Here is a 288,358-nt window from a genome sequence, read left to right as displayed (position 1 = left end):
ACTGCATTTGCTGATAGGGAGTGATAGGGATAAGAATCCAATAGTATCTTAGTCAAATCAGATATTTCTTCTATCTGCTAGGCAAACTGATAGACTGAATGCAACTTTCTTCATTTCTTAAGTTTTCACAAGCTATACTTTTTACATTGTATGAACACTTTAGCAGAATAACAGAGCTGAAGGGACTCTGGTGGTCTTCTAGTTCAAACCCCTGCATAGGCAGGAAACACTACACCACTTTAGTCAAAGGGTTATCCAAAATCTTCTTTAAAACTTCCAGTGTTGAGGCATTCACAACTTCTGAAGACAAGTTGTTCCACTGATTAATTGTTCTAACTGTGAGGAAATTTTTCCTTAGTTCTAGGTTTCTTCTCTCCTTGATTATTTTCCACCCATTGCTCCTTGTCCTGCACTTAGGTGCTTTGGAGAATAGCTTGACTCCCTCTTCTTTGTGGCAGCCCCTGAGATACCGTAACTTTGCTATCATGTCTCCCCTAATTGTTTTTTTCATTAAACTAGACATACCCAGTTCCTGCATGTATACAAATTGTGTATGTTAAACATTCACAATACCATGCTCTCAGCTTTGTTTGGTGAAGTGAATCAATAAGAATACAGAACAAATCATGTTACATAAAAATTAAATATAATTGTAATATTCCAATAATCTGAATTATTTCATAACCACCACTCTGTAGTAAATGACCAAGGCAGATAACTTGTGCAAATATCTGACAATTTGTATAAACAGGAAGACCGTAATGAATAGTACAGCTAAGCATATGTTTTTATCCTGTACATACTTTTCAGAAATTGATGAACATGGCAACTACCGTATTTTTCGCTCTATAAGACGCACCTGCTGATAAGACGCACCTAGATTTTAGAGGAGGAAAATAGAAAAAAAAAATTGAGCCAAAAAGGGGAGAGGAAGAGAGGAAGGAGTGAAAGAAGGGAGTGGGGGAGGAAAGAAGGGAGGAATGAAAAGGAAAGCAAGAAATGGAGGGAGGAAAGGAAGGAAGGAAAGAAAGAAAGGGGGAAGGGACAGGAACAGAGGAAGGAAGCAAGGAAACTTATGAAAGGGGAGAGTAAGAGAGGAAGGACTGAAGGGAGGGAGGGAGGGAAGAAGGTAGGAAGGAGAAAGAAAAGAAGAAATAGAGGAAGGGAAGGTAAAAGAGAAAGAAAAAGAGCAAGAAAGAAAGCAAGAAAGAGAGAGAGAAAGAAAGAAAATGAAAGAGAAATAAAAATAGAGAGGGGGAATGAAAGAAATGGAAGGAGCGAAGGAAGGAGAGAAAGCAAGAGAAAGCAAGAAAGCAAGAGAAAGAAAAAAGAATGAAAGAGCAAGAGAGCAAGAGAGAAAAAGAAAGAAAGAAAGAAAGAAAGAGAGAAAGAAAGAAAGAAAGGCAACTTCAAAGAAAGGCTCACTGAGCATCTCTCACTCTCTCTCTCTTTCTATCCCTCTTTCTTTCTTTCTCTTCCTTTCTCTCTCTCCTCTTCCTTTATCTCCTCTCTCTCCCTCCCTCTCTCTTCCCCCTCTCTCCCCCTTTCCCTCTCTCTTTCTCTCTCTCCCTCTCTTGCTATCTCTCCCCCCTCTCCCTCTCTCTTTCTCTTCCACCTCTCCCCCCTTTCCCTCTCTCTTTCAGGAGAGGCGGGGCCGGCGAAGGTGATATTCAATGTCGGGGGCGCTCGGGCGGTTGCGCGCTCTCCCTATCTCCCTGCTAGCCCACTCGGAATATTCAAAATAAGAAAAACCTTCACCGGCAGAGGCTTTTCTTATTTTGAATATTCCGAGTGGGCTAGCAGGGAGATAGGGAGCGCACGCAACCGCCTGTGCGCCCCCGACATTGAAGACCTCCGCTGAGAAAAACCTTTGCCGGCAAATGCGGCGGGCGGCGGGGGGAGAGCGAGGAGCCGGTTCTGGCGGGCGCGGGGCTTGGCTGGCTGGCTGGCTGGCTGGGGGGGGAGCGCCGCTGGTGGTGCAGAGGGAGACCCTCCTCCGGGAGGGAGGGGGCCAGGCAGCAGCTAGCCAGCCAGCCGGCGGGATGGCGCTTTTGAGTTCGCCTCCCTCCCCCTCCCTGCCTGCATCTTCGCTCCATAAGACGGGGCTGATTTTTCTTCCTACTTTGGGAGGAAAAAAACTGCGTCTTATGGAGCGAAAAATACGGTAGTGACTAAAACCTAGCCTGATGAAGTGCCAAAAGATAATGGTGAATCTTTTCTTAATAAGAGAAATACTTTCTTAAAGTATTAAATTTCTAGAGGCAAAGCAATGAAAAACATAGCAATACCCTAGTAATAATATAACCTTTTAAAATTTTGTTTTGGAAAAAGTTCCAAGTTGTTGCTTAGCAGACTCCAAGCCATTTTGGAATGCCATTTTGGCTATTGCGGGGAACACAACAGACTGGGCATGTCAATTTATGAGATCTATAGTAATGAGACTCTGCTGCAAAACTACTGGGAACCAACGGAGGGCCGACCAGTGCGGTTTGGAGGCACTGTAAGAGTGGATGGGACAAGAGAGAAAGAAGATCTGAAATCATCATTGACACTAAGGACTCTGAGAGACAGGGAAATTAATTTAATAACCAGCATACTCGGGATAAGGACGTTCTACCGCCCCTTCTCTGAGGAGTGGGGGAGATATAGAATGACTCTTGACTCTGAGCAATTTGTGACTTTACCACCTGAGACCTTGGTGCTGTTATTATTTGCTGTTGACTGGGTTCATTTTAATCAACTGAATCGTTACACTATTACCTATATTTTATATATTCTATATTTTCTATTTGTATTTACTTCTTTTTATTAGTATTTTAACCTTTAGTATTTAACCTTTAGTATTTTAATTATAATTGATTTATTTTTTAACTAAACTATTGGGGGGGGGTGTTTTATTGATAGATAACTGGGATGGGCATAGGGTGTATGGAGCAAATGATTGGTATGGATGGGGCGGATGGGATGGGTGGGGTCATAGTATGGGTGAAATGAATGGGAGTGATGTAAATAATACACTTGGACAACCTGGCGCTGGAGAGGCCGGAGGGGGAGGGGCGGCTATCTCTGGGGTGGCAGAGGGTCAGGATATCTCAGTGCTGCTGGGGAGAGGCAGATATGGCGGGAGCCACGGAGCTAGCCGTTCCAGGGGAAGGAGGGATCGTTGCTTAATAACGATCCCTTGTTCCGGCTCCGTGAGCTCAACCCAGAATACTGGTGATGAGTGTAAATCTGGCCCTGGGATCAGGTTGCTGCTACTCAATGCCAGGTCGGTGGTAAATAAAGCTCTCCTCATCCGGGATCTGATCCTGGATGAGGAGGCCGACCTGGCATGTGTAACTGAAACCTGGCTGGGCCCAGAGGGAGGAGTTCCTCTCTCTGAAATTTGCCCAGCCGGGTTTCAGATATGGCACCAACCTCGATCCCGGGGAAGGGGGGGAGGAGTGGCTATTATAGCCAGGGAGAGCCTTTGCCTGCGTAGACTCGTTGCTCTGGAGATTGCGGGTTGCGAGTCCCTCCTGGTGAAGTTGGACTTAGGGGTTCAGGTGGGCTTGTTTCTCACGTACCTGCCTCCCAGCTGCGTGGCACAAGCCCTGCCTGTGCTGCTCGAGGAGGTAGCCGGGCTGGCGGTGGGTTTCCCTAGACTTATTGTCTTGGGGGACCTCAACCTGCCGTCGCTCGGCGAATCCTCTGGACTGGCACAGGAGTTCATGGCCACCATGGCAGCCATGGACCTGACTCAAGTAGTTCAGGGTCCGACTCATGAGGGGGGGCACTCACCTGACATGGTATTCCTCTCTGAGCAACTGAGTAATGGTCTGAGACTAAGGGGCTTAGAAGTGTTGCCTTTGTCATGGTCAGACCATTTTCTACTGCGGCTTGACTTCCTGGCTCCAATCCTCCCCCGCAGGGAGGCGGAACCAATTAAGATGTTCCGCCCCAGATGCCTGATGGATCCTGAAGGTTTTCAGAAGGCGCTTGGGGTTCTTCCAGATACACTCGTCCGCAGTCCGGCAGAGTCTCTGGCTGAGGCCTGGAGCAAGGCTGCAGCGGAGGCCCTTCACCGAATTGCGCCGCTGCGACCTCTCCGTGGCGCTAGACCCCGTAGAGCTCCATGGTTCAACGAGGAGCTCCGGGAGTTGAAGCGCCAGAAGAGACGTCTAGAGAAGCGATGGAGGAAGAGTAAGTCCGAATCCGATCGAACACTTGTAAGAGCTTTTATTAAGACTTACAAAGTGGCGCTCAAGGCGGCAAGATGCGTGTATCATTCCGCCTTGATTGCATCAGCGGAATCCCGCCCGGCCGCTCTGTTTAGGGTGACCCGCTCCCTTCTTAATCAGGGGGGAGTTGGGGAGCCCTTACAGAGTAGTGCCGAGGACTTTAACACGTTTTTCGCTGATAAAATCGCTCGGATCCGGGCCGATCTCGACTCCAATTGTAAAACAGAGTCGACTGACAACGAGTCAGTCGAGGTGACTGGGGCTAAACGTCTTTGTCCATCTGTCTGGGAGGAGTTTGACTTGGTGACACCTGATGAAGTGGACAAGGCCATTGGAGCTGTGAGTTCTGCCACCTGTTCACTGGACCCGTGTCCCTCTTGGTTGGTTTCGGCCAGTCGAGAGGTGACACGGAGCTGGGCCCAGGAGATTACCAACGCTTCCTTGGGGAGGGGAGTTTTTCCAACACTCTATAAAGAAGCGCTCGTGCGCCCCCTCCTCAAGAAGCCCTCCCTGGACCCAGCCGTACTCAATAACTACCGTCCAGTCTCCAACCTTCCCTTCATGGGGAAGGTTGTCGAGAAGGTGGTGGCACTCCAGCTCCAGCGGTCCTTGGAAGAAGCCGATTATCTAGGTCCCCAGCAGTCGGGTTTCAGGCCCGGTTACAGCACGGAAACTGCTTTGGTCGCGTTGATGGATGATCTCTGGCGGGCCCGGGACAGGGGCTTGTCCTCCGTCCTGGTGCTTCTTGACCTCTCAGCGGCTTTCGATACCATCGACCATGGTATCCTTCTGCGCCGGCTGGAGGGGTTGGGAGTGGGAGGCACTGTTCTCTAGTGGTTCTCCTCCTACCTCTCCGGTCGGTCGCAGTCGGTGTTAGTGGGGGGTCAGAGGTCGACCTCTAGGTTTCTCCCTTGTGGGGTGCCTCAGGGGTCGGTCCTCTCCCCCCTGCTATTTAACATCTACATGAAACCGCTGGGTGAGATCATCCAAGGGCATGGGGTGAGGTATCATCAATACGCCGATGATACCCAGCTTTACATCTCCACCCCATGTCCAGTCAACGAAGCAGCGGAAGTGATGTGCCGGTGCCTGGAGGCTGTTGGGGCCTGGATGGGTGTCAACAAACTCAAACTCAATCCAGACAAGACGGAGTGGCTGTGGGTCTTGCCTCCCAAGGACAATTCCATCTGTCCGTCCATTACCCTGGGGGGAGAAACATTGACCCCCTCAGAGAGGGTTCGCAACTTGGGCGTCCTCCTCGATCCACAGCTCACATTAGAGAAACATCTTTCAGCTGTGGCAAGGGGGGCGTTTGCCCAGGTTCGCCTGGTGCATCAGTTGCGACCCTATTTGGACCGGGAGTCACTGCTCACAGTCACTCATGTCCTCATCACCTCGAGGCTCGACTACTGTAACGCTCTCTACATGGGGCTACCTTTGAAAAGTGTTCGGAAACTTCAGATCGTGCAGAATGCAGCTGCAAGAGCAATCATGGGCTTTCCCAAATATACCCATGTCACACCAACACTCCGCAGTCTGCATTGGTTGCCGATCAGTTTCCGGTCACAATTCAAAGTGTTGGTTATGACCTATAAAGCCCTTCATGGCACCGGACCAGATTATCTCAGGAACCGCCTTCTGCCGCACGAATCCCAGCGGCCAGTTAGGTCCCACAGAGTGGGTCTTCTCCGGGTCCCGTCAACGAAACAATGTCACTTGGCGGGACCCAGGAGAAGAGCCTTCTCTGTGGCGGCCCCAGCCCTCTGGAACCAACTCCCCCCAGAGATTAGAACTGCCCCTACCCTCCTTGCCTTTCGTAAGCTACTCAAAACCCACCTCTGCCGCCAGGCATGGGGGAATTAAGACTTCCTCTCCCCCTAGGCTGATACAACTGGTATGTTTGTACGTATGCTGGTTTTATATATTAAGGGGTTTTAAGTTAGTTTTTAGTATTGGATTTTTACTGTACATTGTTCATGACTGTTGTTAGCCGCCCCGAGTTTTCGGAGAGGGGCGGCATATAAATCCAATAAATGAAATGAAATGAAAATGAAGTAACTCTTGGCTAAAATTAATCTTTGCTTTAATTAACCACTTGATCTAGAACTCTATTCTAATTTTCAAAGAATTTGGGGGAACCAGGTGTCTGCCAGAAGCTATGATGATTCCTGTAGTGAATTGTTAACTTATTTCCACTGCAATTCAAGGATATAGATCAAGATGAACAGAATGAAGAATTTGAAAGCTAGAGATAAGATGATTTTGGTCATGGGCTATGCTTGTGGAATGAACTTTAAGAACAGATTATAGAATAGATTAGAATAATTCAGAATCTGGCCAACTTTCAGGTCATACTTCAAGACCTTCTCCTCTGATAAAACCTTTCCATCATAATCACACTGACATTCATAACATCCTGCTATTTTTCTTACCCTTCAAATAGCTTTTAACAAAATCAGCCAGGGAAATGAATCTAAGGGTCTCTGAAGGACATCAACAATCCTACTACAGCAATATCATTAGGGGTTTTCTTAAGTTTAACTTTCAGAAAGTTAAGGGGACTCCATACTATTTTTAAATTTAAAAAAATAATGTTTCAAGTTTTTTTTAAAAAAAACCATCATTAACAGTAACAGAGGGACTACTTTTTTCAGGTAACTGGTCAGTTGCTGGATTTTACAAAATTTCCCCATTATCCCCAACAGTCCAGGACTATAAATCATTACATAGATTTATTTCTGCCTGCTAAAAAGTTAGAAAGATTTGTCTAGGAAGAACAAGAGTAGCTCTCAGCACTACTTGAGTATTAATGAATCTGCTATTTATTATATATGGATTTATTTTTTGTATCTAAAGTATAAGGCTTGTAACTTGTGGCATCATGTGCATATTGTGACATCATGTGCATATTGGGTCCCCCCTATCTACACACACACACACACACACACACACACACACACACACACAGACAAATACACATGGATATAAACAAAGAAACTAATTAATATGCACTTTAATATTGGGGCAAAGATTGATGCTCTGCTCATGCAAAACTCTTATTCTGTATTCTGTATTTTTATTCTGTAATTCTTGAGGACATTGACAATGCATGTAGGAAAGTGATGTGTGCAATCTGCTTCCTTGATCCTTTCCCTTGAAACTTGATTTAAATGGTCAAGAGAGATGTCCTCTAATGCCTAAGGAAGATCATTCATGATTATTTACAAGAAAAATGTGTCAATGATTAAGATCATTAATCAAGATGAATTTTTTTAACCTGAAGGAACTAGAAAACATGCCTGTATATACTATTTCTGACTAATATGATTTGTAAAATGATAGTCTGGTAATTCCCAAAGTACTTTTTCAAAAGGCAACTGATGTTGTTTTTCCTTTCCTTTCCCAAAATCTGTTGCCTTTTGAAAAACTACTTTGGGGACAACCATGACCTGGATGACTGAGAATTTCCATAAACAATGTCTTACAATGTTACATCAAGATTATCCAGATACATTTCAGAAGAATTTTTAACAAGAATATGGGACAGAAACTCCTTTGTTTCTCTTCATATACAGTCTATGCCATAAACTGGATGAAGATGAAGGTAGCCCTAATTGTGCCCAAAAATCTTTCAGCAACCATCAGCTGAACTACATGAAGTTTAGATTACAGATCTGTGGCATGATGTAGAGGAATGCAGAATGAATCCTGATGAAAGTAAATATGATCAAGTAATAGAAAAATAAAATACAAGCTAGTCAAACTCAAAATACTCAAAATAACTGTTTTGAAATTATGTTTAGAGTAAAATAATAAAATGCTTTCAAGACTCTTTTATTACATCTGACTTCAAGAAAATAAAGCAGCCCTCCTGTAATGATTCCTGACCTGGCCTACTTGAAAGGCTGACACAAGATATCATATTGTCTGCTATATAATGCTTAATTAAAGTATTGGGAGAAATCATCCAGAGCTTTGGAATTAGGTACCATTATTAAGTTGATTATAGTCAGCTCTACTGCCCCTTGACATCTTTGAGGATGCAATTAATTCCTGTAAACAATATGAAGTTTAGTAATGAGCTAGATGCAGGTGAGCAAGCTGAAATTAAACAGATAAAATGAAGTTAGGGCTAGTCAGTAGGAAACTGGAATCTGAGATGGCTGCAATCTGTCCTGAGTTTATGCTCTAGGTTTGTTCTCCTTCTGAAAAGACATATTCACAATCTTAGAGGAATCTGACTATCAAGCTGGCAGCAATCACAAAATTTGCATCAAATTGTCAGCTAATTTAATTCTTACTTGACCAGGCCCTCAGGCCTGATACAAACTCATCTCTGAAGGGTTACATAAGCACTTTAGTTAGAACTCTGCTGGAAATGTAACTACCCACAAGGGACCTTCTACCACATGTGGTAGACATGTCCTAAAGCCAGGGAATATTAGGGGGAGAAAATAAATAAAATGGATGGAAGAAATTATAGAGTACTTTAGTTAGAACTGCTCTTTAGAACTGCTCTTTAGAAATGTCTGAAAATGTCAATTGATACAAATGGGGCAAACAATCTATTAAATTGAATATAACTAGGAATATGTTATGAGTACAATTTAAGAAGTTAGTTTTGAACTTTTAGGCTCTTAGTAATGTAAATTATGTTACATATTTGTGAGTCTTCTGCGATCACTTATCAATCCTATAAAACAAAGCCAGTTTTCTTTTGAACTTTTCCCTATCAACATGGGGAGATGAGAGGTAAAGAGTCAAGGATTGGGAAGATCATCCTCCTGTTCTTTTTTGGGGTATGGGGGAAGTGAGTAAGAGCCGAGGTGGCGCAGTGGGTAGAGTGCAGTACTGCAGGCCATTAAAGCTGACTGCTAGATCTGCAGGTCAGCGGTTCAAATCTCATCACCGGCTCAAGGTTGATTTAGCCTTCTATCCTTCCAAGGTGGGTAAAATGAAGTCATAGATCATGGGGGCAATATGCTGGCTCTGTTAAAAAGTGCTATTGCTAAAATGCTGTTATGCCATTTGTTAAAAAGGGCATTACAAATAAACATTTTTATTATTGTTGTTGTTGTTATTGTTATTAAGTGAATACTATCATTCCATGCTATTCTGAAAGTGAGTCTTTATTTTTCTGGGGCAGATTTGCAGAAGCAGTCTGTTTCCTTAATAGTTATATCCATATGCAATACAATTCAGAAGGAGAAATTAACCAAATTTAGAGTTGATAAAATAAGATTCATTTTATGTTTGAAATGGAAATGGTAGACTTAACTGTCCTAGCTAGTATGTGTTATCATCCTGTCTTTCATCAAGCAAAGTCAGAAAGACTTTTTTCTTCTTCTTTCCTTCGCCTTAGGTCAGCTGCTAGTTACCAAATGTATAGTCTATTTAATCTCCAAGGATTTGCATCTCACTTGTTCAGAGACCAACAGCTAGAGGGTGGAATAGACCAATTCACAGGGTTTTCTTTGCCCTACCCAGGAGATCAGAAGCACCATCTGCCTCTTGATAAGTTCCATAGTTTTGACATTTTTGAGATGTATTAGGTTATGCTTAGTCTGTAGTCTCCTATGAGCCAAGGTATGTTACATTATAGCATAGCTAATTCAGCTTCCTAAAGGATGAACTTCCAGAGTTGATAGTTTTTAAAAAAATCATATCTCTTCTTCTTACCAAGGGTAAAAATGCAGCTCCAGAATTACAGTAGAAGTATAACCATCAACTTCTCTCTTTTTTTAGAAAGGGTTTGTCATGTACAGTGGTCCCTCGATTTTCGTGGGTTCGAACTTCGCGAAACGGCTATACCACGGTTTTTCAAAAATATTAATTAAAAAATGCTTTGCTGTTTTTTCCCCTATACCACGGTTTTTCCCGCCCGATGACGTCATATGTCATCGCCAAACTTTCGTCCGCCTTTAATAAATATTTTTTTTAATAAACTTTAATAAATAAACATGGTGAGTAATAATCTAAATGGTTGCTAAGGGAATGAGAAATTGCAGTTTAGGGGTTTAAAGTGTTAAGGGAAGGCTTGTGATACTGTTCATAGCCCAAAATAGTGTATTTACTTCCGCATCTCTACTTCGCGGAAATTCGACTTTCGCGGGCGGCCTCGGAACGCATCCCCCGCGGAAATCGAGGGAACACTGTATTGCAATAATCGCTGGCATTTCCTTAGTTCAGTGCTGTTCTCTGTTAACTGTCTGGAACATCATTTATGTGACATAGGGATAAAACCAGTGGTCAAATCCAGCAGTGGAAATTTTGAGTAGTTCGGAGAACTGGTAGTAGAAATTTTGAGTAGTTCGGAGAATTGGCAGTGGAAATTTTGAGCAGTTTAAAGAACCAGCAAATAAAATCTCGAGCTGGCACTAGAGTGGGATGGGAATAGATATTTTGTAATATCCTTCTCCCAGGAGTGGGGAGGGAATGGAGATTTTGCAGTATCCTTTCCCTGCCATGCCCACCAAGCCACACCCACAGAACTGGTAATATTAAAAAAATGGATTTCCCCACTGGATAAAACATGCCAATGAGGCTTATCAGTGTAAGCCCATCACAACTTTTTAATGTAAGTACAAACCATACCCAGCTTTTGGAAATATTCAAATGTGGTTGAGCCATAGAACAGATTGCAATCTATATTGATCTTTTTTTGAAAAGATAATTATGTGCTAGCCGGGTTGCTAATATACATTGAATGCACACATATATATACCTACATACATACATGTAAGCTTAGGTATTGATTTTTGCCTGAACATTGTTATACAAAACTCTGAAAATATTCTCTTAATCTACAATTAATTCTTTTCACTTATGGTTGGTATCAACTCACCATAAGTGAAAAGGATGGTTGAGATAAATTTATTCACTTAGGCTTTTAACTGAATCTATGCTGCTGTCTCTTTTATCTCTGATTTTTAAGATGTTGTATATTTATAGCATTATGGTTTTAACATACTTTATTTAAAATATTTGTATATCACCTGTCACAGCATGCATCTCCAGGCAATACACAGCATTAAAATACATTCATGCACTATAAAGACATTAAGCATAGCCATCAACAGCTTAACACATTTTGAAATATTTTTAACATACAAGCCAGTGGCAATGAGCTGCAGAACTGTAACATCTTGAGATGTCATAAGCTGGGTGAATAAAGATGTCTTCATCTGTGAGTAATAAACTCTAATAAAGTTTATCAATAAATAAAAGCGCAAAGTGCTTTACGTCTATGGGGTTGATGTTCAGAGCCCTCTTTCAAAGTGATGCCAAGTGAACATCCACATGATGAGGCAGTCAAGAAGACGTTTGCTGATGGTTGCTAGGATTAGTCATAAACACATAGGAGAAAGTATTTAGGTCCGAGGTCAGTAACCTACTTCTGCATTGGGGCCAGAGGTCATGTCACTGCTATCATGTCTATTCATTGTTCTACCCCTGCTGACGCAGCTGGTGAAATGACTATCTGAGGAGCCAACAAATGTTTTATCCCTCTCTTTCATGGGATAGTGAAATATATTTCTTTTGGAAACTACTGATCAAATTATTTAACCAGCTGTTGGTTGAAAGTTCCTGACTTTGGGTTGAGATATCGCATAGTCTTGTAGATCAATACTCAAAATTTTAAACTTTAATAAGAACTTTGTATGGACTTTATTGCAATCATAACAAAAAGTGGATAATGAATGTTATCAACAATTTAACAAAGAATAATTTAAGACAAAATTTGTATGGGAATACATGGACTTTATTGTAATCATAACAAAAAGTGGATAATGAATGTTATCAACAATTTAACAAAGAATAATACATTTAAGACAAACTTTGATAGTTTTGATTTTGCACAGATATAAAAGAAAATGCCTTTGACCTCTTATAACACCATCCTTTTCTTAATTAGTAGGAATTCTTGATTTTTTTGATATGGCTACTTTTAAGATAGCTTCATTTTTATTGGATGAACTCATTTCACTGTACTGCTCCCCTTTAAACCAATAAAGCTGCTCTTGAGATGTAAAGTACTGTACAGGTGAATTAATGGCTATTATCTATCCTTCACCAATTTGACATTAATCAGCTTTTCAGCTTTCCTTTCCCTTAATGGTAATCTTAGCATCTTCAATTGTCTTCTAAGGCATTCCTAGTGTTTTATAATAGTTTCTTTTTAATTTATTTTATGTTCAGGAAGTTTTCTCAGGAAACCCATTGTAAGACATATTAGGATCATGTCAATTATTTTCGGCTAATTTCCTTGTAATAAAACTGTTTTGTTAAACTCTATTCTCTATGTGACAGTTTGTTCAGAAGTGTTTAAATAAAGGTTTATTTTGTGAAACATGGGATAAACAATGAGAAAAATAAAGATGCCAACTTTAACAGGTGCACATAACCCACACACAGTGAAATATTGTTGCTCAGGTTAAATGTTATTACTTGCCAATTGGCTTGAAATGACCTTACGACTATTTTGAAGCACACCATAAAGGAGGTTACAGGGTGAGGTAATGTAGGAATTTTCAGTTACTATTCAGCTTCAATTAAGAACTTACAGATTTGCCTTAAGCTATGTATTGTTTTCTCAGGCTTTAACCAAACATATCAAATCTGTACATCCATAGTGTATTGGTCCAATTGGATTATCCTGTTGTAATTTAGACTTACTGGCCAAAGCAAAATTGTGTAATAAGACTTGATCACATGGCCATACCTAAAGTGCTAACAAGTGCAATTCTAAGCCTTTCTTGGAATGAGAGGAAGAGGGAGAAAAAGGAGTCACAATGATGTAACCAGTGATATAATTTAATTTAATTTAATTTAATTTGTATGCCACCCCTCTCCGTAGACTCGGGGCGGCTAACAACAATAATAAAAACAACATGTACAATTCAATAATAAAAAACAACTAAAACCCCTATTATAAAACCAAACATACACACAAACATATCATGCATAACTTGTAATGGCCTAGGGGGAAGGGCTATCTCAACTCCCCCATACCTGGCGGTTTAACTGAGTCTTGAGTAGTTTACGAAAGACAGGGAGGGTGGGGGCAGTTCTAATCTCCGGGGGGAGTTGGTTCCAGAGGGATGGGCCGCCACAGAGAGGGTTCTTCCCCTGGGGCCCACCAAACGACATTGTTTAGTCGACGGGACCCGGAGAAGGCCAACTCTGTGGGACCTTATCGGTCGCTGGGATTCGTGCGATATAGCCTTGCAATACCACCATCTCTTTTCTTCATTTATTGAAATGCTGCATGAATGTCCCCAAAAGGCAGTCTATGTAGCTGGAGAAAAACAGCAAGAACCTATGAAAACTGATGTCCAGGATTAAAGGCAAAAATAATCAACTTGGTCCAGCTATTCTGGAAGCAACAAATATTGTAGTAGTGCAAAATATCTAAAAGTCATTAGATTGCCTATCTTTGCTCTAATACCTGTAAGTGATGCTTGGAGTCATTTCTTGGCGGAGTTTCCTAGCTTCTTCCTTACTTGTGTTTTAAATTGCCTTAAAAGGCCTAGCAGAATTTGCAGAAATAACAAATTACTTCTCATTTCCCCCCCATTCTGCAAGCTAATGGTAGAAAGAACAGCTGAAGCTAGTTTCTTAATTATTCTACCAAGGACAAAGGCAGTCCCGTATCTTGTGCTCCAAGCAGGACCTTTTCAGACATATGAAATTCCCCTTCGCTGGGTAATGAAGGTTAATTAAAACCAAACTCTCAATGTGTTAAAGCCATCAATTAAATTAAGAAGGTAGAATTTCTTTAAAAGCTGATCAGTAAAAACTCGGGGCTAAAGATGAAGGGGAGTTATCATTTGTTGCCTGGGTGACAGGCAATGAAATTCACATGATCTTTGGACTGTGCAGCTATCTGTCAAAATGGAGGTCAGGGCATGTTTATAATGAATGCCAGTGATTTCAAGTATGCTAATATAAGTCAGGTTACCTTGAATATTGTGAAAGAAGATGTCAACACAATTTTCCAGAAAATGGTCTCAGCAATCATCTCAAAACTGTTTGGTGTTAACTATTGAAAGACATGGTAATGTGAGGTATTTTAAATGAATGGGGAACACAGGCCCTGAGACAAGATTTATTTTTATAAGATTCTTGGAGGGATTTGCACAAAATATGACACAATGCAGTTAAAGGCTTGGATGGGCTTTGAAATGGATTAGATATTAAGTTTTATGACTCTATTCCCAGATAATTTTGATTCAGTTCAGTTGAATTCAATTATTCAATATAACTAGTATATTAATGGCAAGGGTAGGCAAATTTACTAAGAATAGAAGATACAAGTGTTCACAGAGGGTCTCAGGATATAAGCATAAAATGCAAGATGGTAGATTCCCCCTTCCCCAGTTATTATTATTCCATTAGTTTCATACAAGAAAAGAAGAAATGATAATATTAAAAAAACAAATAATTTAACTACCATTAAAAGTTTAGTGTTTTATGGTCGCTGTATTGTATATTAAACATATAAAGTGGATTTGCATGAAACTACAGCTCTGATGGTACCAATTTTATTAATTTTTATTTGTGGTGCTAGGGAGTAGATAACATGCCCGATAAAAATGTAAGTGATAAAAATAATGTCTAGTTGAATTAAGCTTCATCATTGTCTTTTGCAAATACTGTAAGATCAAAGCAGTTCTACACAACTTCCATTGTAAATATGGAATGTTGATCAGTTAAATGCATATTTCTCATTAATTATTGTTTCACTAAAAGAATGTATGAGAGAAATGTAGGAAAATATGTAATAGACATAATTGAACTATGCAAGTTAAACTATAGTTGTACATTTGGAGTAACATTGTGTGTGTTCATTGGTGGAAAACCAGTGGCCTATTTCAGGTGTCTAAGGCCATTCTGGGAAAGGAGGGATTAATGAGCTTCATCTTCATAATGAACCATGAAGCATATTATAACATTTTCAGGATTCGGGTCAGATTTCTTGGACTTGTATCTGTTGCTTGAAAAGTAGGTAGCAGCCAAGGGCAAGTGGGCTTTTGTGAAAATTCATCTTGTGCACCAAGTATGCCTATTCCTGGATTGAAACACCTTGCTTGTATCAAACATTATTGGATTGAGTTGGATTGCATTGGATTACTTTGGATTACCCATATCGGCCTGCCCTTGAAGACCATTCAGAAACACATTTCTGGGAGTTTCCCTATGTTACAGTCCTATTGTGCAAGCTGAATTGGCTTCCCATTGCTTTCTGGAACAATACAATTTATTGTTATCAGCATTAAGTCTTTATGTTGCACTACAGGACAATTTATTGGAAGAATGATCTCTTCTGAGATTGAATCATCTGCCCCGCTGCTTTGATAGAGTAGATGCAGGTCCCTTTCCTCAAATGTTGTCACCTTGGAAGCATGTCCTTTCTATAGCTGCCCAACCCTTTGGAACAGCCCTCTACCTGTGATTTTAGAGGTCTCTCCCCCTTTAGCCTACTGAAACACCATGCAGACCTGGCTATTCTTTCAACCCTTGGCTAGGATGGAGTAAGTCAGGAATCAATAGTATGGGTGATTCTGTCTCCTATATGTTTTGTGTTGTTGTTTTTCTGCTGTTGTGGGTCTGCCTAGTATCACCGTGTGAGATAAGCAGTCATATAAGTTGTCTAAATATATAACATTTAAATGCACAGTTGCTTTCTCAGTGTACTTGATAGGATTATTCCGAATCTTGCACATTGCTTTTAACTATTCATTTAGTAAATTTATGACTTGTTTAAGCCCAATATTTACCAAATGATTTCTATCCTCACTTATAAAAAATATTCCTGTGACTAGATAAAGCCTAAGGGCAAATATAGGTTTGATTGAGTGCAGTAACTGTTTAATTCAGCATTCCAATAACATCATTGAGAGTCATGAATGAGGCTCTTATTGCAAGAGAAATCACTACATTTCTGATGGCGCTTGGTACTTGAATGCAGCCTGAAGCTTAGCAATATAAATCTGCTTTCCAAATCCTCTAGCTTTAAGCTGGGAAACAGAGACAAAGAAATCACAGCCCCATGCTGTGTTTTGCAAGTGGATGAAAGCAGACAGACTTGACAGTCTGTCTTTTGACCAAACAAATTTATCGACAGTCCAGTTGTGATGCATTTGGCATTTTCCATTTAGAGGCAAGAAGTGGCTCTTATTCTAAAATAAGGGAAGAGGGTGTTTCTGTGTACCCTCTTCCTCCAAAGATGGAAGAATGGCAAAACAATTTTGAAATTCACACAGCATCACAGCTTCAATTGGATCGTTATATGTGAATTACAGCTCCTTGGTATAATAAGTATGCAGATCTTGACAACAAGGGGCAGTGCAATATTGCACAGGGCAAACCATCTCTGTATAATGATCAGCTATGAATTAGTATTTACAAGCAATTTAATTTCTTAGGTCAAGATTCACAAGGATGTTATGTTCCTTCTTAATTCATTTGAGGTGCACAACCTTTTTATTGGAATATAAAATATAAACTTAGCTTTGATTTAAACAAGCCAGTAAATGCAGAGCTTAAATGGTTTTTGCTATAAATGCAGTTATTTTTTTTAAAAAAGAAAAATCTATTGCTCATTGCACTTAGCATAAATTGTAACAAAAATGGTAACATAAAGGCAGACCTCCTAACTTTTCTATAAAATACTCAGTTTATGTCAGCAATTGTTGCAATTTTCAATTTTAATTCTAACCCTTTCTGAACATAATAGCAGAACAAGTGCTAATTTCTGGTGCTGCTTTCAGTTTATCTTGAAAGGCTACCAATCCCTCTAAAGTACATCATCCTACATAAACACATTCTAAGTAGCTACTTGAAAGAAGCCAACCTAATAGGTGACGGTCAAGCAACAAGCAACGTTTCTCAAAACTGATGTTGACTTTATCATAATGTTTTTTCCATAGGAAGAGAAAGCTTGAATTACATGAAATGTACAGAACTGCATTTCAATAATTAAGACTATAGAAAAAAGGTATTTTGTATATTTGTGGAATGCTACCGATTTTTAAAGGTCCTTTGCCAGCACATATAACAGCAATAGCATTTAGACATATACCACTTGACAGTACTTTACAGGCCTCTCTAAGTGGTTTACAGAGTCAGCATATTGCCCCCAACAATCTGGGTCCTCTCATTTTACCGACCTTGGAAGGATGGAAGGCAGAGTCAACCTTGAGCCTGGTGCTATTTGAACTATCAGATTGCAGTCAGACAGCAGTCAACTGAATGACTGCACTCTAACCACTGAGTTTGTATGACTGCACTCTAACCACTGAGCTCATAATGAAAACAAGACTTCCTTTGCTATGATAAAATCATCTCACTATCTTTCCGTGCTGGGCTATTTTTAGTTGCCTCCATCATTTTGTTCTATATGAAACACAGTAAAAAGGAGAGCTATGCTGTATACACAATTCTTGGGAGACTATTTTGCATGATGGGAGCCTAGGGTTAAACCTAACTACTTTTGAATTAATTAACATAGTCAATAAATACATTTTAAGAGTTTATATAAGTTTACCTACTCCATATAACTAGTTAAGGATTCCGTTCAATCAGAGTTTATACTGTATATTGCTAAGGATTTTAATACTGACATAATTAACATATGGTAACATATCTGAAACTATTATAATTTATATTAAATATAAAATATCTTAATAAGAAAATTGTGCCTGCATTTAAAAAGACAATAGAACTAGTGCTTTGATGTGATAGATGATAAGGAAATATCTAACAGAATTTCTTTCACACTTACAGGCACTCTAAGTCTGTCAGAACTTGAAAGTTATTTAAACATTTAAGGAGATGATAATGGACCAGAGAAAGTAACTAGCAATTATTATGTTTCTAGACAAAGTAATAAGGAACCTGTGTCCCCTGGAGAAGGGCAGCATAGAAATCCAAATAATAAATAATAAACCTTGATGAGTGGGTTATTGGTAGGATGACAGCAATGGGGAAAATTTGTAGGTCAGTAAGTTAAAATACTGTATAAATAACAACAAATAGATCCAGAACACTTAATGACCAAGTGACATAATATTAATTCTGGTTTTATATTAGATAGACACTGATACTGTACAAATTTAGTACATGAGATATACAAAGTACATTCTGATTCCATGTTCCATTACATTTCAGAGTATTTCAGAAAAAGTAGCTTATGCAGGCAAAGAATGCATACATACATTTGACATTTGAAAGTTTACGGAAGAGCCTTCTCTGTGGTGGCCCCAGCCCTTTGGAATCAACTGCCCCTGGATATCCATACTGTCTCCATCCTGCTGGTCTTCTGGAAAGCCATTAGGATCTGGCTTCTCTGGCAGGCCTGGAACAGGAATGACTGTATGTATGCATGGTTTTTAGGGTATTATATATTTTATTGCTTTGTTGCTATTGTTGTTGAATTTTGTTATTTCTGTATTTATGACTATTATCAGCTGCCCTGAGTCCTTTCTGGCATATAAATACAAATAATAAATAAATAAATATATGCTCTCTTTCTGGGTGTGTGTATACTGTATGCATGCATGCGTGGGTGTATGTATGTACCAGTGGTGGGATTCAAATAATTTAACAACCAGTTCACCAGAGTGAAGTTCACTGTTGTGGGAGTCATGGCCCATCTCCATCCTCCAGCTCCACCACACCTGCGGGATGAGCCTCCCATGATGACCAACATGATCCTGGGCAAACCAGTTCTTAAATTCCTGTCCCTATCAAAGTGGCCAGCACAAGGGAGAGAGGAAGGAAAGCAGCCTTCTCCTTCCTTCGCAAAGGCTGCTCGTTTGCCTGTTTTTCCATTGCAGCGCAGTGATAGTGGAGCGGGTGGGTGGCAGTGAAGGACTACCAATTTTTTTACTACCACACTGTGGGTGTGGTTATGCAGGATGCATAAGCCACACTGTGGGTGTGGCTTATGCAGGATGCCCTGCATATTTCTGTGCAAATTGGGTGCTCTGGGGTGGAGCTCCATTTTCGCTATCCCACTCATAATTTAAGAACCAGTTTGCCTGAACTAGTGCAAACCAGCTGAATCCTACCACTGATACATACCTACATAAACACACACACACACACAATGTATGTGTATGTGTGTACATTATAGATTATAAATATATAATATATTCAGTCTCAATCATCCATTGCAAGGAAGGTCTCATCACTAAAGATTAGTGGATTGTGATGTAGCACATGGATTAATTTCTGATTAGTACATAGTTGTTTTTTAACTCCCCAGTCTAGGGCTAAGAGAGGCTGACCTACCAAAAAATTATCTAGCCATCTTCCAGACCTAGGGGAACACTAGAACCTTGATGTCTCTGCTCCTAATCCAGCAACAACAAATCCCTTGATATATATTTCCAATAATTAATTCAGTTTTCAGCCCAAATGATATTTAGAAACCCCCAGACCTGCTTTCATAAAGCATAGTTAGAATACACAGAAAGTGGCATAGAGCTATGAGAGTTTGACAGTGAGAACTTTTCCCATTTTGCTTTGTAATCTGGGGTATTTCTTATTTAACTCCAAGTAATTTTAATTAGGCGATAAAGTAAGAATGTATGGTAATGGGGCTTCAGACCATAATTTGAAACACCCAAAACCCACACAAAAGATGACTACTGGAAGCTGATTTTATTTATTTATTACACAGACAAACCATTCTGGCAGGAAAGCTTTGATAGGGCTTCTAACCATTTATCATCACTTTCCGGTATTGCATTGTGTAAGTGTAACCATTTAAATAATTTTCTAACTGTTTTGATATCAGAATAAGAGAAGAATGAATTTAACTACAGCTGAGATGTACTTTTATTACAGCTGATCATTGTCATTAGTTTATAAAGATTTTAAAAAATGTTGAAATGAACTCTAAAGCTGAAACTTAAATGGAGAATTGAAAAACAGATTCCACTGAGCTGATCCTAAATTCAATTTGGACTAAGGCTTAGGCTTGGAACAAATACATGATTTGGTTAAAGGAGTGAGCAGTGGACTTTAGTCACATTGTTAACCACTTTTGTGAGTGCATGAAGCAACAGTATGATAAGTGATTGTTTGAATAGAAGTTATCCAGTTGAACTTGTAAAGTTCGGATTTATAAAACAAGACTTAATATTTTTTTTCTTTTGTTTGTTTACAATCTTCCTTTCTACCATTATGGATTTATCAAAACAAGAAGTCTTCTTTAATAAATAATAAAGACAGAAAATGATACAGCCCACTAGATAATACTGAATGGTATAACAGGAAACTCTATTTATTTTTTTGTAGTCTCAGAATGCAGTGGGTGGGTGAAATGTATGAAAGGAAATCAAATAGGAGGCTTTTTGAATGGTTCATTTGTTATGAGTTAAGAAAGATTTTAAGAGGCTAAAGAAAAGAGAGCCTAAGGGGGTTAAGAAAGTGGGGAGAAAATGGTTTCATCAGGAAAAAATTGGCCACCCTATTGACTGAGCCATTATTTATCATAAAATAGAACAAATAGAATGCAACATAATGGTTTGGTTACAGCACTGTAACAACAAAAAACTATGTATGGAAAAGATTTTTATGACTTACAAAGAAATGAGGAGATAAATGCTTAGCCAACTATTCAAGAAATTAACATAGCAAATAAAAGCATTATGTGAAAAAATCTAGGTCACAAGAGAGAATATTAAACAAAATGGAGGAAATAAAAATGGACGTAAACATTGTAATCTAATGATTGTAATGATTGCTCAAATAAATACACAACACACACAAAAGCTTTTAAAACAGACAATGTTCAAAACAAGGTTTGGAAAGTCAGGAAGGAAGAAACTATAGATACTCTGTAATTTTAACCACCATAGTAAAATCTGACTTTCGGAGGAATTCCTGAAGACTTTGAAAAAGTGGCTCTTGAAAGAAAAATTCAAAATTTAGGATAAATTTTAAAATGGAATAAAGAAAAAACAAAGAAAGTTAAGGAAGAAATGGAATTTCTACAGTATTACTGTAGAAATGGAAGACTCCCCCAGATAAAATATATCAAATAAATGAAACAATTGTGACAATGCAAATAAAGGATCTGCCACAAAACTAGAGGCTGCCACAAGTAGAGGTCAACCTATTTTCTAAAGTGCCAGTAGGCAAGACAGGAAAGAATAGATGGAAACTAATCGAGGAGAGACGTATCCTAGGACTAAAGAGAAACTTCCTAACAGTGAGAACAATTCGCCAATGGGACAGCTTGCTTTCAGAAGTTGTGGGTGCTCCATCACTACAGGCATTTGAGTGGAAATTGGACAGCTTCTTGTCTGGAACCATATAGGCAGTGAAGGGCTACCAAAACTTTTACTACCACACTGTGGGCCTTGCTTATGCAGGATGCCCTGCATTTTCTTTCAACATCTTTCAGTGCAAATTGGGTATTCTGGGGTGGAGCTCCATTTTCGCTACCGCACTGTGTTTTCCCCATCCAGGTAAAGGGCATGGGTCAGCAACCCATGCTCTGGAGCTGCATGTGGCTCTTTCATTCCTCTGCTGTGGCTTCCTATCACCAGTCACCTTCACAATTGATAGGTCTTTTGGTTAGGACAGGTAGAGGAAAAAGGACACCATGCTAGGAAGAGACTCTATGATGGGGGAACTGGACTTCCAGTCGGCAGAGGAAACAGGACACCATGCTAGGAGGAGACTCTATGATGAGGAAAGTGGACTTCCAGTTGGGTCTAGAATTGAACAGGGGGCTTTCAGTAAAGACCTTTGTGGCTTTTTGGATATTTAAGGTTGCCAACCCCTGGTATATGGTTTCCTGCCTGAGAAGGGAGTTGGACTAGAAGACCTCCCTCCCTTCCAATTCTGTTATTCTGTTACTTGCTATACATATCATACAAAGACATGCTTTCCAGATTTCAAATTTGCTCACTGGCCTAAAAATACCGAGGATGGGTGTGATCTAGAACTATATTAGATAACTTCTGAAGAACACAAGATGCCTGAATGTATTTCTCATGTTGTCAGGATTGCTTCTATCAAGCAGGTCAGTAGTGAGGTAATTTATCTTCTTCCCTGCTATAGGACCCACATACTCTGCTCTGATAGGCTTGTAGGAGTTTCATGGAGGGGAAGGGAGAACATCTGATAAGTGAATAGTGTATTGCTGTGAGAACATATATAAAGCAAATCATTTTAAAGTTGGGGAAAACACTAAACACCTTGATTTCCACAATTGTATCAAACTGGGATGCACAGAGTGGGCTGTTTGATAAATGAGCAGAATTTATCTCTTTAAAATCTGTGGCAATGGCATCATGTTGTGATTTAATGCCAGGATCAGCTAAAGCTATGTGGCCATCAACCTTCTTTATTCCTATGCCCTAAATTTTTCTACAGAAAACAATAAACAAGTTTCACTGTGGGCCAGGAAAGACTTGGTGAAATAATTGCTTATGGTCTGGCATTGATTGATGAAGGGATGCTTATTTGTCCCTTCCATTTGGATCACTTTATTCTTTTTGTTTTTCACTGTGGTGATTAGAGCTGTTTCAAAAGTATCTACATTAATTCTGGCAGAAAATGAAGGATTGCCAATAATTTCTTCATCTTTACAGTCTAGATTCAAAAATATATTGCTTTCCTTTCCTTTGTTCTTTTTTTTTTCCTATTTAAGTTATACAGAATATAACTTATAAGGATAAAATGTAATGGATATAATTCACTAAGAAAAAAGCTTTAAAATTGTATTTTAAAAAAAGTCAAAGTAGCAATGAACTAATAAACGTGGGTCTAATGTATGAATAATATTGTTTCAAATGTAGAAATTATTGCTAATATTGTATAGTTTTACTCATTGGATCCTAAATTTGATCACATCAGTGCAACGTTTGTAGTTATTTTTGGTTAGAGCTTCATGAATTTGTATGCTGAACAATTCAGTGTATAAGCTAAGGCTCAAGACAAATGTTGGTTGCTTCACTCAATCTATTTTGGAACAATCAACTTATACATTAGCAAAACTTGAAGGCTTGCCAAATTATTATTGGCACCTGTAAAGGTCTATTAGTGAAATTCTAAAATAATAAATCTTAGAAAAGGTTTGGCAAAAGACCATTTTTTTAAATCACAAAAGCACTATAAGTCCCCCTACTTTTACCCTACTTTGGGTGGTTGGGGAGAATAGAAATCTTTCAAAAGGAAAGAGGAGAAAAAAGATCTAGTATACTCTGTCTCTGTTAGATTTCAGCCTATGCACAAAAGAACACTTGCAAGTTACACCAAATGCCTATAGTGTTCATTCTGCTATACTGCTACCAGCAGAACCTAGTATCACAGGGCATTTTGATATTTCTATTTGTGCCAGAGGCCTGAAGAATGCAAGGAAGATTTTGAGAGCATTTGATGCCGCTGGTGATTTTGTCCATCTGTGATCAGTTGTGCTAAATGAGACACAGCCCTATTTGGAAGCATTTTCAGATTTCCAGAGTGATTTTTAGATAACGTGTGTATGCATGCACATGCACGCAAACAAACACAAACACACACACGTGCACACATATAAACACATATATAATATTTGATACCCAGGTCTTTCATTATGCATATTAGGGCAAAGAACCCCAATTATACCTACCAACTGATGGGGACAAGCTTTCTGAGACAACCCAAGAAAGGGATCTTGGGGTTTTGGTGGACAGCTCAATGAAGATGTCAACCCAGTGCGCAGCAGCTGTAAAAAAAGCAAATTCCATGCTTGGCATGATTAGGAAGGGAATTGAAAATAGGTCAGCAAGTGTTGTATTGCCTCTGTACAAATCGATGGTGAGACCACACTTGGAGTACTGTGTACAGTACTGGTCACCACACCTCAAGAAGGATATAATGGAACTGGAAAAGGTGCAAAAAGGACAAGAATGATCAAGGAAATGGAGCATCTCCCTTATGAAACCAGGTTGCCACGCCTTGGTGTCTTCAGCCTTGAAAGTGTTTAAGAGGTGACTTGATCAAAGTGTAGAAAATCATGCATGGGATAGAAAAGGTGGATAGAGAAAAATTCTTTTCTCTATCACACAATACTAGGATGAGGGGGCACTCCCTAAAGCTCATAGGTAAGAAAATGAGTACAAATAAAGGGAAATATTTCTTCACCCAGAGGCTCGTTGGTTTATGGAATTCACTTCCAGAAGAGGTCGTGACAGCTGTCAGCCTGGATAGCTTCAAGATAGGATTAGACATATTCATGGATGCCAAGTGTATCGGTGGTTAATGAAAAGGATGTCCAAGTGCCGCCTCTATGTTGGCTGACGCAGGCAGGATTCCCTTGGGTACCATTTGTTGGGGGATCAAGGGAAAGGGAGGGGTTTTACCTTCTCTTTCTGCTCAAGATCCTTATGTACAATTGGTAAGCCACGGTGTGACACAGAATGCTGGACTCGATGGGCTTTGGCCTGATTCAGCATGGCTCTTCTTATGTTCTTATGTTCCCAACATTGCAATGTCATGAGAGCATTCTGAATGTGTTCCTCACACTATGTATGTTGAATCAACATTGTACAGTATAGCAAAACATGTTTCAGCAAAGCCATGCATATGAGTTCAAAAGATTATCAGTGGCATTGTAAATGAAGAGAAATAGAAGGAACTCCACAGCCTTTGATTAAATATTTCACAATGGAATTTATGTTGATCTCCTTCAATGATTTAGTTTGATATCGTATCTTTGATCCCACAATTTGCATGTGGACAACAAGCAATTGTTGTAGGGACCAGTCAACCTTTGTTTAATTTTAATTTTTCCCCCCAACTATGTATCAATTAATATAAATCAATTGCAAATATATTATTTCAAGCCATGTATTTCTATTTTAGGTTACACAGAATCTTGTCCCCTTCTCTTCCTTCTTTTTCACATAAGGCAAAAACAGTCAGTTGTTTGGGGATGCGTCTGTTCATTCAAAGACTTCCCCTTAGTTTTCACATAAAGCCAGCTCTATCTAATTTCAACATATGAAAAGAATTTTCTCCTTTTGCCTTTTCCTGGACCTATCAAGAGAAGAAAGCATTTTAGTTTTGCCTCCAAGGCAAAAAGAGATATCATCCTACTTAGAGAAATGGGAAAATAAAATCTTTGTATAATAACTGCAGCTTCATCCTGTTTTATGGGCCATTCACAGCTGCTAATTTATAAGCTTTGTATTTTATTCTTCCAGAGGAAAGACACATAGAAATACATCTGCTCAGATGTCCCAAACTCTATAATACCCAAATGCGCCAATGGAGAGAAAAGCCAAGGAACATGGCAATGGTTTAAGAACAATAGAACTGCAATTTTATAATTCTGGAAGACAGACATCATTAGGTGTATTCATCCTAAGCAATTTTGCCTTACTAAGTAAAATTGCTTCCCTTTTCATTATTATGTATTTTTATTCCCATTGTTGTTATGTGAACATTTATAAAAGTGTGTTTGTGCATTTTTCTGCATTATATCTATGACAAATATTATTTTGCTCATTTTTTATAAGATGCATGGGTTATAACTTGATAATTGCAAACATGGTACAGTTTAAAGCACAAATTTGAGTAAAGTCTATCTTAATTGAAATAAAGTTTTATATATATGTATGTGTATATCTACGAAAAATCTACGAAAACAAATATATATATATATATATATATATATATATATATATATATATATATATATATATATATATATGTAGATTGTTCTGAGTTCGGGTTTTGCCCTGTGTAATATTTTGCATGTCTATGCGACGTTTCGGCGAAATCACATTCACCATCATCAGGCTGAAGTTCCAATCTTTGTGTTGTTACAACAACACAAAGATTGGAACTTCAGCCTGATGATGGTGAATGTGATTTCGCCGAAACGTCGCATAGACATGCAAAATATTACACAGGGCAAAACCCGAACTCAGAACAATCTACATACATATACCCGTGAAAATTTACGAAAACAAATATATATATATATATATATATATATATATATATATATATATATATGTCACATGTTTAAGCTGAATTTGAAAATTAAGGGAGACTAGGATAGATCTATTCTGGCCTTATTTTGGCCTCAGCAGCTAGCCATACCCACTGGGACTTGAACCTGCAACCTTTGCCTTGTAAGGCAGAGAATTATCCTCTAGGCTACAGTATCCAATCCCTTCAGCTCTGTACCAGGGAAGGGTTACATTTTGTGTCGAATCACCCTGGTATATTGAAGGAACATCACAGCTCCTTTTTTGCCTCTCAGCCCAATCCAGGGCCATTTCCAAGGCAGTTAATTTTATTGATAGCCGACAATTCTATCTGTATGTGTCACATGTTTAAGCTGAATTGAAAATTAAGGGAGACTAGGATAGATCTATTTCGGCCTTATTTTGGCCTCATCAGCTAGCCATACCCACTGGGACTTGAACCTGCAACCTTTGCCTTGTAAGGCAGAGAATTATCCTCTAGGCTACAGTATCCAATCCCTTCAGCTCTGTACCAGGGAAGGGTTACATTTTGTGTCGAATCACCCTGGTATATTGAAGGAACATCTCCTTTTTTGCCTCTCAGCCCAATCCAGGGCCATTTCCAAGGCAGTTAATTTTATATATATATATATATATATATATATGTATAATGTTAATATATATATTCACACACACTCTAGTGAAATCAGCTTATGATATTGTTGTCTCAGAATCAGCTATGATCCTTTCCTGACAATTTGTATTATTTGTTTGTTTGTTTGTTTGTTTATTTGACTTATATGCCACCCCTCTCTATGGATTCGGGGCAGCTTACAACATTTCAATAAAAAAGATACAATATATAATTTTTTTAAAGCCAATTAATAGAATAGTTAATTTAAAAATTATCTTAAAACTAATCATTAAAATTGAACAATCACATGCATATTATCACACATTTACTGGACAGAGGCTGGAGTCTAGTGATCCCAAGCCTGACGTCATAAGTGCTTTTTCAGGTTTTTACAAAAAGCAAGGAGGGTGGGGGCAGTGCGAATCTCTGGGGTGAGTTGATTCCAGAGAGCCAGCCCACCTACAGAGAAGCCTCTTCCCCTAGGACCTACCAAATGACATTGTCTAGTTGACGGGACCTGGAGAAGGCCAACTCTATGGGACCTAACCACACGCTGGGATTCGTGCGGCAGATAGTGACTGAACTATACAATGTTTTTTGTTAAACTTTATCGATTTTGTTCCAGACCAGATGTTCTAACATTAACTGTGGAGTCTGCAGAGAGGGGCGGCATACAAATCTAATAAATAATAATAATAATAACAACAACAACAACAACTAAATTATTTATTCATATAGGACACTCTGCCATAGATCCACAAAACCATTGTAGTAAATATAACTTCTATTTGAAGCTGGTGTTTTGCTACATTAGATTTCTTTGAAGTTTTATTAAAAATTAGTGTTGGGCTTTTGGCATTATCTTATTTTTCAGTCTAGCAAATGCTTGATGGGACCATTTCATTGTGTTCCCAAAGCCCCCAGTAATAATTTGCCATGACAGGATGACTGTCACCTCAACTCTCCACCTTCTAAAACTGTTTGATAACTTCCTAATGTATTTCCACATGCATACCTATCAGTAGAACTAAAATGGGACACAAAAGAGAAGATATTTAAACACATCTATATTATTCGCAAAGTCATACAGTGTGTGGTGTGTGTTTTGAAAAACTGTTTAATTAATGATGTGCTTCTGGATAGCATAAAGGAGAAGAAGCAAGTGTATGTGAAGGCATTTGAAAAATAAATAAACTTAAAAAGATTTTGTTGAATATGTAAATATTTAAATGTACAAAAGTTACCAAGAGTTCACATTTGCATGATAACCGTTGATTGGTTACCCTGTCTTAAGCGGGAAAAAGTAACAACTCTCAAATCGCACCTGTTGCTGGGGGAGAAAGTATAAATAGTTAAAGACGCCCGCACTTTCCCTCAGATTTTGCACGCCTATTTGAGTAGAGTATTCCTGATTAGAGCTAGCTGATCTTTTGCAAAAATAAACTGCTAAACGCCACAATCCAGCCTCCAGGTGCATTTATTTCAGATTTGGATAGAGTATTGGAACCATTTCTTGAGGTGTGGTATTACCTCAAGTGACCAGATTATAACTTCGGTAAAGTGGGGCACCATTGACCGGGGAGTGGGGGAATGGGGGTGGACGTCTGAAAAATCTCTAGAACGCTGGACAGGTGCAAGCTCAGTCTCTTCTCCAACCCTCCAATCTCTCTCTCTCTGTTGGGCATGCGCAAAGCAACCCGTAGCCAACAGCGCCAAAGTTTCAGGCCACTGTTTCATTTTTTTCTTTCCCCCAAAAAATAATTCAGAACAGTTGTAATAATTATAAGGATAGTAAGCAGCAGTGTCTTCAGTTTGCACTTCTATAGTAGATGTTGTCTTTTCATTTATTTTACCATTGCTGACTTTACCAAGTTTTTCAACCTGCCTCCGTAACTTGGCCATACAGGCCTGGGCTCAGAGAGACCACTTCTTTTCCCACTCGAGCTGGCTCTGGCAGCACTCAACTCCACTTCCATTGCAGCCACTTTCTCCTGCAGGGAAGCCGCTTGGGACTTGCTGGCCACCTCAGCCAACCCATCTCTTTCTCTCCCTGTGAGGGAGTATGGTGTCAGCCCCTCAGCGATGAGCCAGGCAGGCTGAGGAGCAGTGGTGTTAGCGCCTCTTCAGCACCATCCGTTGTGCCCATCATAGCCCCCCAGATTGGAAGATGAGCTGCTTGCTGGGCAATCCCTTCAAGCCAATTGATCACACAGCAAGCAGCTCCAACACAATCTCTAGCCGGCATTGAAGCCATCAGCTGATATGTCTTTCAAAAACCCGGGACTTTTTAGAAACGCTGCAGGACGCGGGACAAATTGGTAAAAAGCGGTAATGTCCCACCAAAAGTGGGACGTCTGGTCACCTTACTATTACAACTTCAAGGCTAAGGCCAAGAGCCGCTCCGAGTCCTCAGAGAGGGGTGGCATACAAATCTAATAAATTAAATTAAATTAAGACTATTTAAGAGGCCAAGAGCAGTTTGAATAAAAAAGGGTAGGAACAAATTTCCTGTTTAATATATGTTTTAAAAGATATAAACTATATTCATTTTAACAGATTTCAAATTTTTTACAGAGTCTTGATGGACAGTGAAGAAAGAATGCCGCCAGGAAAATTATTCAGAGTCGCCTTCTAAACCAACCAAACAATAAAAGTTTAGATATCTGTTTCATGAGTTAACAGTACACTCACTGAGTTTCATATTTGTTGGTGGATCAGTTTGCTTGCTGGTTTGGGGAGCTAGGAATTCACTGGTTGCTGGATACTGTGATCCCTCATCTTTTATTAATATTCTGTTTCAGAACTCAACAGAACGTGGTAGGAATAAAAATAGTATAAGGTTTTTTTCCCCTCAAGAAAGAAGAATACATTCCCAATTGCATGTTAGTTTTATATCCATTCTATCCTTGGTTCAAACATTCTGAGAATTAAGGGGGTGCTGGAATGCTTTCTCAAGATATTGAAGGTACTATTACCCAAACTGTAACTATATTTAGCAAAACATGGTTATAATTTTGTATAACAGTCAAGAATCTGAACTTAACTGTACAGATTTCAGATGGTGCTACATGTTATAATTATTTTCAGTTAATTTTAATGAGGAAGGAACAATTCTTTCCCCATTAAATTAGAGAAGTGAGGATGAAGGGGGAGTATTGTAAATGTATAACATATATGAGCTAATAGTGGAGTCATTGCCTTGTGCAGAAGGGCGACTATCCTCAGCTGCTCATAATTTCAAGTTCTGTGCAGGCAGGATTTTTTTTTTGAATTTGTTCCTTTCTTTAACCAAATTTATATGTCTGCCCTTCTCACAGAAAGTGAGTTTGGACAGCTATTATAATCCAACAGACACCCAACATGGTTATTGGTCTGTTTGTGCTCCTTATCTGTCAATAATTTCTGGTTAAAGCATTCCATATATTTTAGTATCACTTGGCTTGTATAAATAAGCTTTATATAGAGAAAGGTATATTTATATTCATTGCATTCGCAGTATAAAACCTTTGGTGGGTCATAAGGTAGATCAGAGCAAGCATCCCTATCTTCTTTTCATTGATATAGTTTTATAATACCTAATTAAATCTTAGTAATAACTAGAATTTATGCTATTTCTTCAGCGATCCAGGCTTTTAATCTATTAAATTTATTGAGGACCTTTATACTGCACGAGTCAAAAAGAGGGCGGGGAAAATATTTACTGACCCCTCACATCCTGGACACAAATTGTTTCAACTCCTACCCTCAAAACGTCGCTACAGAGCACTGCACACCAAAACAACTAGACACAAGAACAGTTTTTTTCCAAACGCCATCACTCTACTAAACAAATAATTCCCTCAACACTGTCAGACTTTCTACTAAATCTGCACTTCTATTCTACTAGTTTTTCTCATCATTCCTTTCACCCATTTCCTCCCATGTTGACTGTATGACTGTAACTTGTTGATTATACTCCTAAGATTTTATTAATATTGCTTCTTCATTGCTTATTTGACCCCTATAACAATCATTAAGTGTTGTACCACATGATTCTTGACAAATGTATATTTTATTTTATGTATGATGAGAGCATATGCACCAAGACAAATTCCTTGTGTGTCCAATCACACTTGGCCAATAAAATTCTATTCTATTCTATTCTATTTATTTTATTTATTTATTGGATTTGTATGCCGCCCCTCTCCGCAGACTCTTAGCATCCTTTCTATAGAGTTTTTGTAAAAATGTATCTGAAAATGGAGTAACAAAGAGAATTTTAATATTCTAATATGAGCAGGAAGGCACCTCAAAAGTAAGTGAAGAGAGAGATTGAAGAGCATGACACTTCACTCACTTGTAATGTTAAATAGATTTAATTCTCTACAGTCAGAAATTTGTAGAAAAGGTCCATTTTGGTGGCTATATAAGCAGAATCTGCCAAAAAAAGGTGAAAGAAGAAGAAAAGCCATTTCTTTTACTAGGATGCACTATCAAATATACTAATGTGGACACTCCAGTCCAAAGTTCATTCAGCCTTTAATAATTTAACAAGTCACCCTGATAATCTGCTACGTTGTGCACAGCTATTGTGCCATTTCTAATTAAAATTGACAAACCCTTGAAACTTGCCTCAGACAAATGTGTGCCAGCTTTAAGCAACTCAAATCAATTTAATTATGTGGTAACACATTGTTAGAATGTTATACATGTTTTAACAGCAGATGGGAATTTCCAAAGTTAGGTATGAAATTCTTTAAAAATCCAGATAAGAGTTAAATGTTTAAAAGGAAAAAAGGATGGTCCATCAAAATGCAAATGATAGCACTAAAATTACTTGGTTGCTTGCTTGGTTGCTTGCCAAGTTGCTGTTGATCATCATGATGATTTTATGAATATGAAATCATAGTATTTAAATACAGATATTCTTTTCTATAGACATGAATATACAAATATCCTGCATTGTAATATATGCTGGCTTTTATTTTTGTCTGTGTGCCTTACCAACTGCCTGGACTAATCCCTGCAGTTTTCTTCACAATACTTTCAAAAGTGGTTTGCCATTGCTTGGTCCTAAGTCAGATAGAGTGATAGGCCCAGTGAAGGGCTACCAAATTTTTTACTACCGAACTGTGGGTGTGGCTTATGCAGGACGCCCTGCTTTTTCTTTCAACATCTTTCAGTGCAAATTGGGTGCTCTGGGGAGGAGCTCCATTTTTGCTTCCCCACTGCGTTCCTCCGCGACCGGGCAGTAGCCCACCCCTGGATAGGCCCAATGGTCACTTAGGTGGCAGGACTAGAATTCACAGTCTCCTAAGTAGTGGTGCTTTAACCACTACACCAAGTAGACTCTTTTTGTAACCTAGACTATCATTCCATTTATTAAACCAGTGGATAATATGTTATCTTTAATATGATACAATAGTCTATGCACAATCTACTTTCATGCTACTGAACAGGAACATACTGTATGCTCTGCTAAACTTTATCAATGTAGATCATTGCTGATGCAATGGCTGTTTTGTTTGCTAGGAGCAAGTGAGGGACTCTGCACATTTATTTCCTCTCCTTGTCTAAAAACATATTTTTTTCATTTATTTATACAAGATACTGCTTGGTTATTTTTTTTTAAAAAAAAGATAGTCTCAGGATTTTCATCACTTCTTTCCTCCCTTAGTTCAGGTTGTCAGCTGATTTGTTCTTCATCCCCAATGGAGGAGGACATGCTGCAGGGTGGGTCTCTCTCTCTCTCTGTCTCTCTCTCTCTCTGTCTCTCTCTCTCTCTCTCTCTCTCTCTCATGGATAGACTTCAGTAACTGAAGTTTTCCTATCATCCTGCTGTATCATAAATAAAATAGATCTTTATTTCCTTTCACAGGAGCAGCGACCTCAAGAATTCTTACAAAAGTTGTATTTCCAATGTCAACATTTGTTTTCATTCATTTTTTCTGCTATATCTGCTACCCAACAAATGCAGGGTTTTAAAAGAGAAGTAATGGTTGACAGATTAGTATTTGGTTATCATAATCTGAAAAAAATGGATGCTTAAGAATCGTTAAGCCTACATTTGTAATTTACCAACATGTACAATAGCACTAGTTCCGTTTCACTTTCTTGGACTGCAAAGTTGTGCAATTAAAGATTTTTATTTTGATATCTAAGATTGCATGCAACCCTTGACCTAATTTTAAAAACTCTGTAAGTGATAAATTCAAATTTTTGGTAAGAACAATCTGTCTTCTCTTAACATTAGAAAGGAGGAGAGTGAGGATGGCATGTTTAAAAAGAGGGTGAGGGAGGCAGAAAGTGAGAAAGAGAGTGCAAGCATTTATAAATAAAATAAAATTGTGCAAAATGTTAATTGGTATTCTAATACTTGGTTCAGAGTTACCCACTGCAAGAATATAGTCCTTGACATATTATTTCAAAGATTGTGTGCAATCCTGTACAGAAAAAAGACTATTTATAGTAACAGGGTTACATTTTCGCACCTATTCCTCATTTCTCTGTAATGTTGCTACATCATAATATAACACCACTAAAAATACATTTTTAACTCTATCTAGCTTTGATGGATACATGACAGAGGGCACCCAAGATCTAGCATTCAATGTGTCAGTGTTTTGCCTTCAGTATTCTATTTCCGTCAATAAAATACCTGACCGTCACTCACTAGGACAAGAGATTTGAAGTGGAATTCAGTTTGAATCTGCTTTGCATCCTACCTCTTAGAATATTATATATACAGTTGAATGCTCTGTTGAAATCTGCCTTGTAATTTTCAGACAACATTCTACTATCTTCCCACCATCTTTCAAAATTTCACATGGTGGTGAGCTGGAATTTTACAAGGATGCCACAAAGAAATGGCGGAGAGTGATTCTGCTTCTATCTATTTTTCTGAAGATTTTCAACTTACCAATGTTTCTGAATTTGAAAAAAAAAAATCCCACCACCTAATGGGAAGAGTTTCTTCACTATTCTAGGGCTAAATTCAGTGGAAAATCAAGGAAACACTGAGAGTGCTGTGGTAGCCCAGACCTGGAGTTCTCTCCTCACAATCAGGAGGCTGTGAGTTCGATCCTAAGTGGAGGCAGATATTTCTCATTCTGGGCATAATGAGAATATATCTGCTGAATATAACTCCACATTGATGAGAGGAAGGGCATCTGGCCAGAAACAATCATCTCCATTCAGTTGCCCAGACTCCACAAGGGATTATGGGATCATTAAAAGATGATGATGAAATCAAGGAAACAGTGGACTGTTGGAAAGATGACCATACATCGACACATACACAATGGAAGAACATCTGCTCGCATTCATCAGCTGTTTTTCAGTTAAATAAGAGAAGGATTATACTACATACTAGCACCAAAAATAACTTCAAAATTTCAAAAGCACATTTATTCAGTTGTATAAGAATTGATAAAATAAAAAAATGCAAGGCCATTCTTTTGCAATATAATCCACATGCATATAATGGTTGTAATGTAGAATTCCAATTCCACATTAATTGTAGCTAATCCATGTAAAGCTAATAAATATATTCTTTTTTGCCATGATGAATATCTCAATATTCAGCATTTTTTGAGGTTCCAGTTTGACCAGAAGGGATAAATTTCTTTCACTCAATCTTCTTCCCTGATGAATGATGGGGGACGAACACCATGTTTCAACCAATTACTACAGTAATATATTTTCATCCAAAAGTTCCAAATATTGTAATCTTTTTTCTCAAAGCTATGGGACCAATCCTCCCACTATATCTCATTTTTTAGACTCATTATTCCAAAAATGGTTGCAGAATAGATTTATAGCAGTAGTATGATACTATAGTAGAAAATTCATGACTGGGAGAGCCATGTTAACTGTTCTGTGTACAGCCCTCGGAGCTAACCCACCAACTCAAAAGTCCCTTATTTCATGGTAAAAATCACACTCTTTATTGATAAAAGCACACACAGTGAAAATTAGATTTAAATGGCAAAGAAAAAGGAGTTATTTCTCTCTCTGGAGTGAAGCATCAACAAAGTCTGGGAAAGGTGCCAAACCTGGCCTAAATGGAATTCCTTAGATAAGTCCATTTATCATTCAAGAATATAAATCAGCTCTCTGAAGTTCTGAGCAAAAATCATCCAGAAGAGAATGTCTTTTACTGAGGCAGAAATCATGGTTTTGAAGCCTTTTTCAAGCATACACCCACTCTAAAACCTCTTCCATTGAACAGTATTGAAACCCCACACCCAGTTACCCAAAATATTTTGCTTTTATATTGCCTGGATGTGACATCACACCCTGAAGAGGTAAGGTTATAAGCTAATACCTTTTATTATGCAACTCTTCTTGCCTTCTCAGCAATATCCTATATTGAGGACCTATCCATGGATTATCCACTCTAATGTCTTCCTCATCATCTGACTGGGACCACTCCCCATTGTCATATCAGCCACCTCTAGTGGTTCCTCGGGTTCATTCAGATCACATTCTCTCTCACTCTCACCTTCTGCATCAGCTGGCAACCCCCCTAGTTCAGGGTATCCAAAGGGAACTGGCTCTTCCTCCTCAGAATCTGACATAATCTGAGGTCATGTCAGATTCTGGGGAGAGCACTCCTCCTGTCAGATTCAGACAAGGAGCAACATTAACAATGTTAACAAATGAATAGGCATAATAACTAAGTCAGCCAATGAGAGCTTAAACACTTCAAACCAGGTACATACTACCACATCTGGTGGACATGTGAAACCACCCAAAAATATTGGTATAAAATCAAAACTATGCTAGAACAAATTACTTCTCAGATCATCCATGCAAAACCCGAACTATTTTTATTAGGAATCATAAGACAAAACTTTAGTAAAGAAAACAGATATATTATAATTCACATTATTACAGCCGCAAGGATTTTATATGCACAATTCTGGAAACAAGAAAAAAACCCAACCGTTCTATCACTTTTGATTAAAATAATGGAATGTGCAGAAATGTCCAAGCTAACAATGGAACTGCAAAACAAGGATGAGACAGATTTCTACAAAGCATGGGACAAATGGTACCTCTGGTTTAAAAAAAGGAATTACAGTAGTACCTCTAGATACGAGCTGCTCTATATACGAGCATTTCGAGATACGAGCTAGGAGGGGAGAGATATTTCTGTTCGACTCCCGAGCTCAAATTCGAGATACGAGCCAAGGCCAAGTCTTCGCTCCGGGCTGTGCCCCCTCCGAGCGCTCACCGCCTGTCCCTGTCAGCGGCCCAGCCACCTTCACCCCCCCGGACAACCGCCTCCTTTTCTCCCTTCCCAGTGGGAGTGCCGCACCTCTTGTCTGCCCGGCCCAAGAGGCACAAAACCGCCGCTCATGCCGGGCGGCCTGCCTGGAACGCCAGCATTGCCGCCGGGCCGATTGCTGAGCGGGGGCGGGGCGCGGGAGGAGGCAGTGCCGCACCAGCCCCCTCAGGCCGCTCCGCCCAGGATGGGGCTCCTCCGAAGGGGCGCACGGGAAAGCGCTTGAGCCGCCGCCTTCTCCCTTCCCCGTGGAAGCGCCGCATCTCTTGTCTGCCCAGCTCAAGAGGCACGAAACCTCCGCTCATGCCGGGCGGCCCGCCTGGAACACCAGCATTGCCGCCGGGCCGATTGCCGAGCGGGGGTGGGGTGCGGGAGGAGGCAGCGCCGCACCAGCCCCCTCAGGCCGCTCCATCTGGGATGGGGCTCCTCCGGAGGGATGCACGGGGTCTCGGGAGGAGCCCCATCCCGGATGGAGCGGCCTGAGGGGGCTGATGCGGCACTACCTCCTCCCGCGCCCCGCCCCCACTCGGCAATCGGCCCAGCGGCATTGCTGGTGTTCCAGGCGGGCCGCCTGGCATGAGCGGCGGTTTTGTGCCTCTCAGGCTGGGCAGACAAGAGATGCAGCGCTCCCACGGGGAAGGGAGAAGGGGGCGGGTCAAGCTCTTCCCCGTGCGCCCCTCATAAGTCGAGGTATTACTGTACTTAAAAATTATTCATCAAGAAAAATATCCAACAAAAACAACTTGAAAAACTAGCAACCTACATCACAAATCATAATATAAAATTGAAACGACAAACTGTAAACATCGATTGACACGAACTTTAAATTACAAAGAAAACAAACCCTTAAACCACTGATATGTTTTGACACTAACAATTACATCCAAAACATATGGATAAAACTTTAGGGAAATTTACACCACCTATGTGCTCAAACCACAGGCCACAAACCATGAAAGCCCCAGCTCTAACGCTGGTCTTCTCTTCTTACCACTCCCCTTTTGCTCCAATTTCCTATCCCCCTTCCCCTTAAATCTCTTTCCCTTCTCCCCCAACCCCCTACCTTTCCTCTTTTCTCACTCCCCACCTACGTGTACTATATAAGTAAATTATAAATGTTAGAATGTATATTATATATATATCCCTTTTGTTTTTCTGTACCCTGTTTTTAATGTATATATTCAATAAATTTATTTATTAAAAAAAGAGAGAGAGCTTAAACACTTCTGAGTTTGTGCAGAGAATCAAAATTGAAACATAAGTTTAAGGCTGGGTGTGGCTCCAGTCCTCTCTGTTCTGACCTGACTATACTGCTCTGCTGAAATGAAGCTAGCTCCTGTTTATGTTTACCTGAAGACTAATCTGCTAATGGTATTGTAAATTCATCTGTTATTATGTTTATAAAGAAGTTATTGAATCCAGCTGAATCAGTCATCTGTATACGCTTCTGGTTTTGATTTTGCAACAAACTTTAATAAGTTATGGTCCCAGAGCACACAGAAAGACTTTATTGTAATTTAAGATGAAGATACTGCCTGTGTTTAGAAAGAGAAACAAGGCAGCGGGATTGCAGGATGTGTGCTGTTGAAATTAAGGAGTGCTCTGTGACTCGCTTAGGACAGAAGAACTATATAATATGGGCTGCAAAGATGGAACGTTTTCTAAAAGTTAAGGAGCTGTGGAATTTTGTTATTACTCAACCACAGGGAGTTTTAGCAGCTTCAGAGCAAAGAAAACATGACAAAGGAATGGCTTATATCATTTTGAGTTTAGAGGATGAACAGTTTATCAATTTATCTGGTTTAAAGACTGCAAATCAAGTCTGGCTGAAGGTAAGAGCTGTGCATGTGGCATGTCAGCTTGCATTATTGTTCAGTTATCAAGAACATTGTACCTGTTTGCAAGCAGGTGGATCTGTGGAAAGACATTTATTGCAAATGCAATCTCTGTTTATGGAATTAAAACAGTGTGGAATGAATATTCCTGAATCCCAAAAGATGTTGTTAGTATTACAATCCCTTGATCAAACCTGGGACATTTTTTCTGCAGTTTTTGCATGCAGACAAGAGCAGGAATTGCATCTGGAAGCCCTAAAGGCATGTTTGATTGCAGAAGAGAACAAACCCCAATATAGACAGAGCCACAAGGAGAAATTCCTGAGGTGGGGGCCCAAGGAGCAGAGAAAGAAGAATGGAAAGGTCCATAGGCTGGTTGCTAGCAACAGAAGAGATCAGATTACAGCCCAGAAACAGAGGTGTGGTGAAGCTTCTAATTTAAAGAAGGAATGTTTGCAAGAAAAAAAATGTTTGCAAGAAAAGAAAAATTATTTGCAAAATTGACAGATTTCTGTTGCAAAAGTTTGTTAATGCAATAGCAGAGACAAATGGTTAATAGAAAGTGGGACAAGTCTAAGTGCACAAGTATACCTTTGTGCCTACCGTTCCTGTCCCAATGTCTTTTAATAATCTTTATATGTTGCAGGGACAAAAGGTTCAATGTGTGCAGACATTAGAAATGTTGCAGAGCATGTTTCATGTGTTCACCTCTTGCACAGAAGGCTTAACCATACCAATTTCAAAGTTTTGCAACAAATGCAACAGTTTGCAGAAGGGTTGAATTAAAAGGACATCGCGTAAGGCATATTTGGACTGTGCAGTATGTAAAGCATCAAAGTCAAAGGCATTCCCAATTAGCAAGGTAGTACAAGGCAGATAACAAGAGCTCTAGAGCCAGTAAATGCAGATTTGGTTGGTCCTATGTAAGCTAGTTTGGGAGGAGCAAAGTATACTCTGGTCATTGTAGATGACTACAGCAGGTTTGGGTTCTGCTATTTACTAAAGAGTAAAACAGGTGCTACAGAAATTTAAGCAATGGATAAGCTTCATAGAAACAACAGGTATGTCAACTGCAGGCTGATAGAGGTTCAGAATTCTTGTCAACAAGTTTTAAATGATGGTTGGGACAGTTGAAAATAAAACACAAATCCCATAGAGCAGCTGAATGGTGGTGTTGAAAGGTGAAATGGAGTCTTAGAAGCAATGAAAGACTGACTGCTGGAAGATTCTGGTTTGAGCAGTTCATATTGGAGTGGAGTCATATTAACAATTAGAAGAAAGAATACAAAGCTCCGGTTTATGGGCTATGAGTGAGTCTCAAAAAGTTATCGCTTTAGCAACGGAAGCAAAAGAATAGAGATTTCCAGATCTGCTAGTTTTGCAGAGCAAAATTGGAACAGAATTGATACAAATTTGGGGAATGATTCACTTAGACATAATGATCCGCTTGGTGGTAGTAACTCACTTAGTGATGACAACTCATTTAGTGATGATGTCACTATTTAGAAGGGAGAAGCTGAACAAGATAGGAAGCAACATAGGATTGACACCAATAAAGGGCTACCAAAATTTTTACTACCACACTGTGGGCGTGGTTTGTGCAGGACGCCCTGCATTTTCTTTCAACATCTTTCAGTGCAAATTGGGTGCTCTGGGGTGGAGCTCCATTTTCACTACCCCACTGTGTTCCCCCCATCCTGGCAGCAGACCACCCCTGATTGACATCCAGGAGCAGTCAATGCCACACAGGTCAGACAATGGAACAAGGAGATTCCACCTGATAAGTATTCTGCTAATAAAGTTAAAGTGTGTAATGTATGGTATCAGCCAAGAAGGGAAGTATTGGCATTACCTACAGTTGAACAAGAAAAGTAGAAAAAGCCATGGAAAAGGAAATGAAATCCATGGGAGACCATAGAGTGTTCAAATCTGTGACTTTGCCACAGGGTAGTAAAGCTTGGGCTGTAAGTAGACATACCAGAAGAAAGTACTACCCAATAATGAGGTACAATATAAAGCAAAGTTAGTGGCACAAGGTTTTTCACAGTTGAAAAATGTGCACTATGATGAGGTATTTGTGCTAACTGTAATTGCAAAGGATGTATTTGGAGGGAAATTTAAATGTGGGTCTTCAAATACAAGTAGCTGAAGAATATTAAATTATTTGATTGTTGTGTTAGAATATTCATGAATGGGAGAGCCATGTTAACATGGGTAGCCAATGAATAGGCATAGCAACTAAGTCAGCCAATGGGAGCTAAAATTCTTCTGAGTCTGTGCAGAGAATCGAAATTGATACTTAAGCTTAAGGCTGGGTGTGGCTCCAATCTCCACTCTATTGTCTGTCCTTTCTGTACTGAAGTTAGCCCCTCCTTTTGTTTACAGCAGAAATAATCTGCTAATGGTATTATAAATTCATCTGCTAGTATGTTTATAAAGAAGTTATTGAATCCAGTTGAATCAGTCATCTCTGTGTGCTTCTGGCTTTGATTTTGCAAGAAACTTTAATATATTGCAGCTTCATTTTTAATCATTTTTAAATTATTTCTTACATGAAATTCTTTGCTATAACTACCACACCTTGCAATAACTAATTCAGTAACACAGCTAGAAGGAATAAATCCAAATCTATTTTATTTTATATTTTTGGTAAAGTACATTTGTCACTTTATTATCTGTTAGCACAAACTTGAAATATTGTTTTGAAATTATTTTCAATTCCTTTTTATTTTTTCCCCACAATTTCCCCCCACATTGACTTGAAAACTTATTATTCATCCCAAAATGTAGATCACAAAAAAAAAACCCCGAAGCTAGCAATTCCAATTGTCACCTGCTCTATTAATTGTTTCTTGAAAAAAAATAAAATTAAAATATATTTGAAATGATTTTATGTAAATTGGGTCATTGAGGGGCTTTCCTATTCAATTTCATTTTTGTCATAGGTTTTTTTTTAAAAGTATGCATCCGCTATACAAATTTATTCAAAATTAAATTGAACATTTTTCTGGAAAATTGACTGAAATGCATTATTTCCAGGCTATAATTGATCTTAACTCTTAGTAGAATATTCAACAATTTAGGAATATTCAACCCTAGCTTTTATTGAAGAGATTGCCAGTTAAATCTTACTTGTAGTTCAAAGCTACTTTGTGTATTTGTGTGACTGAATTCACTAATTTTAGCAAGCAAAGCCTGTTCTTCCCTTCCTTCAAATTAAAGGAAAATGTATTGCTTGGTAGATCAGGTTAGGCAGGCAAATTGGAAGATTGGAAAGTCGATAATTTACAAGGTGGCCACTGGGGGGAGCAAAAGTGCACGACTGAATAGAAAACTGAATAGAAAACTCTGGATTATTGGATATTACCAACAAATTGAGGAGAAAGTTAATAGGGGGTCTAGTAAATTATGTAATGGAAATACACAATGTTGTTTAAAGCATCGGTTTAATGTGCAGTTAAATACGTTGAAACATTTTATTTCCTTCCAAAATTCTTTGTTATAAAAATACATTTAAAAAAAATCACTTTGCTATCTTGGCAATGATCCTGGCTTAGAACACTTTCAAGTAAGAAAAATGACCTAAGTAAAGGAAAATGGAATGAAAAAAAAGCTGCGATTATTTTGACAAATGGAAAAGAAGCAGGAGAAGAAGGAAGGAAGGGAAAAGATAAAATAAGTCAGAACACTAGTAGAAATGTAGGGAGTTGCTGATGTGAATAGCTCTATGATTGCTCAAATACAGTACTTAAAACATTTTGGTCTGGGATATAGCAAATAGGTTTATCTCACTAACTGGTATGAAAATCACTGTCCTGGTTTTATGGAATGTACTTAAAGTGTGATTTTTTTTTTTTTTGAGGAAAAGTGTCCCCAAAATGAGAAGATATAGTACATAATCTAGAATAGAATAGAATAGAATAGAATAGAATTTTATTGGCCAAGTGTGATTGGACACACAAGGAACTTGTCTTGGAGCATATGCTCTCAGCGTATGTCAAGGCTGCCAAATAAATAAGTAAGTAAGTAAGTAAGTAAGTAAGTAAGTAAGTAAGTAAGTAAGTAAGTAAGTAAGTTTTTTTAAAAATAATTTTTATTGGTTTTATAGGTTTACATAAAAAAAACATAGAACAGTGCACAGTGCATGTGCCCGTCACCTAACAACACACACCCCCCATCACCCCAACCACCCCTACAAAAGGATTCAAATTTTTTTACTTATTTATCTATCTATTAATCCTTGGCTCTATCTTGAACAAATATTACTGAAAGAGTGATTGTAATTTATTTTTCATATTTACATCACAGATTCTACTTAACATATAGTCTTTTACCTTGTTCCATCGCACCATCAGCTTCTCCAATTTATTCTCATCAAAATTATTTAATCTTATTTCCATAATTTCAAAATGTATGTGATCCACCATATACCAGTACCAATTTTGTACTGTCCATTTTGTAGAATCTTTCCATCCTAATACCATCACCGCTTGAGCACTTTCCAATGCTGCGGTTTTAATTTCCTTAAATTCTCCTAGTTCCCTATATTTAATTAAAATTGCTATTTCTTTTGTAATAATCCAGTTAATGTTTAACATTTTATTAATTTCATTCTGGACTACATTCCAGAATTTCTGACTTTCTGCACACTCCCAGATCATATGCATAAAAATTCCTTTTTTCTGGCACCCATGCCAACATTTACCCTTCTCTTTCCCCTGGAAGTGTGCAATTTGTAAGTAAGTAAGTAAGTAAGTAAGTAAGTAAGTAAGTAAGTAAGTAAGTAAGTAAGTAAGTAAATATTCAGACAAATAAAACTCAGAGTCCTTTTATAAAGTTCAAAAGTGAATTTATCAAAATCAGAACTTGAAGCACCGAAAGGAAAGAAAAGTCTGAAGAAAAATGGCACGTTACACACATATCAAAACCTCTTTTTCACCCCCTGTTGGGCATTCACCCAGTCTCCATTGTCCAGATGCATCAGGTGGCACAAGTTGCTCCTCCCGGACTCTTCAGGAATTTTCCATCTAACAGTCTCCGCCTGGCACCTGGGAAATCAAAACTTACTCTCCTCCTGCACACTTCCCAATCCCCTCCCCCCGATCTCTACCCCTCCCCATCTCTATGACAACCAAGCGAAACAATGCAGCAACTAAAAGAAAAAGATACATTTGTCAAGAATCATGTGGTACAACACTTAATGATTGTCAAAGGGGTCAAATAAGCAATGAAGAAACAATCAATATTAATAAAAATCTTAGGGTACAATCTAGGTTTAATTATATGACATGAATTAATTTCATAAAATTATACTAATTAAATGGATCTTTTGATATTAATTAGGCTTTTGTTGCTATGTTAATTCATGTAATCACTCTATTTTTCCCTTCACTGTACAATTGTCATTGCATATATTTTACTCTGTATTTCACTATGTCAACATACATACATACATACATACATACGTACAATATAACCATTGCTCCCAGTTTAGCATCTGCTTCAATCACATAGACAAAATATATGAGGTTTTTGTTTCTGTAATCATCACATGAAGGAGCATCCAGAACTTATTAACCCTCTCCACATTTATAACTTAAAGGTATTTTATCTTTTTTTGTCAGTCTTCCTCAATGTTAAGTTTTCACACGAATTAGAAACAGCATCCCTGTTACTATTTTAATCTTTATCACTGAACTACCTTTATCCTTCCTTATTTTCTTTATATTTTCCTTATTTGTCCAATACATTACCCACATTTATCTGTTCTCTACTATCTGTGCCAAACAAAACAAAGCTGTCTTTGATCTTCATTTTTCTGCTATCAACTGTGAATTCACTAAACATTCTGCTTCACATAACTATTGCCTTTAATGTAAAACAGTATTCACTTTCCATTTACTTTCATAATAAGTTCTTCCATGGCTTCTTCACCTTCAGCTAACGCAATGGTGTCGCTGCATATCTCAAATTATTTGTATTTCAATTTTGATTGCAGCTGTCATATATTCCAATCTTGCCATTCTTATTATATATTCACTCTACAACTTAAACAGCTATGGGAATAATATCTATCTCTGTCCTACTCCCTTTTCTATCCTGAACCAAATTCACTTCATATAGCATCATCTTGTTTACTGTAAACATTTCTCAGAGGAAAAAGCATTTGTTCTGACACATCCATTATATTTAATACATTCCACATTCTGGTAGTTTAAGTTTATTACAATCTAAAGTAAAATTTAAGACAAAGTTAAATCCATTTATAAAACAATCTAACTAACGTCTAAAGGTGATGTCCAGAATGCTGCTTATATGAAATTATATGTATATACACATACATATACACATACAATACATATGTGTGTATACATACATACATATTACAGAGAGATAGATAGATAGATACAAATCTGGAGGCTGTCAGGGTCTGGATGGGTGCCAACAGGCTCAGACTCAAACCAGACAAGACGGAGTGGCTGTTAGTACTGCCTCCCAAGGACACGTTCATCTCTCCGTCCATTACCTTGGGGGGAAAACTACTGACCCCCCCTCAGAGAGGGTTTGCAGCTTGGGCATCCTCCTCGATCCACAGCTAACTCTGGAACACCATCTTTCGGCTGTGGCGAGGGGGGCATTTGCCTGGGTTCGTCTGGTGCACCAATTGCGGTCCTACTTGGACAGGGAGTCTTTGCTCACAGTCACTCATGCCCTTATCACCTCGAGGTTCGACAACTTCAATGCTCTCTACATAGGGCTACCTTTGAAGAGTGTTCAGAAACTTCAAATGCAGCCGCGCGAGCAGTCTTGGGCCTTTCAAGAAATGCCCACATCTCACCATCACTCCATGGACTGCATTGGCTACCAATCTGTTTCTGGACACAATTCAAAGTGTTGGTTATGACCTAAAAAGCCCTATATGGCACAGGATCAGACTATCTCCGAGACTGCCTTCTGCTGCACGAATCCCAGCGACCGGTGAGGTCCCACAGAGTTGGTCTCCTTATGGTCCCATCGACCAAACAATGTCAGCTGGCAGGACCCAGGGGAAGAGCCTTCTGTGTGGGGGGCCTGGCCCTCTGGAATCAGCTCCCCCCAGAGATTCGCATTGCCCCCATCCTCCTCGTCTTCCAGAAAAGTTTAAAAACTCATCTTTGCTGCCAGGCTTGGTGTTCTTTAGATCTTTCCCCCCTGACCAATGAATGTTTTAGTTTGATTGTTGAATGAATGATATTAATGCTTTTTTCTTTTTAATTAGAATTTTAAAGATTGTTTTTAATGTATTAATTGGATTGCTATTATTCTTGTTTTTCTGTATATGCTGTGAGCCGCCCCGAGTTCTTGGAGAGGGGTGGCATACAAATCCAATAAAATAAATAAATAAAATAAATTCTGTAATCCCTTTTATAGGGGTGGAGTCAGGGTGACTGAATGGAACTGAATGTTCACTAGCTGGATGCCATTCCTGACATCTACAGCAGATACTGTATGTTCTCTTTGCACCCTGATAGAGAAATATTTGTTGATGCCTAGAATTGAATTCTTACCCTTCTGAATGTGAGGCAAGCATCTTCATCTCTAGGCCATCGTCACATTGCTGATCTGAAATTATAATACAAACCCTATAATTATATTAAATATGATAACATGTAAAATAATAACATAGTGAACGTATCTAAAATTTAAATGAACTACTATACATTCAAATGGAATGCATTATTTTCCTTTGCTGCCACACAAATCTTGCTGCATATACTGTACTATAACAAAATATAATTTATCTATAAACAGTATCTGAATGTAGGCTGAATCTGGGCAAACAGGACATTTATGTAGGACAAATCTGGTTTGGATGTCTTCATAAAATGTGGAAAGGGTATTTTTTTATAGAAACATAGAAGGCTGACGGCAGAAAAAGACCTAATGATCCATCTAGTCTGCCCTTATACTATTTTTTGTATTTTATCTTAGAATGGATCTATGTTTATCCCAGGCATGTTTAAATTCAGTTACTGTGGATTTACCAACCACGTCTGCTGGAAGTTTGTTCCAAGGATCTACTACTCTTTCAGTAAAATAATATTTTCCCATGTTGCTTTTGATCTTTCCCCAACTAATATTTACCATTCAATTTTGCAGAGGGAAGATTATGGCATTGGGCAAAAGAGATAGTGTGCCAATGTTTGTATGTTTCTAGCTGTGCAAGATAGCTGGCAGCAATAACAATATATCTGTTGGGTACTGGTAACAGGAAGGCTTCCCTAGATCTATTTGTCACTCCATATTCCTTATCATTTGCTCCAGGGTTCCTTTTGCCTGATCATATTACATCTTATAAACTGAGGAGAGAGAGTAGCCTAGATTTAAAAGATTAGATTCAACAGCCTTGATCTATGTGAGTTGAAAATTGTCTTGAAGAATTAATAGTGCTGAGCCTTGAGACAGAAGTTAAGGTTTATAGAAGCTAAACACTCTCTTGACTTGCAAGATTCCGTTAATCCTTGTGATAAAGTAGAATTACAGTGTTCCCTCGATTTTCGCGTGTTCAAACTTCGTGAAAAGTCTATACCACGGTTTTTCAAAAATATTAATTAAAAAATACTTTGCGGGTTTTTTCCCTATACTATGGTTTTTCCCGCCCGATTACATCATATGTCACCGCCAAACTTTCGTCTACCTTTAATAAATATTTTTTTAATAAACTTTAATAAATACACATGGTGAGTAATAATCTAAATAGTTTCTAAGGGAATGGGAAATTGCAGTTTAGGGGCTTAAAGTGTTAAGGGAAGGCTTGTGATACTGTTCATAGCCAAAAATAGCGTATTTACTTCCGCATCTCTACTTCGCGGAAATTCGACTTTCGCGGATGGTCTCGGAACAGATCCCCCGCGGAAATCGAGGGAACACTGTAGTACATCTGGTTCTGTTCCTTGTGAAATCTACCTGGAAAAGCTAACATTATTTTTTTTTAAGTCTAAAAGTCCTGCTTTCTCCTTTACCACCTGGACATAGGGGTGGTGTGTCTCTTCTACGCTTCTGTTCATTACCATCTCTTTCCTGTCTCCATCGTCCAAGGTCTTATCTATATGAAAACTGTTTCAATTAAGAACCAAGTTGTTGGTCCTAATTGTGGTCACTAAACAAGGAATACCTGCAGATAAAAGTGTTGCTAAGGCCGTGGCCAATAAGGAAACAATAAACTTCTTTCTTAAATTTTCTTGCTTTCTCGATTTTTGATCTTTTGTCTTTTATGAAACATGCATATTCATTTGCATTTCTGTTTCCATATTTGGCTCCATTTGTAAGATCAGAAGAAAAAAATTGCTTGGGACAAATTAGTGCCACAGTTCAGATTCTTCAGATCAGACATTTCACATTATCTTGCATCTCCTCTTTAGGTATTTATAATGTTTTCCAATCAGTTTTAAATGGTTAGATTTTAAATGGTTAATGTTTCTTCTGGTTCCTTTAAATAGTTTAGTGAGTATTTCAGTAAAAACACCTGGTGCTTTTTATGTGTCAGCTAGTTTATTATTTCACTTTGCACCCTAAGTGAAATCAATTCTTAAATATATGTTTTCTCTTCAACAGTTTGTTATTTTATATTCCACTTGTAAAATATGTCAGTGTCATGCTTCTATCTTAATAATAATAATAATAATAATAATAATAATAATAATAATAATAATTTATTGGATTTGTATGCCGCCCCTCTCTGTAGACTCGGGGCGGCTAACAACAATGATAAAAACAACATGTGACAATCCAATAATATAACAACTAAAAACCCTTATTTATAAAACCAAACATAAACACAAACATACCATGCATAACTTGTAATGGCGTAGGGGGAAGGAATATCTCAACTCCCCCATTCCTGGTGGTATAAATGAGTCTTGAGTAGTTTACAAAAGACAGGGAGGGTGGGGGCAATTCTAATCTCTGGGGGGAGTTGGTTCCAGAGGGCTGGGGCCGCCACAGAGAAGGCTCTTCCCCTGGAACCCTATCTTCCTTTAGCTTCCTTCTGTTTAGCTTTCCATTAGCTTGACTAGTAATCAATCCATCCTACCTTAACTGTATCTGCATGAGATGGTGGGCACATCAATTTAATCTATATGAATAAAAATGTAAATGTTGGTTTGTTCAAAATCTTAAATCTACTAAATTTCTTAACCAATTGCTTTGAAATTTTGACAAAATATTGCATTTGAATATGTGCGTGTTTTTGTATAACTATATTATATAGATGTCACACTCACACCTGTAACAGGTAAAAACATACAGGTGCTTTAAACAGGACTTTCTTCACTGATTGCTTTCAAATTTTGACACAACGTTGCATTCGAATACACATGTGTTTTTATATACCTACTATTATATTATATAAATATCACATCTGTGATGGGTAAAAGTATGCAAGTGCTTAAAACAGGGCCTTATTCACCGATTGCTTTGAACTTTTGACAAAACGTTGCATTTGAATACCCACGTGCGGTTTAGATCTACACATGGATTGCTTCTCACATGTACAATTATATGTTGCATGTTCTAGAGTCAGCAAACCAGACAAACCAGATCGAGCCAGAGCAACGCGTGGCTCAGTATAGCTAGTAATAAATAAAATAAGTATTTTTCAGTGATTTCTTTACTTTTCTTTAACATATCATTTTGTGTTGTTTTACTCTATTTGTTGCCATTCTGTATTATTTGATAACATTGACTTTCATATATTCCCTTGTTATTTTTACTTGTTGAAAGGCTGCATTCAACCATCACCTATCTGTTTTGAGGTTCTCACTCACCTCTTTTCCCTAGCTATAACAATTCTTTGTTTTGAGAGCCAATTAAAAGGTTTGCTTGAAATTTTGGGAATACAGTACATGTTTATGCTTTAATTTGTGTCATATTTCTTGTTTCTTTCCATAGCAATTCCACTTCATCTTCCCAAAAATTAACTACACTGAATCCATTTGTAACATTGATACTTTCTTTTGACTATGGGTCCTCCAGGTAAAATCTTACTGATACACTACCCTCTTTAATTTACTAAATGTAACCAATATGGTTGATATCAGTAATTGATGATCTAATCGAGGGGTCTCCAACCTTGGCAATTTTAAGCCTGGGGGACTTCAACTCCCATAATTCATCGGACAGTTTTTCTGGGAGTTGAAGTCCTCCAGGTTTAAAATTGCCAAGGTTAGAGACCCTTGGTCTAATCCACAATCTGCACCACAAAAGGCCTTGCCTTCTGGATTGCTCTATTATGTATTCTATGTTCTATTTTATAGTCAAACACATTCTGGGTTGTGAAATACAGCTGTAGAATCTTCATTTATATTGCTTGGAACATAGGTTTGAATCATGAAAAAAACTGTATCTGCAAAACTCTATTAATGTAAGTCCTCTATTGTTAAATTTTTATCCACTCTTCTGTTCTCCTGCTCCGCCTTTGGCATTCTGGCACAATGCCTTTTCTAAATATTGTAGTCATCCTCTCTTACAGTTTGTCATATCATTTAATCAATATCTTTCAGTGCTATATCTGTGGTAGGGACATATGCTTATATAATATTGATCCTTACCAGACATCCACTAATTATAATAGATGAAGTTGTATAGCTTATTGAGATATAGATGAGCACATCATCAATATATCTTTGCTGAATCTCATTAACATTCTACTTTGTCCTGTGGTTGCATACTCTAAATATTGTATCATATAATTGTATGATTTAGTGGCCTATTTGAGTAAGTTCACTTATTCCAAAAATATCTAATGTAGTTTGCTACATTTCCACTTTGAAAATTTCACACTGTCCCCAGTTCATATTTTTTATATGCCATGTTCCAATTGCATTTGTCTTTTTTAAAAACAAGGAACTAACAAGGCACCATTACTGATAAAAATTTTCTTCCTGCATTTCTTCAGCCATAGCTTCATACAGTGTCAGCCCTCCTAGCTATACCAGACCAAAATAAACTCTGCAGAAAGGCTATTTTATTTTTATTGAGAGTAGTTTTATTTTTAAGTGGTTATAATGAAATCTTGCAAATACGATTGTATTTCCTCCCATTCTTATACTTAAGTGATTTAGGAAGATATCTTTTTGACTCATGTATGCATACTTTCCACTTGTTTTGGACAAGCAGTTTTTCACCTGGTAATTTTGATAATTGATCTGGTCTATCTCCCTCAATATTATCTTCCTTATCCTTTATATCAGGGGTCTTCAACCTTGGCAGACTTTAAGACTTGTGGACTTCAATTCCCAGAATTCCTCAGCCAGCTTTGCCGGCTGAGGAATTCTGGGAGTTGAAGTCCACAAGTCTTAAAGCTGCCAAGATTGGGGATCCCTGCTTTACATCTATGGAAGCAGTTTTCTACAGCTTGTAGTCAGAAAAATACTGTACATTTTGAGATACTTGTCACCTAAGCCAAATTTTCTAAATATGTTCATACAGTTTTCTCAGCAATGGTGTACTGACTTGTGGATCTGATTTTGCAGTTCCTTCTCTTAGATGGATTAGCTTGCCCCACACTTTCAGAATTTCATTTGGCACAAAAGTTGAAGAAGTCCAGAGACACTTGAAACCTGAGACAGAAATATCTAGCTTCTCTAATCTCCATGGTTGTCCAGTCCAAGCTGCCTTCAATTTGATTTCCTTCTGTTGATGGGGCACCTGCTCCAGTGACATTAATTAACCTCATATTCTTTTTGTTTTTTCTAGTGCAAATTTCTACTAAGTTCCTTTCAGGGTGAGTCAGGTGGGAAAATAAGATTTAATATTTTCTAGTCAAATAATCAAACTAATCTTGGGGATGTGCCAAGTGTGGGTCGAGTAGGAAAAAGTGAAGAGAGCAGTCCTGACAGATTGTCCATTTCATATACTGTTTGAAGAAACCACTTGAACCTGCCTAACAGAAGGGATAGCCTTGTGGAAGTATAAACGTGTTGAACATTCCTGCATTTAGAATATACTCATTTGCTTTGTCATTAGCACGAAGATAGAAATTAGCAATATAATATTCAGTTTGGTTTCTCAACCATATATGGAGGTCTAGATAAGAACTACAAAAATATTGACCTGGAATCTTTGTCAGTTATAACACCAGTTTAACATTTTTACAACATTCATATAAGGTGTTATTCTCTCATTATAGTCCTTCTGGCAGGAATTACAAGGTTGTCTGCTTCTTACTCCTGAGAATCCTGTGTCTTCCTTATATGTCAATAATTTTCTAAAGTCTGTTGCACATTTTATTCCTTCATGCACTGCATTGCACTGCACATTTTATTCCCCCATGACAGCTGTCAAAGTATCACAGTGCTGTACAGTTTTTGTATCCTGGGCCCATATTTTAATGGGCAGCAACATATAAGCCATGAAAGAAATGTCAGATCATATCAATGACAGCACAGATAAAAATGGAGGAAATAATAAAATAAAATAAAAAAATAAATATAAGTGATCTGGCATACTGGCTATTAAAAAGTATCAAATCTGTGGCTGCCACTTTTTTAAAACTTAAAGTCTCATTTTAATGGAAACCTTTATGCATGTGTACATTTTAAATTGTATTAGCATAGTGATAAAATCATAATTAAAATCATAAGAGAACAAGAGTGATTGCACTGCATCAGGGAAACCAAGCTTCAAAAGCCTACTTAACCAAGGAGCTCAGAGGGTGACTTAAGTCAAACACTTTTTTTCAGTGACACCTACTTCACATTGCAAATTCAATATGTATTTGTGTATGATAAAAAGAGAGATTCCCAGTGTGGAATATCTTGAATAATTTGGAGAAAATGTGAGTTTAACGAATAAACAATGACATCAGGCATTGACTGGTATGTCTATCTGTTGACCAGTCTATCTATAATCTATCTCATCTGTCACCCATCTCTCTCATCCATCTATCTCTCATTTATCATCCATCTATCTCATCTATGTAATCTACCTCATCCATCTATCTATCTATCTATCTATCTATCTATCTATCTATCTATCTATCTATCTATCTTCGGAGAAGGGCGGCATACAAATCTAATAAATTATTATTATTATTATTATTATTATTATTATTATTATTATTATTATTATTATCATCATCATCATCATCATCATCATCATCATCACCAGCACCACCACCACCACCATCTATCTATCTATCTATCTATCTATCTATCTATCTATCTATCTATCTATCTATCTATCTATCATCTAATCTCCCTCTCTCTTTAATCTTTAAAATAGATGCATATTTTAGAACAAATGGTAGCCGTAAAACTTATTTTCATATGGCAAACAAATAAAAAAAAAGAAACAAGCAAATAACTCCTACATGCTTTATTTTAGCTTCCATGGAAGCTTGTGGGAGTTACACAAGAAGTTTCCTTAAAGGTTAAAATCTTTGTATACTTACATGGAATCAAGTGTGTACAATATTTGGATTTGCTGAGAGTTTTGAAGAAAGTGATATATACAGTATAACATCTGACAACCCAGATGAAAAACATATTCTTGGATGAAGAATGTGGACACCAGCTCTTTCTATCACCTGAAATTTTGGTTTGGGAAAATGTAAAGATATTTATCTCTCTGCATTGAGCACAGCTGTTGCCCACATAAAAATGATTGGCAAACATTGAAACCACAATGAAAATATCAACTTTCTGTGCTGCAAAGAGAAGTCTGAGATAACAGCATTGAGAGTTAGAATCAAAGAACCTTAGAAAATTAACCTTCAGTTCAATAAAACAAACAAAAACAATAGACTAATTTCTACTATATTCCACAGAGCCTCTCATCTTATAATCTTTTGATGCATCTACACCACCTAACTAAAGTGTGCTTTGCTATCTGTGCTGTGCCAATTTGAAAAATCTAATTGCATTGCTTTATAAGATTGTGATGTAGTTTCAGAAAAGTAGTAAACAATTGATTACTTGATCCGAGGCTTCACATTTCATTTTTTTTCTACCTAAAATATTGAAAATATGTTGGATGAAATGCTAATCACATACCTGTCAAGTTCTTCCCTTTTGTGATGACAAATTATACAAAATATGTACAGGTAAAAAAAAGTATGCAAAAGAAATTAAAGACATAAAGCAAAAAGAAAATACCCCCTAATTTAATTTATACAAATATATCCAGTCCATTTTTCCATATTCTAGTACTCATTTTACCCAATGTACTAATTTATATATTTCAGTTTGTTCTTTAATCCTCTTGTTTTTCTTTTCCAGAATCTCAACTCCATCCAACTTTATTTTTCCCAGAACTGCTACCACTTTTTTCTGTTCCATTTCACTCATTTTTTTATATATTTACTTTGTGATTCATTCTTGATAACCAACAACCTCAATGTATAACTTCCATAATCACCATTCACTTTTCTTTCCATTACATTTATCCAACATCAGAGGGGTATTAACTTACCTCCTGTACCGGTTCCCAAATGTGAGTGTGCACACATGCTTGCTTCACTCATGCACACCTCTTCCTTACATGAACTCAGACTTCTGTGCATGTGCTTTTTTCTCTCACATGGCTTAGATGCATGCACACAACTTCAAAATATGCCTAAATAGGACAGCATACCCTGTTTTCCTGAAAATAAGACATACCCCGAAAGTCAGGCATGTCAGAGGTTTTGCAGAATTTGCTAATATAAGGCACCCCCCCCCCCGAAAATAAGACGTAGTCAGGTTTACATATGGTACGGTGGAAAAATATACGGTACCATTCAAAGCTGTTCATAGCGGTACCGTAATAATGTGGCGTCCCCTGCTGGCCCCTTCCATCGCTTTGTACCATCCAGTACAGCAGACACAGTCTGCTGCTGTCTCACCGCCACTACAGTCTCCACTACAGTGCGTAGACTGTAGTTCCTCTGGTGGCCGGAAGCTGCAATAGCGAGAGTATACTGTTGTACCATATAAGTGCCATCGTTTGTGTGTGTGGGTGCCATACTGACAGGTACCGTACCGTAATCAGTGTACCGTACAGTACACTTTCTTTGGGGGTGTCAGCTTTTCTGCCTGTGAATTTGTCTTATTTGAAAAATATAAGGCACCTCACCGAAAATAAGACATAGCACAACTTTTGGAGCAAAAATTAATATAAGACAGTGTCTTATTTTCGGGAAAACATGGTAGCACTAGGGCCTGATTGCTACTACTGGATCACCCAAACCGCCAGAATACCACCTCTATGCAGCATCCATTTTTAAAAAAAGATTTCACCTCTTATTTTACCACATGTTCTTCTTACATACATCATTTGTATTACATTCAAATTATTTTTATATTTTTTCCTGACATACCCAGCTACCACTTCCACATAACAATTTTTCCTATTTTGGAAAAAAAAAATTCAGCAAACCACATATTGACTACCTTTTTGCCAGCATTTTCAAGTTTTAAATAAATCCACTCATTTCCTATCTTTAGTAAATGTTCTATCAAGGTATAATCCTTTGCCTGAAACAATTTTTGACCTGTAAAATTCACATTCAATCTTAACATCAGAAACAATTAAAGAAGGTATTTTAAAAACACGAAAAAACCCGTTTAGTGGCATTTTGTGTAAAAGATTTTTCATATGGGCACTTTAAAAAGCAACTTCAGATCGTGCAGAATGCAGCTGCGAGAGCAATCATGTGCTTCCCTAAGTATGCCCATGTTACTCCAACACTCCGCAGTCTGCATTGGCTGCCGATCAGTTTCCGGTCACAATTCAAAGTGTTGGTTATGACCTATAAAGCCCTTCATGGCATCAGACTAGGATATGCCGCACGAATCCCAGCGACCGGTTAGGTCCCACAGAGTTGGCCTTCTCTGGGTCCCGTCAACTAAACAATGTTGTTTGGTGGGACCCAGTGGAAGAGCCTTCCCTGTGGTGGCTCCGACCCTCTGGAACCAGCTGCCCCCAGAGATCAGGATTGCCCCCACCCTCCTTGCCTTTTGTAAACTTCTTAAAACCCACCTCTGCTGTCAGGCATGGGGGAATTGAAACATCTCCCCCCTGCACATGTAGTTTATGTGTATGATTCGATTGTGTGTTGTTTTTTATATATTGGGGTTTCTTTTTTGGACTTTTTAATCTAAAACTGTAATCTAGATTTTTAAATATTAGATTTGTTACTATGTACTGTTCTTCACCATTGTTGTGAGCCACCCCGAGTCTGCGGAGAGGGGCGGCATATAAATCCAATAAATCTAATCTAATCTAACTAAAACAGCACCTGCTTCTCAGAGTCTGATTTGGAACCCTGTTTTTTAGAGAATTTTATAGCAAAAAAAGTGAGTTCAGTAGAACAATTTTTAAGGTTATATTGTCAGTACAATATCATTTCAGCGAGAAAGAGTTAATGAAACAAGAAAGCAATTTTTAAACAGACTTATCCTGTGAATAGAAGTTCTAATTCTTTAGTCATCACCCAATATTACCTACACCTTTATAATATTGGTTTACAATAATCAAATTTAAAAATCTTAGGTCTTCTGAGCCCATTTATGAGAACTTTATTTGGCAAGTGCTGATAATCATAAAATCATCATGCCATTCAAAGTCCAAAACAAATACATGCATATTAATATTGCTACTGAGTCTCTTGCCTCCCGATACCTTAATAAGCTTGCCAAAATAGTAATACAGTGGTACCTCTACTTATGTATTGTTCTGCTGGGCTCTCTGGTAGGAGCCTCCCAAAAATTCAAGGGAACAAATTTCAGACACACACATGTTTGAAAATTCAAAACAATGTTCTTTATCACAAAATTCAAAATAAACTAAGCACTCTTTTTGTATTGCAAAGAGCACTCGTCCCAAAACAACCGGGTAGTCTGTACAATTTCCCTTAAACAGTCATTAAGTATTTAGCTAGCAGCTGTGAAGAAACTTCACACCCCTTCTTCTTCCAACGAAGTGAGACACACACACACACACACACACAAGTTGCTCTGCTTTGGTTTCAAAGGCGTGAAAAATCAACAAACAAGGTCCAGAAAACAGCAACACAGGATTCCCGAAGAACTGCGATCAGATACTCTTCCACAATAGCTAAACTCACACGCTGCTATTTATAGCAGCAGCCCTAATTACTGGAGCCCCACCCAAACACAGGTGGCTTCTCTTATCTCCTGTAATATGTCCTTACTTGGTCTCTTCTACGCATAATTCTGCGCTTGCGTGGGTCCAAGACGTCCAAGACGTCTTCATCCGAATCAATGGAAGATAATGGAGATTGGCTGCCTGGACTATGTGCCAAGCCCCCCTCTTCCAAGTCACTCACACCTTCCTCTTCGTCCGAGGAAACTAAACTCTGAACTGACTCTGTCGGCAATAACACAGGCCTATGACATGTTGAAGTTTCCCCTGCATCCACCTCCACATTCCCTGGGGCAGGAGCTGGGCCAGAGCCAACCACAACACGCATGCCTCTACTTACGAACTTTTTGAGATATGAACCGGGTGTTCACAGTTTTTTTGCCTCTTCTCACGAACCATTTTCAACTTACGAACCCTTGCTTCTCTCTTGGCTGCTGCGAGCAGTAGCCAAAACAAGCACTTTTAAGTTTGAGCTCATAAAGAAGAGAAATCTGTTTGGAAGAGATTGTTTTGGGGTGAGGGAAAAGGAAGGCAAGGATGCATCAAGCTCATAAAGTAAAGAAAACTGTTTGGAAGAGATCATTTTGGGGTGGGGGAAAAGGAAGACAAGGACACATTGAGCTCATAAAGTAAAGAAATGCCTTCCTTTTCCCTCACCCCAAAATGATATCTTCCATACAGCTTCTCTTATTTATGAGTTCAACGTGTCTTTGCCTTACTTTTCCTTCACCCCAAAACGATCTCTTCTAAAATGTTTGCTTTACTTTATGAGCTCAATGTGTGCTTGCCTTCCTTTTCCCTCACCCCAAAATGATCTCTCCCAAACAGCTTTTCTTCTTTATGAGCTCAATGTGTCTTCAAAATGCTGCTACGTTCTGTGCCCGATCTCTCTTCAAAATGTCCCTTGCCTGCTGCTACATTCTCCACCTGATCTTGCTTCCAAAATAACCTCTCGCCCGCTGCTTCCTCCAGTTGCGGATTTTTTTAAAAAAAACCCAACCCTTAAAGTTTTGGCTTTTCCTAATTGGTTTGCACGCATTATTGGCTTTTACATTGATTCCTATGGGAAAAATTGCCTCTTCTTACGAACTTTTCTACTTACGAACCTGGTCATGGAATGAATTAAGTTTGTAAGTAGAAGTACCACTGTACCTCTTTCCCATCAAAACCAAGGTACCTAATTGCCATGCTCCTTCAAATCACTTTGGCACTTGTGCAAGATGATGATGATGACAATGACAATGACAATGACAATAACAATAACAATAACCACCAATAACAATAATAATGACAAGAAAAACCAGTAACAATAACAATAACAAAACAATAACAATACTAATAAAAAACGCTATAAAATCTTTCATCGTCCCTATTAGGAAAAAAAATAATCATCAATAAATAAATATGCCATAACATGGAGCACCTCAAATCATCTGCCTGACAGGTCAGCTTCTATTTGTGTAGTTGGAGGCCTTGTTACTTGTCATATTGTGAGAAGAGGGGGGCGAGGAGATACAAGTGGAATTTAGTGCCACCACTTGATCTGCATTGTTGCTAAACACTATGCCCTACTGCCATTGCAGAAGAGCAGTGAACTATTGTTGTGTTAATTCATCTGTTATGTCTGGTCTCATTTCACAGATTTGCTAGAATGATTCTTTGCACCAGAAGGAATGGTTAGATATTTGAGAAATTTGATCTGCTTACCATCAACTGCAAGGACCTGGTTGCATACCAATCCAAATGCTGAGGCATAGGTTTTTGAAGTGTGATGGGCAGGAAGGCTATGAAAGCATAGAGTGCAACTCAATTTCTTAAGTAATAAACTGGGAACACATTTGAAAAGAAGTAACAATATACTTGCTTGACTCCTGCTAGGCTTCCTTTATTTAATCATCAGCTAGAGTGTTGCTTCCAAACACTCTGCAAGCTGATAAAACAGTGTGAATGCTAGTTTGTCACTTTTATCTTCATATATATATATATATGCAACTCCTTTAGAGAACTACAAGCATTGATTATATCAATGATATAAAAGGGAAGGAAGCGGAAAGACCACTTCTCTTAAAGATACAGATTTTGTTTCTGTGGGAAGAAGACTCAGCCATTCATTATGCTTCCGTCTACTTTCCCCCTTCCTTTCCCTTCCTTTTAATTAAACATATTCACACATGAAATAATTTGGTGTAACTTAATAAATGTTTAAGCACCATTCTCTACCATGTAGCTGTCTTGTAGTTTATGTCATTATGGCCCACTGCTCAAGAAGGAGAATGTCTTAATTTTGAGTGTATCAAATCTAATCCTACGGTTTATTGTGGTCAGCCCCAGTGGGTCCTGTTCTAAGGCTTCCCTTCCTTTTCGGAGGCACAGAAGCAACCCAGCCTTGCCGCTGGTGGCCTGAATCACCTCAATTTGTTCTAGCTATCAAGAGGCAGCTGCACTGTGTGAAAGGAGCATGGACCACTAGACAGAGCATTAAAACTGACCTCTGGCTGAACACAAGAGAACCAACCTTTTCTGCTGGGCCACTGGAGCATGTGCAAACAGGTTTTGCTGAAAGACAAAATGCTCCAGTGATTTAAAGCAAGTTTTTGGATTCTCTTTTTCTCAATCTCTCTCCCCCCCCCCACCCTTTTAGAGGTGAAAACAGGACAGAAGACAGGCTGGGGACAATCTTAGTGACATCTGTTGCCTTTCACTTGAGCTCTGGCTGAGGACAATAACTTTTCAAAAAGGACTGACATGCATGAGAAAAATGGGGGGTGGGGTGTCTGAAGTTTCAAGAAAGGAAGGTTGAGACATGTTTCCCAACAGACACAGTTGGTCCTTTTCAAGGACTGTCTGTGGCGATTCTTTTGAGGGAAGAAAAACAAGGTATTCCCTGCCACCCCCATTTCTCTGCCCTCCTTTGGTTAAAATTCTCTCAAAAGCTCCTCCACTTATAAAATCCATGCTCTATAGGAGGGCAGAGCTGTTAAATTTCTCTTTCCTTGCTTTTTGTCTTTCAAATAAATAAATAAAATGCTTGACATCCCTAATCTTAAACACACTTAATAAGAAGTGTGAAGAAATTTATGCTTAACATTGGTTCACAACTGTTACTTTTTAATTTTCTCATTAATTTAAGTTGGCTAATCATAGCTCAGTGGCAACGGTAGTATTTTAACACTTGTACTGAGAGTTTTACATTGGTTTTTCCCCCTTTAGATAATTGTTTAGACAGGTTTCTCTCCAATTCCTCTGTGACCTGCCTTAAGCCTTTCCATTGCACCCTTTTACAAAAAATAACATGAAATAAGTGCTAATTTTACCCAATTATTAAGAGAGAAATGATTCTCTATTTCTCCCTCCTATCCTGCCAAGCACACTTTGTTTTTCATCATCATATTGACTCAGCCCACCCTTGACATATCTTCATAAAAAAGACAGATGAAGTAGCTGAGTAACTAGCAATAGATTATCCCCCTTTAGGCATCCACTGCTCACCTATTCAATTATTGACCCCAGGCCCCAAGAGTAAATTCTACATTACAATCAGCTATTTTTGCATCCATTCCACCACTGTAGAAAGAAATTAATGAAATATCTTTAAATGATAGCCAGTATTGGGACAGTATGCTTAAATAAACGAACATGGGCATTGCTTTAAATAAACAGAAAGGTATCATTATCTCTGCAAGAATTCACTGAAGTTTTAGTACATTTTAATGTTTTTTTAACCACTATCTTCAGAGAAACAGCATTTACATAAAATATCTTATTTTTGTCTAGCATAGATTCAAGATACAATTCTGGCAATTTCTGTATCTCACCAAACTTTTGGATTTCTTTGAACTGAAAGATGATGCTAATAGGAAATACAATGTGCATCTTGACACATGCAGATTTCAGGGGATTTTTTTGAAATTTACAAAATTGAGAAACCAAGGATAACAGATTTGATGGGTTCATTATCTTCTGGAATCAGCATTTTGAATATTAAAAAAAAAACATTTCTGTACTAAATTGTCGTAGTTTAGATGAAAGGAAAATGAAATAAATAAATTTGACAAGAGTAATTGCTAGCAATCAAGTTTAAAGTAAGATAAATGTAAAACAATGAACAAAAAAGACTAAAAAATAGACCAAGAAAACAAGCATGTGGTTTAAAATATATAAACATGTATTTTTTTAAAATATTTCATTAAACAGTTAGAGATAACTAAGTATTTTGTTATATATACCTGAAAATCAGTATTAAATTGTAATCTGAATGCAACTATCTGGGACAGTGGACAGAACAGTATGAATCATAAAATAAGGTGACCAGATTTTAACATTGGTAAAGCGGGACATCATTGACCGGGATGTGTTGTGGTTAGCTCTGGCCCAGCTCCTGCCCCAAGGACTGTAGATGTGGGGGAGACATCCACATGCTGCAGGCCTGTTTTTCCCCCGGTGGAATCTGCTGATGAAGGCTCCTCTGACCAAGAAGACATGAGTGACAGGGAGGAGGAGACAGCTCAGAAGGAGACAGCAGACAGCTCAGAAGGAGATCAATTCTCTAGCTCCTCCTTGGATTCAGAACAAGAGTTAATGATACAGCCACGCATGCAGAGAGCGACGCATAGGCAACAACAACTGAGAGATTATTATCAAAGAAAATGAGGCCACCTGTGGTTGGGTGGGGCTGTGGTAATTAGTGAGGCTGCTATAAATAGCAGCCTGTGGGTTTGGCCATTGTGGAGGATTATCTGATCGTTGTGTTTCGTGACTGCTTTACTGACTTTGACCTTTTGTGTGCTGATTTTTCCCCACTTTGAAACTAAACCAGAACAAAGTGTGTTTCACTTTGTGAAAGAAGAAGGACTGTGAATTATCTCACAGCTGCAAGCTAAGTATCACAGAACTGATAAGGGACTTGTACAAATTACCAGTTTGTTTGGAGACAAGTGCTCTTTGCTATACCAAAAAGAGTGCTTAGTTTAAGTGACTTTTCATTATAAAGAACATTGTTTTGAATTTTCAAATGTGTGTGTGTCTGAAATTTCTACCTGTGAATTTTTGGGAGAAGTCTACCAGAGAGCCCAACAGAACAGGATTGGTGTGGGTTTCTTGATCAAAAATAACAAAGAGGTTACTAACTTATCAACTGTGGTGATTCCCTTAACAAGCGAGGCAAGGAAGGTCATAAAGTGGAGCGAAACTGAACTAATGCCTCTGTTAGCCATAAAAACGTTGGGTTCTGTTATGGTCGTAAGTCGAGGACCACCTGTAGCAGCCCTCCCACTCTCTGACTCTCAAAGAGGGGGCAAAAAGGGTGACAGGGACTCACAGCGGAATGTGTAGAAACATTAGGCGACGTGTCTGTATAGAGAGAGATTCTACAAAGCGAGCAGCTCCAAAGTGTGCAGCAATGTCTGGTTTGGCTCCGCCCCCTCAGGGGTATCCCCCATTATCCTTAGCAATGGGAGAAGCCTAGTGACACCTTACTAGCAACCACTGCCAGGCTGAAGGGGACATGCCATGAAAGGTGGGCAGCTGTGGCTGGAGGAAGACCGAGATGCGATATGTCTTCCCCACTTATGTGACTAGAGCTATGGGAATCTTCAGGTGAATGGGAACGTCATGAGAGCCCTCCAGTTGAGCTCTAGGACCCTCAGAAAAAAGGATACCAGCCTAGCCTGAGGGCATTTTTTTGAGGCATGTACTTTGCCTATGCTCAGAGGACCTCTTTCCTGATTCCTTCAGGAATGGGCATCTGTGGGCTGAAAAGAACCAAAAATTTCTGGAAAGGGAAAGCAAGCTTGCTTATTCTCTTCCCCACCCCCTGCAAAAAAATGTGTGGGCTTTCTGACAACTAAACTTTTCCCTCTTAAAAATTTTGTCTCATGTCTGTGACTGCCACCTTCGTCTTCCCTGGGTTTTCTTTGCTTTGCTTTGCTGCAGTGGCTGCCGAGGAAACCCACCTGTCTGCCCTTTGCCCAACCTTTACTCCAAGCAGCAGGATCCAATATATTGCGTCAATATATATGATGTCATTCCTTTGTGGCTGGGTTAAATGCTTGGCGATGCTGTGCCTGGTATCCCGCTTGGGCAAGCTGCGGCTCGGGTTTTGGGCTTTGTTTGTTTTTTCCTGGCTGATTCCTTAAAAAATTCCAATTTTTTGGCCGACGTGCAAAGGAAATTGCCCGGTCTCTCTCTCTCTGACTCTTCTGCTTGAGCCTCGTCCACTTGACAGAAAATTAACTCTTGCTCTCTTTTTTTCCTTCCCCTCTTTCGCTTTTACCCCTCCTCCTCTCTCCTGCTAGGGAAGGGATGCTCACAGGAACACTTCTCAGCTGGGACTTTAAGGGTGGGAGGAATCTCCGAGCATCCAAAGTATGATGCCAGTTCTCAGCACTCTCATGCTTTAGTTCACTCTAGGAGCTGCTCAGCAGGAACTGGAGCAGTGGAAGCACTGGGGCCCATCATTCCGACTGACATGAGGCACAACAAATCCATGACAACATCTCGGCCCCTCTCCCCTCCCCTCTTCTTCTCTTCATCCACCACCTTTTCTTTGCCATTAAGCATCAGTCAGGACTTTTAAAAAATGCTGTGTGGGACAAGTTGTTAAAATTGGGACTGTCCTGCCAAAAGTGGGACATCTGGTCACTTTACCATAAAAGGAAATGGTTAATAATGATAAATTGTATATTTACTACTAGAAATGTGTTTAATACTTGCAAAGAAAATATATTTTAATTGAACTGAATTCTGACCAGACTAGATTTTCTGAAGAGATATATTAGAAACAATATATTTTAAAATGTTTTCAACAGGATAGAAGCAAGCTTAGGATGATTTTTCTCCTCGTCGCCAATGTAATAACTCTCAAAATAGGTTGAATCAAAAGCAGGATTTTTTTTCTCTGACCGGAACAAGGCAGCATAACTCAGTCAAAATAGCAATTGTGTATTGTGAGCGCAGTACAATGACAGTTCTCAGTATTTATACAAACTAGCCCCAGCAACAGGCAGCTTTTACATTGATATAATTTTAGCGCCAAAAGAGGCTAACCAATCAACATGCAATAAACAAATCTGAACTTTTGACTTTTACTCTGTAACTGGGTAGGTAACTGGGCAGCATATCTAACACTTCATATTTACACTTCTGAAAAAGATTAATAATGATTTGATTTTTTTCACATTAGATTAGAAGACTACCTGAACAAGCCAGGACACTAAAAAGCCAGGACACTAGAAAGGCCTAGGAACTACGGGAGAAAAAAAACCCAGACCTTCTCCACTCCCTCAGGAGGCTGAAAACAGGATGTTTCCAAACACTCAGTGGGGCCAGAAGGCCCAAAAACCAGCTGGCGCACGCCAAACCTGACTTTCATACCCACCAATATGGCTCTGCATGCCACTTGTGCCACTCGTGCCACAAGTTTGCCATCACTATCCTAGAGGTAAAAGTCATTTTCCTTGTGATGATGTCTGATTGTCAATAACACAAAGACCACAGTATTAGAAGCCTGTTTCAAGGGCATCAGCTCTAATAACATCATTTTGAAAACTTGACAGGGTCTGTCCCTCTTTGTCCCTCTTAAACCCTAATAAGTGAAGTTTTGATCAGTTTTGAGCTTCTTCCTTGAGCCATCCTGCCTTTCTGGGCTTAACTGATGTTTTGGTAATGGCTGCCTCACATTGTCTTCATCTCCATAGTTCTCCACAGTAATATGTAGCTAAGAAATTGCATTTATAGTTTCAAAAATAAATTGAAAGTACCTTATGGGAGGACTATCACTTCATAACAATCCATCTGTAATTTTTCAGTTTCAGAGTAAATTAAACTAACAGAGTAAATTAAACTGGAGTGGGGTGGAAATGAGAACTTTGCAGTATGCTTTCCCAGCCATGCCCACCAAGCCAAGGCCACAGAAAGGATTTAGAGAATGTTTTGGAGAAGACTCAAGCCTAGCAAGGCTATATTTCAAGCATGGTGTCTTTTTGTAAAACTAGGGTGTTCATGATTGATACATTTAATAATTCCAGATATCAAGGAAGTCCTTTAGGTATTGCTCCACTCTCTCCAACCACAAATGATATAAAAATAGATTTTTTAAAAAAAATAAATGTTCAACTTTGATTTACATGTTCCAGTATTTCATAATTTTTTCAATGGCTTTTTCTCAATCCTAGCATTACCTGGTCACCAGCATCAATAAAGTAGACTTTTTTTCTTTTCTTTTCTTTTCTTCTATGGAGAGGGGTGGCATACAAATCTAATATATATATATATATATATATATATATATATATATATATATATATATATATATATATATATATATATATGTTTTCGTAGATTTCACGGGTACAGGTATGACGGTCTTGGTATATTCGGGTTTCTTCCCGTGTAGGATTTTGAAATTTCTGGCGACGTTTCGACAAGGTCTCACTCGTTATCTTCAGGCTGGTGTTTCTGTCCTTGTTCTAAGGCGAACACTGCGAGACCTGAGCTGCCTGCCTTCTATAAATACTGGTGGCTGGGTGTGGTCTGATGGCTCAGCAATTGCCTGTTGTGTAGAAACTTCCTGGTGAGTCAGTGGGGTAACATCTGCGGTCATTGATGTAGCTGAGGTATGCTGATTAGTTAATGGTTGTAGATTAGGCGTGATATCCTGAGTAGTTGGAACTTGCAGGCTACTTGATTGTTTTACAATGTATGTTCTGAGTCTGGTTTCTATGGCTGGGATACGTTTGAGGGCTGGTTTCCAGATGTCTGGTAAGCGGGAGGTATCATCCCGCTTGTTCATATTTTGGGGATGTTTTTCTATCTCAATGGCTTCCATGATTATTCTTTTGCTTTAACTAATCAGCATATATCAATTATGAATAAGGTCCTTATATATTTGGATCTTAAATTTATATAATGTTGTAACCAATTAATTTTCTAAGTTCATGATCCCAATAGTTTTTAATTATATTCAAATTGAAACCTCTGGCAATTTCCAATGAACAATTTTGGCAACTCAGTCAGGAAGCCATTTTTAGTCAGTTTGTGAAATTTTGTTGCAGTCCCTGATCAAATGGTTGTTTTATCTCCCCCACCATAGGTAACGTTTACTTACATGATATTTTTTTTTGCTTTTATATAGTTAGTCTACAAAGCAGGCTCTTGAGCCAATAAAGTACAACAAAGCCTTCACTTTTCTTAATATAGTTATTCAAATCATATTTTTATTCCTTTATAGCTTGTTTCACCTGTAGGAGTCCTGAATAGAGGGACTTTCAACTCTTGACAAATACAGCCAATCAATACTGCCTTTTGGGTGTACAGGATAGTGTATTGTCATTAGGTTCCCCCCCCCCCCCCATGATCCAAGTTATTAAGTTTTATCTGGTTTCAAATCTTTCTGTTGTACATTGTATAACAGAGACTATTGATTACTTTGATGATGTTTCTGTGATTTATCTTTGAATTCATAATTTAGTTTTCCACTTGCTTTACGTAAGAGATATATCAACGACCTCTGCGATCATATCACAAGCAACTGTGTTCTTTTCGCTGACGATGTAAAACTTTTCAACGCCACGGACAACACATCTACTCTCCAAAAAGACCTCGACTTTGTCTCACATTGGTCTAACACATGGCAAATTCAAATATCAACCAGCAAATGTTCTACCCTCCACATCGGCAAAAAGAATCCGAACCTCATATATAAACTGAATAAACAAAATCTCACAGCCAACCCCCACTCAGTAAAAGACCTTGGAATACTAATATCAAATGATCTAAGTGCCAAAGTCCACTGCAACAATATCGCCAAAAAGGCTTCTAGAGTTGTTAACTGATCCTACGCAGCTTCTGCTCTGGCAATCTCACACTACTCACCAGAGCCTACAAAACTTTTGCCAGACCCATCCTTGAATACAGTTCATCTGTCTGGAACCCATATCACATCTCAGACATCAACACCCTTGAAAATGTCCAAAGATACTTCACCAGAAGAGCCCTTCACTCCTCCACTAGAAACAGAATACCCTACGAAAGCAGACTATCAATCCTAGGTCTAGAAAGCTTAGAACTATGTCGCCTAAAACACGATCTAAGTATTGCCCACAAGATCATATGCTGCAACATTCTACCTGTCAATGACTACTTCAGCTTCAATCGCAACAACACAAGAGCACGCAACAGATTCAAACTTAATATTAACCGCTCCAAACTTGACTGTAAAAAATATGACTTCAGCAACCGAGTTGTCGAAGCGTGGAACTCATTACCTGACTCAGTAGTGTCAACCCCTAACCCCCAACATTTTTCCCTTAGACTATCCACGATTGACCTCTCCAGGTTCCTTAGAGGTCAGTAAGGGGCGTGCATAAGTGCACCAGTGTGCCTTCCGTCCCCTGTCCAATTGTCTCTCCTTATCTCATTTATCTTTTCTTCCTTTCAAATATGTTCACCTATACTTTTATATCTTTTCTTCTATTATTTTCTTTATTTATATTATTACATATCTATTCTCTTCAATGTGTATTATGTATTGGACAAAATAAATGAATGAATGAATGAATGAATGAATGAATAAATAAATAAATAAATAAATAAATAGTGAAAATAGTTGCTGCATGTTTATCCTTAATCTCTATAATCATTTAGTCTGGTATATTGAATAAAAATAGTATGTACTATTTTTGAAATGTTTAAAAAGTTAATATTTGTGTTTGCTTTGAATCTTTTTATTATATTGTTTTTACTGTTTCAGAAGTATATCTATGTATATGTGTGTATATACTCTCTTTCTCTCCCTTTCTCCCTCCCTCCCTCTCTCTCTCTCTGTGAGTGTGTGTGTAACTTTGGAACAAATAAAATAAATGCATCATGAACTTTGATTAAATAGGAAAATATTAGGCAGGCTACATGACATGATAACCAAAAATGTTTAATGTTTCTTCATTTTTGCCTGTTGTTGCTGATGATAATTTTCCAAAGCCAAGTGAGGACATTCTAAATACAGGTATTGGGAAAGCAACTAAACTTGGCAGAGAAATTTATTTCAGGGGCAATGATTGATTTCAGAAAACAAAATTATATATATTTAGAATAACAAAACTGCTGCAATGCTGTATATAAAGACACTTTTAGAGACAACTCTGAAATCTCTGATGATAGACATAGAAAATTGTCAAAGTGTTTGTGAGGGCCAAGAATTCAGAACATGTTGAACCAAGAGTGTACTAGGCATAATTGTTGCTTACTCATTTTTTGGCTCGCTTTTAAAGTGCTAATTTTGAACTAGAGGAAGGACAGCCTGAGACACTAGGACTATATGTGACCCTGGGCCCAGGGATGGGCAGCAGGCAGGATGGGGTGGAACGCAGTCCCACCAGCGGAAATGAAGCTGCATGCACAGCTCCAGCTAACTGGCAGAAGTCACTTCCTGGATTATTGTTTTCAGCTCAGCTCTCCTTTCTTTCCCTCCTGCTGCTGCTGCGTCTGCGCTCCTTGCTTTTTTCCTCTTTCCTCCTTCCTGGGCTCAGATAAGCTTACCTTTCTCATGCCCAGCTCCCCTCCAGTCTCACCTGGACACTTTCTGAGTCCAGGAAGGAGGAAAGAGGAAAAAAGCAAGGAGCGAGCAACAGCAGCAGCAGCAGGAAGGGGGAAAAGGATAGCTGAGCCGAGCTGAGCCAAGCCATGCCAAAGTGGTCTGGGCTGCGGTCTTTTTCCTCTTGTGAAGCCCTCGCTCTGCCTGCAGCTGAGATGAAAAGGCATCATGCGGCAATAATAAACTTGTGACTCTCCCTCGACTTTCCAATATATTTAAATCCTCCCTCCCCTCCTCCTCCTCCGAAAGCGGCAGGGAGACCAGCACTGGCAGGAATTGTAGGGGGCCCTTTCCCTACCTCCTCTTTTCTCAACAGCTAATCGGCACCCGTTCACCTAGCTACCCAGCCTGAGGCAGGGGTGAACCAGAAAGGAGAATGTGGGAAACACAAAGCAAATTGTCACCCCAGCGAATGAAACTGGTGACGTTGTAAATCGAGGACTTAACAGTTTACTTGAATGATGATGATTGTTCAAGCCACTCCCACCAGTCACATGACCATCAAGCCACACCCACAAAATAAGCCACACCCACAGCATGGCAGTAAAAAATTTGGCTGCCCATTACTGCCTGGGCCTATTTCCAAAAGTCCTCCTGCAGCCTTAACAAAATACACACACAACACACACTGTTCTATGGGATAGGTTTCCTCCTTTCTGGGACATTCAATAAAGAAGAAAAAAACCCACCTATATCTGAAAATATCTCATCACTTTTATATCATTAGGAAATATTGTGCAGACATTTGAACTGTGTAACACTGATGCAGTGTTAATACTAAGCAATCCTAAATTATTGATTTCAATGGGGACGAATTCTTTAGTACCCTACATATTGGCTTTACTCCAAAGTACGAATTTTGTCCTCACACTGAGGTTGAATGACCTTCTTAATGACATACAATAGTCTAAAAGTATAGTACACACTGAAATAATCCAACGTTCCATTGTCCCTTGGCATATACTGTATAACTCCTGTCATGGTTTTGGCATACAGCCTTATGTAGCTGTTCTCCTTCCTCTCCTTCTTCCTTTTGGACTCCAATCTGCTTCTCTCCATTTCTGTTGATGTTCCTCCAAATTATGAATCTCCTCCAGCCAAGTCTATTGAGCGATTACCTCACAGGTCAAACTTCCAATTCCTAGCATGCTACATTGACCAAGCTGCCAACTCTATAACTGTTTGTTCAAAACTTTATGCCTTCTTTTGTCTCTTCTTGTAATTTTCCAGCATGTTAGAGAGAACTCCTCCACTCTGTTAGTTCCAAACAACCTTTTTCCCCTCTCTCTCCCTTCTTCCTCTCATTTGTTGAACCCAAAATGTGGCCTCTATCAGACTTAGGTTGTGCACCAGTAGCGGCCAACAGATCGCACAATTTGCACACTACCTCTCCGATGCTAGTCCTTCAGGTGCCACCATCTTTTTTATTTTTGTATTCTTTGCTTCCTACGCATGGACAGAAGCAAAATCCCATGAGGGGACGCTTGCACGTGCAAGAATTCAGTGGGGTTTTTTGCTTCCGCGCATGTGTGGAAGCAAAAATCGCCAAAATCTCTCTCTCTCATGTGGGTGTGGGTGTCCCCTCATGAGATTTCAGCATGTTTTTGCTTCCTGCGCATGAGTGGAAGAAAAATCACGCTGGGGATGCATGCACATGCAAGATTCCCCATGTTGCATGCACAGTGCACTGGTATCCGCAGGTAAGAGGAATCCGCCCCTGGCCTCTCTGTGTCATTGAGCTAGCTGCTTCCTCTCTGTATCTTGCTTTTTTCCCCCTTCTCATGACATGACCTTTAGGGATTGAATAAAGTATAACCTAAATACGGAGAGTATCACAGAAAGGTCAATTCAGCTTTTAGTTCTTACTTTCTGAATCCCACAATCTAGCTGATTTCCTACATCCCACAAATTTAACCTTTCCTGCCCTGCACTAATTTTACAGCAACTCTCTGGGAAAAATGGATTATTCCTTCCTTGCCTGGCTGTCAAATCAGGGAAACTGTAGTTGTTAAAAATAGTTGACATTTATCAGCAGTGTTATAATAAAGGAGGGATTGTAGTATCAATACAAGACTAATAGGTCCGGTCCTACTTGGACAGGGAGTCATTGCTCACAGTCGCTCATGCCCTCATCACCTCGAGGTTCGACTACTGCAACGCTCTCTACACGGGGCTACCTTTGAAAAGTGTTTGGAAACTTCAGATCGTGCAAAACGCAAGAGCCATTGTGGGGCTTCCCAGATTCGCCCACGTTTCTACAACACTCCGTGGCCTGCACTGGCTACCGATCGGTTTCCAGTCACAATTAAAACTGTTGGTAATGACCTTTAAAGCCCTACATGGCATTGGACCAGAATACCTCCCAAACCGCGTTCTACCGCACGAATCCCAGCGGCCGATAAAGTCCCACAGAGTTTGCCTTGTCCGGGTCCCGTTGACCAAACAATGTCATTTGGCGGGCCCCAGGGGAAGAGCCTTCTCTGTGGTGGCCCCGGCCCTCTGGAATCAACTCCCCCCAGAGATTAGAACGGCCCCCATCCTCCTTGTCTTTCGCAAGTTACTCAAGACCCACCTATATCGCCAGGCATGGGGGAACTAAGACATCTCCCCCAGGCTTTTTTTATATTTCATGTTTGGTATGTATGTGCTGTATGGTTTTTTAATTGTTGGGGTTTTTATATAATTTTTTATTATTAGATTTGTCCCATTGTTATACTGTTTTTTATTACTGTTGTGAGCTGCCCCAAGTCTTTGGAGAGGGGCGGCATACAAATCAAATATAAAAAATAAAATAAAATAAATGGACTGATATCTAAGATTCAATCAGGTATTTGTATTGTTGCCATTTATACTCTCCTAACTGAGCTTGACACAATCCTGTCCTTTCTGTAACCAGCATCACTGAGGATATCTAACAGTATTCAAAATCATCCAGTAAAATATGCTTAATTTTCAAACTGGAGATACAGAGAAGGTGACAGAATAGGGTCTATGCATTGAAAAGGCGACTCAAGTCTCAGGAGTAAAAAGCAATGATGGTGGGAGAAAAAAAGATTTTGTTTCCACTCTTGAATCTACCCCCACTGTACATCACCAGTAAGCAGCCACTGATAATCACCTCTCTGGGGACACCAGCTGAGGTTATCTGAAGGATTGAGTGAAACCAATGATCCTTATAAATCATCTCAGAATTTCTGCTCCAGGCTCTCTAACAAGGTCCAACCAGCTGATAGGCTCTTCTTTCTTCTAAAAGTAGTATGTGTGGCTCTAAAACTATTGGTCAGTAAACAATCTGTTGGTTGCTTATGTTGTAGCTGGTTCTCTCTCTCTTTTTTTTAATGTTATTCTTTAACATGGATTTATATATTAATATCTATGGAGTTTCTCAAAAATCGAGGTCATGTTTATTCCAAAGGTGCTTTTGAAAAGGCAATTGGACTTTCTTGGCATTTTTCTTGAAAATGTTTTGCTTCTCTTCCAAGAAGCTGAAATTCAAGAACTGAAGAAGCTTCTTTGACAAGAAGTGAAAGATTTTCAAGGCAAACATCAGGAAAATCCAGTTGCCCTTTGAAAAGCACTTTTGGGGTGATTTAAGTATTAGTTTATTTTAAATCTGAAATGTTTGATTGCATCCCAATAAATAATTGAGGCGTTTGTTCTAAATATATTTTGTCTCCGACTCTTCTTATCTCTGCTTTTACATAAAAAGAAATGTATATGAAGAACAGTTTCCATGGTTAACTGTACCGTGTCTGTATGGAGCTACACAGAAGAATACTGCAGATGTTTTGTGATTGAATGGATCCTATTATAATGCTTCAATAGCCTTGGGCACATAGGTTTGAGATAGATTTCTTGTGGCTTCAAACATTTTTCCATGAATGCATAGTGTAAGAATAATCTGTTGTTGTTGGACTCTGAGTAAAAGCAAAATACAGACAAAAAAATACAGACCTAAAAAACAGGTTAAGAGGACTTGATACATTGAAGGATCACACTGTTCTTTGATTTTATGCTTAGAGAAGTATCTACTTTTGTGCATTTCAAAAGCTGCACAATTTGAAACTGACATATTTGATTTTTCTCAGTGATTAACAAAACATATACACCATCACCATTTTCAATTTTAAATAAGGGAAACTGCTTTATTCTTGAGATAGCTTCTTATCAGTGTTGCCAGAGTTCAAAATGTGCTTTGAATTAAAGAACTACATTTAATTAGAAATCCACATAACAGCTTTTTTCTTTGAAAATGTACAAGAGCTTTGAAGAGAAAGCTAGTTTGTCTAAAAGACAAATCAAAAGACAAAGTTTATTTCAATTAGATTTCCATGGTTGTGATCCATGGCTTTATGAGCAGCACAAGTTAAAAAAATGTCTTAAAATGTGATTTCTATACCAACTGTGCTAGTGCTATTGTCTGGCATTTATAGTGCAGGAAAAACAGTTCTTGTAATGCACTAAATACCTACCAATAAAAATGCAAAATATTAAAATGACTATGATAGTGTTATCTATCTAGCTTATGTTATTCATTCTACCACCTTATAGGAACAAAAGAAAAACCTGTAAAAATATATCAGAATACTTAATGAGAAAAATTCTTTCAATTAACATCAAAAGTAATTGATGCATTTTTCAGTTGTAAAATACCAAATTTTTCAGACACAAAAAGCTTAATACTTGAAATGTCTATGGAGATTCTCAGTCATCCAGGTCATCGTTGCCCCAAAGGTTCTTTTCCTTTTTCAAGAGGCAACCAGACTTTCTGGTTTATCTTTGAAGAGGTTTCGCTTCTCATCCTAGAAGATTCCATCATCCACTCAGAGCTGAAGAAGCTTCTTAGATGAGAAGTGAAATGTCTTCAAAGAAAAAACAGAAAATCCAGTTGCCTCTTGAAAAAAAAAGCATCTGTGGGATATTTGAAACTATTACTTTTGTATTTCTTTGTTCATACTGCACACTGTTCACTCCAAAGTAGCAGGATAATGGATGTCATTAAATGATTGACATAAAACAAAAGGATGAAAGATGGACTACATAAGAAACACCCCCGATTTGGTGGTGGGGAATGTGTGTGTGTCTGGGTGGTGGGCATAAAACAAAAGGATGAATTCCATTGCAATACCCCAAATTTATTACAAGTATGGTTGCATACAATAAGTATCAAAGTGCTTTAGCATAAGAGTTCCCAATAACTTTCAAAAGTACCTTGTACCTTTCTAGTATGTAGGTCAATCTTTTATACTTGCATTTTTTTTCCCTTTCACAAACAGAAAAGATGTGGATAGGGACCTAGGTAATTCTAATCCCATGTGTGCAACTTTACAAGGTCTTCCATTTTGCATTACCAGGCTATTTTTCTGAGATTCAATGGAGTCTCTTCGTATGATATAACTATTAATATAATAAATATAATAGAAATTATGGTTAAGTGAGAAGCTGTGTGAGAATAGGTTAGCCTTATTAGCAGATTTCATTTGTGTTGTTTCCAATAGTTATTTTAATATGTGCTCTGACTCATCATATTTTGATTGAAGTCATATGGACATACTTTCCAATATTCATTAAGAATTTCAGATTGAAATGGACCTCACTTTATAGCAGTAGGCCCATCTCTGCTAAATGAAGATGACCTTGATTGGAGGTCGTGTCCGCCCCAGCTTCATGGAGGTGAAAAAATGTCACAAAAGCCACATGATAGCAATGTGATGTCATGAGTTTGACACCCATGGCCTAGAGCAGGGGTAGGCAAAGTTGGCTCTTCTATGACTTGTAAACTTCAACTCCCAAAATTCCTGAGCCAATCATGCTAGCTCGGGAATTCTGGGAGTTGAAGTCTACATGCCATAGAAGTGCCAACTTTGCCTATCCCTGGCCTAGGGCAAACCTTGCATATATCCATTTGCAGTCAATCTAAAATGGGGAAAATCTTGGCAAATTGAAATGTTTGGGAAAGGAGATGGCATTGCAAAAGTTATATCAGGCTGTCAGAATTAGGAATGAAAGTTTCTTAACTTTCCTTTCTGGGAACATTGAGGAATGAAGTAGCACTGGCTGCAGTGTCTACTCAGTCGTTTTAAATTGTCCATCTGCACATGCAAAGTTGCTTCTTATCAGAGTATATTTTTTTTGCAGTGGTCTCCTCTTGCAACTTAGCCTTCCCACACACAATATTCCAAAATATTGTGCTGCCAACATGACTTCACTCCATGACACTTCATTCTAGTGTTTTTAGAACATGATTTTTTTTCTTATTAAGTTGAACACTATGTGCTTCTTTTTCTCTTTACTTCTAAAACCAGTCTCCCTCCCTTAATCCCACTTGTAACATGCTTTTCTCACACTTTCCTTTCCATTCTAGAAATAAGAAATGCTTAATAACGTAAGCAACAGATAGAACCAGTAAAAATCCTGGGTCGCAAAGGGAGCTGCTAACTGAAAGGAGAGAGAATAAACACAGGTTAAACTAGGGTGTGTGAGTTTAAAAAATCCTAGCTTTTCTTATCCTGACTTTGAAAATATAACTTATTCTCTTGTTTGTTAGGATGGTGGAAGTAATATTTACTCTCTATAGGAAAACTTACTGGGGATTCAAGATTGTAAGGAATAATGCTACATGCATTATTCTGTTAAATCTAGTGAGATGGTCATATTGCAGAACACAGAATGGAGAGATGCACTTGCATATATCCAGATACTTTTATTACATTTATATTGATTCATAAAAATATAAAGAATATTCAGCCATAGGAATGCTGCTGAAAGAAATGTCCCCCCCATGGCCAATTAAGCTCTGTTCCTAGTAAGTCTGGATAGACCTGTGTCCTTAATTGATTTTTCCCCCCTTAGAAGATGGCATTTCCCCATGAGTAACTAATGATTATGGTTTAAGTGTTAGCTATGCAGTAATCTAAGGTCAGATGGATGTATTTTGATCATTTATAAGGGGCCTTACTGGATCTCCTGCTGCCTTCAGTGAGGGGGCAGATGGTTCCTGAGGGAAAAAAGGACTGGATATTGCTCGAGGACTGTACCTTGAATCTAGGTTGTTAGGGATTTTCTTTGAAAAATAGTGTCACACTCTTTTATTTTATTGACTTATTGTGTTTTTAAGCCTCAGATCCATCACCACAGCAGCAAGTATGGGATATGGATTGTCTCCTAACCCTCCTTCCATATTTGCAACCAGCTGCTCGGAGTCCGTTTGGGAGTGAGCGGCATATAAATGCAATAAATAAAATAAGCATGGAATGATTGACAGGTGGCTGGGAAGGTTCACTTACAGTTCTCTTTGAAAGTAGAACTAGGACAGACTGGGGAAGCGGAAAAAAGCAAACTTTTAAGGAAAATAACTTCCGATTAGGGCATAATTTCTCTACCTGCCCAGGGAGCCCAATCGATCATTGCTTTATATGACAAGCTACTTGTAACTACCACACTTCTCACTCCACCGCCCACCGCTTCAGTTTTCATGCACTTTTAAACCCAAATCCCTTTCCAGGAACTAGATTAGCTGCCAACCCTGTCCCTAGCTCAAGGGAAGAAGCCTCGCCTACTTTTCCCCTTTGGTGCCCATCTAAATTCGTCCTTCTCAAACGTTATGGGCGGTTATGGTAAGAGGCTAGTTGGACGGGAGGGGGAATGGAGAATAGAGGTGAGTGAGTAAAAAAAAAATCGTGCCTGGTTGCAAAGCGGACCAGCACTAGCGATTTTTGATATGCCTAAAAGGGGGAAAAAACACGCATGGGGAGAAGGGAGAGAAGAAGAAATACCCCAGCCTCCATCCACCTAAAAGATCCAACTTCTTTTTGGGGGGCTCTCTTGAGGGAATGACCCACACACACTTTCCCACCGGCGTCCTGAGCTGCGGCTAAAAGGGACTCCCGCCTGATCTAGAGAACTCCCGCCTGCCAGGCGGCGAATGTCCTCGACCACCTGGAGCCGGGAAGCTCAGCCTCGAGAAAAGGCAGGTTGTTTTAAAGCAGGTTCCTCAAATTGCTGACGCAGGACGATTTCCCCTCGCCCGCGCGCTTGTGTGGGGAGAGGATATTGTGCTGTGATTGCAAAGCCCGGAGAAGGAGGAGGGAAAGGCGGGATGGCTGGGCGCGGAGGAGGCTGCTGCTACACTGTGCTGTGGGCTTTCCGAAACTCCGGACGGGCTCGAGCTTCCTACGGGCAAGGCTTTTCTCGGTCTAAAAACCCGCTTTTCTCTACCCCTCCCGCGGCAGGGCAGGACTAAACATTTCTCTCGGCGCTCGTTTTCATTTCATTTTATTTCATTTTTCCTTCCTTCTGACCGGCGGCGAGGCGGAGCCGCTTCGCCTAAGGAGCGGCAGTCGCCTCGCTTCTTCTTTTCAGCGAAGAGAGGGAAAAACGCGCGCGAGCTGAACGGCCGCCTCAGTCGCCGCGCTAGACCAAGAAACAGCCCATTGGGCGAGGAGGGGAGGGGATCGCACGGCGGGAGCAGCGCCCCCCCTCGCCGCTGACTGGCTCTCGCGGCCTCTCGGGCGCGCTCTGATTGGACGGAAGGGAACCCCCTCCTGTGTCGGGGAGTCTCGCTCAAGCAAAGGGGGCTTGCCGAAGCCAGCAAGTTCTATAGCGGAGCCGGCGGGCACATGGTCGAGAACCGGCACAGCGAAGGACTTTCGCCGCTTTGCATCCCTTCCATTTGGATTAACGGTTCCTCGCGGCGGCAGCAGCGGCTGAACGGCGAAGGGGAAGCCCAAGGAGAGCGACCCGGTAAGGCTGCCTCCTTGAACAAGCGGGCTTGTTCACAGCCCTCTTCGCAACTACCGCTTCCTTAGACTCAGGGCAAAGACAGGTGCCAGGCTGCAGGGAGACTCCCGAGCCGGCGGTCCCGCATTCCGAAGTTTCCTTTCCATCGCGTGGTTCTTCCGCTAAGCCAAGATCCCTATAGCATTTTCCGGAGAGAAAGTGGAGATCTAGCGTCCCGACGAAAGCCTTTCGTAGGGAAGCAGCAGATCGGTCCTACTCCCTTCCTCCCTCCCTTCAGTCCGCCCGGATCTGTCATGCAGCAAAGAGATTAGCTGGGCGCAATAGCGGCAATTAAGCAATAAGCATTTACATTTATATACCGCTTTACATTGCTTCACCAACCCTCTCTAAGCGGTTTATAGAGTCAGCCTATTGCCCGCAAACCCATGTGGGTCCTCATTTTATACCCATCTCGGAAGGATGGAAGTCAACCTTGAATGTCCTGCTTTGAGACCATCCCTAAAAATAAATTTATTTTTATTTTTTTTTAAATAGAAAGCCACCGGAAAATTAATTTCCCCGGCGGCCGCGGTAAAATCACGTAGGACCAAGTCAGCAGCCCGTGTGAAAAAGGAAGCGACCTGCCAATCAACTAGCAAAAAATAAAAATTAAAAAAAGCAGGAAAGGAGCCAATAACAGCCCCCTTTCGCCCTCTGGCAGTTTTTGTGGGCAAACTCAGGTGCTAGTCCTGATGTTTTGGCGCGGGTGCCATCGGCTGAACAAGCAAAGGGATGCGGGGAAAATTCGCCGCCGCTGACTACTACTTCTGCGTTGGTAACGATGCTTCCCGGTTTTTGCAAGCGAGACGCGGGCATGTTCTTCTTTTTTAAAAAATAATAATAATTAGCATTCACTTTGTAAGGTTGATCTTGCGGGATTGAAGGTTTCCCGCTGACCTGCTTCATTGTGCATATGCGTGTAGATTGCCCTACATAGAATGAGCTGGTTTTTTGCCTTGTTGGACTTCATGCTCAGATGTCAAGTTAAATCAATAAAGTAAAAAAACAGCAACCTGAATATTCACTCCTTGCTTTTGCGATTCAGTCGGATTCTAATTACCTTCAATTACTTTAAGAAACAAAAACGGATATGATTATGGGGGGAAAAGGTTGCTGTTAGGGGATCTTTATTGTGCAAATGGGATCGTTGATACTTCTTTTTTTGGAGGGGGGGGGTTCATTTTCCAAAAGCCTTGTTTGGTAACATCTAGAGTCAGAACAGACTTGAAGTGGCTTTGTTTGTCATTATGGGTTTCTTCTCAAAAGTTTTATTGGTGTAGCTCTTTTGCCCCCTCTCCTACAAAGTAAAGGGCTTTTTAAAAAATCCTTTGTTAGACCAAATCCAGGAGTACCTTGCCAGGAACCTTTTATTGTCAATCACTGCCATCTCCTGTATCAGGCAATGATGGGTGGGGGCTATTGTAGATGGATGAGGTTTTTTTCCTTGTTGACCAATTTTGGTGAAAGTTAATCCTAAATATGTTTTTCCCAAATGCCATTTAGCAAAAAGATGAATATATATTTGTAATTTATGGGGTAAGCTTGACTGGATTTGAAAAAGTGGAATGCTGAGTGTGATATTAAGCTCAACACAATTATAAAAAACAACCAATGAAAAACTAGCAAGAAAAGAAGCATCGTTACATTGTTAAGCAACATCAAGGTCATAGAATTTAGCAATACTGTGACTGTGTACATTACTCCTGTATTATGTTTACTTTTGAAATTGTGGTTAAAAATAGGTTCAGGTTTCTGGAAAAATGTAGCTTCTAGGGCATCCTAAAGATTGCGTTTAACTTTAATGGTTATCTTTTTTAATTTAAAATAATGACAAAGAATCAGCTAATCAACAAATAAGGCTGAGAGTGTTTGATGGGAGGGGGGAAATCAATAAAAAAAGGTTTTGCTGATTTAGATCTATTATTGAAGCATCACTGCTGGCATATTAGACCAGTAAGCAGAACATAGCAATATATAATCTACTACCAAATCAATAAGGCTCTTCAAATGTAAATGTCAAAAGTTTATAGCTTTTTTTAGAACTACATCTGGAACCATTGAGTTGATTAATCTGAAAGAGAAAACTTCCCCAATTCATAAATTGTGTGAGAATTCATAAGAAATGCTTCATGCATGTGAAGTAGCTAAAGTCTTACCAAAATATAAGGTTATCTGTGCAAAGTAGAATAATAAATTAATAAATATCTTGGTAGGATGGTATTAACATTACTTTTACAACTTTTACTTGTTAATGCTTATGATGCTTCTCTAATATGTAAAAATGTATTGTAGAACTTTTGTGGAATTGTAGCTCAGCCTTATGCCTAATTGTTTTTGTGAAAGATACAGCCTTTATCCATTGGGTGTTGTGCATCAGAGCAGCATCCTAGATGTTTAGCTATAGCTTAATATTTAGAAAAATCATATTCTCAAAACTTGTGTTTGCCACTCATATGGAAACCTATTTGATTAATTCTAAATCAAAGTCCTTTCCCCCAAAGGCAGGTGATTGTGATTGTTTTAGTTCTCAAAGCCCTCCAAATGCAGTTGGCTAATCATGAGTTGCTTCTTATCAACTTCTAAGGGAACTGAGATCAGATCTGAATAGCTAGCCAGTTATTTATATAGCATAGTCTGGAACAAACTGATACTTGAATTTGCATCTCATTGGCTATTTCACCACCAACTACTTCAGGGGCACCTTTGAGAAACTACTATCCTCACTTACTTTAGTTGATTAGGCACCATTTGTTCATGAATATATTTCCATGCCAGCTCCATTGTCCTGCTTTTTCAGGAGAGTAAGGCATCAGCTAAACTTTGCTTGGAGAGGGAGCATAGTAAAGACAGATGATGCTTACCTCAGCCTTTGCCACAGCTGTACATGCAGCTATAAGCAGCAGTGCATGAGTGCCTCCTCTGGGAATATAATGGCTCTGCAGGGAACTGTCACAAAGTCATCTTTGGAAATTATGGATAAAGGCAAAATGACTGCTAGAATCTGGATTCCAATTTGATCAGTATGTAATAGAGTGTTACTTTGCCCTTGTCTGCATATGGACATTAGGGCCATCCTTCTATCTTCAGTTCAAATGATGGAACATGTGCTATAGAAGGGCTAAGGGTTAGTTATGTGATCCTCAGGGCAAGCAAGGGAAGCTGCCATTACAAAGGACAAAGCATCCAAAGAGGTGCTGTAGAATCCTTCTCTCCATATTTGAACTGACCAATGCATATTTGAAATAAATTGGAAAAGTTTGGAAGGTGATTTGTATTTCATTAATATGAAAGGCTTGAAAGGAAATGATGTGGATTTTCCAGCTCTGTTTCTCAAATCAAAGCACTCTTTTATCAAAGCAATTCAAATTGTTACAATTCAGCACTATTCCTTAAACCTCCTGTAATGGATTGTCTGTTTTCCTATTTGTAGAAAGCTGCGCTGTTCGCAAAAGTGTGCCTTTTGCTTGTGGGTAAACTTGCAGCCTTTGAGAGAACCTGAAGTTAGAACAGTATAACAGGACAATGGGTTAAGACAGGGGGCACTCATTCAGATTTCACAAAAGACATGTGTTACTGTATGGCATTCATTTTTAACAACAAGAGCAAGTGTTTGGTATTTAGTATACATACCTAGGAAAAGTTGTATGACCTGAATTATGCAGCTTCAGTTTCAAAGACCTATCTTCCTGAACTAATCTTTCCAGACTTTTTCCAATAAACTGTATTCCGAATCAGAACTTGTAATCTAAGTTAGTTGTCTGTTAATTATATAATGCATATTGTACATTTCCTTCTCTTAAAAAGCCAGTGTTCACAGAAAAAAAATGCATTGATTGTGAATTTTTAAAAAAAGGAAAAGAAAAATTCCCCAGACCAGAGTAGTACTTTTTAAAAACCCACAGGAGGGAGCAAAAGTTGTGGCAATTTTCTTAGGGGAATTCTGAAACAAAATGATGAATTGTAAAGCTTGTAACTACATCTGGTCTTTTATCATGGGACAAACTTGCTGCTTCGGCAGTATTGAAGGAGTGATCGTTCAGATGCCGTGGGTATTAATCAACATTAGGATTATTACAACACAGTGGGAGTTGCTTCAAATAAAGAGCTCAGAGCTGAAGGACTTACTCTTGATGACCTTCATAGATATGATTTTCAAGAAAGCATTGTCTGTGGTTTCCTGTAAAGGGCATTTCAAGAGAGAGTGAGAATCAGGGACAACATTTGGTCAGTTCCATAACACTCAATTTTTGGGGCATTAAGAAAAACAAAACAAAATCCTGAGGCAATTCATGGAGGATTTTAAAAAGCTCCAAATATGTATTTGGAAACAAGAACTATAACTCCACTGTAGAATGTTTTACCATGAAAAGACAGTTGTCCTAAGATACTTTAAAAAAAATGATTGTAATGTTTTGGGGAGTAGTTATGAGTACAGAGACAGTAATATTAATCAAGCAGAGGCCAGTGCAACATGAAAGGCAGATAGAATGATGTAATACAAAAGTCTATAGATGAGTTCAAAAAGAGTATAGTGGTGTTAAAAACAGCACTTCTAAAAACAGTAAGAGTAGGAAGAGATTTTACTGTGATTAAACATGCTATTTATGTCATGGAAAGAGTTTCATTCAATGATTCAAGGCTTCAGAGTCACCTACATTACATTCTAATTAAGTAACTACTTGGAATAAAAAGGTAGACCCTTCTTTGAGTTTACCTCAGCTGTTGGGGACTAGATGGACACATTTATGTGCCAGGAATATGGATCTGGAGTGTTTTATCCTAGGATTTCATGATTTCCATTCAGCTAACCTTGAATTAACTTTAACATAGCTTTTTAGATCAGCTTTTTAGATCAGTTAAGTTTGGCTACATACAGTGTCTGTCTGGGTTATATAGACGATCATTATCATCATGCAATAATTAGCATTTTTAAAAGATGAATAAAACCTTAGCTATATGTGACAGCATACACTTTACTGATTAAATGTCATTGAGTTGGTTTCAACTCTTAGCTGCAAAATAGTTATATGATTTCAATATGACTGTTCATGAAGCAATTAACCCTATTAGTCATTCATTCTTACATTAAAAAAAATCAGTCTAAAAATAAGTTTCTTTTTCAGCAGATCATGAGATATATGGAACTAGAAGGAGACTTTTTTTTAACAAAAATTGTGCGCTGTTTGATTTTTGGCTATTATTAGATGTTTAGCATATGTATTTGAACTGCAAAATGTTTTCCTCTAGTGCTTTGCCCAAGCATTTATTGTATATTCTAAAGACATTCAAGGTTGAGACAAGTACATTTTAAAACAAAAACTTGAAGTTTCTTTTTCCTTCACTCAGTACTTTATTCCTTGAAGCAGAGATGACACAAATGACACTTAAATCGTAGGAGGAAGGTTCAATCACGTTATTGCTTTCGGTGGCATTAGTATCTGTTGCTCAAGCTGACAAAAATAAGGCTAAATGTATGCTTTGGCAGTTGTAACTTGAATGCCATGATGATATTTAATGACTTTGTACAGTAAATGATCCTGAAAGGATGGCTACTCCGACATACGCTTACACAGCCTAGTATATGTGTTTACTGTTCTAAGACATACATCTATATGAAACACAATCAGGCATATTTAATAAACAACTGGCTGTTCCTCAGAATGCAATTGGAGAGACAGTTTTCTCATATTTTAACAAACTGAATGCATTGCCATGTTAAACAAACTGGAAAGGCAACAACATAAAAGTAAAGAATTTCTGCAGATAAAATAGCAACCATTAAGGCCGAAGCAAGTAAACTATCCAGTTGGAAAAAATGTCTTGCCACTTAACTGAACAAAAATAATTAGAATGACAAAACTCTGTGCTTTTAAAGTCTTCTGCAATGAGTAAATAATGAGTTCCTACAAAGGATGCAAGGATTCTTGTAGGCCAAACTTACTCACTCATTTATATTTTATTTATTATCCTAGATAGATAAAAAGAACTCTGAATGTCTGACATTGGGTATGCCCAGATTTTTCTCTTCTTTCTTTTGCTAGAATTATTCTGGGCCATGATTCCAGTGGTGTATTGCTGCCGGTTCAGACCCATTCTTTAGAACCAGTAGCGGAAATTTACTGCCGCTCGTTGAACTGGCAATGATGACCGATGGTTCACACTCCCGAACCAGTCCTCTAGTTGCCATGGCTTGCAAAAAAACCCCTCTGCACATGCGCAGAAGGTCATTTCCGGATATTTTGCATGACATGCACCATTCCCTTGGTTTAGAATAGTAATTCTTTCCAACAACACATTCTCTCGAGGGAGCTTTTGGTTTTCTCTGTTATTAAGAAAGCTTTTTATCACATTAAGACAGGTATATTGCTAGAAATACAGGAAACCTACCTGAAACATTATTGTATCTGACCATGATCCATACCAGTGATGGTGAATCTTTTTTTTCCCCAGGTGCTAAAAAAGTGTGGGTGCATCACATATGCACAAGTGCCCACACTCATAATTCAATGCCTGGGGAGGGCGAAAACAGCTTCCCTCACTATCTGGAGGTCCTCTGGAGGCTGGAAACGGCCTGTTTCCCAACTTCTGGTGGGCCCAGTAGGCTCATGTTTCGCCCTCCCCAAACTCCAAAGGCTTCCCTGGAACCAGGGGAGGGTAAATATGCCCTTCCCCTTTGTCTCTGGAGGCTCTTGGGAAGCAACAAATGCCCTCCCAGAGCCTCTGTAAGCCAAAAATGAGCTGGCCAGCAGACATATGCACGTTGGAGCTGAGCTAGGGCGATGACTTGCATGCCAGCAGATATGGTTCCACGTGTCACCTGTGGCACCTGTGCCATAGGTTCACCATCACTGGTGTAGTGCTGCAGATATTATTCTCCCTTTGCCAGTGGATTACTTTTGCCCTTATAATTTCAAAATACTTGGAAGCCAATACAGTGTCTATAACTTTGTTTGGGCTGGTGGAATGGACAGTTAGTAATAGTAATAGAATTGGAGGGAATCTTGGAGGTTATCATGTCCAACCCCATGTTCTTGCAGGTCACCTATACTATTTCTGACAAATGGCCCTCCAGTCTCTTCTTAAAAGCTTCCAGTAAGGGATAGCCACAAGTTACAAAGGTAATTCCTCTGCCGTGAGGCATGGGGGAACTGAGATATTCTTTCCTCCTAGGCCTTTACAATTTATGCATGCTATGTTTGTTTGTAGGGATGTTTGGTTTTACAATAAGGGTTTTTTAGTTGTTTTAGTATTGGATTTATATGATGTTTTTTATTACTGTTGTTAGCCGCCCCGGGTTTATGGAGAGGGGCGGCATACAAATCCAATAAATGAATGAATGAATGAATGAATGAATGGATAAATAAATAAATAAATAAATAAATGTGTTCCACTGGTTAATTATTTTCATTGTTGGGAATTTTCTCCTTAGTTCTAAGTTGTTTCTCTCCTTGGTTAATTTCCATCTGTTGATTCTTGTTCTGCCTACAGGTGCTTTGTTAAATAACTTGGCCCTCTTTTCCTTGTAGCAGCCTTTCAAGTATTGGAAATTTGCTATCATGTTACTCCGTCCTTCTTTTCACTAGATTAGATATGGCTAGTTCCTGCAATAGTTCTTCATATGTTTGAGCTTCTACGCTCCTAAATCATTTTGGTTGCTCTTCTCTGAATTCTTTCAAAAGTCTCAGCATCTTATTTTTTGCACTGATGAATGTGCATAGTTAGCAGAAAGCTGATTTCTGGGTGATGACCAAGTCACAGTTCAACCGGAATGCTTAACTGGTATGAATTACAAGAATGTGCTCTCTAGAAAATGGAGAAAGTTGTAGATTGTCTTTACGATATAAGCAGAATTGGAATAATGTTTAGTTAAGAAGTTAAGGAAAAACATTTTACGGAGATGAAAAATGTGATATGGGGCGCACCCCCTCCCCCATATGATTGTCACAGACTACCTGGACAAGACCTCCAGTTTTCTTGGCAAGACTTTTCAAAAATGGGTTTCCATTGCTTCCTTTCTAGAGTTGAGACAAAATGACTGGCCCAAGGTCACCTAGTATGTTTTGTGCCTAGGGCAAAACTAGAACTCACAGTCCTTCCTTCCTTCCTTCCTTCCTTCCTTCCTTCCTTCCTTCCTTCCTTTCGTTTCCTTCCTTTCCTTCCTTCCTTCCTTTCCTTCCTTCCCTCCTTCCTTCCTTCCTTCCCCAAGTGTGATTGAACAAACAAGGAATTTGTCTTGGTGCATATGCTCTCAGTGTACATAAAAGAAAAGATACATTTGTCAAGAATCATGAGGTACAACACTTAATGGTTATAGGAGTCAAATAAGCACTGAGGAAACAATCAATATTAATAAAAATCTTAAGAATACAAGCAACAGGTTACAGTCTCCCAGTTTGGAGCTGGATGCTTTAATCATTACACCAACCTAGTTCTCTGCTAGTTTCTTTAGAAGCCCCCAATTATCATGATTCTTGACAAATACATCTTTTCTTTAATATGGGACATATGAGAGCATATAACCCAAAAACAAATTACTATTATTATTATTATTATTGTTATTATTGTTATTATTATTATTAAAATTTGTATGCCGCCCATCTCCGAAGCCTCGGAGCGGCATTCCTTGTGTATCCAATCACATTTGGCCAATAAAGAATTCTGTTCTGTTCTGTTCGATATATGATACTGCACAATTTTTACAGTGGCATTGCAAAAATGCCGTTGACTCTTCTCAATTTATGGTTGAAGTTGTACATTAATGCTCCATTCCAATACAGTATGGCAATTTTCATGCCCCTTCTTCAAGTTTAGAAGGAAAAGTAGCAGCAATTTTGTGTCACAATAATCAAGGTTATTATGGCAGCCCTGGAATATAAATGTTTCTTCAGAGCAAGACATTTCAGAGTGGTTGGACAAAAAAGAAAAAAAAAAGACCCTAACACATTGCAAATGTTTTACTGACATTTCTTATGAAAATTGAGTTGGTATTTTTATTCCCGTTAAATAACAATCTGCTGCCTCTCTGAAATAAAGATGACAGTTTATCAATATCAGATGGTTACAATAACCAAGTTGGAGTTGTGTGACTTTAGTGATAGCTGAGAGAACAACAAAGGTTAAAGCTTAATTGTGGTTCAGCTGAATGTACTAGGGTTTGCAATCAGAAGAAAATTATAAACCATGATTGGGGGAACATTGGAATGCATAGGTTATATTAAACCTGATTGGTAAGATTTATTAATGACAAAACAGCACTAGTTTGTAACCAGCAGTAAAGTAGAAGCAGGAAAGTAAATGCTTCCAATTATAGTTTGTTTTAAATTAAGATTTTGCATGTTACCGCAACAGTTTTGCACATTAAGTATGATAGGGAAAAGGCATACAGACTTTGGTTACTTGAATCTGCATTTTCTTGTTGCATCTCTTTGTATGTAGCATCTTTCTCTATGTTTCCATGCTTAATTTGTGTTGTACATCTGTGTTTATGTATATGTAGGAATAGAAAAGTACAGGCTTCTCTTGTGACAGGGGAAGAGGGAAATGTCTAAGCAGTTGCCAATCGCCTAAGTCCATTGTTCCATTTTCATCCTTAATCGTTTTTTAAAAAATGAACACAGTATTAGTCCCCTTATATATAGGGGTTTTTTTTCATAACATATTACTGATTTAGAGCAGGGGTACCTGCGGACCAGATCCAACCCAAAGGGTGCTTAAATCTGACCCACAGGTTGGCCTGGAAATATCAAAGGACTGGCCTCCAGTTCTCTGTTGGCCAAAATGGGTGGCCTGCTCCTCCCCCCCCCCCATTTTTGGCCTCCCTGGTTTCCTGTAGCACTCTGCTGGTCAAAAATGGGCCGCACAGAGGCTTCCATTTTTGGTCAACAGAGTACTGCTGGAGGCCAAGGAGGCAAAAATGGGCCATGTGGGGACCTTACTATTTTTAAAAAAATTTCTTCAGGGCTGGATTCCATACACTTTAAAAACCATTGATTTTAATAGGACAACATATTGCCAATCCAAGAAGGCCTTCCTCAACTCTCAGTTTTTCTCTCTTTTGTTGAATAATTGTTTTAGATGAAAAGTAGTTGCGATTTATCAATTAATGGTTATAATGTAGCTTATTTCTTGACCAGCAAGGTTATCAAATATGTAATTTAAAATATATAACAATAAAATTATATATATATATATATATATATATATATATATATATATATATATATATATATATATATTTGTTTTCGTAAATTTTCACGGGTATATGTATGTAGATTGTTCTGAGTTCGGGTTTTGCCCTGTGTAATGTTTTGCATGTCTATGCGACGTTTCGGTAAAATCACATTTACCATCATCAGGCTGGAGTTCCAATCTCTGTGTTTTTGCAAATGAATATTAGCAACTGACTTTTCTTCTTAGCATGTAGTGTGGGGGTGGAGATTTGCTTTGAATGTAGCAAATAGATTGGGTGACTATGCTTCCGTGATCTGATTGGTTGGTGTAATCATGGTTATAGAAGGAATGGTATGAAGATTATGAAGTGTTTTGTTTAAGTCTGATTTCCAAATATAAAATTCTAAAATCATAATAATTAAAGGATTGACATATTGATTATAATGAAGTTTTTATTTTGTTTAAGGCTGGTTTCCAAATCTCTGGCAGGCGCGAGGTATCATCCCGTTTATTTAAACAAAAAGATCTTTTTTCAATTTCAATAGCTTCTAGAGAGATTCTTTTATATAAATTCTCTGTTTTGTGGAGTAATTTAGTTTTTTCAAAGTCAATTTCGTGCCCTGTTCTTTTAATGTGCTGGACAAGGGAGGAGGTCTTCTCCTGTTTCTTGACTGCATTCATATGTTCTGCCATGCGCTGGCTCACTCTTCGGTTAGTTTGTCCAATGTATGTGGCTGCACATACAAGAAACAGGAGAAGACCTCCTCCCTTGTCCAGCACATTAAAAGAACAGGGCACGAAATTGACTTTGAAAAAACTAAATTACTCCACAAAACAGAGAATTTATATAAAAGAATCTCTCTAGAAGCTATTGAAATTGAAAAAAGATCTTTTTGTTTAAATAAACGGGATGATACCTCGCGCCTGCCAGAGATTTGGAAACCAGCCTTAAACAAAATAAAAACTTCATTATAATCAATATGTCAATCCTTTAATTATTATGATTTTAGAATTTTATATTTGGAAATCAGACTTAAACAAAACACTTCATAATCTTCATACCATTCCTTCTATAACCATGATTACACCAACCAATCAGATCACGGAAGCATAGTCACCCAATCTATTTGCTACATTCAAAGCAAATCTCCACCCCCACACTACATGCTAAGAAGAAAAGTCAGTTGCTAATATTCATTTGCAAAAACACAGAGATTGGAACTCCAGCCTGATGATGGTAAATGTGATTTTACCGAAACGTCGCATAGACATGCAAAACATTACACAGGGCAAAACCCGAACTCAGAACAATCTACATATATATATATATATATATATATATATATATATATATATATATATATATGTAGATTGTTCTGAGTTCGGGTTTTGCCCTGTGTAATGTTTTGCATGCCTATGCGACGTTTCGGCGAAATCACATTCACCATCATCAGGCTGGAGTTCCAATCTTTGTGTTTTTGCAAATGAATATTAGCAACTGACATTTCTTCTTAGCATGTAGTGTGGGGGTGGAGATTTGCTTTGAATGTAGCAAATAGATTGGGTGACTATGCTTCCGTGATCTGATTGGTTGGTGTAATCATGGTTATAGAAGGAATGGCATGAAGATTATGAAGTGTTTTGTTTAAGTCTGATTTCCAAATATAAAATTCTAAAATCATAATAATTAAAGGATTGACATATTGATTATAATGAAGTGTTTATTTTGTTTAAGGCTGGTTTCCAAATCTCTGGCAGGCGCGAGGTATCATCCCTTTTATTTAAACAAAAGGATCTCTTTTCAATTTCGATAGCTTCTAGAGAGATTCTTTTATATAAATTCTCTGTTTTGTGGAGTAATTTAGTTTTTTCAAAGTCAATTTCGTGCCCTGTTCTTTTAATGTGCTGGACAAGGGAGGAGGTCTTCTCCTGTTTCTTGACTGCATTCATATGTTCTGCCATGCGCTGGCTCACTCTTCGGTTAGTTTGTCCAATGTATGTGGCTGCACATGTTTTGCAAGGGATTTCATAGATTCCTTGGTATTCTAATTGGATTTTATCTTTGGGGCTCCTTAGGATATTAGATATTTTTTGGTTAGTGCAAAATGAGGTTTTGATGTTATGTTTTTGTAGAATTTTACTAATTTTATCCGTGGTGCCTTTGATGTAAGGAAGGATGGTGGTGCCATTGTCCTGTTCTTGATCTTGTTTTTTGGGGGGTGTCTCTTTATTGATTAGGTTTGTTATTGTTTTCTCTTTGAATCCATTAGAAATTAGTACATCTTTGAGTTTGTTCAATTCAGTTTTTAAGTGCTCATGGTCAGCTAAGCGTTTGGTTCTGGTGATGAGAGTTTTGGCCACTGAGGTGATTTGTGCGGGGTGGTGGTGTGAGTGTGCATTTAGATAACGGTTGGTATGGGTTTTCTTTTGGTAGATAGTATGTCCTAGGCTGCCATTGGGTTTTTTATAGACCAGTACATCTAGAAAGGGAAGTTGATCATTGATTTCTGTTTCCATAGTAAACTGTATTTTGGGGTGTAGGCTGTTGAGATGAGTGAGGAAATTGTCTAGTTTTTCTTTACCATGTGGCCAAATTACAAAGGTATCATCAACATATCTCAGCCAAAGTTTGGGTTTGTATTTGGCTTGCTCTAAAGCATTATTTTCGAAATATTCCATATAGAGGTTGGCTATGACAGGTGATAGAGGTGATCCCATGGGGGCTCCCTCTATTTGTTTATATCTTTGTTCATTATAGATGAAGTATGTATTGGTCAGGCAGTGGTTGGTAAGGTCTAGGATATATTTGGGGGGTTTGTGTTTGTCTTGGATAGCTGTCAAGGCTTCTGTAATAGGTATTTGTGTGAACAGGGACACGACATCGAAACTTACAAGTAGGTCATCGGGTTGTAGGTTTTGTTTTTTAATTATTTGTATAAAGTGGGATGAATTTTGAACATATGAGGTAATAGTTTCTGTATATGGTTGAAGGTATTTGGCTAAAAATTTGGCAAGGTTTTGTAGAGGGGAGCCTATAGAACTGACTATTGGCCTGAGAGGTATTCCTTCTTTGTGTATTTTTGGAAGGCCATAGAGTTTTGGACATATGGAAGATTTTTCTCTGGGGATGATTTTTTGCTGGATTTCTTCGCTGATGGGAGAGGCCTTGATTTTAGATTTGGTGGTTTTTTCTAGGTAGGTGGTAGGATCTGTGCTTAGGAGTTTGTAGGCCGGGTTTTTTAGTAGATTTGTCATTTTTTTTTCTTGTATTCTGCTGTGTTCATTACTATAGTGGAGTTTCCTTTATCAGCTGGGAGGATTATTATATCCTGGTTTTTCTTTAGATTGATAAGTGCCTCTCTTTCTTCCTGCTGTATGTTGCTTTTTGGAGGTTTACTAGAGCACAGAATATTAGTGACTTGGAGTCTGATTTTGTTAGCAGTATCTGGGTTGATTTTATGTAAAGTTGTTTCAATTCCATACATACATATACCCGTGAAAATTTACGAAAACAAATATATATATATATATATATATATATATATATATATATATATATATATATATATATATATATATATATATATATATATATTCTATTGATCTTCATTTGTTCAATTATATACTGAGGTAATTCTATGTAGACAAGTAGAAGACAAACCTCTAAAGCCAACTAGATTTCTATGAATGACAACATTTTTTTTTAAAAAAAGCTAACCTAGGCAACTTTCATAGCCCGTAATTTCTATTTATTTATTTAGCAGTCAAAGCCAAAACTCAATAATGATACATACTGTAAGTGATACAATAATTATCCATTGGAAACAAAAACAATGCAATAAAATAATATTTGAGTAATATTAATGGACAAACACAAACCCAATATTCCTGGATGGCAATTGCAATAGAAAGTGTATTTAGCATGATGAGAAATTCATTTGGAAGGCAGCAGTAGACTAAGACCTGATTATACAGTGATCCCCCGGGTATTGCGATCCCGATCATTGCGAAACGGCTATATGGCGATTTTTCAACCCGGAAGTACAAACACCATCTGCGCATGCGTGCCCTTTTTTTCTATGGCCACGCATGCGTAGATGGTGCCGGGCAGATCAGCTGCTGAGCGGCTTCCCTGGGTCTTCCCCCTCTTGCTGGCGGGAGGGTGGGTGATTGCAGCTTAAGCCCAAGCTTTGTGGGTGATTGCAGCTTAAGCCCAAGGAAATCCTGTATCCAGACATAATTAAAATGGAAAGCCACCATAAATCTTCTGCTTGTTTAAAGCCCCCCCCAGCACCCGCTCGCCCGCCGTTTGCCGCTCGCCCGCCCTTCGCCCGGCCACCCGCCGTTCGCTCGCTGCTCGCCTGGCCACCCGGGTTCGCTCGCGCCGCGACTCAGTTGGGAAGCCACGCGGCTGTTTTAAAATGTCGCCGCCGGCATGGGGGGCTTGCCAGCACCCCCCGGACCCCCAACCCGGGTTTGGGGGGCTGCTAGGAAGCCCCCCATGCCGGCGGCGATGTTTTAAAACAGCCGCGCAGCTTCCCAACTGAGTCGTGGCGCGAGCGAACGGCGTGGGCGGGCGAAGGGCGGGCGCGCGGGCAGGCAGGCTGCGGACAAGCGGCGGGCGCGGCAGCAGCGAGGAGTGGGCGGCCGGTAAGACCCCCAGCGCCGCTTCCCAGCTGGGAAGCGGCGCGAGCGAACGGCGTGGGCGGGCGAAGGGCGGGCGCGCGGGCAGGCAGGCGGCGGACAAGCGGCGGGCGCGGCAGCAGCGAGGAGTTGGGGGAAACCCCAATCTTCGGCTCCTCGCTGCTGGGAAGTAAAAACACCATCTGCGCATGCGCAGATGGTGTTTTTACTTCCGCAGCGCTACTTCGCACAAAACCGATCATTGCGAGGGGTCCTGGAACGGAACCCTCGCAATGATCGGGGGTCACTGTATTGCTTTATTCCCATGAAAAAAATAGATCAGTCATAACAATGGATTGAACCAAGAATTCATCCCAAATAGTTTTCAACCAATTTTTATTGTCAGATTCCCATTTAAGCTCCATTTGAGCCAAACCAAACATCCAGTGGACAAGTGTGTTTGACATATAGCGAGGGTCATAAAACAAAGTTCATAAAATGTTTGATTGCATTGTTTCTGCTGCATTCAAGCCTTTGCAGAGATGGAACTGTACTCCATATAACCAGAGAATTGATCCCTTTGCTCTAAAGAGCTTGGCAGCAGTTGCAGCAAAATTGTTTCTGTTATGACTGGCAAAACACACTATAGTATTTAAAACCTTCTGGGCAAAAACTGAAAGGCTACAAGTTTGATATTTCTACACAGTAGAAAATTGAAAGCAGATTCCTTGGTATTTAAAAATCTTGGGTCTTTTCTGTCTGCATGTCACTTCATTGGGTTTCCACCTATAATGCAGTTTGCACCAGGGTTAATAAACCATTAGACCAGTGGTTCTCAACCTTTCTAATGCCGCGAACACTTAATACAGTTCCTCATCTTGTGGTGACCCCCAACTATAGGTTTAGCGCCAATTCTTCCAACAGATCTTTAAGCTGATTGGCAAGAAGTCAGAGGGACACCCCCGTGTAAACACCTGATTGGTTGGATTGTAAAAATATGTTCTGAGATGCCAGAATAGAAGCTTTAGTTGCTAACATCATTGGAAATTGATCTTTTCTCATGGTCTTAGGCGACCCCTGTGAAATGGTCGTTCAACCCCCAAAGAGGTCCCGACCCCAAGGTTGAGAACTACTGCATTAGACACTTTTATTTTGGAATAATTGATGTTAAATTCTTCTCCACAAGGAAATGTTGTAAGAACTTGCAGATTTAGCAAAGATCAGTATGGATTAATGAACATCTTTCTCTGCCTATAGTAAAATAGAAATAAGATTGGTGTAACTGTCAGGCCGAAGCCACCATTTTGCGTTAGAAACCTTGGCCTGCCACAAGTAGAAAAGTACTGTGGGAATTGGGGAGGGATGGTTGCATGAGAGAGAAAGACACTAGCCAAAACCAATTCTTTCCAGAGATTCAAGGTCATTCTTTGTTCAGCACCAGCTGGAAGAACAGGGGAGGATCGTGTACATTGAGTGAACCGGAGTGGTCCATGTGATGAACATGTGGGTGTGGGGATGAGGGATGAACCTTAACATGGGTGAGAATTGTAGGAAAAGTTAGTATCTGGTTGACTACAGTTTGTAACCAACATGACTCTCTTAATAAATTGGAACTTGAAAGAAGGCCAAGGTTTGGACTCTGATTTATTTCTCTGATGTTATTTGGAATGCTGACATTAACATTTTGATATGAAACTCATTTTCCGAGAGATTTTTAAAAAGATTCAGTCTAAAGGTTAAGTAGAAATGGTACAAGAAAATACTGTATCTTTATTGTCACCCTCATAAATAAATATGCCTGCAGTATCAGTACCACTTACATGTTATTGTACAGCATAATAATCAATTTTGGTAAACATGTATGTATACAGGAGGCTTAGCTTTCTCTAAAGCCTCACTTTAATGATCAAGTTACCTTTCATTCAGAAAGGGTAGCACAAAGAATTGTTGTTAGACCGCTGGAATATTTGTACCAAATACCGCAATGTGATGCATTGATCAAGTGTTGAATATTTAGTTCCAAAGCCAATTTGTTTCTTAACAGCTCCTTCTCTTGTGTTAATAAATTTCCTTTCAGCTGTGGCGAGGGGGGCGTTTGCCCAGGTTTGCCTGGTGCGCCAGTTGCGGCCCTATTTGGACCGGGAGTCATTGCTCACAGTCACTCATGCCCTCATCACCTCGAGGCTCGACTACTGTAACGCTCTCTACATGGGGCTACCTTTGAAAAGTGTTCGGAAACTTCAGATCATGCAGAATGCAGCTGCGAGAGCAATTATGGGCTTCTCTAAGTATGCCCATATTACTCCAACACTCCGCAGTCTGCATTGGTTGCCGATCAGTTTCCGGTCACAATTCAAAGTGTTCGTTATGACCTATAAAGCCCTTCATGGCACCGGACCAGAATATCTTCGGGACCGCCTCCTGCTGCACGAATCCCAGCGACCGGTTAGGTCCCACAGAGTCGGCCTTCTTTGGGTCCCGTCGACCAAACAATGCCATCTGGCAGGACCCAGGGGAAGAGCCTTCTCTGTGGGGGCCCTGACCCTCTGGAACCAGCTCCCCCCTGAGATTAGGATTGCCCCCACCCTCCCCTGATTGGAACTAGTATTGATTGGTCCCACAAATACAAAGAATGGTTAATATGGATAAATAGAGAGAACAAGGGAGCAATTCATATGTGTTTTTCTAAAATGAAAACCCCACTACTTTAATCATTTTATCTCTTTTCAGTTGTGTTGTGTTTAGAAACTTCCGAGATAGTTACAAGAGGTCAATCATGCTTCAAATAAAATCATATGTTGATTGTCATCTCTGATTTCAGAAGGCTTCATTTGATCTCAAGAGTCAACAAATACTATCAAAATAAATGATGTCAACTAAAAAACAAAACCAAACCAAACCAAGTTCATGGTAAAGATTGGTAAAATGAGGACCCAGATCATTGTGGGCAATATGCTGATTCTGTAAGCCACTTAGAGAATATTGTAAAGCACTATGAAGCAGTACATGAGCCCAAGTCCTGCTGCTATTACTAATAGGTACAATATGGGTTAATAATAGGCTGTAGTTATGACAAAATCTTGATCTATGATTCCCTCTTAGCCATTGTCCTATTTTAGACATTTGGAGGATGATATTCTTTTTCCATCTTGGAGAGAAAGACCAGTGTTTTAAAGAGTGCTTTTAAATTGCTGCCACCTAGTTAACATTGGCTCTTTCTGGTTTATTCCACAAGCAAAGCCCCTAACCTTTTGGGGCGAAGAAGTACCTCAGAAGGGATTACTGTAAAAGACATTAAATGGATTCTCTAATCAGAGATGCTTTTATTTGCATTAAGAGTTTGCCCTCTGGATACCTTTCTGAAAGTATTATACAGAAGCTGCAAAGCTGAAAGAACTGTGCAGAGAGCCAGAGGTTGTTAGCATAAGTGTGCTTTTAAGGCAGATGACAGTTATTAAATACATGAGGTAAATTCATTTACCATCTAGGATGTTTCCTAGCTTAGCGGTTCACTGATACGGAAGTTGGCAGAGGTGAATTGTTACTTTATTGTGGTTTCCTAGAATATATTCCCCTTTATTCATATAGCATGTGACCTGGTATGTATTTTAATGACCTTCTTGTTTCCATATTAATCAGTTGAGATGATTTTTTTTTTTAAATGTCTTGACTGCTTGATATTTTGCTTTGGAAAAAAGGGGAGGAAAAAACCTTGACTTAATCATAAAACATCTAAAAAGGAATAAAATATGCTTGTAGTACAACATAGATATTAACACGCAAGGCCCTTTATTTTCTATGCTTGTTTCTCATGAAATGATGAAAAATAGATTTAAGGGGTACTGTATCTGTGCTGCAAAAAATGTAACCAACTACTAAATCTTCAAACAGAGATATTAGAAGTCCCTAGAGTTTTATTTCTACCACAGATAATAGATGTCACAACTTCTTTATCTATAGAGAAATGAACACCCTTTTAACTAATCTAGTACTTACCATTAAGTCATGAGGTCATTTTTAGATTTATTGTGGTCATGCAGAAGCATAATTAGTATAACTGTTGCATTGTAAATCAAAGGTTATTATTTGGGAGTTGGAAGTAAAACGTTCTGTCTCAAATGCTAGGAAAATGGGAAAATGGTGAATCTGAACTTATTAAAAATGCATGTGACAAGGAAGCTTGCAAATACATAATAACAAGCATATTTCAGCTGGGTTCTGAAACAGAATTCTTTAACTTATAGTCAAGAATTACAAACCCTGCGATTTTACAGGAGTTATGATAAGGGAACAGGAATGGAATCAAAAACCATAAAAGAAAATAAGATTTTTTTTAACAAAAGCTTTTTGTTATATCCACATAGATGTTGATCAAAAGCTTTTTGTTATGTCCACATAGATGTTGATGTTTTTGTATTTTGCATATGCAAAAGTGTATATATGTGTATGTATGCACATGGGCAGAGGCATATGTATATTGTATCAGAATTAATGTGGTGAAATTGTTTAAGGTAGCCCCAACTAGGAGCAGGTAGACCCAAAGCCTGCAGGATGATTTTGGGCTAGTTGTGCTCTTTCAATCTTAGACTGGCAACCATTTTTTTTTTGCCTATCAACTCCCACTGGATCACCAATGTCAAAAGATGGAATAAAAATCAAATCAAATCAATCAATAATAGAGGCATTTGGATACAATCCCAAAACATCTGGAGCACCATTTGAATCACCATCAGTCATTTGCAAAAGTCAACTTTACAGCTGATATCCTGTAACAATACCTTTAATGTCATCAAATAACAAAGTCTTTGGAAGGACTTGATTGGTGGAAAAAAATGCCAAATCTGGTCTAAACATCTGGCTGACTGTTTAATAAACCATAATAATAATAGTAGCCTCAGGTGCAATCCTAAAACATCTCAGCACTGTTTAAACACTATCAGCCTTGATAAAGTCACCTTCAATGAATTGCAAAAATTAGCTATACTTGACAACAACTTATGTCTGTGACAGCACCTTTAACACCCTTAAACAACAATATCTGCTTATACTAGGATCTTTGGAATAACTAGATTGGTAGATTTAAAAAAAAAGCCAAATCTAATTTGAATATGTGGCTGATTGTATGAGCAGTTGTAATATAATAACAATAATGCAGAAGACCAAGCCTTAAGAGTAGTGTTGGGCAATCCGAACCTGCAAAGTTTGGGTTCGTACTGAACTTTGCGTGGTTCAGTATACCGGACCTGAACCCGAATTTTTGCAAAAGTTCAGCAAAAGTTTGGGTTCGGGAGAGCGCCAGGAAGCGCTGCCACCCAGCTGTCACCTTCCGAAACAGCCCGGGAACTGTCGGCAAGTCGGGAGGCGAAAAAGGAGGTGAGTAATCCCACGAGGAGATTCCAGGGGCGGAGCTTTGATGTCACTGAGACATCCTTCCTGGCCAGCTGAAACGGGGACTCCAGAAAGGACGTCTCAGTGATGTCAAAGCTCTGCCCCTGGAATCCCCTCATGGGATTCCCCACCTCCTTTTGTGCCTCCCGACCGGCTGACAGATCCCCGGCTGTTCTGGGAAGCGCCGCCGCCCAGCTGTCACCTTCAGAAACCCGGAAGTTCAGCAAATGTTCGGGTTCGAGAGAGTGCCGGGAAGTGCCACGACTGTTCTGAAAGGTGACAGCTGGGTGGCAGTGGTTCCTGGCGCTTTCCCGAGCACCGAACTCAAAAGTTCAGCAAAAGTTTGAGCTCAAGTTTGGGTGCCGAACCCGAACTTTTTAAAAAATTCGGGTTCCGAACCCAAACCCAAACTTTGTTGGGTTCGCCCAACACTACTTAAGAACAAATGCATACAAAACCAGAATTGAGAAGACAGCAGTGCTTTCTCTGCAAGAAAGCTGAAGAAAGAGTGAACAATTTATTTGCTAAAAATAATAATAATCATGGACTGACTACAAACCACAGGATGACAAAGTAGTCACAGTGATGCATTGGCAAATCTGCAAAAAATACCATTTGTCTGCAAACAAGACCTGATGGGACCACAAAATAGACAAATTAATAGAAAATGAAAGTCTGGAACTTTAGAATGCAAGCAGACAAAAACCTGCCACATAACTTACAGGCTTAACAATTGTTGATAAAAAAACTAGCAGACATTGTTATATCTGGAATCAGCGTACTAAAAGAGAAAGAACTGGAAAAAAATCACAAAATACAAAGACCTTAAATAGAAATAGAACGCTTGTGGCAAAAGACAGCAAAGCTGGTATCAATACAGTGGTACCTCTACTTAAGAACTTAATTCGTTTGTGACCAGTTTCTTAAGTAGAAAAGTTTGTAAGCAGAAGCAATTTTTCCCATAGGAATCAATGTAAAAGAAAATAATGCGTGCAAACCCATTAGCAAAGAAATAAAAGCTCGGAATTTGGGTGGGAAGAGGAGGAGGAAGAATAGGAGGAGGACAGTCGCTGCCGAAGGAAGATGATGAGGTGAGGGGAATCAAAAAACCTCAAAACTTTAAGGCTTAAAAAAAAGAGGGACTCTGAGGCGGCAAGGAGCAGCATACGATGCGAGGCTGCCTCCCACACACTGTGCCAGAGAGAGAAAAACCCAGGCAGGCGAGAGGGGGGAACCTGCTGCTCCTTTGACTGAAAGGCTGCTGCTGCTGCTACTTGCTTCTTCTTTCTTCCCATGCTGAAGGGCTCCCCTCTTCTCTTGCTCGCTCACTTTGTAGCTGGCGCCTTTCTTTCACTGTAGTGACTCATCATTTTGGCTGAAGCCGAGTTGATTCGGCTGGGGTGAAGCACCCCCTTTTGCCTTTCCATGCCCAGATGCCCCGGGAGGCAACCTTGTGTGTGGGAGGTAGCGCGAGGGAGTGGTTTATTCCCTCTCCAAGCGCCCAGAGAAAGGAAAATGCTTTGTTCTCTCTGGATTGCCAAAGCCTCAGGAACCATGGAAAGGTTCCTCTGGCAGCCCAGAAAAGCCAGAGATGGCCGGGATTAAAGGGGAAATGACAGGAAACTGGCCGGCCCTTTGTGCCGCTCTCAAATTTCCTGGGAAATTTTTCCAGGCTCAGGTTCTTAAATAGAAAATGGTTCTTAAGAAAAGGCAAAAAAATCTTGAACATCCGGTTCTTATCTAAAAAAATTATTAAGTAGAGGCTTTCTTAAGTAGCGGTACCACTGTATTTATAGATGCCTTGCATGTCCATCAATGACGTAATCCCATCAGTCAGGACTTCAACGTTTGGCTGAATGTCCAGGACATTTGATTCTAAACAGTTGAACCATTCAGTAAACAATGTAAATATGCTCCCACTTTCATTTTTAATTGTTTGACTCCCCAGTTTGAATAGTTCAAATTGAATGTTGTTATATAATCCAGGAGATTTGAAGGAAAGAAACGTGGCATCTGCTTCAAGTTAAGGATGAAATCCATAAATAGAATTGTTATTTCATAAAACAAACTGATTCTCAGCAGTTATTCACATCTCAGTAACTATTTCTATCTTGGGGCTGAACAAATATTTAATTTTAAGAGCATGCAATTTTACAGCATGACTTTCAAAAGGTTTTTCTCAAAAGTGGTTGCCAAAGTGGGAGTGAGTATTGAAGACCCTTGTTTACTAGCATATTGCTCTACAAGGTACAGTGTAACACCCCTTGCCCCCATACTTTCTAGTAGCCTAGCTTTTCCATCTTCTCTAAGTCTTATTTTTCTTTGTTCATTTTTGTTTCTAAGGAAAACATTTTCTTACAATCATGCTAACAATGCTTCAGAGATAGAGGTGTTATTATAAATAATTATGCTAACAAAAGCAGATGCTTTATTAGATGCTAACATTCATTTTTATTTTCTCTGATTCCTAATTAAAAGATATACACACACACACACACGAACAAACACATACAGTGGTCCCCCGATTATTGCGAGGGTTCCGTTCCAGGATCCCTCGCAATGATCGGTTTTTCGCGAAGTAGCGGTGCGGAAGTAAAAACACCATCTGCGCATGCGCAGATGGTGTTTTTACTTCCGCCGCAGCAGCGAGGAGCCGAAGATTGGGGTTTCCCCACCGCCCACGCAAACTCTTCGCTGCCGCTCGCTCGCCCGCCCTTCGCCCGCCCACGCCGTTCGCTCGCGCCGCTTCCCAGCTTAGTCCTGAAGCCAATTCGCTTCAGGACTCAGCTGGGAAGCGGCGCGAGCGAACGGCGTGGGTGGGTGAAGGGCGGGCGAGCGGCGGGCGCACGGGCAGGCAGGCGGCGGACAAGCCGTTCGCTCGCGCCGCTCGCTCGCGCCGCTTCCCAGCTGAGTCCTGAAGCCAATTCGCTTCAGGACTCAGCTGGGAAGTGGCGCGAGCGAACGGCGTGGGCGGGCGAAGGGCGGGCGAGCGGCAGCGAGGAGCTTGCGTGGGCGGTGGGGAAACTCCTTGCTGATGCCCGCCGCTCGCCCTCCCGCCAGCAAGAGGGGAAGACCCAGGGAAGCCGCCCAGCAGCTGATCTGCCCGGCGCCATCTACGAATGCGTGGCCATAGAAAAAAAGGGCGCGCATGCGCAGATGGTGTTTTGACTTCCGGGTTGAAAAATCGCCATATAGCCGTTCGCAATGATCGGGATCGCGATACCCGGGGGATCACTGTATATACATATATACATACACATACATATCACATAGATACACACACCAATATGCATACAATATTTATACAGGCATACATATACGCACATACACACAAAGAAACAAAGAATAAATTTCTCAAGAGAAGTATCTTCAGGGTGTTGTGTCAAGACATACCATGTTGCCTAGCTGTGACATATTGTAAAGTATATCATAAATATTATACGGAAGAGGCATGCATTATTAACTTCTTGTCATTAAAACTAATGGCATTGTTCCAAGAAGCAGCATGCAGTTCATTATATTTTGCATCCTATTTTCATCCAGTGATTCTTAGCATTGTATTATTTGCTTCCGCCTTCACTCTCATTCTGTCAAAAATCCTGTGAATTACAGGATTTTTGTAGGTTCGGCTGTGAACAAGTGACTGGTTCAGTCTTGCCCTGCTTACATTGTGTCTTCCTGTGAAATCTTAGTCTTATGATTTAATATAGTTTTCTACTGTTCATTAGTAGCATTTAATATAAACCAATTTCTAGAAATTAATAGGTCATCTGACCTATTAGGTAATCTAGGTTAATACTTGGCTCTAAACAGATCAGATTGCTTTTTTTTTTAATTTATATGTAGAGGACTAGCAACCTGATTGTAAACATTAGTGATTATATCTGGTTTGTATTGTATCCTTCTGTCTAGTTAATTATAATTTATAATTTATAATTATAAATAATTATAATTAATAATTATACTTTTAATGAAATATTTGTTTTTAATTGGAATGCATTCATGTTTGATAATGTATTTATTGTGAACTATTGGTTTCTATTACAGTATTTTATAACTTTTATAAACTCATTTTATGGTAAAAGGTGGAATATAAATTAGTAAATTAAGCTAAGTTAAATAAATACGTTTTTCTCCAGTGCCTTTGATTTGATAAGTATGCTGCTGTCTGGGGATTTATAGATAATAAACTGATTCTACTTTATCACACTTAATGTCTGCATATTTTCAAACTGTTGTCCATAACTATTAAGACATGAGTAATGATTATTTTTGAAATTGAAGTAGTGTGTTAAATTGAGACCTTGAAAATAATGCTTACATTTCCATATTGTATTTCAACCTTGATTTGCTGCAGCATATCTTCATGCAGGAATCAGTACCTATTTCAGGAATCTTGAGCTAAAATTTTTAAATAGACTTCATTCTCCCACTTAATGTGGCTTTTGAAAATGATAAAACTATTTACCAGCAAACCGGTATCCGATATGCACCACTGAGACAGCTTAAGGGCACTTTATAGGTAGCTTTGAAATATATAAAAATATATTTTGATACATTTCTGGTAGAATTAAAAACCTGCTATGAACCATAAGCATAACATTATTTAGTTATTCCTGTTAAATTTTTTTTTGAAAATTCTAAAACAACGGATTAATATCTGTTTTCCATTCTCAGGTTATGAGACCATTAGGATGTACAGTATATATTCGAGTATAGTCGAGTTTTTCAGCACCAAAAATGTGCTGAAAAATCCGACCTTGACTTATACTTGAGTCACTGACGACGCTCAGGCGCTGCAATGGCCTGAGCGCCGGCAGGGACTCTTCAGATGCTCCCCTCGGGCGTCTTGCGAGCACGCAAATTATTTCTCACTGAAGGGACCTTTTTTTCCTCCCCCGCCAGAGGAAGTGCGGGAAGAGGGAGGCAAACAGGAAAGGGAGCCCCCTTCGCTGCAGGTGATAGACAGACAGACAGATAGATAGATCTAGCTAAAAATAAAACAAAATAAAATGAACCAGTCAGACCCCTTTTTCCCAAGCCAAAAAGTAAGCCGCCGCAATCCCTGCCCGTCGACTGGGCAAAGGGTGAGAGAGATAGAGAAGCCCGGCTGCTGTTGCCGATTCTACGGCTTAGCATTTTCCCCCACCGAGCTCTAGCTCTCCACACACACCTCCACCAAGTCACACACACCCCTCAAATTGTCCATCTGCACGGATGCAGGCATGTCAGACGGTCCTTCCCTTTGATCCCACTGACCTATTTGCTGCTAAGTTCCAACGCCCAACAGGGATAGTGCGTAAAGTTGAACTGAACCCCAACTTGGAGTCCTTTAGGAGTATTGTACTACAGGTCCCATCTATATCTATCTATCTATCTATCTATCTATCTATCTATCTATCTATCTATCTATCTATCTATCTATCCATCCATCCATCCATCCATCCATCCATCCATCCATCCATCCATCCATCCATCCATCCATCCATCATATCTATCATCTATCATCTATCATCTATCTATCTATCTATCTATCTATCTATCTATCTATCTATCTATCTATCTATCTATCTATCTATCTATCTAATCTAATCTACTGATGCCTCAATTAATGTAATTTTATTGGTTTCCATTTTTATAAGTTACCAGTAGCCACTGCATTTTCCACCCTAGACTTATACTCGAGTCAGTAAGTTTTCCCAGTTTTTGTGGGAAAAATAGGTACCCCGGCTTATAATCGGTTCGACTTATACTCAATATATTCGGTAATTGGACTTTTGTCAGGGTTCTAAATAGCATCCAAAAGTAAATCAGAGTCCAAGTCAAAGTATTCCTCAAAGTCCCAATTTATTCTCAGAGCCATATTGGCACATCTGGGTGAAATCCGAATCTGAAGTCCCCAGGGTTTCACCACCTAGTTGAAAGTTCAATCCCATGTCCCCACACCCACAGGTCCATCACATTTTCTAATCTCCAAGTGCCAGGCCAGCAGAACCCACCCATCTACTTCTGTGCAGGTACAGGGGCACAGAGACAAAGGGTGACCGTGGCTTTCTATAAAGGAATTTGTTATGACTACATACAAATAACCTCATACTATCCCCCTTCCCTTTTCCCACAATACAAAAGGCATGATAGAATAATATAATATATAGTGTGGCAGGCCAAAGACTCCAAATAAAATGGCTTCGGCCTGTTTGACTTCCTCAATAGGTTCTGGTTAATTTGACTGCTATGATGAAAGAAAGAAATCAAGGGAGGGAGATTGGAAATTCAAATGAGTTCTCATCAGTTCCAGTTGATTGGTTGGTTGAGACCTCAGACATGTCTTCCTTCTCATATCCATAGTACTTAGATGTAAACTCACTACTGAAAAATATGAATCTAATTGAAGGAAAACAGTCAGTAGGTTGAAATATTATCTCTAGCTCATATCTGATTGAAGAGATGAAAAGTTGAGTGAACTACATTGTTCACATATAAACGTTTTAAAAAATGTAATTTTCAGGTATATATATCTGACAACAGTTCTTGTCTCTTATCTTTCCTTTTTCTTTTATAGGTGCTTCTTATGCTGTGTCTCTTATGAAGAATGTACAGTAGTGGAGAGTGATTTTTTTTTAAACGAACACAAGTCATTGCCTCTGGAATCCCAGCGGATGTCTTGCTAAGCCAAGTGGAACTTTTGCCCATTGTTTTCTCAAGTTTTCTTTTATTTATTTGTTTTATTGTTGCTTTATTTTTTCCTTGCACAGGGAGAACAAGAAAAATGAAATTAGGCAAAGTAGAGCTCTGCCATTTTTTGCAGATACTAGCTCTTTTCCTCTGTCTTTCTGGGATGAGCCAAGCAGAACTGCCAAGATCGGGATCAAAGCCCTACTTCCAACCTGGGAGGTCACGAACCAAACGCAGTTGGGTGTGGAATCAGTTCTTTGTACTGGAGGAATACATGGGAAGTGATCCTCTTTATGTAGGAAAGGTAGGAGAACTTACCTAATTTCATAAGACACAATTTCTTGCCTAATGAAAACCATAACAATGTGATTCTGAATTGTGTTGGTAAAGTACCATCTTCAACCAGCTGTCATCTTGCTATGTATAGACTATAACTCTCAAATGCATACTCAGAACATAAGATAGATAAAGCTATAGGAGACTGATAATGCAAGGACTGCAATTTTAAGCAACTCTTTTATTTGCAGATGTGTCTAAGAATTTTTACTTCAAAAAGTAGTCGGCAATATGACCTTTATGTCCCCAAAATTGGATACATTTTTGTACCCATTACTAGGGTACTTGCCATATTTTTTGGAGTATAACACTCACCTTTTTACCCCCCAAAAGAGAGTGAAAACGTGGATGTGTCTTATACATTGAATGTAGCCCCACTCAGCCACCCCCAAAGAGTAATTTACCTCTTTGTAACACCTCTTTGCAGCAAACACCAGAGTCTGATTAGCACAAGTCACTAATTATCTGCCTCGCTACAATCAGCTGATTGAGTGAATTTGCTCAAGCCCACGTGCTAAAATGAAACTAAACTAAAAGTGCAGGGAGGCAAATTGTTGTAGGGAGAGGCAACTGCTGAAACTGGCTATTTGTTTTTTCTGCAAGGGGGTAAGTCAATAACTATCAATGCCTATAGAATGTTCAAATTATTAGACTTATTTTTTTAAAGATTGCTTTATTACTGTTCTAGACAAGTTAACAAAGTGAAGAAGCTTTTGAAAATAAAAGTTTGATCTGAAGAGGCTATTGTATCATCTTATAAATAGCAGAGAATACTTCCCAAAAGCCACATCAATTTTAAAGATCTGTAAAAGTATAATCTGTAATGTCCTGTTTTTGTAAGTATTAGTATTAACTATTAGTATTAAGATAAGGCAGCTGAGTTAAACCCTGACTTAGTCATCTTTATAGATCTATTTAAATAATTGGGAGGAGTTAGTGTGATTATATTTAAGAAAAGTTTCTGGGACTAATATACTGCCATAATGTATATTTCTCCAATTCTTTGCCGTTTCTATGGGTCAGGCATACATGCACAGAAATACACAGCAAACAGTGTGTATTATCTGTGCTGTTTACTGTTTGGCAAATTGCTAGGAGGCACAGGCATTTTCCCCTTGTTTTCCTCTCCCAAACTAAGGTTCATCTTATAATCCGGTGGTCTTATACTCAGAAAATACGGTATGTTCCTATATGATCTCAGAGTTGCACTGCCTTGGAGAACTACGACACTACTATGGAGATTCTTAGCCATCCAGGTCATGGTTGTCCGAAAGGTGCTTTTTCAAGTGGCAGCTGGACGTCCTTTGAGGACACTTTGCTTCTTATTCAAGAAGCTTCTTTGGCTTATTCTTAGATAAGAAGCAAAACGTCTTCAAAGAAAAACAAAGTCCAGTTGCCTCTTGAGAAAACCCTTTTGGTATAGCAGTACATGCTCAGGAAGTACAACCATTATCTCTGCAGACCATGGATTGTCCCTGCAGCTTCAACAATTCAAGAATCACATTGAGTCAAATAATAAGGGGATGTTTAATACCTGTGTTCATTCAGCTGGTTATATGCTAGCAATAGCTGGCAATGATTGATTGCACTGGGACCAAACTAGTTAAACATGTTTGTTATTACTGAAGAAAATAACTGGCTTAAATGGATTAAGTCAAAGCACCTGGTGATCTATATGGCATATCTGTATAATTTTCTTGCCATGATTGGAAGTAATTGCCATTTGACTTCTTTGAAAATGTTTTGGCAACCTCCCTAACCTATTCTATGGCACTAGGATTTCCCGATGGTAGCCATCCAATTACTACGCCAATCCTTCTTAATTTTGTAAATTATTCAGAGTGACTAGCCATATTAAGTGGGAGAATGAAGGCTACCCATCTCTGAGGTGAAATTGATTTTTGATGGCTTATGTACTTAAGAAAAGTGTTGTTTGGCATGGAAATAAGGGCACACTATTCTAAGATTCGATGCACATGTGTTTGAAGCTATGCAACACATTTGTGGAAATGCATGCATAGCAAACAAGGTACATGGACCATAGTATGATAATGTCTGTATTTTGTTTGGTTGCTCAAGCATGCAACCTTAATGTTCTTAATCCATTTTCTTTCATCTTTAGTACTGATAAGAATCCCAAAGCTATAACTTTTGCATTTCAATAGTTTTGCTGTTATCGTACATTTCCAAATAAATGAGCAAGCAAAATACAGCATCATAAAAGAAAATCTGGAACCTAAACAAGCTGAATGAAAAATGGGTTTCTAATCGTATGACATTATTGCTGTAACCCATTAACCAATTTACAACATCAGCAGAAATTTATAATAAGGAAACTAAAACAGTTCAATATATGCTCCCAAAGTTCGATCCAATTCCAATTCTAAATGGAAAAAGGACACTGTAGGGAGGAGGCAGAACCCAAAATCTGTGTTTGGGGAAAGACACTTTAAAGAAAGACACTAAAAACCTCAAACCATGCACAAATAACTGGCATGGTTAGTGGTTGATCATCTTCAGTGGAATGATAATTTGGGAAGGGGGGGGGGGAATGAATGAAAAACTGGATGTTTTCAGGTTCCACATATGCGCTCAGAGTAGCCTTGGACCAAATAGCAAGGCAGCTGTTTACAGTTTGAAAGCAAACTCAAAACAATTATAAAGGAAACTTTATAGCACCCTATGCTCTAGTTATATCTACTTATAATTTTAATGCTTGGTTTTCACAATATCTTATTCCTGCCAAAGGTGCAAGTCTAACAGCTGGCATTTATGTAATTTCCCCCCCTTGTCTCAGAATTTTACTATTCTGTCCTAAAGTTAATCATAATGGAAATCATGTAGTATAGGAGTGTTAAACTCGTGTTGTCATGGTGGTATCATGTGATGTAGTGGGACCCCCCCCCCTTTGCTAAACTGGCTATAGGCGTAATCAGCATTTGACACATCTGGCCCGCAGGCCACAAGTTTGGCAGCCCTGATGTAGTTAGTAACTTTTCCTCTCACTATGCCTTTAAGCATCTCTTCTTCCCAAGATACCAAATGCTTGTTAGTATTCTCATCAGGTCTACAGTTCAGATACTTTTTCAACTTCTCTATCCCTCTCCCTCCCAGCTTTCACAGTTGTAAAATGCTTTCAGGCCTGTGACAATACGATACTCTAGGCTATTTCTTTCCTCGTAAAGCTTATGGTCTGTTCTTTCCAAAGACTTTGATTGTGATTATACATAACCAGCTCTGGCTACCTGTTGTAACTCTTTTCTATAGCTCTTTAATGACAGATTGATAAGGGGCATTGGGAAAAACTGTGAATGATTTGAAGATAGTTTGGATAGTATTTTAGTTTTCTTACCTATCTTTGTATCTTGTCCTGTAAGAAAGGGTTACAAAATTTCCTCACTGCATCCATGTCTAGCAACATCTCCTAATTATTAAAAAGGATTTTAACAATACTTTGAAAGATTATGCTTTTTAAGAAAAAGTCCATGCTCAGCAGGGAGGTCACTAACCAATCATGCTATTGTATTTCTTTTCAGGTTAAGCAACTTTATGCAATATGCAGGAAAGGAGTAAGGAATGGGGAAGAAAAGCAATGAAAGATTTAAAATAAGAAACAGAAAAGGAAATATAAAATGAAATGTCATTTGATTCATAGATACCAATCTCTCTAGTCTTCTTGACCGTGATCCATAAAGGCTTTCATATATTATAGCTAAAAGGTGGGCCAGGTTACACTTCTTAGGCACTTGTATAGGCGATATTTAGGTCAATATCAGTGAGACACATTTGCAACTGAAGCCCTACTTTACTTCAAGGATATTCGTATTTTTCTGTGCAAGCCAGGATCTCTAATCTAGAGAATGCTTACTAAGTAGGAGATAGATGCAATAAACTTAACTGCATAGTTTTAGACTTATATTAAATATATAAAATGTATTTATTTAATAAGCAAATCTATTTGTCCTCCCATGTTCAAGGCAACTCTGAAATGTTTTGTGATATTGGGGTGGTGGTGTTGGCGTTTGAGCGGCGGCATACAAATCTAAATAATAATAATAATAATAATAATAATAATAATAATAATAATAATAATAATAATTATTATTATTATTATTATTATTATTATTATTATTATTATTATTATTATTATTATTATTTAAACCAAAGTGAAACAAGGAAGTAAAATAGTAAAATTATATGCTTAGGATCCTGTTGCAGGAGGACTAAAATTTGAAGAAACAATACTTTATATATGTGACATTGGTTGCAATGGTACTTAAAGGCTTGTGAACCCTTGAAAAATTTCAATATTGCTGCATCAATAGGATCTAAAGCATGATCTTTTCTTCACACAAGTCCTAAATCTAGATAAAGAGAACCCAATTAAATAAGTGAATGGAGAGCATCTTTAAATCTGGTACCCAGTGAATTTGGGACTAGAATTGCTTTAATTGTTAATGAATACAGGGGCATGTGAGTGCAACACACACAATATATATGTATGTATGTATGTATGTATGTATGTATGTATGTATGTATGTATGTATGTATGTATGTAAAGTAGATATATGGAAGTTTTTCATTCAGGGTAAATTTTTTCCCCTTAAGTTTAGGAACATAAATTCTTTTTATTTTCTACTAATAAAACATAAAAGGAAGCGTTGAGATATTGGACCTATTATTTATGAATTTTTCTCTTCTTTTCCTCAAATATAAAGCCACTACAAAGATGCCACCTGTCTTGCATTCCAATTATAATATTAAAGACTCATTGCGCATTTTCTTTTTCTACCATCTCTAGTGAAGGGGAAACAACTTGATAAATGACTGAAGTTATTGATTTGAGCTTTTTTTGTGAGGGTTTTACTGATGGAGTTGTAATAAAAAATATATAAATTCAGTTCAGTTGCCAGTAGTAGACCTATGAAGTCCTTTAAGATGGTTCTACTATATTTTGGTGGTTAAGCAGCCGGCTAACTCTGGTCAATAAATGACCACTGAATCCTTTCAAATGGTACAACTTCATCAATTGCATCACCATGTTTCATACAAATATGAATATCACAGTAATGAGTCCAGAATAGGTTTACCCCAATAAGAAAGTAAAAGAAAATGCAAGTTAAAATCTTGACCTTCATGTGCATGAAATGTCCTGAATTTCTTTTCATTATAAGCATTCATGATCAACCTTTCCACATATTCTTCTTTTCAATAATCCTAAATCAACTCTAACCACTAAAAGCTAAAACATCCAATGCTTAATTGACCAAATTATCAGCTTTATTTTGGGTAATTTAATCTTTTGAAACAACATGCTTCTATGTTTTAAGCCTGCCTCATGACAGTCCACCGACTGTTAGTTTAAATATCATTTAATTTTAATAATTTTATTTCTCCAGTAAAGAAAACTGAACAGATAATGGTCAAGGTGGGTTTTGAATTTGTGAGGTACATCATTGTCCACAGTAGGTGGAGCTAGCCTCCGAGGGTGGAAAAACACCACCTTTAGTCAAGTCTGAAAAGGTATAAATGCCCCCCCATGCCCCAACTCCCCCCTTCAAGACTTAGTCTGTAGCCAGGGACACATGCTTTTTTCTCCTTAAAGACTTCTCCATTTTCACGATTCATCTCACAGTGAATGTTCTACCTGCCCTTAAAGTGCCCCCCAGGTGACTCTTGAAGGCAGTCTCAAGCGTCAGCTTAGCTGCTTCTCGGAAGCAGACTTGGGTGATAACCAAACTGCACCACAATACCCCACCCGTGATTCTTCACTCCAATTGGCTAAAATTCAGCCAGGGAAATGATCCCTTTTATTTTGGCCTTCCTGGGAACTGGGGAAGTGCTTCTGAGGTATCTCCCCCTCATCTTTCCATCTGACTGCAAATTACACCCCAAAGCTGAAGAGTACTTTAAAGTGATTATTCAGACACTGGACACAAATTGGGGTGGCCCTAGCAATTACCAGCTAACTAAGGGCACTGGAATGGAAATGACCCTCTGAACTGAAAAATAACAAGATAGCAAAGGGTTAACTAGGGGCAGAGATTATCAGATGGATTGCTTGTCTTGGGAAACCAACAGTTGATTTGAACAATTCCATTGACTTCCGATCAAGTGGAGCTCACAATCACTGATTCTAAGGGCTTCTGTGTTGTGATAGAATCTACAGCTTTTAAACTTCCTGAGTGAGGCTTCTTAGAAATTAGGTTGCTCCATTTGCCTGCCTCCAAAGCTCTGCATTGTTTCAGGAAATAGCAGATTGCCGCAGTGGCCATCTTTACTTGAACCACGAGGCCAGCTGTGCTCCTGCTGAGAGCCTGGTATGAAGAACTGGTTTCCTTTTTGAAGGAGAGTTGGAGAATCTCTCTGACATAGTGGTCACTTGCCCAAGGCTCAGTCCAACAACTGCCTGGCACTTGAGTGGCTTACTCTAAGAGATCGCCAGGTCCCAGTGGATATTATACAAATTATGCTGGCTTCAAGAAGGCCGTCCACAGAACACATATATTATGCCAACTGGAGGGCTTTCTGTAACTGGTGTCTCCAAGTAGAGACACCAGACCCGTCCTTCATTAACATCCTCCAGTTCTCTAAAACAGGGTCTGTCCAAGGGCCTGTCCTCCAACACACTCCGCCGCCAGGTTGCAATCCTATTAATGATGCTGTCCTGCAAGTCCTTGGACTCCCTTTCTGAGCACCTTCTGATTCACAAATTCCTTGACCACGTCCAACTTATGTCTCCCCATCGTACATACGTACCCAACCTGGCAATTATCTAAAGTGCTCAACGCACTCACAGAGTGATGTTTTGAAACTTGCAATCTATTTCTATCTGTGGTATGATGTATCTCTAGTAGCTATCGTATCAGCACATAGAATTTCAGAATTGGCTGCTCTTTCAGTGAGACCCGACCTTTGTGTCTTTCATCACAATAAGGTGGTACTGAGACTGGATCCTACCTTTGCCTCAAAGGTTGTCTCATTTTCATAGGGCACCAGAGATAATCTTACCCAGCTTTTATCCTTGTCTCACTAATGCCATAGAGCAACAGTGACACCCCCTAGACGTGAGACGTACCTTGTACATTTATTTGCAACACACATCGTTCTTCCATAGAACTGAAGTGCTGTTTGTTTCCTGACTGCCTGCTTCCATGGGCCAAAAGTTCTACTCCTCCAGGGTGGGTCGTTGGATGTACATGGTTATTTCTAGAACTTATGATCAACTGTCATTACCACGACCCAGTAGAATAACTGCCCATTCAACGCATAGTGCTACTATCACAGCAGCTTGGAATATACATCAAAGACATCTGTTGAGCGGCCACCTGGTCATCCCTGACACCATTCATCTGTCACTACAAATTGGATATTTTTGTCTCAAAGGAGATGGCATTTAGGCAAAGAGTATTGCAAAAGGTGGTGCAGGATAGTGGAAGGGCCATCCAGCATTGGGTAGCCCATCCAAAGGACTGGTTACTTTGGTATGTCCATCCTTGGAAGCTAACTCCACCTACTATGGAGAAGGAGTATTGTATTGTATTGATATGCCCTTTCTCATAAGGTGGAGCTAGTCTTCAAGCCACTCCCTTCAGGGAAAAGGGCTGGCACATAATAACTAACTAATCCAAGTATGTCATAGACTAATAAAGGTTTTATCCTTGTTAAGGACTCACATGCACAGTCTGACTTTCATCCCTCTTCTTGAAGGGGAGGTTGTAGCACAGGGGATGCCATTTATACCTTTTCAGACTCAGTCTTGATTGGCTAAAGGCAATGTTTTCCCATCCTTGGAGGCTAGCTCCACCCTACAAAAAAAGTGCGTATCAGGTAAGTACAATGCCCCTTTTACCTAAAACCGGATGAGATGATTAGAACTCTCGCAACGCTTAAACATTGGCCTTGGGGATAATAATTGTGGTCCAATTACAGGACTATTGGAAGCCACTGGTTGTCTTTGGCACATAAAAGAAGCATGTCTGGGTTTTTTTATCTAAGACAGCCTGGAATGAAGAACTTAAAATATAGCGTATTGGGAGGGGGGCAGAGTAGGAAGACAATTCCCATTGTCTAACATAGAGATTTAGAAATCATTTGATGAAATATTAAATTTTCAAAAGAATGTAGGAAAAGCATGAAAGCATGTGAATGCAATTAATTTCCTTCCACTAGACCTTTTCTTCTTAATCATGGTTATCAGGATTCCCCCTACTTATTAACATGCTATCTAGCCTGAAAAAGTTGAAAATCTGCGCTAACTTTCTTATTGTATTGGAGACTGCTGTCCATGGTGCTGTATTCTTTAAAGCTAAATGCTACTGGCTGGATGGTTATTAATCATACCATTTTTTCTTCCTGTTGAGAAAAGTAGGCTAGTAGTTTTCTCTTTTGCTCACCTTCCATTTCTCACGCTCTTAAACATTTTTAAAAAATAATATACTCTGAGTACACATTGGAAGACCCATGGAAGTATAGCTGGATTTTCAAGATTCTGTTTAAAATCAGTGCAACGTGTTGTTATATAACATGGTTCAAAATGTGATTTGGGTGTAATTTCAGAAATACTGAAAGATAATACATCTATAGTCCACAAACATGAGTAACTAAATTTTTTTAGAAAAGAGTAGATACATTACAAGTCTTTTAGAGCTTTTGATATACATGTGATTCTAAAGTTGTAGAATGCTGTAGCTAAACCTTTATATTTCATGAAACGTGGTGTAGGGTAGTGGAATGGAATTTCTATTAATACTAACAAAAATATTTCCCTTAACTCCTGTGCAGTGTAAGGCAAGAAATCTAAATTAAAGTACTTAGCATGGGAAATAATTGACTCTTTTCTACCTATTAATGGTAGTTCTGATCCAAACCAGAACCTTGTCACTTTACCTATTAACAACAAATCAACAAAAACATTGGATCATCTCTGTGCAATACAACTATTGTATTGCAGTATTCCTCAGAGTTGGCAAATTCCAATTGTATGAACTTCCAACTCCCAGAATTGTAAGCAGTGGCATGATAGCTAGGAATTATGGGAACTGAAATCTGTAGAATTAGAAGTTTTCAAAATTCATGGGTAGACTTTCACTATGTTCTGAGTTTTCATTCTATTATAATTTCATTCAGGACATGCCAGTGCCCTGGGTACAGGTATATTTCAATGTAGGATTTCATCGTAGGGAGAAAAGCATAACCAGCCTTCTATCTTGCACACCAATGATTTTTAACATTTACAATTCCAGGAAGAATTGTAGCCTAATTGTTTGGGGTTGTTTGGGGTTGTTGTTGTTGTTTTTAAAAAAAAGAAATGATATGGTATTTCCTAGACCAGGTTTAGTGTTAGGATTTAAAATATAATTGTAAGGAACCTGAAGCAGATGGGTTCCTGAGGGGGTAAAAATGAGAAAAATTAAGACTTAACCCTTATCTTCTATCATAAGGAACATCCTTGCTTTTGATAACTGGGTCTCAGTATGTTGTTGTCCAAAAGCACTTTTAAAAAAGGTGAAAGTTGAATAAAAGATAATATCTTGCATTGTTCCCTCTTTCTCTCATCTCTCGTCATTCCATTAGCAGCCGCATATAACCTTGTTTGCTGAATTTTTATTACTGGTTGCAACACACAATAATTGAAAATTGAAGTCTTTATAAAACTGGCTGAATCTGGGGAGCCTGGTATTTAAAATCAGATAATTGGTCTGTGTTTGGTCTGAATACATATTTGGTCTGAATACATATTAGAAAGTTTTATTGGGTCTTCCTGAAGGAAGGGCAAGCTAAACACAATAAATTTACAAATCCAGCCTCCTCCCCATACTTATTTTAAGGATTTTATTTACATTAATAGCAGAGTTGTTTAGCACCCAACTCCCAAAAGGTAGAGTAGACAACTCTAGATTCTTACATATGGGCAAGCCTTGCTACAAAGCTCAAAGTCTACCGAGCAGTATTGCTAACTACCCTGTTGTATGCCTGTAAGACATGAACTATGCAGGAGACAGGCATTTGAACTACTATCACATGACCTCCCTCCATGAAATTCTGAGAATCCGCTGGCAGGATAAGGTGCCTGATACTGAAGTCCTCTCCAGAGTAGGCCTGCCACCAATTCCCACCCTGTTGATAAAAGCCCGGAAATGCTGGGCGGGCCATGTTACTAGGATGCCAGACCATCACATCCCTAAACAGCCATTTTATGGTGAGCTGTCTAAAGGAAAACTATTGCATGGTGGACAAAGGAAGTGATACAAAGACACATTGAAAGCCTCCTTCAAGTCCCTCGATATGGACAACACCTCCTGGGAAACCCTAGCACAAGAGAAGCGAGCACTCCGTAAAGCCAGAGCTGCAAATGCTGCAACAATGGTGCCCAGACATGTCTTCCCACCATGTGGCATAACATTCTGTGCCCATATAGGTGTTACCAGCTACCTGTGGTCATATCACATACAGCCCTCAACCCATTGGATGTCAAGGTCCTCTTTGAATACGATAGTTGAACATCATCACATATGGGCAATACATAATTGAAAATGCTATGCTGATAAATGAAAATACCATAATTTTTGTGCCAATATGTGATTGCTGCAAAAGAACACAACATGCTTTAAGCAAGCATAAAACATGTTACTTTATACATATCAACAGGAACTTGTACCAATGTAATATTATAATCACAGAAAAATATATATGCTGCCAGCAAGAGGGTTCTACAATGTTGAGTATAGCATTCTACATTCTTCAACTCATAAAAATTTTGAGTTTCCTTAGTGGACTAAAGGAGGACAATAAACTGAAAGTGAATATCAAGGAAAGCTATTGGCAACTAGTTTCTCTTACCAGTGAACTGTCTATATACTTGGTGGCAATTACCCTCTGCCTCCAGAACACTAGATCAAAATGCTGGTAGGTGCAGCATTATTCTGAAGGCTAAGACTTGAAAGATATGAAGGGTTGTACATCAAATATGAACTTCTATGACAAAATTAGCTTGGTTATGGTTATGCATATTAAACTTCTACAGTAAAGTTTTGTCACTTGTAGCCTCTTCAGGAGCCAAGATACATCAGGTGAACTGCAGTTCACTCTTATTTGAGAGTGAACCCTATTGTTTTGGGTTGATTTACTTCCAAAAAGTACTCGTATCTAGAGGACTGGATTGCCTGCTCATTTAGATTTGAGTATCTTAGTCATAATGAGTACATACTGAGCTGATACACTTGAAGTCATTGGCAACATTCCCATTGATCTTTTCTTGAGTAAAAAATGCATATAAATAGCATACTGCATTGCTCTTTAAAGATAATTGGAAAAAGGGTGTAAAATGAAACAAGCATTCTAAAAACAGTAAAAAAACCCTTAAATTACACACTTTACTATATAAGCATGATGTGTTTATAAAGCAAAGCTATATATATTGACAGAAGGCCATTCAATGCAACTATAGTACTTTACATAAAAGCTTTCTGAGATATCTTGGAGACAGAAGGCTTTAATGTGAGAATGTGAAAGGGGGCAATAGAAGTCCTGCAAACTATTTACCATATGTTTCATAGTCATAGTATTAAGACTCTGCTCAGATAGTACACATGGATAAAACAGAAAAACATTTGTGCCAGCATAAGATTGACAAATTGAATCAATTAGGATTAGAGATGGTTTAGACAATCTGGTAAAAACATTTACAAACTTTGTGAAAAGAAAGCTCAGAATGACCATTCACTACAGTTGGAACAAGCACTATCAACTTTAGAAGTATAAACAAACACATGTTTAGAGAGAAATTGATATTATAAAGTTATATTTTATATAATTTATATTATATCTTATAATATATAAAATTATATTTTAAAATATATTTTTATAATATATAATTTATATATTATATATTGTATTTTATTGTATTGTATTACCAGTATATTATATTATATTATTAAAATTATAAAATTATATATTATAAATTATCCTACAATCTACAATTACTACACTGCAAAAACATATGGACTTCAAAACCTGACCAGGGCAAAACAATAGATGCAATTTTTATAGACTTATGTAAAGCCTTCGACTCAGTGTTTCATGATAAGCTACTTCTGAAACTGAAATCCTATGGCATCTCTAGACCCCTACAAGATCATGCCATTCATATTAAACAGACAACAATTGGTCGAAATAGAGAGCAAACCATCTAATCCCGTTCCTGTTAACAGCATTGAACCCCAAAGCAGCATACTAGGACCAACACTCTTTATACTCTATGTAAGAACAAGTGACTGTGTTCTCTTTGCTGATGATGTAAAACTCTTCAACACCACCGACAACATTGCTACCCTCCATAAAAACCTTGACTCTGTGTTAGAATGGTCAAACATTTAGCAATTCCAAGTCTCAACCAATAAATACTCTGTCCTGCACATTGGCAAAAAGAATCAGAATATCAAATATAAGCTAAATAAACAAGACCTTGCAGATGACCCTCACTCTGTCAAAGATCTTGAAATACTCATATCAAATGACCTAAGTGCCAAAGCCCACTGCAACAACATTTCCAAAAAGGCTTCAAGAGTTGTTAACTAATCTTATGTAGCTTCTTCTCTGGTAATATCACACTATTAACCAGAGCATACAAAACATTTCCCAGACCAATTCTTGAATACAGCTCATTTGTCTGGAACCCACACCACATATCAGATTCTAAAGTATTTTTACATTAGAAAGTGTTCAGAAATACTTTACTAGAAGAGCCCTCCACTGTACTCACAACAGAATACCTTACACAACCAGAATTGAAATCCTGGGGTTAGAAAGTTTAGAATTAAGTCACCTTTGGCATGACCGAAATTATCTGCTACAATGTCCTACCTGTCAATGACTATTTCAGCTTCAACTACTATAATCTATGAGCACACAACAGATACATACTCAAAGTGAACCACTCCAAACTTGACTGTAGAAAATATGACTTTAGCAACAAAATGGTTAATGCCTGGAATTCACTACCTGACTCTGTGGTGTCATCACCAAACCTCCAAAGCTTTACCCTTAGACTGTCCACTGTTGACCTCACCTGATTCCTAAGAGGTCAGTAAGGGGCATGCATAAGCGCACCAGTGTGCCTATTGTACCTGTCCAATTGTTCCCTCTTATCCGTACCTATCTTACATTTAGAAACAATGTTATATCTATGTATATTACAAAAATGTACTTTACGAATAAAATAAATAAAAATAAAATGGGAGGGGGCAGGATTTGGAAGTTATAATGACATTTTAGGAGATGTCTGATGAAAGACTGCATATAAAAATCTAGTAGGCTCATTAGCAAAACTAGAATGAAGATAGATTTGAAGTAGTCAGAAGAGAGGAAAAATCTGTTTAAGTTTTTTGTTAATGGAATAACTAATGAAAATAACTAATTTCATACCAGTTATTTTGAATACATTCTTTCACTTTAAATGAAAAGTTTACTATTAGTTTTAGGCTATGCTCACTGTGTTTAATTAGAGTTCATTTCATTTTGAGGAGGAGATAGCAGGAGAAAAAAATACAGAGGTTTAGCTTAGAAAACTCTTTTAAATTCAATCAGTGATGTTTAAGAAACCTTTGTGTATGCTGAAATAATATATCCTCCATCAAATACTTTGTAGGATAAGATGTGTCTGAGTTGTGGAATCTAATCAAGGGAGTTTGCAGGAAAATCCCAGCTTCTCAGCAGCAAGATAGTGTATATGAAGCTGGAAATGTTTCCAGCAGACTCTGAGCTGTTTCAAGAATTGCTCAGACAGCACAATTTGAATGTTAATGAAGATTCAGCAAACCCACAGGACCAAAATATAAGAGCACAAGTCATTTCTATAATTTCCCACTATTGTATCGTTAATGGAACATAAATCCACTATAACACCAACAATTAACAATCATGGCTAACTTACAAGAAACGCTGGGAGAAGGGCATAGCAAAAATACAAAGTCATGCCATTTTTATTGTTTTAGGTGAAGGGAGAAGAGCTAATGCACCGCTGTCTAAAATGTAATCCATTAATGTCTTCATTTGCACGGTAAATGCTGCAAGGTGCTTTGTCAAGTGAGTAGGTCTCATTTACTTATATGGAGGAGATTATATTTATTTTGTGCTAGGAATATTAGCAGCATAATGGGATGACAAATCTTCCCTCTAGGAAGGGTTCAAAAAGCCTGACTGTGCCTGATAACACTGAAGATTGACAGGGTGCACACACATTGTTATATTTTGAGACTTTCAATTTTTAAACTTCAAGTTTTACAAGATATCTTCCTCCCACTTCCCCAGTTGACTCATCAGAACTGCCTATTCTGTTCCCAGCTGCTCTTCCAATAATTTGAAGTTGCCTATAACCACAATAATTGGCTTACTTTTGTTTGATTTCCAAAGAATATTATGGTTCCATTCCAGCATATGTTCCATTTCTCTGTTCAGTTGTTTGTTTGTTTGTTGTTGTTTTCAGTTAACAGACTGTACTCTAAAATTTGGGTACATGCAAGTTTTTGAGAATGCAAACTGCTTAATTTCATACCAAAATGAAACTCAAGCATGCATCCTTTTTGTATAGTTCCTGGCTCCCTGTGGCAGAGATAATAAATAATTCTTAAATTATATCATACTTTTTATTTGGAAGAGCTTATCTTAATGACCAGCACTAAACCAAATTGAAACATAAAACATTTGTTTAAATTGGTTTAAAGCTTGTGCTTTTGAGCTATTATGGAACAGATAAAAAGAAAAGTAAAATGCTGGAACAGCTGCCATATTATTGCATATGACACCTGGCATGGTCCATTTACTTCATTACCTTGAATCATCGAAAAGGCAAGGATCTGAAAATGCTCTAAATGAGAAGATGTTAAAATGAATCTTAAGTCTTTACATATGCTTGTCTTGTGCCAATTCAGAGCCAGTGCTATGCTCCTTTGCTCCCACAGAATCATGGGTCTTCTGGAGCTCCTCCAACCAAACAGATTACTCTCTCATTCACTTCCAACATCTGCGCTGTAAAAAGAGTTTTGCACCATTAACTTAGGAAATGTGGAGCTAATGATGTCCCATGAATGAAAACAAATAATATGTGTCCCGGGAACGTTGTAGGATCCAATCTGAGCAGGTCACCAGAATGAGAGGGGTGTTCTTCCAAACCTTTTGGACTCATGCTGAAGCCCATGCTTAAGCCCATCCTCAAGGAACTTCTTTCTCTCTCACTCCAGAATGTGTGAGAGAAGTTCCCAAGCATGGGCTCCAGCACAAGCCCAAAAGTTTGGAAGAACAAACTTCTGAGCCCATTGATTGACTCAGATTGGATCCAGCTAATGATTTCCTACTACTGTCTTCCTTATCTCATCTTTTGGTTATTTGGTATCTTCTTTCTTTCTCTTCCTCTCTTAATATTATTTCATCCAATTTCTTAAACTGAGTGGGAAAGGAGAGGAAAGGAAGACTTTCTTTTCTTGCAGTGCAAGGGATGTGGTGCCAGCTGAATTTTTGCACCTTTGAACTGTTTTGCTAAAGAGAGGATCTAATTGGCTCAGAGGGAGCATTTGGCATTGCAGAGTTGACAGCACTGAGGACATTCAAGAGAGCAATGTGTAAATTCTTCTGAGCATGTATGACTGAATAGAATGTGATTCTACTGTTTCTGTTCATTGAACTGTTCTATGATAGAGAACATTTCTAATGTTTTATTATTTCTACCTGTTGGGAATAATTACATGTTATTATTATTATTTATTAGATTTGTATGCCGCACCTCTCCGTAGACTAGGGCAGTGTTTTTCAACCAGTGTGCTGTGGCACACTAGTGTGCCGTGAGACATGGTCAGGTGTGCCGTGGGGAAATTAAACATGGGTTCCCAATCTACCATTCATGCCAGGATATCCCTTTTGTGTTCATTGAAACAGGCCCAGGTTTCACACTAAGTGAGTATAAATACATTTAGAAACTATATTATTAACTATATGTATAATATGTACTGCGTTAGAGTGTCATTTTGTATCATTTTGGTTGGTGGTGTGCCCCAGGATTTTGTAAATGTAAAAAATGTGCCGCGGCTCAAAAAAGGTTGAAAATCACTGGACTAGGGGATATTACATATACCTTAAATTCATTCCTGATGCTTGCCCTTTAGCTCTTGTGTACACATATCTTTCCCCCCCCCAATTCTGCTTTTTGTCCCCTTTTTAATTCCAATTTATCAGCAATTTTCTTAGTATCTGGTTACCATTTCAGAACTGTAATTAATGGAACAGAGATTTAACTAAGATAAAGGTTGGAAGAATTGCTATTCACTCTCAAGTGTTTAATGTATTCAGTTAACATTCTCCTGGGTTATTGTTTTTATACTCTACACTTCCTATCCTTCCTTGTTCTGGTACTGTTTTTAATGGCTTTAATAATTTTATCTACTTAGAGAACCTCAGTTATTGGAAGAAGTGTAGATTATTATCATTATTATCATCACCTTGGATATAGGAAAGGATACTGAAAAGTAATCTATTTAAGTAGAATTTTATGATTGTTTTCTTGATTACCTTCTTTCTATGAACATGCTGCCCCCAAGATACCCTTGAGAGTTTCTATTGTTCCAGAAAGTACTTTTCAAAGGACTTTCTTTTGCTAATGAGAAACAGTGATAACCATTTCTTTTTATATCACTTGACATATTTCAGTGGGTTTTAGGAAAGAGTTCCTAGTAGATGGTCATCATACTGATGATTTTGCAGCCTAAATAAATAAATAAAGTTAGTGGACACATCTATTTCTGCCTTTCTCTCAATTATTTTCTGAGCAAAAAGAAACTAGAAAGTCATTATTCAGCATTAGAAAATAATTGTGAAGTGCATCACTGCTGTTTTTCCCTTCAAGGATCAGAGAAACCAAAACATAAGATAGGAAACATTCACTCTTGTGTGTGCATTCTTGCCACATAGTTAAAGAACAGATGTTTCCACATAATTTGTCAAAAGAAGGAAAAAGAGAATAAATTTATTTCTGCTCCTTGGGTGTTTTTTTTTTTTTTTAGAGAAAAGATGTTCTGAGTGATGAAATAAAAAATCATGAATTTGTCATGGATCTTCCATGCATTATATTTAGTAGAAATACATTCTTGAAAATAAAGCTGTGATAAAATATACTGGGTTTTATTTCATTTGTGTAGACCTTTTATTGTCTTCCTTAATCGGGACATGGAAACCATCGCTTTGGAAAATGCTTCTTCTCCAATCTATATGGATGTAGGCAGTGATGGGTTGCCAAAATTTTTACTACCACACTGGGGGTGTGGATTATTTTGTGGGTGTGGCTTGATGGCCATGTGACCAGGTTGGAGAAGCTTGACAATCATGTGACTGGGTGGGGGTGGCTTACCGCCCAAGATAAGTTTTCAAATAAGTGCTTGGAATTTTTTTCAGTTGATTAAGTCACATTATTTGAATAGCCACAAAAAGGACAAATGATAGACAGCACTCTTTGTTGAGGAGCAGACTAACATTTTAAGGTGGGAATCCCCTTGCTGGGATTCAAAGCAGCACTGTCAAAAATGAAGGGAATCCCAGCGAGGGGAGCCTCAGGGGAATCCCAGCAACGCAAAAACGGGCGCTTCGGCTGTCAATGGAAGTCCGGAGGTGGGATTTCCCAGCAAGGGGAGGCTCAAGGGAATCCCAGCAACACAAGGACGGGTGCTTCAGTTGGCAACGGAAGTCTGGAGGCGGGGATTCCCAGTGAGGGGAGGTTCAGGGGAATCCTAGTGCTTTGGCTGGCAATGGAAGTCTGGAGGCGGGGCATCCCAGCGGTGGCAGCTCGGATTCAGAAGGTGAAAATAGTTTGGTAGAAGAGGCAAAAAAATCTTAAACGCCGGGTTTATATCTCGAAAAGTTCATTAGTAGAGGCGTTCTTAAGAAGAAGTACCACTGTATTTTCTTTTGTTCCTTGTTTGCTAAAACATTTTTAGCCTAATTGACTTACATAATCACAAGGGCATCAGTGCTACTATCTGAGGACCTATAATAACATTATTTCATATATTTTACTGCTGTTGATCGCTTTGTGTGCCTGCTTGCTTATTTATTTCTTTTATTTGCATATACCCAGTTTACTTTCATGCTTTTATTGCTAGGACACTCAAGCCAGTTTAGTGTAGTGACAAATTGTTGGACTTGGACAAGGGTGACCTAGGTTCAAATCCAGATTCAGCTATAGAAACTTATTAGGTGACTTTAGCCCCCATCACCAAAACAGAACGTTGCATGTGCTGTCTTGAATTCCTGGACGAAAGACAGGAAATAAATCTGATGAACAAACACCAAAACAAAACAGGCCTTCTGGGTGTGATAACCTTCCTATCCATTCTGCGCATCTTCTTGAGGGCCCATTTGCTTGCTAAATTGTTGGTAAATTGTACACTTAAGCACTTTTTTTTAAAAGGAGAAATGTTTTGCTGAAAGGGCTTCTGTTTTATCTAATGTGGTGTAACCTTGAACAACCTCCCTCCCACACTAAGCAAGTTTAGAAGTTAATGCTGAGGTCAAGGAAATAGAGAAGAGACTAGGACATAGTGTATTCATCAAGAAACTACAGCATATTTAAAATAGATTGCATATCAGCAAATACAGCATTATGTCCTCGTCATGAAAATGGACAATGTGATACAGGAACCAAATATATCAGAAATGTTCCTATGCAGCTGACTATCAGTATTTTATTTATGTATTTATTTTATCAAGTACGCATTGGTAATATACATAGATATAACATTGTTTATATCTATAAATGGGTAAGAATAAGAGGGAACTTTAAGAGAGGGATAGTAGGCATGCTGGTGCACTTATGCACACCCCTTACTGACCACTTAGGAATTGGGTGAAGTCAACAGTAAACAGTCTAAGGGTAAAGTTTTGAGGGTTTGATGATTTGGTGATGTAGTCAGAGTCAGGTAGTGAGTTCCAGGCATTAATCACACTGTTGCTCAAGTCGTATTTTCTACAGTCAAGTTTGGAGTGATTCACTTTGAGTTTGGATTTGTTGTGTGCTCATGTATTGTTATGGTTGAAGCTGAAGTAGTCATTGACAGGAAAGACATTGTAGCTGATAATTTTATGAGCTATGCAATTTGTGTTAAATTGTGAGTATTTGTGGTATGACTAGGGAATTTTAGGCATAAGCCATTGCTGTTTACAAAGACTGAGCCAAAGAATGTGTTGAAGAAGTTAGCTTTGACTGTTTCATTGTAGCATTCTTTGTTGTTGAGTCCTTTTAATGGTGGGAGAGGTCTTGAGTCCTTGAGTTTGTTATTTACAAAGTTATAGAATGTGCAGTTGGATTTTTTTTTAAATCTTTATTCAATTTTTCAGTTTATAAAAGAAATATCACAATAATTTTGCACAAATCAGAACCAATCTCTTATCTTATATCCATATTATAAATTAGTATCATTATTTACATTTACATTATTTACATATATTGTTCATATTTACATTGTTCTTATTTTTGTAAGTACTTTCACATTGTATTACCACTTTTTAGTTTATTTTTCATCCAATTATACCATCTCTCCAATTATTCAATTTTTCAATTTATAAAAGAAATATCAAAATAATTTTGCACAAATCAGAACCAATCTCTTATCTTATATCCATACTATAAATTAGTGTCATTATTAACATTTACATTATTTACATATATTGTTCATATTTACATTGTTCTTATTTTTGTAAGTACTTTCACATTGTATCACCACTTTTTAGTTTATTTTCCATCCAATTATATAATCTTTGCCATGTATCATAATATTCTGAGTGATATAATTCTTTGATCTGCATTGTTAGCCTATCCATTTCTGCATATCTATATATTTCGTGTATGATAGCATTTTCTGGTGGTACTATTTTGTTTCTCCAAAACTGCGTAACAGATCCAGGTTGTGGTTATTATATGTATTATTAAATATTGATATTTTTTTTCATATTGTTCTTGCTAATTCCTAATAGGGTTGTATGGATGGGTTTAGGGCCCAGTTAATGAGAGGTAGATTGAGGTTTCCAAGAAAAGTAAGGGAGTATGAGCAGGAGACTGCCTGCATTAGCAATGAGGTTAATTTGTTCACGTGTATGATGTTTGGGGCTCTGTAACAAAGTAGGAAGTGAAGTGTGGTATTTAAGGACAGATCGTACACAATGGTTTCAGGAAGGGTGAGATCATGTATAACTTGGACATCTTTTAGGTTTAGTGTCTTTTTGTAGACTATAGCTACTCTGCCTCTCCGCCTCTGCGGATATCCTGGTCAGATTGGAAGACAACATAGTTTCTTGCTGTGATGATAGAGTCAGGGAGGGATGTGTTTAGCCATGCTTCGCAGACAAAAATAATATCAAGTGTGTCAGTATTTAGTAGGAGGAAGAATTCGTGCATTTTGTTAACTATGCTTCATGCATTGACTAGTTTGCATTTGAGATTAATATTGGATTGGATTGAAGAAGTAAGGGGTGCACTAACCTAGTCTTGGGTGGTGGTGTATGGAATATTGGTGTTGGGGGATGGTGGGTTGGATGCTGTGGAATGGATTGTGGGTCTTTTTTTGTATTGGTGCCCTATGTCAGTATTGGCAAATATTTTTGGCACTCAGCTTTCTGTGTGCCAGAAACTGGAAGAATAGATGCTTGGTACACATGCACTCACCAGGCGGCTGCTCTTCTAGTTTCCAGCATGTGCATTGGACTCCTGATCTGCTTGTTTCTGGCATGCATGCATGTGCGAAGACTAGCTAGATGTGCACCTGTGCACACCGTAAACCAGAAGAGTAGCTGCCTGGTGTGCATGTGTGCACTAGGAAATGATCTTCACATTTATAGCACATGCATGCACACCGTCCAACTGGTCTTTGTGCATGCATGTTTGCCAGAAACTGGAAGACCAGGTGGCCAGTGCACATGAGCACACCAGAAACCAGAAGACCAGCCACCCTTCAAACACATGCACACTGTGCGGCTGCTCTTCTTGTTTCTGGCACTCCCACTTGCATGAAGACCAGCTTGCCTCTGGAAACCAGAAGAGCAATGGATGATGGCTCGCTTGCCCAGAGAGATGGCTCTGACTGCCACTTCCAGCACACCTGCCATAGGTTCGCTACCAGGACCCTATGTGCTATATAAAAATTATACAACCTTTGTTCATGTAACATATATGCTATCAGAACTAATACCGTGTTTCCCCGAAAATAAGACAACGTCTTATATTAATTTTTGCTCCCAAAGATGTGCTATGTCTTATTTTCAGGGGATGTCTTATTTTTTTTCAATGAATTGTATCCTGCATCCTGCTGCAGCAAAAATGCATCCAAACAAGCAGCCACATGTTGGATACGTGTTGGATGTGTTTTAAATCTGTTTGATTTAGCATTTTGGGATACACTTTATGGACAGCAGTGTTATATATGTTCTGTTCGGAAATGTTGCGAAATGAAACGTCTCCTACGTCTTACTTTCAGGGGATGCCTTATATTAGGCAATTCTACAAAAGCTCTCCTATGTCTTACTTTCGGGGGTGACTTATTTTCGGGGAAACAGGGTAATTTATCACAACTTGGCTCCAAATTCAGTGAAGGTCCAGACAACAGAATGAAATGAAACCTTTTTCCTATGTCTTTCATTTTTTTGTGTGGACAGTTCCAATCCGGCAATGGTACTCCAGAAGTGGCTACCATATACAATCTACCGCTTAGTGGCTTCGTAAGGATGCTTTGTCACAACCTAGCATTCATTTGAATAGGTATTAGGAGGAAATCAACTTCCAACATTAACATCATCATGTTAGTGAGCAATATTTGGAGGAAGAGCTTCCATTTACCGTATTTTTCGCTCCATAAGACGCAGTTTTTTTCCTCCCAAAGTAGGATGAAAAATCAGCCGCGTCTTATGGAGCGAAGCTGCAGGCAGGGAGGGGGGGGAGGCGCTGGAGCAGAGGGGGGGCGGCGATATACTCACCAAAAGTCTCCCGCCTCTGTCGCCGCCTCTCCTCTTCCCAACCCTGAAGAGAGCCGCGCCTTTCGGCCTCCGGGAGTGCTGGGCCGGGGGACGCCTCCACCGCGCAGGTTTAGGAGGCGGAGCGGCACCGGAGGAGCGTTGGTGGTTCCGAGCCTTTGGGAAGGCTACGGGAATCGCTTCAGGAGGCGGGGAGGTCTCGAAGCACCGTTCACCGTGTCTTCGCCTCCGCGCGCCGCCTCCGCCCGGCCGAAAACAAAACGGCTCCAAAAGTCGGCCGGGCTCCCGGGAGGCGGTGCGCGACTGTTTCCTCTTTGCTGCAGAGCCACACGGAGGCGAAGACACGGTGCCCGGCCACGCTCCGCCTCCCGGGAGCCCAGCCGATTTTTGGAGCCGTTTTGTTTTCGGCCGGGCGGAGGCTGAAAACAAAACGGCTCCAAAAATCGGCTGGGCTCCTGGGAGGCGGAGCGTGGCCGGGCACCGTGTCTTCGCCTCCGTGCGCCGCCTCCGCCCGGCCGAAAACAAAACAGCTCCAAAAGTCGGCCGGGCTCCCGGGAGGCGGTGCGCGACTGTTTCCTCTTCGCTGCAGAGCTGTCGGGAAGAGGCGAAGACAACGGCGCCCTCCACTCTCTCTCCCTCTCTCTCTCTCTTTTTCTCTCTGTTGCCGGCGTGGTGAACGAGAGAGAAAGAGAGAGAGAAAGAAAGGAGGGGAGAAAGAATGAGAAAGAAAGCGAGAAAGTAAGCAAGAGAGAAAGACAGGGAAAGAAAGCAAGAGAAAGAGAAAGAGAGGGGGGAAGAAGGGGGAGGGAAAGACATAGAGGGAGGGAAGGAGGGAGAGAGAAAGAACAAAAAAGAGGGAGGAAGGAAGAGAGAAAGGAAGAGGGATGGAGAGAGAGGGAATGAAAGATGAAGGAAGGGAGAGAGAAAGGGGGAGGGAGAGATAAAAAGGAGGGAGAAGGGGGTAGTTAGGGAGAGGGAAAAGGAAGGGCTTGGAGAAAGGCAGGGGGAAAGAAAGATAGAAAGGAAAGAGGGAGGGAGAGATAGAAAGGAAAAAGGGAGGGAGGAAAGAGGGAGGGAGAGATAGAAAGGAAAGAGGGAGGGAGAGATAGAAAGGAAAGAGGGAGGGAAAGATAGAAAGAAAAGAGGGAGGGAGAGATAGAAAGGAAAGTGGGAGGGAGGAAAGAGGGAGGAAGACATAGAAAGGATAGAATTATGGATGCAAGAACTTGCTCATGTGTGATAGCTACTTTTTGGCTCAAAATATTTTTGTTCTATTTTCCTCCTCTAAAATCTAGGTGCGTCTTATCAGCAGGTGCGTCTTATAGAGCGAAAAATACGGTACTTTCAGAATTTCCAGTGATTATTATTATTATTATTTTGTTATTGCTTTGAACTATTATGAAACAATAAAACTGCCAACAGCAGTGATAATTTAGGAAGGATTAGCAATGTTTTTTGTTCTCCTTTTTGCTTTGTCCCCCACCCCTTGAATACAGCTATAATATGTCTCCCCTCAGTACCCAGGAAAGTTTGTTACTTTCCTCTCTTTGTAAGTCATCTTTATTGAATTTAGTAAGCTGAGGTGCTTCCTTTATCGAAATGGCCATCAGCACAAAGTTGCATGCCACAAAACTTAAATGAATAATTTATTATGTATTAATAAAATAATTAATGTTTTTGATGTTAATATCTTTCATATCTTGTTCATGTTTATTAGGAAGTGAGCTCCTAGTAAACTTAATTTTAAATTGTTTGAGTTGTTGTTAGCAGTAATGATCTTTAGATTTTATCTGACATATGTTATGTGTTGTCCCACAATTTATATCACTATAGTTTTAATTTTGCTGTTTTCCTATTTTATGTCTAAACTCTCATTATCCAACTTATAACTGATTAGAATAAATATCCTGATTTACAGAATAGTGTGTGTGTGTGTGTGTTTTATTTATTTATTTATTGTTAGAGTTGAAAGGGACCTTGCACGTCATCAAGTCCGACCCCCTGCCTAAGCAGGAAATTCTACAGCACCCCAACCAAATGACAGTCCAATCTCCTCTTGAAAGTGTCCAGGGTTGGGGCGTTCACAACCTCCGCTGGCAGGCCGTTCCACTGGTTGATTGCTCTGACTGTCAGGAAGTTCTTATTTCCAGGTTGAATCTCTCTCTCTGTGTGTTTGTATGTATCTGTTTTGGAAATTATGAATAGAAAGTTGTTAATAATATCAATTAATTTTAAACAAATTTTCCATTATTTCACAATTTTAGAATCTAATTGTAAAATTTAAATGTTTGAGGGCAGAATTGTCAATTATTTTAATATTAAAAGAAATGTCTGTTTCACTTTCACTTTTTGTTCTTAGAAAAACCTAACATGATTGTAAAAACACCCTTTTTTAAAATTATAATTATAAGACATGAAATAGCTGACCTGAATATATATGTCAGAACAGAATTATACATTTTTATCAGGTAAGAAGATAGGTCGTTAATTCTCCACTATATCAAGAAACAGATAATTTATTAATGAACTCATCCTTGTTAATAAATTATGCTGCTTAGCTGTGTAACTGAACATTAAAATCCTGAAATATATTAGGATCCCATAAATATTTAATATTTCTTCCATCCTGCACATTTTTTTTCTTTCTTTTTGGACCCCATTCCAAAAAGAAACCATCACTAATGTGTAGGCCAGGGGTGTCTAATCATGCTGGCTGGGAATTCTGGGAGTCAAAGTACAGAAATGTTAAAGTTGCCAAGTTGGACACCTCTGGTGCAGAAACTCTTATCCATTTTAGCTATCTGATTTTTGTTGACAACATAAAGATAGACAAAGGGCAGAGCTACCATTTATAAATAAGGAGCTAATTGAGACATTGAGATATGTTGTAGCTAACTCCAGTATTTACAAATGTGAAAGGGAATATTAAAATAAAAGTTGAGGAGGAAAATGCTTTTAAATAAAGTTACTGTAAGCATGTAAAATGTGGGAAAAGATGGTGAGTTTATATTTTTTGCATCACTATAATTTCATTTAGGATTAGTACGCTGATACCCAGTTGTACATCTCCACCCCATGTCCAGTCAGTGAAGTGGTGGAAGTGATGTGCCGGTGCCTGGAGGCTGTTGGGTCTGGATGGGTGTCAACAGGTTCAAACTCAACCCGGAAAAGACGAAGTGGCTGTGGGTTTTGCCTCCCAAGGACAATTCCATCTGTCCGTCCATTACCCTGAGGGGGGAGTTATTGACCCCCTTGGAGGGGGTCTGCAACTTGGGCCTCCTCCTCGATCCACAGCTAACATTAGAGCACCATCTTTTGGCTGTGGCGAGGAGGGCGTTTGCCTGGTGCCCCAGTTGAAGCCCTATTTGGACAGGGAATCACTGCTCACAGTCACTCACGCCATCATCACTTCGAGGTTTGGCTACTGCAACGTTCTCTACATGGGGCTACCTTTGAAAAGTGTTCAGAAACTTCAGATCGTGCAGAGAGCTATTGTGGGGCTTCTTAGATCTGCCCACATTTCATCAACACTCTGTAGCCTGCACTGGTTGCCAATTAGTTTCCGGTAACAATTCAAAGTGTTGGTAATAACCTATAAAGCCCTTCTTGGAATCGGACCAGAATCCCTTCGGAACTGCCTTCTGCCACACGAATTCCTGCAACCAATTAGGTCCCACAGAGCTGGCCTTCTCCGGGCCCCATCAACAAAACAATGCCGTCTGGTGGGCCCCAGGGGAAGAGCCTTCTCTGTGGCTGCCCCAGCCCTCCTGACCCAACTCACCCCAGAGATTAGAACTGCCCCCACCCTCCTTGCCTTTCGTAAGCTATTAAAGACCCACCTATATCATCAGGCATGGGGAAGCTGAGCTCCTGGGTTATATTATTTATGTATGGTATGAGTGTGTTGTATGGTTTTTAAATAATGGGTTTTAGACTTCTTTTAATGTATTAGATTTGCTGCATTGTTGTTATTGTTGTGAGCCGCCCCGAGTCTTCGGAGAGGGGCGGCATACAAATCTAATAAATAAAAATAAATAATAAATTATCTCATTAATGTCAGAGATCATGCTAGTGAAGATAATATTGATACGACTCACTATTGAATAGGTTTGAATAGGGTTACCCTATATTCCACGTTTAAATGTCACTTTTCTTGTGTCTTTAAATTAATGTTACAGGTCCAGCTGCTTATAGTTTGGAAATTTTCTTCCACTTACATTTTTCCTAAATTGGCATAATTCAAATGAAAACCTATTGTATCTTACTCAATTATTTTGGTTTCCTTTAATCTCCCTCTTATTTTATCATCTGTTTGCATATATGGGCATATGTGTTTCCAAATTATTAATCACTCTGTTAAGCTTAGTACAAAATTCCATGATAGACAAAAAATTATATGTCTTTCTCTCTGCAGAAGACATGCAAATTGAGTTTTTATTATATACCTTGGGTCCCTTTGCATTAATATTTCATCAAAATTAGAAGAGAAAGCACAGTATTTACCAGTTAAGGCTCCTTCAGTGAAGGTGAAAGACATAACATTAATAATATGCCATCATTTTCTACTGCTATGCATTTTTATTAATTAAATTGCCTGAAAGAGTTAAGAATTAGAGGATTTGTGAAATATTGAATAGTTTTACTCATGTTATTCAATAAATTATTATTATTTTCATTTAAAGATTGTGTAGACTTGTGTAAGAATTACATCATACAGTGTAATATGAGTCATGCAAGAAAATATATAGGAGAAATATGATTGTAAGGCTGTCTCGTACTATTAATTTTATAGCAGTTTACTTTTCTCTCCTATGTGAACAATTGGGTTTCTGATTAGAACAACTGTTTACATCACCATGTAGTACACTTGGTAGAAATGATTTTTATGGAACTTAAAATATCCTGCCTGTTTAAACAATCCTTAAAATATCCAGCTTGATGTTTTTCAGTAAAAGGTCAGCTCAGCTACCTAGTAATTTTCAACCAATCTTAACATTCAAATTGTTTTACAGTACAGTGATCCCCCGATCATTGTGAGGGTTCCGTTCCAGGACCCCTAGCAATGATCGGGTTTTCGCGAAGTAGCGCTGCGGAAGTAAAAACACCATCTGCGCATGCGCAGATGGTGTTTTTACTTCCGCCGCAGCAGCGAGGAGCCAAAGATTGGGGTTTCCCCACCGCCCACGCAAACTCCTCGCTGCCGTTCGCCCGCCCACGCCGTTCGCTTCCCAGCTGAGTCCTGAAGCCAATTCGCTTCAGGACTCAGCTGGGAAGCGGCGCGAGCGAACGGTGTGGGCGGGCGAGCGGCGCGCGCGCAGGCAGGCAGGTGGTGGACAAGTCGTTCGCTCGCGCCGCTCGCTCGCGCCGCTTCCCAGCTGAATCCTGAAGCCAATTCGCTTCAGGACTCAGCTGGGAAGCGGCGCGAGCGAACGGTGTGGGCGGGCGAAGGGCGGGCGAGCGGCAGCGAGGAGTTTGCGTGGGTGGTGGGGAAACTCCTCGCTGATGCCCGCCGCTCGCCCTCCCGCCAGCAAGAGGGGGAAGACCCAGGGAAGCCGCCCAGCAGCTGATCTGCCTGGCGCCATCTACGCATGCGTGGCCATAAAAAAAGGGCGCGCATGCGCAGATGGTGTTTTGACTTCCGGGTTGAAAAATTGCGATTTAGTCCGTTCGCAATGATCGGGATCGCGATACCTGGGGGATCACTGTAGTATCAAAATACAGTAGTATTTTGTTATATATAAATACGTCTGGTACAGTGGTTAAAGCATTAGGCTAGAAACTGGGAGTTGGCCACAATACCAATGGGTGACTTTGAGCCAGTCACTTACTCTTATCGCTGTGAAGGAGGCAATAACAAAAGATTTCTGAAATCTTGCCAAGAGATGTCCAAGCAGTTTCTGAGAATCAGATATGATTGAACAGAACATATACAGAACATAATGTTCTATACTTCTATTGTGGAATCAATTAAACAATACAGATAAAAGTCATAATGTCAGTATCTCAGGGAACATATGTCTACTTTACTTTTATGAAATTGTAATAAAACCTCCTTTATACTTCATATGTATACAGTAAAATGTATTTCTTCCATTGTAAGATTGGAGAGAAATTGTCTTTATCCTGTCTCAAAAAACAACCAATAAAATTTAGGAGGAAAAAACCCTGTTCTTTGTTTTCTCCCTATTTAATATTTTATTTTATGAATTTAAACATCCATATATCTTGTCATTTATGGCTTTGGGTGGGGAACATACGATTGAAAACTAACAGAACAAAAGCAAAAAAGGGGGGAGGAATAATGAAAAAAGAGTATAATGATCAACTTAATCAAATCCATATAAAAATATTTAAAATACTATTGGCATGCTTTCAACCAGGCAATTGTCTATGTCAGAACACTCATTGAGAGATTGAGCTGCAAAGCAAGCATCATCTTTTTTCTTCCTACAATTTGGGCCATTTTGATTGCCTTGAAATGAACTAAGATGTTTCTATATATATAGAAGCACTACGTAGATAATTTATTTATTTATTTATTTATTGGATTTGTATGCCGCCCCTCTCCGGAGACTCGGGGCGGCTAACAGCAACAATAAAACAGTGTACAATAGTAATCTAATACTAAAAACGATTAAAAACCCATTAATATAAAAAGCAAACATACATACATACCATGCATAGAATTGTAAAGGCCTAGGGGGAAAGAGGATCTCAATTCCCCCGTGCCTGACAGCAGAGGTGGGTTTTAAGTACCTTACAAAAGGCAAGGAAAGTGGGGGCAATTCTAATCTCTGGGGGGAGTTGGTTCCAGAGGGCCGGGGCCGCCACAGAGAAGGATCTTCCCCTGGGTCCCTCCAAGCGACATTTTTTAGTTGAGGGGACCCAGAGAAGATCCACTCTGTGTGACCTAACTGGTCGCTGGGATTCATGCAGCAGAAGGCGGTCCCTGAGATAATCTGGTCCGGTGCCATGAAGGGCTTTATAGGTCATAACCAACACTTTGAATTGTGACCGGAAACTGATCGGCAACCAATGCAGACTGCGGAGTGTTGGTGTAACATGGGCATATTTAGGAAAGCCCATGATTGCTCTCGCAGCTGCATTTTGCACGATCTGAAGTTTCCGAACATTTTTCAAATGTAGCCCCATGTAGAGAGCGTTACAGTAGTCGAGCCTCGAGGTGATGAGGGCATGAGTGACTGTGAGCAGTGACTCCCGGTCCAAGTAGGGTCGCAACTGGTGCACAAGGCGAACCTGGGAGAACGCTCCCCTCGCCACAGCTAAAAGATGTTTCTCTAATGTGAGCTGTGGATTGAGGAGGACGCCCAAGTTGTGAACCTTCTCTGAGGGGGTCAGTGATTCTCCCCCCAGGGTAATGGATGGACAGATGGAATTGTCCTTGGGAGGCAAGACCCACAGCCACTCCATCTTGTCTGGGTTGAGTTTGAGTTTGTTGACACTCATCCAGACCCCAACATCCTCCAGGCACCGGCACATCACTTCCACTGCTTCGTTGGCTGGACATGGGGTGGAGATGTATAACTGGGTATCATCGGCGTATTGATGATTCCTCACCCCATGCCCTTGGATGATCTCACCCAGTGGTTTCATGTAGGTTTCAAGGGAGTGGGTTACCCGAAACAGAGTGGCCCGGCGGGATTCCGCTGATGCAATCAAGGCGGCATGATACGCGCATTGCATCAAAAGACAAAAGACAGAATAACAATTTTTCCCTGAACACCATCACTCTATTAAACAAATATTTCCCTCACTACTGTCAACTATTTACTAAGGCTTCATTACTATTACTTTTAGTGTTCTCATCATTCCTATCACCCATCTCCTCCCACTTATAACTGTATGACTGTAGCCTATTGCTTGTATCCTTATGGTTTATATTAATATTGATTGTTTCATGATTGCTTAATTGCTATGACAATCATTAAGTGATATACCTCATAATTCTTGACAAATATATATTTTCTTTTATGTACACTGCACCAAAGACAAATTCCTTGTGTGTCCAATCAATTCCAATTCTATTCTATTTATAGTACATGAAAGGTTCAAGAAGCTATATTATTTTATTCCCATCAAAACATGAAGATGTGCATTTTAGCATTGAAAATTGGGGATTTTTTCTTCTCCCCACACCCATTGTCCCTCACTCCCACCCTCCTCTCCTTACCTCTTGCCTCTCTGCCTTCATCACCTTGCCAGGGGAACAGCAAAGTGTCGCTTCGGCTATGACGAGGAAGGCACTGAGTTTGCTGGTACCAGTGGTGGCTTCTCTTTGAGGACACCAGCTGTGGCGGCGGCTTCTTTTCAGGGACAGCGACAGCGGTCTGGGGGCCTGGGCATGGGTGTGATATCTCCCGCGCTGCTGCTCCTCAAAAGGAAGTTGCCAGAGCTACTGCTGCCACCACCACCATCAGCAGTTGTTGGTGGCGGCAGCGGCTCCGGCAGCTTCCTTTTGAGGAACAGAAAAGAAGCCGCTGCCCGAAAAGAAGCCACCGCTGCAGCCGCCGCTGGTGTTCCTCAAAGAGAAGCCACCACCAGGACCAGCAGACTCAGCACCTGCCTTGTCATAGCCAAAGCGATGCTTTGCTGCTCCCCTGGCGAGGGGACGAAGGGAGAGAGGCAAGAGGTAAAGAGGCAAGGAGAGGGGGGCGGGAGTGAGGGACAATGGGTGTAACATTTCGAATAATAACCAAAAATTTCTGTTCGGTATCCGAATTTTTGTTCGGTATCCAAAGCAAACTTTTGCCAAAATTTTTGGTTGTTATCTGAAAAGTATGCTAACCAAGGCATTCGCTAGCCGAGGTACCACTATACTTATATCTTGCTGACTTATATAAACAGCAATCAAATAATCTATGAGTCAGATCTTCTGTGTCTTCAACATTGGTACCAATGAGCAGAGGTTTGATGTGCTGAAAAAAGGATTATGGAACTTGAACATATTCAGAGACTGATTGAGTAAGCTTGGTTGCTGTCTTCTTTGCTACACATTATATAAAAACTTTAATAAGGACCAGAATATACAGCATGGATTTCAAATGTTTTTATTAAAATGAACTTAAATAATGAGAAATCATTACATTACTGTCTTTGAAGGAGCATAGAATCTGTTAAACTTTCCTCTAGGGTAATTTTGATTAACAAGCAAATTGGGAAATGCATGCATGAAGCTAATTGGAATGAAAAGAATGAATCAGCTAATTCATTATTATTTCAGAATTATTTGCCCACTTTTCCTTGAAAAAACCTTGGGCTGCTTTTTTAAAAAAAGCTAGATTTAATTGGTTGCATTAAGTGACATTTAATTTTCCTTCAGTCAACATAACTTGACCTCACAATTATCATCCAAAAAGTATCTGTTTGAAATGTGGCTGTACTGCAGTTCTTCTATTTTTTTTTGCAAGTGTCGCTATTTATTTCTAGATAATTTTTATCTTTCTTTTTATAGCTACAGTTCTGCAGTATAGAATACTTTTTTCATCATATTAAAATGTAGCCTAAATATGTAATTCATTATAACACAGCTTAGTTTCCCTTTAATGTCTTTGAATTCCCTGGATTGCTAAAATGGTAATATGAACCTGGGTTTATATTTTTATAAGGCTTAAAAATGACATGTGGGTGCTGTTTTTGATAAAGATTCTTGATAAAGAAGCAGATCATTCAACACTATAGGATTGCAACTTTACCTGTAATTATCAAATAATGACATGATGTGTAGTATACCATTGATTTTATCACCCAGACTTGCTGAATGGCATTTTAAATTTCTTACTGACATACACCTGTTGGGTTGAGGGACATGAAAGTCGATGGTCCATTAACACTTATCGTATTTCCACAGTGTATCAACATTTTCCTGTTCTACCCTACTTGCCGCAGCTGCTGCCCTGTGCTTTTGCTATGGTTGAACTCATCTTAATGGACTGGCTTCACATTTCTTTATAGCCAAAGGGCTTTCAGATCTATTATTAAACTACAAAGAAAAGAAAAAAGCTTACTACAGTACTTGCTCAGATGGATGTAAAGAAAGCCCAAGCAAGAGAGATGAGTCTGTTAATGGTTACAGCATTATGGACCCAGAAATGCACAACTTGATTTAATTATGTTGTTCTCCATACAAAATGATGTAATCAAGTCTGCTCTGGGAACTTTTTAAAGAGGCAAACCCAATATTTTACTAAGAGCAATATGATATGCTGACTCTGTTCCTACAAATAGGTACATGGATGTTAACACATGGATGTTCTCTTATCCCATGCTTACTGTACTGACAGACAAGCATACAGCAATAGAGTCGATACCTATGCATACCTGTGGCCCAGTGGACAGAAATTTATTTATTTATTTATTAGATTTGTATGCCGCCCCTCTCCGTAGACTCGGGGCGGCTCACAGCATACAATTAAACAATTCATGACAAATCTAATAAATTTAAAAAACATTTAAAAACCCCATTATTAAACCAGACATACACACAGACATACCATACATAAATAGTATAGGCCCGGGGGAGGGGGAAGGAATGCCTCAATTCCCCCATGCCTGACGGCAGAAGTGAGTTTTAAGGAGTTTACGGAAGACAAGGAGGGTGGGCGTAGTTCTAATCTCCGGGCGGAGCTGGTTCCAGAGAGTCGGGGCTGCCACAGAGAAGGCTCTTACCCTGGGACCCACCAGATATTGTTTAGTCGATGGGACCTGGAGAAGGCAAACTCTGTGGGACCTAATCGGTCGCTGGGATTCATGCGGCAGAAGGCGGTCCCAGAGATATTCTGGTCCGATGCCATGAAGGGCTTTATAGGTCATAACCAACACTTTGAATTGTGACCGGAAATTGATCAGCAACCAATGCAGACTGCAGAGTGTTGGTGTAACATGGGCATACCTAGGGAAGCCCATGATTGCTTTCGCAGCTGTATTCTGCACAATCTGACGTTTCCGAACACTTTTCAGAGGTAGCCCCATGTAGAGAGCATTACAGTAGTCGAATCTCGAGGTGATGAGGGCATGAGTGACTGTGAGCAGTGAGTCCCGGTCCAGATTGGGCCACAACTGGTGCACCAGGCGAACCTGGGCAAACGCCCCCCTCGCCACAGCTGAAAGATGGTTCTCTAATGTGAGCTGTGGATCGAGGAGCCCAAGTTGCGGAACCTCTCTGAGGGGGTCAATAATTCCCCCCCAGGGTTATGGACGGACAGATGGAATTGTCCTTGGGAGGCAGAACCCACAGCCACTCCGTCTTATCCGGGTTGAGTTTGAGTCTGAAATACGATTATAAGCTTCGAGCAACGGGTTTTAAAGATTTAAATGATGGAGAGAACTTAGAAAGATATATGTAGTAATCATTTCAATTGGTTCATTTTGAACATGTGGCTATCTAGTCTCTTCTTAAAAACCTCCAGTGATATCTATATCAATATCACTATCATTATCACAATTTCACTTTTGTGATAGTGCTATCAATATCTAGTAATTAAGATTACCAGTTATTCATAATCAGATTATGCCTAGTCTCTTTTTAAACTTAATCTTCACCAACTGTTGGCAGCAAATTCCATAGCTTACTTGTGAATTTTTAAACAGATGGCTCTCCCTCATGGTGGTTATAGCATCCAGGCATGGGATATTTCTGTCTTCTCTCTGATTGGTCTGAGTCTGTAAAAGCTATTCAGGTCACGCCCCTGTTGCTATGCTTGACAGATTTTTCACTCAGTTGCTCAACGAGGACGGTTGTGCTTTAGGTTTCTTCTGTAGAAATTGACCAGTAACTGGAAGCTATAATACCTATGCAGCGTCAAATTTCTTTGAACTATATTACAGTCTACAGATTATGAACTGTGAATATTCCTTCATTTAATTTTGTGGGATCTACTCATCTTCAAACATTGTAGGCAAGAAGAAACAGTAACAAAAATTTCACTTTTCCCACATTTTCTATTTTATACTAGAGATAGAGAACACTTTATTTTGTTTATTTTGTTATCTACTTTTCTTCTAAAGTAAAATAAGTTTTAAATCTTTCCTCTAAAATTTTTGGTTGTTATTTTCAAGCTCTTATATTGCTCTACCATACTCTGAAGTTGCAATACAATACATCAAAAATTATAATAAATTTGAACATAAATTTATTTAAAATCCTTTGTCTAATGATCCCTAACATAAAATTCATAGATAGAAAACTAATATGATATTTTCACTGAGCTTTTCACATGATTCTGAGACCGCATTTGTTAACATAAAACTAAATTGAAACTTATTCACCCAGTGCTTTGAACTTTTCAAGCCTGGATAATTTAATGTCATCAACAAACTTGACTTTTTTATTTGATCATCCTTAATGTTCTTTATAAACAATTTTAAAAGTATTGGTTTTCTTGCATTTTCATGGGAACTCCACTTTGTACATCATTCTGAATAGCTGTCAAATTTTCCCATGTCCACATTCCCATACACGTATATTTGGTAATATTAAAATCCATTTTTAACATATTTATTTGAATGCTTTGTATTCCCTGGAAAATCTCATTTACATATATAAATTGACTAATTGAATGAAGACTGAAAATTGTTAAAAAGAATGTGTTTTTGTTTACAAGGTATATGGGTTTCAAATATTGCTTGAAAATTTTTAAGAAATCAGTTTTTGAAATAAGTCTTTCTATGCTAGCAGCATAGATAGAGCAGTTCGATTTTTGCTAGGAGATATTTCTTCCCTATGCTGTGAAGTACTACACATAATACAAGCATGATTACATGGCCAGACTGAAAAATGGAACTGATTTCAAGCTTGTGGGATCTACCTTGATTTTTCTTAGAACCCTACAGGACACCAAAAGTACAAAATTGTAGCTTGGGGACTTTAACACTTGCTTAGAATTATAAACCAAGCAATTCTGGAAGCATCCTGGGAATTCATTTATTTTCTAAATTTCTTCTTCTAAACTTTAAAAAAAAATTCTTCTAAACTTTCATTCTTTTTACTTTGGAAAATCCTCTTCTATTTCCCTACATAGCCAAGATGATTAGTTTAGAAACTTACTAGTACAGTTGTCACCAAATCCTTTGGAGCTGATGAGCATATTTGATATTTTGGAAAGATGTCGGAGCATTTTCAGCAAGTCCTCAAAATGATAGTCATAAAGAACATAGGCAGGCACCAACAACCTATTTATATGGAGGCCAAGTTGCAAGATTGGTTTCTATCACTTTCCTGAAATTCGTAGGATGTTTTTTCTACTTTTTCATATGTTTGACATTTTGGAAGTGGAAGAAACAAATCTTATTTGCTTGAGTATATTTTGTAAAAACCATTAGCCACCATCTTACCACATCTTAACTTTGGGTGGATTGAAATGCTTTAAAAAAGATAAAATATTGTGAAGATCCAAATATTGTCCCCAATTAAAAGATGGGGAGGGTGGGAGCAGGATGGGGGGAGATGAGATCTGTTTTTAATGTATCAACCATTTATACTGTGATACTTCCTCATTGGTGCCCCAAGCAAACTGACAGAGCCAGGTTTTTAGGGTCTTAACGAAGGTCAGGAAAGTTGGAACAGACCTCACTCTGGCCGGCAAGATGGTCCAAAGGAAAGATGCAATGGCAGAGAAGTCTCTTCTGGAAACCACCAGCCATAATACTCAGACCGATGGACATCATGGCATGCCGCTCCGAGTCTTCGGAGAGGGGCGGCATAAAAGTCTAATAAATTACTAATTATTATTAATTATGCCTCCTCTATCAGCACAAGTGGAGCAAACCAATCCCATTGGGATGAGATTTCCTTCCTAAGAAAGTTTCTAAAGGCTATCTGGGGATCTTATTTATAAAAATACAGGTCATGCTTTAGATTTTAACATTCTTATTTATTCACTTATATATATTTACGATAATATAGAAGAAAACCAGGTACAGCAAGGGGTTCCAAGGGTGGTGAAACTGAACTATTTTTTAACTATTTAACTATTTTTAATTTTCCCATTGAGTTTAGTCTAGTTGAATTTTTTTTTAGCAATTACAGTTAGGTTTTTTTGCTGCCTTATTATTTTTTCTTTCTTTTTGTCATCCTTGTGAACTCTAAAGGAATCAGAAGTGATTCAGTAGTTGATATTACCCAGTATATTACAGGGATCGTGTAATAATTAAAATACTAATAATAATAATACAAAATCTAGTAAAAGCAGTATTTCCTATAAGTCTACTCAGACTGCCAAAATCTAGGTTTAGATTGGTTTGGCAGTTCCATAAATATGCTCTTCCATCTGTAGTTAATTTTCTTTTATTCATTTTTACCTGGTATTTTTTGTACAATCATAGCTACAAATATCTTGAAACTGAAGTCAGTGTTAACACTTTCACATGGAACATGTGCATGGTATTATAGACAAATGTTTGTTTATTCTCAGACTAATGATAAAATTTCTTACAAATGGGAAGCAATGATTTATATCATTTACATTTCATATAGAAAATATGTCTGTGCAAACATATTTTTGTGCTCTTTCCAGCAATAGGCTTTTCTAGTAAAGCTTACATACCGTATTTTGGAGTATAAGACACACCTTTTTCTTCCCTAAAAGAGGCTGAAAATTCAGGTGCCTCTTATACTCTGAATGCAACTTTTTTCAAAGCTTCCTCCCCCCCTCAGCCCTAATTAGGTACTAATGATCTTCCCAGCTTTTATCTTGCAGGTTCTTTCATTGTTACTGTCTGTGAAGAAGGGTTTCCAAGCTCTAAGTCTTTGCAGAGTTTTTGTCATTACTCTAACTTGCTCCTTGCAAGGTCTGTTATTGTTACTGTCTGCCAAGAATGTTCATTGCTCTAACTTGCTCCAAATGCTTTCTTTCTTTCTAGCCCTAACCAGGTGCTAACAATGTTCCCAGCTCTTACACACTTGCAAGCTATTTCACTGTTACTCTCTTTGAATAATGTTTTCCAAATCCTGTGTTTGTAGGTTTTTTTTATTGTTCTACTTGCTCCGATATGTTTCTTTCCAACCCTAACCAAGTACTAACAATGTTCCCAGCTCTTACCAGCTTGTAAGATCTTTCATTGTTACTCTCTGGTAAGAATGTTTTCCGATCCCTAAGTCTTTGCAGATTTTTTAAAAAACTGCTCTAACCTGCTCCACATGTTTATTTCCAGCCCTAACCAGATGCTAACAATGTTCCTAGCTCTTACTGCCTTGCACTCTCTTTCATTATTATTCTCACCAAATTAGGTTTCTTAAAAATCCTAAGCAGGGGATAAAATAATGGGCTGAAACTGACCAGATTAAGAATGATAGCTAGATGAATACCTAGTAAACAGATTCTTTTCTCCATTTTCCTCCCCAAAAACTAAGGTGCATCTTATATTCCGGTGTGTCTTATACACTGAAAAATACGGCATACTTTTTTACATTACATTTTACATTACATTGTTTTTTGAAGTACAGTGATCCCCCGGTTATTGCGTCCCCGACCATTGCGAACAGGGTAATTCGCGATTTTTCAACCCGGAAGTCAAAACACCATCTGCGCATGCGTGCCCTTTTTTCTATGGGCACGCATGCGTAGATGGTGCCCGGCAGATCAGCTGCTGGGCGGCTTCCCTGGGTCTTCCCCCTCTTGCTGGCGGGAGGGCGAGCAGCGGGCATCAGCAAGGAGTTTCCCCACCGCCCACGCAAACTCCTCGCTGCCGCCCGCCCTTCGCCCGCCCACACCGTTCATTCTCGCCGCTTTGGAGCTGAGTCCTGAAGCATCCAGCTCGAAAGCGGCCAGAGCGAGCGCGGACAAGCCGTTCGCTGGCACTAGCTCTCGCCTGCCTGCCCACTAGCGAGGAGCCACCTGCCTGCCCGCTAGCGAGGAGCCGAAGATTGGGGGCGGCGCGGCTGTTTTAAAATGTCGCCACCGGCATGGGGGGCTTGCCAGCACCCCCCGGACCCCCAACCCGGGTTTGGGGGGCTGCTAGGAAGCCCCCCATGCCGGCGGGGACATTTTAAAACACCCGCGCGACTTTCCAATGAGTCCCGAAGACAAACGCGTTGTCTTCGGGACTGATTGGAAAGTCGCGCGGGTGTTTTAAAACATCCCCGCCGACATGGGGGGCTCGCTAGCACACCCCCAAACCCGGGTTGGGGGTTCGGGGGTGTGCTAGCGAGCCCCCCATGTCGGCGGGGACGTTTTAAAACACCCGCGCGACTTTCCAATGAGTCCCGAAGACAAACGCGTTGTCTTCGGGACTCATTGGAAAGTCGCGCGGGTGTTTTAAAACATCCCCGCCGACATGGGGGGCTCGCTAGCACACCCCCGAACCCCCAACCCGGGTTAGGGGGGTGCTAGCGAGCCCCCCATGTCGGCGGGGACGTTTTAAAACACCCGCGCCGCCCCCAATCTTCGGCTCCTCGCTAGCGCTGCGGAAGTAAAAACACCATCTGCACATGCGCAGATGGTGTTTTTACTTCCGCAGCGCTACTTCGCGAAAACCCGCTCGTTGCGGGGGGTCCTGGAACGGAACCCTCGCAACGAGCGGGGGATCACTGTATTTATTCATATCTCCACAAAGCTTGGTACATAGGGAAATAATGCAAAACCCAGCTTTAAGCAGATAAATGTTTATAGGTTTTTTTTGGGGGGGGATGGGGACACAGATTGTGTATTCATATGGATTTCTTTGAATTTTACATCACTATTATGTTGGAGTGCTATGCTGCAGTTTCTCAAAAACTTGGAAACAACAGTTAAGCAGATTTTGGATGGGTAAAAAGAAATTTTGCTGCAGCAGAGAAATGCTAGGCATCACACTTGATGAGTCATCTATGAGGGCAATTGCGAAGGTGGCTTTCACAATTTTATCCCATTCACACACTTGACACTATGAAAATTCCACAGTTTCTCAAAAATTGAAGAAATACCTTCATGAGCATCTGACTCAAATGAAGAGGTGACTCACTGTATAATGCATAGTATAATGCACATTTTCATAATCTTATAAATGGTTATTATCTGCAAATATTTTCAAACTGAAGAAGTTTTCAGAGAGTCCGTCCAATTAGTTTTCTATCTCCCTCTCTATGAATAAGAGCTTTTCGTGATTGAATGCAATCCTTCAAATTGTCCAGACTTTGGTAATTTTCATAAGGGTGCCTTCTGCAAAATTTCTTATTCTTCTAATAATCATATTTACCTAATTGACCATTGCACAGCATCTTTTGAACATATTGTTCTCACTTCATTTCAAATTGAGGCTGATTTAAATAGTACTCTGTAACTGATGGCATTTATATAAAATTGTAGGTGTTTGGGTTTTTTACATTTGAGTTACAGCACATCTCTAAAGTTAGCTATTTATAAAGCATCAAGTACAAGGGGTTAGTAGCCCATTAAAATAAACCCTACTTGAATTATCTCTTGTTTATATACCTTCTGTCATTTTTATTCATTATAATTTTACTGGTTCTTTTCATAGTTTATCTTCCAGACATTTAGTTGTTTGGATTTTAAATTCTTAAATGTTGGTTTGGGGGACCATTGTCAAGCTCACTGAGACTGATTCAATTCTACAGAATCTCTTTTTAATGGAAATAATTGTGTTCCTTCTCTGGAGAAGTTCATTGTGTGCTATCTTGATTGTTTCTCTGGCCCTGGTGAAGATTTTTATTCAGCATTTTTTTAAACATTTGTTCATTATATGAGCAATCCCCAGCTGCATTAGCAGAGGGATAAAGTCAAGATCACATGAAGTGTTAGTACCACTTCAAAATGCCTTTGTAAGACCTCACTTGAAATATTGTATCCTGTTTTGGATGCCATAATATAAAAGAAGATGTTGAGATTTTAGAAAGAGTGTTGCGAAGAGCAACAAAGATGATTAAGGGACTGGAAGCTAAAACATATGAACAGTTGCAGGAATTGGGTATATCTAGTCTAATGAAAAGAAACACTAGTTGTAGTATGATAGCAGTGTTTCAATACCTAAGGGCCTGCCACAGTGGTGGGTTTCAAAAATGTTTACTGCCAGTTCTGTGGGCATATTGAGTGATAATATCTTAACCAAACCAATAGATCACCTCGCCCAGTGACCTCATGTAGATGCTAAATAGGAGAGGATGGAGAGCAAAGCCCAGAGTCTTCCACAACTAGAGGTCATGAGATGGACCTCACCCCCCCATCAACACCAACTAGAACTGATAGCAGAGGAAAGAGGTTAACTAGCACACCAAAGTGCTGGTCCCCTGTATATCTCAAAGCCCTCCCAGAAGGATACCATGGTCAATGCTATTGAATGTCACTAAGAGGTCAAGAAGAGACAGGATGGATGTATTTTTTTTCCATCCCAATCCCACCAGAGGTCAGTGATGAATGTAATCAGTGCTGTCTTGGTCCCGAACTCAGGCCTGAACCCTGATTTAAAATGGTTCAGATAAACTGCTTCATCTAGGGTCCTCTATGGTTGCCATGCAACCATTCTGTCCACCACCTTTACTTAAAAGGGAAGGTTGTCAAATAGATGAAAACTGTCCAGCTTGATTGGGTTGAGCGATGGTCTTTTGAGGAGGAAGTACACTACCACCTCTTTAAGAGCTGGTGGAACAATTTCCTCTTCCAAGGAGGAGTTAATTACCACCCAGATCTATGTCCCCACCTGCACAGCCTTCATATGTCAGGAGGGGCATAGATCTAATACACAAGTGACTAAATTGGCATCTCAGAGGGTCCTGCCTACTTTTTCAGGTTCCACAGACTTGTGTTGATGCCACATCCAGATCTTCATTCACTTCCCTGGTTGTTATTTCCAACTTATTTTCTAGGACTTCATTTCCCCCCCACCCTCTGTTTAACTTCTTCAATTATTTGTATTGCAGATTCTTCTAATATTTTATTCATTTTGTCTTCTACATTTGCAAATCTTTCAGCCAGTAAAGTTGTCACTGATTTTATATTCTTTCTCCATTTCTCAACATTATTTGTAACATCCCTTGTGTAATGCAGTTTAAAGATCCTTTTCTCACTTTACTCACTGCTTCTCTGATAACAGCCATTTCTCTTTCTCTCTCTTTCCCCTTCCTTCCCTCTTTTTTATTGAATTTGTTCAACAAGGGAAGGTAACTGCCAAAAGAGAGTTCTTCTCGTTTTTTTCCCTTTCTCCATTTTATTAATTTATTAATCCTATTTGACATGTTCTGCAGTCTTTGCTCTTTAACAACAGTTCCTTGAGTCTGCGTAGAGGCATGCAAATCTAAATAATAATAATAATAATAATAATAATAATAATAATAATAATAATAATTTTTCTTTATAAAAATGCCCCAATCATTTCACTCAGAAGACCTGAACAGTATACTTAATATTTAAAGTAAGCAGCATCCAAATTTTGACAAAACTATTAATCATTTTAAATTTTCATAGTCCAATTCTTCCAATTCCAAGCTTTTTTCTGTAAATTATTTTTTAATCCTTGTACGTATGTCTTTCGCTTTATTCACATAAAGAAAGCGATCTGGATCATAGGAACACTGGATCAGAAGGTGTAATTTTTCAGCTGCTCCAAAGATCTCTCTAGCTTTTATGTAGTTACAATACAAATGCATTTTAGAAAGAGGAATTAGATCAGTTCTGGTCTAATCCTTCTTTCTTGGCGACTGGTGCTCTTTCTTTGCAAACTTCCTTACAGGAAATTGTCTTCCATATAGACACACTTTTGCTTCTCCTTATCCAGAGAAGCTATGCTTACTGCCTGGTCGTGTTCTCCACTTCAGCAACATGCCAGCTCTCATTAAGTCTTCACCTGGAAAACATAGGATGACAATAGTCTTGAAGGCGATACAGATGTGAAATTAAGGGGAAAAAATAGCTGCTGATGTAATTTAAGCAGTTCACACAGACCTTCTGAGTCACTATTCTTTTCAACCCTTTTTATTTTACATGCTGCTTGCTTTATTTTTATTTAATTTTTATTTTTTTGAGACTAATATTGAAAATTTATGTTCTTTTCAATGCTTTATTTCTAAATTTAGTTTTATGGTTTTAATAAAATTTAAATCTCAACTGAGATTTTTCAGTCATAAAGCAGACTAATGCAGTTGTGTCCAATCGCTCACATTCTGATTCATATCCAAAATCAGTTGTCAGATTGTATCCCAGATATTTTGGGCAATTATTTACATTCAATAATAGACAGTGTTTGTGTGTGTGTGGGGGGGGGGATGTTAATTGTGGAGCAGTGATAGATTCTCAATCCAATATTACTGAAAGGTAAATCTAAAGAATAATATTACTGTTTAGAGAAAATAAAGTTTATATTTTTGGAATACATTTATGCTGAATAATACAACTGGCCATAAGAACCTAAGCACTTAAAGTAAATAATGAATAATGCTAGTGTCTTTTGAATAGCCCCCCTAATTCTGTCTTATTTCTTATTTGTTTTCCTCTTTATCAATAATCATTCAATATTCTTCTGACAATTGAGCACATACTTGTTAAGGAATGTTCAGAACCCTTGAGTTATCAAGAACATGAACAGTGGAAAACGTGGGATTCCAGCAGATATCCAGGAGATCTGAGTAAATTATTCAGTCATACAGGATAGATACATTAAAGTGTATAAAATAGTGTTTACTTTAGAAATAGCACAGTCAAGTTAGACAGTTTGGTCATACACATTCAAATCAGTCAATATCTCAATACAATAATAATATTACAACCCTGTCTTTGTCTTACATATCAGACATACATTACATCTTACAAATACATCAAACTAACATCAAACACACAGAGCTTACTACATCAGTCACAATGAATCAGTAGAATGAACAGAGAGAGCAGAGAGAGAGAATCATGTTTTCTGGCTCCCTCTTATGGCAATTTGCAACACTACCTCTTAAAGCTATTGTACTTCAATAGATACAAACATTCATTGTTTGATTTTTTATATTTTGCACACCCAACTGTCTTGCACATAGTACTAACAACTCTGACCTCACTGATTATATTCCCTTGTCTCTTCCTTCACTTCATCAAATGTGATGTCCAGTGATGACATACATCATCACAATCAATTCACTAAAATCCAGAGCAAGTTATCCTTGCAATTGGTTTCATCCTGAATCATGTCCATATAATTTCCTGGCGATAGAAAGTCTGGTCATACACATTCAAATCAGTCAATATCTCAATACAATAATAATATTACAAGCCCGTCTTTGTCTTACATATCAGACATACATTACAGCTTACAAATACATCAAACTAACATCAAACACACAGAGCTTACTACATCAGTCACAATGAATCAGTAGAATGAACAGAGAGAGCAGAGAGAGAGAATCATGTTTTCTGGCTCCCTCTTATGGCAATTTGCAACACTACCTCTTAAAGCTATTGTACTTCAATAAATACAAACATTCATTGTTTGATTTTTTATATTTTGCACACCCAACTGTCTTGTACATAGTACTAACAACTCTGACCTCACTGATTATATTCCCTTGTCTCTTCTTCACTTCATCAAATGTGATGTCCAGTGATGACATACATCATCACAATCAATTCACTAAAATCCAGAGCAAGTTATCCTTGCAATTGGTTTCATCCTGAATCATGTCCATATAATTTGCTGGCGATAGAAAGTTGTTTGAATAAAAGACTGTGGGCTCAGAATTAATGACACCTTAGGAGGACTGTTAAAAGTGTGTTTGCAAAAGCATAGAGAAGTTGACCGGGTGGGAGTTGATCTGAATCCTGTTATAATGGACAATGACATTTGAAATAAGAAGCTCATATGAAGACTTTGATTAGAGTAGAATAGAATAGAATTTTATTGGCCAAGTGTGATTGGACACACAAGGAATTTTCTTGGTGCATATGCTCTCAACGTACATAAAAGAAAAAGATATATTTGTCAAAAATCATGTGGTACAACACTTAATGATTGTTATGGGGGTCAAATAAGCAATGAAGAAACAATCAATATTAATAAAAATCTTAGGATACAAGCAACAAGTTACAGTCATACAGTCCTAAGAGGGAGGAAAAGGATGATAGGAGTGATGAGAAAAACTAGTAGAAATAGAAGTGCGGATTTAGTAAAAAGTCTGACAGTGTTGAGGGAATTATTTGTTTAGTAGAGTGATGGCGTTGAAGCAAGTCGCACCATTTTTGGAAAAATCTCATCCTTTACTGCTTGTGGCACTTCCACATATGCTATATAAATTTTAACTTCATGGCTAATTCCTCCTTCCAGGGTGATTTTATTTATTAGTATAATTAACTTTTTGTTTCTTCAATTCCATATAGGGAAGATTTGCCCATCAGATTTGTGAGCTTGGAAAAAAAGGTGGTATTTGTTTTATGATATTTGTTTTCCAATTCCCAATAAATACTATATGTTTTTCAGTGTTCAAACCATTTTATTTTCCTTCTCCTATTTTCTTAGTTGTTTTTTTAAATGTCCCTTCTTATATTCTAAATAGGTTATGCATCATTTTTGTAAAACTTTACAGATTGCTTCATGCAAAAACAAAAACAAAACCTGGAATGAAAGTAACCAATGTTTATAAAGACCAAAAGGAAAGATATTTTACTAACATTGTAAGTCAGAAAAGTTTCTTACAGAATTCTCTAAGTGGATGTTAATTATACTAATTGAATAATTTGGAATTTCAATGTTAAGACATGTGAAAGCTGGAAACGCCTGTCCTAATCTATTTATATCATTATAGAATAATACACATAGAGAGATAGATAGTATGCGGTATGTGTATATAAACTATGACAATTGTGAAAATTGCTGAGAAAATATGAATCGGATTCATTTCAACATATTTTAATAATACATTGTTCACTTGTCATGCCTTTTTATTTTCCACTTCTTGGCACTAAAACAGTCAAAATAGCATTCACAAAACTCTTCAGAGGTTGGTGGTTTTTTTACAGCAGTGGGAACATTGCTAATTTTGTAATGAGCCAACCCGTGGTAATTGTAAAACAAAATAACAAAAAAAATGGATCAATGTTTTTAAGCACAGAACTGTGCTTTTACTGAAAACCCAGAGAATATAGTCCTACAGATTATTTTAGAAGTGCTAGCATTTGGAGATCAAAGTAAACTATAATATTTTTAGTTCACTGAGTAGCAATTATTCATTAAAGAGCTACACACTAATTGCTATCATAACTGTACAGAAAGTAAGTACAGTAATTTAAGTCATACAGTGACTATAAATCAGTAATGCAGATGTGAAACAGGAACCCCCTTAGTTAACATGGGATTTTTAAAATCGATGTTTTATTCCTGAAATAAAATAAGGTCTTCAGATGATCCCAAATTCAAAGATATGCTCTCTGTAGAAAATTTAAGATAAGGGATAGGTAATGTCTGCTGGCAGAAATTCTCTTTTGCTACTGGGAGGCACTTTTTATTGGCTGACTCAGTTTCCCCAATGATGTCAATAGAAAAGTCAAGTAATAAAAAAAAAGTTTGGAAAAACAAAGATCCATTAAAATCTTTTCCAGATCAGGAGTCACCCAAGCTGTGCTGGCACTGAATTAACTAAATTCAAAGGTATCCTTAACTAAAGTAACCATGAATCTAATGTGTAATGAAATGTGGGAATGACCTTGGGAAATAGAAGAAAGATTTCCAGTCTAGACAATGGTTTAATAAACAAAATTTGACTCTGAAAGAAGAGCATCTCAGAATGATCCCTCCCTAGTTTTGGGAGAGTAAAAGTGAGGGTGTGAGGTGGGATAATTTCAGACTTGCAATGTTCTGTTAATGTAAACTTTCATTAAAGGTAGAGTTACTGATAGTACTCCTGACTATTCTTCTTGTGCCTTTGGTTGATCAACAATAATAATAATTATTATTTGTTAGACTTGTATGCCGCCCCTCTCCGAGGACCCGGAGCGGCTCACAACATGCAATACAAACAATATGTATATGTTCTGGTTTCTGGTAGAACTTTAGCTAATACTGTACTGTAAAAATAACTCTTACTAAATGCAGTATTTCATAAACAAAGAAACTCTATTTTTATTCTCTTCACTTCCATATTCCAAATGCAATTCAGGCTAGCACATTCCTTTTCTCTTTTGCTACTGGGAGGCACTTTTTATTGGCTGACTCAGTTTCCCCAAGAAGGTTATAGTTTTAGTTTGGCAAGGTACTGCCCATTAGGTATAAGGGTTTGGGTTTAATTAGATTTCGCTGTGTCATCTTTAGGCTTTGGCCTGACAATCCTGATGGCAATCTTTCTTCTCTGTCAAAGTCTTTTCCCCCCCTGATCCTATCCATCCTTCTAATTATGTTATATCATATAAGACAGAGAAGGAGATAATTTAAAATGAGACCAGGGATATCAGTATATTAAAGATGAAGTAGCAGAGCATTAAGCAAGGGTTATTATTCTTTGCTCTCTTTTTTTGCCCATGGTTATGAAGAAAAATGTTGCAGATAGAATTTTAAAGAATGTATGAAAGAGGTCAAATATAAAACATTCAATGTAAATAAAATCAATATTGAGAATAAAATATCAGAGTTAGAGTTGGGAAGGAATATAGATGTTATATAGAATTCAGGTGGTTTGCATTCAGGCAGGCAGACAATTATGAGGGTTATCTGGAAAGTAAGGTTCAAGGCACATAGCTCTCGCAGGGAATGTTCGCGGGGGAAGTTGGTATTACCATCATGTAGCAGGAAGCCAGCAGAAGAGAATCAGTATTTATTTATTGGATTTGTATGCCGCCCCTCTCCGCAGACTCGGAGTGCCAGTAGTGCCAATTGTCAGTAGATTATTTTATTTATTTATTTATTGGACATATATGCCGCCCCTCTCCATGGACCTATTGACTGCCATTGTGATGAAGATTAGAGATGAGCATCCTCATTCCGTTTCCCTCCAAGTGCAAAATGTGCACTGTAATACACTACCTGGATCTACACTACCATGATTGCTGTTACAATGCGTGCCCAAGATACTTACTGAAGCACATAAAATGGACAGTCATTGCCACCTGAGAATTTCTTGACGATTACGAGATTGAAGTTGAGGCTTGATAGATGAAACTTGGGCTTATCATCATACTCCAGAGAGCAAATGTCAATCAATGCAGTGGTACCATACCCATTCTCCTTCAGCCAAAATATTCAAAATTCAGCAATTGGCGAGAAAAATCTTGGGCACCCACTACGCACAAATCTTGGGCACCTATTACAGCAGCGTTCGTGCCCTTAGCATTCAGGTAGCATATTACAGTGCACATTTCGCATTGGAGGGAAACGGAATGAGGATGGTCATCTTTAACCTTCACCACAACGCCAGTCAATGATCTACTGACCACTGGCACTGCTCATTCTCTTCCGCTGGCTTCCTGCTACATGATAGTAATACCAACTTCCCCCGCAAACATTCCCCACAAAAGCTACATGCCTTTTCCAGATAACCCTCATATATGCTGCCAAGTGGGGGAGAACACAAGTAAACAATTTCTGAGAGTCATTAAGGTAAGTCTCCCTCCCCTGTACATCAGGGATGGGTTCCATTTACATTTTCTACTGGTTCATATCACATTTCACAGAAATTATCCTCTGTGCATGCGCAGAAACCTTTGCGCATGTTCAAAGTGGGGTTTTTTACAAGCTGCAGTGGCTGGAGGTCCAGTTTTGGAGCATGGATACACCGGTCTTCCCTGGCGGTTTGGTGAAATTTCTGCTATCTGTTCTAAAGTATCAGTCCGAACTAGCAACAACCCACTACTGCTGTGCAGTCTCCATCATCTTCTCTGTGCTGGCCACTTGCACTTACCCTAACCCTTGTTGCATTTCCCTTCCTGATTCTTGCCTTCCTCACATATGTCTGCACACGCTCCCTGTCCTTTTCAGTGTCTTCCTTGCACTCTCCTTCCACCTGGCAGCAGTCACTTATCTTCCTGCCTGAATTTAAGCCACTTGGTATTTTCAGCTTTCTGCTTAATTAATTCTCTTGCATGGTTGTAGGAAACCAACAGGAACTTGCCTTGCTAACAATCATAGGATTTTGTAATTGGGACTGCAGGGACTGTGGTCACTAATCATTATGATTGGGCTTTATGGCCATATCACTTGGTGATGGAAATTGGAATCCCAATTCCCATCATAAGTCAATTATATCTTGTATTGTCTTCTTTCTGCTTCCCATAATTTCTTTCTTTCTCTTCAGCATTTTAGAGATTTCTGAATATAGCCAAGCTGGCTAATTTATTTATTTTTTCTTGTTTTTTCCTTTTTGTGGAAATATTTCAATTCTCAGGACATCATTTCATAAAATCTTCTCTTCCTAGAATGAGCAACAGATTGACAGACAGACAGATTGAAAGAAAGAGAGACAGATAAATTCTAATTACAATAATAAAACCCAATTCAGTCTTTAAAAAAGGAAGAAGAGAAAGAATAGAGAATGCAAAAGAAAGAAAAATGCAATAGAAAAAAATCTAGTAAAGGGAGAAATGAAATATATAAAGAAATGACTTTCAATCCTTATCACTACAAATATAAACAGGTTTGTAACATGTCACTCACTATTTATGGCCAATTATCTCTTCATCTCATATCCAATCTCTGATCAACAGATAAATCCACAAGGCATCAAATTTTTAGCCCTAATGTCAGCAGAAATTCCATTAAAGGTTACCAAAAATGATATTGTATCTTATTTTAAACTTGATCAAATAAATGAAGTTTATATTCCTTTCTTTTTCTTCTACTAGTCTTAATCTTTAACCATTCATGTTATGTTTTAGAATTTGATTATTTTCATTTCTTGTTTATCTGTTGTTATAAGTTTCTTCACAAGTCTCTTGTAATTCCAACATAAAAATAGATTCAGATCACTCTCAGTTTATTATTTTTATTTCCTTTTGAGTTTTCAAACGTCAGTTGGGTTCTTTTATATGCCCAATGAACCGTTCCTTTCTATTTCATTTCCATACCCCGTCTTTTGCAGATCTATTTCTATCTTTGAAATATGGTAAATCTTTTATTCATAATCTGCTACTTCTTCTGTAATGTGTTTTGAACATGCTGTATCCATAGAAGTAAATGTTATTACTGACACTGTTGATATTAAATTCCAATTGAAATGTTCAAAAGTGTCCTTCAATATTTTCAGTTTTCAAAACAATATTTTGTATTGTTTTATGTCTCAGTTAATTAGATGTTAATCAATTTTTTATTCTTTAATTAAAATCTCTACTTCTCTTCCACTTTTTAAAATTGCTTTTTTTATTTTGTCTTGCAAAAATCCAAACAAATCTACTTTTCATGAGAAGAATTATTTATAATTAGCTATAAAATCTTATTACAAATTTATCTTTATCTGTAATCCATTTCTAATGTTATTGTTTTATTTAGCTTTTTTGCTTTTTTATTTCATTTTTTAAAAAAAAACCCTTTTGATTAAATTTTTTTCATTAAGTACTGAAGGAAAATTCAGCTGATGTTTTCATACTTGTCAATTCAAAAGTCTTTATTAAATTAAAAGCATATACAATCAATATCCAAACTTGCTTTGAAAAGATAGTTTATAAAGTTAGTGTCCTTCCAAAGGCACTGACTGACTTTTGAGCAAGTTTTCTGATCTCTCCCAGAGTACAAAATTGCTTCCTTGTGGTCTCAGTGCAGGGAGCAACTGTTTGGAAAGCGTGTGGGCAATCTTCTGCCCTCTCTTTCTTGGGATGAGATTCCAAAGAAGTTTACTCACTAACTCTCTATACTTTGCTATAATTATTGGCTCCAATTTTCATATAGCTGTCTTCAGTCTGCCACTTCTTTCTCTGAAAGTCAGAACTTCCCATCATATCTGATCATTTTTCTCCTTCAATATTTCAAGCCATTATATCTAGCCTACCTTCCTTCAGTGTTTATCAAAAACTGTTTTGATAAAGTCCAGTATGCAGTCTACAATGTTCTTTATTCTTTCTGCCCTGCATTTTACAGTTTCACGGAGAAAGTGATGATTTTCTTCATTGTATAGTTCTTCAAGCAATCCCTTCTTATTGTTGTTGGTTAAGCCTAGGATATTAGACTCTTTTGTTCTTTCTTGTACTTTTTGACAAATACACTTATTTTAATTCCTTTGGTGTATAGTGCTGTTAATAGTAAGTATTTAAGCATTATTTAAATTGTAAACTATATTTTGTGTTTCACGTGTTTTTCCATGAAGCAGGACTGTTTTTGTGTATGTGCATATGTGCATAATCTCTCTCTCTCTCTCTGTGTATACATGAGTATTCATTATATATGTGCATACATACATCATACCATACATACATACAGTGGAGAGTAAAAGTATTTAGTCAGACACCAGTTGTGTAAGTTCTCCCACTTGAAAAAGATGAGAGAGGCCTGTAATTGACATCATAAGTAGACCTCAACCATGAGAGACAAGATGAGAAAACACAGAAAATCCATTGTCTGATTTTTAATGAATTTATTTGCAAATTATGGTGGAAAATAAGTATTTGGTCAATAACAAAAGTTCATCTCAGTACTTTGTTATATATCCTTTGTTGGCAATGACAGAGGTCAAACGTTTTCTGTAAGTCTTCACAAGGTTGCCACACACTGTTGCTGGTATGTTGGCCCATTTCTCCATGCAGATCTCCTCTAGAGCAGTGATGTTTTGGGGCCTTTCAAAAATAATAATATTTAATGATGTCAGGATGAATTATTTTGGCTTTGTGTTCAGTTTTGTGATCTTTCAAAATGGAAATAGACATACTTCCTATTAATAAATCACTGTAATAAATATAAAGGGGAATGGAGATTCTATGCTGATTCATTGTTTTATTTTTTCATGAGTTGGAGAAACCTAAGTATTAAAAGTTTTATGAAGCAAGCAGTACATTGATCCCCAAAGGAATGCCAAGCACAGGCTGTGTTTCTTCAAAGGATTTTGGCTGGCTTTATCAGGATTACTCTTGAGTAAATCACGTTAGATTACCAAGTCTTGTAAAATCAACTGTGTTCTCAGAAAAAGCTTCATCTGACGTGACAGCTTTTGAAACGAAGATTGAGTATGACATGCGACAGCCTAACAAAGTTAGTTGAAAGCTTCCTATCATTTACCACATGCTGTGCACATTCAACATTTTGCCTTAATTTTTCAAGAACAAACAATTTCATATGTTAAGACATGACATGCAGATTATTTTTAAACATATATTCATATCGCCAACTGTCCTGTACGTTAATCTCATCTCTCATCAATTTTTTACCAGCTTCACTCTGATGTTGATAAAGGAGACGGCTCCATCAAATACATCTTGTCAGGAGAGGGGGCAAGTTCCATTTTCATTATTGATGAGAACACGGGGGACATTCATGCTACAAAGAGGCTTGATCGGGAAGAGCAGGCCTACTACACCCTCCGTGCACAAGCACTAGATAGACTGACAAGTAAACCAGTGGAACCTGAGTCGGAATTCGTCATTAAGATTCAGGACATCAATGACAATGAGCCTAAATTTCTGGATGGTCCTTATACGGCTGGAGTTCCTGAAATGTCTCCTGTGGGTAAGTACATATGGCTTACAATGTCTGTTCTCTTCCAAATTATTATTTATTATGTTGATACCCAAAAGAATCTATGATCCAAACATTGAACAACAAAAGCGCCATTATTCTAAATTTACAACTGAGCTAAATTGAACGTTTTGGGTCAGCTATTTCAAAAATAAAGTGACAATCTAGACAAATCAATGCTTTTCTGAAACTGGAAAGTATACACTAATGGGTGTTTTTTTTTTAGAAACTGCATTATAGAAAATTTGATTAAATATAGCAACCTAAAAAAGCTTCCCAAGCTTTGACAAACTCTTAATTTAAGATTACCTAGACCAGTGTTTTTCAACCAGTGTGCCGCGGCACACTAGTGTGCCGCGAGACATGGTCAGGTGTGCCGTGAAGCTCAAAGAGAAAGAAAGCAAGAGAGAGAGAAAGCAAGAGAGAGAGAAAGCAAGAAAGAGAGAAAGCAAGAAAGAGAGAAAGCAAGAGAGAAAGAGCGAGAGAGAGAGAGAACAAGAGAGAGAGAAAGAGAAGAGAAAGAAGGAGAGAAAGAGAGAGAAAGAAAGCAAGAGAGAGAGAAAGAGAGGGAGGGAAGGAGAGAGAGAGAAAGACATAGAGGGAGGTAGGGAGGGAGAGAGAAAGAGAGCAAAAAAGAGAGGAAGGAAGGAAGAGAAAGAAAGAGGGATGGAGAGAGAGAAAGAAAGAGGAAGGAAGAGAAAGAGGGAGGGAGAGAGAAATAGAGCGAAGGGGAGGAAGAGAGAGAGAGAGAGAATTTTTTTGTCCAAACTTTTTTTAGCCCCCCCCCCCCCGCCCCCCCGCTCAATGTGCCCCAAGGTTTCATAAATGTAAAAAATGTGTCGTGGTTCAAAAAAGGTTGAAAATCACTGACCTAGACAACTGATGTGTACTTCTAACTCAGCTGTGTCCATCAGCAAAACTTTTTTATTTTTCCCAAATGAAGAGGGTAATTAAGGGCAGCGCAGTTGACAGACCAGTGCCTTTCTAAAGCTGGATTTGAAAATGACACTGTTTTTTTCTGGAACCAACATGCTCAGCTTAGAATTAAATAAACACTTTTTGTGTGAAACCTCCTCCTCCACTTCTGAAAAAGTAGAAATTTGGGCAATGAAAAGGAAGGGCAGAAAAAGAAAAGTACTTAAAAGATCATTGATTCACTAGGTCCTTCCAGATGATTTAGACTCCTAGAATCTCTTGCCATTGACCTGTGATTGATAAGAATTGAAGTCCAACATAATGTAGGACAGCAGGTCACCTTTGTTCCCTCTAGGACTTCACAGCATGATCAGTAGTTCCAGCTGCAAGCAGCAATAAAAGAAATATTGATGATAGTCTACCCTCTCTTAGGAAGAATAATTGATTCCCTTTCATACTAATAAATTCTTAGAATTTTACTTCATCTCAAGTGATATGCTGTTGAATAGAAATGCCAGAAATAACAGTAAAATGTAGAAAATGTACAATGTAGAAAATAACAGTGCTTTCTTGCACCTATTCTTTCATTTGGTATGGGTTATCGTACAAGATATCTGTGTCTAATGTCAGTAGTTATATTTCTAAAGGCAAATCTCAGAAAAAATAAGATAGGTGGTCAATTAAATTGCGGAAATATATGAAGGAATATTTTCTACTGTGGTTTTTTGGGCCAAAACTCTCAATATACAACCACAAATGCTTTTTCAGTTTTCTCAGTGAGACCAAACACAGATGCATTTAACATTAAGCTATCTTTATTGCAGCTTACAGTTCCATTTATCTCTGCTTACATGGAAATCAGTCAGTTAACTTACCCCACATTACTTTTTGCAGTATTGTTCTCACTATCATAAAGCAAAGGCATTAAACCTAATGAATAGACTTTCCTATAAGCCTGAAAAAAGTGCAGAATCTAATAAGAATAAAAATACTTCTCTTTGCCCTGATTAGAAGGATTGAAATATCAAGATGCTTACCAGTTGTTACATATATTCTTATCAAGTATCATGATGTATATATGTATCTCTCTGCTGTGTATTAAAGCAGACAAACTTTTTTCAGGCTTACAGGACTCTATTTATTAGGTTTAATGCAACTCTTGATACAGTGTCATACATTTTTCAGTTCTTTGTAGATGTCTGATAAAAGTCACCCTCAGTCTCAATGAATAATAGAGCTGTGCTGTCTTTGCAAGATATCTCAAAGCACTTCTTCCAAATCACTTTTCAAGTGTGCACAGTCCTATGACTTTGTCATATGCATTCGTATGACTTCTAATATTATAATACCGCATTCCTCCTTATATATATCTCTCTCTATAGAAATGATATATGCCCATTGAACAGATAAGGAATATACATGTGTATATTGGACAATAATACTGAAGTATTAATGAAATGAAATGAAAAACAATCATTAAGTGTTGTACCTTGTAATTCTTGACAAATGTATATTTTCTTTTATGTATATGCATATGCACCAAAGACAAATTCATTGTGTGACCAATCACACTTGGCCAATAAAGAATTATATTCTGTTCTAAAAGTTTGTACCAGAAATTATTAAGATAGACCAGGGGTAGGCAAGGTTGGCTCTTCTATGACTGGTGGACTTCAACTCCCAGAATTCTTGAACCAATCATTCTAGCTCAGGAATTCTGGGAATTGAAGTCCACATATCATAGAAGACCCAACTTTGCCTACCCCTGAGATAGACAAATGTAAGGTCTTAAACACTAGAAAGCATTTGATCAGAAAAGCCTTCACTTTTTTTTTCATTTTCTTTGATGAGATTATTGGTTAGTATGGGATGAGATACCATCAGCATATGGATGTATCCTAGCTATATATTCTATTGCCAGACAGGAGCTGCTGTAGATGTTCTCACCAGATGTTTAGATGAGTAAAAAAAATAGATTGGACCAAATAAAGTGATGCTGAACCCTAACAACACAAAGTTTGTCTTTGACCAGAAACTGCTAGGTTTGATAGTTAGTATCTAGGCTGGCTCTAAATTAGGTTACTTCCTGAGAGAGTAGATCCATAATTGTATTCTATTGCATTCGACTTGAAAAAGAGGATAAGAGTTCATGGCCAGGAGAGTAATTTGGCTTCAGCCCCATATGTCAGTTGTATCTCATTTGGGGTAGAAGGACCTGACAACAATCACTTATGTGTTCATTATCTCTTAATTGGATTATGACAGTAAACTCTATTTAGAATTGCTCTTGAAGTTTACCTCGACATTTTGACTGATGCAGAATGCATTAGGCTGCATCGTGGAAGATGAGAGCCATTTTATCATTATTATTCCTTTGTTGCAGATGGTACATTGGCTGCCAGTATATTTCTAAATACAACTTTCTACATTTTGTCAAATATAAGATTACAAAAGATAAAAATATAAATAGACAAGAAAATGCAAAAATAAAAAAGTACAGGAAAAAGAATCCTCCCCTTCAACCCCAGCAAGTATAGTTAAAATAACAATTAATTAAAATACAGCAAACAGTGCTTTATCCCAAATATCATCCATTATCCACAAATAAATCTTTAAAGTATTGCTCTCTTAATCAGAAGTTCAATAAGAGTTATCAAAAATAACAATATATCTGTTATAAAATATACCTAATAAATGTACTTGGAAGTCTTTCCCTTACTTTTATTAACTGAAACCATTTAAAATCAGCACATGGATTGTCATGTTTCTTCTAGATACTCAAAACCTGTAAAATATCATCATCCTTTCTAGTAAGCAAGGACCTATTAAACATTACTAGGAATAGCAACTCATTCATTTTAACCTTGATCAAATAAACCAACTTCATATATTTTCCTCTTTCTTCTAACAATCTTATTTTCCCCAGATAATATCCTAATATCTGTTTTTTATATACTGTTTGTTGTCTCAAAGTTATTGACAACTTTAACAAGTTCACTATAAAGAGAAGATCCAAGTCACATTTCATATTCTCACTGTCTCCTCTTACAAAATCATTGAAATTTTTAACAAGCCCCTTTTGTAAATTCCATAAAAAAAGATTCTCTGCATCATTCTTCCAGTTTAGTATTAACATGTCTTTAATTATTAAAACATGTTTTGGTAGAAACTGGTGAGTCAGTTTTTCTGCTTTATTTCTGACAAACTACTGTACTTCTAAAACTAAAATCTTATGACATTTCTAGATCCCTGCATAAATGAATAGCTCTCAAACAGGCAACAAGAGTCAAACTTGTTAGGGAACGCCTTATCAAACCCTGCACCAGTTAACAGCAGTGTCCTTCAAGGAAGCATTTTAGGACCCACACTCTTCATACCTTAAATAAATGGCCTTTGCAATCATATTGTAAACAACTGCGTTCTCTTCGCTGATTATGTAAAACTATTGAACACCACCAACAATGCTGCTATCCTTCAAAAAGACCTTGACTATGTGTCAGAATGGTCAAATAATTGGCAACTCCAAATCTCAACCAACAAATGTTCTGTCTTACACACTGGAAAACAATCCTCACTCTGTCAAGGACCTCGGAGTACTCATCTCAAATAACCTAAGTGCCAGAGCTCACTGTAACAGCATTGCAAAAGAGGCATTAAGAGTGTTAACCTAATCTTACGAAGCTTCTTTTCCAGTAATATTGAACTGCAAACTTGGGCATACAAAACTTTTGCTAGGCTAATTCTTGAATATAGATCATTTGTCTGGAACCCACACTGCATATCAGATATTGATACAATTGAACGAGTCCAGAGATATTTCACAAAATGAGTCCTCCACTCCTCTGCTCGCAACAGAATACCTTATGCCACCAGACTTAAAATTGTGGACTTAGACAACTTGGAACTTCACTGTCTTAAATCTGACCTAAGCATAGTACCTACAATTATTTGCTACAATGTCCTACCTGACAACGAATAGCTCAGCTGCAGCCAGAACAATACATGAGCACATAATGGACACAAACTTATGATAAACCATGCCAAACCTTATTGCAGAAAATACAACTTCAGTAACAGAGTTGTCAATGCAAGGGATACACTACCTGACTCTGGTTTCATACTCAAACCCCCAAAACTTTACCCGTAGATTGCCTACTGTCAACCTCATCCCATTCCTAAGAGATCTTTAAGGGGCATGCATAAACACACCAGCGTGCCTACCATCCCTGTCCTAATGTTCCTTTTATTTGTATCCATTTCATGTAACTTATGTAACTATGTTTATACTTATCTGTTATCTGATACATGCTTGATGAAATAAATAAATCAAATAAATAAATAAAAACACCAGTATCAGCTTAAACCATTTAATGCAAAGCGAAGTCTCTTTGAGGCCTACACGCCTCTTTCCCCATAAATCTTATACATGTCCCTGATGATTTTTTTTTTCAGGAAGACAACTATAAACCTTTATTGTCTTACCAGTGAAATAAATCTTCTTAGGTGACTTAGATTATAATCTTTATTTCATTCTTGCTATGTTGATCTGTAAAATCATCTGGGTTTTCCCTAATATAGTTAGTGGTTTATTATCACATCTCTTTAATATCTGGTCACCTGTCACTTAATACATTAATACAAGAGATGTTTAGGAAAATGTCAACCCGCTTTTTGTTGTTGTTGTAGCCCCTGTATCTTACCTCTAACACTATCATGAAAATTTACCAGTTTTGCCAAGATTGAACATGATTTTCTTTTGCTTTAAAGCAAAGAACAGATGAAAATGGTTGGTAGGCTTTGCAATATTTTTAATTTTAATAATCATCATCTTTACTACCATCATCCATGTTTGTTTGTTTGTGTGTGTGTGTGTGTAGGTATGCAGTGATGCACATTCGAATCAGTAGTGACTCCTGGCCACTGCTTTGACAAGTTGCTGCAATTTTCTAGACAAGATTTCAGAATTGATTTGCCATTCCCTCTTGTTGTAGGGCTGAGAGAAAGTGAATGGCTCAATGTCTCCCAGCTGGCTTTGTTCCTAAAATGGGACTGGACCTCCCAGATTTCTAGCTGATATACTTTAACCATTTTCCCACATTGGCTCTTATTATCATCCTAGTCATCAAAAATAAATAGGAAACAAAATGCTCCAAAGAAAGGGTGTTCTTAATTGGAAGTAGATTCCATTGGAAGTAGATTTTCTGCACATATGTATAGAAGACTATAATGCAAAAGACAAGTTTGTTCTATTAAAAGCTAACTAGACATAAATAGCATATATTATCAATTGTATCTTAAACTGATTTTTCTCTTGTTTTTTTTCATGGGACCAATAAGCACCCCAATCTATATCTAGACATTTCTCCCTCTCAGAAATGGCAATTTATAAATAGATGGTGTTATCTTGGGGTGTGGAAAGCAGGGAGGAAAATCTGTTTCCTTCATTTGAATTCTTATATAAGTAAGTTAAGAAGCTACTCATCCAGATTGTAAGGAGAAAATATAAAACCTAAATCAGAAAAGACTCAAGCTGCTGCACATTGTATTTGAAATAGTTTATCCCTGTAGCAACATAAAAGGAGAGGAACAGGTGAAATATTAGTGTGGGCAGAAGGAAGAATAGTAAATAACTTTAACTGCAATATGATTTTATTAACGTGAATATAAAACTCTTATTGCTAGCTTGATATCTAGCCTTTTCCCTATCGTTCTTTTAATGCAATATCAAAGCTAAGTTACACAAAAAAAGAATTACTTCTGGAGAAGAAATTGAGATGAAACTGTGGGATATTCTTGAAAATGTTTGTAGATATGCTCTGGATTATAGCGGGCCAAACTTTTAGCTTGCCTGGACCATATTGTGAAGAGGAATTAACTTGGGCTGGATCAGAGGTGGGCTGCTCCTGGTTCAGAATGGTTCTATATAACTATTAGTGGGAATTTCCCCCCACTCACCAAACTGAAAGCAATGCCAGCTGGCCATGCCCCTGAACCATCTCTCTCGGTAGTGCCACCATCTTGGTTTTGGCTTCTGTACATACGCAGGAGCTGGATTGTCAGCACTGCACATGCATTTGTGCAATGCACATGTATCCATGTGGCACAGTAGGAAGCAAATCAGCAGCAGGATAAGTTAGAACCGACCCCTGCGCTTGATATAAAATATATAATATTTTAACATATAAATTTTGTGTAGCTGCATTACTAACTATCCAGGGCCACATGCAGTCCTTGAGCTGTGGGTTTCCTCTAAAAGGACAGGGTACACAATTTTTAAAGGACTTTTAAGCACAAATCATACCACATTTTCCAAATACCGTATATACTCGAGTAGAAGTCGAGTTTTTCAGCACAAAAATTGTGCTGAAAATCTGACCTCGACTTATACTTGAGTCACTGACAGCGCTTGGGCGCTGCAATGGTCCGAGCACCAGCAGTGACTCTTCAGATGCTCCCCTCTGGCGTCTTGTGAGCACGCAAATTATTTCTCACTGAAGGGACCTTTTTTTTCCTCTCCCCACCAGAGGAAGTGTGGGAAGAGGGAGGCAAATGGGAGAGGGAGCCCCATTTGCTACAGATGATAGATAGACAGCCAGCCAGAGAGAGAACCCTTTTTTCCCATTGCGCCCAGCCAAAAAGCAAGCTGCTGCAATCCCTGGCCAAGGACTTGGCAAAGTGGGAGAGAGATAGGGAAGCCTGGCTGCTGTTGCCGATTCTGCTGCTTAGCATTCCCCCACACCAAGCTCTACCCCCACAAACACACACACCTCCACCGAGCCATTCTGGGATTCGAGCGTAAGAGAGGCAGAGAGGCTCCTAGGGACAAGCGAGGCAGGCAAGCGGTGGCTCCCCAGGCATGCACAAAACTTCCGTGGAGCCTCTTCTTCTCTCCTCGAGGCAAAGCAGCCAGACGCTGCACTGCAAAAGCTGTCCGGGCGGAGCAGCCATGGACGATGCAGCCGCCTGGGATTCGAGCCTAACAGAGGCAGAGAGGCTCCTTGGGACAATGGGGAGCTCTCTCGGCAGGACAGGCTCCCATAGCCTTGGCTGACTCACTCAATTCCTAGCGCCCTGACCAGAAGCCGCCCCCCACCTCGCTCGCCGCCTGCTTCCCTAAGGCGGCTGCATCGTCCATGGCTGCTCCACCCGGACAGCTATATAAAACATTTTAAAATCCAAATCATACAATCATACAATCTTATTGTAGCCGGATCTAAAGGTGTTTCAATTAATCATGGCCCCCAAGGCCTGCTGGCAGACCAGTTCTTTAAGGCTTTCCGGAAAGCCAGTGGGGTGGAGGCAGTACGGATCTCAGGAGATGGTTCCAGAGAGCCAGTGCAGCCACAGAGAAGGTCCTCCCCCATGTCCCCACCACCCGACACTGCTTAGTTGATGGGACCCAGAGAAGGCCAAACCTTTGGGCTTTATCAGTCGCAGGGAGCTATGAGGCAGAAGACGGCCCTGAAGATATTTTGCTGAAAGTTTATTTTTGTTTCTTCAGTGTCATGGGTATACAGTAATACCTCGTCTTACGAACTTAATTGGTTCCAGGACGAGGTTCGTAAGGTGAAAAGTTCGTAAGATGAAACAATGTTTCCCATAGGAATCAATGGAAAAGCCAATAATGCGTGCAAGCCGATTAGGAAAATCCAAAACATTAAGGCTTTTTAAAAAAAAAGCTGCCGGCAGACGAAGCTGAGGCGAACGGAGTGGGGGGAGGGACAGCGAGAGGTGGCAAGAAGTGGCAGTCCCAATGAAGCAAGGTGAAAAGAGCCTCTCTTGATCTCCATGAGTCCCTCCCGTTTTTTCCCACCCTGTCCTGCACCTTTCTCCCCTCTTGATCTCCATGGGTCCCTCCCGTTTTTTCCCACCCTGTCCTGCACCTTTCTCCCCTCTTGATCTCCATGGGTTCCTCCCGTTTTTTCCCACCCTGTCCTACACCTTTCTCCCTTCTTGCTCTCCATGGGTTCCTCCCGTTTTTTCCCACCCTGTCCTGCACCTTTCTCCCCTCTTGCTCTCCATGGGTTCCTCCCGTTTTTTCCCAAGAGGGGAGAAAGGTGCAGGACAGGGTGGGAAAAAATGGGAGGGACTCAAGTCTGGAGGTGGGGCATCCCAGCGGCCAGCGGCAGGTTCGTAAGGTGAAAAAAGTTCATAAGTAGAGGCAAAAAGATTCCGAACCCTGGGTTCGTATCTCTAAAAGTTCGTATGATGAGAGGTTCGTATCATGAGGTACCACTGTATCTGTTGTGATAATCTTTCTATCTTCTTACAGATTAATTATTATTTTTTTGTATTTTTTGTATTTCCAAACATGGACCACTTTATTTGACACTTTGGCCATGGCATTTAAAAGGAAAAAGAAATATTTCATAATCTATTTATTTTCAATCTTTTAGAAAAGATAGCAAACAAAAATCCCTACCCTAATCTTTTCCTATTGCTTCTAGATATGTCTCTCCCCAGCCCCGCATTCTTCACATCACTGATTATAATTCATATCGCTCTGTCTGTGTGTACACACGGAGCAAGACACACACACAACTGCATCTAGTATTCTCATAACACTGTCTCAGCTATGCTGTTGATCAAATGATACATACTAGGACATTTGCCTCTTCTAGTCAGAATAATTGCTTCTATGCCTAGTTTGATTGTCTCCTTTATTATGATGCCAGTTATGTTCCAGAAGGGTTGCACTGACACCTGTACTCAGATATTTTTCATCTATTGCTTGTTTACCCAGTCCATTTAGAGAGTCTCCTGAGAAAACAAATCTGCAATTCTGTTTCAGGACATTATGTACATTTATCCTTGAGGACAACCTTGGGTTAGTTATGTCAACTAGATATGTCAACAGTGACTTCCACCAACAACTGCAAAGTGCAGATAGTAAATCTGCTTGATAATTTTTCCCTAAATGAAAGTGTGGTCTTTTAACCTTGCAGTAACTTGTTGATGTTGTGGGGGAGGGGGGATGAGGCAGGGATAAGTCCAAGGCAGCATTTTAAAATATTTCTTTATTGAAAAGTTAGAAACATAGAAACATAGAAGACTGACGGCAGAAAAAGACCTCATGGTCCATCTAGTCTGCCCTTATACTATTTCCTGTATTTTATCTTACAATGTATATACAGTGGAACCCCGACATAAGAGCTGCTCTACTTAAGAGCAACTCGAGATAAGAGCTGGGAGGGGAGAGATATTTTTGTTCTACTTACAAGCCCAAATTCGAGATACAAGCGCCAAGGAGCTGTCTCCTGAAGCCAAACGCTAACTTCCGCGTTCGGCTTCAGGAGACAGCTGCGAAGCGGCGCGCGTGTTTTAAAAGGTTGCAGCCGGCCTGGGGGGCTCGGGGGGGGTGCTTGCAGCTTTCTTTCTTGCTCTTTTTCTTTCTCTCTTTTACCTTCCCTTCCTCTATTTCTTCTTTTCTTTCTCCTTCCCACCTTCTTCCCTCCCTCCCTCCCTTCACTCATTCCTCTCTTACTCTCCCCTTTCATAAGTTTCCTTGCTTCCTTCCTCTGTTCCTGTCCCTTTCCCCTTTCTTTCTTTCTTTCTTTCTTGCTCTTTTTCTTTCTCTCTTTTACCTTCCCTTCCTCTATTTCTTCTTTTCTTTCTCCTTCCCACCTTCTTCCCTCCCTCCCTCCCTTCACTCATTCCTCTCTTACTCTCCCCTTTCATAAGTTTCCTTGCTTCCTTCCTCTGTTCCTGTCCCTTCCCTCTTTCCTTCCTTCCTTCCCACCCTCCGTCCATTCATTCACCCATTCCTCTCTTGATCGCTTAAAGCCGGTCCCTGCTGCAAAAAGGGTTGGGGACCTCTGTCCTACAGGATTGGGTGGCAGAGAAGTTGAACATATGTAAATTTAAAAGTTTAAGAAAGATTAGATTAGATTAGATTTATTGGATTTATATGCCGCCCCTCTCCGCAAACTCGGGGCGGCTCACAACAACAATAAAACAGTACATAATAACAAATCCAATGCCCACCAATCTAATTACAGTTTAAAATTAATAAATTTATAAAACAATCCCAATGTATATAAAAACAGACACACAGTCAATCAATCAATGGCAAAACAACATGGGCAAGGGGGAGATGTTTAGTTCCCCCATGCCTGACGGCAGAGGTGGGTCTTAAGGAGTTTACGAAAGGCAGAGAGGGTGGGGGCAATCCTAATCTCAGGGGGGAGCTGGTTCCAGAGGGTCGGGGCCCCCACAGAGAAGGCTCTTCCCCTGGGTCCCGCCAGACGGCATTGTTTGGTCGACGGGACCCGGAGAAGGCCGACTCTGTGGGACCTAACCGGTCGCTGGGATTCGTGCGGCAGGAGGCGGTCCCGAAGATATTCTGGTCCGGTGCCATGAAGGGCTTTATAGGTCATAACCAACACTTTGAATTGTGACCGGAAACTGATCGGCAACCAATGCAGACTGCGGAGTGTTGGAGTGATATGGGCATACTTAGAGACGCCCATAATTGCTCTCGCAGCTGCATTCTGCACGATCTGAAGTTTCCGAACACTTTTCAAAGGTAGCCCCATGTAGAGAGCGTTACAGTAGTCGAGCCTCGAGGTGATGAGGGCATGAGTGACTGTGAGCAATGACTCCCGGTCCAAATAGGGCCGCAACTGTCGCACCAGGCAAACCTGGGCAAACGCCCCCCTCGCCACAGCTGAAAGATGTTTCTCTAATGAGAGCTGTGGATCGAGGAGGACGCCCAAGTTGCGAACCCTCTCTGAGGGCGTCAATAATTCCCCCCCCCCCCCAGGGTAATGGACGGACAGATAGAATTGTCCTTGGGAGGCAAAACCCACAGCCACTCCGTCTTGTCTGGGTTGAATTTGAGTTTGTTGACACCCATCCAGGCCCCAACAGCCTCCAGGCACCGGCACATCACTTCCACTGCTTCGTTGACTGGACATGGGGTGGAGATGTACAACTGGGTATCATCAGCGTATTGATGATACCTCACCCCATGCCCTTGGATGATCTCACCCAGCGGTTTCATGTAGATATTAAATAGCAGGGGGGAGAGGATCGACCCCTGAGGCACCCCACAAGAGAGAAACCTAGAGGTCGACCTCTGACCCCCCACTAACACCGACTGCGACCGACCAGAGAGGTAGGAGGAGAACCACTGAAGGACAGTGCCTCCCACTCCCAACCCCTCCAGCCGGCGCAGAAGGATACCATGGTCGATGGTATCGAAAGCCGCTGAGAGGTCAAGGAGCACCAGGACAGAGGACAAGCCCCTGTCCCGGGCCCGCCAGAGATCATCCATCAACGCGACCAAAGCAGTTTCCGTGCTGTAGCCGGGCCTGAATCCAGACTGCTGGCTTCTTCCAAGGACCGCTGGAGTTGGAGTGCCACCACCTTCTCAACAACCTTCCCCATGAAGGGAAGGTTGGAGACTGGACGGTAGTTATTAAGCACGGCTGGCTTCTAACTTACAAGTTAAGTGAAAGAAACTTCATTATTCATTTATATGTACATGTACATTTCTTCATTAAAAACATGTCTTTCTGCATAATTTAGACTAACTTTGTGAGTTTTTTGAGGGCTGGAACCAATTAAAATTATTTACATTAATTCCTATGGGGAAAAGTCGTTCGAGATAAGAGCTGCTCGACTTAAGAGCCCAGGTCCGGAACGAATTAAACTCGTATCTCGAGGTACCACTGTATGTTTATCCCAGGCATGTTTAAATTCAGTTACTGTGGATTTACCAACCACGTCTGCTGGAAGTTTGTTCCAAGGATCTACTACTCTTTCAGTTAAATAATATTTTCTCACGTTGCTTTTGATCTTTCCCCCAACTAACTTCAGATTGTGTCCCCTTGTTCTTGTGTTCACTTTCCTATTAAAAACACTTCCCTCCTGGACCTTTTTTAACCCTTTAATATATTTAAATGTTTCCATCATGTCCCCCCTTTTCCTTCTGTCCTCCAGACTATACAGATTGATTTCATTAAGTCTTTCCTGATACGTTTTATGCTTAAGACCTTCCACCATTCTTGTAGCCCGTCTTTGAACCCGTTCAATTTTGTCAATATCTTTTTGTAGGTGAGGTCTCCAGAACTGAACACAGTATTCCAAATGTGGTCTCACCAGCATTCTATATAGCGGGATCATAATCTCCCTCTTCCTGCTTGTTATACCTCTAGCTATGCAGCCAAGCATCCTACTTGCTTTCCCTACCACCTGACTGCACTGTTCACCCATTTTGAGACTGTCAGAAATCACTACCCCTAAATCCTTCTCTTCTGAAGTTTTTGCTAACACAGAACTGTCAATACAATACTCAGATCGAGGATTCCTTTTCCTTTGCATTATTTTACATTTGGAAACATTAAACTGCAGTTGCATCACATTTTGTCAGGGGTCTTGTTTTTAAAGATCAAATAATTTATCTGAGTCTTGTTCCCAGATTCTTTGGCCAGCAGTTACATTTTGCATTTTTTGGAGCATGTCATGGGCAGTCTGGGTGTTATGGGAGATTACAAGACTTGTTTGTTTTCATTGTGGTCTCTGACCAGCAAATTAAATGTGGATATCTTAAAAGAGTAAGAGGTAAAAAGCAAAAAACATGACAGAAAATATAGACAGTATTCAGAAAGAACAATAAAATACCTAGAATCTGGAAAACCTGCTAAGATATTATCAGGATTATATATTGTTATGGTACAATAAGTACAAGTAGCAGGATATTAAAAGTAGGACCTGAATGCTAAAACCAAAATAACTAATAAATAAAAAATACTTTAAAATGCTAGAATTCTACCTTTCACTGTTGCTGCTACTACTATTACTACTACTACTTCAACTACTACTATTGACATGTTTGGACCGCCAAAGCGCTTTTGGGTTGAAAGGATTGAATGGTGATATCACCACTGCTTGGAGGATACCTAGTTAGCAGCTCCTTTCATGTCGCCATTAAGTTGCCCAATACCTGCAGAAACAGGAAACATTATACCATTCCAGACAAAAGTCTCTCCATTCTCTTCTTAATGAGCTAAACTCATTTATCTACTTGTGGTCACCCATTTTTATACTGCTGGGTCAATATCTATGGAGTATCTTGGTACACAGGAACATAAGTGTGTATACCGTATGGAATCAGAAAATTAACAAAACGTTTTTCTACCTAGGGCATCTGAAGTTGAGAAATTTTGCAGTTCTCTTGAAACTATTGGATTCTGGTCTGGTAGCAAGGAACAACTAAGATTATCCTCCAGACAGAAGAGACTTCTGTTGTCAAATGAAAGTAAGAGGGTGGGATGTAGGTTACTACAGAAAGAGCGTCAAAGGAACATGTATGCTAAGATCTCAGGTTCTGCCAAAGCACAGAAACAGGTTTGATCTACAAAGGAATATTATTATAACTGCTTTCCAATAATGCAGAGGGCAAGATATTAAATCAGATTAAAGAGGAATTCTATGATGTGATAGCAGGTGAAGCTAGCTTGCTGGCTGCAAAGGTCTCCAATTTATATAATACCAGTCACGGTGGCCTAATATTTCCTGTTCTACATGAAGAGATATGTCATCCCCTGCTGTTATATCACCACTCTCGCTTTTTGAATTCTCAAGGCTAGGAAACACAATGATATAAGTCACTTTGGATCCTAGCTTATAGGAAAGGGGGGGGGCATAAAAAGAATTATGACAGCTGGGAAATTAATGGAAAAGTGAAGCTCAAGCCCAAAATAGAGTCACATACATGAGCCTTGAAATCCAAGAAACTCAACCCAGTTTCTTAGTGAAGCATTCTCAAGAATTTGTACTGCATTGTACTGGGATTTTAGGTTTTATTTTATTTATTTATTTTGTCAGGTTTTTATTAGATAATAGATACAAGTACTGTATAAACATAATTGCAAATACATGAAATGGATACCAATAAAATGGAGCGTTAGAACAGGGACAGTCTAAGGGTAAGATTTTGGGGGATTGAGGATGAAACCAGAATCAGGTAGCGCATTCCAGTCATTGACAACTCTGTTACTGAAGATGTATTTTCTTAAATCAAGTTTGGCATGGTTTACCTAAGTTTGTATCTATTATGTGCTCATGTATTGTTGTGGTTGAAGCTGAATTAGTCCATTGTAGCAGATAATTTTATATACTTAGGTTGTACCTAACAACATAAACTCCTAAACTGCCTAATCCTAAAATTTAAAGTCATAAGGTGACATAAGGAATTCTATTGCGAGCAGAGGAGTGGAGGACTCTTATTGTGAAATATCTCTGGACTCGTTCAATTGTATTAATGTCTGATATGCAGTGTGGTTTCCAGACAGATGAGCTGTATTCAGGAATTAGTCTGGCAAAAAATTTGTATGCCCTAGTTTGCAATTCAGTATTACCGGAGAAGAAGCTAAGCATGATCAGGTTAACAACTTTTAATGCCTTTTTGGCAATGCTGTTACAGTGAGCTCTGGCATTCAGATCATTTGAGATGAGTACTCCAAGGGTCATCTACGAGGTGGCATCCGCCCACCTTGAATTTTGTGTTCTGATTTTTTTTTGCATTTGTTGGTTGAGATTTGGAGTTGCCAATTGTTTGACCATTCTGACAGATAGTCAAGGTCTTTTTGTAGGGTAATATCATTGTCGATGGTGTTGAATAGTTTTACATCATCAGCCAAGAGAAGGCAGTTACTGGATGCACATACCTGCAAACCACATAATGTTTTAGTTTGAAAAATGTTATAGTAGCAAGTGCATTCTTACTTCCTGTAGCATAAAAAAGCTGAGTGTAGCTTTATCAGTTATATTAGCAGTATTAGAAGTAGTTTTAATTAGTTCTCAACGGATGCCCAATTGCTGGAATAGTGTGCTGAGATATTTAAAAGATGAAACTTGGTCTATAGTAGTATTATTCAGCTGCCATTGATGATTAAGGATTTCAATCCCTTTGAATAGACTATAATTTTTGTTTTGGTGTAGTTAATTGTAAGCAAGTATTCTCTAGAGTAAGAGTCAGTAGATGTCTTCTGAGGCCAGCTTAAATGACCAAAAGAATATTTTCATCATCTTGATACAGGAACACAGTCAGTCAACTGTCTAAGTGTAGTGGACTGCAATTCCTGTTTAGTTAAGGGAATGACCATTGAATTGGTCATTGCCTTAACTAAACAAGACTATTCCTGGCCCTCTCTTTTTATTAGGTATGACATTGAATTGTCATTCATAATAAAAAGAGAGGGCCAGGAGTACTCCTGTTAACAATTTTCTAAATGGGAATGCTACAGAAAGCTGGTTATTATTGCTACATCTAATTTGAAGCTTCCTAATTAGGCAGAGTAACTGATTACTACTCTATTTATAAAATAGTCACTGTGGTGGTCTAGCAATATCCAAACATGCTTATGAATACTCCCTTGGTGAACATAAGCGCCACTCTGGAATTCCACTTCTAATACCTAAACAGAATTTACCTAGATAATGCGCTGGACATACCAGCTTGAATCCCACTCATTTCTCTATTAATATTTTATAGTTTGTAGCTTTGCCCCATCATTTCGTCTTCACTTTCAAGTATGTGTATCCAAAGCCACCTGTTTTACCTGCTGGGAAAGAAGGAAGTGGCAAATCATATGTCAAAATGTGATGTATTCTTCTCTGTATATAACCACATAAAACATTTAAACACAAATATTAAAATATTAAACTTACTTTGCGGGTCTATCTGAAGCTGTGGCAAAATAATCATAATAACAGAATAACAGAGTTGTAATGAACTTGGAAGTCTTCTGGTCCAACCCTCTACACAAGCAGGAGACAATATACCATTTCAGACAAATGGCTGTCCAGTTTCTTTAAATCCTCCAATGATGGAGCACTCACAATTGAAGGCAAGCTGTCCCACTGGTTAATTGTTCTAGTTAATTTTCTCTTAGGAAATTATCCTTAGTTCTAGGTTACTTTTCTCCTGGATTATTTTTCATCCATTGTTTCTTATCTTGCCTTCTGGTGTTCTGGAAAATAAATTGACCCCCCTCTTCTTTTTGGCAGCCCCTCTAATATTGGAACACTGCTATCATATCACCCCCTTTTTACTAGATTAGACAAACCAAATCCCTCCAACTTTTGTTCACATGTTTTAGCCTCCAAACTCTAATCATCTTTGTTGCTCTTTTTTGTCCTCTTTCCAGAGTCTCTATATCTTTTTTTATAATATGGTGACGAAAACTGGATGAAGTATTCTAAGTGTGGTCTTACTAAAGTTTTATAAATACTTTATGTAATCTTGATTCTATCCCTCTATTAATGTAATATAGGATTGTGTTTACATTTTGGGTGCTGCTGCACGATTGCTGGCTCATATATTAAGTGTCCTCTTGGACTCTAAGAACCCTCTCCCAGTTATAACTTTTGAGCCAGATTACACCTAATGTATACTTGGACATTTGATTTTTTTGCCTACGTGTAAAAATTTGCATTTCTCTACATTAAATTTCATTGCATTAAATAGAGCCCAGTGTTCAAGTCTGTTGAAATCCATCTGGATCTTGAGCTTGTCTTCTGGAGTGTTGGCTACTCCTGCCAGTTTACTGTTGTCTGCATATTTGTTGATTTCCCCTTCTATTTCCTCATCTAAGTCATTTATCAAGATTTTGAAGAGTACTGGACCTAAATCAGAACTTTGGAGTACCCAATGCTTTTCCCCCCCTTGTGTAGATGTAGTTCTATTGATGACTACATATCGAGTGCAATTTGTCAGCCAGTTAAAAATCCATATGATGGTGATGCTGCCTAACCCACATTGTTTTAGCTTACCACAAAGTAGGCGGTGATCTACTTTGTCAAAAACCTTACTGATATCCAAGTATATTATATCCACTGCATTTCATTGAAACATTCAAACAGTATACTTCTCATGTAGCATGTTATTAATTGTAAGGTTTTACATGATATGTAATTGAAGTGAAAATTCTGTTCTACTGAGATAGAAATCCATGTAGCTTCACCATATATACAAATCATTTTACTTGTTCTTTTGCAAATAGAAGTTATTTTTATATATAAGTATTCTTTAGATGACAAAAACAGCAAAATTGCAATTCCTCTACAAAGGAAGTCTAACAAAAGGCAGAGAAATCACTAGAAAATAATATCTAAATGGGATTATATATAGTTCATGAGTTTTGTACATTACAGAACATTAAATCTAATTCAGGTTTCATAGAATGATATATTTAAATGCCTTTGTGGTTACTGGTAGAGTAATATTTAATACTGCATTAATACCGAATTTAGCTTCATGAACTGCTTGTGTGACATTTATCTTATATAGTCACAGTAAGTCATGGTTTATTTATATGACACCATTTCTAATTAAACATCGCCTGCATTCATGAAATACTAAGGAGAAATGAAGTATCTACCTCACATATTTTAAAATTAGATCCATGACAAGGACTTTATTAATTGGATATTGAGGACAGTAAAAGTAATTTCAGCCAAAATGAGCTATTAAAGCTTAAAAATTACCAATCTGTTTGAATGTTTAAAGGCTTAAGACTTCTTTAATTCTTAAATAACATTCTGGTTATTTAGATTATAGCACTGATTACAGAAAGGCACCAGTATTTTAAAATATCATCCTATTTTTTTCATATTTAACATTGATCTAATGGAATACGTAACTTTCTTATAGTTGTTCATATTTTTCTTCCAGTTTTGTTTCTTATTGTGTATAAACAATTGTGCACATGAATAAGCCATAGGCCAACACTTTCTGCATGTCCTTGGAGTTTTCTGTGAAAAAATGAATATATGTTTGTGTGTGTGTGTATTTAATATATCTACGAAAACATACACACACACACATACATGTAGCATATTTTTGCTAATAATGTAAAGGAAGGGAGACTAGAATAGATCCATTTTGAGCATTTTTTCTCTCTTCAGCTAGCCATACCCTTATCAAGATTTGAATCTGTGGGGTCTGGATAAATTAAATTTTCCATCGCTCTCTCAATCCACACTGATATCTCTAGATTTTGGAATCTGAGACTTAAAACAAAAAAGAATAACAAAGTAATAAATGAATATCTGTTAGTTTTAGAAAAGATGAGTATGCTTTTAGGAAATGAAGACATAATGTGTTAAAGTTAAAGAGTGGAAAGGAGAATATTTGCTTTATTGGTTCCCAGATAAGTTTTACTATAATACGGTGATTTGAAATCCTTATACTCTTCAGCAATAAAAGCATTGATAAGTACAAACTGGAAGAAATGTTAAGTCTGCCTAAATCATTTTTTATTAGGATCTGTTACATAAAAATGAAACATATATATGCTTAAACCCTTTTTTATACTTAAAAATTTCAGCAAAACATTCAGTATTTTTCTGGCTACAAAATCTTTTTTCTTGTCTTCTATACATCTATACAATTGGGAGAAGTTTCACATGTAAAAATGGATTTAGTCAGGAGTCTAATTCTTTTTCTATTAATTTGACTCCTGAAGTGCAGCGACTGAGTTGGCAAAATCTATGATATTGTCTGTAGGTGAACTTCTGGATTTATACAGTTTCCCTAGTGGAATAGTAGGGGCTGTCACTGAAGTTTATATATGCTTCTGTGACTTCCTCAAGAATTACTAACTCTAAAAATAGAGCTGATTGCTGGAGGTATTTGTAAAAGACTGTTGTCAGTAAATGCAAGTCTCAAGAGCAATGGCTATGGTTCCAAGAGAGATTATAAATTCTAGAATGGCAACATTGTACTCAGGAGAACAAAGGAAAGGATCACTAAATAATGACCATAATGTTGTTTTAAAGAAAAAGAAAAAGGAGGTGTTAGGAACTTTGCAGTATGACCTCATATTGCATTTACTGCAGATAGCACAGTTAGAAATTTTAGACTACCATTCTTTTATCAAGCTGCCCGGATGTAAAATACAAAACTCAGGAGTATAATATATAGAGTGCTCTCAGTGTATGTTGCTTTTTAATAATTTTTAAACAAGTAGAGAAGATAGGTTTCAGCATATGAATTGTAAGGAAGAGTAAGGAAGATACTTAGGGATGATTCGGACCCTGGACAGTGTTTCTTTTCACTTATATCATCAGTATAGCCAGCTGTACCCATGCGCTGCCAGACACCTAAATGCAATCACAATTACTCCCCATACACATGGAAGCATATAACTAGTGCCCTCCCCCTTACTTGTATAAGGATAAGGATTATTCTCTATACCAGTGATGGTGAACCTTTTTTCCCTTGGGTGCCGAAAGAGCGTGCGCACATAGTATTGTACATGCACGAGTGCCTACACCCATAATTCAATGCCTTGGGAGGGAAAAACCACCTTGCCCCACCTACCGGAGGCCCTCTGGAGGCTGGAAACAGCCTGTTTCCCAACTTCTGGTGGGCCTAGTAGGCTCGTGTTTCGCCCTCCCCAGACTCCAAAAGCTTCCCTGCATCTGTGGGAGGGTAAAAATGTCCTCTCTCAACACCCACTCCTCCGGAGGCTCTCTGGAAGTCAAAAATGCCCTATCAGAGCCTCTGGGTAAGCCAAAAATCAGCTGGCTGAGCTAAGGCAATGGCTTGTGTGCCAGCAGATATAGCTCTGCGTGCCACCACATCATTGCTCTATACTACTCATGTTGGCTTGTATTTTCTGTTATGGATTGCACCAGTACAGGCTAAACCAACTTTGTTTTATACATGATTTACAATAACAGTAAAGGTTACTATTATTGTTGTTCTTGTTATTTTTTAAAAATAAGCCAATCATCCTTTAATTCATGTTATTGGAGCACTCCTACATAATACACTTTTCCCAGATGATCAAGCCTCTGAACTTCACTGCAGTTATTTGAGGAACTCACATATTTGAACATTAAGTATGAGATGGATTGAAACTTGTCTTTCAAAGAATCACTCAGGTTTAAGCTGAGCAACACCAGTTAAAAGCAAGCTTTTTGTTTTTATTTTTGCACTGTTGTGTAGCCAGTGAGACCATGAATGGGCCATGCACTAGTTCAAAGGCAGTGCTTTTGTCATTGTTCTTGTTGTGAATTTATCTGTCCTGGAATTAAACTTGTAAAAAGCTGTTCTTTGAAGACGTAGAGCATGGAAAGTATGGGGTTGAGGAAAGATTATAAAAGAAAGATTTTTTGAGCATACTTAGTGTGGTTAATCTTCCTGATAGGAATTTCTCTATCCAGTTTGTGGACAGAGTAATTGGAGATTTTTGCAATGATTTTTTCCCCCCTACAGAGAAGTTGCACTGAACTGGGGGCCTTTATTGATAGCAGTGCTTATCAGAAGGTGATCTTTTTCTGGATTTGTATTTGTGTATATAGCTGTACCTGTATATATTGGGATGAAAAAAGAAAAAGTTATTATTTTTTTTGTCTAAAATCTGATTCTGAAAAAAACAGTCTTGGTTCTATTTTAAAAGAACCTTATTCTTATGCCATTTCATTGGAAGCCTTCTGCTTATGTTCAGAGACATTCAGGCTGGATATATATGTCATATATACATGGACACATCTATACATACATACCATATTTTAGTGTATAAGACACACCTTTTAACCTTAAAAAGTGTGTCAAAAACTGGGTGCGTCTTATACACCGAATGTTGCATGGGGGTTTTGGTGGCAATCAGCAGTGGCAGAAGCGACCTTCCTGTGCTTTGGCAGCAGCTGTCCCTGAGGCCGCCTGGCAGCTGGTGGATCAGCCATGGGGGTGGATGGGAAACTGGGCATTTGGAGCAGAGGGTACCAGCTGTGGAATTCCTAAGCTTCCCTCCCCGTGGGTGACTGGCAGGCATTGGCTGAGGAGCCCTCCCAGCTGGCCAAAAAGCGGCTCGGGTAAGGAGTTGTGGCAGGGACCGTATCTTCCCAGCTGAGGCAGCTTCTCTCAGAGCGCCCTTCGCCAACTGCCACGCCCTCCCAAAGGCACCCCTGTATATGGGAGATTTGGGTGGGGGCTGGTGGAGTCGAGTCCCCTCCCACCAGACAATCAGGGCTGGCCTATGGGCCTCCTCCACAGGTGGGATGCACAGGCACTGAGGGGATGGGTGTTCCTCACAGGGTCCCTGCCGACACCACTCCTAGTTTGCAACTTGCACAACACACTAAACCTCCCAAATTGCTGAAATGTTACCTACTCAGTCAAGCGAAAGAGGCAAGATCGAAAACAACAAACCTCTATGGATCTTCATTTAGAGCACAAATAATAGTTCAAAATGCCTAATAATCCCCCAAGGAACTCTTAAATGTCTCTGCAAAGGAAAGTCGCCTTTAACGGTCTCCTTGTTTTAAATAGCCGATTGTCGCCTCTAGCTGTTTCAACCATAACACCGCTTTGCAAGAAAATGCAAGGGTCTCCGGTGGATGGGGCAAGGGTCTTCAAACCTGACAAGATTAAGGCTTCTGGACTTCAACTCCCATTCCTGAAGTAGCATAACTGGTGGAGAAATTGTGGGAGTTGAAGTCCACTAGTCTTAAAGCTGTTAAGTTTGAAGACCCCTGAGTTAGGTGTTAGGGGAGTGCAAGGGTCTTCAAATCTGGCAAGTTTAAGGCTTATGAACTTCAACTGCCATTTCTGAGCTAGCATCATTGGTGGAGGAATTCTGGAAATTAAAGTCCACAAGTCTTGAAGCTGTCAAGTTTGATGTTTGTAAAAAGTATACATGGTTGTAAAAAGTATTCTGCTACACTGGTATTTTATGAAACAATATAATACTATACCATTTGGTTCAGAATACATTTTTCTTTGTTTTCCTTCTCTAAAATCTAGGTGTATCTTATACATTGAAAAATACTGAATATATTTTTAAATGCCTGTATTAGGATTTCTCCTGTCATTATCGTGGACATTTTTACCTTAGACTTGAATAGATTAAGAGAATCATTGGAGAGGTAGTTTGTCCATGCAGCTATTCACATGAACCTGCTTTGGGAGTTTGTAATTTACAGCTTTGTCTTGTAAAGTCCTGCTGAGTCCATGAGCGCCTGTGCTGTTTTGTTTTGTTTCTGGGTATCTCTGAAAATTTACACTGCTCCTGCAGACAGTTTTAGACAGATTATAAAGAAAGTCTGTAATAAGTCACCTTTCCTCTAATGTCTCTCTCCTTTCTTTATAGCTTTCCAAGTTCCCTCACTTCTCACTCTTGTTCCCCCTTGTACACTGAGGTATCAATATCATTACATAGCTGTTTTCCTTGTCTATATATCTTTTCTCCCCTCTCCTGTCTGCCACAAGCCTTTGTTTCTTTGCTTTACAATTTGTCTTCTGGTGAAAAACTCTGACTTTGTTTCTATTACTCCCACATCAGCAATCTTTTCAGAACACTCTCTATTTAGGACAACGTACCTAAAGGCTAACTTGATTATGTATTTGGGGAAAACAATCTTCTAGCAGTTATGCTGGTCTATGACCGCAATAAAGATTTGATTTGATTTTATCTTCTAACAGAATAGAGTCTAGATGGAAAGAAAAAGGTTTCTCTAGTACACAACCAGGCAACTTGGAATCCTCCACAGATTTAATTACAGCTTCAGCAATCCTTTTCGTTGGTCATGCTGCCCAAGAGAATAATTTTATACAGGCACTTTTGTTCTCAAATGACTTATTCCTTAAATGTGATAAAATAAGCTTGTTTTAAGTAAGTGTCATGTCAAGGTTAGTGTGTTTCCTGGGTCAGAGAGATAGGCAGCATTGACAGAGACAAGGGATCTACAAAGGCCCTCAGAATAGGAAGGCTTTGCAGAATCCAAATATGCTTTTAGGTAATAAAAAATGCATGTTTTGATTACTATTTCAGTAAGTGAGATGTGATCCCTGCTATGGACTATCTAGATCAGTGATGGCGAAACTTTTTTTCCTCGGGTGCCAAAAAAGCATGGATATGCACTATCGCGCATGCACAAGTGCCCACATCCATAATGGTGTGGTCAAACAGAGTTGGCCTTCTCTGGGTCCCATCGACTAAACAATGTTGTCTGGCATGATCCAAGGGAAGAGCCTTCTCTGTGGCGGCCCCGGCCCTCTAGAATCAACTCCCCCTGGAGATCAGGACTGCCCCCACTCTCCTTTCATAAACCTATGTTGCCAGGCATGGGGAATTATCACACCCCTTAGCTATTGAGGTTTATGCATGGTTTGTTTGGTTTGTATGATCGTTTTTTATAAGGGTTTTGAAACTGTTTTTAAATATTGGATTTGCATTCATTGTATTGTTTTCCTTGTTTTGAGCCACTCCGAGTCCTCGGAGAAGGGCGGCATACAAATCTAATTAATAATAATAATAATAGTAATAATAATAGTAATAATAATAATAATAATTATTATTATTATTATTATTATTATTATTATTATTATTATTATTATTATTATTATTATTATTATTCAATGCCTTGGGAGGCCGAAAACAGCTCCCCCCACCCTCTGGAGACCCTTTGGAGCCCAGAAATGGCCTCTTTTCCAACTTCTGGTAGGCCCAGTAGGCTCATGTTTCACCCTCCCCAGATTCCAAAGGCTTCCCTGGAGCTGGAGAAAGGTAAAAATGCCCTCCCCCATCCCTCCGGAGGCTGTCTGGAAGCCAAAAACACTTTCCCAGAGCCTCTGTGTGAGCCAAAAATCAGCTGGCTGGCACACACATGCACGTTGGAGCTGAGCTAGGGCAATAGCTCACATGCTGGCAGATATGGCTCCACGTGTCACCTGTAGCACCCACAGGGCCGCCATCAGGAATTTTGGGGCCCCATACAGCCTAAGTATCTGGGGGGCCCCTCCCTTCTTCCTTCCTTCCTTCCCTTTTTCTTTCTTTTTTTCTCTTTTTGTTTTTATTTTCCTTCCTTCTTTCCTCCCTCCCTCCCCCTCCCTCCCTCCCTTCCTCTTTCTTCCTCTTTCTTTTTTCTTTTTCTTTCTTTCCTTTTTTCTCTTCTTTTTCTTTTCCTCCCTCCTTCCCTCCCTCCCTCCTTCCTTCCTTCCTTCCTTTTAAATTTTCAAACTGTCTTCTCCATATTCCTGGCTGAGGAATTCTGAAAGCTGCAGTCAACTGTCTTCAACCATTGTCCAGCCCTGCGCTACGGACCCCTCCCTCCACCCCCTGAAGAGGCTGGGGGCTTCTTTCCAAAGCCAGTGGCAGTGATGCCAGAACCCCCTTCCCTGGGGATGGGAGTGGGGGGAGCTCCACTGGTCTCCCTCGACAAGACTTTCAGCAACACATCAGCCCTGCTGGGCAGGCCTCTTAGCCCCTGCCAAAGAAATGGGGGTTAAGGAAGACCCCCACCCCCCACCTTGCCCCAAACACTGGCACTCTGCATAACCCATGCGGGGACTTTGGCTTCCCCTCTGCAGAACAGAAGCTGGGGACCTCTCCCTCCACATACACCGGATCCCTATGGCCCATCCGAGGGCTGGCAAAATAGGTGTGGCCCCCCCACCTGCTTTTCTATCTCTCTTTCTCTCTTTCTCTCTCTTTCTCTTTTTATCTCTCTTTCTCTCTCTGTCCTTTTCTCTTTCTTTTTCTCTTTTTCTCTCCCTTTCTCTCTCTTTTTCTCTCTTTCTCTTTCTCTTTCTCTTTCTCTCCCTCTCTTTTTCTTTTTGTCTCCCTTTCTCTCTCTTTATATCTCTTTCTCTCTTTTTTTCTCTCTCCCAACCTCTCTCTTTCTCTCTTTCTATCTCTTTCTTTCCCTCCCTCTCTCTTTCACTTTCTTTATCTCTTTCTCTCCCTCTCTCCCCTTCTCTCTTTCTTTCTCTTTCTCTCTTTCTCTCCCTCCCCCTCTCTCTTTCTCTTCCTCTTTTTATCTCTCTTTCTCTCTCTTTTTTCTCTTTTTATCTCCCTTTCTCTCTTTCTCTCTCTCTCTTTCTCTCCCCCTCTCTCTTTGTCTCTTTCTATCTCTTTCTCTCCCTCCCTCTCTCTTTCTCTTTTTATCTCTCTCTTTCTCCCCCCTCTCTCTGAAGTGGGGAGGGCCGGGTTGGCACCAACGGAGCTCGAGATGGGTGCAAAAGCAAACTACTCTCCTGGCCCTGGCCTGAATCGGAAGGAAGGAAGGAAGGAATTGTAAAAGGTGCGATCAAGAGAGGAATGGGTGAATGAATGGACAGAGGGTGGGTGGGAAGGAAGGAAGGAAAGAGGGAAGGGACAGGAACAGAGGAATGGTGCAAAGGAAGCAAGGAAAGGTGTGAAAGGGGAGAGGAAGGAGTGAAAGAAGGGAGTGAGGGAGGAAAGAAGGGAGGAAGGAGAAGGAAAGCAAGAAATGGAGGGAGTGAAGGAAGGAAAGAAAGAAAGGGGGAAGGGACAGGAACAGAGGAAGGAAGCAAGGAAACTTATGAAAGGGGAGAGTAAGAGAGGAAGGACTGAAGGAAGGGAGGGAGGGAAGAAGGTAGGAAGGAGAAAGAAAAGAAATAGAGGAAGGGAAGGTAAAAGAGAAAGAAAAAGAGCAAGAAAGAGAAAGAAAGAAAGAAAATGAAAGAGAAATAAAAAGAGAGAGGGGGAATGAAAGAAATGGAAGGAGGGAAGGAAGGAGAGAAAGAAAGAGAAGGAAAGAAAGCAAGAGAAAAAAAAGAATGAAAGAGCAAGAGAGAAAGAAAGAAAGGAGGAAGGAAAGAAAGAAGGAAAGAAAGAAAGAAGGAAAGAAAGAAAGAAAAAGAGAAATGAAAGAAAGAAAGAATCTCCACTTGCCTCCCCCTCGCGCTTCGCCCTTCCCACCCGGCCGCTTACCTGCTCCCAGCGCCAGCAGCAGGAAGGCGAGGGAGTAAGCTGGCACGCGCCAAAAAGAAGCCATTGGCTCCGGGCGGCGGGCGGTGTTCACGCCCCCCCCCCCGAACCCCTGCCCAGCACCTCCGGAGGCCGAAAGGCGTGGCTCTCTTGCCCTCACAATCCTCTCTGGTCCTTTCACTCACCTTGGCCCGCTTTTCCCCATCGCAATCGGGGTTGGAGAGTTTTTGGTGGGCGCCGCCCCCCCCCATTTTTCAATTTGGCCGGGCCCCTGATGCCAAGCCCAGTAGTACCGGCCTATCGGCGGCCCTGAGCACCCGTGCCATAGGTTCACCATCACTGATCTAGATCATAGTGGGGAATGAAACCTAGAACTCTGCCTTATAGTTTGCCCTAATGCATAACTGCATTGCCCTGTGCTTCCAAACAGACTAGATAAACATAGTAACATACTTGCAATCATTATATGTGTGTTGCCATTTGCAATTTTATTGTTGGCAATATTTGAGAAATTCCTTATTAAAGAAACAAAAGTATGGAACCATTTTCAGAAGGTAGAGTATTCATCTATTTTAGAGGGCATCTGCTAATAAGGACTAGATAACGTATTCTTTTTTTTAACGTATTTAGAATCCTGAAACAAATTAACCATAATACTTTGCTGCATATTACTAACAGTCTTAAGAAAGAAAACAAAACCTTTTTGGCACATTTTGAGATGTCATGTACACATTTATTTATTTCATTTATATTATTGCCTATTCGCCTATGGCGACTCAAGGCAGCTTACAGAATATAAGATCACATTTTAAACAATAAAAACTAACAAAAAGGATAACATGAAATTAATATAATACAATAAACAAAACCATGCCCCACTTCCTGTCCCCCACCCTGGCAAGAGCAGATCACGCAAGCCAGTTAATGGGTTTCGTCCTGCTGTGGGTTCCCCAGGCCTGCTGGCAGAACCAGGGCTTCAGCGCTTTCCAGAAGAGTATTAGAGTGAAGGCCATTCTAATCTCTAAAGGAATTATGTTCCAGAGACAGGGAGCCACCATGGAGAAGATGCTTCTTCTGATCCTACCAGGTGTATCTTTCTCGTGGATGGGACCTGCAACATTCCCTGCCTCTCTGCTTTGATGGGTCAGGTAGATGTGACCAGCAAGAGATAGTCCCTCAGATAACCTGGTCTCAAGCCATGAAGGTCTTTAAAGGTGACAGCCAGCATCTTGAATTGCACCCGGAGACAAATCGTCAACCAATGCAGCTTCTGTAGGACAGGTGATAAACATGCACATTGGTGTCTGCACAAAACCATGCAGACCACTGCATTTTGCATCAACTGCATTTTGCACCAGATGTTCTTCAAGGGCAGCCCAAAGTAGAGTGTGTTGCAATAGTCAAGATGGAAGTAACTAGGGCATGAGTGACCGTGAGTAGGGACTGTTGGTGCAGGAAAGAACATAACTGGTGCACAACCCAGCTGAGTATTATCAGCATATTGGGGATATTGCAGTCCATGGTGATGATTTCACCCAGCAGCTTCATATAAATGTTGAAGAGGAGCAGGGAGAATACCGAGCCCTGCGAAACCCCATAAAACATGTGGACAAGGATCTCTCCCCTCCTATATACCACATTATTTCATTTTGGCATAAACCATTCTATTATTCAAAGTGCAAAAATGGACGAACAAACAAACAAACGAATGAATAAAAAATACTGTGCTATAGAATTAAAGGTGTGAGATATGAAAAGCAAACATATACACCAACCATATGTTACTATAAGTTTTGCACCCTTGTACACTAATATCCTGATCATAGACCAATTCATATTTAAACTTTCCCCTTTTTAATATTTCAACACAACCAGCATCATCAAATCATGATATTTTGTTCTTTTTTCCTTTTAACCCTTTAAATTTTCTTTTCTGTTTTCAACCTGATTCTTTTCTTTTTCTAGATGATCAAACCACCTCAATGTACCTCTTTCAAATCTATCATACACTTTTGTGTTAATAATATTCACATTCGTCAAGGGCCAATCCATTCTTGATCCTATATCTTTTTTTTACCGTATTTTTTTCTTGGGTGTTCCACTGAAAATATTTGAATGTTTTTCCTAACGTATCCAATTTTCACTTCATACAACAAAGTCGGCAAAGGCATAAACAGTCATTTTGAATTTTTTTCAACATGTACTTCTCACAACAGAGAACATGTGCACAGGCTTCTCTGTGAATTTGTCTCTGCTTTTTCCATTATAACAATTCCCTGGAGCGTCACAGGCAGCTATCATCAATCTGTGCATTCCTACCTTCATATGCACTCCAGGAACATAGATGACATCTATTCATACCTTTCTGACACATGCTTGCAAAAACTCCATTTTCTGCTCTGGAATAATTGCTTCTAATGGCAGGAAAACTGATACTACAAGCTTTATAGCACAAAATCTTTTCTAAGTGATTATTATTAAAGTGTTATGGATGGATACATTGCTAAATTGCCTTGACATTGACTTTATCTTGGGTTACAAATATACACACACATATATATGAGTCGCTTTGAGAAGGGCAACATAGAAATCTAATAAATAAATAAACAAATAAACAAATAAATAAATAAATGGATATGCATATATATATATGTCACATGTTTTTTTGCTGAATTTGAAAATTAAGGGAGACTAGGATAGATCTATTTCGGCCTTATTTTGGCCTCATCAGCTAGCCATACCCACTGGGACTTGAACCTGCAACCTTTGCCTTGTAAGGCAGAATTACCCTCTAGGCTACAGTATCCAATCCCTTCAGCTCTGCACCAGGGAAGGGTTACATATTTTGGGATCGAATCACCCTGGTGTATTGAAGGAACATCACAGCTCCTTAGTTGCTTCTCGGCCCGACCCAGGGCCATTTCCAAGGCAGTTAACTTTATTGATAGCCGACAATTCTATCTGTATGTGTCACATGTTTTTTTTTGCTGAATTTGAAAATTAAGGGAGACTAGGATAGATCGATTTTGGCCTTATTTTGGCCTCATCAGCTAGCCATACCCACTGGGACTTGAACCTGCAACCTTTGCCTTGTAAGGCAGAGAATTACCCTCTCGGCTACAGTATCCAATCTCTTCAGCTCTGCACCAGGGAAGGGTTACATATTTTTGTGTAGAATCACCCTGGTGTATTGAAGGAACATCACAGCTCCTTATTTGCCTCTCGGCCCAACCCAGGGCCATTTCCAAGGCAGTTAATTTTATTGCCGACAATTCTATCTGTATGTGTCACTTGTTTTTTTGCTGAATTTGAAAATTAAGGGAGACTAGGATAGATCTATTTTGGCCTTATTTTGGCCTCATCAGCTAGCCATACCTACTTGGACTTGAATATATATTGCTCAAAAAAATAAAAGGAACACTCAAATAACATATCCTAGATCTGAATGAATGAAATATTCTTATTGAATACTTTGTTCTGTATAAAGTTGAATGTGCACAACAGCATGTGAAATTGATTGTCAATCAGTGCTGCTTCCTAAATGTACAGTTTGATTTCACAGAAGTTTGATTTACTTGGAGTTATATTGTTTTATTGAAGTGTTCCCTTTATTTTTTTTAGCAGTGTATGTATGGATATATATGTATATGGGTGTGTTAGGTGACAATAACAGATTAAAGAAGTTTGGTATAATCTAAATGACATACGTATCAACATGGTTTGGACTGTATTATTGGCTGAGTTTCATTAAAAATGCTCACCTCAGAAACACAATATTTTGTTTCTCTGCTTCAAGACAAACATTAACAAAATCATTATTATTTCTGAATGCTTCTAGGAACCTCCGTGGTGCAAGTAACAGCAACTGATGCAGATGACCCTACATATGGCAACAGTGCCAGAGTGGTTTACAGCATCCTTCAAGGTCAACCTTATTTTTCTGTGGAGCCAAAGACAGGTAAATATTCTACTATGCTTTTGTCTATAACTAGCAATCTGTGATCCATTGGGTTATTCTTTCAGATATATTTCTGTATTTAAAGAAAAATAACTACTGTGTTCTGGCCATCAAGAGTCCCGATGGTACAGTGTTTAGAGTGCACTACTGCAGGCTATTTCTGCTGCCGGCCGGCCGGCTGCCTACAATATAACAGTTCATATCTCACCAGGCTCAAGGTTGACTTAGCCTTTCATCCTTCCGAGGTGGGTAAAACGAGGGCCCAGATTGTTGGAGGCAATATGCTGACTCTGTAAACCGTTTTAGAGAGGGCTGTAAAGTACTGTAAAGTGGTATATAATTCTAAATACTATTGTTCTTGCTATCAGCTGCAGTCATGAGATGCTCATTGATTTTCTTCCTGCAAGCTTCCCAGGTTTTCCCATTTTAGCCTCCCATTGGAAAGGAAATAAGGTGCACCAGTTGCGGCCCTATTTGGACAGGGAGTCATTGCTCACAGTCACTCATGCCCTCATCACCTCGAGGTTCGATTACTGCAACGCTCTCTACATGGGGCTACCTCTGAAAAGTGTTCGGAAACTTCAGATCGGGCAGAATGTGGCCGTGAGAGCCATCGTGGGGCTTTCTAGATTCGCCCACGTTTCTGCAACACTCCGCGGCCTGCACTGGCTGCTGATCAGTTTCCGGTCACAATTCAAAGTGTTGGTCATGACCTTTAAAGCCCTACATGGCAATGAACCAGATTACCTCCGGAACTGCCTGCTACCGCACGAATCCCAGTGACCGATAAGGTCCCACAGAGTTGGCCTTCTCCGGGTCCCGTCGACTAAACAATGTCGTTTGGCGGGCCCCAGGGAAAGAGCCTTCTCTGTGGCGGCCCCGGCCCTCTGGAACCAACTCCCCCTGGAGGTTAGAACTGCCCCCACCCTCCCTGTCTTTTGTAAACTACTCAAGACTCATTTATACCTCCAGGCATGGGCAAGTTGAGATAGTAATGGCCCTAGGCCATTACAAGTTATGCATGGTATGTTTGTGTGTATGTTTGGTTTTATAATAGGGGTTTTTAGTTGTTTTTATTATTGGATTGTACATATTGTGTTTATTATTGTTGTTAGCCGCCCCGAGTCTGTGGAGAGGGGCGGCGTACAAATCCAATAAATTATTATTATTAATTATTATTATCACATAACTATAGCAGAGCAGTTGTGGAAAGGAAGGGCAATGGCACTGAAACAGCAAAAATCCTCCTAGTTTTCTACTTGTTTTTCCTTCCACAGTCACGTGGAGCTTCATTTCCTTAGATCAGTGATTTTCAACCTTTTTTGAGCTGCGGCACATTTTTTACATATACAAAATCATGGGGCACATTGAGCGGAGGGGAGTGGGGGGACTAAAAAAGTTTGGACAAAAAAACTCTCTCTCTCTCTCTTCCTTCCTTCCTCTCTCTCTCCATCCCTCTTTCTTTCTCCCTTCCTTCCTCTTTTTTGCTCTCTTTCTATCTCTCCCTCCTTCCCTGCCTCTCTTTCTCTTTCTCTCTTGCTTTCTTTCTCTCTCTCTCTTTCTCTCTTGCTTTCTTTCTCTCTCTTTCTCTTTCTCTCTTTCTCTCTTTCTCTCTCTCTCTCTTTCTCTCTCTTGCTTTCTTTCTCTCTCTCTTTTTATCTCTCTTGCTGAGCTTCATGGCACACCTGACCATGTCTCGCGGCACACTAGTGTGCCACGGCACACTGGTTGAAAAACACTGCCTTAGATAATTGTATGACTGACAGAATGGCTGACATAATTGTTACCAAACTTGGCCTTTCTTTGGAAGGATCCTCACATTGATTTTTGTTGGGTATTAGTCTGATTAGGATTTTTGGTGAAAGCTTCTGATATAACTATGCCACTTCTGATAACTGGGCTTTATTTGGTGCTTGCGGGGTTAAGATAATTGGTCACAAACCTGGCTTTTTCTTAAAAGGATTCCCTGGTTACTTGCAAGTCTTGGTTTTGAGGATTATGGCTTACTTTCAATGCTCTGCCTTAGGCAGCATAAGTCAAAAAGTACAATATATAATTATATAAGATAGATAAATTATAGAGGGGGAAGATTGGATAGAGAAAGTGGTATAATTTATTATTTATTTATTTGCTTTATTTATTTCTGTACCTTCATATTCCTGGTGGATTAATACCAGGGTACACAGACACACATACACACACACAAAAAAAAACAACTGTGACAGCAATACAAAAATACAAAACAAAACCATAGTCTTTCCACCTGATCCCTATTTTTAGGATGTTAAAAGTTTGGGCTAGTGCCATTAAATATTAACCTGGCACCCAATCCTTCATTGTCAAGAGACTTAAATCTGCTTCAGTAATGCAGACTATAAAAATAAGGTCAGTCATGAGTCTATATTTAGAATGCTTATTGCTGAGTTGAATTCCCAGTTGTGTGAATAGGAGAGCATAGAAGTTACTGCAAGAAAGTACTGAAGTTAGGGCTTATAGCTTAATGTATTAAAGAAATCAAATGCTGAGAAAGTGAATGAAGTTCCCAAGTAATGTCAGTTTTGCCATCCCAACTGTTTTTATACTCAGAGATTAAGGAAGTGAGAAACCACATTGGCCAGCTATTTATGTCAACATCAGAAGGTCAAACACATATAATTGAAGTTGTAACATTCTATACCAGTGATGGCGAACCTTTTTTCCCTCGGGTGCCAAAAGGGCGTACATGCGTGCTATCACGCATGTGTGAATGCCCACCACCCATAATTCAATGCCTGGAGAGAGTGAAAACAGCTTCCCCACCCCTTGGAAGCCCCCTGGAAGCCGGAATGGCCTGTTTCCCAACTTTTGGTTGGCCCAGAAGGCTCGTGTTTCGCACTCCTCAGACTCCAAAGGCTTTTCTGGAACCAGGGGAGAGTAAAAACACTCTCCTCTGTCCCTCTGGAGGCTCTTTGGAAACCAAAAATGCCCTCCCAGAGCCTTTGCAAACCAAAAATCAGCTGGCTGGCACACACACTTAGCTAGGACAACAGCTCACGTGCCAGCAGATATGGCACCACATGGTACCTGTGGCACCTGTGCCATAGGTTCGCCATCACTGTTCTATACCATATACAGTGGTACCTCATGATACAAACTTAATTGGTTCCAGGAGGAGGTTCGTAAGGTGAAAAGTTCGTAAGACGAAACAATGTTTCCCATAGGAATCAATGTAAAAGCAAATAATGCATGCAAATCCTTCAGGAAAATCCCAAACTTTAGAAGGGAGGCGAACAGAGGGCAGGGAGGAGCAGCTAAAGGGGGCGGGTGGAAGAAGCAAGGCTAGGCTAAAGGGTGAGTGGGAAGGAAGAAAGGCAAGGGGGGCGCCCCTCCCTTTTCTTTCTTCAAAAGACACCCTTTCAGTGCCTGTGCAAGCACGCTGTTCTCCTACTTTTTAAAATGCAAACTCTTTCCCCCTCCAAGCTGCCCCTCCCTTTTCTTTCTTCAAAAAAGGGTAAAAAAAGAAACCCCTTCATCCCAGCAGCAGCGGCTTGGGTTCGTAAGGTGAAAATAGTTCAGAAGAAGAGGCAAAAAAATCTTAAACACCGGGTTTTTATCTCGAAAAGTTTGTTAGAAAAGGCGTTCGTAAGATGAGGTACCACTGTACTGTATAAGGATGTCAAAGTCACATGAGGCATTTTGGAGGTATCCCATTAAATTGTTATTTCAAAACACATTCCACATTAGTTATTTCGTCCTTGAAAGGAGAGGAACCAATCATACATTACTTTCTCTTGATCTTTTCCATTCAGCAGACTTAGCCCATGACATTCTGGTGCCGGAGACAAAGAAACGAGATCAGCTGCCCTCCACATTCCTCCCCTTGCTTCCAAGTATTAGTGTACTGTTCTAGAAATTGAAATTGGCTTCAGGTAACTAGATTAAAATGTCAATCACTTTTGGAGATAGAGAACTTGTTGTAGGGCTTTCAAGGCCACCTTGGACAGCACATTCAGGATAACCTAAAGATTGTTTTGGATGGGAGGGAAACTCAGGAGGAATAATTATGACAATTATCATTATTTCATCCCAGCACCAGTCATCTAAAGAAATAGCTTCATTCTGCCTAATCGGAGGGCAAATTTTACCTTACATAGATCTTTAACAACAAGATCCTTTGCAACTTTAAAAAAAATGGCTTGTCCCCTTGAATATGAGACTTAATGAGGAAAGAGAAAAAAATGTAGTTGCACCATGTTTTCTTGATTATGGATTGGACTAGGCATTCAGAATTTGATTATCAATGTGCTATTGCAAGTAAAAAAAAAATTATATCACAAGCCTAAAATGTGTTCCAACAAATATATATCTGAAATGTGTAAATACTTGATATTATTTCTATTCATTTTTATTTTTTTTCTTGCAGTCTCACTCATAAATTTTCCCTTCCTCATTCATTAGTATGCCCTGAAACTCAAAAGCTATATATTGCTTTATGTTTGAAAAACATTTCAGAAATGTTGACTTTGTGAAGAAATGTTTATACACCTGACTGCACTGTATTACTTAAACATTTCACTTTTTCACTTTGGTAAAAATACTATTTTATCACCAAAATATAGCATGAGGTGTGTAAGAATACTTTTTAAAATTATTACGGCAATTTTTGCCATACATTTTGTACTTTCTGAGCAGAGAATGAAGAATGTGTAGTCATCTGGAAAGAACTTTTCACATTTGCTAAAAACAATGGCAAAACCTAGAATGCTGTCATCATATGCATTATATTATAGTACTTCATACTATGATAGTGTTATTTATTATGAGTGCGAGAAACTCCATTGTTAGAGCTGCCCTTAGTTAATGTCTCTTGGTAGGAATAAATAGGAATAATAAGAAATGGCCTGTCAAAATGATCTAAGGGTTGAAGCCCAAGATTTAAATTCAGGTCAAAGCAGAATCACCAAACCAGAATGTAAATACACATGAGTTCATGTTTGGATCAGATTTTTAAAAAAGTGATGTCAAACTTAGTTTTCCCTCGGGTGTCGAAATAGTGCAAATGTGTGCTATTGCATGCATGCACGTGCCCACACCCATATTCAAAGCCCCCCATGTGTCCCCACTCCTCCATTTCCTGATTTCCGGTGGGACTGCTAGGCCCATTTCTTGCCAGAGGCTTTCTTGAACCTTGGGAAGGGTATAAATGCTCTCCTCTGCCCCTTGGAGGCTTTCAGAGGCCAAAAATGCCCTCTCAGAGCCTCTGTGCGAGCCAAAAAAAATTCAGCTGGCAGGTGTTCACATGCACACTGGAGCCAATGCTTCACCTGCCAGCAGATATTGTAATAACTCTCAAAGCAGGGTTGAATCAAGCAAGGTTTATTTTGCTAACAGGACAAGGAAGTCAATTCAGTCAAGAAGCAATGGAGTATTGAGAGCTCTATACAATGACAGTTCTCCTATTTATACAATCTAGCCCAGCAACAGGCAGTTTTACAAAGATACATTTTAAGCGCCAAAAGAAGGCAACCAATCAACATGCAATAAACAAATCTGAACTTTTGACTTTTACCCTGTCTGGGTAGGTCACCCAGGCAAATATCTAACAGATATGGCACCACATACCCCCTGTGGTATGTGTGCCATAGGTTCGCCATCACAGGTTTAGGACTTCAAGCAAAAGTTATGGCCTGTCAAAATCTGTGCAACAGAAGATCTTTGTAAATGCAGTGCCCAATGTTAGCCTTCTTTTGTTATTGTTTATGGTCTCCAGATATAATAAACCAGTTTGACACCAGTTTGTGAGCACCCCTTTTTGTCATTCTTTTTTCCACTGCATGTGCTTGGACTCTCATATTCCTTGAATTCTGCCACTCCTTGGATTCTGCAAGTACTATTGAAATATTAACTGTATACCCAACATGATTGCTCAACATGATTTGCTTTCTGTTTATGGAAAGATGGAATAGCCTTGTATTGATCAAGAAAAGTATTTGGATAGAGAGCATAATAACATTTCACTTTGTTTCTTCCACATTCCACTTTGTTTTCCTGAGCAAGTGAGGGGATCAATATTAATTTGCACTTGCTGATCTTAGTAGTAACAATTCTCTAAGCCATAAAGCAGCACAAATACCAATTTTCACTTTTCCACAAATAAGCACATAAAAGTTTAGCATGCTGAAGTAGCAGCAATGTTTTATGAGGGGCTCATAGATTTATTCAGTTTATACCTCAGTGTTTGCCTGTCCATAACTATTCTCTTGCTTTCAACTTATCCTAAGAATGACTGTTATCAAAAAGATAAGGTTTTTTTTGCCAAAGTCCTAAGGAAGCCATGCCTGGATCGACTGTGTTGAATAATAGAATTGATACTGGTGAATCAACTTTTTGAACCACCTAAAGCAGCGGTGTCAAACTCTTGTTGTCATCAGCGTGTGAGTCATCCAGCCCATGGGCCATCAGTTTGACACTCCTGCCCTAAACCAAGCAAACTATTTGGACCCTTTTCAGTCTGGATTCATGCCTAAATGGGTGACACAGTAGCTCAATGGTTAAGATGCTGGGCTTGTTGGCTGGAAAGTAGACAGCCCAAATTTGAGATCTGAACTGTACATGATGGGGAAAGTTCCTGTCTTCACCCCAACTCCTGCCAATTTGTATTTGTATTTATTAGATTTGTATGCCGCCCCTCTCCGAAGACTCGGGGCGTCTAACAACAGTATAAAAAGACAATGTAAACAAATCTAATATTAAAAACAATCTAAAAAAACCCAATTTAAAGAACCACTCATACATACAAGCATACCATGTATAAATTCTATAAGCCTAGGGGGAAGGGAAATTTCAATTCCCCCATGCCTGACGGCAGAGGTGGGTTTTAAGGAGCTTGCGAAAGGCAAGGAGGTGGGGGCAACTTTGATATCTGGGGGGAGCTGGTTCCAGAGGATCGGGCCACCACAGAGAAGGCTCTTCTCCTGGATCCCGCCAAATGACATTGCTTAGTCAACGGGACCCGGAGAAGGCCAACTCTGTGGGACCTAACCGGTCGCTGGGATTCGTGCGGCAGAAGGCGGTCCCGGAGATATTCTGGTCCAATGTCATGAATTTAGCAGTTCAAAGGATACAAATGCAGGTAGATAAACAGGTGCAACTTTGATGGGAAGATATCAGTGCTTCATGATGTCATGCTGCCACATAACCGCAAAAATGTCTTTAACAGCACTGGCTCAATACCTTTGAAATGGAGATAAGCACTGCCCCTTATAATCTGCAATGACTAGCAGAGTAAATCCTCAGGGACTCTTTTACCTCCCCCCCCCCCAGGCCTAAATATGAGACAGAGGCAGCATTGTTCACTTCCTTGGATGATGTTGAGGCCTGGAGAGGAGTACTCACTTCTCATGATACTAGTGTGCCTCTTCGTAGCTTGTGATACCATCAGCCAATTTATTTCTTTGGAACACTTTCAGGGGATGAGGATAAAAGGCAATGTCATATATTGATTTTACTTCTTTCTCAGTTATCAGTTAAAACAATTGTTATAAATCTCACATTTTCAGGAGGTTTTGGGGTCCAAGCAAGAAGTTTCTGCTTTCAGTGATGACCACCTCCTTATCCTCCTCTCTTCTAACATTTCACAAATTGTTTTAGAGCGCTTTTCCTTAAGCTTTTTATGATGCTATCTTGGATTTTTAATTTTGATTGATTCTTGTGTGTATTTGCTGTAGTCGGTGCCGTGCATTTGTTGTCATGCATCAAGTGTTAGATGCTATGGTAATTGTTTATTAATATTCTGTGTAAACTGCCAAGAGACATTTAATGGTCAGATAAAAATGTGTTTGATAAATACATAAATGATAATTAAATTGTGTAATGATTTTCAATGAATTTGAAATTATAAAGACTAGCCATAATTGTGTGAACTCCCAATACGTTCTGGTTAGAGTATTCTAAATTAAAAAGAATAAAAAAGAAGTACATCTGCATCTAGGGTTTAATAATAATAATAATAATAATAATAATAATAATAATAATAATAATCTATTAGACTTGTATGTCGCCCCTCTCCGAAGACTCGGGGATGATACAGAAGGCCAATGCATCTTGGCTGATCATATATTTTATCTTTTCTCAATGGTGAGATAAAATCTTATATCTCTGTCTGCTGTACTATATAACAATGTTAAAACCTTACTAGTTAAAGGAGGGATATTTAATTGCCCAATGCTTATCTACATACTGTAGTTGAATGGTAACAGAACAGTTGTTCTGTTCCTTTCTTCTGTCTTCTTTTAAATTTCAAAGTGCAATTACAAGTGACAAAATAGATGGCCAAATGGATAGCTCTAAAACTGCTTCAGACAATACAGTACAGTGCTTCAGCTACTACATCAAAGTTCTCTAATTATAGTGAGTGATTTTGCTTTGTTTTATTTTTAAGATATTGGCTAACTTAGAATAGCTTAATTTAAATGCACAGCATGGCACCAGATTATTAATAGCACCAAGATTGTACTGGGTCATTTACGGTTTGGGCTTCTTAAGAAACTCATTTTGGCAGCATGGGAGTTTGGCAACAGAATGATAAATGCTATTGTTCTTTCCATGTTGTCACTTTGATGGCAGAGAAAAAGGCTTTGACTACTTCTGTTTAACAAATCAGTCTGTGTGTGCACAGACTGTAATGGAAGTCGGAAATGTAATGACTTTCCTTCCTTTGTTGAGAGGAATTGCAACTCCTACAGTTACTTGCCATTAGAGGTTGACTGGGTTACCTACCGTAATTTTTATTTGTTCCATCCTGTTTACACTGTAGCATTCGAAAAACTCAAGACACATACCAGTTTGCAACATCCACATCATGTGATCTTATTTCTTTCTTTTCTTTTCTTTTTACAATTCACTAGAAAAGAATTAAAGTAAGCAACTAAGTTCAATAGTGAAAATCTCAGAGATTGAGACAAAGAATTTATTTGCTGTATCCAATGACTACCTTAAAAAAATGAAATAACTTCTACACCAAGCATTGAGGGCAGTAACTAATTGAACCCAAAGTCTCTGTACCATTGTATGGTTTGTCTCTGAGCTGTCACCATATGTCCTTGAAAGAGTTTTTAACATTATAGAAATAAAACAGTATTTTAGAGTTTTGGCACTTAAAAGCATAAGGACTGCAAGCTCCCTTCACATTTCCCCCCAAAACTTCAGCCTCCCTCCTTGTTACTATTCACTTTGCAGAATATTGGAACTGTTTGTTTTGAACCTTCATGCAATAATGTATTTCCACATCCTTTGAGTGTTCCAATTTTAAATTTGGACTATTCAAATTTGGAGTTTAATAACATAGCATATACCTGTATGGTTTCAAGCATTGCAGTTTCTCAATTTTTAAAGAATGGGAATATTGGTGTACTTATAAGCTTCCTGAATGCATCTGGGTGGACTTTGTGTAACACAATATTGAACTCAGTTGTTCACCTGACCAGGTCGGGGGCGGTGGGACTATTCTTCGGCTGCTTTTACAAATATAGGAATTTGGGACAGATGGAATGGAAATCTAAAGCATGGCAATTTGGTAATCCATAGTATTCTTAGCACTTGTAATTATATTAAGAAAATTCTATTTAGTTATAGGGGCTTAATTTTAAGGTGTGTGAATTAAAACATAATGTATTATGTACAGTATTGGTCTTTTAACTGATGTAGCCTAAATTAGGTTGACAACCAAGCAAATCTGATTCATTTTAAGAATTATTATTTTCTCCTTTTTTTAATGTATTAAAGCAGTGATACGCAACATGTTAATATGACAAAGGGGAAAAATAGTTAATATCTAAGAGGGGATCATATTGTATATTGAAATTTTGGTTTTGTTATTAAATTGTCCTAACCTCATCGACTTCTTTGTCCCAGCCTCATCCAGTGGGATGTTTCAGATCATCAATCATAATTTTTTTTTGAAGTGGTGTATCTGTCATTTAAAACAGAGAAAAGAAAGAACATTAAGTATGGGAAAGGTGAATAATGTTATGGAAGAATAAAACAAAACAAATAACTCCAGCAAGAAAATCAGCAGCAGTAAAGTAGGACTAATAGACTTGACTGGGCTTAAAAGTATAAATATTTTTCGGAGTATAAGATGCACCTTAGTTTTGGGGAAGGAAATCTACCTACCAGGTATTCATTTGGCTAGCATCCTTAGTCGGGTCAGCTTCAGCACAGTAGTTTATCCCCAGGTTAGGGCTGAATTTATTTTTTTCTTTGGAGAGGGTAGCAATGAAAACAAGCTTACAAAGACTTAGAGCTGGGGAAAAAACTTCACTGGCGTAGCAATGAAAATAATCCTGCAAGCCGGGAAGATTGTTAGCACCTTGTTAGGGCTGGAAAAAAACTTTTTCAGATGGAATAGCAATGAAAACAAACTTGCAAGCCAGGAAGAGCTGGGAAGATTGTTAGCATCTTGTTACGGCTGGTGAAAAAAGCTTTGAAAACACTACATTCAGAGTATAAGACGCATTCAAATTTTCAGCCTCTCTTAAGGGGTAAATACGGGTTTAAGGGTTAAATACGGTAGTTCCTGGAAATAAAAGATTTATGATCATATACTGGGCAAGAGAATGACTCTATTATTTGCTGGATATTTAAAATTAGTGATCATTTGACATAGAGTTAATACTTTCTCAATGATGCTTACTGAAATATATGATAATTGAAAGTCATGGTAGCCCAGAATTTTGTGTTATGGTGTTTTTTTTGGTGGGTGGGGTAGGGGAAATGGAAATGCTTCTGTATGTTCATGCTTATCAATTGACAAGATAGTTACCACTACTTGATGTACTATTTTGTTATACTTTAGGTATTATCAAGACTGCACTTCCCAATATGGACAGAGAAGCAAAAGACCAATATTTGCTTGTCATTCAAGCCAAGGATATGGTTGGTCAAAATGGGGGTCTTTCTGGGACCACATCTGTCACTGTTACCCTGACTGATGTCAATGATAATCCTCCACGATTTCCACACAGTAAGTTTCTATAGTGACAAATTAACGGTAATTTGCACAGTAACAAATTTATATTGGTACGCTACTTAGAATGGCTAAAATTAAGTTACTTAGTGGCTGAAACTAATTTTGGACAAAGATCCACATTTCTTTCAGCTTCTTTAACTTATAGAAAATGCTGATTCCAGGCAACAGCTGTTCATTGTTTATCATATACAATAATAATAAAGATGTTGTTAAGTGATATAGTATGAGATTTTTTAAATAAATCCTGGTAATATAGAGTTCTTAATTTTCCTTGAATAATCCAAATATATTTTCTTTGAGGATTCATATCTAATTAAAGAAATGTGGAACGCCAATGATGATAGCAGAAGTTATTGTGTAATATTATTTTGAATTGGTTATTATCCAACAGTGTAATTACTCATATTTTCCTTTTTCTTTTATTTCAAAACTCCCTAATATTTGTAACAAATTATCTTTTGGAAACCCAAAAGTCTCAAAACTGTTTTTTTCCCTTTGAGTCTTGTTCTTATGGTGAAAGAAGGAAGGGAGGGAGGGAAAAATCAATATGGGGAAAATCAGAATCAGTCTGCCTTCCGTTTTATGGCTAAATCAGATAAGAAAAAGAATTCTGTTTCCACATTTCAGTTATCCTATTTTTCAAACGTATTATATTTCCCTGCTTTTCTTAATAGTCCCATTGCAAAAACAAAGTTACCTTAATATACAGAATATATACAAATTGTTAAAGCTAGTTTCCTTACAAGTGGAAAAGAAAATTGGAATTTTATTTTTCTCCATCTTAAATTACTTAGACAAAATAATAAAATGCAACAGATTCAGTTTCTAGAAGTGGAAACATCTGTGAAGTCAGTTTCTGTTTTCTTAATCTGTAATCTAATCAATTTCAGTTTGAGCCACAAGAAAATCCAATACAGTGCAAGACTAGACTTTATCTCAATTATTTGACATGGAAAAAATGTCTCCTTAAGACTCAATAGATTTATTTGTGATCCTACAAATTCATTTATTATTTACCTTTAGTGACTTGAGTCTACAGGAGCAAAAATGCAATGGGAAGTAGATTTCCCTTTGACAGAAACTTTAAGTTAGGCATTATTTTCAGCAATGAATTTATGCATCAATATTCTCAAAGAAATGTGGAATGAATTAAAAGAGCAGAAAACATTAATATACCATCACAAACTCCATATCTTTAGTAGGCAAAAGAGTTGATTGTGACATTCCAGTGATCTGTCAATAAATCATCAGAAATAATTTATTTATTTATTTATTTATTTATTTATTTATTTATTTATTTATTTATTTATTTATTTATTATTTAGATTTGTATGCCGCCCCTCTCCGCAGACTCGGGGCGGCTCACAACAGAATAAAACAATTTATAACAAATCCAAATACAATTTAAGATATTTAAAAAACGCCGGTTTAATTTAAAAAACCCCATTTAATAAACAAACATACATACAAACATACCATGCATAAATTGTATATGCCCGGGGGAGATGTCTCAGTTCCCCCATGCCTGACGACAAAGGTGGGTTTTAAGGAGCTTACGAAAGGCAAGGAGAGTAGGGGCAGTTCTAATCTCTGGGGGGGAGTTGGTTCTAGAGAGTCGGGGCTGCCACAGAGAAGGCTCTTCCCCTGGGGCCCGCCAACCGACATTGTTTAGTTGACGGGACCCGGAGAAGGCCCACTCTGTGGGACCTAATCAGTCACTGGGATTCGTGCGGCAGAAGGCGGTCTCAGAGATATTCTGGTCCAGTGCCATGAAGGGCTTTAAAGGTCATAACCAACACTTTGAATTGTGACCGGAAACTGATCGGCAACCAATGCAAACTGCGGAGTGTTGGTGAAACATGGGCATACCTAGGTAAGCCCATGACTGCTCTCGCAGCTGCATTCTGCACGATCTGAAGTTTCCGAACACTTTTCAAAGGTAGCCCCATGTAGAGAGCATTACAGTAGTCGAACCTCGAGGTGATGAGGGCATGAGTGACTGTGAGCAGTGAGTCCCGGTCCAAATAGGGCCGCAACTGGTACACCAAGCGAACCTGGGAAAACACCCCCCTCGCCACAGCTGAAAGATGGTTTTCTAATGTGAGCTGTGGGTCGAGGAGGACGCCCAAGTTGCGAACCCTCTCCGAGGGGGTCAATAATTCCCCCCCAGGGTGATGGACGGACAGATGGCATTGTCCTTGGGCGGCAGAACCCACAGCCACTCCGTCTTATCCGGGTTGAGTTTGAGTCTGTTGACACCCATCCAGGCCCCAACAGCCTCCAGACACCGGCACATCACTTCCACTGCTTCGTTGACCGGACATGGGGTGGAGATGTAAAGCTGGGTATCATCAATGTACTGATGATACCTCACCCCATGCCCTTGGATGATCTCACCCAGCGGTTTCATGTAAATATTGAATAGAAGGGGGGAGAGGACCGACCCCTGAGGCACCCCACGAGGAAGAGACCTCGGGGTCGACCTCTGACCCCCCACTAACACCGACTGCAACCGACCAGAGAGGTAGGAGGAGAACCACTGGAGAACAGTGCCTCCCACCCCCAACCCCTCCAGCTGGTGCAGAAGGATACCATGGTCGATGGTATCGAAAGCCGCTGAGAGGTCAAGAAGCACCAGGACAGAGGATAAACCCCTGTCCCAGGCCCGCCAGAGATCATCCATCAACGCGACCAAAGCAGTTTCCGTGCTGTAACCGGGCCTGAAACCCGACTGCTGGGGACCTAGATAATCGGTTTCTTCCAAGGACCGTTGGAGTTGGAGTGCCACCACCTTCTCCACAACCATCTCCCCATAAAGGGAAGGTTGGAGACTGGACGATAGTTATTAAGTACGGCTGGGTCCAGGGAAGGCTTCCTGAGGAGGAGGCGCATGAGCGCCTCTTTATAGGGTGATGGAAAGGATCCCCTCCCCAAGGAAGCATTGACAATCTCCTGGACCAAGCTCCGTGTCACCTCCCTGCTGGCCGAAACCAGCCAGGAGGGACACGGATCCAGTAAACAGGTGGCGGAACTCACAGCTCCAATGGCCTTGTCCACTTCATCAGGTATCACCAGATCAAACTCTTCCCAGACAGGTGGACAAGTACGGGCCCCAGTCACCTCGACTGACTCGTTGTCAGTCGACTCTGTTTTCCAATTGGAGTCGAGGTCGGCCCGGATCTGAGCGATTTTATCAGCGAAAACCATGTTAAAATCCTCAGCACTGCTCTGTAAGGGCTCCACAACTCCCCCCTGGTTAAGAAGGGAGCGGGTCACCCTAAACAGAGCGGCCAGGCGGGATTCCGCTGATGCAATCAAGGCGGCATGATATGCGCATCTTGCCGCCTTGAGCGCCGCTTTGTAAGTCTTAATAAAAGCTCTTACAAGTGTTTGATCAGATTCAGACTTACTCTTCCTCCATCGCTTCTCTAGACGTCTCTTCTGGCATTTCAACTCCCAGAGCTCCTTGTTGAACCATGGAGGTCTACGGGGTCTAGCGCCTCGGAGAGGTCGCAAGGGCGCAATCCGGTCAAAAGCCTCTGCTGCAGCCTTGTTCCAGGCCTCCGCAAGAGACTCTGCCGAACTGTGGACGAGTGCATCTGGATTAACCCCAAGCGCCGTCTGAAAGCCCTCTGGGTCCATCAGGCGTCTGGGGCGGAACATCTTAATTGGTTCCGCCTCCCTGCGGGGAAGGTTGGAGCCAGGAAGTCAAGCCGTAGTAGAAAATGGTCTGACCATGACAAAGGCAATGCTTCTAAGCCCCTTAGTCTCAGACCATTACTCAATTGCTCGGAGAGGAATACCATGTCGGGTGCGTGTCCTCCCTCGTGAGTCGGACCCTGTATTACTTGAGTCAGGTCCATGGCTGTCATGGTGGCCATGAACTCCTGTGCCAGTCCAGAGGCTTCGCCAAGTGACGGCAGGTTGAAGTCCCCCAAGACAATAAGTCCGTGGAACTCCACCGCCAACCCGGCTACCTCCTCGAGCAGCACAGGCAGGGCTTTTGACACGCAGCTGGGAGGCAGGTACATGAGAAACAAGCCCACCTGAACCCCTAAGTCCAACTTCATCAAGAGAGACTCGCAACCCGCAATCTCTGGAGCAATGAGTCCACGTAGGCAAAGGCTCTCCCTGGCTATAATAGCCACTCTTCCCCCCCTTCCCTGGGGTCGAGGTTGATGCCATATCTGAAACCCGGCGGGGCAAATTTCAGAGAGAGGAACTCCTCCCTCTGGGCCCAGCCAGGTTTCAGTAATACATGCCAGGTTGGCCTCCTCATCCAGGATTAAATCCCGGATGAGGAGAGCTTTATTTACCACTGACCTGGCATTAAGCAGCAGCAACCTGAGCCCAGGGCCAGAATTACACTCATCACCAGTACTCAAGATTGAGCTCATGGAGCCAGAACAAGGGATTGTTATTATATTGTGTTTATTATGTAGATTTATAGACTATCAGGGGACAGATCACCATCTTTCTCACGTAATTAAATCCTACTGAGAGTCCAGAGCAGAGAATACTGTTATTACGTACTTGGATATCCAACACTCATATTCCAAATCCCCCCCCCCCTAAAGGATTCATTTTTCATTTGGAGATTTTAAGAAGTAAAGGCTGCTTATATTTATTCCTGAAAATTCTCTTTTTTAGAGAGAAATTCTGTGTTTATTCTTGGGAACTCTCCTTTTTAGACAGAAATTCTGAATGTTCCAGTTCTAACCCATCTGATGGGTTAGGTATTTTTTCCATGATGTATTTATTTATAGTGCCTTTGTAGTAGAGATTACCCAGATTACTTGCAGGACCGCCTTCTGCCGCATGAATCCCAGCGACTGGTGAGGTCCCACAGAGTCGGCCCTCTCCAGGTCCTGTCAACTGGACCAGTGTTTCCCAACTTTGGCAACTTTAAGATATCTGGACTTCAACTCCCAGAATACCCCAGCCAGCATTCACTGGCTGGGGAATTCTGGGAGTTGAAGTCCAAATATCTTAAAGTTGCCAAGGTTGGGAAACACTGAATTAGACAATGTCAAATGGCGGGGTCTAGGGAAAAGACTTCTCTGTGGGAGGCCCGGCCCTCTGGAATCAACCCCCCCCCCAGATATTTGCAGTGCCCCCACCCTCCTTGCCTTTCACAAGAGTTTTAAGACTCATTTATGCTGCCAGGCTTGGACCGATGAAATGTTTGTATGGCTGTTGTTTGAATTGGGATGACTGATTTTTAACATATCTGGGGATTTTAAATTGTTTGTATAATTTTAATTTAATTAGATTTGCTATTGTATTTGTTGTTTTTATATGTTGTAAGCCACCCTGAGTCCTCGGAGAGGGGCAGCATGTAAATCAAACAAATAAAACAAACAAACATACAAATAAATAAATAAATAAATGGAGTAACTTTGAAGTAAAGCAGGAGTGTCAAACTCGATTTCATTGAGGGCCACAATAGAGTTGTGTTTGAACTTGGGGGCCAGGGGGGCTGTGGCCAGGGAGCATAGCCAGTTCAACATCACTCATGTTGGGGATTCCTATGGACACCTAAATGCTCTGCCAGTGAAAACAGGCTCCTCAGCTTTGTTTTTGGCTGGATGGCCTCCTGCAGCCCTCTGTCAGTGAAAACAGAATTTGGGAGCACCATAGCCGGCCCTTACAAGCTCCGTTTTCTGTGACAGAGGCACCATGGGCCAATCCTTTGCTGTTTCTAGGGCAGCCCTGTGGGACAGATCTAAGCATCCCACAGGCCAATCTGGCCCCCCAGGCCTTGAGTTTGACACTCCTGGAGTAAAGGATGTGGAGAACCCTATATGGTCTTATACAAACAAAATGCATTGCTTCAAAACTGCCCTCATGTTGTACCTACCCTTTATTGTTAACTAAAGATTAATAGATTAATGGATTAATAGATCTATGAACCATAGAGATTCACTAATTATTTTTAATTTTATAGGATCGTACCAATATAATGTTCCTGAATCACTTCCTGTGGCTTCAATGGTGGCTAGATTAAAGGCTGCAGATGCTGATATAGGCGTTAATGCTGAAATGGAATATAAGATTGTGGATGGTGATGGCTTGGGAGTTTTCAAAATTTTAGTGGACAAGGAGACTCAAGAAGGAATTATTATGATACAAAAGGTAAGATTGGTTTATTTGGGGGGGGTGTGCTTTGGGGATTCAAGTAAGTCATTCAGTATTAGATGAAATATTTCACTAGACACTATAATTTCACTAAAATGTATTTTAGTGTATGCAGTGACTGTTTTTGCTTCTTAACAATTTTACAAATTAATGAAAATTGCAGAGATAAAGATATGGTAGGTTGCTGACTCACTTACTGTCAATTCCACCTAAATTTACAAACAAATAGACAAAGTATGTTTATAGACCTAAGAACAATTTGTCTAAAACATTAAAAATGCATTTCTATAGTATAGGACACAATTGCTTATTAGAAAATGTAGTACTATTTGAATTTTAAATGAAATAAAATGAAACAAAATTCGAATTCAAATATCTTAATATAATTGAGCAGTATTCAGAGATAACTTACATCTATTAAATTGAATTAATGGCTGCCTATCTCATAAGAATAACTCTGGGTAGTGTACAGTGATTAAAACAAAAAGCACAACAAAATCCCATGATGACTCCATCTCTCATACACACAAAAAAACACAAACACACACACACACACACACACACACACACACACACAAAATTACATCATCATCATCAGAGCATGCTTAACCTCCTGGACCAAATGCTTGGGAAAACAATCAGTATTTAGGATCTTATGGAAAACTAACAGGCATGAGATTTTCAGAGGGATAATGTTCTTAGGGCAGACACTGTCTTGTCAAGACCTATCTCCAAAGTGCAAAAAGATAACATTGATTGATGAAAAGTATTCTGAGCACTCCCTTTCTGATGGATATGGTGGACCAAGCAATGGGAGTATGAAAAGCATCTGGAGTGTTTTCAACGGCAGCCACCAAATAATTTGTTCAATGTGAAAGTGCCCTAGATGGGCAGTTGTCAAATGACTATACAGTAGCTAGAATAGAATGTATATTTATGCATTTCATTATCTGACAATTATGAACTTAGATGGTACACCATTGGTAAGAATCAGTCCCTGATGGTATACCATAGGTAAGAATCGGCTCCCGATTGGTCTCCGGATGAAGGGCCAAATGACTTACCGGACCGTATTCTGCCACATGCCTTCTAATAACCAATTCGGACCCACAGGGTTGGCCTCCTCCAAGTCCTATCAACCAGACAATGTCAGTTGGTGGGGCTGCATGGAAGGGCCTTCTCTCTGGGGGTACTGGTTCTGTGGAACCAACTGCCCCTAGAGGTCCAAATGTCCCCATCCTCCTGGCCTTCTGGAAAGCTATGAAAACCTGGCTCTGCCAGCAGGCCTGGGATCATTGAGCATTACCACCTAGCTCTACCCAAGGAATAATGGATGATTTTATTTTTAAGTTTTTATTGTATTTGTATTATTTTTAATTGTTGTATGCCACCCAGAAAAACTTCTAGTGGAATTTTTTAATGGAGTTGGAACAGTCCTTGTGATAAATTGATATATTACATTACATATGTTAGAAGACTTATGTATAATAGTTATAAAAACATATAGTAGTTATAAAAAATAACTCTGATTTAAACAAATTAAAAGCTACACTAAATACTATTAATGAATAAGGTTGTAATGATGATGCACAATAATTATTTTAATTTTATTTTATTTTAAGATCAGAGCAAAACAACCCCCCACCCCACTTACTTACATGTTTGTTAAGAACATTTAAGCTGTGTATTCTTTAGGAACAAGAACTTGAAATGGTTCCGTGTTTTATTTTGAAACTGAAGTCTCATTGCAAGTGTGTTTTATTTTGGTCTCAAAACACTTGAAAAGAAAATTTTCTGTATCAAGACTGAAGGTCTACTGGGGTTGAAATTGCCTCTGCTTCCCTGACCCCTTTATTGTTCAGTATATTAAAGTTCACCACCTTGATTTCATACGATGTACTCTGTCTTCTATATAGAGCTCTTGAAGGAGGAGGAAAAATATCTAAGAGAATTCTAAGAGTATTCTTTTCTAAAGTGATGAATAGTCATATTTTGCTATGATACTGTGCTCTGACTGCTTTCTAATGGCTTGAGTCATTAAGTGGGTTTCATGATTAACATTTTAGATATTAAAATAAGTATATTCATTTTAATAACAGTATTTGGATAATTTTTAAGACCTTTCCACGCATCAATCCCAGTAATAATAAGAGATAAGTTTATCAACATGACATACCTTTTTCTGATTCAAAAGAGGAGGGAAAGTTACTCAAAACAGGAAATTATAGGTATGATGCATTTCATTTCGGCTTGTGTGCTTTAGATCTACCTGAAATTACTTCTAACACATGGTAGTAGCAGCGTAGAAGAGCAGATTTGCATAATCAGGCTAGCAAAAAAAAAATCCTTCACATAGTTTAGATTGCTTCCATATTAGTGGCAGGTGAAAGTTGCTAGGAGATGACACTAGAATCTTAAAACTCTAAACAAGGTATTAGCAGTTATTGGCAAGGCATGTAGGGACTGGGGATAAGTCAACATGTGCAGACACATCTACAAGAAACCATAAAGGTTGGTGCCTGTCTTTTCTGAATGTGCTCAATGACCGTGAACTGAAAAAGCAAGCTGTCAAACAACTGTGAATCTGTGTTCTCAGGTCTGACCTTGTCTGTCATGCAACTTGTCCTTGTCTGTTTCTTCAACTATAACACTCTGAATTTCAGTAATGGCAATCAGCATTCTTAATCAATCTAATTTTAATGTTTGATTCTGAGATTAGCGGTATTTCAATCAGTTTCCATGCGGCTGATTTACATCGTTCAAATGCAGTTCGGCATATTCAGAAAATATTATTATGCACGCAGTTATACATTAATAGTGTTTGGAATGTATCTAATTACTAATTTGCCCATCCCACACAAAACAAACTTACAGGTATGTAAAAATAGAGGAAATCACTAAGCATTAATATTAATACATAATATTGGTTTGATTATTTCAGACTGTAACAAATAGTAACTCAGAAAATTAATGATGAAAACAAATGTAATTTACTTATTGGTACAAATTATTACCCACTTTTATGTACAGTAATATGATTATATTGTCATGCATCCATTTTAATGGAAAATTTCCCTTTAAGAATTTCTGGCGGTTGGAAATTTCTATATGGCGCTCCAGTCCTTTATATTGATTGGACATTGATTAGTTTGGATTATTCATCTTGGAAATACAACAGATCATTCAAGTTTTCTCCGACATAAACTTCTCAACATCATATTCCAAGCATCTTGAATTGATAACAAAAATCTAATTTTGAATTTTAAAAACTTATTTTATATAAATTTTCTTAGGTCTGTTGGAAAGACTGATATTTTTGCATCCAAAGATGGGAAAAACCTGTGTATTGGGTAGTCATAAATCAAAGACTTTGCTAATTGAACTTTGCCATTTCTAGGAGCTGGATTATGAAACAAAGACTAGCTACATACTGAGAATTGAAGCAGCAAATAAGCAGGTGGATGCCCGCTTCTTAAGCCTTGGACCATTCAATGATGTGACAACAGTCAAGATCATTGTGGAGGACGTAGATGAGCCACCCATGTTTAGTTCACTTTCGTATAACATGGTGGTATCTGAAGCAGCCAAAGTAGGCACTATTATTGGTACTGTAGCAGCCCATGATCCAGATGCATCTAACAGTCCTGTCAGGTAATTTAATAGCTCATTTCCATTTTTTTTCAGGGTATTCTTTCTTTTATTTATTCCTGTTATATGTTGCTTTTCTCACAATAATATTTGAAAGTATGAGACCTTTGTCAACTCAATTGGAGGAATATTTCTATTCTGTCCCTTTATTTTCTTCCTTTATAATACCAAAGTTGGAGGTCAGGTTAGATCTTCAGGAATTGCTCTAAAATATATATCCCAAACAGCCACACACATGCATTCGCAATCACATATATGTAAAGGGGGGGAGCGAGGGATGAACAGTTTCTGTCTCTGTCTCTCACTCTCTGTGTCTCTGTCTCTCACACTCTATCTGTCTGTGGGGGGGGGCATGTCAGTGATTTGGTCAACTGAAAAAAAAGATTCCATTTCACTTTAAAATTGTGTGCAAGTACATTAACAAATACGGTGCAGGGAATGCCAATGATCTTTATAAATGTGCAGTTCACTAAGCTGTTAAGAGACAGAAGCAGCTAAATCTTCATAATATTAATTTGCTTTTCTGTTGTAATTTCAAATAGGTTTAATTCTTTGGGGCACAACAATTTATAAACAGCCAAATAGGTAAATACTACTTCATCAGTATTCTAGGCTACATTGCAATAGTTTTGTGGCATTTGTATAATACAGGGTGAGAGACAACATGCATCACAAATGAAATCTGAGAAAAATATTCCACAGATGACAAGACTTTTTCATTATCCACAAACCACAGCTTTTGTTCTCTCTAAATTACCAGCCACTATTCACAAGCAGACTATTTCTAGAAACAAAATCAGTCCTGGATATTGCTTGAGTATTTATTTTTCAAAAAATTCCATATGTATATGAATATGTATATGTATAGTGTGTGCAGTGTCCTTATTTTGTGTGTGAATGAATGTATTTTAGTTTCTGGTATTAGGCTGGCTGAAAAGGAACTTCTTCAAAATAATGTAACTCAAGGTACTGTTGAATGTAAGAGCAAAAAGGGCCTGAAAGCTATGCAATTATTACTTAGAAATGCCAGGTTTTTAATGCTTCATTGGAGCCAAAACTTATATCTGTTTTGGAAAAGATAAGTACAAAATTAGATTAGATTACTTATAATCAGTTGAATGTTTCTCAAGAAAGTTCACAAATGGCTTCCATTGTGACTGTTTATTAGCAACAAGGAACAAGATTAGATTTAGATTAGATTTATTGGATTTATATGCCGCCCCTCTCCGCAAACTCGGGGCGGCTCACAACAATAATAAAAAACAGCACAGTACATAATACCAAATCCAATGCCCACCAATCTAATTACAATTTAAAATTAGTAATCTCATAAAAACAGTATATATAAAAAACAGCCACACAAAGAAATCAATCAACAAACAACATGGGCAAGGGGGAGGTGTTTTAGTTCCCCCATGCCTGATGGCAGAGGTGGGTCTTAAGGAGTTTACAAAAGGCAGGGAGGGTGGGGGCAATCCTAATCTCAGGGGGAAGCTGGTTCCAGAGGGTCGGGGCCCCCACAGAGAAGGCTCTTCCCCTGGGTCCCGCCAGACGACATTGTTTAGTCGACGGGACCTGGAGAAGGCCAACTCTGTGGGACCTAACCGGTCGCTGGGATTCATGCGGCAGGAGGTGGTCCCAAAGATATTCTGGTCCGGTGCCATGAAGGGCTTTATAGGTCATAACCAACACTTTGAATTGTGACCGGAAACTGATCGGCAACCAATGCAGACTGCGGAGTGTTGGAGTGATATGGGCATACTTGGAGAAGCCCATAATTGCTCTCACAGCTGCATTCTGCACGATCTGAAGTTTCCGAACACTTATCAAAGGTAGCCCCATGTAGAGAGTGTTACAGTAGCCGAGCCTCGAGGTGATGAGGGCATGAGTGACTGTGAGCAATGAGTCCCGGTCCAAATAGGGCCGCAACTGGCGCACCAGGCGAACCTGGGCAAACGCCCCCCTCACCACAGCTGAAAGGTGTTTTTCTAACGTGAGCTGTGGATCGAGGAGGACGTCCAAGTTGCGGACCCTCTCTGAGGGGGTCAATAATTCCCCCCCCCAGGGTAATGGACGGACAGATAGAATTGTCCTTGGGAGGCAAAACCCACAGCCACTCCGTCTTGTCTGCGTTGAGTTTGAGTTTGTTGACACCCATCCAGGCCCCAACAGTCTCCAGGCACCGGCACATCACTTCCACTGCTTCGTTGACTGGACATGGGGTGGAGATGTACAACTGGGTATCATCGGCATATTGATGATACCTCACCCCATGCCCTTGGATGATCTCGCCCAGCGGTTTCATGTAGATATTAAATAGCAGGGGGGAGAGCACCGACCCCTGAGGCACCCCACAAGGGAGAAACCTCGGGGTCGACCTCTGACCCCCCACTAAAACCGACTGCAACCGACCGGAGAGGTAGGAGGAGAACCACTGAAGAACAGTGCCTCCCACTCCCAACCCCTCCAGCCGGCGCAGAAGGATACCATGGTCGATGGTATCGAAAGCTGCTGAGCGGTCAAGGAGCACCAGGACAGAGGACAGGCCCCTGTCCCGGGCCCGCCAGAGATCATCCATCAACGCGACCAAAGCAGTTTCCATGCTGTAGCCGGGCCTGAATCCAGACTGCTGAGGACCTAGATAATTGGCTTCATCCAAGGACCGCTGGAGTTGAAGTGCCACCACCTTGTCAACAACCTTCCCCATGAAGGGAAGGTTGGAGACTGGACGGTAGTTGTTAAGCACGGCTGGGTCCAGGGAAGGCTTCTTGAGGAGGGGGCACACAACCGCCTCCTTATAAAGGGGCGGAAAGGACCCCCTCCCCAAGGAGGCATTGACAATCTCCTGGACCCAGCTCCGTGTCACCCCTCGACTGGCCGAAACCAGCCAAAAGGGACACGGATCCAGTAGACATGTCGCGGAACTCACAGCTCCAATGGCCTTGTCCACTTCATCAGGTGTCACCAAGTCAAACTCCTCCCAGAAAGATGGACAAAGATGTTTAGCCCCAGTCACCTCGACTGACTCATTGTCAGTCGACTCTGTTTCACAATTGGAGTCGAGGTCCGCTCAGATCCGGGTGATTTTATCAGCGAAAAACGTGTTAAAATCCTCAGCACTACTCTGCAAGGGCTCCCCAACTCCCCTCTGATTGAGAAGGGAGCGGGTTACCCTAAACAGAGTGGCCGGGCGGGATTCCGCTGATGCAATCAAGGTGGCATGATATGCGCATCTTGCCGTCTTGAGCGCCACTTTGTAAGTCTTAATATGAGCTCTTACAAGTGTTCGATCGGATTCGGACTTACTCTTCCTCCATTGCTTCTCCAGACGTCTCTTCTGGCGCTTCAACACCTGGAGCTCCTCGTTGAACCATGGAGCTCTACGGGGTCTAGTGCCGTGGAGAGGTCACAACGGCTCAATCCGGTCAAGAGCCTCCCCTGCCGCCTTGTTCCAGGCCTCAGCAAGAGACTCTGCCGAACTGTGGACAAGTGTATCTGGAATAACCCCAAGCGTCATCTGGAAGCCTTCTGGATCCATCAGGCGTCTGGGGCGGAACCTCCTAATTGGTTCCGCCTCCCTGCGGGGAAGGATTGGAGCCAGGAAGTTAAGCCGCAGTAGGAAATGATCTGACCACGACAAAGGCAACACTTCTAAGCCCCTTAATCTCAGATCATTACTCAATTGCTCAGAGAGGAATATCATATCGGGTGCGTGCCCACCCTCGTGAGTCGGACCCTGAACTACTTGAGTCAGGTCCATGGCTGTCATGGTGGCCATGAACTCCTGTGCCAGTCCAGAGGAACCGCCGAGCGACGGCAGATTGAAGTCCCCCAGGACGATAAGTCCGGGGAACTCCACCGCCAGCCCGGCCACCTCCTCGAGTAGCACAGGCAGGGCTGTTGACACGCAGCTGGGAGGCAGATACGTGGGTAACAAGCCCACCTGAACCCCTAAGTCCAACTTCACCAGGAGGGACTCGCAACCCGCAACCTCTGGAGCAATGAGCCTACGCAGGCCAAGACTCTCCCTGGCTATAATAGCCACTCCTCCCCCCTTCCCTGGGGTCGAGGTTGGTGCCATACCCGAAACCCAGCTGGGCAAATTTCAGAGAGAGGAATTCCTCCCTCCAGGCCCAGCCAGGTTTCGGTCACACAAGCCAGGTCGGCCTCCTCATCCAGGATCAGATCCCGGATGAGGAGAGCTTTATTTACCACCGACCTGGCATTGAGTAGCAATAACTTGAGCCCAGGGCCAGAATTACACTCATCACCAGTGCCTTGAGTTAAGTTCATGGAGCCTGAAGGAGGGATCGCTACTAAGCAGTGATCCCGCCTTCCCCTGGAACGGCTAGCTCCAAGAGTAGAGTTATTAACTTAAAAGGTTAAAAGCTGACCAGAAATTAAATTCCATCTATGTGGACCTTTCAAGAATAATATTATGAAGATGACCCGCAATATACCATATTTTTCGGTATATAAGATTTGTTTTGATCTATATCTACTTAAAGTCATTTTATTGGTTTAGGAATAATTTTGGCAGAATGTGAAAAATGTTATGTACATAGGGCATATTTTTCTTCAAACCATGGTTTTATAATAATCAATATTTCTGTCACGATTGTTGAACTAGCTGATGAAAGGTCTATATTTCTCTGCCATTTACATATCCTATTGCTGCATAGCCAAAAGAGGTGAAAATTCTGAAATGTTAACATCGCTATAATTAGTAAAGCTCTGGAACCTATATGAAAGAGTCACATCTCTCTCTCTCTCTCTCCTCATTTGTTTTAATCAATTACACTGTTGTTGCCACCCTGCTAAATTACTCCTTTCTTTCACTTGCTCACTTTCCCAATGAACTTAAATCAAATTATGGATTCTGTAGAAAATTCTAGTTAAGCCATCTACTCCACTACTGTTTAAATCATGCCACAATCTCTTTGTCATTCTTGAAGTGCTGCCCTGCACACAAAAAAGCTTTATGTAAAATGATTGATACTACCAGTGTGTGAGAACTCTGATTTTATACTTTTATTGTGATGGTAGGAATATGATTTAGAGTTATCCTATTATCCTGTCAAGGTACCTAAGTCTGGAAGAATTTGCACTGAATCTCAAAAGAAATAGCTGTTTACAATGAGGGTAACCAAACCAATAAGCATAGGATAATCTCTCTGTATTCTTTGTTGTTTATTTTTGCTTTGAAGTTTTCTTCCAAAAGAATTTGGAGGAGAATAGAGAGAACGTTTAAGCCAAAGGTGTTCAGTGATAAGAGCCTGAGCTTTTTATGATGATAATCAAGCTCCAGGAGCAAATGTGATGATGATATATAATCCCTGATATGCTCTCAGATTTCCTTATCCATCCTTTTTCTGCCTCTAAAATATATTTTTTTTAAATAAACAGTTACATCTCACTGTGCAAGCTCTGCTAGAAATGAAAGAGGTTAAATACAAATGGGTGATTTCCAGATCTAGTTTATGTTATGGTTATATTCACATGTAAAGTGTTCCTTCCCACCCCCACCCCCCAAAAACCCTTGCTGTAGCCAGGAATTAAATAACAGAAAAGGCAATAATATACATGTGACCTCCCTTAAGAAAAAAACATTATGAAATACAGTGGTACCTCTACTTAACAACACCTCTACTTAAGAACTTTTCTAGATAAGAAATGAGTGTCCAATATTTTTTTTGCCTCTACTTAAGAACCATTTTCTACTTAAGAACCTGAGCCCGGAAAAATTTCCCAGGAAATTTGAGAGCGGCACAAAGGCCCGGCCAGTTTCCTGCCATTCCCCCTTTAATCCCGGCCATCTGGGCTGCCAGAGGAGCTTTTTGGTGGCGCTTAAGGAAGCTTTGGCAGTTCAGAGCGAACGAAGCATTTTCGCTTCTCTGGGTGCTTGGACAAGGAATAAACCTCTGCCAGAGCCCAGAGAAAAGAAATGCTGCTTTCGCTCTGGGCAGCTGAGGAGTCACCACAGAAAAGGAAAGGTGCCAGCTACAAAGGGAGCAAGCGAGAGGAGAGGGGAGCCCTTCAGCATGGGAAGGAAGAGGCAGCAGGTAGCAGCAGCAGCCGCCAATGTATAGGAGGCAGTGTATGGGAGGCAGCCTCGCGCCGAGTGTATGGGAGACGCGTGCTCCTTCCCATCTCAGAGTCCCTCTTTTTTTTTAAGCCTTAAAGTTTTGAATTTTTTTGAGTCCCCTCACCTCACCTTCTTCCTTTGGCAGTGACTGTCCTCCTCCTCTTCTTCCTCCTCTTCCCACCCAAATTCCGAGGTTTTATTTCTTTCCTAATGGGTTTGCATGCATTATTTGCTTTTACATTGATTCCTATGGGAAACATTGCTTCTACTTAAGAATGTTTCTACTTAAGAACCTGGTCACGGAACAAACTAAGTTCTTAAATAGAGGTACCACTGTATAAGGATTAAGCTAACACAGTACATTTTACAGAAGCAGATAATTTAGGAAGACAATAAAACATCAGATTTTTTAAAAAAGAATTTAGATGAAGAGGGAAAATAATAGAAAACTCTTTTGCTTTAATGTGTAATCAATGAAACATTTTTAACAATGTATACATCAAAAATTTGCTTTCATCTTTCATCCAGGTATTCAATAGATCGAAATACAGACTTAGAAAGATATTTCAATATTGATGCCAACACTGGGGTTATTACTACAGCAAAGACATTGGACAGAGAGACAAATGCTGTTCATAATATTACAGTTTTAGCAATGGAAAGCCGTAAGTTGCCGGGTTTTTTAAAATGAGGTTTTATAAAGTGTTGCTTTTCACTATATTAGCCAAGCAAGTTTGAGTCAAATCTTTTTTTTAAAAGAAATCAATATCAATAGATGTTTCTAGTTATAAAACTAGTTATACAAAGAGTTAATATTTATTCTATTCCATGATAATTCTATGTATATTAAAGTACTTCTGTGTATAAGATAAAATGTGTGTCTGTTATTGTACAAACATCTTTATTGTTTTATTGTTTTATGCAAACTGCAGTAATCACTTTTATGGATTCAGAGCCAAGAAATAGATTGGTTAATAAATGGCATTAAAAGGACCCTGTAGAATTGATCATGTAAATCTTTGGGACCCTAGAATTATATTTGACTTATATTATGGATAACAGAGGTTCATTAGTCATCTTTGTCACTGCAAATTGGAATTTACTGTGTGTAACTACTATGTCAATATCTACATCTTGGTTAAAGAGAGTAGCTTCATTAGATTCTGCTGGTGATGGCTGAAACTACCAAATGCAACAAGCTGGGTAGATTATCCAGGTTTACAGTGATCCCCCGGTTATTGCGTTCCCGACCATTGCGAACAGGCTAATTTGCTATTTTTTAACCCGGAAGTCAAAAAACCATCTGCGCATGCGTGCCCTTTTTTTCTATGGGCACGCATGCGTAGATGGCGCCGGGCAGATCAGCTGCTGGGCGGCTTCCCTAGCTCTTCCCCCTCTTGGCGGGCATCAGCGAGGAGTTTCCCCACCGCCCACGCAAACTCCTCGCTGCTGCCGCTTCGCTCGGGCCACTTCCCAGCTGAGTACTCAGCTGGCAAGCGGCCCGAGCGAACGGCTTGTCCGCAGCCTGCCTGCCCGCGCGCCCGTGGCTCGCGCGCCCTTCTCCCGCCCACGCCGTTCGCTCGGGCCGCTTCCCAGCTGAGTACTCAGCTGAGAAGCGGCCCGAGCGAACGGCTTGTCCGCAGCCTGCCTGCCCCGCGGCTCGCGCGCCCTTCTCCCGCCCACGCCGTTCGCTCGGGCCGCTTCCCAGCTGAGTACTCAGCTGAGAAGCGGCCCGAGCGAACGGCTTGTGCGCAGCCTGCCTGCCCGCGCGCCCGCGGCTTGCGCGCCCTCCTCCCGCCCACGCCGTTCGCTCGGGCCGCTTCCCAGCTGAGTACTCAGCTGGGAAGCGGCCCGAGCGAACGGCTTGTCCGCAGCCTGCCCACGCCGTTCGCTCACCCTCTTGCTGGCGGGAGGGCAAGAAGCCCTCCCCAGCACCCGCTCGCCCGCCCTTCGCCCGGCCACCCGCCGTTCGCTCGCTGCTCACCCGGGTTCGGGGGGGGGTGCTGGCAAGCCGCCCATGCCGGCGGCGACATTTTAAAACAGCCGCGCAGCTTTCCAATGAGTCCCGAAGACAAACGCGGAAGTTTGACGTTTGTCTTCGGGACTCATTGGAAAGCCGCGCGGCTGTTTTAAAACGTCACCGCCGGCATGGGCGGCTTCCTAGCAGCCCCCAAACCCGGGTTGGGGGTCCGGGGGGGTGCTGGCAAGCCGCCCATGTCGGCGGCGACGTTTTAAAACAGGAACCCCAATCTTCGGCTCCTCGCTAGCGCTGCGGGAGTAAAAACACCATCTGCGCGTGCGCAGATGGTGTTTTTACTTCCGCAGCGCTACTTCGCGAAAACCCGATCATTGCTAGGGGTCCTGGAACGGAACCCTCGCAATGATTGGGGGATCACTGTATTCCTTTGCTTTTATCTAAAATAGTATATAAGAGGTAGTGGAAATAAAAGGGGGACATATCTAATGAGTCATCTAATATTGAGATATTGCAATTACTTAGTGGTGAAATCCACTTCCCTTCCCTAACGGTTTGGAAGCACATGCTTTGGGTGTACACATTGGTGCCTCCTTCATTTCTGCTTTTTCACCCTCTGTGCAAGCATAGGCAGTGTTAAAAACAAGAAAATGGCAACATCTGGATGGGTGGGCGGAGCCTCGCACTGCTGCTACTAGTTCTCCAAACCACCAGCAGTGCCACTACTGGTATGCCCAAACCAGGCTGAACTGGTAGCATTTCACCTCTGAATTACTGCATTTTGTTGTCATCATTGCCACCTTTTCTTTTTAACTGACAATTTCATTTTGTTGTAATCTGTTCTACAGAATATATTAAATATCTAATATATTTAAGATGAACAATAATAATTCTTTTTTGTTCTTTTTATCAGAAAACCCTTCACAAATTGGGAGAGGATATGTGGCCATCACTATCCTGGATATTAATGACAATGCACCTGAATTTGCTATGGATTATGAAACAACAGTCTGTGAAAATTCAGAACCTGGACAGGTGTGGATTTATATTCAAAACACAGCTTGATGATATTTTCTGTAAAACAGTGATTTGATTTATAGCAATGCCTCTTTTAAATTAAAACATAATGAATTAATTGCAGTAGAACTGACATGTTGATTTGAAGCTAAATAAGCATTAATTAGGTCTGAAACCTTTATCATCCAAGATCCCACTACAGAACTGCATAGGTGAATCTACACTACGCATAGCTTTGAACATCTTCTAGACTTCTTAACTGATGAAAATAACCCATTTCCATTCATATAGACATTTTCCTACAGAAATACAACATTTCTGGTTTCTGGTTTATATAATGTTTCTGGTTCATACAACACTTCCTAGGAAGTTGAAGGACACAGCAAAATTTCTAGATCACCCTTTCTCAACAAATACCCTGAAGAACATTAGGATCCTATGAAAAGCTACTAGGAATTCCACAGGATATTTTTGGAAGGAGCCTTAATTATAATTACAGTTTATGAAAAGACAATGCAGAGGAATTTATTTATTTATTTATTTATTTATTTATTTATTTATTTATTTAATTTATTTATTTATTTATTTATCAAAATCACATGAAGTGCTAATAACACTTTAAAATGCCTTGATAAGACCACACATGGACTACTGCATCTAGTTTTGATCATCACAATATTTAAAAAAAAATAGTGCAAGGAAGAGCAACAAAGTTGATTAGGAGACTGTAGACTAAAACATATAAAGATCACATGCTTGAATTGGATATGTCTACTTTGATGAAAAGAAGAACTGGGGGTGACATGATAGCAGTACAGTGATCCCTCGAGTTTCGCGTCCTCGAGCATCGCGAAAGGGCTATATCGCTAGTTTTCAACCCGGAAGTAAACTCCACCATCTGCGCATGCGTGCCCTTCCACGCATGCGTAGATGGTGGAGCTTCCCCGCCGGGCAGAGGCTTCCCTGGGTCTTCCCCCTCTTGCCCCGGTAAGACCCCAGCGGCAGCGCGAGCAACGGCGTGGGCTGGCGGGCGGCACGCGCGCGGAAACCCCAGCTCCGCTTCCCAGCTGGGAAGCGGAGCCGGCAACAGCGTGGGCGGGCGGGCAGCGTGCGCGAGCCTGGGGACACCCCACCTCTGCCTCCCAGCTGGGAAGCGGAGCTAGGGTGTCCCCACCGCGCGCGCGTTGCTGGGGAAAGCGCGCGCGCTTGGGGACACCCCACCTCCGCCTCCCAGCTGGGAAGCGGAGCTAGGGTGTCCCCACCGCGCGCGCGTTGCTGGGGAAAGCGCGCGCGCTTGGGGACACCCCACCTCCGCCTCCCAGCTGGGAAGCGGAGCTAGGGTGTCCCCACCGCGCGCGCGTTGCTGGGGAAAGCGCGCGCGCTTGGGGACACCCCACCTCCGCCTCCCAGCTGGGAAGCGGAGCTAGGGTGTCCCCACGCGTGCGCGCGTTGCTGGGGAAAGCGCGCGTGCCTGGGGACACCCCACCTCCGCCTCCCAGCTGGGAAGCGGAGCTGGGGTGTCCCCAAGCGCGCGCGCACCCCAGGCGCGAGCAACGGGGTGGGCGGGCGAAGGGCGGGCGGCAGTGGAAGCAAAAACACCATCTGCGCACGCGCAGATGGTGTTTTCACCTCCGCACCGCTACTTCGCTAAAAATCGATCATCGTGTGGGGTCCTGGAACGGAACCCTCGCGATAATCGAGGGTTCACTGTATTCCAATATCTCAGGGACTACCACAAAGAAGAGAGAGTCAAGCTATTCTCCAAAGCACCTGAAGGCATGACAAAAAACAATAGATGGAAACTAATCAAGGAGAGAAGCAACCTAGAATTAGGGAGAAATTTCTTGACAGTTAAAACAATTAATTAGTGGAACAACTTGCCTCCAGAAATTGTGAATGTTCCAACACTGGAAGTTTTTAAGAAGAGATTGGACAATGACTTCTATGCTGCCCAATCCCAAAGGACTCAGGCGCAGCTTACAATAACAATATAAATACAAAAACAATAAAAAAGAAGTTGAATATACTATCAAAAACTATAAAACCCTCATTAAAAGCCCATAAACAAACAATTAAGACAACATGCATGCATACCATTCTTATGATTTGGCCATAAAAGTTGTTAGTTCATGGCCCCCAGGCCTGCCGACAAAGCCAGGTCTTCAAGGCCTTACATAAGGCCAGTAGGGGGAGAGCAGTACAGACATCGGGGGAGAGTTGATTCCATAGAGAGGGGTTGGCCTCCCTCCATGGCCCTGCCAACCTACATGGCTTTATCAACGGGACCTGGAGGAGGCCAACTCTGCATGCTCTTTTTGGTCTCCGGGAGGTATGCAACAAGAGACAATCCCGTAAATTTTCTTTTTTTTATTTTATTGTCATTGCACCTCGTACAGCAAAATTAAATGTCATCTTCAGTGTACATTATTCATAAAAAATAAAACATAAACACATATCCTTCACATTCTATACAATTGAATTGAAAACGCCTGATATTGCATTAATATTGCACTATACAGTAGAATTCAATATAATTACTTCCCTAGGATAGAAGGTGGTAATAGTTCAAAAAAAGAGTGTCCAGAATGAGATGGATCTTTAAGAACGTTTTGAACGTTTTTAAGGCAGTGGGAGATATAAAGCTCTTCCAAAGAAGGGAGAGGGAAACCAATGATCTTCTGGGCAATGATGTTAACCCTCTGGAGCGCTGTCCTATATACCACTGTGCAATTGGCAAACCATACACAGGTACAGTAAATTAAAATGCGCTATGGTTCAACAGTAGAATGTCACCAGCAGTTTTTCATTCAGTTTTTGTTTCCTGAGAAGTCTCAGGTAGCATAATCTCTGGGCCTTTTGACGAGTGAGTGCTCCAGGTCAGGTCCTCTTTTATACCCAGAAACCTAAAGCTCTCCATTTGGTCTCCATAGATAACCAAGGACTAGATGTCTGATCTATTCCTTCTATAGTCCACTATAAGCTTTTTCGTCTTATTGGTGTTAAGGGTCAAGTTATTGTCTCCACAGTACAAAAGCAACTAGTCCACCCCATCTCTATAGGCAGATTCATACCACCACCAACAACACAACCACCAAGATGAGTCCTACACTATTGCATCATCTGTACCACTGTTGTATCATCATCTTTTATACATACATACAAGATTGCAATTGGGGGGGAGAGGTTTTTGAGTTTCCTGTGCCATGCAATGCTAGTCTTTTCAATGTTTGGAATTTTGACTTCTGAGAGTCTGCGGAGAGGGGCCGCATACAAATCTAAATATTTATTTATTTATTTATTTATTTATTTATTTATCTATCTATCTATCTATCTATCTATTTATTTATTTATTTATTTATTTATTTATTTATTGGATTTGTATGCCGCCCCTCTGCTGCTTTCTTTCTTTCTTTCTTTCTTTTTTTCTTCCTTCCTTCCTTCCTTCTTTCATTCATTCATTCATTCATTCATTCATTCATTCATTCATTGGTAAACCTTATAAAATGTGGAATGTGTAGGCTAGAGGTAAATTGTATTGTGAATGGAGGCAATCTTTGGTAGGAGTTCCCTGAGACTTGAAAACTATTTGAAGGGTTCCTCCAGGATAATAAAGATTAAGAAAGGTTGATCTAGAGCAGTTTTTCTCCGCTTTAGCAACTTTAAGATGCATGGATTCTTAACTCTGGCAAATCCTTGGCTAGGATGAATGATGTGTTAGAATGGTATCCTAGAGAGTCCATTTCAAAAAAGAAATTCCAAATTAATTTCATTTAGAAGTATTTAGAGGAAGAGATAGGTAGAGTCAGGACAAATAGCAACATTTACATTTATTATTACATTCTGTGCTAAACACATGAGGCTACAAGCATAGCCCACAATTTTTGCTCTGCAGCTAGTCTCCACATCCTTCCATTTAAGGTTGATGTTTTTCAGCTTTGACTGATATTTAAGTGAACTAAATTAATTACTGCAATTATTATTATTTATAATGCATTTATAGTTTAATACTTAAAAAACATTTGCATGGAATTTTTGAAGGGACACTGGGGTTCCAAACAGTTTAAGGACTATACATGAGTCTCAAGGTGTTCTCCTGTCATGCAGAAAAACAAGTCTGCAGCATACATTTGAATCATCTCTATTATTACGTCTTGGGGAAATAAGTAAGTGTCAGGATAACAGAGTTCAAACATTTGAGTTTCTGCTAAGTCCTTTAGGCATAAAACCAAGCTTTCAGTTTGATGGAGCATTTGCAACTTCTTTAGAAAAGATTTCTTTGGCCGACAGTATTTTTTTCCCTCTAAAAATTCATTAAAATCACTGAACCCATCAAAGCTATCATTTTCCCTATTTGTTTCTTTTAAAGTAATAATTTAATATACTCTCTCGGGCTTGGAAATGATAACATTGCCCAAAACAATGTGGATTTCATTTGGAAGTATTTTTCAAAAAAATACTCCCCCTCAAAAGCATTAAACGGGCCCAGATTACACATTAGAATAACATCATTAAAATGTGTGATATAGTATGAATCGAAATGGCCTTATAATTTCTGTTCAATTCACCCAAAGTTAAATTAACAGTGTTTTTTCCCTCCATACCCATATTGGTAGAAGAGGAACTAAAGAACAGTATTTTTATCATTTTCATTGTCCCAAGAATTGTGTGTGTGTGTGTGTGTGCGTGTGTAAATTGCCTCTTTCTAGAAACACTTTCAAAACATTTTTATTGTTCAAAAAAACCCCCAACCCTGCTGTAGAAGCTCTACCAGTTGGAGCCAATTTCAACAAACAAATTCTGCCTGTGGAAGTGAAATTTATTATACTTATATACAGTAGTCCCTCGCTATACCACCCTTCACCTACTGCGGCTTCACTTCATCGCGGGTTTCTGAGGAAGTCGATCGGCAGATTTAAACAGCCTGCGGAACTCGATCGGCAGGTTTTTTAAAAAATATATATATATAAAATTGTAAATACTGTATTTAAATACTGTATCTAAAATAAATACTGTGTGGGAAGGGTTTATAAACACTTAAAACAATGAAAACTTACCAAACAATTACAATATAAATACTTAAATAAGTACTATCAGTCGATAAATTCCCCATCGCGGATTTCACCTATCGCGGCCAGGTCTGGAACGTAACACCAGCGATAGGTGAGGGACTACTGTATTATATTTTAGCAAGAGATTAATTGAATAGTGCCTCTCTTTTCTGTCATGTTATTTTCCAGCAAGGAAAGCTGTTCAGAAAGAAAAAGGTCAATATACAATCTGAAAAGTACTTTTAATAAACAGATATAAGGTCATATTAATATTTAAACTTTTTCTATGAGTAATTATATATACTTAATATTAAATAATTACATAGTGATGAAAACAAACTAAATTCTGAAATGAAGATGACGTTTTTTCCTCCTTAGATCATTCAAAGAATCAGTGCCATTGACAGAGATGACCCACCTAATGGTCATCAGTTTTCCTTCAGTTTGGCAGGAGATGCAACAAACAATCACAACTTCACATTACAAGATAACAAAGGTAAGGTATCAATGACAGTTCTAGCCTAAGGACATTTCAGAACAAACACGCTACCACACTAATTTCTTCAGACAAACAACACTGACTGTCACCTAGAGTAACTTCTTTGTCAGGAAAAACATTAATTAAAAGCAATCAGACCCCATAGTAGTTTCTTATCTATAGATCATCTGTCAAGGGAAAAAAGGTGTTAGCTAAATCATTTCAATCTATCAGCCAAACAGATGGGCTTCAAATCCTTTGTTAAACTAATTATTTTTACATTGTGTTCACTTTTTTTTCTAAATAAAATTATACTTCAAGAGCATTAATATTATTGGGCTTCAGATTTAAATGTAGATTTTAGAAAAACAAATTAATCCTTCAAGTAATTCAAGGCAGCGAACATACTTAATACTCCTATTTCCTGCACAACAACATACCTAAGAGTAAAGTCAGGCTGAGAGAGACTGACTAACCACTGGCTTCTGTGCCTACTAGCAGGACTAGAACCAGGTTTCAGTTCTGGAGAACTGGTAGCAAAATTTTGAGTAGTTCGGAGAACTGCTAAATACTACCGCTGACTGGCCCCACCCCCATCTCTTCTCTGCCTCTCGAGTCCCAGCTGACCAGGAGGAAATGGAGATTTTGCAGTATCCTTCCCCTGGAGTGGGGTGGGAATGGAGATTTTACAGTATCCTTCCCCTTCCACACCCACTAAGCCAAGCCAAGGTATGCCAACAAAACCAGTAGTAAAAAATTTAAATCCCACCACTGACCAGAACCCTTGATGTCCTGGTTTTAGCCAGGTGCCTTAATCACTAACCAAATTGCTATCATTTATAGACTCCAGAAATACAGAAATAAACCTTTAAAAACTTGTGACAAAATAATTTTCCACACATCACTTGTAATATATGTGTCACATCGATCATAAATTGGAGGCAAGAGCTAAAACCTCCATATTTCTGGCTGTTAATGTCATTTCAGTCTCCTAGAAATAAACCTATATTCCTGATGGGTACAGATTAGTATTGTTTTGCAAAGTTTTAATCTTCTTTTATTGTTTTGTTCATTTTTAAAATTGAATACTGAAGAAAAATCCTGGAGGAAACATTTTGTCTCAGCTATGAGGCAGATATCAGTAACAGAATGTGATTAACTCATTCTCCAGAAACATATTGGTTCTTGCCCTGTAAATGATGTTTGGAAGGAGAAAAATCCTTGTAATTTACAATTGCTTCCAGTGTTACTGACTTTCTATGTTTGATAGACCAAGGCTTACCACCTTCCCCTTTTGCTTATTCTGTATATATTTCTTGCTCTATTGTACTATATTATTGCATTGGCCTTTTGATCCCTCTCATTGAACTTTACCCGCCAATTCTTCCATTTTTATTAGGCATTCCATGTCAGTTATACTTCTGTTTTGAGACTTCAGACAACTGGAGTTGTGCTTCAAACTAGACAACCTGTTCATTTTCTGTCTTAAAAGATGGACATGTTTTGGGTGAGGAGAACCACACTCAACATTTTTTAAAAAGAAGAACTTGTTTAAGGGTCAGCTATGGCTTTTGGATATGTCCCCATCCTTCCCTTAAAATAGAAGGAAAACTTATCACCATTGTGGCATTTTAGACAATGCTTTGAATGTGCTTTTAGGATTATATTCAGCCCAGCACTAAAATCTTCTACTCAACACACTGGCCATATAAGAGCAAGGATGTAAATATTTCATATGTGCTGTTTATTTGTTGGTAGAAGACTGTTTATTTTTTGAAAATATCCTAGCATATGTAGTTTTACAATCCACCACCTGAGGATTAGTTAAAAAATAAACGCCTACTATAATTGAATATATTATACAAAATGTTCCAAAAATAAGACACATTTTAGTTTTAAAATATTAAAACTGGCAGGTTTTTTTTTTAAAAAAAAAAACCACCATTATCTATCTGTTATGAAATTCATTACCTATTTTCGTATCTGAAATCTTTGCTATGACCTCATAAGATATATTCCATTATCAAAATTAATTGTTCATATACCTGCTTAGCCCTGATTCTGAAGATTGAAAATCAGTTCAGTGTAATATTTCTTTGATTTATGTATCATTTTAAAGAGTAGTTTTCAAATATAAATCAGATGCCATTTTGTTATTAGATTCCAAATGCAGTTATTTATAATATAATTTTTGTGTGAAGGACAAATGAATATTCAAAATTTGCATTTCTAATTCATTTGCACTCATTTTAATTTTTGAGATATATTTTCACATTAATGAATCATCTTCTGATAGATGTTCTTCTGACTACATAGATTGATTTCTTGAATTTTAATTTTAACATACTTAGACTTGTGACAACAATGTATTTTGTCCAGTTTATTAAAATATAGATTATGTACTGATATGTATATTTTGTTTAAAAAGCCATTTTACATTTAAGACATAAACCATGATTGGCAAGGGGAGAAACAATGTCCATAACCTTGAACTGATTCTTTGAAATAAACCATCATACCAGGTTTGATATTTGTTAAGCACAAGGATGGCTATATTTGGTACTATCTAAAGTTTCTTCATGGTTTTCAAGGGCTGCCCCACGTTGAGTAAATTGCAATAGTACAAATGTAAGTAGCAAGGGCATAAGTAACCATCTACAGGCTGTACTTTTCTGTATAAGACCACAACTACTTGGCAGAAGCTCTGAGGAAATAGTATCCACAGCTTCTCCAGGCTAAACCTGGAGTCCAGGTTGATCCCTTGGACTGTAAGACAGCAATTTCAGGGCATTGGAACTTCAACATCAGCCAAAGTAGATTCTGAACCAACAACCACTCTGTCTTGCTTCAGTTGAATCTGACGCTGTAGAAATCTGACTTATCAGCATATCATCAACATATTGATGGTACCTCTCTCCATCCCAACAGATCACCTCATCCATATAGATGAGGCAGAGAAATGAACCCTGGGAACCCCATGTTGACCTTTCCTGGGATTAACCTTTCCCTTTCCTGCAACAACTAATAGATTTGCCTACTCAGGAAATGAGTGGAACTATGGCCAATAGTTCCTCCCAATCCTAAATTTCACTGACAGCCAGAAATATGCTGTTACATATAACTGAAAGTTGAAAAATGTCTAGGAGGGCAATATGCCTTTCCACCATACATGGCCAATTACAGGACACTAGGGAGAGCAATTTATGGAGTTTCTGACTCATTCCTGGTTTGCATTCCTACTGCCAAAGTTCCACAATAATCTCTATCTTCCAGAATCTTTGTATTTGCTGTCCTACCATTTTGCCCTAATCTAACAAAGAAGGATATTTGGATATAAGACCATGATCCATCATTGTGGATCTAAGCAAGATTTCTTGAAGAGACAAACTTTTCAACATTAACATTACTTAAAAGCAATGTGTTGACTATTGTCCGAAATCCAATCTATATTTTCTGCATTGGTAGCTTTTAACTTGCTCACAATATGAAGAAAAGAAGATGGACTTATATATAGATTTATTTTTTTAAAGTATTTAAGGTTTTAACTGTTGATTGGTTGGTTAGTTGTGTTTTGTGTGTGCGCATATGCATGATTTAATAACACTGCCTTATGCCAGCAGGCAAGATCAAATCACTTAATTATTCTAAAGAGAGAATAAGAGTTTATTTTTAGTCTAAGTCACATAAGGATATGATTACAGTAAATGCGTCTTGCTTTCAGTTTGTTTTTTTTTCATGGGTGGAGGGATGGTAAGTATAAATCCAAAATTACTTTGATCTTACGTTATGACTTGATTACAGTTGTAAGGTCTAAGTGTGGTCAGAAAAAAACCTGGGATCTACTAATTTGAAAGATAGATATAAAACTATTTTTATAGTTAGCCTCTGTTGTCTTTGCATAGTACAGTGATACCTTGTCTTACAAACTTAATTGGTTCTGGGACGAGGTTCTTAAGGTGAAAAGTTTGTAAGATGAAACAATGTTTCCCATAGGAATCAATCGAAAAGCGATTAATGCGTGCAAGCCCAAAATTCACCCCTTTTGCCAGCCGAAGCGCCCGTTTTTGCGCTGCTGGGATTCCCCTGAGGCTCCCCATCCGGACTTCTGTGTTTTTGCGATGCTGCAAGGGAATCCCAGCATTGCAAAAATGAGCACTTCGCTGGCAATGGAAGTCCGGAGGTGGGGTTTCCCAGCGAAGGGAGCATCAGTGAAATCACAGCATCGCAAAAACACCGAAGTCCTCGAAACTCCACCTCCGGACCTCTGTGTTTTTGCGATGCTGGGATTCCCCTGCTGGGATTCCCCTGCAGCATCACTAAAACATGGAAGTCTGGAGGTGGGGTATCCCATGGAGGGGAGCCTCAGGGGAATCCCAGCAGCGCAAAAACAGGTGCTTCGCTGGCAACAGAAGTCCAAAGGCAGGGCCTCCCAGCGGTGGCGGTGGGTTTGTAAGGTGAAAATAGTTTGTAAGAAGAGGCAAAAAAATCTTAAACCCCAGGTTTGTATCTCAAAATGTTTGTATGATGAGGCATTTGTAAGACGAGGTATCACTGTATTTCTGCATGCAAGGTTTCTCCCTAAGCAAAGACTCAGGAGTATTATGTAAATTAGTAGCAATCCCTTTTGGAGATCATTTGAGATGCTCATAAAGAAAGGCAATGCATCAATGCATCATAAAGAAAGGCAATCCCTTCCCTTATTATTATTATTTTTACAGAGTAGGTGTCAATTGCAGGTAATTGTTACAGAAAAATTGACGCTATTTTTTATTATTATTTCATTGCCAATTTAGCATTGCAGTTGTGATTATTACTTAGTCCTTTTACTGTGAACAGTTTATGCTTACTCTTGCTTCTTATACAACTGGGTACATTCTCCCATATTAAACAAATATAACATTCCTGCTAAAACCGTTAAGGGAGGTCTCTGGCACCAAAACCCAGAATAGCAGGGACAAGAGTAGCACTGCTGAAGAAAAGAAAAAAAAGAGACTATTATGTATTGCTTTGCTAACCACGGGCAACTTACCAACAATAGGCAATGCTTTTCTTATCAATGGGCAACTTTCCCTTCAAAATCAGGTTTCATCAGTGAAAGAATCTGGTTTCCACAGTAAACAAAAGCTGTCTGATTCTTTTCCATTGTAATGGTGCCAAAGACTGGCAGCTTCGTTAAGGTTCCTTTTAACTTTGCCTACATTTGTTGGTACTGAGTGCTTCTGGGCCCCCTGCCTGAATGTTAAGCTTTTAAAATTAGTTCCATGTAAGAGTTCTAACTTCATTCTCTTGGATCTGGCACCTAAGTAGACAGCCAAGAATAATTCTTACATAAGGTAAAGGTCTGCCTGAAGAGGATCAACTCCATAACACCAAAGACAAGTTGAAGCAAAATGGTTACTTATTCTGCCTCTGTTTACTTATATCTGACAGTATAATTGCAGAACATTCCTGAACAGGCCATGCAAAATGACTCAAATTGTATTTTATATGTGTAGTCCCTGCATTTCCAAAAAGAGGAACATGAACCATAGGTCTCCACCAGGGCTGGGAAGCAACAAGTGGCAAAATATATGTCATGACCCATGACTTACATACTTCCAAGTAAAAAATCCAAGGGATTTTATGTGAACACGTGAGAGTGGAACTGTATCTCAGTTGGACCAATTATAATGGGCATAAATCACAGATATAAAATTATGGCTCTCTGGGTATTACTGAATTACAGATTGCAGCATCCAATCATTAACTGACTGGGGTTGCTGGGAATTGTATTTTAACAACATATCTAAAGACACTTTTTCACTATCCTTAGCACAGTTGAAGCAAGAACTTTCAACCTTTTCTACTGTCTTTCTTGTCCTTGTATTAATGCCTAAAATTTCAAATCTGCCATCAGGAAAAGTGGAAAATTTATTATAGTTCAATTAGCAAATTAAAATCCGAGATTAGGAATAAATCTTTTTATTAATTATTTACAAAGGGCCGTTTCAGACTTTATGCTTACTTCCAGGGACTGCCCTTTGTACTTGTAAATTATGGGGCATATTTATTTATATTGCCAAACTAAGATACTATTAAAATTAATCTTAGAAAGAAGATGTTTTTTCTTTAAGAAAATGTTGTCTCCGTTTTGTCTTTTCCTTGATCTAGACAATACAGCATCTATACTCACCAGACGAAATGGCTTTCGAAGGCAAGAACAGTCCGTTTATTATTTGCCAATATTCATTGTAGACAGTGGCTCACCTTCCCTGAGTAGCACCAATACACTCACGATTCGAGTCTGTGACTGCGATGCAGATGGCATTGCCCAAACATGTAATGCAGAGGCCTACATCTTGCCAGCTGGACTGAGTACTGGAGCACTGATAGCAATCCTGGCTTGCGTGTTGACACTGCTAGGTATGTCTATGTGCTTTCTTCACTGATGGGAACAACCCCTCTTCAAAATAAGTGGAATATTATTATTTTCATTTCTTAATTATTGTCTTTTTTATTGCAAGACATATAGGGACAGAAAATAGATTTGTATTTGTGTATCATCTAATTATAATTTGTATATCACCTCATTCAAAGGTCCAGATTTGCTTAACATCAGTAGAGGTGGTTGCATCTGATGTTTATAACATTTAATTCCTCTAATATCTATTTTTTAAAAAAAAAAAATAACTTATTTGGTTTTTTTGGAGCAGTCATTCAGTATGAGTAAGAATTAATACAAGAAATAAAGATGCATAATTACAAAAATAAATAGCAAGAACTCTTAGCCTTATCAAAAATCAGACAGTGGTATTATTGTGTTTAAATTGATGGAACAGCATTTCACAAGTTCTGATGGTAATGATATCTGATGACCTTGGGTGGAAATTCTATAATGGGAGGGAAAAAAATTCATATATCCTGCAGCCAGTTGAATGTTTAAAAGACAGACACAACAATGTGAACTGAATTTGAAAGAAGCCAGAATTCTTATCAGGTCATTTTACACAGCATATAACATGTGATTATGCAATCTTATTTTATCTGATGCAATAGGCATCAAAATCTATGGTTGTTAGAAAACCATTATATCTGATCACAGATTAGTTTATTTGGGATCTATATTAATCAGCGGTGGGTTGCTCCCAGTTCAAACCAGTTCTTAGAAGCATCACAGAAGCATCACCCACAAGTGCAAAGACAAAACAGTGGTGATCTCATTTAGAAACCATCACTGATGTGAATGTACAAATTTTAGACTCAAATCATGCCACTTTCTTTTTAAAAAGATAGATAGATTACTTAGAACTGAATTACATTAGCAAAATGGTAGAAAAGCAATACAGTGAACCCTCGAGTTTCGCGTCCTCAAGGATCGCGAAAGGGCTATTTCGCTAGTTTTCAACCCGGAAGTAAACTCCACCATCTGCGCATGCGTGCCCTTCCACGCATGCGTAGATGGTGGAGTTTCCCCGCCGGGCAGAGGCTTCCCTGGGTCTTCCCCCTCTTGCCCCGGTAAGACCCCAGCGGCGGTGGGCTGGAGCGCGAGCTTGGGGGCACCCTAGCTCCGCTTCCCAGCTGGGAAGCGGAGCCGGCAACAGCGTGGGGCGGGCGGGGTGGCGCGCGCGAGCTTGGGGCAGCCTAGCTCCGCTGCGCGCGCGAGCTTGGGGCAGCCTAGCTCCGCTGCGCGCGCGAGCTTGGGGCAGCCTAGCTCCGCTGCGCGCGCGAGCTTGGGGCAGCCTAGCTCCGCTGCGCGCGCGAGCTTGGGGCAGCCTAGCTCCACTGCGTGCGCGAGCTTGGGGCAGCCTCGCTCCGCTTCCCAGCTGGGAAGCGGAGCCGGCAACAGCATGGGCGGGGCGGGCGGCGCGCGCGAGCTTGGGGCAGCCTAGCTCCGCTTCCCAGCTGAGCGGATCTGGGGTTTCCCCAAGCGCGCGCGCGTTGCTGGGGGCCGCTCCCCAGCTGGGGAGCGGAGCCGGGGTTTCTCCAAGCGCGCGCGTTGCTGGGGGCCGCTCCCCAGCTGGGAAGCGGCCCCAGCAACGCGCGCGCGCTTGGGGAAACCCCAGATCCGCTCCCCAGCTGGGGAGCGGCCCCAGCAACGCGCGCGCGCTTGGGGAAACCCCAGATCCGCTCCCCAGCTGGGGAGCGGCCCCAGCAATGCGCGCGCGCTTGGAGAAACCCCGGGGTGGGCGGAGCGAAGGGCGGGCGGCGGTGGAAGTAAAAACACCATCTGCACATGCGCAGATGGTGTTTTTACTTCCGCACCGCTACTTCGCGAAAAATCGATCATCGCTTGGGGTCCTGGAACGGAACCCTCGCGATGATCGAGGGTTCACTGTATATTAAGGAAGCACTAAGATGGGTTACATTTTCCTAAGTGTAGACAGTGAGCTCTGAACTGTAGTAATCTTTGTTTGTTCAGTTATTGTCCAGTGTTTTATTTATTTTGTAATTATGGTTTGCTAAGGTCTGGACATTTCTCACCAAACAGAGTTTGTCCAAAGTTAATCTAAACTTCCTATTTTACTGGAGTACATTTTGCATTATCTACTTAGGAAACATTCCCATTTATATTATAAACTTTGAACTGAAACTTTCCACAGCTCTATCACATTGCATACAATCAGTCAGACTAGAAACTTCCAATCACCCTCTGTAATGATCTATTTCCATAATGCTTTCCATCTCAAAGGTCATTATAGAATTCTGCTTGTTCAGAATTATTTCTTAAACAAAACAATTATATATGGAATGGAAGAAATTACAGTAACTTGTAGATTTACAGGAATATTTAAAGATACTGTACATTGCTTTCTCAAGCATAGCAATTCAGATAAGCTGCATATTTCTTCATTGAAAGTTCTACTTCTTCCTGGTGATCAAAAATTGCCCATGTACTAAAATATAAAACTATCCTAAGAAAATAACATTGTATTCACCTCTAGGCTCTTTCAGCCTTTATTTGGTAACTGTCAGTTGACCAACGCAACTCAGTGGACCTCATATACTTGGACTTCAGTAAGGCTTTCGATAAAGTCGACCACAATCTCCTAATCCACAAACTAGAAAAAAATGGAGTAGACTACTACACATGTAGATGGATAAACAGTTGGCTGACCAACCGCACCCAACGAGTTGTCCTCAACGGCACCAAATCCACATGGAAAAAAGTAGACAGTGGAGTACCACAGGGCTCTGTCCTGGGTCCTGTACTCTTTAACATCTTCATCAACGACCTGGACGAGGGAATAAAAGGGGAACTAATAAAATTTGCAGATGACACCAAGCTGGCGGGGGTAGCCAACACCCTTGAGGACAGGCTCAGAGTACAAGAAGACCTAGAGAGACTATCACAGTGGGCCCATACCAACAAAATGAGGTTCAACACCAACAAATGCAGAGTCCTCCACCTCAGCAAAAAGAACCCTAGACATACATACAGCCTGGGAGATACCCCACTCAGCAGTAGTGACTGCGAAAGAGATCTTGGAGTCTTGGTGGACAATCAACTAAACATGAGTCAGCAATGTGCAGCAGCAGCCAAAAAAGCCAACTCAATCCTAAGCTGCATCAACAGAGGAATACGCTCCAAGACCAGGGAAGTACTAATACCACTCTACTATGCCCTGGTCAGACCCCACCTGGAGTACTGCATCCAATTTTGGTCACCTCACTACAAAAAAGACATCGAAACTCTGGAGAAGGTGCAAAAAAGAGCAACCAAAATGATTAGGGGACTTGAAACCAAGACTTACGAAGAGAGATTGAGAGAACTGGGCATGGACAGCCTAGAAAAAAGAAGGTCTAGAGGGGACATGATAGCAGTTTACAGATACTTGAGGGGTTGCCACGGTGAGGAGGGAGTCTCTTTATTCCCCAGGGCACCAGAGGGCCGGACGAGGAACAATGGTTGGAAGCTGACCAAGGAGAGATTCAACCTGGAAATAAGGAAGAACTTCCTGACGGTCAGACCGATCAACCAATGGAACTGCCTGCCAGGGGAGGTGGTGAACTCCCCAACTCTGGACAGCTTCAAGAGGAGATTGGACTTCCATTTGGCTGGGGTGCTGTAGGGTTTCCTGCTCAGGCAGGGGGTTGGACTCGATGACCTAATGGTCCCTTTCAACTCTATTAATAAAAAAAAATAAAATAAACTGGACTGGAACAGAAATAGGTTCTACTTACTTTCCCCAATGGTTAGCATTGCAACGGAAGTGCACGTTTTTCGCATCTGTAGTTGCAATGCTCAGTACTTTTTTAAAAAAACCTTCCATGTTACAAAAAGTCAAGGAGCACAGAAAACAGCTGCGAAGCAGCAATTCAATATGCTGCCCCTGATCACCTGGGCTTCGGAAGCAGAGATAAAGGTGCAGTATAACCAAAGGGAGGGTGGACCCACTTTCATGGATAAGGAGAACAAGTTCGCTTTCGGCTTGGAGTCAGAGGTACTGGTTCTAAAGAACCGGTCCAAACCAGCAGCAATCCACCACTGGAATGGAACCAATTAGATAAACCAATAGGAAAATCCAAGGATAATTAATATTTATTGAAAGAAGTAGAAAGACAATACCCCTAGAATTTACTATTCAGCAGCGCAAAAATGGGTGCTTCGTTGGCAACGGAAGTCCGGAGGTGGGGTTTCCCAGCAAGGGGAGCCTCAGCGAAATTGCAGCATTGCAAAAACACAGAAGTCCTCGAAACCCCACCTCCGGACTTCCGTGTTTTTGTGATGCGATTTCGCTGAGGCTGCCCTTGCTGGGAAACCCCACCTCTGGACTTCCGCTGTCAGCAGCATCACAAAAACATGGAAGTCCGAAGGTGGGGTTTCCCATGGAAGGGAGCCTCAGGGAAATCCCAGCAGTGCAAAAACGGGCACTTTGCTGGCAACAGAAGTCCGGAGGCAGGGCATCCCAGTGGCGGCGGCTTGGATTTGCAAGATGAAAAAAGTTTGGAAGAAGAGGCAAAAAAATCTTAAACCCCGGATTTGTATCTTGAAAAGTTTGTATGCCGAGGGGTTTGTAAGACGAGGTATCAATGTACATTTAATTCTTATCTCCACTCTAAATGATAGAGAACGTGCTCCTTGTCTTTATTGGGATTTATTTGTTCCTTTTTGTCCTTTCTTTTTACAGCAATAAGGTTTATTTTGATCTAGTTGCTCACTGACTGTAGAATTAGCTCTCAACAGGTGGTGCGCCAAATTCAGATTTCATTATAACTCTTGCTTTTGTTTGGTTAACCTTTTCAAAAATGAAACTCCTTTTTCCTAAGCATGCTAGCTTTCTCAGTGTTTCTAACTTTCAATTTTCTAACTTTCTGTTTCCAATAGTACAGGTTCTTAAAAATACTTTCCACCAAAAATATTAGATATAAAAGTTAAGATGACAGTATTTTACCGAGCACTATAATTATTGAGCTGAGCAATGATAAAGGTAAAGACTCAGATCTCCAGATGGCCCTTTACCTTATTAAAGCTCACAAACACATTTCATTGTTGATATATTACAGTAAATCTATGAGTTCTAGAAACATAACTGGCACTAAAGCAGATTTGAAGGCAGATTGAACTTGGCTGAGAATTCCAAGTTATATTGGAGACAGTATAAAATATTAGATATAGAATAAAGATTAAATCCATTTTTCCAAACAATTCCAACATCATTCAAAGTATTCTTGCTTGTGCTACTGCCATGCAAATCCAGCATCGTGAAATGACTCCAGTTTTCATAATTTTCCATAAACTTATATTACATAGTGTAATTGTATAATTGTAATTGAAAACTTTAAAGTTGAAAATCTGATTTTATATTATTTGCCTGGGGTCAAATAAAACATAAGTAAAATCCTGAAATTTTGCAATTTACAAAATAAAATGAAAATTGTTATGATGTGTGTCATTTCATTTACATTATACAAATTTTTTAAAGAGAAATGAGGAAAATCTTTAATATTTTTATCTTAAATAAAAATAATAAAATTGCAGTATATTTTTTCAGTTAATATCAAAGAAGCATAAAAATAATAACTGCTAAATATTGTAGTTATAATGTTTTTAGAATACCTGCTTAATATTCTAGTTATAATTTTGTGCATACCAATAACTCTCTTTTTCCATACCTTCTTGCCACCAAATTTTATTGCACTTGAATATAGTGCTGTCTAGTTGACCTACTTTCCAGATATACATCAATATTTCACATAGGATACCTGAATTGTAGAGGGTGATGTTAAGTCCTTTTTCAGATCAGGAATAAGTAAATTTTAGTGGCTATTGACTGAATGGTTATGAGAACAAATAAAGAAAGAGAGAGGGGGATGGGATTCTTTATTGATCAAGTGGACACAAATCATTTGTCTTCTTGGTGCATATGCTCTCAGTGTACATAAAAGAAAAGATACATTCATCAAGAATCATAAGGTACAAAACTTAATGATAATCATAGGGTACAAGTAAACAATCAAATCATATTAGGCAACAGTCAATATAAATCGTAAGGATACAAGCAACAAAATTACAATCAAACAGTCATTAGTGGGAGGGGTGATGGGAATGATGAGAAGATTAACATTAGTGCAGACTTTGTAAATAGTTTGACAGTGTTGAGGGAATTATTTGTTTAACAGAGTGATAGCGTTAGGAAAAAAACTGCTCTTGTGTCTAACTGTTCTGGTATGCAGTGCTCTATAGCATCATATTGAGGGTAGGAGTTGAAACAGTTTATGTCCAAAATGTGAGGGGTCTGTAAATCTTTTCACAGCCCTCTTTTTGACTCGTGCAATATGCAGGTCCTCATTGGAAACCATATTGGTAGCAATTGTTTTTTTCTGCAGTTCTAATTATCCTCTGAAGTCTGTGTCTGTCCTGTTGGGCTGCAGAACCAAACCAGACAGTTACAGAGGTGCAGATGACAGACTCAGTGATTCCTCTGTAGAACTGTATAAGCAACTCCTTGGGCAGTTTGAGTTCCTGAGTTGGCTCAGAAAGAAAATTCTTTGTTGTGCTTTTTTGATAGCTTTTTTGACATTAGGTTTTTTGACATTTTAGATCTTGAGATATTGTGGAACCTAGAAATTTCAAGGTCTCTACTATTGATATTGTGTTGTCTAATATTGTAAAAGGTGGTACTATGGGATGGTTTCTCTTAAAGTCTACCACCATTTCTATGGTTTTGAGTGTGTTCGTCATTGTATTACAATACATGGGGCTGTATTGTAAGGAGTAGGACTAAGTTTTCTCCCCTAGTTTTGTGCTATAATTGTTACCTTTCCAGCTTCAAAGTTTGAAATAAAACGTTATTAGATTTGTTTTTTAAGACAATTTAGTGACTTTTTGCAGTTCTGCATGAACCCTTTATATCTAATTTTTATGTAGGATTTTCCTTTTTATACAATATTACCTTTTAGGAGAATCAAATAATAGTTGAGTAGTCAAATGTATATCAGGAAACAATCAAGTTCAAAGAGCAGGAAGAATTCCAGAGCCCAGTCCTGAACTATAGATACTCTTTTCTATTGGCATAAAACAATATGTCAAAAATAAATAAATTCATGCATATATAAATCTAAAATAGACCAATTATTCTTAAGACCCATCTATACCGCCAGGCATGGAGGATTTGAGACACCTTTCCCCCAGGCTTATTATAATTTATGTTTGGTATGTATGTGCTGTTTGGTTTTTTAAATTGATAGGGTTTTTAGTTTTTTTTTCTTAATAGATTTGTGCCTGTACAATATTGTTTTATCGCTTGTTGTGAGCCGCCCCGAGTCTTCGGAGAGGGGCGGCATACAAATCTAATAAATTATTATTATTATTATTATTATTATTATTATTATTATTATTCACGTTCTGAAACTGCATTTTATTGAGCAATCAATAAAATCTTTGTTGCAATGTTTTTTTATAAAAAATCTATGTAACTTAATCTAAAATTTAATAAATAGAAATGAAGATATGATTTTCAGTATCTAGCTAGCTAGTCAAAGCTATATTTTGTGAGGAGAATATTATAATACCAGAGATAAGTCTTCCACTCATCACTTAAAATGGTCTACAAAGTTGGCATATTCATATTAAACTAATGGAGATATCATATATAAATCCATGCATATATAAATCTAAACACCATTATGCAGTTAGACTTCAATAACATCTACAATCTTCCATTCAGAACACGCTTCAGTGAGTTGGACTACTGAATTCCTATCAGATGGCCAACATTGCTTCAGATATTGGGAATTGTTGATCGAGAAATGTTAGACTGACTACCATTTAGAATTGAAGCTTCAATGACTTTCTTAAGCCTTTAATATTTGGGAATGTGTTATGATCATCTACAATGATTCATTTAGTGACCGTTTAAAGTTACTACAGCACTGAAAACAATGACATGTGACTCTTTTTCACACTTAGTACTCAACAATAACTATCCAGCCCTGTCACATTAAATTTGCCTCCTTACGGGATATGTTCCTTACTTGGAAAAAACAACTTTACTCTCTGTCCTCTTGGACTATAGGTATCATTTCAAGCAAGTTCTTGTGCCCTTATGTTCAGGTAAATGAAAGATGGAGACACATTAGGTTATAACATATTTATTACTTAGATTCCTTCTTCCTTTTCTTCAGTTATCTTTGTTTTGGTGAAGATAGGTCTCAAATAATTTTAAGTTAGCCAAAAACAAATTTGGAATATTTTGTTCTGAAGCCTAAAGAAATTTTGTACAATGAAAATAATGAACAATTCTGTCTGTGAATTTCATTATTTGTTTAGCTTAACACTAATAAGAATCCCATAAAAGCTTATATGTTTATTTTTATACAAGGTAAACTTATGATCCCAATTGGGTGAAATTGAAAAATTTCCCCTACCAGTTCTGTGGATGTGGCTTGGTGGGCATGGCAAGGGAAGGATACTGCAAAATCTCCATTCCCATCTCTCTACAGGGGAAGGATACTGCAAAATCCCCATTCCGTTCCCACTCTTGGGGGAAGGATATTGCAAAATCCCCATTCCCACCTGACTATGGTGGTATTTGCTGGTTCTCTGAACTACTCAAAAATTTCCACAACCTGTCAGAACCTGATTAACTTCACCCCTGATCACAATGCACTAGTAAGAATATAGAGGGAGAAAGGATGATTAATGTAACTGTTAGTCTTTAAAGTACCACAAATTCTTTGTCACCTTTCTGCTAACCCCCACCCCCACAGCTGTATCTTATTTTAAAACTAGTGTTGGCTGGTCCTGTTATTTTTCCCCCAAAATATGCCATCATTGTTAATTTTATAATTCTATTTTAAAATAGTTACCATTTAAATCCTGCAATTAGTACATTGTAAGCAAAATTGACTAGATTGATCAGCATTGCCATTGATTTTGCATGGCTGTTCATACAGCTTTTATTCAGATAGAGGTTAAAAATTATTGTACAAGAACAGTTGAAGTGATTAGAAATTAATATTCTTTTAAAGTCATTTATATGCTAAATTGTTTAACATTTCAAAGGACTTTTTCTTCTTCTTTGGCTTCAAGCAATCATGAGCTGTGCAAGGCAAAGCTGCATAAAACATTCTTTTTATCTTGCTTTTTATTGTACCTCTCAGCAGATAAATCTACTAAGTTTCATATATTTTGCACTTATTAGCAGGTATTTAACTCCCCAGATAAAGTCTGCTGAACATGTCACAGTGTGAAAACACATTTTCACTGGCGTAATGAACAGATTAACTGCTTGCTACATGGCATAGTTAGTAACTTGGAATAGTCAAAAGTAATTTTAAAAGAAAGAAAACCCTAGCAGCATGTATTGGGGGGCTGGATTTGAAATACGTTATAAATATATTATTTTTTCATTTTTTATTTTATAAAACTTAAAGGCTGATTGGAATCATACCAGTCTTATGCAGAATGATATAGTTACTCCATGAATCCCTACAGTAATCTTTTATTTTCCAACTCATGGAAAATACGTACCAGTTATCATCTTTATTTTATTCCGGGTTTCTTGTCTTTCTTGTCTTGGCTATGATCCAAGATGGCGCTGACAAAGGCTGCTTGGTGAAATGCTCTCAAATGGTTTCTTTATCTTCTACTATTCCCTGCAATTCTCAATGGACTTCATATTCCAGAGACCATCTGCTAAGAATTAACAAACATTTCTTTAAAAAGCAGTTCTCTGCTCATCTCACCTCCACCTGTGTTTACAAACACGGAGGAGATTTTTAATACAGGAAGAAACCATTTCCCAGCAACTATGGATCACCAAAAACAAATGCAGATGGCAGAAATGAAGAGGTAAATGAGTGGAAATTTTAAATAGACTAAGGAATAAGGGAATTATAAAAAAAAACCAGCTCCTTTCAATCTTTCTTACTAATTTACGTTCACTTGCCAACAAGATGGATGAAATGTTTCTTTTAAACAGATGCAATTCTGAATTTCACCACGCATCTCCCCTATGTTTTACTGAAACCTGGCTAAATGAGGAAATTGAAAATAATAGCATGCACATACCTGGGTTTCAGAAACTTCAAGCAGACAAGATTGCAGAATTATCAGAGGGGGGAAGGAAGGAGGCTTATGTATATATATCAACAACAGCAGTTCTCAGGACATAACATAATACAAAAATTCTGTGATGAAAACTTGGAGTCCTTACTTATTAACTGCAAACCATTTTTATTCTCCTCAAGAGATTAATTTGTTCCTAATTGTGGTTTACCTACATCCACAAGCATCAGTAAAAGAGGCATTAAGAACCCTAGCTGATTAGATTATGGAGATTGAAACCAAATAACCTGATTCACTGGTCATTATTTTGGGAGATTTAAACAAGGCAAACTGAAGGGAAGAGCTACCAAAATACTTTCAGCATGTCTGTTGTCCTACCAGAGGCAAGAATATCTAGACCACTTCTACACAAACTAAAAGATGCTTATTGCTCCTTACCACAAGCAGTTATGGGCCACTGATCATTGTGTGATTCACCTTGTACCTGCTTACAGACCAGGATTTAAAGCCACAAAACCAACAATTAAATCAGTGAGGACTTGGACTGAAGAGGCAAAGTTCAAGATACAGGCTTGCTTTGACTCCACAGATTGGAATGTTTTTGAAGAAAAAGAAACTACTTTGAAATGCTAAAGAATCAGTTCTCAACAAATGAATCAGCAAACATGGAAAACTCAAAAACATCACCGGTTACAGTAAATCATCTCCCAAGCTGAAGGAAATCAGCATCTGGCAGATGACCTGAACGTGTTCTATTGCAGTTTAGACCCCCTGCAATTTTCATACCAAGCAAATAGATTGACAGATGATATGTTAATACGGCTCTGCACTACATCCTACAACACCTCGAATCTCCAAAGACCTACACTAGCATCCTCTTTGTAGACTTTAGTTCAGCATTCAACACCATCATACTGGACATTCTTTTAACTAAACTAAATCAGCTAGCAGTACCTGAACACATTTGTAAGTGGATCACAAGCTTCCTAACAGACAGGAAGTAGCAGGTGAAGCTAGACAAAATTACATTAGATACCTGTACAATTAGCATTCCCCACCCACACCCACCCCTGGGTTGTGTACTCTCACCACTTCTCTTTATATACCAATGACTGCATCTCAAATAATCCATCTTCATTCATTCATTCATTCATTCATTCATTCATTCATTCATTCATTCAACTTCTATGCTGCCCAATCCCATGGGACATACAACAATATAAAACACAATATAATACAATAATAGAAGTATATTAATACTAAGCACATTAAAATTTAAAAAACCCTGAAGTTTGCAGAGGATACAACAGTTTTTGGTCTCATTCGAGACAATGATGAAATCACTACTTTGAACAACTAGTCTTGTGGTGCAACCTGAACAATCTGGAACTGAACACACTTAAAACAGAAATGGTAGTAGACTTTAGGAGAAACTCTCTCATCCTATACCATCTCTTACAATACTAGACATACAGTATCAACAGTAGAGACCTTCAAATTTCTAGGTTCTATCATATCTCAAGACCTGAAATGGTCACTTAAGATCAAAAACGTCATCAAAGAATTTTCTTTCTGCACCAACTCAGGAAGCTCAACCTGCCCAAGGAGCTGCTGATGAATATTTTCTTTTATGTACACTGAGAGCATATGCACCAAAGACAAATTCCTTGTGTGTCAAATCAAATCTATTCTATTCTATTTCTGTATAGCCATTGACATGTTATTTAAAGGAAAGTGTATTTAGTATAATAATTATACTATAGATGTTAAATCAATTTTTAATTGCTTGCACCTATTGTACATTAAGAGCCACTATTTGACATTGTTATGATAATAATTGCGAAAGGACAAGATGTCATTATTAAAAAGAACGCAGTGCAATTTGGATTATCATGGATTTTCTTAATATGTTGATTGTGTTTAGGAATATTCAATTAATACAAATGTAAAATGTAGTGGGTTTTTTATTTTGCATAATAATATAATTAGATCTTTAGCAAAAGTCTTCCTTAAGTATATATATACATATAACTTCAAATTTGAGAAGTGTGATTAGATTATGTTTTTGTTGGCTCTTAATACTAACTGCAAATAATTAAATGGGTATATACAGACTATGTATTTAAATATTTTTGGTAATTCTGTGAATATACTATCTCTAAAGCCACAAAGAAATTATCTTCAATATTATAAATGTCAAAAAACATTGCTATCCGGAGAAGAGATCTGGGCCAATAAATATCAACATCTCTATAGTTTCTTATTGCTAAAAATTCACAGATCCATGATAGTGCATATTAAAGCATAATGCTTTTAATGAACCACAATTTGTGCTAGCTATTTAATGATAGCTGAATTATCCAATCAAGGATCAGATACTTTATCAATCTGTACTCATACACTTCAATAATAGAGTTGACAGCCGACCCGAGTCTACGGAGAGGGGTGACATACAAATCTAATTAATTATTATTATTATTATTATTATTATTATTATTATTATTATTATTTAGCAATTCAAAGGTACAAATTTCAGATACACACACGTTTGAAAATTCAAAACAATGTTCTTTATCACAAAATTCAAAATAAACTAAGCACTCTTTGTATTGCAAAGAGCACTCGTCTCAAAACAACCTGGTAGTTTGTACAAGTCCCTTATCAATTTGTAAGTACTTAGCTTGCAGCTGTGAAGAAAGTCACAGCCCTTCTTCTTCCATGAAGTGAAACACACTTTGCCCTGCTTTGGTTTCAAAGTGGTGAAAAGTCAGCAAACAAAGGCCGGAGTCAGCAAGACATTCATGAAACACAACGATCAGATAATTCTCCACAACGGCCAAACCCACACACTGCTATTTATAGCAGCAGCACTAATTACAGCAGTCCCACCCAACCTCAGGTGTCCTCATTTTCTCTTGTAATAATCCTGTTGCTTCCTATGCATCACTCTACGCATGCGTGGATGTGTCATTAATTCTTGTTCAGAATCCAGAGATGATACAGATGATTGATCTACTCCTGGGCTGTCTGCCAAACTCTCCTCCTCCCTGTCACTCAGGCCTCCTTGGTCAGAGAAGACTTTGTCGGCAGATTCCACTGGGAGCAAAACAGACCTGCAGCATGTGGATGCCCCCCCCCATCCACCTGCACATTCCTTGGGGCAGGAGCTGGGCCAGAGCTAACCACAACATAAACATGCTTTTATTAGTCAGGCAGTTTAGAGTTCAGAGAAATGTCCCTATATTTAATGACAGAGAGGCTGTAATTTTCTACTTGAATTTGCTTTAAAATATATGTTTTAGCATAACATACATAGGATGGCATTAAATCAGAATGAACAGAGTAATAGATTCTGTCTATGTCTAAAAGCCTTTAAAGGCACCTTAAAGGACTTTTTTTTCCTAAAAAGAATCCCAAACAAACATTATTGTGTAACCATCAGAAACCTGTTTATCTTCCATAATTTATTAATAGTTTTACTCTGAATGGGGAACATAATGAATTAGGGATTAGCTTGATTCAACTTTGCTTAAAGCTTTACTTTTTCCATTGCAGTGCTTGTCCTGCTGATTGTTACAATGAGGCGACGGAAAAAAGAGCCTCTTGTTTTAGACGAAGAGAGAGATATCAGAGAAAATATAGTCCGATATGATGACGAAGGAGGTGGCGAGGAGGACACCGAGGCATTTGATATGGCTGCCTTGAGGAACCTCAACGTCATTCGTGATACCAAGATCAGGAGGGATGTGACTCCAGAGATCCAGTTCTTGAGCAGACCATCTTTTAAAAGCATCCCCGATAATGTTATTTTTCGGGAATTTATTTGGGAAAGGCTAAAAGAAGCTGATGTGGATCCGTGCGCTCCACCCTATGATTCTCTGCAGACATATGCATTTGAAGGAAATGGTTCAGTGGCTGAGTCACTCAGCTCTTTAGATTCGGTCAGTTCAAACTCTGATCAGAATTATGATTACCTCAGTGACTGGGGGCCTCGTTTCAAACGGCTTGCAGATATGTATGGAACTGGACCAGAAAATTTGTATTCATAGCCTTTGAACTTTTTTATGACAATGCACTGAAGGAAAAAGGAAAGAGAAACTCAGTATCTGGACTAAAAAAAATCTGTAAATATTTCTCCATCTTTTTTTAAACTTGTTTTTTTTTCCCCTTTCCTTTCCTTTTTCTTTGACTCGGTGAAGCTTATCTTCATTAGAAAATTGGCCAAGGAACTGCACTGAACAACAAATTGTGAACATCAAATGGCATTTTTGGTAAAATTAAGGTGTTTGGCCATATACAAATAGATAGCAACCCTCATATCTCATATACCTGCAGAGGCAATTAACCTCGAAGAGTAAGTACTGCACTGTGACCTCAAATGAGCCAATGATACCCTGTAGATGCCTTCTGAATTTTGCTGGGCTGAGACTTCAGAGTCTCTGCTTAGTAGAAGAAAAGGGAAAAAAGTTCATTTATCATTTAAAATAGTATTACAATATATTGTATACTACTAATGCAAGGTTTCATCTTTCATTTGCAGTGTTGCATGCAGGTTGCTGGCTCAAAACAATACAACACAGTGACTTCTATTTGTTTGAAAGGCTACTAAGTCCAAAAAAAAAATCTGTAAATGTCTGGGTGATTCTGAAAATAGACTACAATGAAAATCTGCAAAATATGCCATTGCCTTACTACAATTGTTTGCAGGAAATGTCAGTTGAAAAGATGGAAAGTGATTCTCACAGTTTTGTGATACCTATGTAGGTATGGGGGGGGATTGCTGTCTATATATTGATTATTATTAATATTAATATTATGTCTTCTGATTCATACAGGAGATTTTTTTTTCATTTTTTAAAAAATAAAATGTTGACATGTAGAGAGGTATGTTCATTTTGGAGTTCTGATCTCCATTTACATTCAGGTTTGTTATATGCATTGTGGTGTTAGAGGCTTGGAACATGCTGTTTTTTCCTCCAGTCTTAGCTACATGAAGGAAATGAAGCATGGAAGTAGAAAAATTATAGTAAAGCAATTGAGCTCACCATTCATCTCTCCAAGAGGAACACTGCTACAAGGACACATGGCTGTCATTGTTCTTCTGAGCCATTACTATTGTCTAAGGTTTTTGAATAAAATGTTTGTACTTTGAATTTTCAAAGGAGACTACAGATGCAGCCAGGAGTATCTCTAATGGAAATTGTAGTTTTTCAAGGTCATCTGTTTTATGTGTTTCAGCAATTTAAACAAACCTGCTCCTTCTATCAAATTCCCTACCTCTTTGCTGCTTTGGAATCACAGAAAAGTACTCTTTTACATTTCTTTCATATGTTAAGCAGCATGATATGATTAGCACCAATTCTGTCTTCAGATCATCACAACCCACATAAGCATTTTCCTCCAGGGAGGTCACTTCATAACACATCATTTCTATACTGGTTCAGGTGTGCCAAACTTGAAGAATGACTACTGAAATTTATTAATATATATATATAAATTGGTGGAAAGGGGGGAGGTTAAGGTAGGATTTCTTAGGATATGACAAATTTTATGGTTCAGGCAATATTTATGTTTTAGCTGTTATTAGAAAATAAGACAAGGATTGAAATAGAATAGCTCTTTATTTTAATACTTTATTTTCTTCTCTCTTTCTCTCTTCTTCCCTTCCTCTCTTTTCTTGAACGAGGACCACAAAAATATTAATTACAGCTATAGCTCTTGTAGCAAGAACTCTAGAACTCTCCCTAGAATGGAGAGATTGGGAGCATGTTTTTATATGAGCATTTCTGAATCAAGAAGCAAATGGCTTTTTGGGGGGGAGTAGATTTATTTTCTCTCCCCAAAAAAGGAAGAGGAGGAGGAGGAGGAGGAGGAAGAAGAAGAAGAAGAAGAAAAAGAAGAAGAAGAAGAAGAAGAAGTAGTAGTAGTAGTAGTAGTAGTAGCAGCAGCAGCAGCAGCAGCAGTAGTAGTAGTAGTAGTAAATGGCTAGAATCTTACCTGAATTTAATTTATACAGACACATGAACTGATCAAGCCTATTGTTATAGGCTGCTAAAGAAATGGAAAATAAAATCAGGGAGCGGTTGCTGAAATTCTGAATGTGTTCTGAAGCACTTTAAAGATGAATAATAGGGATTCAGATGTTATTCCAATGATTCAGAGCACATGAAAATATGACTCTTTAAAGCAGCCATGTGTTTTCTCCAACTGTGTGATAGCATATATGACTATGGCTTGATACCATGTTTATACAAAGGGATAGTATCAAGATCACATGAAGTGTTAGTACTGATTTATACTACATTGTTAAAATTACACTTAGAGTACTGTGTCCAGTTTTGGTCACCATGATACAAAAAAACATTATGGAAGCCTAGAAAGAGTACAGAGAAGAGCAGCAAAGATGTTCAGGGGACCAGAGACTAAACCATATGATGAATGATTGCAGAAACTGGGAATGTCTAATCTAATGAAGAGCAGGACTATGGTGACATTATGGCAGTCTTCCAATATTTGAAGGGCTGTCTCAGAGGAGAGGAGTAAACCTATTATCCAAAGCACCTGAGAACAAGACAGGAGGTAACAGATGAAAGCTTAGCAAAAAGAGATCCAACTAGAATTAAGAAGAAATTTCCTGTCAATGAGCAATTAGTGGAACTGCTTCCTCAAGAAATTGTGGGTGATTTATCATTGAAGATTTTTAAAGAAGAAATTGGACAGCCATTTTTCTGGAATGGTATAAGTCTCCTGCTTGAGCAGGTGGTTTTGTAGAAGATGTCTACAAATTCTGAAAACTATTTTGAAATCTGATCCAAAACAATATTGGGCCTTTAAAATGTAAGACATTTCTTATATTTATAATAAAAGCCATTAATATAGCTGGAGTATTACACAGGTTTATTCTCTAGTTACCAAACTGGAAAGAACATCTACAAAAATCTGGGCACTGTCAGAGACAAATGTGTGCCTTCACCTAGAAAGTTAAGTACCACTATAGAAAGGATCATCTGAGTTTTTTTAAAAATCTAGGTTAGAGAACGTACTTTTAAACAGAAATTGTTTCTTTTATACAATGATTATGATAGACGAATCTAGAATGCATCAATAACAGAAGGGAAATCACCTTAAGGTTTTATAATTCTTGCAGCTCAGCAGTGTCAATGAACTACATCCAAGTGGCCTTCAGCTTCATTAAGGAATAAAGTTTAATCATGTGGAAACACAATTATTTATCTTGGGTAACTTTTTTTGTAGACAATCATTGTTTCATGATTTAGTAGACGTGTTTGTGTGTAATTTTATAATTATACACACTCACACAATATATATATTGACAACTACAATATATATGAATGAATGTTTTGTAATGAACTCAAAAAGATCTTAACTTTTCATCACAAATGTAAGATTTCAATAAAAAAATAACTCAATAATTGAGCTGTAGGAGTTATGTAGCTGTTGTATGAGAAGATCTTGTAAAAGCATCACCTTGTTATTAGAAAAAAATACTCTAGTTCAAAACCAGGATCCAAAGAACTATGCAATTAACTAACATATTGACATATCCAAGATGAGATTTGCATGTGCTTCTCAAATGATAGTCTGTCATGTCATGTCATGTCATGTGGCAAACTCCTACTTAAACTCAGGGGGACCTTCAAAATTGATTTCTTAACTGACATTATTAAAAAAGAAAGAAGGAAAATCCCATTGAGCATAGTCAACGAGAGTGAGAATCTTTAGTTATGTCCTGTGTATTCTTACTTTATAATACATTGAAGTATTAATGTGTTTATATGTATAAATAAGTAAATAAATACTTTAACTTTAATAAAGTTAAAGTATTGATAAACTGGACTTATTTCAAAGGAAACATGCATCGAATTATACTTTCAAATCTGTGTTATTCTTGGTCAATATATTTGCATTTAGATTTTAACATCTCAATTCAGAGTAAACCACTATAATGTACAAATTTGCCTCTTATTCTTTTTTATATAAAGCTGTATGATATTATTTATATAAAATGTTGAGAGCATTATTGTTTTTGTTAGCCGATCTATACTACCTGAAGCATAAAAACCCTTCCATGTTACCATTGGTTATACCTCGCACAGACTCTTTAAAATTATTTGGGGGCATAGACCCTGAATGGATCATGTAACAAATAATTCTAGTTACAAACAGATACTCTGTTTTCCCCAAATTAAGACATCCTTTGATAATAAGCCCAATTGGACATAGCAATAAGGCCAAGGGCTTATTTCAGGGTTCAAAAAAATATAAGACAGGATCTTATTTTGGGGGAAACACCATATCATCTCAAGTATTCCAGATCATCCATTGAAATGAGAGAGAAATTGTTCGTAAGTGAAGGAACCATGTGTGATCACTTTGTGCACCTATAGCAATTGTTGAATTGTGGTGCTTGGCTACATCATGTGAAATCAGTTTTTAAATTGTTTTTATAGATCTGATGAGTGATTATCAATGCAATGTGCCATTTGCATTATCTTTCTTGGTTTGTTGTACATCTTGTGATTTTGCTATGCCATAAGGGACATCTACAATTCTTGTAGCAAAATCAATTTCTAACGTCCAAAATTATGCATTAGATATTAACATATTACTAGTGTATCAACAGATGAACTGTTAAATTGAACTATAAATAATATTTGTGGCTTCTGCTGATATTAATTAGACTAAAAACTATTTATGGTTTTGTATACGATCACTATGTTTAGATTTTGTCTGTCTCGTTTTTCAGGATTGTTTCTTCCACCAAATATCTACATTATTCTATATATTTTTTAAAAAGTGTGCAAGGTTTGCATTTATTTCACATTCAACTTTTACTAACATACAGTATATATAGCTGTACATCACATTCAGTTAACATTTGTACTTTGATACCCAACTTTTTAAAAAAAGAATGTACACATTTTAATGCAAGTTATTTTTGCTGACCTGCATTGTGAAGTTTGAACAAGTTCAGAATCTGAGAGCCAACTGTATTGGATTAATTCTCCTTAAAATCTGGGCCAAAGTTACAATTTCTAATGGTGATACCTGAAATATGTATTTATTTCATTTATTTATTTATTAGTTGGACTTGTATGCCGCCCCTCTCCAAAGACTCGGGGCGGCTCACAACAAGTAAAACAGTCACAACAATCCAATTAATTAAAATATTTAACGATTTAAGAAAACCCCATGTAATAGCAAACACACACACAAACATACCATATATAAATTTAACGTGCCCGGGGAGATGTTTAGTTTCCCCATGCCTGACGGCAAAGGTGGGTCTTAAGGAATTTTCGGAAGGCAGGAAGAGTAGGGGCAGTTCTAATCTCCGGGGGGAGTTGGTTCCAGAGAGCCGGTGCCGCCACAGAGAAGGCTCTTCCCCTGGGACCCGCCAACCGACATTGTTTAGTTGACGGGACCCAGAGAAGGCCCACTATGTGGGACCTAATGTAACATAATGCAAAAATTCTCCTCTACTCTGTAACATGTACTTTTTGCTAGCCATATCATTTTTTAAAATGTTATTTTACTTTGCTTCTATTCCATAGACAGGGGAAAATGTCATGTAATTCCATCACATTGTTGGAATCAGTGGCACTGATGTTTCACATTCCTCTCCCCCCCCCCAGAAGATATTAAGTCATTATATGTTTAAAAACAGCTGATTTTAAAAAATCATAAAGAGTTTGCATAGAATGCTTGCCCATAAACAATGGTTTACAAATTACTTTTCAAATTACAAAGGCTGAGATCACATAGCACATTAAGCTATATTCAAAGAAACTACAATATGGCTTAGGTCAATGCATAGTAATCTTCCAAATTCATGCAATTCACATTACTTCTGAATTTAGCACAGCAACGATTTTCTGTCCTGATCTTGTTGATAACTTATAAGTCACCAGGGCAGGTGAAGAAGCAGCACAGTGGTGGGTTGTTTCTTAGAACTGGGGCTCTGCCCACCTGCTTGGGACGCTTCTGCACATGTGCAAAAGCATCATGCACGCATACTGGAGCATGTGAACCGGTGGCAAAATTATTTACAAGCCACCACTGAACCAGGGATGTGCTGCTGTTTCTGTTAACAAAGAGCATTTTCCACTACAGAAGGAAGGAAAGAAGTGAGAAAGGGTTGGAGGTTCAAAAAACCCTCAGTTACTTTCTTTTCAATATTGTTGGTCTAATTGAGAGAAAGAAATATATTGGTGCCATCAAGTCACAATGACTGAACCTCTTACCTGTTGGTCTTCCTCAAGCATCCAGCATCCACATATGGGATCAAACTTCACTCTCCATTCTTGCTAATCATAGTTCCTTCACCCTTGCAAGACAATCAAGTCACTGAGAATGACTCCTTAGTGCTTCTCCCAGCATTTCATCACCTTCCATGTTATAACTGAAAGTACACTGTTTTAATAGGCTATGACATTCCTCATAAACTCATAATGATTCTAAGGCCCATTTAAAATAACCTATTGTTAACAAGCAAAACAAATCCAGATTTTTTTTTTTACATATGATATCTTCATTACCTTTGTAACCTATGCTTTATTGGACACTTGACAAAAGTAAAGCAAATATAAAAGGAGTAAATCAGGTCAAAAATCCATTACTTCTCTCTCTAAAACACACACTCAGACGTATAACATTTAATATAACTCTGCTTTAGATCTCCTTGACACAATTACAGGTAATTCTTGGATCTATTATCTACCTACCTACCTACTCCATCCATCCATCCATCCATCCATCCATCCATCCATCCATCCATCCATCCATCCATCCATCCATCTATCTATCTATCTATCTATCTATCTATCTATCTATGCACAGCCCTGAAAAATACTACACGTAGCAGGATGGTATGGACTATTAGTTAAATGGTTGCAAAATAATGCAATGCGGCCAAAGGGAAGGGTATGAAAGAGACATTTAGATCCATTAAAAAATAAAGACAGGAAAATAAGATCTGAATGTTCCACCAGTCTCTTAATTACTTTTTCATCCCTCCTTATATAGACAAGCTTTTATTTCATTGCAAGTTAATAAGTATAAAGCTCTTTTTCTATGTGACTCTCTGGCAAGGATGCTTTAATGGCAAAATTTAATAGCTGTCAGTATAGTGCACTTAATTTCATCAAGTTGATGTCCTTGGGTTCCTTAGGTTGCTTGCAAAAATAGGTATTGCAACGTGGGTGGAAAAAGACAGCGTTATTAGTAGCAAATGTATTTTGTAGTTATGGTGGAAGATTGCTGAAAATAGAAACAAGTAAAGTGTGGTGGTCCCTTGGAAAAGAATATACAGTAACTGAGAGTTAGCTGCCTGAAAAACAGCTTGCTAACCTCTCTTAATTGAAGCTTTCTGGAACTTGCCACCACTGAGAAACATTAGGAATATCCTAAAATCCCTTTACTCTTCACATAAAAATGTAGTGCTCAGCGTTACTATTTATATTGAACTACAAAGACCAGTCAAAACATTCACAGCCTGGAAAGTCTGCAAATTCAAAGAAATATTTTTAGTTTAGTTTAGTCTTGTCCTTGTTTTTCTTCCCTTCTCTTGAAGCCCTCAAGGGAAATAAAGGTGATGCGCATAACTGCAACTTCATACTACTACAATGTTTCTCACTTGAGCAACTTTAAGGAGTGCGGACTTCATCAATGTAGACTGGGGAATTCTGGGAGATGAAATCCATTCCTCTTAATGTTGCTTAGGTTGAGAAATTCTACAAGATAGCCAATTACATTGGAAGTGAATGGAAAGAGGAACATGTCAGAGTTGTTCTCAGTAAGGCTGAATTTTTTTAAAAACGGAGGAAACAAGCCAAACACATGGAAGAAAAGAGAAATCCAGTCTGGGTAGATTGGAGAGAAGAGAGAAATTGGGAGGGAGATGGGTGGCATTCAACACAGTGTATTACTCCCAGTAGGTATTTTGCTTAGCCACTTCTTTGAGTCTCAGCAGAAGGATGGCATAGACATCTAATAAATAAATAAAATGCAAATATAGTATTTCCGCTCAATTCATTTATTGCAATCAGTTCTATGTTTGCTTGGCCATTATGGTTGTGCTCTGGAAGGTGCATAAAGTAAACCTAAAACATCTAAGGAGCATCTACAATACAGAACAGTATCAATTGCTTACCTTGCATACCTGACCACAGTTTAATGTGGCATTATAATAAAAGTGGCTGCATAATATGTCCTCCTCCTCCCCCTTATTTCTCTCTCACATGCACATAGCTTCTATGAAATAGCAGAATGAGGAGGAGGAGTTATTATATTTATGTCATAAAACCAGCATCAATTGACTTCAGTGAAAGCAGAACAGATATTTTCAAGGTCAAAACTAGGCCTAAGAGAATTGTTCTCTCTGATTATCTGAGCTGCATTGTAAAGAGGTTTTGAGGCAGGAAGGTAGATGCTGTTTATAGAATTAGTGGCTGTCATGATGGTATGCAATAGAATGGAGGGGGGAATCACAACTGTTGCAGCATTTTACAAAATAAATAAATAAATCTGTTTTGAGGGGAACATTCTAGTCAATGAAAAGAATAGGACGTTTAAGATACTATTTTAATCCACATAGTATACCCACTTAATGAAAGCTATTATGGACTATAGCAGTGCAAATAGTATTGCAGTGCTGTTTATGTGATAAACTATGGAAGCTCAGACTCTTAATGGTCCAATTTTCAAGTATAGCTGAATATCTGATAATTTGTGTTTCTTAACTCGGTTGGCTCAAAGTTCAGTTACATAAAAGGCCTGTTTAACTTTAGGCATTATTTTCCCCCTTTGACCTCTGGCTGTTAATTGTATCATTCAATTTATATTCATGGATCCTTTTTCAGAATTGAAGAGTTCCCACCATTGTAATTTCTTCACAATAACTTAAATGGATGCTTCCGTTCTTAAATCATTCTTGGAGTAAATATGAGCAAATATACAGATGTTGTATTTTTGCATTTAAGGGAACTATTTCATCTTCCACGTGAACCCAACATTAGATCTTATACTAGAGGTCTGAAACCTTAAACACTCAAAGGACCACTTGGACCCGTTTCCCACATAAAACAAAACACTGAGAACCACAAAATCTGGGTGGCCATGGCCAACTCGACGTCACAGCACTCAAACTCCATCTCCAAGGCAATGTCCACAATTCTTGCAAACTGGGCAAAGGTGGAGAGAGGGGAGCAGACAGCTGAATTGAGCCAAATATCTCTCTCTCTCTCTCTCTCTCTCTCTCTCTCTCTCTCTCTCTCTCTCTCTCTCCTCCCTCCCCCCCCTCTCTCTCTCTGTGTCTGCCCATGGGGGACAGCTACTTCTGGCTTTGGTTGGTGCTGGACCCCTCCCCCAAGATAGAGAATTGCCAGGGGTGAGTGAGACAGGAAATGGGCTCCAGGATGAGGAGAGGGGGCTGCGCAAGGTGTTCCGAGAGCAGTGGGCAGGCCATGGAGAGGGTATTGGGTCTTCCCCAACTGTCCCATGCCAAAAGGAAAGCCAGCCAGGCTTCTCCTCATAGAAGCCTCCTACCTTTTCTGCTTACTTCCTCCTATCCCCACTCAATCCCACTTCAGAACAGAGGAGCACACACTGGAAATGCATGTTGGGGTGACATCAGAATGTGCCTTCGGACCTTCTGGCACTTGTCCCCCAACTCTCTGTGCTCCTTCAAGTTTGCTGAGGAGGGATGCAGCAGCACTGATGCCCTCCCATTGCTGCCTGGCTTCCTCAAAGATGCAACACATTTCAAATAAGACAACTCACGTTGTATGTGCTGAACAGCAGGACAGCTGCAAAAACTAGGCCAGGCCACCGTCCAATATGGGAGCTTCTGCTGGGCCACACCCCCACTAGGCAGGGGGAGGGGAGCACTTCCCCACATCACCCCCTTTTTTCTCTTGACCCCACCGACAAGACAGGAGGAAGGCTAAGCTTGGGAAATGGCACCCACTCCACATGATCCGCCCTCGCCATTCTCTCTCGCTTTTTGTGCTGGTGACAACAGAAAATTCTACTATGAAGGCGGAATCCTGTTGCCATGCGAAGGCAAATAATATGGGAGCCCTGGGTTGCCAACACCCACCTTATACATCATCACTATCCAAATATCTGAATTACTGTAATTGAAATTTAGCTTTTGGGGAACATTTCTACGGAGAGGGGCGGCATACAAATCCAACAAATAAATAAATAAATAAATTTCTATTTACACAACAGCATTCCCTGGTGTAATATCAAGAATAGAACAGCAAGCTAATCTTATTTGGAAATCTAATAGGATTTGAAATAGTTATTTGATTATTCTATCAGTTTAGATGAGAAAGGTTTTAAAGAGGCACTTTTTCTTATTTTGGATGAAAGACAAATTTGGCTGCACAATAGACCCATGAGATGAAAGAGTTACAACAATGAACACTTGAAGTTGCTCATGGCCAGAACATGCCATTATTTATCTTCTCTCTTCTCTTGCATTAATATGATTCTAGCCTCAACTAGTGAGTCAGACTTGCCTGAGGGCAAATAGTATGTTGAAAAGACAGATTTCAGCCACATTTTTCAATCCATTGAGTTCATGTTCTTGGAAATGCAGTTAGTTTATTTAAAATTCTGCTACAAAGCTTTCTAAAGAAGGTATCTGCTACTTTATATATGCCAGGAGCATATTTTCAATTCAAGCAGAATTTGAAAGTGGTCTAACCATTATATTGCTGGTTACTTTTTTAATTATGAAATATTTAGCTCAGAGTGCAATGCTGCTCAGTGTTTAAGCTTTCATATAAAGAGTGTAGACATCAGCCTGTGTTGACCACAACTTGATCTTCATGAATGCAAATATGATCTATACTGAAATGAAACTTCAGGGAAGAAAACATTTGAGACTTTTCTCTTTTTAGCTTTCTATTGATAAAGGAAAGGAAGAACATGCTACTAAGGGAATTGGCCATTCTGCTTTTATTAAAAGTGCAAAAATTTTGAAAATGGGCCTTCCATTATCATAGTGACTGGTTTACCCAACATGTTAAGCTGTGAACTGTAATTTGTTGGCTAAGATATAGTGGCTGGGTTTATATATAATGTTAAATATAAATATTCCATAAACCTTTAGGAGGTATATGTAAGATATATAAATAACTACTTTGCAAAATAGCAAGAAAATAGGCGTTTTATAGCTAAAAGTTTAACCATACCTAAAGGCAATGGAATCTAAATTTTGTTGCATGGATTATTAATACTTAAAAGAATGAGAACTTATAGTAATTTTGGTTCAAGTATATTGGAAATCAGGATGGTATATTTGGAAGCAGAGGTGTCTGTGATATGAATGGTGTCAATAATTTAAGATGGTAACTATGATGAAACAACTGAAGTACACCTTTTTATATGTATCTCATGTAAAGGATCTATTAATTTCAAATGTAAAGGTTTGAATTGTATGATCACAGCAATAATCACAACTGATTTGGAGGATAACCTAATAGACAAATAGCTGCTTAGGGTAAAAATTGTACAAATGAGATACCCATTTGATGAAAAGGGCATATGTTCTTGTGGATTTGTAAGCAGAATAACAGCAATCGTTAATGAATACATTCTTCCAGTTATATTACTGATGAGACACTACTCCCTTAAAAGAGTGAAAATCACTTAAAAATGTCTTCCTTATTGTGTCACATATCATAAGGTGAAAGGAACATAATGCTTGTGTTAAATGTGATGAAGATTTTTAAGAGTCACTACATCAAATCATTGAAGCATTAAGCTTAAACATAAGAGAATTCAGTCATTATCATTGAACAAGTAATTTCTTGAAGAAATGCTAATGCTATCTTCAGCCTACGGTTGTTGGGATAATAAAGTATGGTGAGATATAGTAATCCATGTCATGCAAAAAAGTAGTATTAATTAACTTACTTTGCAAGAATGTATATTTGTTGATGGAATCAAAATTGACTCATGATGAAATGGAAACTCATACCATATTTTTGGAGTATAACACACACCTTAGTTTTGGGGGAGGAAAACAGAGGAAAAACTTTTTTGCATCTGCCTTCCAGCAATTTTCCTCACAGCACACAGTACAGATGATATACACTGTTTGCTGTGTATTTCTGTGCATGTGTGTCTGACCCATAGAAATAGCAAAGAATTGGAAAATGTACATTATGGCAGTATATTAATGCCAGAAAGTTTTCTTAAATGTAGTCACACTAACTCCTCTTAATTATTTAAATAGATCTACTCCAAACATGACTAAGTCAAGGTTAACTCAGCTGCCTAATCTTAATACTAAAAATGACACTGTTACATTTCAGATTATACTTTTGCAGATCTTTAAAATTGATGTAGCTTTCTGGAAGTATAGTTATTCTCTGCTATTTAAAAGAAGATAAAGCATTTATTTTAAAAAGCTTCTTCATTTTATTGTCTAAGCGGGCTTTAAAAATAAGTCCAATAAATCGAACATTCTACAGACATTTATAGTTATTGACTTATCTCCTTTCATCCAGTTCAGCAGAAAATAAAAATCTGTGTGTCTTTCCCAGCAATTTGCCTCCTTGCAGCTAGTTTCAGTTTCAGTTCAGTAGTGGCATCAAGTCAGCTGAGGGTCAAGAAGCTGATAATGAGTTGCTTGGCTTAACAGGCTCTGTTCTGTTTTCTGCAAGGAGGTAAATTTCTGGGAGGCAGAGGCCAAAGGATGGGAATGGCTGGGTGGGGCTACATTCAGTGCATAAGATGCACCCAAGTTTTCACCGTCTTTTGGGGTGTCATACACTCCAAAAAATAAATAAATACAGTATATAGTTTTCTTAATGAAGAACTGGTTTTCCACTGCTTTATTCTAGGATTTTTTTTCACTTTCTCAATTTAATTTGGGATGTCCTAGTAGTTTTCTCCAAGGATTGACCAGATACAACTTTGTCTAGCTTTGTGAGATTACCTAGGGTGGCTATCATCTGCTACTTCTGTAGATGTTTTTGTTCACTTTTTCCTTATAATAGTTTGCTGTTATAGCCAATCCATTTTACTATTTTATTTTTTTTACAATACAACTGGTGTTATCATCCCAGAACTATGAATTATCTTTTCGCTGTCACTTCTATTAATATCATATTTAAATTTATTAATTCATGAGTGTTCACCCTTTGAATGTATATGCATATCATAGTGCTGCTATGGTTTGTACATTAATTTTGTCCTTTGTATAAATACAAATTGCATCATAATAAGAGAAACAATTCCATACCAAGATAAACAATATCTTATACGTTTTTTGTCCAGTGCCGTTACAAATTAGATCTATTGAATATACTGATGACTTGATATAGGCTAACTACACATTTACAATATACACTTGAAAATATAGAGCTTGGCACTGAGCTAAGTTAACAGTGTAAAAATATTTTAAAAGATACTATAAACTGTATCTTATTATTATTAGACATAGAATGAATTGCTGATATCAGGAAAATATGGAAGAAATAAATTCATCAGCTTCATATTCAGGAATGTTTTTGTATTTCTTAATCCATATAGTTCAGAAGGTTTTGTGCACACCTGTCTTGTAAGATTTTTCATATGACTTATTGTATATAATTAGAGTGTCTACATAGATCCCACAAGACAGATTGCCATCTTCCACCAGTACTTCATATTTGATTTGGTTAGCAGTGAGAGAACTTCACATACAATGTTCTATTTCCATATAATCACTTCACTTAAGCCAATGTTAAACTCTTCACCTGCTCAAACTCTTCATTTTCAAATTGCATTTAGGGAACTCAAAGCAATAATCAAATTGGCAGATGTCCCAATGTCATTAGTCGAGTAGAGAAAGGGTGGAGGAGAATTCAAGATGTTACACTACCGTGTAAAATGTCAGCAATTAAAATTAATTAAAACTCATTAAGAGACTCCTACTTTCAAATTCCCCTTCAATATATATTTAATTTTAGTATGGCAGCAGTGGACACTCTAGGCAAAGGCCACTAAATAGACAGAAAGAAACCTGATATAAAAAGGGCTGGTTTACAGTAGGTTATATTTCCATTTTTCTTCCTTTCCCTTTGGAGCTAAATTATAATTGCAAATGGTAGAGATGAGAACAAATATTTTTATGATTATGTCTGTCTATCCAGTTATTCTCATAAATGTTGAGATTGCTATCTTAACAGAGTAGCCTTTGGAGGTCTTCTAGCCAATGTATTTCTGGAATATCGTTTCTCCCTCTTTATCAAAAGTGACTCCACATAGTATTTAGCATCTGGAAAATACAGTGATACCTTGTCTTACAAACTTAATTGGTTCCGGGACGAGGTTCTTAAGGTGAAAAGTTTGTAAGATGAAACAATGTTTCCCATAGGAATCAATGGAAAAGTGATTAATGCGTGCAAGCCCAAAATTCACCCCTTTTGCCAGCCGAAGCGCCCATTTTTGTGCTGCTGGGATTCCCCTGAGGCTCCCCTCCATGGGAAACTCCAACTCTGGACTTCCGTTGCCAGCAAAGCGCCTGTTTTTGCACTGCTGGGATTCCCTTGCTGGGATTCCCCTGCAGCATCACAAAAACACGGAAGTCCAGAGGTGGGGTTTTCCATGGAGGGGAGCCTCAGGGGAATCCCAGCAGCGCAAAAACAGGTGCTTTGCTGGCAATGGAAGTACGGAGGTGGGGCATCCGAGCTGCGGCTGTGGGTTTTTAAGGTGAAAATAGTTTGTAAGAAGAGGCAAAAAAATCTTAAACCCCGGATTTGTATCTCGAAAAGTTTGTATGATGAGGCATTTGTAAGATGAGGTATCACTGTATTATATCTTCTAAAAGTCCTGAAACACAAAAAAAAGTACCTGAAGACTGGAAATGAGCAGACATGATCCCCATCTACAAAAAGGTTAAAAAAAAGGTAACTACAGACCAATCAGCTTAACATCAATACCTGGGAAAATACTGAAAAAAATAATTAAGAAACTGATCTGCCACCACTTAGAAACAATGGGTTTGTTAAGAGAAAATCATGCCAAACCATTCTCATTTCATTCTTCAACACTGTGATCAAATTAATAGACCAGCGAAATGCAGTGGACATATGTAGTATATTTGGACTTCAGAAAAGCATTTGATAAAGTGGACAACAACCTAGTTCTCCACAAACTAAAAAAAAATGAGATAGGCAGCTACACAACCAGATGGCTCACCAACTGTACCCAACAAGTAGTCCTCAATGGGTTTAAGTCCACATGGAGAGAAGTAAGCATTGAGGTACCACAAGGTTCTGTCCTAGGCCTAGTACTTTCTAATATCTTCATTAATGACCTAGATGAGGGAATAGAAGGAGGATTAACCAAATTTACAGATGATATCAAGCTGATGGGAGTAGCCAATACCCCTGAGGATAAGATCAGGATCCAGATGTATCTTAATGAATATTGGGCCCAAACAAATAAAATAAAATTCAGTGCAGAGAAAAGAAAATCCTACACCTAGGTAAGAAAAACCAAAGACATACATATAAACTGGGTGAAACCACACTCAATAGCACTGACTGAGAGATGGATCTTGGAGTCTTGCTGGAAAACCAATTAAATATGAGTCAGCAATGTGCAGCAGTAGCCAAAAAAGCCAATACAATCCTAAATTGCATTAACAGAGGGATACAATCTGGGACTAGGGAGGTATTAATACCACTCTTTAAAGCCTTAGTTAGAGCACACCTAGAGTACTGCATCCACACTACAAAAAAGACATTGAAAGCCTAAAGAAAGTGCAGAAGAGAACAACCAGGATGATAAGGGGGCTGAAAACTAAAGCATACAAAGAGAGATTGCAGGAACTGAGCATGGCCAGTCTTGTGAAGAGAAGGACCAGGGGTGACATGAGACCAGTGTTCCAATACTTGTGGGGCTACCACAGAGAGGAGGGGGTCAGCCTGTTTCCCAAAGCACCGGAAGGTCAGACAAGGAAACTGACCAAAGAAAGATTCAATCTGGAAATAAGGAGGAATTTTCTGACAATGAGAGTGATCAACCAGTGGAAAGCTCGCCTGTGGAGGGTGTGAGAGCTCCAACACTTGAGACATTGAAAGGGAGAGTGTATTGCCATTTGTCTAAAATGATGTAGGGACTCCTGCTTGGGGGGAGGTGCTGTTGGACTAGATGACCTATAAGGTCCTTTCCAAGTCAAACAAACAAACAAAAATCAGAAAGTATTCAAGTAGTCTTTAGTAAATCCTACATTCAAAACTAAATTTGTTGCTGAATTGTAAATTCTATCACGATAAAGATAAAATTATAAACATGTGGATAATAATTATAATACCAATATTCATTTAATTAAATCGTTCTTTCTTTGTTCTGGTCCTATCTGTTAACTGAACTGCAGACTTTAGTCTGATAAAATAGCATACTTTTTTTTTCTAAGATGTAAGGGCTTTGTTAATTGGGGATAGGTTTGTTAGAGAAATATGTGAAGTGGGAAACATTTATTTTTGCAGGCTCATTATAGAATGATGAAGTAGGATTAAAGCTTTCAAGCTCTGTTGAGGTGTTATTATTTGGATAGAAATGAAAATAACAAAATAATAAGTTGGTTAAAGCCAACTTATCAAATTAATATATTAAAACTAATAATATTTAACAAAATAAGTAGTATAGGGCAGCCATAGGAAAGATAAGATATTGTAGTTAGAAGAAATCATCACCACCATCATCTAGTGAGCCCCTACCATCTACAGAGAAATTATTGTGTCTGTCATAACTGTCTGGTTCAGTTCTGTAACCCAACAAGACAGACACAGACTTCAAAGGATAATTAGAACTGCAGAAAAAACAATTGCCACCAATCTGCCATCCATTGAAGGCATTTTCACAGCCCTCTTTTTGCACTGATCAAAATAAGGGCGGGGAAAATATTTACTGACTCCTCACATCCTGGACCTAAATTGTTTCAACTCATATCTTCAAAACAACACTATAGAGCACCGCACACCAAGAAAACTAGACATAAGAACAGTTTTCTCCCAAATACCATCACCCTAGAAAACAAATAATTCCTTCACCACTGTCAAACTATTCACTAAGGCTGCATTATCATTACTGTTAGTCTTCTCATAGTTCCTATCATGATTCTTAACAAATGTACACTGAGAGCATGTGCCCCAAAGACAAATTCTTTGTGTGTCCAATCATACTTGGCCAATAAAGAATTCTACTTTATTCTATTCTATTCTATTATATTCTAAAACAAGAGAGAATTAAAAAAACTATAAATATTTTCATTCTTGCAAACAGACTTGCCAGACTCTAATAAAGTAGCATCATTTCTCTTTTTAACTTACAAATTCCATTGTGAGGTATATGGGGTCCTCCTTCTATATATGAGGTCATTCTATCCTTCTTTTGTCTCTGTCATTACAACTGTAGAATCCTGTCCATGTCCCAATATTGAATCATAAAACCTTTACCTTGTTTGGCTTAAAAATCTTATTTTGGTAAGTAATGTATAGATTTTACCAAACTTGTTTTCTGTATTATGTATTAAAAACAGTTTCAACTTCTACCTAAAAACGATACTATAGGGCACTGCACATCAGAACAACTAGACATAAGGACAGTTTCCTACTCCCATGTATGTGACCAAGAAGTATCACAAGGAATAGCTAAAAATAATAAAGCAGCAAACATCTATAGCCAAGAAAGAATAGCATACAAAACTGTTGATCACAATGGTTTTTTTAAAAAAATCTGTATAGTGGATATCACCATACCACCAAAATAGAAGAGAAAGAATTTGGGGGGAGGGAGAGAGAGACACACCACAAAATATAAAGATCTACAATAGATATAGAATGACTGCAGGAAAAAAAATAAACATAATTTAAATATTAGTCAAATCAGATATATTTATACTAATCCATCATTGAAGAGAGTGTGAACCAGTGAATACTTGGAAAACAAAAATGCAACTCTGGGCATAGCTATGGGACACCCTAAAGAAATACAACAAAAATACACCTTTAATAATAATAATAATATTAATAATAATAATAATAATAATAATAATAATAATAACAACAACAACTACTACTACTACTACTATTATTATTATTATTATTATTATTATTATTATTATTATTATTATTATTATTATTATTATTATTAATTAGATTTGTATACCACCCCTTTCTGATGAGAATTAAAAGGAAGTTGAAATGAAAGAGCATGTAATAATAGCAAAAATAAAGAAAATCAATGAAATACAAGAATTGATCAGCACCAAATGCAGATGAATTTCGTGAACTGTAAGCTGAAAGAACTGACAGGTTACATCAACTCATTGCCATGCAGTTCAATAATATACTGCAAGAAGGTGATATTGAAAAGTAGTTAACATCTGGAAAAAATTACCTGACAATGAAAGATCTAACAAAATGGGCAGAACCAGGAAACTAAAGGCCAATTACCTGATTACTAATAAGTTTAAAATTACTAATTGGTGTGGTAATTATAATTAATCCAACAATATCTGGCTGAAAACAAACTCTTTCCAGCTAGGCAGAAAGAAAACCACCCAAAGAGCAGAAGAACAAAAAAAAATACCCCCTAATTAACAAAATGATTTTAGAAAACCTCTAGAAGAGGAAGACCAACTTGAATGTAGCTTGGATTGATTACAAAAAAGCATTTGACTCAGTAGTGGGTTCTAAATTAGTTTGCTACCGGTTTTGTGGCCTATCAGCAGCTTGTGCAGCCAGGAGCTTTGGAGCCTCTAAACCTATTGCCAGTGCTGAGAATGGAGGGGCTACCCCTTTCCTGAATGCAAGAGCATGCAGGGTTGCCAGGAGGAAGTCTTACTCTAGAGGACATCTCCTCAGGAGTAAGACTGGGGGCTATTTTTCCATGCCCCAGTCTATTTAAGAACAATTGAGGCAGCTGGAAAGCTGCAGGAATCGATTAGTTCCAAACTCAAGATCCAGATTTAACTATTATTACACCCGATGACAAAAAAATCTGTATAGGGGACATTGCTTTATCTGGAAAACACAGAATAGAAGAGAAATAATCAGAGAAAATCAGAAAATATAAATACTTTATTATATAAATAAAGCAACTACGACAAAAGAAAGCAAAAATAGTAACAATGGATTTCTTGGCTACAATCCCAAAACACAAGCACAAATTCTTGAGATTGACAAAATCACTATCAGTCAATTGCAAAAGGTGGCTATTCTTGGAACAGTTTACAACCTGAAACAATAATAATAAATAATAATAAAACCATCAAACAACAACATCTGCATATCCCAGGTCCTTGGGAAAGACCTAAAGGTAGACAAAAATGCCAAACATCTGGCTGACTGATCATAACATAATCTATTATATATTCATATTGCATTGCATTCAAATTTTGATTGCACTGCTTAAATAGAAATAATCTGCTACATTGTCCTCTCACTTTCGTTGAATACATTGCTGTAGATACAATATTGCTTCTTTAGAGGACAATACATTGAGCTTCTAATTCTAATCCTGGTGTTGCCAATTTAACAAATGCTTTATCCAGAAGGAACGTGTAGTTCAGAAATTTGGCTTCAGATAAATGAGAATGGTCCAATTTTACAGTATACTTACTCATTTAATCTGAATATATTAATCAAAACAGTTGCATTTTGAAAACAGGGCCCTTCCAGAACTCAAGACTTGAAAAACAAATGTTGGATGAGCTAAGCCTGGAGTTTATTGATTTATAGCAAAAGCAGCAACAGTATTATCATGCAGACATTGTGATGCCAGCTGGCAAAGGTAAGTATCCCTGTCACTGAAAACAGGGACAATATTTTGTCTGCTTCTGACCTCACACAGTTGAAGAACAGTTTTCAGTCCCTTCATTCTATGTTTATGTGCCATACAAAATTCAAAGAAACTTCTTTTCATATCTCAAGTCCCAGATCACAACTTGATATGTCATAACAATCCCTATTATTTCCTTAAATTGTTCCAGATAGTCACTCAAATCTTATCCTTATTTGCCTAGCTTTCAGTGTCCCTTTAAAGAACGATGAGCCTTCTTTTTATAAAATTAGCTCCTAATTTATTTCCAGTTACATTAATATGAATAATATGGACCTGACGAACAAACATGATGATTCTGAGCATGTGGTGGTAATATTCTACTTCACTTTACTTTTAATTTTTAAAGCAATCCAATTTATTTATTTATCTAATTTATATGCCGCCCAGTTCCCAAAGGACTCTGGGCCTTCCATAACAGTTCTGGGAATTGATTTCTGGAATTACTATCTGTGACAAACACTGGATAGGATTGCTCCAAAGTGGCTTCTCAAATGAAGAGGTGACTAAAATGATGGTGGCAGAGGATGATGAACAAGCAGTATAGAACATAGTTTCCAGCCTATAGTGGGGGTGATGATCAAAACAATTTTGGCATTATTTCATTTAAATCAACACTTTCTTGAGTTTCACAGATCTTGCTAGGAAAGTGTTGATTAAAAAAAATAGTGGGTATTAATCGAACTTTGTTACTGAGTGGAGGGAATGCTTTATATAAAAGAGCCAGTTTATAATCTAGTATTTTGGTTGGGCTTACAACTCCTCAAAGAAAAATAAGGCCATAACCAGGAGGAATGTCAGTCAATTCCAGTGGTCTTCTGCTAGACTCCCATCCACAAGTTGATTCTAGTACACCTAACCCTATTTCGCTCCACCATTATTAGTACTGCTTCAATAATGATGACTTTGCATTATTTATTTTCCCATGCCACAAATGGTTATTTATATGCTCTTACCTGATGTGAATTCCTAGGCAAGCCTCAAAACCAGATTGCAAAGCATCCCTTTTTATGTCATTAGATGAATTTGTAGAACAGCTGATGGAAATCCTCTCATTCAGGCTACTTAGATACTAATAAGAATGAAGCAAAGTTTGACTCCTCTTCCCTCAGATTTGGTAATCCTGGTCTCCGTACCAATTAAACCCACAGAGATAGAAAGAAAGCTGTTGATCGAATTTGCCAAGAAATAAGGCACTTTTGATATCTCATGGTCAATATTTTTTTCTGCCACTGTCCCTAAAGCTCTGCTTCTTTTGCTAGAGAAATAATTTAGAATGTGTCTGGAAATGTTTTTCAGTACATCTCATGTTGTACTGGATTTTTAGCATTCAAGCTGTATGTATTTAATCCTGAGCTGGGGAGTGTGTAATGGGTTTTTAAAGTTCTATCTAAAAATATTTCCATGGATTGAACTTTTCAAAAACCAATATGTGACATCGACCCCTAAAAGAAGAGAATTGTGACAGTGAAAGTCAGCACTTGTACGTGATGCAGGAAGATAGCTGCCACATGAACTTTTCAGTCTTTTAAATACCAATAGGGTAATTGATATCCTAGAAAATCTACTTCTTTCACATTTAGATGTATCATAGGACTCATCCTTATATCCCGCTAACCATAACATGAAAATGCCTTGCTAACCACTTTAAAGGACATTGTAACATCATTTCCATTTTATTTCCAGCTCAATCTGTGAGCAGTCTGAAGTTTTAGGGTTTTTTTAATTGCTCCATTACTCCACCATCTACAACATCTTGGTGACAATCTTTTTGATGATATGCCCAGATGTTCTTGGCTATTTAAGACCTAATGTGTCTATGATTCCTTCCCATTTCATTTTGCTTATTGCTTTGTATCACCATTATGTATTTTAAGAGAAACCAAATATTGCGATAGTAATATAATAGTAGTCGCAATAGCTATAGCACTTAGACTTATATATTGCTTCACAGTGCTTTACAGCCTTCTCTAAGCAGTTTATAGAGTCAGTATCTTGCCCTCAACAATCTGGGTCTTCATTTTACTGAACTCAGAAGGATGAAACGCTGAGTCAACCTTGAGCTGGTAAGGATCAAACACATAGCAGTACGCAGAATTAGACTGCAATACTGCATTCTAACCACCTACCATGGCTCATTTAACTTAAACAGTGGTATCTGGTCCATAATGCAGATTAAACTTTACGTAGACTCCTTAAGGCACATGGATGTATATAAAACCAGTACAACTGCTTTTAAGTTTCAAGTTTCAAGTTTTATTGGATTTATATGCCGCCCCTCTCCAAAAACTCAGGGCGGCTAACAGCAATCATAGACAGTATACAATAATAATCCAATACTAAAAGCAAATTAAAACCCCTTAATATACAAAACCAAACACACATACCGTGTTTCCCCGATAGTAAGACACCCCCGATTGTAAGACGTATCGGGGGTTTCATGGGGGTCGGCTAATATAAGCCGTACCCCGAAAGTAAGACATATGTCTTACTTTCGGGGAAACACGGGGGTATTGCCGGGGGGGAGCCTGATGACGTCTCTTCCAAGCTCCCCGCGCGCCCCTCACCTTCGCCTCGCCGCGGCGCCACCGCCTCTTCCCCGGCTTGGCAAAGCGAAGGACGGCGCTGGTCCGAAGCGAGCCAAGCGGGCGGCGGCTTGCAGTGAAGGCGCTCATCCCAGCAACCGAGTCCTGCCGAGGCTCGGCTGCAAGCGGCCAGCAAGGCCGACCGGCTCCGAGGTGAGCGGCCGGAGTTGCGCCCTCCTTCGCCCGCCTCCTTTCCGGCAGGCAGGTGGGGCTGCCCAACTGCGCAGAGCGGCTCCTCCCCTCCAGACACACGCTTCCTCGACACGCGTCTGCGGCTCCACGCGTGCATGCCACTTGGAGCCCTGAGGTTGAACTTGGAAAAGGGCTCACAAGGCTCCTGTCCCGCGGCTGCCCTTCTGGACTCTGGGGAGATGCCTTCCGGAACGCGACCCTTTCAATTTTTTTCCAATGTAAGACATACCCCGAAAGTAAGATGTAGTGGGGCTTTTGGGGGTAAAAAGAAAGTAAGACACTGTCTTACTTTTGGGGAAAGACGGTACAAACATACCATGCATAACATTGTAATGGCCTAGGGGGAGAAGAAATCTTAAATCCTCCATGCCTGGCGGCAGAGGTGGGTTTTAAGTAGCTTACGAAAGGCAAGGAGGGTGGGGGCAATTCTAATCTCTGGGGGGAGTTGGTTGCAGAGGGCCTGGGGCTGCCACAGAGAAGGCTCTTCCCTTGGGTCCTGCCAAGCGACATTGTTTAGTTGACGGGACTCGAAGAAGACCCACTCTGTGGGACCTAAGTGGCTGCTGAGATTCGTGCGGCAGAAGGCGGTCCCTGAGGTAATTTGGTCTGGTGCCATGAAGGGCTTTATAGGTCATAACCAACACTTTGAATTGTGACCGGAAACTGATCGGCAACCAATGCAGACTGCGGAGTGTTGGTGTGACATGGGCATATTTAGAGAAGCCCATGATTGCTCTCTCAGCTGCATTCTGCACGATCTGAAGTTTCCAAACACTTTTCAAGGGTAGCCCCATGTAGAGAGCGTTACAGTAGTCGAGCCTCGAGGTGATGAGGGTACCTCTACTTAAGAACTTAATTTGTTCCATGACCAGGTTCTTAAGTAGAAACGTTCTTAAGTAGAAGCAATTTTTCCATAGGAATCAATGTAAAAGCAAATAATGTGTGCAAACCCATTAGGAAAGAAATAAAAACTCAGGATTTGGGTGGGAGGAGGAGGAAGAAGAAAAGTAGGAGGACAGTCACTGCTGAAGGAAGAAGGTGAGGTGAGTGCCCCCTTTTGCCTTTCTTTGCCCAGACGGAAAGGATGATCTTGGATGGAACTCTGCTGATGTTGTTGTGATGTCTCTTTCCACTGCCTCTTCTACCCTATTGACCTGTCACTGGATTATTTTTACTTTCTTTAAGGAAGCTGCCTGATAACCAAAACATTTTCTCAGTCAGGGTTTGGTGGTTTTTTTTGTTTTTGTTTTTGAAAGCTTACTTTCTATGTCAGACATGGTCATTTCGTAGTTTAGAGATAATTTACACACACAAACACACACACACACACATATATACAGACAAATAAATTAAAAGCAAGAATTAAAAACCAAGGATGTGTGGGAAGGGCAGGAGCAGAGGTCGGATCTGCCTGGGGAATTCTGGCAGTTGAAGTCCAAATATCTTCAAGTTGCCAGGGTTGGGAAACACTGGGTTAGTCGATCAACCATCTCCATTGTACTGTTCCCCCTTTGAAGTCCCAAGCCAACTGGCAGAGTCAGATCTTTAGGCCCTTACAAAAGGATATGAAAGTTGGGTCAAACTCACTATAATTCCTGCAGTCTGGAAAATGATTCAAGTTATACAGTACATATTATACTTATACCATGTTTCTCCTAATTCCTGTTTAGTTTTTATTTTAACCCTGTAGTAATGCCTTGCCCTTAATTTGCTAACTTAAAAATCTGTCTCCAAGAAAAAAAAACCTTTAAAGTATTTTTAGAGCTTTAAAATAGAGCCATCTCATTTCATAAGTGATAGATCCGATATGTAACAGGGCCATCACTTTCAAATAATGGTGTTCATAAGTTAAAGGTTCACATTCCTAGACATTTCTAATTAAAACCTGAGATTAATATTGTATAATAAGGAAGACAATGAGATAAAATCCCACCACAGGGATATACAGTCTATAGGCAAAGGGCCTACAGGTTCTGGCAAATTGTAAGTTTGAATGTGATAAGTTTGATTATATTATTTGAGTCTAATTAATTTAATTTTTTTTAAAGTGAACATAATGTAATTGTGCTGATTCTTTTGGCTTAATTGTGTACATTGCTTGTACTATGGCCTTTGATATATCACTTAAAGGCCCCATCATGGCCTTTTACCTAAATAAAAGATTATGTATCTCTATCTTTGGAGCCACTTTGGTGCATATTCTTCTAGAAACCAGAAGAGTTTGAATTCTAGTCTTGCCATAGGCAAAAAAAACGGTTGAGTAAATTTGGGCTAGTCCTAGGAAGAAGCCACCAATTACTTCCAAACATGTTTTTAAGAATACTACAGGGAACTGGTCATATAAATACAAGGAGCCAGGACTAATTTAATTAAAAATAGAAATTGGTATTTTCTCAGTCCTCTCAGTTCAATCCTGAATGGGGCATAGGCTGGTTGCAATTGTTTTTTCTGCAGTCCTAACTATCGGTTGAAGTCTGTTCCTGTCCCATGTGGTTGCTGTGCCAAACCAGACAGTTTTACTGAGGTACAAATGACAGATTCAATAATTCATCTCTAGAACTGTATCAACAGATCCTTGGGGCAATTTGACCATTCTGAGTTGGCAGAAGGATAGTACATTATATAATTTACCCAGCTGTATAAAATACGTACACAAATTGGGATCCAGTTTGTAATGGGAAGGGATGAAGTAATGTCAAAATAAGGAAGGGCATTTTGAAAATTTGCTGCAATGCTGTAAGACTTTCCAGAACAACACGAAGATCAGGATACAGTAGTATAATGAAAAAGAGAATTGGCAAAATGATCTTGTTCTGCTTTTTCAAGAAACAGCCCCCTTAAGAGAAGTCTGTTGCTTAAATTGAAGGTTCTGCTAATATTTTTTAAACAATCTAAATGTTCTATTAGATATAATTTATTTGAAACAATTCAAATATTATATTTTGAATGTGCTGACTAAAAGTAGTACCTGGGAAGAGTATTCATTCAACAAACAAAAACTGGAATCACACATTATTTTTTCATTTATTTAAAATAAAAGAAAGCTGATGAAAACAAATTATTCCTTCTAGCAATAACAAATTATCTCTTGAAGCCTAAAATAATATACACAAGTCTGTAAAATGAAATCAAATCCTCTTACACTGTCTTTTCCTTTGCAATCATCTCTACAAAGAAAATATCTGAAATTCAGGAACAGGTAGAAAAAGTAGGGTAAAAATAACTATATTTTGAGAGAAGTCTGTCCATGGAAGACTTTCAAGACTGAGTTGCTTGATTTTGCAATGGGGGTGCGTTTAAATGGTTTTTTTTTAATAAAAAATTGTAACTAGTATATAAATATACCTTGAAAAAGGGCTGCAGGAATGAACTACTTAGTCCTGTGAAAGAACGAGAGGTGAGAATTAAACTCAAGATAACCGTCTCTTAATTCTGTTTGGTATAAAAGGGGACAGATGGATATTCTATCCCCTTTTAAGATTTTTAAGATTCTGTTATTATACTTACAACAATAAAACATTTCCAGTACTTATTGCATTATCTGTTGCCTGATCTGATCCTTTGATCCCTTAAATGGCTGTCAGCTATTTCTTTTATTAGAAAAGGTTTTATAGATGAGGTTATAGTGTCTCCCAATGAACTTAGTAATGTGGAAAAAAAATCTGATATCCCAAAGTGAAAAGTTTGTTCTTATCCTTGAAAATACAATTAATAGATTCATCACGATGCTCGATACTAGCTGAAGTAACCAAATATTTTATTAAAAACAACCTCCCTGGAGAGGAGAGAGAGAGGGAGGGAGAGAGAGAGGGAGGGAGGGAGAGAGAAAGAGGGACATATTAGCATTTGATCTAATAGCAAATATAATGGCTATCCTAAAGTGATATAACTTTTATACAGACTTTAATACAGTAGATACACAAAGGAATTATCCGATTATTCAACTCTATAGAGGCCAAAGCTTCCTAAATTGTGGGAAATCCATTCTGTACAACTTTTAATATATTTATATGACTTGTTTAAGGATTAATGGTAGCAATGCTGTAAATTAATTGTATCATTTTTAAGCCTAATATATTCAGATGAATCCTGATCAAAAAGTAACTCTTTGATTTTTCAGAGCTTTATTAGTTGGCAATCTATCATTCTTCACACTTTCTCTGTTGAAGATAAATGCTATCTCTAGTATTTGAAAATTCTTGACTACATGTACTAATGATATATCTTTTTATGTTCATATTGAAATATTAATCAAAAACAGTATAATTAGGGATTAGCTAATTTCACTTAGCACAATAAATATTGCTATTCTTAATGAGGCTTAAAACCAAATTATGATTGTCCAGGGATATCTATAGTTACATCTTATGGATCATTTAGATTAGAGATATGGAAGGAAAGGAGCTTATCAGATGCAAAGTGGATGTGAGCTTCAAGAGGTACTTTAGTAGAATAATGCTTCAGTTAAAATGAATCCTTGAAGTAAAGTGCTGAATCAAGTGGTACTTTATTTTGAAGGCTCAGATTGACTGTCTAAAGACGCTGAATGCTAAAAGGGATAGCATGCAGGTTCCTTTTCATGGATTGAAGCAATTGGAAAATCAGAGCTAACATCCTTCAAGATGTCTATATTAAATTGTGGAACTGGAACAACTCAGTTTTACCAAAACAAAGTACCATCTTGAAGCAAATGGTAATCTGCAATGATTCAAATTAAGATGTCTCAAAATGGAGTACAACTGCTTTGAATCAAATTATATAATCCTATCCTCTCACTGTGCCATTTGTTCTCTGTGAATCTGCTTTAAATTTTTTTAAAAAAATGAAAATAGCTACCATAACTTTTCATTTGTTTGTTTCCTCATCTAATTAGCTTTTAATAGTTTATTTCCTTTCATCAAAATAAATAAATGAAGGCAGCTTCTCTCCTCACAGTCACTGTATTTCATAAAGAAAAATTGCATACTTATGAACCTAGACAATTTGTCCATTTGATTAACTGATTTAAGATTACTTAGCTATCCTATAGTAAGACATACTGTGATACCATTTTTTTTACAGTGTAATAAAAAGGGGAAGTTATTTTTTTAGACCAGGGGTAGGTTCTACTTACCTTCGCCACTCATTCCATTCGCGGGCACCACCGCCTTCTGCCGCACGAATCCCAGCGACCGATAAGGTCCCACAGAGTTGGCCTTCTCTGGGTCCCGTCGACTAAACAATGTCATTTGGTGGGACCCAGGGGAAGAGCCTTCTCTGTGGTGGCCCCGACTCTCTGGAACCAACTCCCCCCAGAGATCAGAATTGCCCCCGCCCTCCTTGCCTTTCGCAAGCTCCTTAAAACCCACCTCTGTCATCAGGCATGGGGGAACTGAGATATGCCCTTCTCCCTAGGCCTATACAATTTATGCACGGTATGTTTGTGTGTATGCTTGGTTTTTTTAAAATTAGGGTTTTTAAATTTTTTAAATATTATATTTGTTATATGTTGTTTCACTATTGTTGTTAGCCGCCCCGAGTCTGCAGAGAGGGGCGGCATACAAATCTAATAAATAAATAAATAAATAAATAAATAAGTAAGTAAGTAAGCAAGCAAGTAAGTATGTCCCCTCATGCAATTTTGTTTCTGCGCATACGCAGTAGCAGGATTCAGCCTGAAATACAGCTGAGGAGCTGATCAGCTGTGCTTCGGGCGAAGAAATAAAGGTCAGTATTAACCCAGGGGCAGGTGGCAGGGCTCTTTACCAAGTAGTGAAAAAGGAGAATACCCCCAAAAAAGATGGTGGAACCCACAGACCAGCACCGACCTAATCAGATCTGTGACACAATCGTTACATCACCAGCAGGTTGCTAAGGGTTTGGGCAAGAATCCACCCCTGTTTTGCAGTCATAAAGAAAGTCAGAACAGCTACTTCTCAATGCATGTGAGTAGTAATTGTATATGCTAACTTTAAAGAATCCCAGCGACCACTTAGGTCCCACAGAGTGGGCCTTCTCCGGGTCCCACCGACTAAACAATGTCATCTAGTGCAGTGTTTTTCAACCAGTGTGCCGTGGCACACTAGTGTGCCGCGAGACATGGTCAGGTGTGCCGTGAAGAAGGAAGCTCAGGTTCCGGTCTCGCAACTTTTTGCTGAGAGAGAGAGTGAGAGAGAGAGAAAGAAAGCAAGAGAGAAAGAGAGAGAAAGAAAGCAAGAGAGAGAGAAAGAGAGAGAAAAAGAGAGTGAGGAGAGAGAGAAAGCAAGAGAGAGAGAAAAGAGAGAAAGCAAGATTGAGAAAGAAAGCAAGAGAGAGAGAGAGAAAAGGAGAGGAAGGGAGAGAGAGCGAGCAATGAGCAAAAAGGGGAGGAAAAAAGAGAAATGAGAAAAAGATTGAGACAGAGAATGAGAGGAGAGAGAAACAAAAGAGAGAGAGAAGTGACTCTTGATTTAAAGCATATGATAAAAAGCACCCAAAGTATAAGAGAGAAAAAAACCCCAGCCCTCACCTGTTTTTGGAAATGGTTCAAGAGTGTGTATACACACACACAAGGGTGGGGAGGAGACAGGGATGGAAAAAGAGAGGAGAGGATCTTAAGGTGTCATTTTGTGTCATTTTGGTTGGTGGTGTGCCCCCGGATTTTGTAAATGTAAAAAATGTGCCGCGGCTCAAAAAAGGTTGAAAATCACTGATCTAGTGGGACCCAGGGAGAGAGCCTTCTCTGTGGCGGCCCTGACCCTCTGGAACCAGCTCCCTCTGGAAATTAGGATTGCCCCCCACCCTCCTTGCCTTTGAAAAACCTCTTAAAACCCACCTCTGCCATCAGGCATGAGGGAAATGAGCCATCTCCCCTGGCCTATATAGTTTATGCATGGTTATGTTTGTGTGGATGTATTGTTTTAAATAGGGGTTTTAAGATATTTTAATTATTAGATTTGCCATTGTATATTGTTTTTTATTATTGCTGTGAGCCACCCCAAGTCTGCGGAGAGGGGCAGCATACCAATCTAATAAATGACAAATGAAATGAAAATTAAAGTAGCTTACGGGTTGTTTAATTGGTGACATTACCAAAGTAAACAAATGTCATGTGATGCATACTGATATGAGATACATACTTCCTCTCCATATGATGCTACGGGTCACAAGATCATGACACATTGCACATGACATCGTGAACTTAACCCTGCTGTTCTGTTCGTGGAAAGGTTACACTTGTACTGTTCCCAGGTCTATTTGAGCCGGACTAAAAATGGTTTTATTTTAGCTACTTAAATTTGATTTTTTTTAAAAAACTTTTTCCTTTGGTTTACTAATTTGAACAGTCCTGATCAAACCAAATGAAAATTGAAATGAAAAAAATAATGCTTATTTGTTTATTTTGCTCAGAAAAGCCCCTCCCCACCTGTGTGCAATTTTGTTCATTTTTATCTGAATTAGACTGCCAGTTCCAACTTTTTTGAAACCATTTTCCTTTGGTTTATTAATTTGAACAGTCCTGATCACAACCAAATGAAAAATGAAATGAAAAAATAATGTTTAGTTTTTTATTTTGCCCAGAAAAGCCCCCCCCCCCCCCCCCCCGGCTGTGTGCAATTATATTTGCTTTATATATAGAACAGGCTGCAAGTTCAAAATTACATCCTCGTTTTTAGTACAATGGATTTCTTGCATAAAATTAGTTGTCTGGGTATCATTTACTTACTTTTCTGTGTACTTCATCCAGGGGTGGGCATGCACTGGAACAAACAGGTACGCAGTACTGGTAGCAAAATTATGCTTATACATCTTGCACTTAAATGTGAACCCATTTTCATGTATCTATAGTTAATGTCAAATGATACATAGGTAAAAAAGGCTTCAACATTTAAAATCACTTGCACAGAATTACCTTTACATAAATCGGTTATTGTTATTTCAGTTTTAATAACATAGAAACATAGAAACATAGAAGACTGACGGCAGAAAAAGACCCCATGGTCCATCTAGTCTGCCCTTTTACTATTTCCTGTATTTTATCTTACAATGGATATATGTTTATCCCAGGCATGTTTAAATTCGGTTACTGTGGATTTACCAACCACGTCTGCTGGAAGTTTGTTCCAAGGATCTACTACTCTTTCAGTAAAATAATACTTTCTCATGTTGCCTTTGATCTTTCCCCCAACTAACTTCAGATTGTGTCCCCTTGTTCTTGTGTTCACTTTCCTGTTAAAAACACTTCCCTCCTGAACCCTATTTAACCCTTTAACATATTTAAATGTTTCGATCATGTCCCCCCTTTTCCTTCTGTCTTCCAGACTATACAGATTGAGTTCATTAAGTCTTTCCTGATACGTTTTATACTTCAGACCTTCCACCATTCTTGGATGTAAAATTGGATGTAAAATTATTATGTTAGTTTTTTAAAAAATCAATCTAACATATGACTTGAGTCTTACTCATGGTTTTACCACATCTGCTGTTAGTCAACTTCTTTGTTGTCCATATGTTGGTCTGACAATTCTAATTCAAAGTTTACAGAGTCCCAACTAATGGAAATCAAATGCTATGAGCTGGTTTGTCATTTGCAAATAATAAAGGATGGTCCAAGATGGAGTCATCTAAGGCTGCCTCAGTGAAATGCTCTCTAATGTTTTCTTTATTTTTTATTATTCTCTGCTATTCACTATGGACTTTATAATCACAATCACTTCATAATCTCCCCCCTCCCCCCTATCATTAGAAATGCAGAGGAGATTCTAACATAGGAAGAAGCAATTTCCATTGAGGACCTGTATACTGCACGAGTCAAAAAGACAGCTGTGGAAATATTTACAGACACCTCAAATCCTGGACACAACTCCCACTCTCAAAATGATGGCTACAGAGCACTGTGCAACAGAACAACTAGATACAAGAACAGTTTTCCCTTGAACGCCATCAATCTGCTGAACAAACAATTCCCTGAACACTAGTGAAATAGTCAAACTATTTACTTACTAAGTCTACACTACTATTAATCTTCTCTTAGTTCACATCACCCATCTCCTCTCACTAATGTTTTATTTTATTTTTTATTTATTTATTTTGTCCAATACACAATTAGGGTTTTAGTGGGTATATATCTATATACACATAGTAAAATACATGATGAAGGTTATAGAGGAAATACTCATAGTAAAATATATCTAAGAAATAATAGAAAAGAAGATAAAGTAATAGAACATATCAATGAAAGAATAGAAGAAGAGATATAGGAATAGAAGAAAGGTATAGGAGATATAGGAGAGCAATAGGACAGGGGACGGAAGGCACTCTAGTGCACTTGTACTCGCCCCTTACTGACCTCTTAGGAATCTGGATAGGTCAACCGTAGATAATCTAAGGGTAAAGTGTTGGTTGTATCCTTATGTTTTACATTGACTACTTCCTAATACTTCAATTTATATTGACGGTTTCCTAATGGGATTTGATTGCTTATTTATACCCAGGCTATCATCAAGTGTTGTACCTTATGATTCGTGATGAATGTATCTTTTCTTTTATGTCACTGACAGCATATGCACTAAGACAAATTCCTTGTGTGTCCAATCACACTTGGCCAATAAAAAATTATGTTCTATTCCATTGTAGACAAGCATGGAGATATGGGCTGGCAGGATAAACAGTTCTGGGGATAAAATCAACATATGTAGCTGTGCAATTACTCAACTTGTTAATTTTGTTGGTTTAATTTTAGAGTAGTGCTTCTATTAATCATTTTAATCAATGGCTTTCATCCAAAGTTCTTAACATATAGATAGAATTAAAAAAAGAAAGCACTACTCCTACTCTCATAAATGCCACTAATCTTTTTTTTCTCATCTGAATCAAAGTAGCATCACTTTTGCTATGATCAATACTTGATGGGCACCTGACCCTGCTGTTTGCTTAATTAGAAACTGTGACTGCATGTTGTGGGAGGTGGTGATTGATCCCAATTGGAACTATCTTTCCTCTAGTTTTAATCCACTTTTTTTCTCACTGTATTATACACGAGGCTATTTTTTTCCTCATTTTTTTTAAAAAAAAACATTTAAGTCAAAAATACAATCAATAGGAAAGTTTGGGGATGCTCAATATGATGAAAAAATGGTCAGCATTATTTGTTTTTTAAAAAATAGTTTATTAATTTATTAAGAAAAGAGAGGGGGTAGGGGAGTACAAAAAGACAAAAAGGGGTAAAAAACCACATATCTAAATCACATATTTGTCATGTACAGGTTAATATATAACAGTTCTTGGTATTAGACTAAACATAATCATATTACACTCAATGTTTAAATTTTTTATGTATTACATATATTAATTCAGTAATGAGTTAAAAAGGTAATGCAAGCATTGTGAGATATGTGGAAAGGTATAGTGGGGTTTGGGTTGGAAAAGAAAAAAAAGGGGGGTTAATACCTGCAGTACAGCAGGCGTTAGAATTTTGACGACTTGTTAGTTTGTAGTATATGATAGATGTATATGTTAAAGATGAATGAAAGTTAAGTTGTTAGTGTTTGTAGTAAATATCAAGAGGAGTAAATTCAGACAGTTTGTATGACTCTAATATTTTTAATTATGTGTTGGTGTTAGCATTATATTTTACCTATTTACTTCTCCTTGAATGAATGTTTCTATATAACTAATCATTTAAAATGCTAATGCATTCTTAAATTATTTCTCTTCTTCATCTATGTTCCCATAATCATTCTACTCCAAGAGCACTCCTCTTTTCTCATTCATAAGTGGAAAAATGAAAAGTGCTTTCCCTGATCCATCAGCTAGGAAAGAACATGAAGTAGATTACATAAAAACAATACATTCTCTTTTTACTACTGTTGAAACTTTGAGTAATCACTAAATAAATGGTTGTAAATTGAGGAATAGATGTGTATATATACACATCTCTATATTTATATATATAAATGTGTACATATAAATGTATTATTAATGTGTATGCACACATCAATTGTAATATTTTAAAATATAGTCCAACTTTCAACATCTGTTACAAGTATTTGATAAATATATATTGCTTGTTTATATGTAACTTCTTTTACCAAAATATTCCATCTTTGTTGACTAGATTTTTGTTTTGTTTTTCCTTAAAATGTTATTCCAGTTCATGTCAAGTTAAAATTTCTTAGTATCAATATTTGTTTCACTGAGTACTAAAATATTTTCAAAATCTCCATTATTGCAAAATGTCCTTAATTAACCTCCAAAATCTCTTGCCAAAGTATAAATTTGGAAGATTTTTAAAATAATTTTCTATCCCTGGCAGATTTAAATTTCCACTTAAATATATGTGCTCAACCCACTTTCTGACTGAAATATTTTTTTCTTTCAAAAAGGAGCATGTGAATTTCTTCCATAAAATTGAACTTCAACATTTTTTTAATTAAAAAACATTCTCATTTTAGTTATATAGTTCAATCCTTTAATATTTATTTATTTATTTATTTATTTATTAGATTTGTATGCCGCCCCTCTCTGCAGACTCGGGGTGGCTAACAGCAATAGTGAAACAACATATAACAAATCTAATATTTAAAATAATTTTAAAAACCCTTATTTAAAAAACCAAAGATGCACACAAACATACCATGCATAAATTGTATAGGCCTAGGGGGAAGGGCATATCTCAGTTCCCCCATGCCTGACGACAGAGGTGGGTTTTAAGGAGCTTGAGAAAGGCGAGGAGGGTGGGGGCAATTCTGATCTCTGGGGGGAGTTGGTTCTAGAGGGTCAGGGCCACCACAGAGAAGGCTCTTCCCCTGGGTCCCGCCAAGTGACATTGTTTAGTTGACAGGACCCAGAGAGGGGCAGCTCTATGGGACCTAACTGGTCGCTGGAATTCGTGCAGCAAAAGGCGGTCCCGGAGATATTCTGGTCCGAAGCCACAAAGGGCTTTATAGGTCATAACCAACACTTTGAATTGTGACCGGAAACTGATCGGCAACCAATGCAGACTGCGGAGTGTTGGTGTAACATGGGCATACTTAGGGAAGCCCATGATTGCTCTCGCAGCTGACATGACATGACAAACATACATACATACATACATAAACACACACACACACATGCATGCATACACACACATATACATACATACATACATACATACATACATACATACATACATACATACATACATTGCATTGACATCCTTCAGTCTCGAAAGACCATGGTATCATGATACCATACATTCATACAATGCAATAAAATATACCTGGTGCAATGAGTTCCGTTTTATGACCCTGTATTCTTTAATTTGGGTTAGAACTGGGGTGACTTGATGGAGCTGAGCGTTTACTGGCTGAATGCCCTTCCTGATGTCATGCAGGGGTTTGCAGCAGATATTTTTCTTTGCACCCTAGGAAAGAACCTTCTGTTCCTCCTTAGGATTTAACTGCCAACCTTCTGAGTAGGAGGCAAGCATCTTTTTCAGTAGGCCATTACACCACTCACATATACAATGCAATGATAGATATCAAGTATTTTGGGTAGTCTCCCCTATCCAAATGAAAAAAATAGGAACGTGGCCAAATTCTAAACATTTAAACTAAACATCCAAGAAAAGAACAAAAGCAGAAGATGGGTACATTTAACCATTAGAAGAATTGTTCCTTCATAATTCTTTTTGTCTTGAATGTCAGGTTAGAATGGGTTCTATGCCACCAATGATCCAGAGATGTCAATGTTCAGTTGCCCTTTTCTTAATTTAGTGGCTTCCTCATGGCCAGAGCGTATCATATTTAGTTCCCATTGATTTTTGCTCCGTAGTTTTATTCTAGTTTGCAAGATACACTTAAACAGAACAGCTGCCTTTGTCATTAAGAAGCACTTTGTCTTAACAAGTTAAAGACTTGAGAGCATAGCATCCAAAAGGTTAATGGAGACTGGTAAAAGAAATGGTCCATTGCAGTGTCACTTTGGCCTTCATTAAAATGTAGCACTATTGGGCATTTAAGGTTCTTAGCCTTCATTGCACCATCTGATTTCACCCTTGTCATTTCCTTAATAATTCAACGTTTTTGTTTCAAGGCTCATCTGCTAGCATTTCTGCCATCATTACATCACATTAATAACCTGAGTATTATTAGACTTCCCCACAATGGGAATTTTAAAGCAAGGTATTTCTATTTACCAATTGGGAGAAAATTGTTTCCATGAAGTAAGAGAAAACATGAGCGTTTACTATCGCTGCTCCTTTTATTTCTCTAAATTCTCCCATCTCATTCCTTTTAACTCATACCGCCATTTCCTTTGTAATTGTCCAGTGTATATTTAACATCCTATTAATATCCTCTTGCATTTCTTTCCAAAATTTCTGCATTACCGGACATTCTCAGATCATATGCATAAATACCCCCTATCTTGACACCCATGCCAACAAGTATTCTTAACATTCTGCTGAAAATATGCAAGTTGGTCAGGCATGTGATACCACTTATGTAATATTCCTAGTGTTCTGTCTGGGTGCCCCCAGACTTCAACACCAACTGAAAAAAGCAGCCAGACACGCTGGTAAAAGCAAAGGCACTTTATAGTTGGAAAAACAAACACAGAGAAAAACCTGTTCTTCCCAACAGACAGGCTATGAGGCTTCACAGCAGAGTCATGACGGCCAGACAATACAGCAGACTTCTTGCTGGCACACACACCACTGTAGAGAATAAGACCCATGTCTTTCCCCCCAAGGTTTCAGCCTTCAGGGCCACAAGCCAGAGTCAGAAACGCCAAAGATCACAGCCAGGTCCCAGGACTCCCAAACATAATACTCCACAATACAGGAAGGGTGGGTCTGCCTTTTCAGCCTTTCTGGGGAGAACCACACCCAAACCCAGCTGTTGCCTATTTAGGGCTGGAAATACCTGGCTAATTGTCCCGTTCGTTGTGCTGCTCTTCTCTGCTTGAGATCGATGATGGCTTGTGCATTTTCATCCAAGGACTCCAGGCTGCTTGCTGGGGAGAGCTCCACCCCGGGGGACTCAGGCTGTTCTCCCTTTCCCTCGGCCTGATATTCCTCCTCCCCGTCTGCCTGGGCCTCCTCCTCCTCCTCCTGTTCCTCATCCTCCCCCTCTGAGCATGGAGCCGGCAGAGGTTCAGCCGTTCCCTGAGGAGCCTCAGACGGAATCACAACACCTAGGTTGGAAGGATGCGACAAAATGGACAATACAAAACTGGTATTGGTACATGGTGGATCATATTCAGTTTGAGATTATGGATAAAAGGATGAATTCGGCCAATGAAACTAGTCTGAAGGAACTGATGGAATGATGAGACAAGATAAGAGGATATGTGGTTAGTAGAATTCGAGACCAAGGTACAAAGAATAAATTAGAATTACTTTTTAATATGTAAATAGATATATTGCTCTGAAGTTAAAATGTTATATAGAAAATATGCCCTCATCTTGATGGAGGGGTATGAATGATGTTTATTGGTGGGCACTCTGAGCACTGAGCACATTGTTATTTGTTGTGTGAATGTTGTATTATTATAATAAAAATCAATAAAAAAGTTTCATTAAAATAATGAAGTAAGAGAAAACATGTACTGTAATCCTTTAAAACAATGTTGTATTTGCTGCATTTCAAATAACATCAAAAATAACAGTGTATTACTTTATTTATTTTAATACCATGACAATCTAGAGCAAGGATGTCAAACTTGTGGCATTATGTGACATATCGTGACTTGCTCCCCTTTGTTAAACCGGCATGGGCGTGGCCAACGGGTGATGCATATGGCCCACGGGCCATAATTTTGAGAAGCTTGATCTAAAAGAACTCCCAGAGGATTACCACAATAAAAGACTCTAAAAAACAATGCACAGCCATCACAATACAACAGCAACAATCTGTTTCAAGTAACTTGTTTCAATCTATGAAATATGGGATTTATAGAGCATTTGAATTTATATTCAGGGAAAAATATTCCTATAAGTATTTCTTCACTGATATAATTGACATTTATTGCTTATCAATGATTAATTTTTGACAGTTTAAAGTTCCATGTGTATTTGAAAATGAATAAATAAATAAAACCAATGTCACTCAAACACACAAACTCACATAACCACTTACATATGGGACATCAGATCTATATATTTTTTAAAAATAATCTATATTTATAGACTTTATGACTTGCATATGAATATGGGCAGGGATGGAATTTTTCTTTCTCAATTTCAAGATGACTTTTTTTCTTCAGGAAATTTAAGTGATTTATCTCAGAAACCATGATGGGCACAATTAGGTTATAATTCTCCACATTTTATAGTTGGGCAGGGATTTATTCCCTGTTTTAGTTATAGTGTAAATCAGTTATTCCTCCACTAAAGTCTGTGAGGTCAGAAGACTTAAATGAGATCTTAATTCTCATTAGAAATCGGCACTGTATAATATTCCCAACTGGAAAGACACCAATACATTTTTATTCTGGAGCTGATGGGTAAGAAATTGTATTATATTTTGCATCATTCATTGTTATCAGTCCTTTAAACTTTTCTTTCTAAGTTAGAAAGGTAGTTTCTAATAAAACTGTGATATCTTTCTCTTTCTAGTTTACGTATGCAGAGTTGTAAGATACTGTAGTGTGGTTACATATGTATACTAGCTCTAATCAATAAATGAATCCCAGCCACAAAAACTGACACCTGACCCAGAACAACACAGGATACCATCATCAATCACCCTCATTTTACCTAGACCCCCGCCCACCCCACAGATAAAATACAAGAAGCCAAACCACGGTGGCATCTCCAACTGATGCACCCCCTCCGACACACACACAAAAAACAAACTGACATATGGCATAAACAGATAGCCAGATCACAAACTCGGAGCCAAACCAAAACCCAGGATGTTACATCACAGACATACATTCAAAACAGCTGACTAATCTGTGGTCATCAACTGCAACAACTACTCAGGATGTCACCCTTAATCTGCATACATCAACTGCATCAACTACTCAAGGTGTTACCCTACCAACTAATCAGGATGTTACAACACAGACAACCAACCCGCTTGCAGCAGCTGAGACAACACTACACACACACACACACACACCAGTATTTATAGAGGGATGGCAGCTCAGACCACGCTTTATTCACCCTAGCACGAAGCCGAAGGCACCAGCTGACCATGGGGAGTGGGACCTTCTATCAATCTTACACAGAAAAATACCTGAGTATGCCAAGACCTACATATCTATACCCATGAAAATCTATGAAAACACACACACACACACACACACACACACACAGTATGTCTTCTGCCATTCGATTTTAATCAGTTTTTTTTTATTTTTGCAGTGCAAATCTGGTAACCTTTCTTCTGTATTGATCTGTATCTACATATATTGATACCTCCTATATCTATATCCAATTTTATATAGAATCCAATGTATTTTTTCTTTACAGATACAAATGAGAAACCTAGCTCTAAGTAACAATAAAGAATCAATGCTAATATAATTCTTACCTAATTTGTATTCTTTTAATTAGTATGTAAACAAAGTTCTCATTTAATAATTGGAAAATGAAAACTAATAGTAACTGACTGATGGAAACTTTGCATTTAAATTAGATTTTTTTTCCCCATTCCATATAATGTAGGCATGTTTGTTCATTGTTTATTATTATAGATCCAGTTAGTGGTAAGCTCCCAAAAAAAAGAAAAAAGAAAAAAAAAGAAACTCACACATAACTATAATTCTACTCTGAAATGTTTAATTTATCTTGGAGGATGTAGTGCTATGTGGAAGTTATTTGTCAAGACAAGACATTCAGTGATATGTCTCAATTTGTCTTTATATCATTAGACCTTAGAATTCTTTGAAATAACTATATAGTGTCCATTTATTCATTAACTGGATAAAAAATTACTTTCTGTTTCCCAAAACCAATTCAAGCCAGATACAGGCTAGACAGATTTGAAATCTTTTGACAGATTTCAATATTTTTGATTATGGACAAGTACAATAAGTAAAAGAATATAAATAAGAGCCTAATTAGAATCGGGAATTGGAATACCTTAAAATGTTTCAGAACAGAACTTCTAAAAGGTCATGAGGTACAACAGTGCTACAAATCAAATGGTCTATTGTTACTCTGATTAGAATAATTTTTTCTATAGTTTTCCTTCACATATGTCTGTAATTTGCTTGAATTCATTTAATAAATCCCATTGTTTTCACCTCACTTAAAATTCATTGCCTTCTAGTCTCTAAAGCTTTGGTCAACATTATAGCCTCTACGATATAGTCTCCTGAAATATTTAGCAAAATTAAAAAAAAAGATCAGGAAATGTATTATCCTAAGGAATGAAAGCTGCATAGCAGGGATGTCAAACTCAAGGCTCAGAGACCTGATCTGGCCTGAGCGGTACTTAGATCTGGCTCTTGGGGTCACCCTGGAAACAGCAAAAGACCACCTGTGGTGCTTCTGCCAGCAAAAATGGGCTTCTGAGCTTTCTGCAACCCTTGCCAATGAAAATGGAACTCAGGAGCTTGTTTTTGCTGGCAGGGTGCTCAGGCCACTGCAGGTGCCCTGTATAGGAGTGATGTCAAGTTGTCATGCCCACCTTGGCCAAACTCACTCCAACCTCCCAAGGTTAAACACAACCCTAATGTGGCCCTCAATGAAATTGAGTTTAACAGCCCTGATGTATAGTAATTATAATAATGTAATATGAGTATGACAAATTCTGGGAGTTCTTAAGACAAGCATCTTTCTATTTTCCTGTTCTTCCATTAGAATGTTTTCGTATTGAACATTTATATAGCAAAATACTAAAATTGTAAAATGCTTAAATAGTAAAAACTAGGAAAAAGGAAGTTGTGGGTCAGATGAATATTTCTGGGAAAATTTCAAAGCAAGCAAGTTGAAAGTCAACTGGGTCAAAATAATGGCTTTTCAGTAAGATATTTTTGTTGAAAAAAGTAAGGGTTCATTGTGAAAATGGTCAACCACGAATCCCGAACAATTAACTTGATGTTCTCTGCCTCTTCAGAGAAACAAGGTTACTTATTACTTTATAAAAACTTACTGTATTACTTTATAAAAAGAATCCTGGGAATGGGACTTACATTTTAAAATAAAATAAAAGAGGAGACTATTCCAGACCCCAAACCTTCTTAATTTTCTAACTCTATTTTTAGCTTCTCTGTCCACCTATGCCTAATATTTTATTATTATTTCCCCTCTAGCCCTTTTGTCATCCTAAGTAGTTGATTAAATTTGTCTATAAATCAGTAGTTGCTGTTTATATTGTGGGATTTATTGTCTAGTTTGGAAATAAATCCAAAAATTCCAAGAGAAAACAATGGTAATTTTATTCTTCACTTTGCAAAGAGGATGGACCATCCACAGACAAGTACAGTGTAGCCCCTCAAATCATCAGTACATTTATCTTATATTCTCTAGTGCTGTTACAAATTTATCTCCTACCTTTTCTTCATTGGCTCAGTAATCAAGATGTCACTACCTATTCAGCATCTAAAATACATTATGTCTTAAATTATGTCTCCCGTTTCTCTAATTCTTTCACCCCTGCCCTTATTTACAAATTATCCTTTATGGTCCTATTTCCTAGGAATTGTCTCTAGAGTAACTATCATATCAGTAAATTCTGTTTAAGGCCAATTTCTAGTATAGCAGAGATCTTCCTATATACAATTCTCAAGCTTCAACCTAGCTCATGAAATTAGAATCCATATACAATGTATTTTCTTCACAGCCTAGCATATCTTCTTATAATCCTGTAAAAAAAAATAGGCTCTCACGATAGCAACCTTGATCAAATATGATTTTAATGCAGTTACAGAGGAATTACAGCAGATGTGAATTTATCTGACTCCACAATATGTAGGAAATCTTATACAGTGGTACCTAGGAACAACTCTACTTAAGAACTTTTCTAGATTATCGCCGGCTGACTTACCGGCCCCACGGCGCTTTTGCTGAAGGGCCGGGCAGACTCGGACCCTTCCGATGGCGGCCGCCATCTTGTTTACGGCCGAAATCTCGCGAGGCGAGATTTCGGCCGAGAATGCCCAGCCCACGTGGCTGGGCATGACGTTGGGTCCGGGCGGGGCCTGCTGGCCCTATTTAAGGGGCAGCAGGCCGGGAAGAAAGCCTTTTCGCCCCGGACCTATGCTGAAGAGCAGACACTCGGCTGAGTGCTGCTCTGACGCCATTTTAGGTTGCCCTCGTGTTGCGGCCGCCATTTTGTGGCCGACCGAGGGAGCGAAAAGTTTTTTCTTGGCTCTTCACCGAAGCTGCCGTTGGAGGCTCCAATCCTCAGGACCTGTGGAGCTTGCTTTCAGAGGATCCCCCTCGGGCCCGAGGGGGACTGGTAACCTCCTCCCGGCCGGGAGGAGGGCGCGGTGGGGGGCGTTTGGTTCTGGGGTCCCCGGTCTTGGGCTGGTTGGAGGCCAGATTGCAGGCCTTTAAGGCCTGCCTGGGAGGGGAGGCTTTCTCTTTAGCGCCTGAGGGAAGGGGCCTGGGGGTAGCAGGGGCTTCTCCCCTTTCCAGTACTTGGCCCTAGGTAGGGCCCAGTGGTGGGGGACCTTTGCTTGCCACTCAGTCGGTGGGGAGTTCGATCCTAGGTAGTTTGGGTTGCTCCCTGCATACTAGAGAGAAGTTGGGATGGCTCCAAAAAAGAGGCCTGCCACTGCCCCTACGGCTCCGCCGGCTGCGCGCCCCAGGAGGGCCCTTAGGCCTTCTGCCCGGGCTCGGGCCAGTAGGGAGGGGCCTGCGGGGGTGGTCCCCGAGCAAGGGGGGGTGGTTTCGTTGCCTCCTGCCCCTCAACCTGTTCTTTCTCCTGCCATGTCTTGGGCCAGGGTGTTGGAGAGGCTCGACGAGCTCGAGCAGTGGAGAAGCGGTGCGGGCTCCGGAGGGTCCCTGGATCAAGTTCCTGCGGCGTTGGGGAGTGATCCTGCGGCGGCCCAGGCTGGGCAGATGGCTCCGGTTGGACGACAGGCCCCGGCGGGGCCGATGGCGGCTTTCCCGGGCCCCGCAACGATGGGCCCCCCGTGGATGTCATCAACCCCGTACGGGGCAGGTGAGGCTGCACCACACACTACACCGCTGTCCTTTCTTCCTTCCCCCACCCCGGGTTTTCCCCCGGCGGGGGTTGGGAGCGGGTCCAGTTTTTTGGGGTCCTCCATGGGCACCTGCGGGCAGGTCTGGGCACAGCCGGTTCCTCCTTCGGGGCCGCCGGCGGCCGGCCCTGCTCCGCTGCCCGGGACAGGTCCTACGGGGATACCTGCGGTGCCTGGGGCAGGGGGGTGGGTCCCCCCGGCCCCTGCTGTCATGCCCCCGCTCCCTGTCTTGCCCTACCCCCACGGTGCGGGAGTTTTTGGTGTGGCGGCTAACTCGGTATGGGACCCGTTCGCTTGCATTAAAGCGGGGGCTATCCCGTGCGGACTGCCGTCCACCCCTTTAGGATGCCACCTTCACCCTTCGGTGAAGGAGGCTATATGGCGGGGGGAATACGTGGATCTTTTTTCGCTTTTGAACCGAGAGGTTCCTAAGCAGGAGAAAGAGATTGTCCCGGGGGAGAAAACGAAGAAGACCAAAGTAACGAAATGCTTCAGCTCCTGGCTGTATGCTTTTCTTACTTATGGGTCTGTGGTGATTCAAAGGCAGCCGGCTATGGCCTCTGCCATGTTTAAGTATATAGATTTGATTGCTAGGGCCCACTTCGAATATAAGGGCACCATATGGCGCCATTATGATAAGGGTTTCCGTATGAGGATGGCGGTAGAGCCTAACTTGCCATGGGATATGGTGGTTCCGGACCTGTGGTTCCGGGCCACGCATATGTCTGGAAAGGAGGGGTGTGAGCATACGGATAGTGGGCATTTCATGGAGGAGGAGCCTGGCGCGGCTTCACCAGCCAAGGCGACTCCTGGTGTGGCTGGCAAGGGGGCCTCGCCCGCTTGTCATGAGTTTGCTGCAAAAGGGGCGTGTTTTCGTCCCTTTTGTAAGTACAAGCATGCCTGCGGGAATTGTGGGGGGTCCCATGCAGCTTCAGTCTGTCCCCGCCCCAAGAAAGGGGCGGAGAAGAAGGGCGGGGGTCCAGGAAAGCCTCCCCCACCAGCTGGGGGAAAAGGGGCCCAGCCCAATTAATGTGTCTGTGCTCGAGGGTTGGTTGGTCGACTACCACCCTCGCCCGAGAGCCGAGTTGCTCTTGAGGGGCTTCTCCGAGGGATTTAGGATCCCTTATGTGGGTGTTAGGAAGGCTTTCATGTCGGACAACCTCAGGTCGGTTGTCGGACATGAGGACATTGTTCGGGCTAAGATTCGAAGGGAGGTTGCCGAGGGCAGGGTCCTCGGGCCTTTCCCGGAGCCGCCCTTTTCGAATCTTAGAGTGTCCCCTCTGGGGGTGGTCCCCAAAAAGGCGAGTGGTGAATTTCGGTTGATTCACCATTTGTCTTTTCCAAAAGGGGAGTCAGTGAATGACTTCATTCCTGACGAGCTTTGTTCAGTCCGGTACGCATCCTTTGATGCGGCCGTGGCCATGGTTAGGGAGTGTGGGGTGGGAGCCCTTATGGGTAAATGCGACATTAAGTCGGCATTCCGGCTCCTCCCCATTCACCCAGGCGACTTCGGGCTTCTGGGCTTCCATTTCGAAGGTGGGTTTTATGTGGACAGGGCATTGCCTATGGGCTGTTCTGTTTCCTGCTCCCTTTTTGAGAGCTTTAGTACCTTCCTGGAGTGGGTGCTCAGGAGGCGTAGTGGCCTGGGTTCGGTCGTTCATTACCTTGATGATTTCTTGATGGCCGGGTCTGCGCAATCGGAGCAATGCTTTGCTTTGATGCGGGACTTCGAAGCCCTTTGTGCTCAATTGGGGGTGCCTTTAGCCCCCGAGAAGACCGAAGGCCCTGCCACCAGGATTACCTTCCTCGGTATTGAATTGGATTCAGAGGAGCAATCTTCCAGATTGCCCCTGGACAAGTTGATAAAAATTAGAACCAAGCTTGAGGCGGTCTTGGGCTGCAGGAAGGTTACTCTTCGGCAGCTCCAGGAGTTGGCCGGGATCCTTAATTTCGCCTGTCGGGTAGTGGTGCCTGGTAGGGCTTTTTCTCGCCGGTTGTATGATGCGATGAAGGGGCTACGTTTGCCCCACCATCGTACCTGCTTATGCGCCGGGGTCAGGGCTGACCTCTGCGTGTGGCGGGAGTTTTTGGAACATTTTAACGGGTTGTCTTTTTGGCGGCAGGAGCTTCTTTTGGAAGCGGAGCTGCAGCCGTGTTCCGACGCCGCAGGGACTTGCTGTTTCGGGGTAGTGTTAGGTGACCAGTGGTGCTGGTCGGCATGGCCTCCGGAATGGAGTGCCTGTTCCTTGGTTAAGGACTTGACCTTTTTGGAGCTTTTCCCCTTGGTAGTGGCCTTAGAGCTCTGGGGAGAGCAGTTTAGGGACAAGACTGTGCATTTTTGGTGTGACAATCTAGCGGTTGTCCATGTTGTGAATGCCCTGTCCTCTAGGAGTGACAGGGTAATGCGGCTTGTCCGCCATTTTGTGCACAGGTCCTTGTCTCTGAACGCCTTGTTTTTGGCTAGGCACGTCCCGGGGCTAGATAACGGGGTGGCTGACGCCTTGTCCCGTGGTCAGTTGTCCAGGTTTCGGACCCTGGCCCCGTGGGCCCGAGAGTCGCCAGAGGTGTTTCCAGCCCACCTGTGGGGCCTGGGCGGGCTCCCGAGAGCTGGAGGGATGAGGCCTCCAGGGCGATCGCCTTATCTGTAGCTCCTGGCACCCTGCGAGCTTACCAGCATGCAGGTAAGGAGTTTGGGGATTTCAGGCAGGGTAGGGGTTACCCCCATAGCTGGCCTGTCCCGGTTGAGCACCTAGCTGAATTCTGTGTCCTGCTGAAGGGGCGTGGCCTTTCAGTCAGGACTATCAGGTCTAGGTTAGCCGGCCTCGCCTTTCTGTCCAAGGCGGGGGGGTTTTGTGATTTTTCAGGTGATTTTCGCATCCGGAGGATGCTGGAAGGCTGGGTGGGGGAGCGACAGGGGTTTCCCTCTGACGCTCGTCAGGCCCTGACGGTTCAGCAGCTGTCTTTGATTAATCAAACATTTGACAGTCTGTGCGCCTCTCAGTACGAGGCCCGTCTTTTTAGGGCAGCGACTTGTGTTATGTTTTTTGGGGCCCTTAGGGTCAGCGAGGCAATGGCCTTCTCGCAGTCTGACTTGTCGCTCCGCGCTTTCCAGCTTACTGATCTGACCTTTAGACAGGGGGGTGTCTCCCTTTTGGTGAGACACTCCAAGACAGATCAGTTACACAGAGGGGTTAGACTTGAACTTAGTGCAGCCACCGATCAGTCTGTTTGCCCGGTGGCTGCTTTGCAGCGTTTTTGTGGCTTGCGGGGGTCAGGGCGTGGGTACCTTTTTGTACACCAGGATGGCACCCCCCTGACCCGGTATCAATTCTGGGCGATAGTGTCTAAGGCTATGTCTCAGGTAGGCATGGATCCCGCCGGCTACGGAACGCATTCGTTCCGTATCGGCGGCGCCACTAGCGCGGCACTTTCTGGTTTCCCGGCCCAACGGATTCAGGAGATCGGCCGCTGGCGGTCAGCGGCATATTTGGGTTATGTTAGGCCCGCTGAGGATTCTGGGCAGGGTTTAGGCTAGGTAACCTCTCTGTGTGTGTCCTCTTCCAGGTTCCCAGTCCAGGCAGAAACCGACGGCGCTGCTGTGTGGCCACAGCATGGTCTTCTGGGCCGGCCGCTCAGCAGCCAGAAGCGCCATTGGGACCCAGCTGTCGTTGGGACGGTGGGTCAATGTTGTTTGGATGGGCCGGAGGGGTATGCGGTGGGAGGGGCTCCTACCGTCGTTGCTGGGTACTCAGCCTCCCAGGGCGGTACCCGGCGCTGCTGGGCGGGCGGCTACCCAGGGTCGCGCCCAGATGGGACTGGGTGGTCGGCAACCCATAGCCGCACCCAGATGGCTGGTCTTGCACCTCGGTGGCAATGACCTGTGCCTGCTTGGTGGTCTCCCACTGATCATCCAGGCGCGCGAAGACCTGCGGTGGCTTCGCACGGTATGGCCCACCACGCAAGTGGTGTGGTCAGA

At 39.3% G+C, this 288,358-nt stretch overlaps 1 protein-coding gene across 2 annotated transcripts; it reads left to right on the top strand.

Moving 5' to 3' along the window:
• Positions 1–76,263: 76,263 nt before the first annotated feature.
• On the top strand, positions 76,264–242,510 carry CDH7 (cadherin 7). 2 transcript variants are annotated; one of them, XM_070747465.1, is made up of 12 exons: positions 76,264–76,389; positions 103,169–103,585; positions 154,881–155,175; positions 185,626–185,745; positions 196,580–196,747; positions 202,701–202,888; positions 206,289–206,542; positions 213,153–213,289; positions 215,513–215,634; positions 221,043–221,160; positions 227,293–227,544; positions 241,187–242,510. In XM_070747465.1, the coding sequence occupies exons 2-12, from the start codon at positions 103,376–103,378 to the stop codon at positions 241,678–241,680; spliced, it is 2,358 nt and encodes a 785-aa protein (XP_070603566.1). In that variant the 5' UTR covers positions 76,264–76,389; positions 103,169–103,375; the 3' UTR covers positions 241,681–242,510. The 2 variants fall into 2 exon arrangements, with proteins under 2 accessions (XP_070603566.1, XP_070603567.1); XM_070747466.1 differs by lacking the exon at positions 227,293–227,544.
• The last annotated feature ends 45,848 nt before the right edge of the window (positions 242,511–288,358 follow it).

Source organism: Erythrolamprus reginae, chromosome 3 (genome assembly GCF_031021105.1).
Source record: "Erythrolamprus reginae isolate rEryReg1 chromosome 3, rEryReg1.hap1, whole genome shotgun sequence".
Lineage (NCBI taxonomy): Eukaryota > Metazoa > Chordata > Lepidosauria > Squamata > Dipsadidae > Erythrolamprus > Erythrolamprus reginae.
This window is presented reverse-complemented; position numbering and strand designations above follow the sequence as displayed.

Coding starts and splice junctions, on each gene's coding strand:
- CDH7 (XM_070747465.1), top strand. CDS start 103,376: ATGAAATTAGGCAAAGTAGAGCTCTGCCATTTTTTGCAGATACTAGCT. Junction 103,586..154,880: donor ATCCTCTTTATGTAGGAAAG/GTAGGAGAACTT, acceptor ATTTTTTACCAG/CTTCACTCTGATGTTGATAA. Junction 155,176..185,625: donor TCCTGAAATGTCTCCTGTGG/GTAAGTACATAT, acceptor GAATGCTTCTAG/GAACCTCCGTGGTGCAAGTA.